This window comes from Lycorma delicatula, chromosome 1, assembly GCF_047948215.1.
Source record: "Lycorma delicatula isolate Av1 chromosome 1, ASM4794821v1, whole genome shotgun sequence".
NCBI lineage: Eukaryota > Metazoa > Arthropoda > Insecta > Hemiptera > Fulgoridae > Lycorma > Lycorma delicatula.
In genome coordinates this window covers 287,530,965-287,735,466 of record NC_134455.1, presented here as the reverse complement: position 1 = coordinate 287,735,466, position 204,502 = coordinate 287,530,965, and the positions used below count along the sequence as shown (strand labels likewise).

At 31.0% G+C, this 204,502-nt stretch overlaps 2 protein-coding genes across 6 annotated transcripts; one reads left to right on the top strand and one right to left on the bottom strand.

The window, feature by feature from the left end:
- Positions 1-1,080: 1,080 nt before the first annotated feature.
- Positions 1,081-57,149, bottom strand: CSN4 (COP9 signalosome subunit 4). The gene is made up of 9 exons (XM_075379111.1): positions 56,832-57,149; positions 46,369-46,448; positions 43,141-43,259; positions 41,730-41,866; positions 32,377-32,491; positions 21,178-21,367; positions 13,835-14,005; positions 7,373-7,573; positions 1,081-1,377 (listed from the first exon to the last, which is right to left on the bottom strand). The coding sequence occupies exons 1-9, from the start codon at positions 56,912-56,914 to the stop codon at positions 1,244-1,246; spliced, it is 1,230 nt and encodes a 409-aa protein (XP_075235226.1). The 5' UTR covers positions 56,915-57,149; the 3' UTR covers positions 1,081-1,243.
- Positions 57,150-72,100: 14,951 nt separating this feature from the next.
- Positions 72,101-183,399, top strand: mip120 (Myb-interacting protein 120). 5 transcript variants are annotated; one of them, XM_075379091.1, is made up of 12 exons: positions 72,101-72,154; positions 76,585-76,859; positions 93,610-94,026; positions 97,599-97,805; positions 106,603-106,746; positions 111,752-111,880; positions 115,953-116,099; positions 141,536-141,670; positions 147,602-148,008; positions 168,525-168,765; positions 176,272-176,453; positions 181,300-183,399. In XM_075379091.1, the coding sequence occupies exons 1-12, from the start codon at positions 72,136-72,138 to the stop codon at positions 181,475-181,477; spliced, it is 2,481 nt and encodes an 826-aa protein (XP_075235206.1). In that variant the 5' UTR covers positions 72,101-72,135; the 3' UTR covers positions 181,478-183,399. The 5 variants fall into 5 exon arrangements, with proteins under 5 accessions (XP_075235206.1, XP_075235192.1, XP_075235201.1 ...); XM_075379077.1 differs by having other exon boundaries at positions 115,953-116,132; XM_075379086.1 differs by having other exon boundaries at positions 106,600-106,746.
- The last annotated feature ends 21,103 nt before the right edge of the window (positions 183,400-204,502 follow it).

Sequence of the window (204,502 nt, the reverse complement as noted above, 5' to 3'; positions counted from 1 at the left end):
CGCAGTATTAACACTAGCAACAATACAACATAACACACATTGAAATCAAAACAGTAACTGAGCCTTCACAATATTTACATTTAGTTTTACGCAAACATTCATGTCCATGCATGTCTGTTCACTTTCATGTTTAAACATGAGTTTGTGTGTATGAGTCAAACTTTAAGTAACAAACTATCTAAAACAATGATTATCAAACTGTGTGCCTCATCGTCCCAGCCTCTTCACAGGGATGCTGTGAAATATTGTAAAAGCTTCATAATTAATTGAACCAGACATTTATAATTATTAATTTAATGTTAGTGAAGTAAAAAAATAGTGAAGATACACAAGCTATATTTATTTTTACTTAGAGTAGTGCGCCATGGAAAAGTTTTAATTGAAAAAGGATGCCGCAACTTGGAAAGGGCGTCACAACTTGGAAAAGTTTGGGAACCACTGATCTAAAATATAAGCTATCTTTTTATAGACGTATCAAAATATTTTGTATAGTAGCCCTACATTATAATCTGAAAAAAATGCATGCTGTGAATTTTTTAGATAAATTGTTCATGGTTAGAAGGAACAGTGTTTTTAGCGGTTTAGAAGGCTTCATTAGTCATCAACTCCTTTGAGTAATAAAATAAATTTTATATGGTCTTAAAGAATATAAAAAGTACTTACTGCTGTAAAAATTTCAGATTTTTGCCACCTGTCCGACATGGTGGTTTTTGGGCCCCAAAAATGAGACATTTTCAAAATTTTACAATTTCGCAGCCATTTTTTTTAATGAAGGACACTTGATAACAGTCCAATTTGTTTTTATAAGCAAGTAGTACTAGTACCTAAGAGTTAAAAGGTAAAACAGACCTGTTACCCTAAGCCCTTCATTATTTACTTTAGGCCCAAAATTTGAAAAAAAAAAAAAACAACTAACTTCAGTAAACATTGCAAGATTTGGTTAGGTAACATAATGAATTTTGAGTACACTAAGATGAACTTCCATCTTTACTCTTTCCAAAAAGCCCTTTTTTGACCAGAGTATGTGGCAACAGTTCAAACCCAAAGTAAATAAATACTAAAAAATAAACACAAGATAAATAAGTATTTTAAAACATGAAGATTTATTTTAGGATAAATTTATTAATTTAAATAAGCAATCAATAATTTTGGAAACTGAAATAAACCAAAATAGAAAATTCCTCAATATACATGAAAATAAATAAGTTAATCATTTAGAACAAAACTTTCTCCGTAATTCAACTTAATGAACCATTTGCTCTTCTAGTGCTCTTGATATCCACTCGCCCTCAATATTAGTTATTCTTTCTATAATTTGATTTACTTGGTAACATAAAGACTGTATTTGTTTGTCCCACGCTGGCAAGACTTCTCGTGCTGAAAAAGAGATTGGAAAGAAATGGTATAAAATATTAATCTTTAACAATTTTCTTAATACTAATCACACTAAAGCCTATAAACCTAAACTTTACAATAATCTACACCTTAAATTTCAAAGGTTTTTTTATGTGAACAAAAATTCATTAATCCATGCTACCAGTATACTTTGTTAGAAGATATTCAATTTAAAACACTAATTCAGGAATGTTGAATTCTGAGTCTGACCAAGATGAACTCCTAAACTATTGAGGAAATAGACTATTTAAAGGGTGATAATTAAAATAATAATTCAAGTGAAAACACAATTTGTTCTCATACACATATAAACTAAAAAAACTGAAAAAATTAAATAATACTGAAACTTCTATGATATTCACTGTAAATTTACAGATAAGTAGAATTTATTGATGAAAGGCTATTAAAAAAAAAAAGTTTAATTTTAGAAATACAGCTATAAAAGAAGCAATTCATGTATTCTGAGACATGAAAGGTCCTACTTCACTGATGTTATTTGGAATGTCAGTGTACTGCTAACAATGCCAAATTATTCGGAACTGCTAGAAAAAGATCTGAAACCAGATATTTGCCCAAAACAATGTGGAAAAATGAGTGATTCTTCAACACAACACTTGTCCCCATGTTGCAACAAATTCAAGATATGATCATCAAATTAGAGTGGGAAGTCTTTATCATCCAGCATATAGTTCTAATATTGTCTCCTAATGTTGGACTAAAGACTTTATATTAAAAGGACTAACACCTTTTTCTGGTCTGTTAAAATCTTCTTTAATGGAAAACAACTTCAAGAAAATAAAAAAAGTAAAATCAGCTGTGCTAGGAAAACAAAAGCTCACAAGAAGATTGAATAAGAGTATAGTGAAGGAGGTGATATAAAGTCTGTTTTTTAATACAAACGAAACTAGTAAAGATATTGTCAAAAACTTTTTTTATTTCACTCTTTACACGTTATCCTACATTTCTACATAGTTACCTTGTTTGTTTAAACATTTATAATGGTGTTTTACTAAATTGTTTATGCCCACATCATAGAAATCAGCTGCCTGTGAAAACAACCAGTCTTTAACCATTGTTTTCACTTCTTCATCAGTGTCAAACCACTAACCACCGAGAAATTCCTTCAGGTAGTGGAACAGGTGGTAATTGTTCAGTGCAAGGTCTGGGTTGTACAGTGGGTGGAACATTTACTCCCTTCCAAAAAATCTGGATTAATTCTAGAGTTAGAGCAGCAGAATGAGGTTGTGAATGCATTGCTTTTTGTTTCATCCTTCCATGACCAGTAGTTTTTTAATTATGATTTTTTCTATTAACCCTTATAATCACAAAAATAGGTGTGCGCACCATAACAATAGTGGTACACAGGTAAACTGTTTAAATAAAAAAGTTAAAAAAATAGTTTAAAGGTCCTGAAACATGTAGGAAACAAGTGGGTAATTTCCTTTTTTTTTAATTGGTCAAGCAACCACCGTTGGGTCACTTCAAATTGATTGACCCACATAATTATAACAATAATATAACAAATAATTACATGCACACAAATCCATTGATTAGTATTTTGAGTATAGAAAAATATAAAATTAATAATATTCAGCACAATTATTAGTACTACAGTAGCATTTATACATTTGATGAAGAATGCAAGATTCTGATCAAAATTATCTAAGTGTAAAATAATATTGTTTTTAAATAAGTGAAGTTATTTACTTAAACAACTCTTTTAATTATGTATATGGTATGTATTAATTTATACTTTTTATTTCAGATATAAATCTTCATGGCAGTAAAATACTTCTATAATTAAACCAACAACGCTAAGTATTATATTTTAAGTTTGCAAATATTATATAAATATAATATTAAAATGAAAATAATTTTTCTCTGAATGCTTAAACAAAAATAATCAAATTCTTTTACAAAGAACTTGATTTTTGTTTTTCTTGGAATCTGGTATCAATGATCCCTATGTGTAAAAAAAAAATGTGTTCAGGATTTTTTGCTGTAACTTGGCCAATTTTTATCAACAGTTGGGCAGAAAATAAAGTGAATTTAAACAATTATCAATTTATTTTATGTAGCATACTGCATTCAAATAAATTGTAATAAACATTAAAATTAAAATCTCAAAAATTGATCAAAGGATATTCGTTTTTAAAAGTAGCCAAGTCAATTTTTTTATAGAATAATCTGATTCAGTTAAATAAATGGTAATTTTTAAAAAGTTTTTTGACTTTTTGATCCTAGATTAAATTTTTATTTTTAGATATTTAAAAATATATAGTATATATATATAATCCTAATATCAATAATTTTTCAGATGTCCTGCTGATGATTTTTCTTTATCAAGCTATGCTCGTTGTTGAGAATTGGATTTTTGGTTGCCGACATCTGACCAGAACACTGTCCACTCTCAACTGAAGTTTGGCCATTTAGAAAATGGTTATACTACTCTTTAATTTACATCATCATAGCTTTATTCCCAGAAACCTGCTCAATCTTAAGAACTGTTTCAATTAGAGTAACACCAAGGTTTTAGCACAATTTTATATAATAACATTGTTGTTCATGTATTCTGTCATTATGTCTAAAATAAAAATGTAACAAACACCTGTTACACTATCACCAAAAACAATGACTGCAGGGCAGTAACTGAGACAATCTATGAGGTTACAAAACAGCACACAAGAGTATTAGGTACTGTGCTCTACTATTTTTTACTTCTTGCATTCAAATCCTTTAAAAAAATATACTGTTGGACAATTTTCAAGCAGACCTTATATAATGTATTTATGACTAACAATTACTAAAAGTTTTTTCAACTCTTATTTTTATAAAATATAAAATTTCAAAGAGATTTAATAAAGTTAATTATTTCTTTTTTATATATTTTTGTAATAAAACTGATATCAGGGACCCATTATCAGATCAGGTAAAATATTCAACTGCAACTGCTTGAAACCCCATAACACCTATAATGCCAGTAATATTTGAGAAAGTAGCATGCCGAACACCAACGCCAAGCCACGATTAATCAACAGATTCCTGAGTATCACCAAAGTAAATATCACACTAGGTGTTATTATTACTAAAGTCTAAAGATTTTATTGATACAGTTTCAATGCATGTGTTGGTATTTATTAGTGGCTAATGTTAAATAGTTGATTAAATACTTTTTTTTTGTCTTCAGTCATTTGACTGGTTTGATGCAGCTCTCCAAGATTCCCTATCTAGTGCTAGTCGTTTCATTTCAGTATACTCTCTACATTCTAGATCCCTAACAATTTGTTTTACACAATTTTTCCTACACAATTTTTCCCTTCTACCTGTCCTTCCAATATTAAAGCGACTATTCCAGGATGCCTTAGTATGTAGCCTATAAGTCTGTCTCTTCTTTTAACATTTTTCTGATTTTTAACATTCTCCTATAGCACCACATTTCAAAAGCTTCTAATCTTTTCTTCTCAGATACTCCGATCGTCCAAGTTTCACTTCCATATAAAGCGACACTCCAAACATATACTTTCAAAAATCTTTTCCTGACATTTAAATTAATTTTTGATGTAAACAAATTATATTCCTTACTGAATGCTCGTTTAGCTTGTGCTATTCGGCATTTTATATCGCTCCTGCTTCGTCCATCTTTAGTAATTCTACTTCCCAAATAACAAAATTCTTCTACCTCCATAATCTTTTCTCCTCCTATTTTCACATTCAGTGGTCCATCTTTGTTATTTCTACTACATTTCATTACTTTTGTTTTGTTTATTTTCATGCGATAGTTCTTGCGTAGGACTTCATCTATGCCGTCCATTGTTTCTTCTAAATCCTTTTTACTCTCGGCTAGAATTACTATATCATCAGCAAATCGTAGCATCTTTATCTTTTCACCTTGTACTGTTACTCCGAATCTAAATTGTTCTTTAACATCATTAACTGCTAGTTCCATGTAAAGATTAAAAAGTAATGGAGATAGGGAACATCCTTGTTGGACTCCCTTTCTTATTACGGCTTCTTTCTTATGTTATTCAATTGTTACTGTTGCTGTTTGGTTCCTGTACATGTTAGCAATTGTTCTTCTATCTCTGTATTTGAACCCTAATTTTTTTAAAATGCTGTACATTTTATTCCAGTCTACGTTATCCTTATCCTATAGAATGCCTTTTCTAGGTCTACAAACGCCAAGTATGTTGGTTTGTTTTTCTTTAATCTTCCTTCTACTATTAATCTGAGGCCTAAAATTGCTTCCCTTGTCCCTATACTCTTCCTGAAACCAAATTGGTCTTCTCCTAACACTTCCTCCACTCTCCTCTCAATTCTCCTGTATAGAATTCTAGTTAAGATTTTTGATGCATGACTAGTTAAACTAATTGTTCTGTATTCTTCACATTTATCTGCCCCTGCTTTCTTTGGTATCATTACTATAACACTTTTTTTGAAGTCTGACGGAAATTCCCCTTTTTCATAAATATTACACACCAGTTTGTATAATCTATCAATCGCTTCCTCACCTGCACTGTGCAGTAATTCTACAGGTATTCCGTCTATTCCAGGAGCCTTTCTGCCATTTAAATCTTTTAATGCTCTCTTAAATTCAGATCTCAGTATTGTTTCTCCCATTTCATCCTCCTCAACTTCCTCTTCTTCCTCTATAACACCATTTTCTAATTCATTTCCTCCGTATAACTCTTCAATATATTCCACCCATCTATCGACTTTACCTTTCGTATTATATATTGGTGTACCATCTTTGTTTAACACATTATTAGGTTTTAATTTATGTACCCCAAAATTTTCCTTAACTTTCCTGTATGCTCCGTCTATTTTACCAATGTTCATTTCTCTTTCCACTTCTGAACACTTTTCTTTAATCCACTCTTCTTTCGCCAGTTTGCACTTCCTGTTTATAGCATTTCTTAATTGCCGATAGTTCCTTTTACTTTCTTCATCACTAGCATTCTTATATTTTCTACGTTCATCCATCAGCTGCAACATATCGTCTGAAACCCAAGGTTTTCTACCAGTTCTCTTTATTCCGCCTAAGTTTGCTTCTGCTGATTAAAGAATTTCCTTTTTAACATTCTCCCATTCTTCTTCTACATTTTCTACCTTATCTTTTTTTCTCAGACCTCTTGCGATGTCCTCCTCAAAAATCTTCTTTACCTCCTCTTCCTCAAGCTTCTCTAAATTCCACCGATTCATCTGACACCTTTTCTTCAGGTTTTTAAAACCCAATCTACATTTCATTATCACCAAATTATGATCGCTATCAATGTCTGCTCCAGGGTAAGTTTTGCAGTCAACGAGTTGATTTCTAAATCTTTGCTTAACCATGATATAATCTATCTGATACCTTGCAGTATCGCCTGGCTTTTTCCAAGTGTATATTCTTCTATTATGATTTTTAAATTGGGTGTTGGCAATTACTAAATTATACTTCGTGCAAAACTCTATAAGTCGGTCCCCTCTTTCATTCCTTTTGCCCAGCCCGTATTCACTCACTATATTTCCTTCCTTGCCTTTTCCAATGCTTGCATTCCAATCTCCAACTATTATTAAATTTTCATCTCCTTTTACGTGTTTAATTGCTTTATCAATCTCTTCGTATACACACTCTACCTCATCATCATCATGGGCGCTTGTAGGCATATAGACGTTAACAATCATTGTCGGTTTAGGTTTTGATTTTATCCTTATTACAATGATTCTATCGCTATGCGTCTTAAATACTCCACTCTCCTCCCTATCTTCTTATTCATCACGAAACCTACTCCTGCCTGCCCATTATTTGACGCTGAATTAATTACTCTAAAATCACCGATTAAAATACTTACTGAAGTTTATTTATTTAGTTGACTTAATATTTATTTAAAAAAATTATTTGAATAAGAAATATTTTATACACAAAGGTTTAATTTTTCATTTTTTAGAGAATATTTCTTACATACACATATACAACTGATAAAATATATTTTCTTACTTTCAAAGTGGACAATAGAGTCAATCTGATCAATATACCCATTCATTCTACCCTCAGTAATCATCTGACTGGCTATTTTTTCAGCCTTGGCAGGCGGTATCTCTAGCAATGCTCCCAGCTCTTCAAAAGTGATATTATTGTATAGTTTACTTGCACTTAAAAGATTATGTTCTATCACAGCTCGATCCAGAATAGTAGAACCTAATATTAAAAGAAAAAAAATTAACAAAATAACAGGCAGATACAGAGTACAAGAAAGCAATCTATTTAAAAAAAAGAATCAACTTTTTAACTTACAAACGAGGTTTAGGCACTCTTCTAGGTTAACATTAGTTTTATCATATTTGGTAATCTCTAAAAAATAATAAAAATTAAAAAACCCAATGAATATTAACAATTATTCATCACAGATTGTTTATTAACAACTCTTGTTTACTGACGTGTAAGTTTTGCACAATGTTAATTTCATACAAGAAACTTTCACACAATGGGTACCATTGTGAAATTAAAATGAAGCACTCGCATAATAAATATTTTTTTGTTTACCGTCTTTGAATATTGCACTTAAATGCCAATGAAGTAAAACAATTTACACAAAACCAATACGACAATATACTCATATTATAAATATAAAAATTATGCTTTATTCCTTACTTATGAGCTGCCAACTAGCAAAATTAAACAGACTATAAATACCACATAAAGCTTGACACAATGACACTACTCATATGTAATTCAGTAAATATAAATCAAACCTATTTTCTTAATTTTGTTTTTTTTTTTAGAAAAATTATGCTATATTTCTCAGTGAAATTAACCAAAAATTTTCAAAATTACCAGCAGTTAACTGAAATGCTTTATTAAGCTGATATAAAATAATTTTAAGCAAATTAATTTTTTTTAAATTGAAAAAAGCAAAAGGTTACAATTTCTAAATTATTACCATAAGAAAACTCACTATTTTTCAAAAAAAATTTCTAGTTTGCAGAACACTAATTATATAATTCCTAAGTAATTTGAAGTTACACAGTATCAATACTATGGCCTGTACTTTAGAGCCCAACAAAAAGAGAAAAATAAACACAATTTTTAAAATAATTTTATTACTGCACTTTTTTTTTTGATGGAAAACTTTTTGTATGATGTATGTTTTTTTAAGTGAGTACAGGTAACCACAACCATCTTGCTTGGTGTTATGTTAGTGACAGTATCAATTTGAATTCTTTCTACGATCATTTTAACATAAAATTTGCTTTATTACCTAACAGTAAGTAGGCCTTTGTCAGATATATTGTGGTGTTACAATTGGATCGCAGAACACAATTTTTTGAAATTTTAATCACCAATATATAGCAACTATTTTGAACGTTATGAAATGAAGCCCCTACTGAAATTCTGGGAAGATAAATTAAGGAGTGAATTTAGTGGTTTCTTATGGTTTTTGACCTGATAAATTTAAAAAAATGGGTCCCATAATTGTATCATCATTATTTTGTATGAAATAGGGTGTGGTAAACAAAAAAATTGAGTTGAAAAACACAGATTTTTAGCCTTGGTGTAAAATAACTTTGTTAAATTATCAATAAACAAATAAAACTTAGGGTTAAATTGAGACAATTTAATTTTGAGAAAATTTAAATACATTATTTACCAACATTCCACAACAGCAATTTAGTTGTACTTTCACGTGAAACAATTACAGAAAAAGAATGTTAATAAGCGTAATTGTCTGCCTGCAGTATTATGATGTTATTTCTTAAATTATTAGAGCATTAATTCCTAGGAGTGCTATAATACTGTACAATATTAGTAACCTGTGCTTAAATCCCCCCAGACAGCAAAGCTCTATGAAAAAAATGTTCAAACATTGTTGTATTTATGATTCAGAATCTTGCTTCAGTGTGCTGTATTTGTTATTGAGAAGTTAATTTTCTGTATAAAATTTTATTTAATTTGTGAAGTATACATTTGCAATTTGTGTTTTTTTAAGTAGTTCATTTACATTAATTTTAAAAGCTATTGATAATAATTAGCAAGTGATTTGTTCTTTAGTAAAGAGAAATGCTGTATAAGTTTACAAATCAGGAATATGCTATCAGGGATAAATGTTAATATGTTATCATCATTAAAATAATGTCAAATGGAATAAGGTATTTAAAGAGGGCCGTACAAATGTACACATGTGGCACAGAGTAGGCAAACATATGCAATTACTGGTGACCTGGGGCAGAGTTAATGGAAAAGTCCATGAAGACAGACAGTAAACAATTTCATCACTATGTAATGAATTTCCTTTAATTTCACCAGTTTCTCGATGAAATTGTGACTGTGCAAGACTTACTCTGGAACAGTAGATCATTTCATATCAGCTGCCCACAGTGGGTGAAATATGAATACCTGCAAAGACATAATAAAATATGTTATTATGTTCACAGGGCCATGTAGAGAATATTGTATACTGTTGAATACAGACAAATGGTAACAACATATGCCAGAGTAGGTAGTAACAAACAAGTATACATATGATATACCAGTACACACAGATCAAAGATGAAAGCTAACAAACCCAAAATAGTACTGAAGTATCACAAAAAACAAAATGTAGTGCTGATAGACATCTCTGTGCCAAGTGTTGCAAATATCCCCAAAAAAAAAAAAATTCAAAATCTCAAGATTGAGATCAGCAGAATGTAGGGCACAAAGACAAAGATAGTGCCAATAGTTGTCAGGGCCCTTGGAATGATCCCTAAAGACCAGGAACAAGATTTGAAAAAGTGCCAGAAAACTTAAGTTTAAAGAACATTCAAGACATAGCAATGTGCAACGCATGTCCTGAGGAGAGCGTTGGATTGAAAAATGCATTTTTAATTTTTGTTTGCATGCGTTTTATTGCGCTTGTAGTGAAGATGCGTAAATGTGTTTATTGGCATGTATGTGAGGTGTGATTTAACACCTCAGGAAAGATCTGTAGTCATTCCACTAAGTGCGCTGGTTGTGCACCATGGAGTGACCATCCCCTACTGGACTTAACAGTTTTACAAATTCATGAAATAATAATGCCTGGATAAATTTCAACTGCAAATCCATGCAATAATATCTATGCATATGTCCAGGGGCAGGAAATGACATGGTACTTCGGTACTTATGTTGGCCAAAGAGGCAATGGTTTTGCTCAGGAGTTCCATGTGGAGTACAGGATTGGTGGTCCAAAGCTGGTGACTTCTCAGTTTTACTGTTTGCGGCGAGGAGGTGGAAGGTAGGTATAACCGTGATCTGGTTTTGCCGATGCTGAGCAGAAGGTGGATGGGGAGGGCTCATCCCTCTTCTTGGTTGTGGAGCCGGGTTGAGGGTGGGCTGCTGTGAGCTTAGCTGTCCTGAAGTCTTGTGCCACTCAGCATGAGTCTTCGACCCTTGGCAGGGATTGTCCAATGGGTAAGGGTATTGAAGCCCTTACTGCTATGTGCAAGCCCTGGGATGTCGGTATCGTGGGTCAGGCAGTACCTGATTCCCTGGCTCGGGTTAACTTTGTGGGAGGCAGCTGACTGGGGGACCCAGGCAGAATCAACGATCCAGGAGATGCCCAAAATAGTGACTGAAGGTACCATAGGTTATGTATATTTCTACATCCACATCGTCTACGGCCAAGAATCCATGTAAAAACCCTTGTCCAGGAGAACCTTTGTCTTTGGAAGTGAAGAAAAGGAAGAGCATCAAGTTCAGTCCAGTTTTAGCAGGCATGGTCAATATATCATTAATGAAAAATTGAAGAGTCGACCATCAACAGAAAGCAGATTAAAATCGACATAGAAGAAAACAGATGCTTTCAAATCTAAAAGTTCTATACAACTTAGCAATGAGCCACCTACTAAGTCGCAAGAATAGCAAAAATGAGGTTAAATCAGAGAAGAAACCTGAAGCTGCATCAGAGCAGGCTGAAGTCAAAATAGAGAAAATGTCTATTCAGACAACAGCAAACCCAGAAATTATACTAGATAAAGAATGTCTAATGATGGAGTCTTTGAAGGCATACAGGCCTTTAAATGAGAAGCCGAGCACTTCATCTGCCACACAAGCTTTAGTCTCGACTCTAATGCACTGCTGACCAGCTGACCACACAATCTGAGCCAGCAGCAGGGGATCCTCTACTATTTACTGTGGAGAATCATTTCTAGACCTTAGACCTGGAATTTGACATCGAGGCCTTCAGGAAGGTAGAAAAAAGTAGAAAGAAAGAATGACCTAATGACAGACCTAGGCAATAGAAAGAAGAAGTTAGTTCTTATGTGATTTGATCTAATTTTGTGATTTAATGCTTTAATTTTGATAGTTTTTAATATTTCATTAGAAATGGTTTGAATGTTTTTAAATGTTTTGTAACGTGTTAGTTTGAAATATTTTTAAGAGACAAGAGCCTTTACACCCTTGTCATCTTGACTAGTCTTTAGACTCACTTTTTTAAAAATTAAAAAAAAATGTGGTAAGCCACAGGTGGTAGTCTGTAACTGTGAAAATTTCATGGATTGTTTTGTCTCAACACTGACATAGAAAATCCACTTTTTGTCACTATTGATGATATGGAGAAAAAATTCACTAATCTTGTGGTTAAAGCAGTTGAGAAAAAAAAAGCAGATGTAATTCTGTAATCTTTATGAGCACTTGTCAACATTTTCGCATCCATCATGCACACGATAGCCCAGAGTAAGTAATGATTCTCAACAATGTTGCCTTTGGAACTTCTGGAAATTCTAGAGAAAGATTGCTAATCGTAAAGTGACAATTTTCTCTAATTTTTGCATTCAAACATTCAACAAGATTGTCAGTCTGGACACTCGGCCTATTTCTTCTCTGTTTGTCATGAGTATTTTGAAGAGTTTTCTTTAAACTCACAACACCACGAACTTACTTTTCCTTCACTCATTGCAATAAGCTAATATGTTTCACACAATTGATGGTGAATTTCAGCAACATTATTTCCTCTTGCATTTAGAAATCTAATCACTGATGGAACTTCACAATGGGTGAGATTTGTTATTACTGCCCTCATTTTAACACAATGTCTCACAAAGGCAAACAAAAATGAACTGAAAGCAATATGGCGGTTACATGCCCAACAGACCACTTAAAACTAATGCGCACGCGCAAACCAATCAGTGTTGCCAATCGTTATTTATAACTCATTGGCCCTTATTTTTTAACCACTCCTCATACATTAAGTTGTAAACATTCTTCCTTAATAATCAAATCATATAGATTACACCATAGAAAGAAATTGTAAGTCAAGTCAATGTTTAAATTAATTTTATTCTGCTTGCTTTTATACTTCATATTTTTATTTAACATATGTGACTGGCACCTCATTACATCCAGTTATTAATTTATTATAATACTTACAACTTTGTGTAGCCTTGTCCCTTTCAAAGTACCAGGTAATACACTGCCTCTATTACTTCTTTTATTTTTTCAAAATTTTCTGGAAAGCATTTTGGGAATGTCATACAGATTTTGCATTGTATTTTCCTTAATCCCATTTAGGTTTGAAAAGGACAACCTTTGAAGATTCTTTCAATTTGGTAAACATGAAAAGAGATTGTGGGAAAGTAAAGGGAGTGAGGCATAATGGTTGTCCTATGTTTTGCCAGATAAGAAATAATGCATGAGCCACATTTCACTGACTCTTGTGGTCTTTTTTTAGTCGATCAATCCTTCCTCCACCCACTGTGATATACTGTGTCTTGGTTTACACATCATAATCATAAAACCCAAGCCTCATCTACTATTGCACTGCTTTCCAAAAAGTTATCATTGGCACTACATTAACATTATTATTTTATTGATCATTGTTCAGCAAACACAGTACTAATTTTGTGAATTTAATGCATTCAGTTTTTCCATTAAAATTGCAAGACATAACCCTATGCTGATGACCACTTCCTTAGCAATCTTTGGACAGTTAAGCTGTGATTTTCATGAGCAGTGTCAATGTTCTGTCCCCTTTTAAAGGATTGAACTATTTATGATCAGCTTATACAGTCTTTCCTAAATGCTTGCTGAAGCAATTTAAATGTCACATTACAGTATTATAGTTTGAAGCAAAATTTTACATGAACATGTTCTTCAAGACCTTTTCTTTTTACTTTATCACTCTGATTACATATATTTTTTACAATATATGTAAAACTGAAAAATAAGATAACACAATTCCAAACCTGCAACTCACAAGAGTAATTGAGGAAACTAAACAAAAAGTATGAAGTGAATCTGCAGAGCTGGTAATAAAGAAAAAACTGTAATAAATTCCCTAACTAGAATCTAATATTTTAATTATTATAAAAAACAGTTTATTATTTTCAATTAAAAAACAGTATGCAAGAAATTTTTCAAATAATTTCCAGTATTTCATTTAGCTGATTTTAAATATATATCTATAATAATAACATCAATTTATATTAGTTTGTCAATTACCATCTCCAGTCAAAGCTTCTTGATGAGGTTGCAAAAGGGCTTCAAATTCTTGTAACTCAGAACGCCGTATGATGCGATCAAGATACATCTTCTCCAAAATAGAATAAGCTGGCAACTGCTGACATCTTTCATCTTTGAATAATGTAGCTAACATACGACTTCTCTGCTGACCTATAAAATATAATTAACATCACTAAAATAAAACAAATTAAAATTTTGAACTATCGTGTGATCAGTAAATTCAGTACCATCTTTGATTGGAGATAGTCGAATATGACATGTGCAATCAAATACCAATTGGTGATGTCATCAACAACGTGTTCAATCTCGTGCAAAGACTCAGAATAAATCAACCACTTTATGGGTTAGTCGTCCTACTTAACTATAGCCTAAATGGCAAAAATACAAAAACTCAAAAAATGGTAGAAATCAGTGTCCAAATCTCAAGAAAATTCACAAACGCGTCCAGAAAACACCAACCAAATCATGAACCTAGTAAAAACCACTAGAAACCAAACCAAAACTGTAATTCCACAGAGCAAAAACACACATGTCTTAACAAAGTGGAATCCCCACTCAACTAACCTAACCTTTCTGATGACTACTATATGTTTTTCCTTTTTGTATTAGTTCAACTGTCCACCATATTCCAATATAAGAGATATTTAAGTTGAAGATGTTCAGGCTCACAATTACCGAACTTTTCTTTTTTTTTTTTAGAATGTGTAATATCACACATTCTAAGCGGAAATAAGCCTAATTAAAAAAAATAATAATAATAATTGTTAATTATTCAATGTTGAATACCAGGCTATAAATAATATAATTGACCATTATTTACCATAAATTTAAAATATGAGATAATATCCATATATATTTTCAAATTTTTTATCAGTAAGGAAATTTTGAATCTTGAATTTTAATACTGTGTTACACATCTATATCAAAATATGCCATTTTATGAAAATGTAAATAAAATCAGAGAAATATTTTCTCGCAAATTTTTAATTCAAATACAGATTAGTTTAATCTTGTCTGAATTTGTAAAAAAGTTAATCTTTTGCAACCATCTATTGTGTACACTAGTTTTTTAAAAGTTCCTTGTTTTAAATAAAATTAGTATCATGTAAACACCCAAAATTATATGATTCGGCATCATTTGTTTTTCTTTTGGGGGGTAAAACATGTGCTTTTGTTATCATTGCCTGAAACAAAGGTATCATAAAATGACATTAAAAACAAAAAAAACTTATAACTACAAGAGGTGGATCAAAAAATAAGTTACACTCTTGCCATGTTCTTGAACTGAAAGGGATGTCTTGTGGTGGCAGCAGTGGTTATGTTGTCTTCATGCTCCCCCAGCAGCAATTCTATACGACATTCAGTACATATGTAGTGTCGTCAATATGCGCGTTCTCTACAGGTTTCGTCCAGCATAGAAGTGTGATCAGTAGTCCGATTTTTGAGGGCAAAAAATTACAATTGTGAAATTCATTGCCAAATTGTTGAGGTATACGGTGAGAATGCAATGTCATGTCCCAAGGTCACAAAATGGAGCCAAATGTTCAGAAACAGAAGAACAAATGTGAGTGACAAACTGCTTGCTGGGCATCCTTCAACTGCAAAGACGGGTAATGCGGAACACGTGAATGAAATTATCTTGAATAACCAGTGCATTAAAACCAAAGAGATTGCAAGTAAACTTAATATCAATTATGGTAGTGTGTCTAATATTATTCACGATCAGCTTGGCTACCGTAAGATGTGTGCACCATGGGTGTCATATCTGTTGACAGACAACCACAAACACCAACATTTTGTGTGTTCTTTTTTTTCTTTAACATTATTCCAGGACTGGTTGACAGTTTTTGAAACAAATCATCACAGAGGATGAGAGTTTGGTGCTTTATTACACTCTTGAGACTAAATGAACATCATATTAATGGAGACACAAAAATTCACTGCAGCCAAAAAATGTGAAAACATCCCCACATGTTCGAAAGGTTACGCTGACAGTGTTTTTCGGTTCTGAGGGAGTTGTTTACAGTGAATTTATGCCTCAAGGAACAATCAATGCTGAATCTTACTATGAGGCTTTAAAAAAAATGTGTAAAGCCATTAAAGATCGAAGATCTTTAAGATTGAGCAATGAGATCGTTTTTCTTCAAGACAATGCTACTACTCATTCAGCTCACGTGACAAAGGAGTTACTGCAAAAATTCAAGTGGGAAGTGTGGTCTCATCTACCTTACAGCCCTTATATAGCACCCTGTGACTACCACCTGTTTGGTCCTTTCGAGCAAGACCTGAGAGAGGAGCTTTACGCTAATGATGATGAACTGAAGAATGCAGTCCTTAAATGGTTGAAGGAAACTGGACAAAATTTTTATGAGAGTGGAATTGAAAAACTTGTTGCAAGGTATGAAAAGGGTTTAGAAAAACTTGGTGATTATGTTGAAAAATAGATAGAAATATATAGTTTTTTTTTTCAATAAAAAAAAAATTGTCTTATGTGTTTGTTTCATAGAGGAGGTGTAACTTACTTTCTGATCATCCTTATATCACAGCTAACATCCCAAATAAACATACTTAAAACAAATATACAGTTTATGTATTTTATTTAAAAAATAACAGCAAACATAGAACATATAAAATTTAAATAAACTTCACCAAAGTCTGCTAGGAATGTAAAGAGCCCCTTCGTAGATAACAATAAAATTAAAAAAGGTACATAGACCACTTAAAAATAGTCCAGACAAGAGAAACACAACATAATGTATAAAAGATAAAAATATAAATAACAAAAAGAAATAAAATAAAATGAAATACAGATTAAAGTATCACAGCTGACAATATATTCCTATGCAACTAACAAAATTTAACTTATCAATCGTCCTAGCATCATCACCCAGAATATGCCATGCTGTTGGTCCATTAAAAATGTGACATAAGGCCACATAATATACACAATCCACAAGAATATGGGGTACAGTTAAATGGCAATTCCTTGAGGACACATAGGAATATCACCCGACAACATAAAATGTGTGTGGGTCAGTCTGCAGATGACAAGCAACATCATCTCTCCTATTTGCTCTACTGGACAAAAACCAAGTATATACCATGTTCTTCACAAGTAGTTGCTTGTTATCTACCTTCACATTCCACTAATTCTGCCATTCCACTCACAGTACTTGTTTTATAAAATTAGAAAAATCTGAGGCAGGAATACTAGTAGTGAAGTAGTGGAATACCTGTACTGAATACAAGTAGTGAAACCACACTTCCTTAATGGTGACATCAGCACGCTTGTTCCCTGAGATTCCAACGTAACCTGGAATCCATTAGAAGATGCCAATGTATTATGATAGGTTAGAGTAGAGAGTACTTTAGGGTTTTAGAGAGGTTTTGGAGTACCTCCAAAACAAAAGGATGTTTACAATACATGTCAGTTATCACTTGCAAATAAACCATTATCACATAAATCAACCATTTTGTTTTTAATTCTTTTATTTGTTTGATCCAAGTAAGATGGCTATCAAAAAATAAACCTAAAAATTTGACGTAAGGAGAGATAGCAATAAGCTGTCTGTTCAGAAAAACTTGCGGAATAGAAGGGTTTCGTGGCCGAGAAAAGACAAGACTACGCATTTTGTTTTGTCGGATGAAAATGTGAAACCAGTAATCCCGGACCAAGCTTCAAATACCTTGAAGCTTGGTCCGGGATTAGTCTCTCTGCTGTGGCTGTTGAATGATTCGCAATGTAAATAGCAAAATCGTCAGCAAATAGAGAACATGAGACACAACTGGTAATACTGTTTATGGCTTCAGAAAATATGGTGGCAATTAATTCACTATCTTGAGGCACTCCATTCTCCAAGATGACACTACCTGAGAGCGAATTGTTCACACAAACATGAAACATTCACTGATTTAAGAATCCCCGGATAAAAGCAAGCATATTGCCCTTGATTTCGCATTCTTTGAGAGTGCCAAGAATACCATGTCGCCAGGCCGTGTCGTACGCCTTTTTTATATCAAAGAAAATAGTGACGAGGTGCTGGTGGTTTAGGAAAGCGTTTTGTATGGCTGTTTCCATTGACACTAAAAGGTGAATGGAAGATCGTCCTTGTTAGAAACCACACTGTTCTGGAGATAGAAAGCCATGTCTCTCCAAATACCATGTAAGCCTGCGGTTTACAATTCTCTCCATTATTTTACACAAAATGCTTGTTAAAGAAATATGGCTGGTTTTGTTTTTACCAGGTTTTATTACTGGTATAATAAATGCTTCTGACCAGCCAGGTGGGAAGACTTGTTCAGAGAATAAACCAATGTAAATATTCAAAAGATGTTGTAGTGCCGAATTAGGCAGGTGTGAAAGTATGGCAAGGCGAATGTTGTCCGGTCCAGGGAAAGTGTCACATGGGTTTTTAAGTGCGTGTAACAATTCCTTAAAAATGAATGGGGTGTTTAATTCACCAACCGAATCACCAATGTTTAACAATAATACTTCTATCTACATCTTGTACCTTTGAAAATCGTTATTATATGAAGTGAGAGACACCGAGTAGAAAGATTTTGCTAAAGTATTTGCCACTGCCGAAGATGATGAAAGGAGTTCTCCTTCATCAATAAGACCGAGAATACATTGTTTCGGTGATTCGAAAATTGCACGGATTTTTTTCCACACAGTAGACGTGAGAGTAGTGCGTGAGATAGTGTTCACATATTTCGTCCATGAATTTCTCTTAGCGTTCAAGAATACTCGACGGCATACCGCTCTGGCCCTGCGGTATAAATTTAGATGTTCAGTTGTAGGCCTACGATTAAATTTGCGTAGTGCCTGCCGTCAATTCCTAATAACATATTTGCAATCATCATTCCACCATGGAACGGAGGGATGTCTAGGATTACCCGATGTTTGTGGAATCTGTTGGCATTCTCAAGTATCATGGACGTAAAAGAGGAACATTGTTCAAGGATGTTCGCACCATCGTCATACTGTGATTGGAAGGCTTTATGGTATCCATTCCAATCCGCCTTTTAAACAATCCATCTCCGTGGCCTTCTTTTGATCTTGCGGTCTACACCGAAAACAATAATAACTGGTCTGTGATCACTGCCATGAAAGTCATCACAAACAGACCAATTAAGATGAGGGAGTAAATTCGGTGAGCATATGGAGAGATCGATGTTAGATACAGTACCAGATGATAAAGACATGAATGTGTGCGATCCATTATTCAGTACACAAAGGTGTACTGTCTTGTCTCACTTTGTTTATCATATTTCCTAGAGTGGAGCAGAAGGTTGAGCCCCAGGAAATCTGGTGAGCATTGAAGTCTCCTACTATTAACGATGGAAATAGTATTTGCATGAGGAGATATGAGACATCTACAGCACTGAACTCAGTATTCAGTGAGAGATGCAGATTGCAGATATGCAATTTGAAGGGGATAGAGACATTTACTGCAACAGCAGGAATGAGAGTGGTTAGATGAATCCTTGCAGCCGATACCCCATTCTTCATGAAAATAGCCACTCTACCACTCTCTCTACTGTCTACTAGACAGTCGTATCTCTCACCGAAGTACCCTCTGAGTGTTATTGGGTCATGTTGTAGAAGATGAGTTTCTTGGAAACACATGATTAGTGGATCATGTGCATGCGCCAGTACTCTAATATCTTCAATGCGGGATGAAAGCCCTCTAACATTTCACTGAATGTTCATAAGTGTAAAAAAAAAGAAAAAAATAACAATACATTCAGGAAGCTATATAAAATATAAAATTGTTTGTACATGATTCGGTTTTTCTTTTTTGTATTCTTTATTTTAAAGAACTCCGATGTCCGGGGTCGGGTGGTTCTTCAACCCACTTTTTATCTTCTCTGGTGGAACAGGGAGATTGAATGTCAGTATAAGAGACGGTGTAGGTTCTTCTGTTACGCTCTGCAGTTTCATTATATGCTTCACTTCAACAACATCTTGGGGACAAAGCTCATCAACTATTCCAGTGATATCCATATCTAAAAGGTCTCGACAAAAAATTACTCCCCAGCTCGTATTTAACGTTTTGTGGCATTATGCACTGATATTTATACCACCCATATTGAGGAGACGTAAGGTATATCGACTCTGTTCATCATTAAAAGTTTCGATCAGAATCGATCCGTCCCGTAACTTACTAATATTTTTTGAGGAACCGCTTGAGGTTGTTATAACCTTGTTTATCAAAAAAGGTGAGACCTTTTGGAGGGAGTCGCCTTCCGGATTATTCCGGAGAACAACGAAACATATGTTTTTATATTTACGATTTAATGAACTCTTCTACCAGGCAATTATCCTCATCAGACAAGGCTGAACAGCAGGGTCTTATCACAAGATTAAAAATGGTGATTTTTTCAGATGGACCACCAACCATCATAGTATTATTATTTGGAACTGACATTTCGGCCCCATGAGTACCGGCAATATAACGGACCACTCCAACAGAGTGCACATGTACTAGAGCTAGAGCTAAATACAACTGGGTTTGCCCTGGTGCCCAGAGGACATCATTTGAGACTCACTACATAGAGCCATTCACCCATCGGCACGATAGTTCCCACCTTGGGTTACAGTTGCATTTCGTAAGATGTCACACCACCGAGTGTAAATGTAGGAGAAAATTGTGTTTGATGTTGTTGTGTAAGGGTATATGTTGTAATTTGTGTAGTGTTCTTGGTGTAGTATAGGTGTATAGTGGATAGTTTTCTGCAGCTCAGTGTGTAGTGGGAAGAAAAGCTGCAGAGGCTAGGCCCACGGGGACGCCAACCCCCAGTCTTAAAGAATAAGACTCCCCGTCGGGGGTTTAAATAAGAAATTTCAGCAAACTGAAGCTATTCATATTAAAAATTATGAAAAAAAGGTACATACCACCAAATAAGGCCTCCTCATTATGACTTACTTAAAATATGGTACCGTCCTACATGTGTACCTATTGTACGGTTCACACTGCCAAAACACACTCATATGGTGTTGGCTGTGCTATACATAAGAAAATCTAACAGCAAGCCAGCTGACAAGGTAGGAAACTAAATAAATGTTCACCTTGTACTTCAGTCACTGAGGCAACAAGATTTCAAGATAAAAACATTCTTCTTAAAATGAAAATGGAAGTATCTGGGGTTCCTTGTTTTCATTCAAAACTATAAAGCGGTCCTTCTTATTAGTTTTGATACCTTTAAGAAATACTGACACAATAAAATGAAAAATCATATTAAAAAAATATATACTTTAAATATTAACCATTAAACTCTAAATTTTATATTAACAATCTTTTATACATGTTAATATTTACCAGCAGATGCAAGGACTGTACAAATAAGAGCATTGCGTAACGCAGTCATCCTTTCATCTTCATGAATAATGGTTCTGTAAGATAACTCATTGTATCGCTGAGCAGCCTCTATAAATTTCCTTCTATAGTCTAAGACACGAGCATAACAAACTTTGTAATAAATTTGCAACTGCTCATTCCTAGATTCAGCCTGCAGAAATCAAACATAAAATTCCAATTAAAAATAATTTTTTAACAAAATAAAGTTAAGTGAAAAATTGTTTTTGCTAATTTTTTTGCTTATTTTCCTTACAATTTTCTTTTTCCTTATTGAAACCACAGAATAATGCAAATCTTGTTTTCTTTTTCCACTTTTTATCCTTATTCTTTATTATTAGTAACCTAATCTACAAAGCAACAACAGCTGTCTATGTTCCTCTGACTTCATAGTACCTATAGGTCACTTACTTCTCAACTGAAGCATACAAGGAACATTTTGATTATCAGTCTCTAAGATTGCATAATGTAATTCAGATAAGAGAGGATAAGATATAAAAGGATGTTTTTATCAAGGAATTTACAATATCTAAGTTATAAAAACACTTTAAACCATCAAATAAAGTTTTCATAGAAATTTCTAATTGAATATCACATCTGCTTTCTTTAAGTAATAGTCAAAATCATAAAATATATTAAAATAATGGCTTGTTATATCCAAATATAATCAAAAATAAATAAATTTGATGATACCTGTAAGTTTCATAAGTCACTTACAATATGCATAAGTCCATTTGTATCATACAATATGCTTTTCAGCACATACAGAATACCTTTCATGGCTCTGACTCAATAAGACAGCCCGATGTATAGTGAAAAATCTTACCATTCCTATAGATTAATCATAGATACCGTTCAAGGGATCTTTATAATTTATCCTCTACCCAAACAAAATATGCAAATCTATCATCACATTTACAATATTCATAATAAGATCATTATTTTTCTCAGTCTCTAAATAATAAAATGATCTGTTGGAAAATGCAGTGCTACTTCCAACAAAAAGAATTTAAAAAAAAAATGTGTAAAAAGGTACAATAAATTTTCAACTTGAAAAACTCACATTAGACAGCACAATTTTATTATCAAAACTACTGAAAACAATGGTGAAGAGTCTATTTAACACTGTCAATTTGAATAAATCATGTGTTCCTACTGCTAACATCATTAGCGACAGATACAACTAAGCTACATATAAATATAGAATAGCAATTTAAAATCCTTTCTTAATGAATATTGTTTTTTGATAATATGGATATTATATGGATATATATATATATATATATATATGGATATAATATGGATATATATATATATATATATATATCTATATATATATATATATAGACATTATTCAGAAAAATATACATTTTATAAGGTTTATCTGCATGCTTGCAAACCCAACAACAAATCTACTCTTACATTAATAATTATAATAAAACAGTGTTAACTGACAAATTTTTTTTAGAATTTTCTCAATTCTCTTGTGTTCAGAAACTTTATACTTCAGCTTTTATATTTATTTTAGAGATAAATACTTTTTGTAATGTTTTTGTTACAAGAAGTTTTTATTAGAATTATAATTGTTTACTAATTATGAATTGTTTCTTCACTTTTATTTTTACAGCAGAAAGTCATTGAATAATCCCTGCTTTTTTTTCTGCAACCATTTTAGAATCTTCAGATTCTATTATTAATTATCTTTAGATAATACATTTTGAAAAACTCATCTCAAATGGGATTATTTTGTTTAAGATGAAGCTACATAAGCGTTTTCTCTATGAATTTCAATTTATGACTATCATACAATGCAGGTTTTTTTAACCAGAGAAATCCTGTTCTCATACGCTGTGATAATTATAATTTAGTTTTAACATCCTAGACATAAAAAGTCTTGTTTCCATTGTTATAGTTTTCAGAAAGTATAAATCAACATTGGGGCAGTCCAGCAATTCTTGACTGATATTAATATGGTTCACTTTCCCACCACTAGTCTACAAATGCAACATAAATTATGTATTGCAATGAATGTCAATTTTATCTCTTAAAATAAAATCATGTAACATGATCCTACACTGCCATCTGATGGATGCAAGTCTATACATCTCCTCAAAAGCAAATTCCTGGACAGCATAACACATCACATTTGATCTGATTTGTGAATATCACAAATCACAGTACAAACTGTTTTGGTGTTTCTGCTGTCTGTTGATACAAAAGACCATCCTGGTCTGGGATCTTCATCAATTGATTATCTGTTTTAAAATGTATAAAAATTTGTGACACTACATCCACTTCAAACTCTTACCCATATGTTTGTTAAAGCGACTGAATTGTCTCATAAAATTTTCAGCAAACATAAAACAAACTTTAACATGTATTTTATGACCTCTCACTTTCAACTTGTTAAAAATCTATGAGACGTCATTACATACATTTACTTCAACTGCAGCAGCCCAACTGTTAACAATGGTAGTGTAATGTAGCAAACACTTTGCGTTTCTGAAGCTTGCTATTTATCAGCATCTCGTCTCAAAACATGCTCCATGTACCATTAGTGCACTATTATAAAAGTTTGCACTATTACACATAATATAGAGAAATGAAAACTTATTTTTTTATTTCTTTATTTTTTTTAATTAAAAATATGACATTTATCAATCAACCTACCTTTTTTCACTGTCCGAAAGTTTTGCCCATATTCACAATTTTTTTGTGGTTTTTTTTCTTTTCTCATGTTCCTTTTTCACTCATCCTTTTATCCTTAAACCATTTATTTTAAATCTGCTGGCAGCAATAATTACAAGGTTGAATCAAATATAAAATGGAATTTTTGTTGTCACTGACGCATGGTTAATGGAGAGGGGTGTGGCTTCACAGTGTTGCATGTAGGAATGCACGGAGGGGATCCCACTCTTAGAAAGCCAGCTCACTACATCTTTTCTGGTCAGTATCACAATGTCAGAGCAAGAGATATTATATATTGCACCACGTATTATTAAATTTCTCACAGCAGAGGATAAGAATCCATGTGAAATTTTGAGAAGACTTCAGGCACAGTTCGGGGACAACACACTTAAAAAAGACTCAAGTATATGATTGACATAAGCAGTTTTCAGAATGATGGGAACTAGTTGAAAATGAATGTCACCCAAGGACAAGTGCTACTGCTGAAAATGTTTTCATGATTCATCACCTTATCGAGAACGACCATCGATTAACAATTGCAGAAATTGCTTCTGAGATCGGAATAAGCTACAGCAATGATCAGGTAAATCATTCATTACTGGCGATCTTGGATTTAAAAATGTGGCAGTACGATGGGTCCCTCATCTTATCACCAAAGGTCAGAGCTCTATCAGCCAGCGGTTGAGTTGTTATAAAGCTAAAGGAATTGTACGAATCACAATCTGCAATGAAAGTTGGGTGCAACATTAGACCCCAGAAACAAAACAAGCACATATGGGGTGGCCAGAAAAGGGAGAAACTGTAGCCATTAAAACCAAAACTTGACTGTTGGCTGGAAATGTTCTGGCCACAGCATTTTTTTGATTTCAAGAGTTTTGCTTGTTAATTTTCTTCATTAACACATACAGTAAATTCTGTGTACTACCACCAGCTTTTGGACGAAGCAAAATTCGCATATCATCAAAAAAGACATCAATTTACAGTATCCGAGATGTCATTCTGCTTTACAACCCCATGTCTTATGCTCGGCCCCATACTGCAGCTCAATCAAGAAAAAATTGCATCCTCATTATTCTGGACTATACTGGAGCACACTCCATACAGTCCGGACTTATCACCCTGGGATTATCATTTGTTTGGGACATTAAAAGAATCACCAGGAGGGCAGAAATTTAAAGACTATGCTGCTGTTAAAGCATTTGTGCGCAAGTGGTTGATTTCACGTCTATTTTACGACAATGGGATCAAAAAGCTACTTAGCTGGGAAAAATATATGTTTAAATAAAAATATAATATGTTTCCAAAAGAGGAATTATATAGAAAAATAATATTGTGAGTATGTATTTTTATTATCCTTCAGTAAATTATAAAACAAAAATTCCGGTTTATATTTGTTTCATCTTCGTACCACAAATGCAACATCTCCAAATAAAACCTTTCATGCATTACAAAGAGAGGCCGAACATATTATTTGTTAATTTAAAATCCATACTCTGTGGCAACAAGTAGCTATCTATGTATTTTTAATATCTTTAGTTTATAATTCATGTTTAGCTTTATTTACTCTCTTAAAAATCTTTTGTAACAGGTTTTCACAAACAAAATACAAATCCATGTAAACAGCAAATGCTGGAACCAATAGTAGTTATAGAAGACATACTTCTATATACAATGACAGTAATTAGTTAATTCATTAAGACACTGCTCTTCATCATATCTAGTATAACTATAAAATCTCTTTCATGAACTTATATTTAAACACCTTTGCCAATAATTTGAAACAAAATCATCATTTACTCCACTGATTTAGACCAAATTCAATACCTACATCTTGTAGTTAATTCTTCAATCCACTCAACTTATCAACCATATATTCATATGCCTCTTGTACACTTTTACTTATAACATGTAAGCAAGTTGTTCTATATAAGTAGTTTTTTAATGTGGATTGTTTCGACAAACATGCTCTTTTAAAATATATAAATTGAAATTTTTATTAAAGGTCATTTTTTAAAAATCTTCATTCCACTGAACATCTTAAGTTTGATCATTTTTTATTTTGATAGTGTTTCTTTAGCTTTGGTTATTAATAGTATATAAACAGATTTATATGAGGGCTACTTAAAAAAAAGGTGGCAGTGAGTTTATCAATTGTAGAACACATTAGACACTAAGTCCAACTTTATGGTTTTTTTTTAAAAAAAAGTCATCATCAAGGTGTGCACCCGCCCAATTTGTCTGCCAGTCCTGTAAAACATGCCAAAACCGGTAATTTGACATCTCCTTATCTGCCTCTGCCTTCTTCAGAACAGCTGCTATTGATTAGTCAAAACACTGACCTGGCACCTCTGATTTCAGGTGAGGGAACAGAAAAATGACATATAGCAATGTCCTGATTGTATAGAGGGTACAGAATACTTCAATGTTATGTCATCTGAGAGATAATTGGGTAACAAATTGGAAATGTTTAAGGCATGCATTACTGTGATGTAGATGCCAATGAGATGGATGGAGCTCATCTACTTTCATCTGATGCTTTTGGTCAGGGTCTTCAAAATTGTCAACAATACTGCTCAGTAGTATCTGTGATGTGCAAAGGCATTTGATACTGATACACCATTGCATAGTAGTTCAAGAAGAAAATCACCATTACTTTTCTGGACAATCAAACAACTATAAACCTTCTTTGACATCAAGAGAAGCAGGTGGTTTCCAGACTGAGCTCATCTTTTTGTTTTGGGATCATACTGATGACCCTATTTTCATCACCAGTAATGATAGAAATCAGGAAGACCTTCATCATGTTCCACTAGCAGAGCTAAAGTTTTGAATGTATCCCTGCTTGCCGCAGCTTCTGTTCAAGAGTTAGCAATTTTATCGTGATCAATTGGATCTCATGCTGAAATGAATATACAGATAGATGAATTCACTACTGTGTATTATGTCCACCAGTAAATCCACTGTTATTCACATATTGCTGAACAATAGCTATGTTAATCATGACCTCATTCACTGCAGTGAGTGAAGCACTAAAACTGCTTTGCTTTGTGATTGAAACATTGTTCTCCTGCAATTGTTTAAATCACTGAACTGCAGTTGATTGTGGGAAAAGATCTTCACCATATGCTTCTATGGTGGATTTCTGCAGTTGGACAACAAATTTCAAATCCGCACACTGCTCACACACAATGAATTGTTTCCATTTTCATATAAATTGCCAATCTACTTGCAAACATCACTTCTTAGTGGGACTTCTCACCACAATTTGTTACATCAATTATGGTAACTGCCTGCTATAAATTCATCTCACTATTTTTTGACTAGTCCTTTTATTACAATAAATTTTAATTAAATTAACTCATGTTGGCAAATTAAAAATCTCTATAGGTTTAATTAAAATTTTAATACTTAGATTAATAACTCAAATCATTGCTTTTTTACATTTTTATAACAATACCACTTTAGAAAACAATTATAAAAAATAGTTTAAATTTTGATAAATTGTTTTATTTTTTACCTTCCAAAAATAATTTAGTTATTTAAATTGGCAACAACAGGCCTTATTACAACAGTAGCCTTATTTTTTAAATATTTTTATGATAAAACGGATTTTTTAGTACATGAAAAATGACCAACCTGACCATGTTTGGCATTAGTAGTATAATAATTCTAAAATGTGTGTTTCTTAAGGTGATCCACTTTTACATTTTTTTAGAGCTTCAAAAAAAACTATTTACTATAGAAAAAAATATCAACAAATCTTTATTTTTCCACTTAACATTAACTTCCATGCATTTTTAAAATGACTTCAATGGCTTCTTTATTTTACTGTCATAAAAGTATAACGCTTGTCTGTATCTTGAACTACTTTGTAACATCGTTCTTCAGTTGGCTATGATTTTTGAACTGTAACAATTTGAGTCGTTTCTTTAAATGCAAGAGTAAGAGTAATCACTTGATACTGTGGTTATATTGCTTTCAGCTAGTGAGGTCAAAAATTTTCCGTTAGTTTCCCTTAGTTTTTTAATTGAAGTGCATCCAAGTCCTACATTAACTACTCTAAAAATATTATTCAGATTTGCAAGTGTTACAACTGATCAGCTAATCAGATGATATATGTATTATACATGAGAGAGAGGTATATATACATTGAGTGTATGATACAGTAGCACTCGCATATAATAGCCCTTATAATATATAGGTATATATAAAAATCTAGGTATTAACAGTTGTATTTATAACTATATTAATAGCTGTATTTCCATAGCATTTATGTAAATAAAATGTCCATACAACAACATATGGTATTCAGCCATGTTTCTGAGGTCAAGTATATGTTTTCTCTCAAACTAAAGATGCTCCACAAAATTAAGCGATTTATTTTCAATTCACTTTTAAATACAACACTATGATAAAAATGAAATCAGAACACATCCTGTCAACTATTTTTCATAATTAATTAGTAGTATAATATTTTCACTACATAGTGGATAAACTTGGACCAAATTAATAAGAAAATTAGTATATAAAGTTCATTCACTATCAATAATTTACAACATTATTAGATGTAACAGCAACATTCAAGTTTATTGTTTAAAATATGCTCAGTTATTCAGTGCAGCATAAAAATATTGTTATTGTATTTTTAAACTTAAAACAACTTCTGTAACAAATTGGAGCGTGTAACTGAGAGATAAAGTGCAAGTTTGAACATTCTCAAGTTATTTAGAGTAGCACAGAAAACATTATATCAACAACGAACTGATACATGATATATTTTATTTTTTCATAATTCATATATCATATTTTTCATAATTCATTAGCACTACAATACTTTCAATACATTGTGGATTAACCCATTAACTGCCAGATATAAAGATACAAAATTTTCTTTCTCAATTTTTTCCTTTTATTTCATCTATTTACGAATATAAAGCTAGAAAAATAATTTCATATCAACAACAAAAAAAATCAATTATCGCTCACGAATAAAACAGTTCATTTACGCAGCTTTGGCAAAAAATATCAGATTCTGAAGAATATAATAAGATATATGTATAATAAGATATATGAACAATTTATAATACAATTTATTAAACTGAAAGTAATACAGTTACAAATAAACTATTTTAATTTAATTTTTTTAATAAAAAAAAATTATTTAGTTTCTTTGCTGCAAATGAAATTCTTGAAAATATTATGAATTCAGATACACTTTATATTTTATACTCAAGAGAGTTGTATGGTTTCTGCATAGCTTATATCTTCGTCTAGCTTTTTTTCACATGCTCTGAAATAACGTGTGGCCTTTTAACATTGCCCTATCATTTTAATGAAAATCTTCTGGCAAACTGTTTTTAAAGGACAATTCTCGATTGCCATTGGTTGTGAAGGAAAATTATCTTTACTTTTTTCTTCATTCTTAGTAATGCTTCATTGTATTTTAATTTCTTCACTCTTTATCAGTGATAATGAAAGAGAAGACCTAATATCAATTTGACTGATTTCACTGTTATTTGCAAGTCTGTATATTTTCCATGAATTTACTATAATAGAATCATTAGCATTTATAAATAATGGCCACCACCATTTTTTCCACACTTGAATTAATAATTTCCGGTACCACTGTCATAGGAATCAATGCCACCTATACTTTAATATATTCTGTTACAATTAATGGTTGAGCAATCACAGTGTATTTTCATTATTTTCAGCTGTAACTTTTCACATTTCATAATGGATATATGCCATTATGGTTACTGGCAAATGTCACCACTGCATTATCATTCCATCTAGCAACTGCGAAATTTGTTTTTTCAATGGGCAATTAAGAAGCCTATTTTCTCTGACAGTGCCAAATGCAAAATATCCTTTTATCATACAGATCATATGTAGAAAAGAAATTGTCAAAAAAATTCTATGTCCATTAGGATTGGTACAACATTTAACAATTCTAGTACTAATTGTGTCCGAAGACCATATTCAGATTTTTCTTTGTTTGCACTTGTGTGCAGAATAAATTGGTAAAAATACCCATCCAAACTACCTTGATAATCATTTTTACTGAATTCTTACCAAAATATGGCACAATTTCTTCAACAATAAGTAAATTACAAGAAAAAACAACAAACTGTAAACATTTTATAAAATAACAACATCTATAAAAATAGAACAATGACAGACAAAACAAAAATTTAACAATTGAAACATAAAAATAGCACAATGCAGGATTGCTAAGTATTATTTTTAATGTAAGAGTAATGTATTGCATGCCTAGCGTGTGATTCATCAGTCCATATGCCAAAGATGCATAATTGCACCATTATTTTTAACAACCAGTATTAATTATCAGTTTTCAAAATAAACAATTTTCGTGAACTGATGAATGAAAGTAACACTTAAATAAGCAAATAAAATAGAAATATTATTTTTAACAAGCATATCACAATCATTATATACCTCATACAGAAGGGATTACACAATCTCATAAAATACAAGTTAACATGCAAATAAACTTGCTAAATAAAAATCTATAACCATATAATTTTTTTTTGTGATTGCAACACCTAAAAAGTTAAAAGACAAATTGTACAAAGAGCCAAAAATTTTGTAGAAATTAAAAAGAAAAAATGTTTACGAAAAGGTTCGTTTATGTACCATTGGCAATTAATCGGTTAAACTTTCATTTGACATTTTGCCTATTATGTAATGTTTATTTTTATTTCAATATAAGATAGTTTTTATTAATTCTACAAGAGAATTTATGAACAATTCGATCTTCAACTCTAAGCAAAAAATGAAATTGAAACACATCCTGTCAAGTATTTTTCATGATTTATTTAATATTTATATTGAAGACTGTTCACGCATACAATCATGCTTTTTCAAAACAGAGATTTATATCCAATTTTATTTTTAAAATTAGTGATCATTCTTTTCTTTAAAAAAAGATTATTTTGGAACAAGTATGACTATGGTTTGCACTTTTTGTGATTAAACTTCCCTTTTATTTGAAAATTCGCCTACTATATAAAGATTCCTTTTTATTTCAGTATAAGACATTTTCATTAATTCTACATGAAACTCTATGGTCAATTCCATCTTAAACTGTATGCAAAAAAATGAAATCAAAACACATTCTGTCAAGCTTAACTTTCATTCGATCATTTTCCTACTACATAAAGTTTCTTTATGTGTAGGAAACTACTCTAAATCTAGTGTCTAAATGTTGTCATTTAGACACTAGATTTCAACAAAAGAGATGTGAACAAAATATAGGGATGAATTCAGGAAGATACAAAACACTATTAGAAATACTATTTAAAAATAACACGATACATTTTGTTCATCACATCTCTTTCGTTGAGATCTAGTATATAAATGGTTAGCAAAAAACATTAGTTCAACATAAACATATTTAGGCATACAGTTGTATGTAGAAAAAATGTCATACTGAGATAAAAGAAACTTCATGTAGTAGGAAAATTATGGAATGAAAGTTTAAGCTTGACAGAATGTGCATAGAGTTGACGATGGAATTATCCATAGAATTCCATGTAGAATTAATAAAAATGTCTTACAGTGAAGTGAAAAGGAAACTTTATGTAGTAGGTAATTTATCAAATGAAAGTTTAATCCACAAAGTAGTGCGGACCATAAAGTCGTACTTCCTCCAAAATAATATTTTTTGTAAAAAAAGACGATTTAGACATTTGTCGTAGTGTGGTACCAACTTTCCAATACCCTCATCACAGAACTGAGCCGCCTGTGTTTTCAGCCATATTTCTATGCTGGTCTGCAGCTCGATGTCTGTGCCAAAATGTTGTCCTCCTAGCCAGCGTTTCATGTGAGCAAAGAGGTGAAAATCGGATGGAGCCAAGTCCGGGCTGTATGGTGAGTGATCAAACACTTCCCAACAAAAACACTGCAAGAGCTTCTTTGTTACGGCTACAGTGTGCGGCCAAGCATTGTCATTGAGAAAGACAATGCCTGATGACAACATTCCTCTCCACTTATTCTGAATTGCCCTTCGTAGACGTTGAAGAGTCACGCAGTACAAGGCTGCAGTGATGGTTGTGCCACGTTCCATTAATTCTACCAAGAGAACTCCATTCCCGTCCCCACACTTGGCGGGAGATGCTATTGTTGTAGACATGTTTACGTGCTAGCTGTGTGTTCAGAACTAACGAAGTGACGCGGCGTGATTGAAGCCCATACTAGAGAAACTGCGCAGCACATATGCGCAAAGGTTCATCCGATTTTTTCACGGGTTTTTATTTTGCGACCGATCGAACCTTGAAAAAATAAACCTCGTAAAAGCTGGACAAGTTTAAAATATGGAAATACAACAAAAAGAAATTTAAAGCAAAACAATTTTTGCTTGTTATTTACATATGTAACTTTTTATAAGCATAAAGTAAAAAACAGAACAGTGATTTAATTGACAGAACAGAACATAAAATTTAATTGTAATACCTGTAATAAAGAAGCTCTATTTATGAATGCCTCAGCCTGTACAGGATCATCATCTTCCAGATACAATCGAGCTATTTTCATATATGTCTCTAATTTATAATCCACAGAATATTGTCTATAAAAAAAAATAAAATTAAGGTATAAAGTGGTAGAACACAAATTATTTTATTACCAATAAAAATTAGGTGTTGATCAAAACTGTACTGAAGGAAAAAAAATAGCTGTGTGTAATGTCTGAATGAGTACACAACTTTCCGTATAAAGAAAATTTATCAGATGAATCTGCAGACATTGAATTTAATGAAAAAGACTCATACACATGGTTATCTCAGATAATAATTTACAGCATTTGGAATAAACTGGGACTTTTTTTTATTAGGGTGACATCCAACTTAATAAAAACTGAATATTCCAATAAAAACTGAACATACATACTGTACATTCTTTTTGGAAATGTTAGTGGATTGATTGCAGAAATTGGACTGATGCCTATCAAGTAACCATACTTAAAATAACTGAAATCATACATAACAGAAATATTACATCTATAAGTCAAAATATTTCTTTTTGAGTCACCACATTTTAGAAGATTTTTGTGTTTAGAAGATTGACTGATCAACACAGAAACCAGTTCTGTGTTAGGTAATTTCAAGCTTGATATAGCTTTTTACAGAACTGCACATAAAAACAAGGGTCTTAATTTTTGTTTAAAACTATCTTTTTAATAAAGTTGAAGATTACAGTACATTCACAAGAAAAATTAATTTCAAAGGCTAGTCTAAAATTGATGATAATGGTAATCTATAAATCTCCTTCTGGATCTTTTAAAACTATCGTAAATTTGTTTTAAAATTTGTGATAAATCAATGCCATAGTCTGTGAAAAGTTTAATATTAGCTTCCTAGACATTCTAGTCTCGTGACAAATGAACTATTAACACAGTTTGAGTTAAATATCTAAATATTTTGATCTCTCAGCCAACTACAATAACAAAAATTTTGGCCAACTGTATAGACAACATTTTTATAAATTTACAGAAAGATAATTTTTGATCCTTTTATATATATATATATATATACACATATATAGTCCATTAGAAATTTATAGATAATGGCTCTTGATATCCCTCCAGTCAAGAAACGAGGAAGACCGAAGAACAGTTGGTGTAGGCAGTTGGAAGATCGACGATTGAAGCATGGCTTGACCCAGCAAGAGAGGGACGGTAGAATGAACTCCAAAATGACACTCCGTTCAATGAGACCAAATTGAATTAAAATTTTACTGTTTTACTGCTTACCCTGGAGACTTTTGTCACAACAGGAATTATATATGTAATACTAGTCATTATGTACATTAATAAAGCAAGGAAGAAGTCCATTAGAAATTTGAGAACCTTATGTCTGTGACAGATTGGGAAAGTAATAACACAATTAGCTTTGATGAAACTTTTAACAATTTTCCTACAGCATTTGAAAAGGCTCTCTTTTGGCTTGCCCTTTAAAGAAAAAAATTTTTTTAAACATAACAAGAAAAATGCATGGATTACAACAAATGAATAACATAAGTTCAACAGTCACTCATAATTATCATACATTATTTTTCAAATAGAGTAATGCACTGGCAACGGATATTGATCAAGTAACATCTCAAATATCTTACTTACCAAATCATAAATGGGTTACTGGAAGAAGTATTTCATAAAAGATTAGAAATGTGTGTTTGTAGATAACCACCATCTGTCTTCTATGCCAGTTGGTACAATTTTTTACTGGTTTTGTTTTAACTACAGCAGGCTATCTATGTTATTATCATTATTATATTTTGATAATGAGGTTTTACATTTTCATTTAACAGATCTGTTGTGTATAATTCAACATTTTTTGAAAGAAATAAGCTCCAACAATTATTAATGTAAAAACGCAGACATCATGCAATAAAAAAGAGATTCCTTAATCCAGATTTTAATTTACACTAATACGTCAACTGATAAACTGCTTGTTTGTCATTTAGTAGTTAAATGAAGAAATATTGGAGATTATCAAATGTATATCAACATAGGACAGAAATGCTAAGGGATTTTTCTTCAAAAGATGTCTGACAGTGTAGATGTAGTTCATCATCATAAAATGAAATATACTACTGTAACCACTCATACAAGGCTAATCATCAGGCTTTACAGTGAATCATAATTGCTCTTCTTGCACTTTAGATGTGAAATTGTACTATGATATATAAAATCAATTTTACATTAATACTATCATCCTTATTACACAGTATTTTTTTTTCTTTGACAAAAAAAAGATTTATTGAAAATAATTTTTTTAATGCTTAGGGGCTCAAGAGTTGAACAAAGAATAAATGTCAGTGCTTCCAGGACATACAGGATAAGATGGTGAACTATCCTGATCATGCCCTAACATCTCGATTCCCCCCCTAGGGGAGAAGATCCCGCCACGTAGCGTGTCTGGTTGCTACAACACCCTCTCCGTTCCTTGCCAGTTGTGGCTTTAACAGAGGTCACCTTCTTGCCCTCTACCTGATCACATTCCACAGTGTTCAGTTCGGCCTCGTGAGATGCCACCAATGCAGATGCCCCGAAGGACATCTACATCAGTAATTCTGCCCCAGTAAAAATTCACCTTCCAAATATCACACACCTAACACTACCTCGTAGCCCTCAAGAACATCAAGCCCAATAGTAGTAATCCTGTATGACTCAACTACCCCCTTTCATTAAGTTTTATTCTATTATCCCTGGGAAAAAGCCATGGGAGTTAGATCAGCCACCCTATTTTATCTACGACACCACACTGGGACCCATTAGTCAGCAGGGCAGCAGCCTCATTATTACAACTTAGGTAATTCTGTGTGTACAGATTGTTCAGGAGGCTTATTTTATATCTAGGGGTTGTACATAAAGTCAACTAGCAGCAAAGGTGCCTACTATAAGAAAAGTTTTTGTTTAATAAACTATTTAATAAATATAAAATTTAATATAACATATTACAGAATGTGCTCTAAATATACATTATCATTATGGAATAAACTAAATTTTATTTTATCTATAACTAAAGCACTAACAACAAATATTTAAAAAAAACCAATGCACCATTTCAAACCTTTTTTTTATATCTGTCAATTTTACAATTTTTAAGAAGTGTGAGTAAGGAAGACAAGAACAGCAAGTCCATATACATTATCATAGAAAAAAAAGAGTTAGAGTTTCTTTTACCTATCGGTGCAACTAAACAACCACAAAAGTTATATAATAAAAATTTTATAATCCAAAAGTATGTTCTCTAATTTACAAGAAAAAGAATGCATTGAACTTTACGTTGTTTTTATTTCCAACCTCCTTCAGCTGGCAGCAGGCTCAACATGCAGAACATTTGTCTTGTTGGCAGGAAATGGGTTAAGCAGATAAATATATGTTAAACATGCTAAAACTTCTTGATATATAGAAATGCTGATCATGAAATTATAATAGGCAAAATATTTGATTTATAAGTATCACTTGATCTCACATATCAGTGATAATGGCTTGACAATACATACAGCACAAATATACTAGACATTAATCTCTAAAAAAAATATTTATAAACAGAAAGAAAATTACGATGAAAATAGTATAAAAGATGGGGTTTTTTAAAATTTGAATTTTTTTCAAAACACCTCTGCAGCAGTTCACAAACAAGTGATTCTGAGGATTAATGAGTTTAAGGCAATGTTCTCTGCTTTGGTAAATGGATTTGAGGCACTTGCCTCTATGCCAAATGAAGTGAAGGTGGTTATAGTTAAGAGACAGTTTCCGTTCTGGTATCAATGCTTGTGCCTAGGGAAATGCTATGTCAAAGTGCTTGAAGGCAAGCGGAAGGCCAGCTTAGCCTGCAAGCAGCCAGAAGATCTTCCTAAATATGAAGAAGGACTTGACAAAAACAAAGTATAAAATTTACATACACAGTATGTCTGAAAAATTCCCGAACTAAATTAAATAAAAATACAGATTTTAAGATAAGCAAATTTACTCACATCAACCCTCTACATAGGATCCTTCTCTAGTTATACACTCAGTAGAAGAATCGTACCACCTAGCTTGCCAAGAGTCAAAATCTTGGTCTTCAATTCCTCGCACATGCCCTGAAGTAAGAGGCCTTCCTTCTTGGAGATGTGCTACTTGCTACATTCAGTAGTTAGAATATGAAGGGGTTTAATGCCAGTGATTACAGAGACTACCTCTCTTGAGAGTTCTGTAGCCACCAACAACAGCTAACAATAGAAGATGCTGGGCTTGCAAAAGAATATCCCTATAACATTGGAATTGCAGACGATGAGCCCAGACAAGCGCAGCCTGTCACATAATGGCCTCACAGACGCCTTTGTAAAGAATATGCATGGTACGATAATTCAACCCCCAGTCGGGATGAATGACTACAGACACCAAAGAAGGTATCAGTGGCCTTCTTTGCAACAAACTGAAGGTGCTCCTTGAATTGAAGCCTCTCATCAAGGATAACACCCAGATACTTCTGAACGGTAACATACCTAATCTGAAGGCTGTTCATCACAACCTGTGTGTGACGGGTCACGGCTAGATGACCTTTAAGTAATATCATAGTGGTTTTCTCCATACTGATAACCATCTTATGCTGAAGACTCCACAACCTGAGAACCTTACATGCCTGTCTCGCTCTGGGTTCTATCTTGGCATGCAAATTGCCCTCGACCATCAGCAACCCCTCGTTGCCATAAGCCATGACATGGCAGCCACTGGGCATCTGAAGTCGCATGAGAGAGTTGAACTCAATAACTCAGAGAGTGGACCTAGAACACTGCCCTGTGGACAACCTTTGGACGGGGTTTTGCCTACTTCCAAGCCGTTACTATGAAGGATCACGGTTTTATCGCTGAAGTAGCTCGAGAGAGTTCTAATCTCATTTAGCATGCACCTATGCTTCTGAAGATGAAACAAGGCAGAGGGGCATCACAAATTATTGAAGGCTCCAGATATGTCCAAAAAGACTCCCAAGTACATATTTGCACTTGCTGAATGAAGCCAGATACCTTAAGTATTGTGTCCTCTGTGCCCTTGCCAGGGCAAAAACCATACTGATCGTCCATCAGCATATGGTTAGAAGTTAACCTAGAATTAATACAGAGGTACAAGACCTTCTCGAAAACCTTACCTACTATAGGCAAGAACATTGGAGGACATTAAGAAAAACTTATAGTGGGATCTGTGTTGCTACCATGCTACCATTGAAGAGCAATTTCAACACACCACGTTTCCAACATGCTGGAAATATCCAGCAGCAAGCATCCTAGTCAAAGGACGAAGAATCAACGGTAAGGTGCAATAAGGAGCTCCACTGTAATACAATCATGTCTGGGGGCTTTATTCCTAGCCAGGCTACAAATTGGTTGTCTTCTACTTCAGTAATCTCGGAAGACAAATTCTCAGAGTGAAAACCTACAACTTCCCTGTGAACATGTCAATGATATGAGGTTTCTCCAACCTCGGTATCATCTGAAAGCAGATCGTTCATCAGAAGAGTGAAGACACGATATTCGTCTATAACAACTCCATCCTGGGTCGAGAGAGCTCACAGAAGAATGTCTTTTTTCTGCTTATGACCAAGTACTTTATAGACAACACTCCATGGTTCTTTATTTCCTTGCTCCTGTACAAAAGAGTGCCAGAAATCACACTTAGAAGTAAGTAACCCTATGAAAATACTCAGTCCTCTTCCGACAATAGTTTGCAAGCAAAACTGCACACTGATCACCCTCACCTTGTGTGGCTCTCCTGAGCCGATCTACAGTCCGCTTTATTGCGGTCAAGTTCTGAGTCCACCGTTCAGCTATTTTCTCTTGACCCATGCTTCTGTGAATTGATTGTTCATTGGCTTCAACTACCACAGAAGAAAAATTCTTTGCCAGGTCATCTAATGAGGACTCGTCCAGACTTGGAGCCTGGCCGCAAGAATATTTGAAAACCTAGGCCAATCTCCCCACCTGTGCAGGAAGTGTCCCTGCTGAACAGGGATGTTCCTCCTATAGATATTGCGCAGCCCACCTACTAACAAAAAAACTATCAGTCGATGATCACTCACACAATCATCGACTACAGACCAGTTCAGAATCCTACCTGGGATATCCTTACCAATGGTATTATCAATGTTTGTACCATGGAAGGCCGCAACTCAACTGCACGAGCGAAAGTAGGCAATTCACCAGCTACATTAAAGACATCAAAATAATGCTGTGCAATGAAACCTTTGATTAACTCACCACCAGTGTTCGTTATCCCACTGTGCCAAAGAGGCGATTTGGTATTTGCATCTGCACTTACAAGAATCGGACGACCCGCTACCAGCCTAACAATTCTATCCCATCTTTCCAAATGCTGTTCAGTGGGATCTCTGTACTGAAAATACGAACTAACAACAACCAGGTCCAGACCATCCACATCAAGAGTAACAAAGACATGATGCGTGACAGAGGATTGTTCTATGAAGACACTATCTAAAGACTTCCTGCACAGTACGGTGGATTTGCTGTCACCAACGAAAAATTTCCTCCAACCAGGGAAACCTGGCAGATCACCCTTGATCACATATGGGTGTTGCAAAAGGACAACATCGAGGCTCCATTTTTAGACAGCTTCACCTAGCTCAGCTTGGACTACACAGGCACCCTGGGCATTAAGTTGACCGAATCTAATCATTGAGAGAGTTGAAGTAAATCTCAACTGCCCTCTTGTAACAACCACACTCCTTGCTATTCACAGAGTGCCTATGACTCTTGCGCAACCTCTTACAGTTGACACAAGTCAGAGCCTCTTTTTTTTGTGGAAAATCCTCATGCTTGTGGCCATCTTCACCACAATGCGCACAGACTGACACATACTTACAAAATTTGGCCCTGCGGCCAAAGCAACAACACTTGAAGCACCGCTGCACGTCAAGGTATTCCTTGATGCGGCATGATGCAAAATCCAGATATATTCTACTCTCTGACAAGAACGTCTGGAAGATACCAGCGCCTAATTCGAATGCCCTGTGATAACAAGAGGCATCACACTTTCCGGTCTTGAAGATGAATTTACACCCCTGTTTGAACGCAGCCCTGTCCAAATCGGTATTGTTCCCAGATCAGGGTCAGAACCTCCTCATCAGACAGGCTACAGTCAATGTTAACATCCTAACATCCTTGCGCTTCAGTCTAGAGGCTAGTCTATGAGACTAGAGTCTCACACCCTTCCACCATAGCAGCAAGGCTTTTTGAATTTTAGCTAAGCGAGGAAAAATATAAACTGGGCAAGCCCACAGGTTTGACAATTACCCGCAGTGAGCTAAGGGCAACTTGGGACTTTCTGTATTCCCCTGTTACTCTTCGTACCACTTAACTGCTTCTGGATCAGTTATAAAATAACTACTTGTTACAGCCCTCGTTCTGAAAAGAACACGAGTGGGACTTAAGGGATTATTCCCTTACTCGTAACGGGGTACTTATGGCCAGAAGTCATTGCCACCTCTTTGCCATGATGAGGCAGGTACATGTCCGTAGAAATCTAAGTCTTGCACACCACAGAGAGGTGATGAGTCTACTTAAAAAGATGCAAAACAGCAACTGCAGTATGCCACTGGAAATACTCAGACTGATGGAGGTACACATGCTACCGCCAGTAAAAACACCAAAAAGGCTATAGAGTTCTCTGACAATGCATCCAAGGAACCAGAGAACTTGTGACATGGACAGAGAAGCGTGATGAAATTTTGTTTGACTTCAAAAATCTTTCTTTGAAACTTATTCTATGACACAGCAAGCATTCAGTGATGAAGCTGCATCTTGTACTATAACATACATGTGGTGGAAGCGGTCTAAAGATGGTGGAGAGTCATTGGATGACGATAAACGAAACAGGAGGCAATCAACAACTGTTTACGATGAAAACGTTGTGAAAGTGCGCATGCTCCTGCTTGAACAATCCCATCTTACCATTTAGGCCATAGCAGAAGAGTTAAACATTTGTGAAGACACGGTATGTACAATTCTACGAGAAAAAATGAATTACTGAAAGGTGTGCTCATGTTTCATTCCACACTTCTTGACCACCTACTCTCTAGGTCTGTCCACCTCTTCCTTGTAGACCAGACTAGAGTCTGAAAATTAACCTATGTCAGTGATGAAGCTGCATCTTGTACTATAACATACATGTGGTGGAAGCGGTCTAAAGATGGTGGAGAGTCATTGGATGACGATAAACGAAACAGGAGGCAATCAACAACTGTTTACGATGAAAACGTTGTGAAAGTGCGCATGCTCCTGCTTGAACAATCCCATCTTACCATTTAGGCCATAGCAGAAGAGTTAAACATTTGTGAAGACACGGTATGTACAATTCTACGAGAAAAAATGAATTACTGAAAGGTGTGCTCATGTTTCATTCCACACTTCTTGACCACCTACTCTCTAGGTCTGTCCACCTCTTCCTTGTAGACCAGACTAGAGTCTGAAAATTAACCTATGTCTGGGGTATGAACTAAAAGTTGAGTTTATTAAGGGAATTAGGACTAAATTTTGTTGTAAATAACATTTTTTGGTGGTATGTTGTTAAATTTAACTCAAATCTCAAAACATTTACTAGAAATTGGCTCAATAAAAGTAGAACTGGGCGTGGGGTTCGTGCTTCCACAAACTCAGTTAGCTAGTTCAGAGGGAAACAATGTAGGGCATTCAAAATATCCGGACAAGGCCTACAGTGAAGGCAAAAGCTGAGTTCATAAATCTCCAATGTAAATGTCTATCAAGGCATTTACATCGGTGGCATCCCAACGAGGCCAGGCTTATTACTATGAGATGTAAAAAGTCAGAAGGCAAAAGATGACTCCCATTAATGCCCATCAGGGCTAGTAATGGGGGGTGTGACAACCTGAAACATCATAAGGCGAGTGCTTTCCCTACAGGGTTGGGATGTCCACGTCATAAGCTTTCACAAGGTCACATGAACACAACTACGTGGCTAAATATAACTCGAGACTGGAGTGATGAAATTTTGTACACACATCAGACATCGTACTACTTAATTCCCTGGTTAGTAGCGCTACTTGTATTGACTACTGAAATTTTGTTCGGGAACTTTTCAAACCTACTGTGTAAATTTGTTTTACAAAATAAATTAGAGGTCTCAGTTTATTGCAAAAATCATAAACTATCATAGTTATAATGAATTTTTGTAAAAATTTTCTTTTCTTTTCTTTTTCCTAATTCAAATAAATGTCCAAAGCAAACAATCAAACACACACACACACACAACAAAAACTTTATTATTATTCTATCTAAAAATAAATTACTTCTGTCCAGTCTCTAGAGGAATTCCAACCAAAACATTGGCTGCATCACGCCAATTCTGATCACGTTCATATATTGAAGCTAAATGCTGTCGAATACTTGCAACTTGTTCCTCAAATGATATCACTCGTGGCTGAACCTACAAACAAATATACAAACAAGTTAATTTAAAAAAAGGAAAAAATGTTTGACTTTGTTTGTTAAATAAAACTAGTAGTTATTTTAGTTAATGTAACAACACATCATTGAAGTTATTTTTTATATATATTGAATCCCACTTAATGACAAACTGTACACATTTTTCATTATTCAGTAAATCATTAGCATGATTTGTTAACAGCACTGTTCACAAAACATCAATCACTGCACACTAAACAACACAAGCTTGGGGTAGGCAATCTCCACTTAAGTATGAGTAGCTTTTTACAAGAAAGTTTTTTACATAAAATTTGTATAAAATGTCTTCAACCAAATACTTTTTTGAAATCATTACAACTAAAAAAAACTCAAAAATATCAGTGCATAGGACATCTTGACCTGTATAATTTTCTTCCCAAGAGTTTTTTCATAACCTTACAAATAACTAAAAGAATTGGAGGTAAATAAAAGTAGCAAACAGACTGTAACAACCTTATCATCAATTTCACCTAAAAAAAAATTATCTGATAGGAGCAGTTATAATCCGACAATTTAAAATCTTGTTTAATACAATAGACAAAATTTTTCTTTATCTAACTGCTCTACTGACATTCATCCTCTGTAGATAAAAAGTCAAAAAAACTACATAATTTCACACATATTTTGATCTTGCTTTCTGACATGTTAATATTACAATCCACAATTACTTTCATTAAAAAAGGTTTTTTTTCATAATACTGCTTAAATAGATCTGATTTTAGAAAGGACTAAATTGTATCCAATATTTAACACATTACAACAGTGAGCTACTGATTGTAGCATGTACTTTGATAAATAATACTAATTATTTTAATACACAAAGCTATTATTTTAAATTCCGAATACAGATTTGAAAACAGGGTAAAAAACTGCATTAATTACACCTATTGGTACTTGTGAGACAAAAATCATGTTGACCAGTATAATCATTAAAAAAAATGTTCCCAGCATACATTGGAAAAATTGTTTATTCACATATATTCTCTAGAATTTCTTTATAGAGGTGAAAACTGCCACCCAGTCCTTCTATCACTTAGTATATATAGTACAAAAGAATGAGCATAAAGATACTAGCATCTAAAAGGAAATCTATTCAAAAACTAAGTATTTTCACAGATTTCTTACTTCACTAAGAAAAACCCAAAATATAATCATAACCATGAAATCTCTACAACACAGCAAAATCTTATTTTTGTAGTTACATTGTAATCTTATAAAAAAAAAAAAAAAAAATACCTTGTCTAAGGTGTAATGAGATACAGCCTTGGAGATATCATCAGGCAAAACAATCAATTTGTTACTAATATCAGTAAGGATTTGTCGAGATATTACAAGGCTAACGTTTTCATTTACAACTGAAAATAAAGCACAAAAGAAAACCAATTTAATAATATATGGGAAAGAAAATTAAAATTAAATTTTTAATAGATAATCCAAATTACACTAAAGAAACTCAAAGTAAAACTAAGTTTTGAATGTTTTAAAATTTAATGAGCAATACAATTTTTAAAAAATTTTCAAAAAACACAATACAGTTTAGATTAAATTTCTTATACAATAGAAACCACTGAGATATCAAAAAATGTTCAATAAAATAATTAATAAGTCTCATTGCTAATGTATAATCAACATTCATTGTATCATAACTTCAATAGCAACAATAGTTTGCTCTTCAATTCTATTGCTGGCATTGCATTTATTTCACTGACTTCACACAAACATCATTTAATACAATGTCATTTTTTGAACCTTCAAACCAACCACTCAATGCTTTGTATTCATTCTTTTCCAAACATTCTCACAATCTACAAATCTTCAGATTGGATAATTAGTCCTAAAATAAACACCCCTTTCATTCATACACTCCCTTAACAGTTAACAGTTCTGTTAATTTCATTAAAATCATTAGTCACTTTGTCCTGTTTTTCATATAAATTATTCACATATTACTGCAACTTTATTCTTTTATTACATTGTAAATATTTTAGTTTGGCTGTAACAATACTAAAATTGATAAGAAGTTTGTGGTTATTATTATTCTCTTTTATTGCTTTTTCAATTAAAAATTGTTATACCCACTTCTAGGCATTTTACTGGTAATAAAAAATAATAATATTTGACAAATAAAATTAAACAGACTAGGTTCCATGGCAGTAGCAGGTGATTTGTGAATTCATAATAAAAAGATTCATTAATCTTTATCTTTATTTTTGCCTGTGGTATTCTTACTCTTTTTAACACATTATGTTTCTGAACTCACTGCTGACAATGAATATAGATTTGAACCTTAGAGAGTTTGCTCTATTGTGTACTATTAATTTGTAATCATTTTCAGTTGGCATTCAAATATTCTCAATAAGGAACCTAATAAATGCTCAATATAGACCTTGTTTTATTTTAACTCAAGACTTTTCAACTCTGATATGTTAGTTTAGAAACTGCAATCAGTAACCCGTGTTCACTTTTTCCATCTTTATAAACTGACTACTCTTTTCACATACACATTTATATCTCTGTGCACGACTTGTTAACACTGCCAGATTTACTATTTAACTGAATAGAACTGCTCTTATTACAGAGTAATAAACAATATTTATTATTTATTTAATAGATTTCATATTTTTTTGGGCATAATTCTAAACTACTGCTACTATCCAATGATTTTTACAAATAAGTAAATGAGTTAATAATCTGCTGAGTAAGAACAATCTTTTAAACATTTCTAAAAACTATGAAAAAATACTGACTAGTCTGTAATTAGTGACTTCACAACTCAGTTTTAATTATCAATGTAGAGTAACATTAGATATGATTTAATATTTTTCAATATTGTATAACAGATTTTATGATGTGTTGATAATGGATGTAGTCTTATCTCATCTGCAATAATACTGTGGAATGGAATATCACAGTGAAATCTTGTATAATGCCAGCTTCAATGAGACAATCACCTCTGGAGGTGAGCAGTTTTTTAAATGTTAATGAATTTTGATATTGATAATTATATTAGAAACCTTCATTAAAAACATTAAATGATAAACTATCAAACTAAGATGATGATCATTCCCTCAACTGAACACGGCTAATATATTTTTATCAATCCTGTTTACTTCCATTCAAATACCTAACTTTGGACTTCAAACTAATATTCCACAATAGGAACAGCAAAAAGGTTCTGGTGCACATGCACTGAATAGCAAAGAAGATACCAACAATGCTGCATCATTTAAGAAATCTTCAGATGGGTATACAGAACTATCTTTTAGCAAAAAGATTTAGTTTACAATGTTCAATAGATATTACTTACACACTGAAAATAAGTTTTTATTAAAAAATCTATTGGTAATAGTTAAAAATCCCATTACAACTAAATGAATTTAGTTTAGAGTTTAAATCTCCACATTTTCAAGTCAAGTAAGTAAGTAGCCTTGTTCTCAAGCAATAAATAAAATTATACATTGCTTTATTTACAACTTAATACATCATAATAAAAACTTGTGTATTGAAGTAACATGTGTTATTTGATGTTAAAAAATCACTTTGTGATTAATAATTAATGTTTGAAACAGTGCAGGAATGTTTCAGTCAGATTCATTGACAGAGAAATAATTCTGAAACAATGCAACCTTACATCTAAGCGTACTCCACTAATTGGGGTGCAGTTTAATACATACTACTCTTACTGATACTGTAAATAAGATTGTAAATGGCACATCAATAATTTGTAAAGACATTCACCAACGTATATCAAACAAATTGTACTATTCCTATAAGTATCTAAGCAGAAATGAACTGATATTAAATACAGAAAAGTTAAACTTTCATAAATTTAAGAATAAATATAACAAGAAAACACCTTAGAACAATTATTTTGATTTGCGTACAAATCCGTAGCACACTACAAACAAATCTAAGCGTTAACTGAAAACTTATAAGCTTTAATAAAATAAGTATATATTTATAACATTAAAGATACATATAACATTAAAGATACATAAAACATTATAAATACATTAAGACAAAAACGGATAAATAGTGTAAAGTATTATAGAAATGAAAATGTCAGTCAAAATATCATTTAAGGTATATTTCTGGTAATGAGTTTCCTCAAAAAATTAGTTTAGTGGGTAAACTGTATTTTATATTAACATATAACACTGGTGGTGATATCTGTGGTAGTGTAATAGCATATAATTATGTTTTTAAAGCATAGACTATTTTAAGTTTTCCTCTTTAATCAAGATAATCAAACTGTACCCAACTTCACAAAGTCAATTAAATGGCAAAAACTTGCAGGATTAAAAAAAATCTGTAACTCGGCAAAAATAATCTTTTCACTACTGTTTCTTACAACCAGAATTAAAAAATAAATCCGTAGTAAACATTTCATAAAAACTCATAATAATAATAATAATAATAACAAAGTTAATAAAAATGTCCACTACATTAATATCAACTACTTACTTGCTTCAATGAAAACTTTTAGAGCTTCAACCAGTTCTACTCCAGTATAGGACAACAGATTCTCCAACATTGAGCGATACCTAGAAAAAAACTTCTTTAGCAAATTTCTGAAATATAAAAATTTAAACAGTAAATAAAGACAAATAAAAATTCACTCACAATTTAAAGGAACAAGTTATGTTAGAGGACTTACAGTCCATTCCAAATTGTGGATGGTTTAGATTAGGCAGTAAACACATCCATTCACAAACAAAATAATTTAGTATTTAAGTTGTAAAATTTATGACTGATGAAGCTACAGTTGGTACTTGCGTTATTAATCCCAAAACAACTTTAGAATGTGCTGCAAATGCTACTGGAACTGTACAAGACTACACTTCATTTACATTCATACATATCATCCTCATTCATCCTTTGAAGTAATATCTTGTGATTCCAGAGGCCAAACAGAAAAATAAAGATGTGCTACTGGGAAGTTTAATTCTTAAGAAAATTATAAGTGAATTATTAAACTTCAAACCCATTACTGTCACCTCTGACACAGAAAAATAGTTTGAATAACGTCATTTGTATATTTGTTTGGCAGTAATTAATTTCCATTCATCTGAAGAAAGCTTATTTTCTCAGTGAAGACTTGAGGTCAAATTACAAACTGATAGAACATTAACTGATAACAGCAGTAGCTGAAAAATTCTCTTGGCACAAACTGATTTTATATGGAAAAGAATTCAATACAATTCATCAATTATTATAGAAAACACATGAAATACAATATAAAAAATTTGTTTGTAACCTTTTCTCATCACAATGATCCGTGGTTGATTGGCGCTCCCCTAAAATATGTTTGTATCTGATTGCCTCCCTTCATAGTCTTATGCTACCCTCTTGTGAAAAAAATGTCAAAAAATTACAGTACATTTAACAGATTCTGACAAAAAAAAACCGTTACGATTGAATATTTTTTATGCCTGTAACAAAAAAAAATTGAAACAGAACAAAAATTACGATAATTTAATTGCAGAATTTTTTTTGCACATTTCTACAGTGTTTTTTATTAGCGAAATTTGTTTTTTTTGCTTTGTGTTTATGAAACATAGTTTGCTGATTTTAAAAATAATACGTTCAAGCAAATCGGTTGAAAATTGGGCAAAATATGATGAAAAACCCGTGTCATAAATCACAGATTAGTAACATGTGTTAGTATAAGTGAAAGTAGATTCAGAAAACTACGTTTTATAAAAATTCCCACCACTCAAAAGGTTATTCAGATTGACAAAAAACCTTTTTTACTGTATACTGTTATTCATTACGAATCGATATGTTACATGTTTACCGATATCATTTGTCACAAAAGATATTTATAGACCTCAAGTAAAAGTGACATATATATGATCACAAATCCTTCTTTTTTTTTGTGTGTGCTGTATATCATAATTTACTATATGTTTCAATACATCGATATGTTGCTAGTAAGATAAGCTATTTTTGTAAATAATAAATAAATCCGTAATCCTCATAGCAATTATAATACACAAGTCACACACATACACACACACACAAGCACATTTCTGAGAAAAAAAATGGTCATATTCTTTCTAGTCTAAATAAAACATTTTACATCGTATAAACATCGTTCAAATTGTGTAATAAAACTGATTCCTTTGTGAATATAAAAAAATAACCGACTTAGATGCCGTATAAAATGATTTTGTAACAGCGTTTTAAAACTGACGCCGTACATAACCAGTTCCAAGGCTACATGATCTGAAAAGTAGTCAGTATCTTGTTGAATAAAGACTCCTTGTATTTATTGATAAGAACTACATTTTGAGTTCACACTACTGATAAAATGCACAGAAATCTGTGAACAAGGTGTGTTAACTGTAATTTGACAGAACAATTATCCATGCTGGAGGCGATACTGTCTTCATTCCTAACTAAATTGCTTTATGGAAATCTTCTTCTTCGTTAAACAATTATCACTCACAGAAGAATCACAGTATGTTTTTTTAAAATAGTAACAAAAAATGTATTCTGAATTTGCTGGAAAATAGTTTAGTAACAATACAATGCACTATATACAATATCCAAGAAGATAAGGCATCAAACTTCTCATGAAACAAAACGTGTGTGATAAGACTGGCTAAAGAAAAATAAATCAATTTTAGAAAATGTATGTTAAAAGGGGAACTTTATAATTTAATAAAATATAAAGTTAAGAAAAGGATGAAAAGAGTAAAACTGGATAAACAGCTACTAAAAATGAACACACTATGTTGTACTTACCTGGATTTGAATCCCATAATACTAATACAACCTAAAGTAACAGGGTATTCCATTTTAATTCAACAAATGATCACTGCATCACTACTATTAATTTTGTTGACATTTGGTAAATGATAACTACTCATCTTGTAGTAGCCAAAAAATATTTTTTTATATTTAAAAAAAATGTTTTCTGGAGTAAATAGACTATTTTCTAACTCACCAGCAGGTAAAAACATGCATTTTCATCACTTATTTCATGAGCTGTACCATTCTTATTTTACATCATACAGAGGGTCAAAAAGGGATTTTGAAAAGAGTAAAGATGGAAATTAACCTTAGTGTCAAAATCCATTTTGTTGCATAACCACATCTTGTAATGTTTACAAATTGTTTTTTCAAATTTTGGGCCCAAAATAAATAATGAAGGGCTTAGGGCAACAGGCCTGTTTTTTACCATTTAACTCTTAGCTATTAGTACTACTTACTTATAAAAAAATGAGACTGTTAACAAGTGTCCTTCATTAAAAAAAAAAATGGTGGCCAAATCATAAGATTTTGTAAATGTCTCATTTTTGGGGCCCAAAAACCCAATGTGAGACAGGTGGCAAAAATCTGAAATATTTACAGCAGTAAGTACGTTTTATATACTTTAAAACCACATAAAATTTATTTTGTTACTCAAAGGGGTTGACAAGTAATGAAGCCAACAAAACCACTAAAAACACTGTTCTTTCTAACTGTAAACAAAGTATCCAAAAATACTGATGTTATATATTTTTTCAGAATATAAAAATTACAACTAAACTCATTAGAATGAATAAATTGACAATTAATAAATAATCAATCACAAAATGATAAATAGTCAATTACAGTATGATAAATAATAATTATAAAATGATAATTCAAATATATTAACAAGTTCAATTCACTTTTACCTTATTTTACTCCTGCTAATGGAAGTTATGAATAAATCTTGCACTTTTTCATAACAAACTTAATATAACTTAGTGCTCCTACCATTTCTTTATTAAGTAGAACTGAACAAAGAAAGCGATATGAATTACGACATGACTGTTGTAATTTTAAGTCCTCATTCGTCTTTGGTGTAATGTTGGGTCCTCCTCCAGTGGTTGGTAGAAAAAGCTCTGAAGGCATGAGTCTTTAAAATATTTTCCAGTTGAACCTGTTTGATTATCCTTCAATGATTTCTTGAATGAAGTATCAGGACCCTGTGGATGGAAAAGGCGTATTTGATATTCCTCTTCATTTTCATGTTATTTTGACTTCAATGACTTCACTTAACTACCACTTGCCATCATATACACAGCAGACATAATTTTTACAATTTGGCGTTGGTAAACCTATAAAGCAATCAGAAACACTGATGTCCTTGTGTACTGATACAAACATAAATGTTTCTGATTCAGAGGTCAACTGAACTTTCAGAATACATTTCTGACTTGTTGGAATATAATTGTGAAAGGATCTTGTTTCTGGGATTGTTGTGATTACCTGATAACAAGAACATAGGTCTCCTTCAGCCTCTTGAAAATCTTTATTAGAACAGAAAATAAAGGTAATATTTTTAATATTGTCTTTACAATAATTCAAACATTGTTTTCCATGGTGAGGAAAACAAATGCCATTCAGCTGCAATTTCAAAATCTTCTTGATGGAGCACAAATTTATGAATTTTTTTTTTTCATACTGGGCTGAGGAGCCATCAGAAAAAAATAGTTTAACTTGTGGTAAGTGTTTTTATTTTATTTATAACTTGCTTTTGGAAGCTGAAGAATGATGTAGTATTGTGCTTCAAGCACTCATTAATCACACAGTAACTTTGGTTTTGTAATTTTCCTTCTTTTTTAGAATGTATGAGAAATGGACGTACTGTGGCATAAGTTTTTGACCAATTATATGACTGGACTTCATCCTATATCACAAAAGGAAAATTTTGAGAGAGGTCTCCCATTACAATACATTCACTCTCCAAGTTTTCCTTTTTAATGTTGAGGAAAGTACCTTGTTTCTTTGCAACAAAATGATGCCTATTTAGATTATTTAAATTTTCAGTAAGTTTATTGCATTTTTTGAATGCTCCAACTACTTTTGTAATAAACTTAAAATATTACATTTTTCCTAGGTTCATGTAACTGTTTTCATTCTATCCTTTATTTTAATGATTAATTCTTCTTCATATTCCCTACCTAAATCAGCATTATTTTGTGATACTTAACTGGTTCTTCTGTAAAACTATTTAAATCATAGGAATCATTTAATTTACTGGTAACTGACTCTGCTATTTTTGTAACTTTATTTTTTTAAATCGGTTCCTTTGTGCTGACCGACAATTTTTTAACCTTAATGAGGAAAATGCCAAGTGCTGAACAAGCTATATTCACTGACTCGACTATAACATGTTGAGGCTCAAATATATCTTGACATTCCGGTTCGCTTTCTGTATCATCTTGTGGTTTTTGTATTTTGTTTAAGCATTTTATACAGTGCTCTGCCTGAAATTAATTTTAAATTTGGATTGCTTGTTAAAAGTGTCAAAGAGATTTCTTAACTGGTTTAGTGTGCAGCTAGATTGGTCAGAGCAACTTTTTCCATTAATATGAAAATATTTATCTAAATATTTGGTTTTATGAAAAGTACAGGTATTTTTTGTTTCAGTACATCCACTTCTTAAAGATATCAATGTTATTTGCTGTTCAGTAAATTCTAAAATATAGTGTAATAAAGTCAATTTGTGATATACTGTTTTAGTGTGAATAGCAATAGAACACTCCATAATCCGTTTTTTAAAAAAAGCAAGGGTTCTTACAATAACAATACAGTTAGCAGAAATTATAAAACTACCAATTACACCTCATTTTGTCTTATCCCAGTTTATCTACAGCTAAAATAAAAATTTCTCAAATTAATAAAATTAAAAATAATAGATATTGCATAAAAGAGAAGTTCACTGCTAATAAAATTACTTTATAAACAAGTGTACATTACCTAACCACAGAATTAATGCTAGCAACAATACAATATATCACAATGAAATCAAAATAGTATCTGAGCCTTCTACAATTTTTACATTCAGGAATATGGAAACATTCATGTCCATGCTTGTCTATTCACTTTTGTGTTTAAACATGAGTTTGTGTGCATAAATCATACTTTAAGTAACAAACTATCTAGAATATAAGCTTTCTCATTATAGACATAGCAAAATATTTTGTATAGTAGGCCTACATTATTATCTGAAAAAATAAATGCTGTGAATTTTTTGGATACATTGTTCAAAATGTATTGTATAATTTTGAATTATCAAACAACAATTTGTAAATTTAATTTCAGTAAACATTACAACATTAAAAATATTTTTTTTAAATAAAAAAAAAATTTTTTTAGGTTACTACAAGGTAGGTAGTTATTATATTTCAAATATCAACAAAATCAAAAACAGTATAATAATTTTTTTGAAAATTTGTTGAATTAAAATGGAATAACTATTGCATTATATATAATGTTACGTTTATGGAAGTATCAGTGGCGGCTTGTAGCTAAAATTAGTGGGAGTGCTGCTCCAGAAAAATTTTTTCTGGGCCTTTTCAAGGTCATGTTTACTGTGGCCTTGAAAAGTTTTTTGTAAAATAAAAGAACCGGAAAAAAAATGTATCAAATAGAACAGTTGGAAGCAGGATAATAATCTAATTCTACACTTTATCAGATTCAAGAATATGTTACACGGTTTTTAAGCACAACACACACAGAGTAAAAAAAACTACTTTTCACAAGCACGCCAGGGTCAGCACTGCAGGAGCGACAGTGCTCTCTCTTTCTTGCAGCCTCGCATGCAACTTCCTATATGCACATGCACATCACAGCCAAACACCACGCCACTGGAACTATGAAGCGCACAGTTCCATACAAAGATTTTTGTATCTTTTTCATAAACTGGGGGATGGCTACTGACATTAAACTTAAAGATTATACATTGTACAAGTATAAAGAAAGAATTAAAGTAAAAAGGATTCATTATATTAAATGTTATCAATAATATCAAGTAGAAATAGAGGGTGCTACAGTTCCACAGTGCCTATATGCCAGCCACTACTGGAAAGTATTCAAATCGCAGTGTTGAAGCATTACTATAGACTAGAGAAAGAGCTGTCAATAAGCACAAAAACTGAAGACAATATTGAAAAATTCAAGGGCCTGTTGAAACTCTGTGAAAATTATCTTATAAATTCAAGTTCATATTAAAGTAAAGGCAGTAGTGAAGGTGAAAATATTGATTAAAACATTGTATACTTTGATTATATTTAATAAAAGTTTATCTTATATTAATGGATGATTAATTTTTATAAAATAAATGTTTAGATAAAGGATCTATGAAAGCAGAACTTAAAACTAAAGTGTATGTAAAATCTAATGCGGGCCTACAACTGCCTCCACCCCACTTCTATAACTAGGCATGCAGAACACTTACTACTGGTTGCTACAGAAGTAAAGAAAGACCTCCAAATGATATTACTTGTATTTATTATTTTTTTATTCTTTATTATTGTTTATTCTACCATATTCATTTAACTTTGCTGTAATATATTTAAGTTTGTCATTTAATTATTTATTTCATCTGTTATTTATTTATTCTAATGTATTTAATTATTTATTTGAGCTACTATATAAATTATTTTGTATGAAATCATTTTGTTTTACTTTTGTAAAATATAGTACAAATTAACATTTAATTAATTAAATTAATTTTATGTTTATTACAATACAAACTTAATATCTGTAATATTCATAATATTTTTTATAATAAATTTAATAATGATTATAATTTTATTACTTTTACTCACATTTCTTTAATATTATGTTTTTAATTATGTTTTTTTTTACAATTTATTTCATGAAATAAATAAATTACTTCTTATACATCTTGAGCAAAATATTAGGCATAAATAATTTTATTTGTTATAACAAATTACCAGAACATATTGTGTTACTAAAATAGTAACGTCATAATTGAATACGGTGCATGTCATTGCAAATTACTGGATGTGACTTTTGGAATACACTACTTTGGCTGCTGGTATGAGGAAAAGTCGCTGAGTGATGTTAAAAGCAATGGAGAGAATGCCACAGCTTACTACTGACCTGCCTTCAGATATTAAATACACTAAAACTTATTAAATACACTAAAATTTATCATTGTTCTAAAACTAAACTTTATTTAGCATTTTTTTAGTAAGTTTTTAATTATTTTTGATTTTATGAAACATAAACTTTAAATTGTTACTTTTCAACCAGCAGTATGAATTATTGTAAGAGAGAATTTTATTTATAGATGCGTAGTGTTCCATGGTGATGAGGTACATGTGTGCTAATGCCTAGGTTACACTCTGTGTTCCTAGCATGAACACAATTTGGCAGCAGATTGCATTCAGCTACTGAAGAAGATCTAGCAGTTTGAAATTGTCAAACTGTAAATCTGAGATAGACTGTTTTAAAGGACAAGACAGAAAATGATAATCTGGTGGCAGAAAACAAACTTTGAGTGGTAACTTAAGGAGGAAATTAAGTTGGTTTCAGACCGATGTGCTATCTCCTTGTAAGATATATCATTGAAACGTTCTCAATGAGGGCTTATTACTACAGTTACGAAAAGGTCCAAAATCCACATTTTTTTGGATTTTGGGCTTTTTTGGTCAAGTCGATTGCAATCAAAAGGGAGGTGCACAACTAGATGTTACAACAATCCTAAATCCACAATTTCAACATTCTACGGCTAATTGTTTTTGAGTTAAGCAAGATACATAGGTACGTACAGATGTCACGCCAATTAGTCAAAATGGATTCAGGGAAGGTCAAAATGGATATTTCCGTTGAAATATGAAAACCAAAATGTTTCACGATTACAATACTTCCTTTCCTTTGTACATGTAAAAATTTAGTTGTAATACTCTTCAATATATTCTAGAACAACCCATTTTTTCAATCACTATACATAAAATATATCATCTGATATATTCAATCATTTATTAAATTGATTCATCATACAAACAGGCATTCACATACATCATTTAATACATAGTTTTTGTTTTTTTTAGGGGTGGGGACGAAAGTAATCGTAAGATTTGAGAACAAGAATTTTCAATTGAATTTAACAGTAAAAGATCATTACATTAAAAATTTGGGTATATTCCCACCCTGTCACTGGTTTTAGCAACAGTAAATCTGTTGGAAAATTTAAACCCACATCCAGAATGATCATAATCTCAATGAAATGTATAATTTTTGCTTCGAATGTAAGATTACTTATTTGTTGTAATAAAAATGTTTCACCATTTTTGGAAGAAACATTCTATTGTACATGCTTGTTACTATTTTTTTTGATTGGTGAACTTCTAAATTATTCTTTAAAATACAAAATACAATACTATGTCAAGCATCTCAAAAGCAATTAAAAAATTTAACTTCCATTCAGATGACAAGTTAATGCACCTTATAAAAACTGCTTTTGGAAATTTGCAGTTATTAATAATGTTCTAACATGTACGGTCCCGTAACACCTTATACATATTTGTATATAACGAAACTGTGGTGAAACAAAATAAATACACACTTTTTAAAAGTGTAAAAAATTGACATGTATGAAAAGGAACAACCTTATGAAATGCCCAAACAGCAAAATCCATTCTAATGGAAAACTGCTTTAAAATCACAAAATAAATCTATTACATCAAAAACATTCATTGAAACAGATTATGCAAAATAAGGTAGTTACAGTTTACAGTAAGTGAATTCCGCATAAATTTTTGGTAAAATAATTACACTGTTCTAAGCAACCAGAACAACAAATATAAATTGAGCGTCAATGCTGAGAAATTAATTTTTACTGTATGTGAAATATTTTTAGTCTGTAAAGGCTCATGTTAAGGTAATTTTGTTATGAGTTATGGTAATGTTAGGCTTTTATTTTTTTTAATGATTCTTAAAATACGTTGACAGTTTCTTACTTAAATAATCAATAAAGATTTTTTGTTTAATTGTAGCAATTTTATGCCCATCTATGCACCATAGGACATATAAGTAGTAACAGATCAGTTATAGGGTAAAATATGGCTGCAGTTATGTGGTAAATCCTTAATTGAATGAGTTGTTTTCGATCCCTTTTGTTCATGCAGTAACTAAATGTTCGATATTATCTCATGACTATTCATATATCTAGCTATTTTTAATTTTATTTTATAATTATAACCTTAGATATTTATATATGTATTGTAGATATTGTCTCCAGTGGTTACATTAATGAGGGGACTAGTAGGAGTGCCATGTTTGTGGATTTTGATCAAAGTGCTACAGGATGAATCTGTTTACATCAAGTTTATTATGTCTTGTGTCATTAATTAACAGAATTTTTGGTTAATTTAAGTTGTTTTTGTAAATTTATTTTATAATTTTATTAAGTATTAAGTAGAACTGTTGTTATTTTTCATTGCTTACCTCAATGTTTGTATGCAATCAGTTTTTTCAGTCTCTGTGAAGTATGAATTTATTAAGAATGTTAATTTATTACATTTGTAGAATTGCAAATTTTGATGTTAATGTATCAATAAGTTTGGCTATCATAGATGATCTTGAACTGCAGTGGCTTAACTGGTTTTCTATATAGCGTTTCAGCATCAAAGTGAAAGTTTGCTTACACCCTGTTATTTTAATGATAACGTATATTTTGTTTTTAATGCTCTTTGTCCAACAGAATGGCATATTGCACATTCTAACTTTATTACATTAAATCTTTAGCAATATTTTTTTTCAATCGTTCAACAAGGTTATTGATTATTCAGTATGCTGAATCAAAATCTTGTCAGTAAATAACTGGTTACAAATTATAAAAAAACTGCATAATATAATACTTTACATATAATCTAAATGTAAGATATAATCTCTCTCTGAATGGGGATCATACAGCAAAATTGAAATTCAATGGTGTCATTTTTCATAATTCTTTTAAACTACTGAGTAAAATAACTAATTAAATCTACGGCCACTTTTTCTGTAGGAGAAAATAATAAACCAAAAGAGAAAATTCGGTGGAATACGGAAAATACAAGTAGAAACTACGATATTCATAATACTAATATAACACTAATATATTACTTCATAGGCATACATAAATTATCTTATCTTACCTTTCGGCTTGATCTTTATGAGATCCGCCAGAATTAGCTAACAGTGTCAACTGCTGTCTCACATTACCACAAAGAGAACTCATTTTACAAAACGAAACCTTCTAACCTAATAAACTTGACAATAATATTTTAGAAGTAGTCTACGTAGAACTCTATGAATCCTCGTAACCGTAATCCACATTTATAGCAATCAAAAAATATAAAATAAAATATTCAATTTATTTAATATATCAAACAAGAGAATCTAAATTTCCACAAATCGAAATCTACAGCTCTCCGTACCTGATCAAAATTAACAAAATTTCTTTTGAGCGAACTAAAAATGATAGTACATCACTAACGCACTGTGAACAGTTCACATGTATGAGTAGTTCACAATAACTACAAGTTGTCAAAATTTGAGGCACAATAAGAAGTACATGATATTTTGAGATATTTTTAGCTTCCGGGATCAGCGTTAAATATTGCTTCAGAGGATGAAATGAAATGACAATCGTGTAAAATTCCATGTCTGACCGGGATTCGAACCTGGAACCTCTGGGAGAAAGGCGAGACGAACCACTCGCGCCACGGAGGCCGGCTTAAAATGTTGAAATTACTAGACACGTAATTTTTTAAACATTTTTTATTAAAATAGTAAAAAAATATTATTTAGAAAATAAGTTATAGAATTGTGTATACGTTCTCTATATTACACAGTTCTATGAGAGTATAATACGGAGTTTGAAAGTTACTTTTTATCTGCAATCAGAATGTGTATTCAAGAACTATACTCACACAAGTTGTTATCTTTTAGACCAAATATTAAACAGATTTTTTGTTTGTTTGAATATATGTTATATTAAGAATCTGATACTACATCAATACGAAGTTTCTCGATATAAATTTCTCAAATACGAAATGCATTTTTTGTAAATTAAATTACTTAAAAAAAGCGCTTGATTATGAAGATTTTTAACAAGAAAATATTAAACTTTAACATTTTGTCACTATAAAACTATTACTTTTATCTACTTCTAAACATAATCGCCGACAGCAGTGAATTTATTCGTAAAGCGACTCAAAAAATCAAATACACTCCTCAACTCCTTATTGAACCAATCCATTAAACCATTTAAACAAAATGTTTTAGTACTCTATTTCAGGAAAAAAGTAAACTTCTCCAGTTTACCAGAGAAAATGAAGGTAAACCACTAAAAAACTTCATCAGTAACCTATGTTAATAATAAAACAATTTGGAATGAGTTACCAGTAATAAAATTTTGCTAATAGACAAAGCTGGGAAGATGGGAATAAGCCTCATCATACATCAAAAGATTGTTTAGAAGGTCTGGGATTAATATTTATCATATCCTACAATAAACTTCATGTTGTGACAAAAAACCTGTTGCATGATCAACACCATTTAGTGCATGCAAAATCTGTATCTTATACAGATGTTATTGTAGTTCTTATGCAAAATCCCTATACTGCTATCAAAAATACTTTATAATACTGCTTGTCATCATGCTGGAGAGATAACACTATATTGTAGAGCAGCCTCCATTCTCTATTTTTGGTCTACGCACATTTTTAACACTGGTTCTTTTCTCACGAGAAGCCCATTTGCTCGACGTTTTTATTAACTGGGCAGAAGGTACCAGATCATTATGAGAAATATTAAAATAATTCCAATACACTCATTTGCGGTTCATGTAACAATGATTGTTTTTTTAATAAGTTTTAACGCCAAAAGCATAGTGCATAACTCTCCAGCATTCAATCATGATTGAATGATAAAACAAGGGCTGCAAGACAGCGATAATTTCATTTTCTCCCTCTCATCAGTGGTAGACTGTATTGGCTTTTGCCAAATCACCTGATTCACTGCCACACCACTTTAAAAAAAATCACTGAAGCAAACTTAAGATTTGTAATTTTCTGGTATTGATTATCATTATTTCTGAATAAAGTCATTATTTTGGCTATTTTTAATTTTCAACATACTACTGTGGCTTTAATTAAATCATTAACTCCTGCTTTAACAAGACATTAATTAAACCTATCAATTGGCCGACTATATGCTCCATAAAATATTTTTGGATTACACAAGACTACACATTTATTTATTCTATTTAAGACCTAATATTTAAGTCTACTTCTTCCTTTTGACTAGTTCTTAAATCAACAGTGTTGAAAACTATCTCAAGAAAAATTTGAATCTTTATTGCACATTATTCTCTTATTTTACATAAAATTAATTGCTGTCATTTGAACATACCAAAAATATTTGAAGTAAGAGATTGTTCTGATTTCTCAACGTCAAGAAAAGAGCAAGCTTTTGATCGCACAACTTCAAGCTGCTGAGTTTGATGTAGTGAAACTGAGGAAGTAGTTGATTCTCTTAAATGAGTTGTGGAGATGCTGTCTGTGGGCAACAAAAATCTATATCAGTTGCTTGAGAATGCTGACAATCAACATGCTGCTGAGGTTGCAGAAGTTTCCACCATTATTCATATATATTGATATCCTTCATAGGTTCGACACTTTGGTGTTTGAAGCAACCCTTGAGGAAAGTGAACAGTTGCATAAGAAGAAATTGTTGTGGTACAATGATGCATTGGTCCTTTATAAATCCAAATGTGACTCTCTTTCACCATATATTCTTGTGGCACAGATTAGGTCTAAATTCAGATAGCAAAGTAGTTCTGGATAAACTGGTATTGACAATACTCTTCTGAAATGCCAAAATATAAGTTGGCCAATAGCTTCCAAAATTATTTGGAAATTATAAATTAATTTATGCTAAATATTCATAATACAAAAATATTATTTTATGATAATTTAATATGTAATTCAAACAGTAAAACTAAAACTATATTGGCAGTTAAAAATGAAAATGGATTTGAAAATAAGTAAAACAGGTTACACAACTTAACCAAAAATACAAAAGAATTCAACTTTTGTTGTCTCATCCCCTATTCTAGTTGCAGAGGCAACTATACATTCTTTTTCAATATTTCAAATAACCATAATATTGCTACATTTCAAACAAGCATCCATTTGAATGATTATGTTGGTGAATAAGAATATTTTATTTTCTGCTGATAACTAGGAAGTTAAAAGTTGCATTTTAAATACAAAGAATAAACATACAAATGACATTAATGAAATCTATATGTGTATTTAAAAAAGAGTCACAGATACTATTAACATCTCTGTTACAAATTTAATTAGTAAATCTATCATTTCCAGTGTCTTAAGACTTCTAGTGTCATTCTTTTATTCTTTAAGAATCGTTATTTAATTTACAAAAGTATGGTCCAATTTCATTATTATTTCTATTTCCCAAAGAATTTGAAAAAAAATATTAAAAACAGACTTAAAATTTCTTGAAGAGCATGTAAAATCCAACAAACCTTATGCACAATGTTAGAAAAAATTGTCTACTGACACAGCTCTTCTCTTAGTAGAAAATATTTGAAATAGCATAGGTAACAATAGCATAGGTAACACCTTTTTAGTTAAAGCATTTGATATGATTCTGTATTTCTTACTAATGAAAATTCTACTTTACTATGTCTTACCAAAAGTAAGCTGGTTTTTTAATAAGAATATACTTGTAAAACATAATCCCTTTAAGATGTAGAACACAGAATATCACAATAATTTTATATACAGTAATAACAATATTAAAAAAAACAAAAAAAAACTGAAATTTTTGCATCTTTGTACATAAATTATATGTAATAATTTTTATTACCATCTGACTTTTATACAAAGTCAGATGTTATTATGTTTAGTATTTTTACTTATTTATTTTTTTATTCTTTTTATTTTGTGATCCTGCTTTGATCAAGATGTTAGCATCGTTTCTCCTGATCTCTCCAGGAAAAGATGATACAAAGCTCATTTTTTTATTAGTGGAGTAGTATACTTACTGATTTCTGATGTGATCTGCTTAATGTATTATTGCATACTGATTAGAATAAAAGATTTATTTATTTACATAAGTAAAAATGGAAATTTAATTATATGTCTGACAAAATATGAACTTATTTACCTCAATGATAAAACTGACATACTAGCTGAATACCTGTTGGGTGGAGGGATGTTATTAATAGAATAGTGAAATGCTCTATATGCTATGAAGCAATTAACATGTTCATGAACAATCTATTAGAATCACACATTACTAATATATCAAATATTCACCCATGCTTCAAATCTTTAGCTGCAACTTTCTGTATATTAATTAAATTATATTGCTTACAGTAGCATCAACCTAAAAAATAACATTGAAATAAAAGTAATATCTGCAGTAGTAAATGATAATTTCTACTATTAATTATTGGCAAACCTTCATTTTTCAAACACAAATCATATATTACTCAAATATATATATAAAATTATGTATAAATATATTTTAAACCTATCCCATGGTGACTAAGTATTGAATATATTGTGAGTCAGCAGTTGCTTAAACCTTATCATGAACCTGAATTATTGTAACTATTTATTAGGAGAAAAAAAGATTATTTCAATGGAATAAAAATATTTAGCAATTAAAAATGTCTTAGCATTTTAATGAAATATTTTTTTTTATTATTGGTAGATAGTATTAATCTCATATCATAATTTCTCCATGAACTTTGACCTAACATTCAAATAATGTTGACTTGGACCTATACAAACATACTAGTTTCATTTCTTTTGTCATTATTATAAGTATATAAATGTATTTTAAAACTGTCTATTACTGATTACTGCTACATAAAAAAGATAATGAAGGAATAATGATATTTAATTTTAAGTTTTTAACAGGATGTATTTAGGTTTCACACTTTCTTATCCCTACAAGATGGAATCAATGACTTTCTAATTTAGCCCAAAAACGCTTTCCAAATTTTTTTTCAATTGATCCCAAAAAATAGTTTTGAGTACTGCACCATATCAAGAGAGATTATCAACCCATATAATACACTCCTATTATCATAAAGCCTAGGTATCTAAACTTAGAGCAAAGATATTTAAACATTTTATTATGCAATTGTAATCTGTATGGCTATTCCTACTTCAAACCTTGGGAGCCTAGATGTGGGTATCAAGAGTTGAATGGATGAACTCACACAGTATGGACATCCGCTTCTTTTACTCAGTGATTTTCTTATTTGGCTGAATTTTTTGGTGCTTTTCTGATTTGGACTTAATTGGTGGCATTGGTATGGAAGTGTTTTATGATTATCGGTTAACAGAGTTATTTTTTATTAGGCTTTTAGAAGATCAACCTTATTTTCACTGGCAATAAAAGCTGGTTTTGTTTGTCTTAGCATTCTGCAGGAACAAACAGGCCAGACAGTTGTTTATTCAACTTCAACTACTATGTTAAAGTCATCTTTGTCGTAGGACTACTATTTTCAATTATCCCAGGTGAGTCTCTGAAATTTTTTAAGTGCCAGGGAGAATATAAGGGGAAACTTACTTCCTCTGCAACTTTACTATCCTTTCTCACTCATCCATACCCTATCATATCTCCATTGATCCTGGACCTCTCCAGGATCAAAGAGGACCCCTCTTCTTCAAATCCGACCCCGAATTTGGAGGGATAGATTTTACTGCCCCCTCTTGACCACAATTAATAAGCCGTGTGGGATGTCAAAAGACGAGATTTTTGATCCCTGACAAAGGTTTAGTGTTTGCTGCTAAAATTTCATACAAAGACGTGGAACAGAAATGAATCCTTTCAAGCTAAGCAAGAAACTTGAGTGGTCTCCAGCTAGGAGTATACACCCCAACTTTGACATCAAATCCTCCGAGGTTATGGAAACTGAAGTGGCTCGCCTACTTGCATTTGTAGCAGCATCTGTTGAGCAGAAGTCTATTCCTGCGTTGAAGCATCTTATAGCTGCTTCTTCCAATGAGAAGGAGCACCCCTTGACCAGGTTTTGAGGTACTAGTGACTAGACTCGAGGTACTGGACTCATCTCTACACCGATGATGTAGAGAGGAGCACGAAGCGAAAGATTAAGGTCATCGATAAGGATCTATCCTTGCTAGCACATGACTTCAGGGGTCTAGGTGAGATGTCGAGCATTCTGGTCTGTGCTTCAACTGCTGCAAGCCAGTGCACTGGAAACAACAGTGTACAGAGAAAGTTGCTTGAATCTGGTGTGTCTTGGAGGATTACAATTCATTGAGCGGCGCCTGCACCAAGCAAATTTGAAGGTTATTCAACTTAATGCGAACCGGTGTTGGCAGGCCATGGAAATTGCTGGCAGATGGCCCATTAGCTTGGTGTGGACCTGTTGGCTATTTCTGAGCCAACAGGAACTCAGGCGTGGGGATCAGGTGGCTCGTTGATAATGTTGGCGACTCATGCCTGGGGTTTCCTGCGGCGGGCATTCCACTGGTCAACTCCACACGTGGCGAGGGTTTCGTACCAGCTGATCTGGGAGAAATGGTGGTTTTTTCGTGCTAATATTCCCCAATACTGATATAGAGGTTTTTCTCAATTTTCTAGAGCTCCTATTTGACTGTGTCGCTGGCATCTGAGGATGGAGGCTCATCATTCTGGGTGATTTTAGTGCAAAGCTTCCTAGCTTGGCGGATACACAGCAGAACCTCTATGGTTTTCATCTTAGCGAGTTGGTCAATGCTCACAACTTGATATGTGTAAATACTAATGATATACCTTTTGAAGGGAAGATGCTAGATCCTGCATAGATCTGGCCCTCTTCAGTTCTTCTCATGACAACTCCCTTGTTTCCTAGCAGACTTTGGACATGGAAAGCTTAAGTGATCACTTACTCATACTGATAGATCTTGTAGGAGCTGTCCGATTACCCCGACCAAACAAAAGAGTTTCTAAATCCGGCTGCACCAGACTAGAGGCAACCGTGGCAACCAGTCTTATCAGAGTATTGACCCTGCAGGCTCTCACAGATGTTGTTTTGGAGGAGTGTGAGAGAGCAGGTGTCACAGTATTCTGTATGAAGCAATTACAAATAAGTAGTTGTGAACAGGCAGTGTCTGTATCTGAGGCATGGTGGGATTCTGCCTAAGGGTGGAAAACCTAAAAATGCAACTAAACCAATAAAAATACAGGTAAATGTCTCCTGCTTTTAAATACACTAATACATCCCTCATACAGAAGCTTGAATGCCTTTGAGAAGCAGACAGTTTTGCAGGAGATGTTACCAACAGAGCCGGGTATCTGTGGAGAGACCAGGCAAAGAAATGGTTCCTAAAAGGCAGCAGCAACCTCCTTTTCAGTAATTGTTGAAGGTGTCAACTAATTGAAGATTGAGTCAATCTAAATAAAAAACTTAAAACTTACCTGTATTAGGATTTCATTACTGTGGACCTAAAATCGGTGGAAATCTATTTGTTTCAAGGAGTTGTTTTCCCTTACTTAATTTCTTCTACTAAACCATAATGGCTTCCTCTTATTAAATATTCTGGAGATGAAATAGTTACTTGGTTTGATCTCTGGGTGGTGACTAAACAAGAGGAGGTGATAAAAAAATATAAAAAAAACATGATACTCATCAGAGTATGGAATATTGAAAGTGATACCTTATCACTTTAATTGTTTTAAATTATCTAATTAAAAAAAAAAAAAATGGTTAGTTTAATAATGGATAGATGTAATAATGAGTGAGAGAAAATGTCTAGTTGAATTGAATTTGTTTCTTTAAGAAATTAAAGAAAGAATGTGAACAAAGAGATGGAATTCAGACAAGTAAGAATGATATAAAGTTAAAACATGGATAAATCAGAAATAGTTACAACAACAGAAGTGGAAATTGAAAAAGTTAAAAAAGTTAACAACCAAGATAGTTGAAAAAATATTAGAAAGTAACTATGGATAGTGAGAAATGCATTAAAATGGATAAATGAACATATAAAGTTTTTTTTTTTGTCTTCAGTCATTTGACTGGTTTGATGCAGCTCTCCAAGATTCCCTATCTAGTGCTAGTCGTTTCATTTCAGTATACCCTCTACATCCTACTTCCCCAACAATTTGTTTTACATATTCCAAACGTGGCCTGCCTACACAATTTTTCCCTTCTACCTGTCCTACCAATATTAAAACGACTATTCCAGGATGCCTTAGTATGTGGCCTATAAGTCTGTCTCTTCTTTTAACTATATTTTTCCAAATGCTTCTTTCTTCATCTATTTGCCGCAATACCTCTTCATTTGTCACTTTATCCACCCATCTGATTTTTAACATTCTCCTATAGCACCACATTTCAAAAGCTTCTAATCTTTTCTTCTCAGATACTCCGATCGTCCAAGTTTCACTTCCATATAAAGCGACACTCCAAACATATAATTTCAAAAATCTTTTCCTGACATTTAAATTAATTTTTGATGTAAACAAATTATATTTCTTACTGAAGGCTCGTTTCGTTTGTGCTATTCGGCATTTTATATCGCTCCTGCTTCGTCCATCTTTAGTAATTCTAATTCCCAAATAACAAAATTCTTCTACCTCCATAAACCTTTTCTCCTCCTATTTTCACATTCAGTGGTCCATCTTTGTTATTTCTACTACATTTCATTACTTTTGTTTTGTTCTTGTTTATTTTCATGCGATAGTTCTTGCGTAGGACTTCATCTATGCCGTTCATTGTTTCTTCTAAATCATTTTTACTCTCGGCTAGAATTACTATATCATCAGCAAATCGTAGCATCTTTATCTTTTCACCTTGTATTGTTACTCCCAATCTAAGTTGTTCTTTAACATCATTAACTGCTAGTTCCATGTAAAGATTAAAAAGTAACGGAGACAGGGAACATCCTTGTCGGACTCCCTTTCTTATTACGGCTTCTTTCTTAAGTTCTTCAATTGTTACTGTAGCTGTTTGGTTCCTGTACATGTTAGCAATTGTTCTTCTATCTCTGTATTTGAACACTAATTTTTTTTAAATGCTGAACATTTTATTCCAGTCTACATTATCGAATGCCTTTTCAAGGTCTATAAACGCCAAGTATGTTGGTTTGTTTTTCTTTAATCTTCCTTCTACTATTAATCTGAGGCCTAAAATTGCTTCCCTTGTCCCTATACTTTTCCTGAAACCAAATTGGTCTTCTCCTAACACTTCCGCCACTCTCCTCTCAATTCTTCTGTATAGAATTCTAGTTAAGATTTTTGATGCATGACTAGTTAAACTAATTGTTCTGTATTCTTCACATTTATCTGCCCCTGCTTTCTTTGGTATCATTACTATAACACTTTTTTTGAAGTCTGACGGAAATTCCCCTTTTTCATAAATATTACACACCAGTTTGTATAATCTATCAATCGCTTCCTCACCTGCACTGCGCAGTAATTCTACAGGTATTCCGTCTATTCCAGAAGCCTTTCTGCCATTTAAATCTTTTAATGCTCTCTTAAATTCAGATCTCAGTATTGTTTCTCCCATTTCATCCTCCTCAACTTCCTCTTCTTCCTCTATAACACCATTTTCTAATTCATTTCCTCCGTATAACTCTTCAATATATTCCACCCATCTATCGACTTTACCTTTCGTATTATATATTGGTGTACCATCTTTGTTTAACACATTATTAGCTTTTAATTTATGTACCCCAAAATTTTCCTTAACTTTCCTGTATGCTCCGTTTATTTTACCAATGTTCATTTCTCTTTCCACTTCTGAACACTTTTCTTTAATCCACTCTTCTTTCGCCAGTTTGCACTTCCTGTTTATAGCATTTCTTAATTGCCGATAGTTCCTTTTACTTTCTTCATCACTAGCATTCTTATATTTTCTACGTTCATCCATCAGCTGCAATATATCGTCTGAAACCCAAGGTTTTCTACCAGTTCTCTTTATTCCGCCTAAGTTTGCTTCTGCTGATTTAAGAATTTCCTTTTTAACATTCTTCCATTCTTCTTCTACATTTTCTACCTTATCTTTTTTACTCAGACCTCTTGCGATGTCCTCCTCAAAAATCTTCTTTACCTCCTCTTCCTCAAGCTTCTCTAAATTCCACCGATTCATCTGACACCTTTTCTTCAGGTTTTTAAACCCCAATCTACATTTCATTATCACCAAATTATGTTCGCTATCAATGTCTGCTCCAGGGTAGGTTTTGCAGTCAACGAGTTGATTTCTAAATCTTTGCTTAACCATGATATTATCTATCTGATACCTTGCAGTATCGCCTGGCTTTTTCCAAGTGTATATTCTTCTATTATGATTTTTAAATTGGGTGTTGGCAATTACTAAATTATACTTCGTGCAAGACTCTATAAGTCGATCCCCTCTTTCATTCCTTTTGCCCAGCCTGTATTCACCCACTATATTTCCTTCCTTGCCTTTTCCAATGCTTGCATTCCAATCTCCAACTATTATTAAATTTTCATCTCCTTTTACGTGTTTAATTGCTTCATCAATCTCTTCGTATACACACTCTACCTCATCATCATCTTGGGCGCTTGTAGGCATATAGATGTTGACAATCGTTGTCGGTTTAGGTTTTGATTTTATCCTTATTACAATGATTCTATCGCTATGCGTCTTGAAATACTCCACTCTCCTCCCTATCTTCTTGTTCATCACGAAACCTACTCCTGCCTGCCCATTATTCTACGCTGAGTTAATTACTTTAAACTCACCTGACCAAAAGTCGCCTTCCTCTTTCCACCGAACCTCACTAATTCCTACTATATCCACATTTACCCTATCCATTTCCCTTTTTAAATTTTCTACCCTACCAACCTTTTTTAAGCTTCTAACATTCCACGCTCTGACTCGTAGAATGTTATTTTTTACTTTTCTGGTGACCCCTTCCTTAGTAGTCCCTACCCGGAGATTCGAATGGGGGACTATTTTACCTCCAGAATATTTTACCAAGGAAGGCGCCTCCATTATTTCTATGTAAAAATGCAGAGAGCCACATTTTCTTGGAAAAAAAAACAGCTGTAGTTTTCCATTGCTTTCAGCTGCGCAGTACTCAGAGGACTGAGTGATGTTGATATGGCCGTTTAAGTCATTGTGACTCACGCCCCTAACAACTACTGAAAGAGCTACTGCCCTCTTTCAGGAATTATTCCTTAGTCTGGCTGTCAACAGATACCTCTCCGATATGGTTGCACCTTCGGTCCAGCTACTCTGTATCCCTGATCACTCAGAAAATTATCACCAACATAAAAGAGATAAAATTTAAAAGAAGTATAAAATAGTACAAAGGCTTGTTGTATTCCATAGGGAGTAATAAGAAAGAAAAAAATATTATTGGTAATGCTCTTTCTACAAAGATGCTATAGCATATAGAAAAGCATGGGAGATAGACAAAAATATATTTATTTTCCATAAAGTCTATGTGGAAAAACTTTGTTACAGGATAGCAATAGGGTTAGTAGGTAGTAGGAATACATATGATTATATAAAATAACAAAATTATGATAAAGTGCTGGACGAGGAATAAGAAACTGATGATTTTAGAGAAAACTACTATTACTTAAAACTCAAATAATTAAATAAGAGTAAATCAGTATGGGTTAATGATATACCATCTGAATTACTATGATACCTGGAAGAGGACTGAATAAACATTAATATTATTAGTATATAAAATTAATGAAATTGGAAAATTACCCTCAGATTTTGCTAATAGTTTAGTGAATAGTAGCAGACTTCATTCATATAATACTAAGTTTATTAAATTGAACTATATAATGAAATTGATTTAATTAAGTGAAAATTAAAATGACAGAAAACAAAATTGGCTATCATAATTGATTTTGGAACTTTTAGCCAGTGCCAAAAATGTTACTTATTGTATGCAACAGTTATTGCATACGTAACATTTTTAGCACTGGCTAAAAGTAGCCAGTGGAATATTGTAAGTAATATTCCAAGGACACTGGAAATCATTAAAAAATTACTCGAGGGGGACTTCCACTATATCCTAATAGTTTTTTGTTGAAATCTTTAGATTTTGTTTTTAAACATTTTTTTTTTTAATAAGGTTTTGAGGGGAAAATGATAAAAAATAAAGTTTATCAAAAACCAGTAAGTATTTATTAGTATAGTAAAAGTAGGAATAAAGCTGTACAATTGTAAAACAGCTCTGCAGACATATTTTAGACTTATAGATGAATAAAATGAGTTGAGCATCTAATGGATAGCTGCTGAGACACTGAAAAGGAGAGGGGCACTGGAAATGGTATATGACATCAAGAATTGGTTGAGCCAGGAGTGGAAGGAAGCAAGCTCCTGTATTCAGTCTGGTGAAAAGGTTGCTTGTCTATCAAAACGTCTCATCCGCTGCACTTTCCTTAACTCAATTAAAGAAAGACAGCATTTACTATTATGAAATAGAAAATTTTATTAAGGCTTATTGCAAATACATCATTCCTCCTAATAGCATGGAAATTTACTACAAAATTTTCTAAAAACTGAAAATATATTTGCTCTAACTCAGCCACAATTATAAATGATAACATTCCAAGTAATCTAGTTAAAATAGAAATTTGATTTACTCTGTTAAAAGAAGGTTTAATTGTTGCCATACCAAAGAAAGTAGGAGTGGATAGAAATGAGTGCGATTGCTCAATCAGATTAACATCTCATACACCAGATTTACTCATTAGATTTGTTTGAACACAAACAAAATGTGTGGTGGAAAGTGAAGACCAGTGAGTATCAGAGTAAATATGGGTTCAAAGAAGACTAATCTGGTCCTAAGATTCATTTTAAGAGATAGATTTAAGAGAATAAGACAAACTGTATTGTAGATGGTATCCATAGTCGGAAAGCATTTAACAATGTAGATTGGAATAATATGATTATTTAAAAAAATTCATTCAAATGTAAGGGAAATCTGGCCACCAGACTGGTCAAGTAGTTAACTCATTATTGCAAATCAGTTGTTTAACCAGCTGATTTTCAACGTTGAAGGTTCTGTGATCCAAATCCTGGTAAAAGTTAGTTGCTTTTATATGGATTTGAATACTAGACAGTGGATACTGGTGTACTTTGGTGGCTGGTGTTCAACTAATCATACGTCTCAGGAATGGTCAGCCTAAGTCTGTACAAGATTACACTTCATTTACATGTCATACATATCATCCCCATCTCATTAGGCCATGGGGGGGGGGGACAGTTGTTGACTAGTTGAACTGATTGTAATGTACATTAGGAGAATAAAAATAAATTAAAATGTAGGGAAAAAGTCATTTGCAATCTGTATAAGAGTAATGTGGCAGAGTAGAAGATAAAGAAAAACTGACTTAGAAAGCAGTGAAACAAGAAAGTCTCTCCTGTTGGTTTTCATCTTGCACACAGAGGCAATACAGAAAATGCAGGAAAAATTTTTGTGAACTATCAAGAGAAAAAATAAAGATATTATATTTTGCTAATAACACTGTTCTTTTTGTAAAATCAAAAATGAGTTAGAGAAATTGTTAGAGAAATGGTAGGAGAGAAATTCAGTTTGAAAATAAAAATAACCGAAAGTAAGATATTAATGTGCCAAAAAGGAGCATAATGAGGAATTAAATCTTAAGATTTAAATATAAAAGATCCAGATTTTACTTAGGCCATAACACTGCAAAGGATAAATGAAATAAGGTTGAAACTAAAGTTAAATTTGTGCAAAGAAGAGCTTTCATGCAACAAAAAAGGCAATTACTAACAAACATAGGTTGTCTGAGTGAAATGCCTTATTGTGTATTAGTAAAATGTCAATAATTAAAACAGGAAAGAGAAGATGTAAGGTTTTGAAATCTAGTGCTGTAACCAGAGATTAGTCAATAAAATAAAAAATGAATAAATCTAATGATAAATAGGGAAGTACAAAAAAAAAGCTCTAGACTAGTGATTTCTAAAGTATTTCCACAAATATTTCTTCACTATTGTATGTCTTCAAAATGTTATTAGTTTTAAATAATAAATTATTGGATCAAATTTTAATCTAGTATAATGTAAGGAAATATGATTAAATGCATAATGTATAGAAAAATGTGTGTAAGATGGCAGTTGTTGAAGTTTTCTTGTTTTATCTGAAAAAAAAACGTAGTAAACATCAGCTATTTGAGAAATCAGTTTTTGAGAGTTTGAAAATAAGATGAAATTTTTTATCACCATTTATTTTTTAAAACATATTTACAATCGTTCATTTTTATAGGTTTGTTGGAAAATTCCATTGTAGCAAACAAGACTAAGTAAAATTACTTGATGTGAGAATAAAGCTGTATTTTAAATATTTGATATTATGTAGCCTCTATTTCTTCTTTGATTCTCTTATGGCTTAAAAGTTTACTGCTGATATTCAGACTTTATTTGATAAAAATAAGTAACAGCTACTTAAACAATGATATTACTGTCAGCAATTTCTCTTTCTTCATTTATAACTTTTACTTCTTAAAGGTTTGATAATTCTTTTAAGTGTTTTCCTTTTAACTATTTGTATGATTTACTTTTGTTTATCCTTAGTGATCTGTGTTTCTATACCATGAAAAATTTTCTAAGTTGTTCAGTTCAGAAATTCTTTGGATGTTCATTAATTTTTTAACAAGTTCCTATTAAACAGGACAAGCTACAATGTTAATAAATTATTAAATTTACTTTATTTTAAATTAGGCCTATTCTTTTAAATTATATTTTACCAGTTTATTGTATTCAGTATTGGTTTAATTCTCTCTTCATTGTCATTGATACAAGTTCTCAGAAACTAATTCCAAGTTACTATAAACAAGACTTCAAGAATAACTGACATTATCAACTGTAAAACTGGAATTTTTGAAAGCATATAAACAACTAATAATAGATACGGCTGTAAAAATATTTGTCTACATAATTGTATTATTTATAAATAAATATATACAAATGTATGTATTTATGAAATGATTACATTAAAATAAATATTTAAAATAATCTGGATAAAATACAATAGATGTTTTTCTATCTCCAAGACTTTAACTTATGTTTTATTTAATTATACCTTCAAATGAGAAACTCTTCCCAGTTTTAGTTTGCGGTAGTAAACGACATAATTTACTTTAAACATAACAGATTAAAAAGTATCGTAAAACCCGATATTCCAATCTAATAATACCTCGTTACCAGCGAATTCTCTCATGGAAGAATTTAAATTACCTTATTTTTGAAAGCTCGAGTAATGTTTTTCTAATCAGTGGTTATGAAGTAGATTAATTAATAGGAATAAGGAAAATAGCAGGCGATAATTTTTCAGAAAATTAGTTTGTTTTACAGATTAAAATTCAGCAGTTTCTCTTCTTTTGTGCCGCGACCCAAGTGCATTGTGGGATTGCAATGGTGGGCGCGTGATTTTGAACAAATGCAGGATGCCAGCGCCAAATACAGGTAAACCTTTGAAATGTTAGTAAGATGTATTAACTCAAAACATTTGCATTCAGATTAATGTTTTGTTTGAACTCATTGTTTCTTAGAGTAACTCTGATTTCAGCAATACAAAATAAGGTCTATACGTGTTGTTAGATATGCGATTAGTATCGTCTGTCTTTAGCAGCTAGCCTATCTAGATTTCATCCGTATAGGTTATTACGAAACTCGTTATTTTATATTTGTGTTATGTTGATTTCTACTTGTGATATTCGTTGAGCTTCAGATTTATAAAGCTGTGGAGTCTTAATTATTGTCAAACTATATTAAACTATTGCAGAAATTCAAATTTCCCTGCTTTGCTGGCAGGTTATGGCGCGTCATTTGAGCTCTTGGGAGATTTGCTGAACACAAATGGCGCCTAGATGGTGTTCAAACTGAGCAGAAAATAGTATTTTACTGTATTTTTGTCAAGAGTGTGTACGTTACTACGTTTGTTACTACGTTTATATTTATTTTTTTGTGGTAGAATCTTGTGTTGTGTTACATCTCGCCTTTTTATTACAGTTGTTTAGACTGCAGCTCTTGTAGTAAGTTTATAGATCTGTGAAGTGTTTTGAAGGTTTCTTTTACATCCAGATTTTATTTACGGTGTATTGATTTCAAAATAAGATGTTAAATTTTGTGCATTAGTGTTAATATATTTTTTCTTTGCATTTCGAGTATGGATAAGTTGATGAATTTATGTAGGTTCTTAGGTTATGTTAGTGTGCATTTTCGTTAATTGGTGTGCTTTCTGGTTTACATTGTGAGTTTCTGTTGTGACTTGTAATACAGAAATACAAGTTACCCATCATTCGTTTGAAATGAAATGGTAATTAATTGGGTAGGACATTATATAATCTATTAGATTGAATCTGTATGTTGGCAGTTATTTTCCAGACATTTTATTTTTGTAATGTTCATATTTTAAGCCTTGGGCACAGTTTAGATTTTGAGACATTAGATTTTGATATACATTTTTTTGTGAAATTTGGGTTCTTGTTTAATTCCGTGATACATCTTGAATGTATATTAATTTGTGTAATTTTTCATAACTTGTTTTTTTTGCTAAAATAATTTACTACTTTTAACTGTAATTAGTTTTTGTGTAAAGGTTAATACGTTGGATGCAGGTGTTCTATTTATATTTGTGTGATATGGTAAGTATGGAGGTTAGCAATATTTCAATTTTCTCTTGCAGACTTATGCAGTAATACTACCATGATTTAACAAGGCTCTGACCTACTTATTAACATCAAATCTACCCATTAGAAGTTGTGCAGCATTAATTCCAGTTTTTTTGTCTAAAAATATAAAAGATATTTTAACTTATTAGTTTACCGTGCTTTTGAAGTTAAGTATTATTATGAAATGGGATACTTCTAATGTTATCCTTTCATTTAATTAGAATTAAATGTTTTGTGCTTAATTAGCAACTAATTATATATATGTTCTTTATTGTCATTTTTATAAAACGTTTGAAAAATCTCAGAAAGGTTAAATAACATTAAACTGAAAGAAATTTGAGATTTTAGAATTTGTTTTTGTATAAGAAACTAATTTTAACTTATTGGGTAAATTCCCTCCTGTCCCTGTTGGTGCCCATTTGTAGGAGATACATATTTTTGTTGCAAATCCAAATACCTTGCAAATTATCTATTAAATAAAATGCTGAAATTGAGGTTGCTGTTTCTTCATGTGCTTGGAACGGAGGGGGTGGTGTGGCGACCGGTAATGTCACAAGGTGTTCCTTTACGGGGTTGGGATGTTTTTTTCATGTACAAAATGGGAAGTAATTATTGTTCAAATAGTTCTTTGTAGCTTATTGGACCCTGACCATTACACTTTTTGTAATGATGCTAGACAAATAATAGAAAAAAATATTCTGCTTGGATAATATTTAATATTTCTTTGTAAAATTCTTCTTACCTAGTGTGTAAAATGCTGATTTACCCTTTATTTTACATCCAGTCCATCATAGTTTTATGTAGCCATTGATACTAATTTATGATCTATTCAGAATTAAGATTAATTAAAATGATATTGGGTTATTTCTACTGCAATTTTTCAAAATTTTTTTCTCCACAGCTTGCATTGTCAATTAAGAATAATGTTACACTGCAGTCTGCTGTTTCCCTTGAGATTAATGGATACATTTTTGGTTTGGTAATGTCAGTTTTGTCTATATTTTGTGGTTTGATTTCTTAAAGATCTGTTTTGAGACACCTGTATTTTGAGATATCTGTATTGTACCTTTTTGGAACTACAATTTTAGGTAATTATTGCGAAACATGATATGCACTCAAGTCAATAAGATTGTCATATGCTATGATTCATCAATTATCAAGAAAAAAATTTTTTCTACCATAGCTTTTAATTTTTGCTATCGTTTTGTTGTAGTAATGATAATGATGTTTTTTTTTTTTTACATTTTCTTGACGTATGAGAAGGAATAAAATCAGTTATACCACAAAAATTAGTATTCAATCAACTATATTTTTATTTACTCTACACTACTGAAGATGACTCGCATATAACTTAAAAATAGCATTAATACAATGTTTTTCACCCAGTTTTGCCCCTTGTAAATTTCGCACTACTCTCACCAATCGTAATTAAGTAGTACTGTACAAATGTGGATTAAATAATTGGTTATTCTATACAATCATTGATTCAGCCTAACAATTGGCCAATTTAAGTTAATATTTTAGATTAGAAGAGGTTAACAAGCAGAGCAAGCATTAAGTTATGTTTGCTGATATTGTATGAAGTTAAGAAACTCGTTTAATTTTATTTTTGTAATTCAGTTGCGTTAATGTTTCATTTCAATCTATCAGTAACTGAAAATAAGTAAAAAAAAATTGTGATGAAGTTATTTAAGAATGAATAATAAACATTTGATACAGATTATACAAAAAAGAAAAATAAACACAAGAGTATTGATAGGAATTCAAAACATTACCCTTGCTGCTACGGGAATATGTAATTTTTTGACTTTAAACTCTTTGTAAGTCAAAAACTGCAATTAAGCAACTTTTTTTGTATATTTACAATCAGCGTAGTGAAAAAACAATAACATATTCCAAGATTATTAACATTTGAATGCGCATCATTTTTCCAAATAATTACCATATATTTTTAACATTTTGATTAGTTGCAAATTGAATTATGAGAATTAAATCATTAATCATTACTGTTTATTTCAATGGAACCATGGAAGAAAAGATGTTTCACCATCAGTAAATAGTTGTATCAATTAACATTTTTGTAAAGTGTAAAATTTACATAGTTAAAAAACGATTGTTGAAATTTTGTTTTTTTTCATATCTCCTCATTTGCTCATAGTTTTCAACTTTAATATTAAAATTGTTCTCTGATGATTCTTGAACCACATGAATTTTATAAGGATGATTTATTTTAAGAACATTTTGTACTGAGCTTTTACATTTGCTAAGTTCTTTAGCACCCTTTCTTGTTGAAATTTTTGGATTGCTTGTAAGCAAACCTTTGTCACCAAATTTGGCTTGCCTAAAGGAAGATCTTAAAAACTTCCTACTGTTAAAACAGCAGATTTTGATATAGAGGGGTGATTGTGAGTTTCAGTATAAAACATATTGGGGCTTTTCCAAAACTTCTCATTCATTGGGACTTTTTTTGTTTTGCTTGGGGACAACTTAATGTAAAATTTGAAGTTTAAGTTTACAATTTTACATGGAGAAAAATGTGATTAAGAAACTAGCTGTTTATTTTGTTTTGAGTCCAGGGAAACTGTTTGTACTTTTAAATGAGTTTGTAGTTTAGAGTAAAGTCACTTTGAAATTCATTGTGTGAATAAAATGTTTATGTTAAAGTTTTCTTTTGCACATGATTTTTTTTTTTTATTGTGTTATGTTGTATGTGCTAATATTGTTATGAATCTTCTAGGTGTTTTTGTATTCTCCACTTTTCCTCCAGTTTCACATGAATAAAATTGGATGCGATAATTTCTGAAGATTTATTCTCAATATATTGTGCTTGAATATTACATCATATTTTTCTGTTTATAGTATATATAGTTCATAATTTAGTTTAAAGTAAGCCTCCACAAATGTGGATAAATGTAATAATAATTACAAATGTAATAATAATTACATTTTCCTTTGTCTCAAGGCTTGGTGATGATGTCATTGCTTAATGGAGTCAGTAGCAATGGGCAATGTAAGTTGCAAACTCCTGTAGGTTCAGTACTTTCATTTTTATTGTCTTTTTTGTATCACAATAAACTATTAAATAATTGAGATATGTTTGTCTCATTTGAGAAACAAAAGTTCATTAGAGAAACAAAACTGTTATTAAATAAGATTTATTTTTTTGTTATATACCATGAAATTTTTAGTTTTTGATTTTATATAGATATTGTTTTATTACAGAGGGAAGTACTTTGGCCCAAGAACCTGGACCTGGTACTGTTGTAGAGAGTCTCAACCTGGAGGAATCAGAGCTGGGTTCATTAACTCTTGGTTCAGATGATCAGTTAAGGTCTGAACTAGAGACTTTAGTTAATATTGATGATGAACTTGAAGGATTTCATTCGGAATCTCTCATCACTGATGCTGATTCTCATTCACTTGTTGCCCATGAGGTGACTGTCATTGCGGAAGAAGCAGATGAAAATCTGTCTATTTTACCTCATATGGATGATGAGGTAATTATATATATTATAATTTTCATTACTAACAAATAAAATCATAGCACATGAATAATAGCAAAAAAAAAGAAAAAAAATTGTTATAGTAAGAAAAAAGTATCATTAACATGAACATTTTCATATACGTTTAAAACAGTTGTTGGTCTGAAAAGAGAGGCATAATATTTTGTAATACTACTTTATGCTAGAGGAGAAAAGAGGGGATAAATCTTTTTGTTACATCGTGAAAATAAAACTGAGAAAAATGTAATGTCTTTTTAAACCTTGTAAAATTATCTTTTCTTATTTATTTGTTTATTAATTTTTATTAATACATGACAAAAACAAAATTTATTTTATTTTTGTTAAGTTAAAAAAAGGGAATGAAGTTGGATTTCAACAGGTAGGCCTTCGCCTTGTAAGATCCAAATATTTCAGTAATTAAGATTTTATTTGGGTATAACTCTGGAATCACTGAAAATAAGTACCTCTTATGGTATTTCGTTGGAAGACTCTCAATGAGGGCTTATTACTGCAGTTAAGAAAAAGTCCAAAATCCAAACTTTTTGGATTTTGGGCTTTTTGGTCCGGTTGATTGCAATCAAAAGGGGAGGAGCACAATTAGATGTTACAACAGTAAACCCAAAATTTCAACATCTGTGGCTAATCGTTTTTAACTTATGCAATATACATATATACGTACATACAGATGTCATACCGAAACTAGTCAAGATGGATATTTCCATTGAAATCTGAAAACTGAAATTTTCCACGATCACAATACGTCCTTTATTTCGTTCAAGGAAGTAAAAATCCAGTGGCCTTTAACATAAGTTGAATTTTATAATTTGAAAATCTTATCTACCAAAAATTGAAATAAGGTTAATAGACCAGGAACATTAGTCATTGATTTTGGAAAAATTCATACTATTCTCTGATGATGTAGAAGAAGGCATGATGATGTAGAAGACGAAAACTATTGTTTTTAACAAAAAAGTAACATGAATCTGGTTTCTGAAGGGGGGAAAACCGAAAAAGTGGCCCAAATGGCTGGTGAAAATTGTGTTTAGCTTGTGTATAGCTAGAAATCACTTTAGAAAAAAATGTCAGAGGGAAATAGTTTAGGTAATCACTTAACCTATTAATTGAGATGTTTTAGATAATGATTCCATTATTAGATCACGTGCAATGTGCAAAAAAGTGTGAAAATATGAACCTAACGTTTGAGATTCAGTAAGTTTTTTATTTTTTCCTCAAAATTTTAAATTTTGAGAAAAATTAACTCTAATGTTATCCAAAAAGAACCCCTGAGCTGGATACTTATGAATGATGAAGATTGATGGATAACCAGGGTGAAGATTTGGCAAATAAAGAAGGTGAAAAACATGAAGAAGAAGTAGAGACATAGAAGTAACAAGTATAGAAAAATTCAGGAAAAAACAGCACCTTTAATATATTTAATTTTGTAAAAATGTTGTATTTTTTGTAATAAAATATAACAAAATTTTCAACCAGTTGTAATGGCATTTTCATTTCGTATTGCTTCATGTGTAGATACATTCTTTAAAATCATTCTCTTTTTATTACATATAAAAGTTACGTTATTAGTAACATTGGATTACATTATACAAAACTAAGAGTATGAAAACCATGCTGTGTTACAGCATGATACATGCTGCAATTTGATTGTAATATTCATTAATCCATATTTCATTGCTTTATAAGCAGTACAAGTTCAAACATATCTATTAATCGGTCTAAATGTTAATAGTATAATAGTATACAGTTGCAACCAATATGTAACTCAATGATTGCAAATATTACAAGTGCATATTACTAAAATGACTTATTTCATTAAGAAATTGTAATTTATGTGTTTTTTATTTTTCCTGTTTTATTTTAATGCGTTATCTCTCTTTAAAAAAAGAATGATCAGCTTTCAGTGATTAGAAGCAGAGATATCAATCACTTTACTTTAAAGCCCCCTGGTCACTATTTGTTAGTATTTGACAGCCGTGAAGCATTCAAGAGTAATCTCAATCGCGTGGTCGGTTTGCTGTTTTGTCATTGCTGTTTCTTGGACAGTTTCGCACTAAAAAATTTTAAATTGTCAAAAAAATGTTTAAACATTTATTAATCATCCATCCAAATTTAAGCCATTAATGTTAGTTAGCTTCAAAAATATGAATTTTGAAATAAAAAACACTTGCAAATATCTCTGGAATTATTTAACTGATTAAAGTCCTTTGAAGCTTAAATTAAAGGTATAAAAAGTACTTTTTGATGCATGTGGTTTCATTTGAACAATTTTATTTTTTGCCAAAAATTGTATTTTAGAATATTGCAAAATTTTATAAACATTAATAAATAATAGAAAGATGAGCGGAAAAATAATGGTTTTTATAAGAAAAGTCACATTTTCCTCTTTTATTCAATTTAGCCAAGTAGACCCAAAAATCCCTCTATGCTCAGACCCAGAACTCCAGAAGTAGACCTAGAAATCCTTGTATCTCCTAATTATGGAATCATTATATATGTCTCAGTTTATAAGTTAAGCGATTACCTCTGATTTTCTCCTCTGACCTTTTTTTTTTTAAAGTGATCTCTGACCGAGCTATATGTCATTTTTGCTGGTCAGTTGAGCCATTTTTTCAATTTTCTGCTCTCCCCCTCCCTTCTGAAACCTGATTATTTTACCTTTTTGTTAGAAACAATAGTTTTCATTGGTTACATCATTATGTCAAGTTACAGAGTGGTATGAAATTTTCTGAAAAATGACTTGTTTTTTGTCTAATGATCCTGGTTATGAATATTTGATGGAGGTTAAAAAAAATATTGATGTATATATATATATATATATATATATATATATATATATATATATCTCAATATTTTTTTGCTGGTCAAATATATATATATTAAAAATTTACTGACCATTTTTTACACCATATGTATTAGAATGAAAGTTTATTTTTTGTGTGGTTATCCATCTGAACATTGTAAAAACATTTTGCACCTGTTGATTCATTTTCTAAGTGTTGACACAATTTCAGTTATGTAATTAGGTTTTATTTCTCTTAATGTTTTAGGTTAGCAGAATATTGACTTTAGCTTTATAAAAGTTTTTGTAGGTTTTTTCTTTATAATATATCAGACATGTTGAATGTGAATAATTTTCAGATCATTTTAAACTAAAATAATTGTTATACAAGCATAATTAGAAATTCTATTTCATTGATTATGGAATTTATAAGGTATTTTAATTTTTTTCCCAGTAGAGTTCAAAATGCTTGTAATTTTATTTATATTGTGTATGCTCCACTTATATTATTGAAGAGGAATAAAATGAAGTTTTGGATTAGGAAAAAAAACATTAGCCCAGTGTAGTAGAAGTTATGTTGGTGATACAAAGTTTAAATTGAAAGATCATTTAATTATTGAATTTATTGCTAGTAATCTTAATAAATGATTGTTACTATTAAAAAGTGGAAATGGATTAAACTTTTATTAATTGATTACAAATAAAACCAAAATTAAATTACTGTAGGAAAGCAAAGCAGTTTTGTATTGCTGTTAATATAATTGATGAAGGCATATGCTTGTCATCTGGAGATTATTCTTTAAGAAAACTAATTGTCATCAAATAAAATTTCTTTCCAAAATAATAAATCCCATTTTATTTAACTTAAAAATTTTTCCTAGTGCAAAAAATGTAGTTTTAACTAATATATGTGTTGTTTACTATATCAGCTGAGTCACTGAATTAATCACTTCTTTTCAGAATACTGTAACTCTTTAAAAATTTCTATTATTGTGGCTTTTATATATTGAAACAAATGTAACTTTTGTATTTAAAACATATTATTTAGTTCCACAATTAAAGAAAACTACAGGGGATAAAGAAATAAAGAGAAGTCTATTGATATTTGCACTGAACACATGGAAAAGATTCATCTATCCATACATTTATATTTTGTCAAGGTCTAACCTGTTAAGTTTTACATTTGCATTTTGCATTTTTAAAATTAACATTTTATGTAGATGTTAAGTTGTGTTTTATTTATAATTTTAAGATAAGTAAGCGAATATAAGTAGTTAAGATAAAAATATAGTGGGATCAATATGATCACAGGTGGGTGATAACATGTAATCAGTTCCCAAAATGTTAAATTAATATTTGCGCCTTTCTTTGAATATTTATGTAAAATCGAGCATATTGACGACTCTGTATTGATATTTCTACAATTCTCATACTGCATTATTTGTCTTAACAAGAAATACAGCTGATGAGACTTGAATAAAGGCTCAATAGCTAAGAAGTATAGGGAAAGCATTACATTAAATAAAAATCTATGTACATCTAAATCCTGTAGCATTCAGTCCATCCTTTTCTGCTGTTTTTATTAATCATATGTTTAAATATTTTTTATTATATTTAGTTTATTTTTATTTTTTTAAATTTATCCCAAATGCTAAAGTTATGTGGAATTTCTGTAGTCTGTAAACTATGTAGATAAGGATTTATTGAACAGGATTTTACTGATATACATATTCTACTGGATTTTTTGACTTGCAAAACATTAAAGCTTCTTTAAGGTAGTCAGAGGTGAAAAATTACATTGTGACAAATCTGGAATGTAGGTTTGGAATCTAAGAATGTAGTTTGGGTTAGGAAGCATTTTCTGCTGATTCCTTAATGTGTTTAGTGTGTCTGTAGAATAGTTTGTGGAGGATGTAGTATTGGTTATTAACTGTTCTTTGATCCTTCAGAAAGTCACAGAAAACATATTTTTCTTAACCCAAATTAGTGATGAGTACTTTACCAGCTGATGGCTTTTAAGGTTTTATATATATACTATAAGAAAAATTAATATAAGGAAAAAAAATCAGAAAAAAATAAATAAAATCTATAAATGAAAGTCAAATCAACACAAAAAAAAAACTAATCATATAAAAACAACATCTCCAAAATAAAATTCCTTGAATAAAACCCAGAAAAAAAAGAAATCTACATAAAGAAATGAAAGAAACAAAATCTTTCTTTTTTCATTATGTGACTGTGACCATTCGACACTGCTTTTTTTTAATTGGTACAATCAGATTTCATCACATGTAATAATTCAGTGTAAAAATTCATCACACTACTGGGTAATGTGTTTTCAGAACATAATAGATTTTGTAACTCAGTGTCAACATTGTAGTACACCCTTCTTGCACATGTTTATAAATAATTCAAATCTTCAACTGTAGACCAAGTTATAGTAATACTTTCAGGCTTGACATTGAGCATTTCTTCAGTAGTTAATCATTTATTATGCTTTATAATTTTATCAACATGATGTTCTTTGAAAATGGATTGGACCGGTCTTCCAAATTGATTTTCAGCTTCAACACTGAATTTATCATCTTTGACATTAACTCACTTGCTAACATTCCACAGAATAATATAAAGTTTTCCTTACTCCACTAGCATATATTATTTTTATAAATTTGATGTTGGAAGTCCTACTATTGACAGAAATCTAACATTACATTTCTCAATAATAGCAAGACACTGAAATGTGCTTTTTCAAGATTTAAATGTAATAAAAAAAAAGCTACACAGATATCAAACAACAATAAAATGGTTTAGTTTGATGTGCTTAACTGTGGAATTGAAATTTACTGTGAACTTTGTGTAATTGCATTTTTTTAAATGAAAATATGATTCGTATGAAAGGAAGTATAAATCAAAAAATAATATGTAACAAAATTATGTACAATAAATAAATATTAAAAAAAATAAAATTGAAATTTTATTTTATTTGAAATAAAATTGAAATTTACTGTCCACTTTCTACAGTCTACAGTAGAATTAATTCTACTGTCCACTGTAACTACTTAAAATTAAAAAAGCAAACCAAAATTATAAAAGAAATAGGATTCTGAAGCTTTGTAAAAAAAAAATAAATAATGTGTAAATTCAAAATATATCTTGTTGCTGAATTGGTATGAACAGGTTCTAAATGAATAGGGTTACACTGTATGAGCATTTTGGAGATTTTTTCATTGTTATTCTTGAACTGTTAAAAGTACTTGCTCTAAGATATTATACGTAGTCATAAATCTGTTATAAGGGTTTTACCAGTGGGAACTTGCTCTTGATTTTTGTCAGTTTGTTGACATCTCACTGCTTATATTTAGTTATAATTCTTAAGACTGTTACTGAATTAAAACTCCTTGCGATGTCAACTAGTTTTAATATGTTTCAGAGCTTTGTTAAAAGTTTTTAATAGTAGCATGACAATTAAATTATTAAATTTTGAAAATTTTTTATCTTGAGTAAAAAACATGGTTTTGGTTGGTTCATAGGTAGTCTTAATTACATGGGCGTTTCGGAAAAAAACTTCTGTTTGTCTATAAATAAAAAATCTGTGTAGATAAAAATATTTTATTATATATAACTTAAAACTACAGCTTTTAACTATTTTTCAACATAGTCGTCATTTAAATTCAAGCATTTGTCATAGCTTTCACTAATTTACAAAACAGTAAAATCACACTAATCCAGACACCCAGTGATCTGGACTGATCCTCCTGATGCAATCTTTATAAGTTGTAAAGAATTTTCTGAAAACACATTTGAAGGAAAAAGAGAATAGACTTTTAAAGGTGCCAATAAGATCAATTACTTTTGTTTACGATTAGGCCTACATGACATTACTGTATACTACTCTGTATTGACAGATGTGAGCCATTAGCCAAAATAAACATTTCACATTTATATTTACTTGTGCGCTGGTTTTCAACAGTCTCAGATCTCAGTTGAATTTTATTGTTTGTAGTCGTAGTTTCATTACATATACTGTAAAGTACATATGTTACAGTTAAATTAGTATCGTGTTTTTGTTTGTTTGGTCATTTGTGTCGGTATTCTTGCATGTGTGCATGTTTTGTATTTCTGAAATGAAAAATGGCAACAGGAAGAAAATGTTTAATGGTTTCTACACATGAAAAAATGCATGCACTTAACTAACCATGTTGACAAAGGGAAAAGTTACGTGCCCTTGAATTAGGAGTTACGAAGCAAACAGTTTCTGATTGGAAAAAAATTAGAGAGGTCATTGAAAACTTTTGTGCGAAAATGGTTGCTGAAGACTCTTTGGGAAATAGAGCTACAATAAAAAAAATCTAAACATGAGCATTTGAATGAAGCTTTGTATATGTGGTTTTATCAGGAACATGAACAATGGGTTCCAATCTCAGGGCTGTTACTGCAATCAAAAGCTCTAATTCTCAATAAAAAATTAGGAGGTTAGCCGTCATTTACTGCTAGTGACGGTTGGTTAGCAAGGTGGAAAGAATGACATGGTATACGTCTATTGAAAATCTGTGATGAAAGTCTTTCTAGTGACAGTGTAGTAGTTTAAAAGACAGTGTAGAAAAGTTTAAAAAAAATTTTTTTAAGTTAATTGCTGAAGAAAATTTAATTACTGGTCAAATCTTTTATTGCAGATGAGACTGGTATATTTTTTAGAATAAAACAATGGTTTCAAAACGTGAATCTTCAACAAAAGGCCATAATTCTAGCAAAGAAAGACTGACATTATTGCTCTGCAATAACACATTCGGAGGACTAAAATTGCCATTGTTAGTTTTAGGGAAGTGCTAGACTGCATGCACTAAAATATATTAACATGAATGCTCTTCCAGCTAAGTACATGACCCAAAAGCCAGCTTGGATGAGTTCAGATATTTTAAAAAATTAGTCTCATTACACATTTGTTCCCTCAGACATCAAATATTTGAGAGAAAAAAGATTAGAAGAAGGCTTTGTTCATTGAGAATGCTGCATGTCATCCAACTGAAGAACAGCTGAGATCTGGTAATGTATACTTCAAATTGCTACCACAAAATGTTAGTGCTCTGATACAACCCCTTGACCAAGGAGTTATAGAAGCTTTGAAGAGGTGATATAGAAAGAAATTGATAACTTCAGTGCTTGAACAACAAGAAGCTGCTAAAGAACAAAAACATCTTACAGAAATTCTTGAAACAATCAATGTAAAAACAGCGATTTATTTTTGTGCCACAGCGTGGGATGAAATTACCAAACCTACTAGTCAAAAGTTGAAAAATATTTGACCAGATGTCCCAATGGAAGAATCACTCATTGCATGTAATTAAACTGATAAAGACAGCAACACTCATGAAAACTTTGTTCTTTGAAAACTTTGTTATTTTAGAAATGGGAAGGCTGTTCAATGTTGAAGACATCACTCTGTGGGTAACATGTGATAAGATTGGGAATGAGATCTTGAACAAAGATGAGATTGTGAAGGCTTGTTTGGTGTCGTTTTTGCAAGTTAGCCAAAATGACAGCTCAGACGATGACATTGTAGAAGATGTAACTTGTCTGTTATTCTGAATCTGTGGAAATGTTGGAGCAATTAATTACCTATTTCGAGAGACAAGAAGACACGTTCTCTATTCAACTTTTAATGTTAAAGTGTTATTAAGTGTACAAGATTGCACAGGCTGAAAGCACTTTTCAAATTTAAAACAGAAAAATATTTGTGATTTGTTTCAATAGATATTTTACTGTTATACATACTGTATATAAGATGTACTGTTTGAAGTTTTTGATGATGTTTTTGTTTTACGTTTTCTAAGTTTAATGTTCTTTGTGATTTTTGTTAATCAATTGAAGAAGATCCATAAGCCTCAACTTTATTTATATACTATTTATGTAAGTAAAAATTTATAATTAACTACAGTAATTTAGTAATTTCAGTAATTCCATGCTATTTACTGTTACGTATACTAAACTGAGAAGGATTTGATCAGTTATTTGAATATTGTAACCATAAACAAAATTCTTGTCGATGCGTCTAATATCCTCTGGATAATCTGGACTTTCATAATCTGAACTAGGTGCGGTACCATCAAGTCTGGATTAGTGTGATTTTACTGTACCCTTCATAAAATTCAGCCACCTGGGTACCTAGCTAACCTTTTGAAGCTTGTCTTCATCATCAAAGTGCTGTGACAAGCCATTTCGTCATCTGAGTGAAGAGGTGAAAATCACTCGGTGTCAAGTCTGAGCTGTAAGGGGGATGATCAAGAATGTCCCATTGGAATTGATTCAGAAGTTCTTGAGTTCTTTGAGCACTGTGAGGATGAGCATTGTCATGGAAAAAAACGAACACATGACAGCAAACTGTGATGTTCGTTCTGAATGGCTTGCTAAATTTTCTTCTAAGTTTTACAGTAGACTACTGAAGTAATTGTACCATGTTCCATAAAATCCACTAGAAGAACTTTCTTGGCATCCCAAAAAACTAGCCATAATTTTCTTCACTGATAAAGTTTGGTGGGCTTCCATTGGCTTAGATGGAGAACTGGTTTGGCCCTAGGTCATCAACTGTTATTTCATTTCGGCGTTCATGTAGGTCACACAAGTGTCATCCCCAGTCACAATTCTCTTCAATACACTTTCTCCTCACATCATAGTGTGAAAGGAAGTCTAAGGCAGGCTCATTTGTTTGGTTTAATGAATCACTGTGAGCATTTTTGGAACCCACCAAACATGTAACTAATTTATCGATGACAATCTTCTACAAAACCATACATGAAATTTGTGGGAATTGTTTGGAAATTTCAGAGTTTGTGAATCTTCCATTTTCACGCACTTTTTCGTCAGTTTCACTGACAAGATTATTACTCACAACAGAAGGCCTACCACTCGTCTCCATGGATGTTTGTCCTTCCATTTTTTAAAATTCAACCCATTGTTGCATAACTTCGTCACTCATAACGTTTGGGCCATACACAGTACACAACTGACAATGGATGTCTTTGCGATAACATGATGTGGCCAAAGAAATCTTATGACAGCATACACCACGCACTTTGCATGGGATTTTCTGTTGCAGTGCTCATGTTTTTAGGTTATAGTAAGTGAACAGGCTAAATTATGCGGTTCACACTGACACAGTTGAAAGCACACTGGTTCAGAGAGTATGCTGATGTGTCAATGGCGGCACCACTAAAACAACTACTATTGCTATGCTACAATGAAGGCTACATTTCAAACTGCCCTTGTAACACAATGGCTGTGGTTATTTTTTTTTAAAGCATTCAATTTTCATATGTTAGAAATCCCCATTGTCCACTATTCATGTTTCCACTAGTGTTGCAAAACATCCTTACCTTGTAAGCATTTGCCTCTTTTACTAATAGAATTATTTATGTTGCGTAGTAGTTTTGTGAGCTATACAAATGTCTTACCTTGTTTAGGCTTGAACCAATACCAATCCTTTACATTCAGGTATTATATTGAACCAAAAAAAGGTAAATTTTCATTTTTTCCCCCTGACTGTCTAGGATCTGTACTGCACAAAAGGAAATCGAGGGGATAATAGGATGCCACACTATAAATGATCATACAATACATGGTTATGCAGCCAATATATAAAAGACAACATGATTATTAGTGGAAATAATTTCAGACATTTTTTGTTGCCTGGATGAGCTCTTAAAATTATTTAATAGTTGTGGGGTTACCTTCTTATTCCGTTGCAGTATTAAAATAATTTTTTCACATTAATAATCAATTTTAAAATAGAAGCTGATTAAACTGCAGCTACTACTGAAAACCCATCAAAACATCAAGAGTAACTTTACAATTATTAATAATTAAGATGTTACTATTAGAAACCGAATTTATCCTTAAACACAGCCTAAAAGTTGAATTAATATAGCACCTTTTTATTTGATGCTTTGCTGCCACATTCTGACATTATAAAAGATAGTTGCAAAGGTACGAAATCAAATAATGGAAACATAACGATTCATGTGTTAGACTGAATTACTTTTAATTATTTTATAAAACGCAAGTAATAATGAATGTTGTGTTACATATTTAATAACGGTTTTATATTAGTTTCAATTTTTATATTATTCACATAAACTGCTAAATTGTAACTCATTCAAAGTGCATGCATCCATTCGCACGCATGAACACATGCGTGCACAGGACACTAGAAAAAACTGAAAACTTTTGTAAAATCTGTTTTTCTCCTAACTGAATAACGAAACACACTGTAAGATAACAACAGATAACTGCAGTCGTATTTGTTAGTTGATTATAGTCATTGTACTTTGATTTGTGGAAAATAGTAAAATTCATTTATTATTGTGTTATTTATTATTCACATTTGTTTCTATTATAACATGTATTATTTTGAAACAAATTTATTTTGTTATTGGAGTGACCAGATAATTACAAATCATTGATCAGCTAATACATTATAATACTGTTAATTTATTATTAGTTTATATGTAACTTATGTAATATATGTTCCAATAAGAGTGCTGAATTTAATCAGGTGAATAAATTTATTTTCATGAAATGGTATATATTTTTACATCATTTCACAAAGGATACATGTTGTAATTTAAGTATGATAAACAATACCTGTCATGTCCTCCACAGCTTTCTCTGCATCTAGTTACTATTGATAATTTTGATGACTTTTTCACAGACTTGCTCCCTAATTTGTCTGATTTCCTCCTCGGGTGGTTAAGTTTGCAGTTTGTGTTCATAAACCTATGATTTCACAAACCCTCAAAGAAGAAATTGGATGGTGCCAGGTCACATGATCTCTCTGGCTGGTTCTGGTCACTTTTTTGCAAGAGGATACGGTGTGGGAATTTCTCTTGGGAAAAGCTATTTTGTTCACAGTGAGACAGTTAACGCCATCCAGCTACAACCGTTCAACTTCCATACCATTCAAATATGGCCACACAAAGTTTGTTATGATATTATGGTAATGTTTTCCATTCACTGTCATGGTATTTCTATTTCATCTTGAAAAAATAAGATCTGATCACGTTATTGGTCCAAAATCCACACCAGTCAGGGACTCGTAGGCAAATCATCTTAGCATAAATTTCTTGAGGTTTTTCTGTTCCTCAAATTGCATCATTTTTGTTTTTAACAAAGTCACTCAGGAGCAAATGCACCTCATTAATAAAGATATTTTCTTTGAAAAGATCTTTAACATTTTGCTTCTCTAAAAACAATTCAACAGACTTGTTTCCATTGTTAGTGATTAGTTGATTTCAATTGTTAACTAAATTTTGTACCCATGCATATAGAGAGGTCTTTTATGAAAATTTGCTGCAAGGAGCTTCTTATAATGTACAATGAAAAATGATTTTATTGGTCTTTCATTGACACTTATAAAGAATGGCGATGTTTTCAGCAGACTGACTAGAATGAGGATACTCAGCTGTTTTATTGTGAGGAGTTGTACCTGTTGTTTCAGATTTCTTGATCAGCCTACAAATTGTCTTATTAGGCGGATTATAACGATTGAGGATCACACAGTGCTTTCAAATAGTCTGCATAAAGCTCACCATTCTTGTATTCAGTTTTAACAGTTAAAATTATTCCATTGCGTATTAAGTGCTCTATCACAATTAACTACAAAAAAAAACAAAAAACAGATGACTTATAACAGTGCTACCACTCTATTAACAAAACTGTGAGGTACAATTAAAATCCGGTGTTGTTGTTGAGACACCTGTTATAAATTACATGCATAATATACAACATTTGTTACTTTAATTAACTTTTTTCTTAAATATATATAATTTATTCGACAATATATATAAAACATCAGTTTGCATTCATTATGCTGTTTGAAAAATTGGCCTAAATAAATCAAACTTTTTTGTTGGTGACAGTGTAAATTATTTATTTAGAAACAAATTAAAATTACTTGCCTTAATATTGATTTAAGTTCTAAAAAAAATTAATTTATTCAACAAGCAGCTACTTATCATTAATAATATAGCCAAGTATTTTGATTAGGTGGTGGCTGTATCTTCAGTGCATGGAAGTCATATCTTATAGCCAAACAGGTCATTGAGGGAAAATTTTAGTCAATTTGGCCGTTAATTACTTCACCCTTTTTTCATTTTTAAACATCCATCTTTTTTTTAATTAAAAAAAAATTGTTTATTAATGTGAAAAAAATTGTTTTGATTCTGCAACAGGACATAGAGATAGCAATTTTTTTCTTGAAAGGGCTGTTATTACTGAAGTATTGGAGGAAACAATCTGAAAAAGTCAGTCAAGGTAATTACAGTGGTCCATATTTTAACAGACTGAACTGAACATTATACAAAATTTTTTTCTAAGTTCTACAGACCAGAATGAGTAAATATAAATAAAGGCCACAAAAGTTGAGATTGCCATATTATCCTTGAGAACGTAAACATCGTGTTTATTCTGTATAAACTAATGTAGAAATGAATAAGTGTGATTTTGTGTGTAGTGCATTTTTTTACAATGGTTTATTGATAAATTGTTGCAGTCTAAGTTCAGATAAATACTTTAATTCTATAATTTGAAACTAGTCATCTTTAATTTCTACTATTTTCATTTATAAACATTTGCTTCTGTTACTTCTGGAAATATTCATTATTTACATTATCTTATAGCTTTACTTAATTTATATATTTAAGCTTTTTCGTGTAATATTTCAAGTTTGAACCTTTCTGCCAATAGTACCTACAGAAACAATACTATTTATTTAAAAAAATGAATACTACCTAGAGACCATTCATAAAGTGTAAGAAGCATTCCTTGGACTACTAGTGTGTCTGGATCTTTTAGTAATTTTTATCAGTAATATATTTGTTATTGAAAGTATTCCTTAAATTTCTAGTTAAAAAAAAAAAGCTGACAACACAGTTGTAAGACTTTCCTATCATGTGGCTTTTTTCTGATGCACGGCTTACTCACACAAATTAAATACTTTTTTATTTAAATACTATTTTTTGTTTTTTTAATTCAATGATTCTAACTAAAGTACGTGCGCTTACCTATGTCACTTGTGCAGGTGTACTGGTACTAGCAGCCACTTTAAAACTTTTAAATTTAAATATTCTTCATTTATTTAATTCAACCACTCACCTGTGATGTCACAACATAGCAGATGACTACAGCAGTCGTCTGGCCACTAAGCGGGATGACAGGGTTAAGACCCCACTTTAATGGCAAACAAATTTGTGGATCCAAGATGCTCCAACAGAAAAAACTGCAACAAAAAAAGACCCATTATATTACCTTCGACAATGTTTCAAAATTATTACTATTTTTTGGAATGGGGGTGCAATTTAACAAAAACAATTTTACACAAAAGATGTTTTTTTTATAATTGTTTACAAAAATATTTTTAAAAATGCAATGAAAATCACCCCTTGTACTGTCTTCTGTAACTCTTCAAAATTAAAACCGTTTTTAGGGGTGGGAGTGAAATTTAGTAAAAAAGTTTTTTTACAAATTTTTGCTTTATTAATATTTACAAAATTATCAAAAATAAACATTTAACCTTAATTATTCAAAATCTCTTGACAGTTTTGTTTTTCCTCTGTATCCCCCACCCACTGACTTTTTGAATTGAAAATTGAATAAGCATCAATGCCCCTACTATAGAAATGTTATAGCCGAAGTTTGGTGAAAATCAGAAGGAATGATGCTTCAGACAGATAGATATTTTGATTATCTAGTGCTTATATTTTTCAATATTATTGGGTATTTGCAATTTGTTTTATACAGCTAAACAGCAGTTTTGAAATATAAATTGAAGCAATTTGGTTGAACCAAATATAAAATTAATTGTTTAATTATCAATTTGTTTTTAAGTAATTTATATGCTGTTTTGTGGTTCATGTAGTACTGAGAACAAATGAAACTAGTATCTATCATGGATGATTTATAAAACTGGTAAATAGATAAGATACTTAAATTTGCTTAAAAAATTTCAATCTCATTAATAGCATTACTAAATTAATTACTTTTATTTTATCTGTATTTTTTATGTTTAGAAGCATTGTTAGTCATTTCATTATTATCCTTTCCTAAGCACATTCTTCGTACTAATTAAAGCAATTGTATTAAATCAGATTTTTGTAATATGTGTAAAAAAATCTTATTTTAATAATGTTGTACCTATTTTTATTTAAGATTGTTTATATTTATACTGGCTATGTAATATTCATATAGGAATGATTTATGAGAGGTTATCTATAAAGTAAAGACAGTTTCATTGTGAAAAAATTTATAAATATTTTTTATTTCTCTTAAACTACATACCTTTTACTATTTCTTTACGTAGCTGCCACATAAATTAAGACCTTTATCATAGCAGTACACCAGCTTCAATATACCCTCATCGTATTCTTCTGCCGCCAGTCCATTTAGCCACTGATTAACAGCATTTTTAAGTTATCACCCGCTAATTGTTTATCACTAAAAAACTCTTTCAATTTCCCAAACAAATGGTAATTAGAAGGAGCTAAGTCGGACTATATGGTGGGTAATCATAAATTTCCCATACAAATGTTCTCAGTAAATTACGTATTGAACCCGCAACATATGGACATGCATTATCATACAGCAGGATGACGCCGTTGTTCAGTTGCCCATGTCATCGATTTTGAATGGCATACCATAATTTATGTAAAGTTTTGCAGTAGGCCTCTGCATTTATAGTCGTTCCATGTGGCGTGAAATCAACCAGCAGTATGCCAGACTAATCCCAAAACACTGTGGCCATCAGTTGATGTCTAAATGGCTGTGGCTTGACCTTTGTTGGTCTGGTTGGTGATTGAGGATGATGCCATTCACTTGACTGCTGTTTTCTCTCTGGTGTGTAATATGAAATCCATGTTTCATTGCTAGTAACAACTGAATTGAGGAACTCATCACCTTTTTTTGTGTAGCGCTTCAAAAATTCTAATGCAGATCCCATTCGGATTTTTTTGTGATGTTCCATTAAGATGTGCGGCATCCAATGTGCACAAACCTTTCTGAAGCGTAAAATGGTCATGAACAATGTGACCAATAATTAGTCTTGAAACATCAGGAAAAAGAAGGGCCAGGTCGGAAATTATTGGGTGACAATCTTTTCTGCATTGCAACAAGTCATTGGTGATTATCGAGGGCCTCCCTGAAATTCTTCATCATGCACATTAATTCTGTTATTTTTAAAACTTTCACACCATTTTCAGACGTTTCTTTCATTCATTACATTATCACCATACACAGCAACCTACTGCTTATGAATTTCAGCTGGTTTAATGTTTTGATGGTTTAAAAAACATATGACTCCATGTATTTCACAGTTGGCGGCAACGTTCATTTTTGTATTAATTTTATAACGTAATTCACATGTAATGAAAGATACTACAACGCAACAACCTACAGACTACAATGCAGTGTGTACATTACTAGCCTGACCACGAGTGATACAGGTTCGCATTTAATAAACTAGTCCTGTTAGATCACTGAAGTTAAGCAATTTTGGGTATAGTTTTACTATACTGTTAGCATTTATTAGTGTTTAATAATCTTATAGATTATTGCTATTTAACAATAAAAAAATTGCTGACAATTTTCTTTTTCCTTGTTTTTTAATTCTCCAGTTTTAGTAAAAATATTGTGTTATCAAACTACTTGAGTTGCTGGATAACAAGTAGTTTGAGTAGTTCTTTACTATCCAAATCACCATTAATTATGAAAATTAGGTTAATGATAACTAGTTTGCTTATTGTGTTCAACTTGTTTGTGTTAGTAGGTTTTGATTATTTATATTGTAGTTGAAGAAATGTATTGAAAGTCATGCATCTGATGAGACCTTCACATTTTGTAATGATTTTTTTTTATAATATTGTTGAAAAGAATTGTTGATTTATCCGTACATCTTGTTTGCAGGAATCAGTACAGCAAGAAATGTTATCGGAAGAGGTTTTGACCACAATATCAGAAGATAATAATTTAACATTATCTGAGGAGAATATCAGTGTGGAGTGTGAAACAATTCTTTCTTCATCAGGATCATCCTCGGTAATGGAGCCAGTGATAGAGGTGTCAGTTGCAGAAACTATAACAGCAGCAGCTTCAGTTCCAACACCTTCATTAACTCAAACTATTGCCTCAGCACCTTCTGGAACAATATTTCATTCTGCACCAGTTGCAATTACCACCTCTAATATCTCTGTAGCACCTGTTCCAGTAAGACTAAAGTCATATTCTGGACCTTCAGCTAGACCTGTTGCTATAACAAGTGTTCGAAATATTAAACCAGTCAATTCTGTTTCAGTTCCAAATAACAGCAATGCTCCAAAGAGTGTTAGTAAATTTTACATTCTTTAGCATATTGTGATTGATCTTTAACAATTATTTGGTGTGTTTAAGTTTTTCAGTCAGATTTTGTTATTCAATGAAAGTAATTAACTTTTCATTAAAAAAAAAGTGGTTGGAGAATTGTCCCCAATATTTGAAAGTGATGACAAAGAAATGATTTCAGTGTTTGGGTTTTTGTTGAAATGGAAATCATTCCCATCAAGTGATATGTGGTTCATAATTTCATAAGGTCAGTTAAAAGGAAAAGAAATTCCAAACCATTCTTTGGTGAATAAAAGTATTTTAATTTAGGGAAAATAACTTTTTTCCCCAAAAATTTTTATTTATATTTTCTGAGTTTTGATTTTTCCTATTTTATTTCTGCAATATGATTGCATATGGGAAATTCCAGAAATTTGCTGAAAGACACTTAGTAACTTGAAAATTGATCATCCATAAAAATATACCAGTTGATCAGAGAATGAAAAAGTTATAATAAAAGCTGTTTAATTTAAATTAAGATTTAAGAAATGTGGAATTTGAATGAATTATAAAAATTTATAAACTAAAATTAAGTTAAAAATATAATACTAATATCAAAGTTTTAATAAAACCAGGACAGTTTTTGAATTGAAGTATAGGGTGTACATAAAATCTTTCCATGATTACAAAAATTTATTATAAAAAAAAAAAAAAAAACTATTACAGTTGCAACTGTGCGGTTTATAGCAAAAGAAAGAAAAATTATCAAATTTTTTTATATTGGTTTTTTAAAGGTAGAGTTTTTTAACTAGCAGTTAATGATATTAAAGAACAATTTAGATTCGGAGTAACAGTACAAGGTGAAAAGATAAAGATGCTACGATTTGCTGATGATATAGTAATTCTAGCCGAGAGTAAAAAGGATTTAGAAGAAACAATGAACGGCATAGATGAAGTCCTACGCAAGAACTATCGCATGAAAATAAACAAGAACAAAACAAAAGTAATGAAATGTAGTAGAAATAACAAAGATGGACCACTGAATGTGAAAATAGGAGGAGAAAAGATTATGGAGGTAGAAGAATTTTGTTATTTGGGAAGTAAAATTACTAAAGATGGACGAAGCAGGAGCGATATAAAATGCCGAATAGCACAAGCTAAACGAGCCTTCAGTAAGAAATATAATTTGTTTACATCAAAAATGAATTTAAATGTCAGGAAAAGATTTTTGAAAGTGTATGTTTGGAGTGTCGCTTTATATGGAAGTGAAACTTGGACAATCGGAGTATCTGAGAAGAAAAGATTAGAAGCTTTTGAAATGTGGTGCTATAGGAGAATGTTAAAAATCAGATGGGTGGATAAAGTGACAAATGAAGAGGTATTGCGGCAAATAGATGAAGAAAGAAGCATTTGGAAGAATATAGTTAAAAGAAGAGACAGACTTATAGGCCACATACTAAGGCATCCTGGAATAGTCGCTTTAATATTGGAAGGACAGGTAGAAGGGAAAAATTGTGTAGGCAGGCCACGTTTGGAGTATGTAAAACAAATTGTTGGGGATGTAGGATGTAGAGGGTATACTGAAATGAAACGACTAGCACTAGATAGGGAATCTTGGAGAGCTGCATCAAACCAGTCAAATGACTGAAGACAAAAAAAAAAAAAAAAAAAAAAAAAGGTAGAGGCAGAGTAGAGGAAACTGATCAGTTTTTTATAAAATGTCATCAATCTAGGAGAAAGCACAATGTGTGTTGTATCAGATTTGAAGTCGCCAATTACTGTGCACTGAAATTTTAGAAGGGAATATGGATGACTAGCACCTGATAGCAAGAGTATCGTTGCGTGTTATGCAAAGTTTAACGAGAGTGGAAGTGTAATTGACCTTCCGTAAACAGGGTGACAGTCCATTAGTGAAGAGAAGGTTGAGGTTGTGCATCTAACAATAAACAGCCCTTCCAAATCTACCCGTCATGTATCTTGTGAACTAGGGATTTCCCGGTCAACAGTGTACAAAATTTTACACAAGAAACTAAGGTTGCACGTGCAGAAAGTTTGGATATTACAACATCTACAACCAGGTGACTGCCCTTGTCGTGCTGCTTTTGCGACCAATATTTTACAATGGATTGATAACGACAGTGAGTACCAGCAGCATGTGTTTTTCAGACAAGGCTACTTTTCACACCTCAGGGAAAGTAAACAGGCATACATAATATGAGAATGTGGGGCTCAGAAAATTCCTACTTTTCCAGGGAGAAGATTAGAAATTTCCCTGAGGTGAATGTGTTCTCCTGTTGAGAAGTAGTCTTCTGTTGTGCGATTTGATGCACAACAGAACCATTGGTCTCTTATTTTTCATTGATAATCAATAACAGGTAACATTTACTTGGATATGCTGCAACACTTTGCCGTACCTCAACTAAATGACTTGCAACTTAGGGTGGTTTTACAGCAGGATGGCGCACGACCATATTGGGGATTACTAGTTTGAATTTTCTGAATGAATCATTTCATGGCAGATGGATTGTGTGTGATGGTCCCACTCCATGGCCACCATGATCACCTGACATAACTCCCTTAGATTCTTTCTTGTGTGATTATGTTAAGGCCAGAGTCTGTGCAACACCCATATTTGATCTGTACTCATTGAGACAGAATAACTGAAGCTGTTGCTAGTGTTACTGAAGAAATGTTGACCAACATATGGTGTGAAACTGATTATAAATAGGACATTCTACGAATGACAAAAGGTGCACATGACAAGTTTATTGACATGGTAAAAAAAAACTTGATATTTTTTTCTTTCTTTTGCCACAAACTGCACAGCTGTAACTGTAATAGTTTTTTTGTAATAAATTTTTGTAGTCATGGAAAGACCGTATGGACACCTGTATAGAAGACCTGTAGAGAAGACCTGTATAGAAGAATGAGCAGAAGTTAGAAAGTTCACAACAAATACTTAAAATAAAGTCATTTCATTAGTGTTAACATCCTGTTAATGGTGGGTCCCCAGATTTACTAATGTAAAGTGGATGGAGGTTAATCCTACTATATAATTATTTTAATTTATTTGACGACATTTTTATTACTAAGCAATCTTTTAATTCTCAATTACCTTTCATAAAATACTATAAAAAACCTGCTGAACTCTTAAGCTAATATAGATAGTATATTTGTAAATAAATGATTCACTATATTGTGTTTTTATAATTTTTTTTTAATTTTATTGATGTAAATATTGAATGGACAATGATTATAATCATTGCCCATTGGGCAGAGATGTTTATATATCATATTGAGACTGTATTATATTTGTGTAAGATCAAGTAATTAAGAACAGTTAGTTAAGGTTTACTTTCGTTGAAGCAATTAAACTTGTAGTTTTAGTTGTAAAGTTACTTATATATTAACTACACAGATTCTCTGATGAGTTTTAATCATTTTCTTTATTTGAAAATGTTTTACAATCAGTTTGATATTAAAACTTGTCTTAAATATAAGTACTACATTTTTTTTTTTTTAATGAGATGAATGTTAGATCTCTGGTACTTTACTGTAATTTTGTTTTCATTGACATTAAGCTTTATATTTTTCAGGTGATATTGTCAAAAGTTGTACTGTCTGGAACAAATGTTCAAGGTGGAATGGAGAATATTGGACCTCAGACGATAAGAGTAATCAATGCAGGGCAAAATAAAATAGTACCAAGTCCTACCAAGGCGATCACTTTGGCCCAGGCAAGACAGATGGGACTTCTATCACCGGGCAAGTTACAGCAGATTCTTCCTAATCCAAATATTAAGGTAAATTCCTCTCACGATAGTGATTTACATATGATCATTTATGAAACTGCTGATCTTTCTGTCCATCACAAAAAAGTATTTTTTTATATCCTAGAAAATGATTTTATTGGATAATATGTACTTCTATAAACAGAAACATGAAAATAGCAATTTCAAATCAGGGCCTTTTTGAATTGGGTTTTAGATTCAACAAGTTAAGCTGCTACTAATTCTGATTCTTTTTTTATATTTCATTAAATGTAGTTAAATTCACCTTTTGGTAAAATTAAAACATTACTTTTTTAACATAGTTTCTCATATCTAATATACCATCTTAACTTAAAAAAAATTTGGTTATGGTAGTTAAAATATACCTAAGAATCAGTGATAATAAAATCCCATACTTCTGATTGCTGACTGTTATTGGTACAGTACAGTATTGAGCATTAATGCTCAAATTCAGTACTGCTCTTATGACCCTGATTTTACCACATGATTTTTTTTTTATTGTTTATTTTTTTCATTTTTTTATGCTGTATTTGAAACTGATTTGCATTTGGTTTCCATTGTTTGGAAAAGAATTCTAGAACCAATAACAAAAAAAATCATAATTACTGTAATTCTGATAGATGACTGGAAAATGATTTTCTATGAAATGTAATTTCAAAGTCAATGAAAGTGAGGTTAGTAGTGACTGTTCAATGTAGTGGCTAAAGATCAGCTTTACCAAGTAAGATAATATTGAAATGGTAAAATTATTTATTTAGACACATTAATAGTTAATTACCATCTGCATCAGAAGGAGGGTATTATATTTAAGTGTCACAATACCCTGGGAATTGATTATTTCTTATATCCCGAATTCTGAATCCCTAAATTTGTGTAGTGTGTACTGATTTTCTTGAAGTGGATATGAATCAAATTGTTCAAGCTATATTGAGTATTTGGTGATTTTTTTTTTAAGAAGCTAATTTGACAGATATTAGCCTGTGTTTATTGTTTAAATAGTCATGTTCATATAATTTACTAAACAGCCACTCCAATTTCTACAGTTTACGTATAATCAGTTGATAATTTTAACATCATATTTGTTAGCTGAGTTTAAGTATTAATTATGTAAAATGCTTCCTTTTTTCAAAATTATACTGAAGATTAAATAACATTTATTTAAGATTGTATTTAGTTTTAATAATTTAACATGTATAGTTTATTTAAATAAATAGTATATTTTAATTTATTTTTTGATAAATTTTCTTGATTTCTGTGCATAAGAAAGATATTTGGCATTAGATTCAATGATTTATTAGTTTGAGAAATGTGGTATTTTTAACATAAAAGAAAATATTTTTCTAGGTGTGCCAGAAACAATGCTATTATTTTAAAATTACAAAGTATTGGTTGAATAATGTCAAGCTGTTGTTTTTCTTTGGATGTATTCTCCATTAATTTTTCTGAGCTGGTTTTTATATGTTATAATTCAGTTTTATGAAATCTGTATAATTACAATTTAAATGTAAACTTTTTAATTTTTAATTAAAACAATTCAGACACTTTATAGTAGGCTATTTGACAGTGTGAAAAATAATGTTATAATTATTGTTATTCGTGTAGATTATGGATTTTAAAAGCGATTTGCATTAATGTGACTAAAGAAATAATGAATTATTTATCCATAAACCCTGAAAAAAACTTTAAATTTTTTTTAGCTGGCGCCATGTGATCGAAAACGATCTGGGTTGGCTGAATCTATGATGATGTCACATGTCAGTAAATATGTTTGTTATTGATTGCCATTCCTTTGCGTTCCTTGGTGTTTGATTTTGAAATTATTAATTATTATAATATAGAGTGATATTGTGATATTTTATGATTTCCATATTACATATTTCTCATTGTCATATGGACTTCACATATCACAACTTCTTGCACAGTTGCAGTTGGCTGAATATCTTCACATTCTTGAATGAGTTGGGTTTTTTGCCGTTTGACAAATGCAGGTTGAGAAGTACTAGTATCACACATTGCTTTCCTGCGATCTTGCTGGCAATGAAATTTAGAAGACAAAACTCCATCTACCATGATTATTCTCTGGTTGAATCCCATTTTATACTGACAGTAGTTTGCCATGTCTTTCTCCATCTGTAATGAAATAGGCAAGTTATTTTAAAGACATATATAGACATATTTTTTCAAAAGTGAATTATTTATTTAGTCAAGTAAAACTTTAGTGACACAGAGTGTTAAAATAAGCAAATATTCTCAGATTTTATAATTATTAATCTCACTGAAAAAAAATTAATTACAATGTTTTTAATAAATTTTTATTTGAATGGATATATCAGCCAGGTTAAGTTGTTACCAGCAGTAAGTGGATATGTTATACTTAGAAAGGATTAATTATTTTTAAAGAAACAGGAGTCAAATTTGAGCAACATATTTATGAAATAGGCCTATTATTTTGTCATCATTAATCTCAATGCAGATGCTGCTAGCTTATTGTTTATTACACATATTATTGCTTTGGTGAAGCAATATTTTTTGAATTGAACTGATTTTTGAAATTAGTATTCTGTTGACTTTGGCTAAAAGTGTTACATAATTTAGAACACTGGCAAAATTGAGTTGTTCAATTCAGTGAAATAACTGAAAATGTGGGGGGCAAAAGTTTGTTCATAAAATTATAAAGTTTACATTTTAAAATGTTTTTGTTACTTTCAATGACTTAATGATACTTTTAATTACGGTAAAAAGTGTGTAGACTGAGATTGAACTGACAACATGACTTATCTGTTTTTCTGAATTTGTAAATTTAAAAATTTACTAACCCACTGGGTTGTTCTAGTGGTAAAATGATTGTAAATCAGCTGATTTTGAAGTTGGGAGTTCTCATGTTAAAATTCTAATAAAGGTAGTTGCTTTTATTTGAATTTGAATATTACATCGTGGATACTGGGATTCTTTGATGGTTGGGTTTCAATTAACCATTTGTCTCAGGAATGGTTGGCTTGAATTTGATGAAGACTACACATTTACTGGTAGTTACATTGTACTGTTAAGTCACTAATAACTTTAATTGTTGATGTGACTATAAAAAAAAAAAAAATATGATGTGGACACTACATGACTTCCTTGTACGCCTGTTAAATTATATATACCCATTTTTTGCTGTGCTTCATTTAAACTTATTTCATTTGAGAGTAAGATACAATTCTCCAATTCTTTAATAAAGTGGACTGTTACACAATTGCCGAAATATTAGTTTTTTATCAAGTCAAATGTACAATTATTAATTCAACAATCTTACATGAAATATGGATAGAGTAGAATTCCCTTTTATTACTCATATTACTAGATCAGTATTATTCGTATCTTTGTAAGTTGCTGATTAATAAAAGTGTCAGATTTCTGGCGTGTTGTATAAATAAAAGGTAACAATAAATAATTAAACTATTCAGTTTAATAAACTCATGTATACTGGTTACAAATGTTAATTTTGACCTTATGGTGTAAAATATTTAATTTTTATTATTGGCTTATTTGTTGAATAATCAAAAATGAAAAAGAAACAATCATACAGGAAAAAGAAAGATAACATGAAGAAGTATATCTAAACAAAAAAATAAATGACAAGATGAATATGAAGAGGAAGAAAATGTTAAGAACAAGGAAAGAATAAAAAAATTAAGATAAGATGATGATAAATATAAAAAGGAAGAAAGTGTTAAGATCAAGGAAAGAATAAAAAGATTAAGAAAACTAGAGAACGTGTACACAGATTAAGATCAGAAGAATTACATCAAACCAAAGAGTGATTAAATGATTGACAACAAAAAAAAAAAAAAACGAAATGATGATCAACTCCGACTAAGGGAGAATATTATCTGACAATATCAGAGGAGTATTGAACTAAAAGATAAGAATTTCTTGCAATTTTTTAAAGATCAGGCATGTATGCTTCAGTGTATATATTACTCTTATGAGGGTCTATTTTTCAGTCACTCTGTAGTTAACTTTAATGTAGTTAAAATTAAACAGTAAAATATACCAGTCATTTTACATATTCTCCACATTAACATGTTTTATATATTATAAAATAACATGATTAGGTTAAGCTGAAAGTGGTAGTGCACCTAAATATCAGTCAAGCCTGACTCGGGACTCCCCTTAGGTATAACAACATTGAATTCTAACCTCAAACAGATTGGTAGAATAGACCATCCATAATCTATATATTATGTCTTTACAATAAAATACTCATTAATAATAATTTGCTTATTTACATTGAAGTGGTCTTTACAGAAGAAAACAATTGAATTATTCACTATATCATCAGGATCTTTGCGAGCAAGTTGTATCCACTTTTTGCGCATTTTGGCATTTTTTTTAACACATACAAATAGTTTTTCTGGTGTCTTTATTGATATGTTTGTGCACGCTGGCACTACTCACCATTTGTAATTCATTTTCTTGTGTAAATTACAGTAAAAAATAACATAAACAGCAGAATGCTAACTCACCTTGTGACTGTTTATTTAGTGATGTGTGACGTCACTGAAGCCATATTGCTCAAAATAGCATTTGGTGGCTTACTTAAATAGTGCATTTTTATTGCTGTTTTTTGAAGAATTACATAAAAAAATTAAAAGTAACCACATTTTGTGGGCTCGATAAATATTACTAAATAATCTGAGATGGTTTCCAGAAACCAGTCAATTAGCCTATCCATACCATTTCATTTTTTTAACATAAATCATGTTTTCATAGCTGTTTTATTAAGTTGACTTTCATTTACATTAGCTGTTTTATTAAGTTGACTTTAATTTATAATAGTGCATTAGGAGAATTTAAATAGATATTTTATTAAAGACAGTGAAATTTACAAGCTATTGTATATTAGAAATTGGTTATGAATCCTTATGGATTTCTGGTATATTTTTTATTTAATTTTTGTTGATCTGTTTCTTTTACTCATAATTTCATAATTTTATTTATGATTCTTATTGCATATTGTTCTATTGTATATTTTGTAGTCATTTTATTTAGAATCAGTGGGTTGTTACATTGGAGTTATAAAAATCAGGCTTTTAATTTAATGTTTCATGATCTTGTTTATTTTGTGTACTTTTTAGATTATTTTAAATTTTATTGTTTCTTACTGTATGTTTAATCGTAAAAAAATAAAAAACAGAAACTGGACATTATTCCTTGGATAATTTCGATGGCAGATTGGTAATCTATTTGTCTGGAAGATACTGGATCTGAATCCAGGTCAAGGTTGGCATTTTTCATGCTGTAGAAAATTCATCTCATTGTAAAAAAAATATGTGTGTTTATAATTAATTTGGTATCAGCCTGTAACCAATATGAATAAGTAAATTAATAAATAATTAATTTTTTAAGAAACTGTTTATCCAATTGAATTTTTAATTTAATATGTATTTTACAGCTACTTTATTTTCTCATCACTGCAGTTCATTTATAATGTCTTTATTGGTTATTTGTTATTACTCCTTGCAATAATTTTTTTATGGAAATTTATTGTTTCTGACAAAATTATGATATTTATTTCTTTCTTTTGTTTTTCAGCCAAGTATGATTAGTTTCTGGGGTTTTTTTTTACTTAAAATAAAAAATTAACTTTTATATGAATTATGACATTTAGCAATTTGTTAATGTTAGTACTTAACTGTTTTAAGAGAAACTATACTGTCTTCAGTTAGCTTATAGAATGAAGAATAAACAAACGTTGGCTTTTGTGTGAGTGAGTTCGTCATGATTCTGCTGAGTCATGTCCCTTTCATCAGCCCCAATTTACAACACGGCCATATCTACATACAACACTATAATCATTACTTATATATAGTCACCATATAATTAATTTGTCATGAAGTAGTAAGTAGTCAGTCTAATTAAACGTTTATGTAACTTTGTGTCTTCTCAGTTCTATTGAAACTTGATGTTTTCATATATATATAGTCACCATATAATTAATTTGTCATGAAGTAGTAAGTAGTCAGTCTAATTAAACGTTTATGTAACTTTGTGTCTTCTCAGTTCTATTGAAACTTGATGTTTTCATATGATCACTCTTTTGTTCTTGTGCTCAATTTTTGTTCTGTTATTTAAAGTTAATAAAATGCAATTTTTTTAAGTTTACTGAAATGTGTGAGTAGTGTATTCCTAGATTTGGGTCTGTAACAATTGAGTTATACAATTATTTTGACACCATATCTGATACAACTGACAATTGTGCACAGTTACTGATATCCCCTATGAAAAAAGCCTTTCATTGTTTGGAGAAACACATCACTTTAAATATTTTTTTTTAAAGCAAATTACAAAGTAATCCAACATTGTTTGTATATAACATAAGTGGAAGTTGTGCTGCTTCAGTGTACAATGTGATTTGCGAGTACGAATCTACTAATGAATTATGGTTTCCTAAAAAAAAACAAAATCCCTGAAGATCAGTTGAAGAAAAACTTGACCATTTTGATAAAATTGCAATTTGTGAAAAGGTACACAAATTTTATTTATTGAGAAATGGTTTAACGATCCGTTACCTTCAATGGAAGATAATTCGGTTATTGTCTTAGACAGTGCCTCTTATCATTCATGTAAAAAGGAAAGAATTCCAGCTGTGTCTTGGAAAAAGAATGATATCAAAATGTGGCTTAATTCAAAAAGATTGATTTTTAAAGTTATGAACTTAAGGTACAGTTATTGAAAAAGGGTTTTGCGTATTAAAAGTAATTTTAATGTGTATAAAATTGATGAGTTAACAAGATCCAGTGGTAAAACCATGCTTCCATTACCTTCCTATCATTGTGTTTTCAACTCAGTTGAGTTAATTTGGTAACCAATCTAAAGTTACATAGTGTCAGAAAATACTGATTTAAAAATATCTGATGTTAAAAAATTTGCTTAAAAGGTATTGATAAAACAGGCCAGCAGGAATGGAAAAACTGTGTCAAACTTGTAATGGATGCTACAGAACTAAATTATTGGAAATTGGATGTGGATAATATAATAGAAAACAGAATTGAGCGTCCCATTGTATCTCTTAATACTGACAGCACTACGGATTTCTTGCAATCAGATGATGAAAACTGAATTGAATTTATTATTTATTTATTATCATAGATATTTAATCTAAGTTGTTAATGAAATTTTATTGTTTATGGACAATTGACAATTTTATAACTTAAAAAACTGAAATAAAATGTCTTAATTTATTTAAATTAAAAATATAAAAGCGCGTGGTTACTGAATATTAATGTCACGTAGTTTCTTTTATATGCATCAGGATTTACAGGAGATGTTTCTAAATTGGCCACCTGAACACTCTTACGCACAGTTTCTTTACTTGAACTCTATAAGCTAACTGAATAAGATATAATGTAAGTAATTGTTTTATCAGTAGGACTTCAAATTCCCTCCATTCAAATTTTCATTTGTTTAAAAAATTCTCTTAGGCATTCATGTAATATAAATCTTTGTTAATTTTTAAAATTAAGTTTTATAAAATTAAACTTTTGCCCTTGATTTTGAATGCTGTTTTTGAGTTCTATTACTAAATTGTAATAATTTTGGTTAATACAAAGGTTGTTCAATAATTAAAGTGACAAATAACTTAAAAAAAATATTATTTATTCAGTGACAATGAACTAATATTTTCCATATAATCCATGACTACATTTAGTTTATTTGTCCTTTCTTTTTGTGAGCTTTCTTAATCCAGTAGGAAAGATTTTTTCACCTTCATGTCTGAGCAATCTTGCTTTGCATTTCTGACCTGCTTATTTTTGCAAAATTTGGTGCTGGGTAAAAACTCTGCGAGAACAATAAAAAAATCTAATGATGTGAAATCATGACTGTAAGGGGATGTGACAGTACTTCCCAACCCAACTTTTGAATAGCTTTCCATGTCTTTTGAGCGTTTTGGGACCGTGTGTTATATAGATTATGCATTTTGAAAGATATCCAACATGTTTTTTTCTTAATGCAGATTTCACTTTAATTTATAGCATGTCACAATATTACTTAATGTTGATTGTACGTTGTCCTTTCAAATAATTGGAATAAATTGAACCTTTATAGTTCCAAAACACTGTTATTATTAGCTGATGGGGAGTTAGATTTTGAATTTTTGCCTGATAGGCTAACCTGGTTGTCTCTATTCTCTACAGTGAGTTTGAATTCCAACTCAAAATGATGAACCAAGTTTCTCTTGTGATGAATGCAAATTTCATTAAAAGTTTATTTTGTGAACTTTGCTAAAAACTTATGTATATTAGCACAGTAGAAAAACATTTAATTCATATTTTAAAATTTGTGACTTGAATTACTAATCTGAACTGATTTGAGGGAAGAATCTGCTAGATATAAATTTACACAACTCTCTCTATTGTCTTGTTTTTACCCAGTTATGCTTAGACAAGTTAACTCAATTTTTAAAAGCAGGCGAATTCATGGTAGGCTATGAAAGCATTCTTAAATAAGTTACAATGTTTTCCTCTGGGTTGGCAGAAGATTTAAAGCTCTGTTGTATTATTCAGAGTGACATATATTTATATTATTGTATCATATATTATTTAATTTTAATTTGTTGGTTTTATTCTTTTGGGGAATATTTTTATTTAATTTTTGTACTTATAAGCTGTTTTACCAGGTATGCATATAAAATAATGAGAAAGATTAAATATAAGAATATTTACCTGTGTTAAATATGTGTAAATCTGAAGTAATTTCTGGCATCATTAGCATTTTAGTAGTAGTATGTACCATTTTACTTATACAAATTTATTATGTGTAGCAGAAAGTAGTAGTATCTCCGAAGAATACTGTAACTGTGGTAAAACAGCCAACTAGGATTCTTCCAGCTCCATCTCCTGCACAGTTGCAGTCAATTGCTCCATCAACTGCTGTTAGCTCTAACTCTCAGAAGGTGCTAATTAGACAGGTAAAACAATAATTAAAATGAGATTTTTAGAATATTCCTAATTTAAAAATAAATTTTGTAATAAATATGAATTAAAGAATGTTTTAGAAGTTTTAATTAACTATAAAATATTGTGCTGTTGGTGGAGTATAGATGTAATTACTGGTTTGAGACATGACTTCTCATCTGACCATAAAGTGCATTCTCTGGTCCACTATTTGGTACATTAAAGATAACTATTTAATTTAATCACGACAAAGCTGGTTGGTTATCTAGATGAGTAAATTTATTATAAACCTGGTTTTTTGCACTATTGTTCCATATGTCTTTTTCAACTAGGTAATAAAAATCATTGCTATTCAAGCTAAAGCTTTGTATTATTTTAAAAATAATGTCTGAATTACATTTTTCTATTTACCTAAGGAATGATGATAGATCAAAAGATGATAGATCAAGTGCAATGACTTGTTGGTGGCTGTTTGTTGTGAAATTATGTTGCAAATTTTCCAAGAAAACATTTTACTTGGCATTACTATTAGAAGTGATTTTTGACATGCATGTTATTATCTAAACACCAAAAGTTATGTAACATTTAATTCAACCCCCCAAGTGACACTTAATTGGACCCTTACAATTTTTCCCCGTACCCAGAAGATAAAAGGTTGTGATGTGAAGTTAGGGGTTATCCAAGATGTGCCAGTAGCAAACATTTTCTTGAGTACCTTGCTGAATTTATTTTTCACCACACTTTCACAAACTGTTTACACTGTTCAAGTACACAATATTTATTAAAAGAAATTTCCAAGTTATACAGATGAAGCTAAAAAAAAAACTGCTGGAAATTTTCAACTGCAAACTATGATGTCAGAGAATTATAGTTAACAAGGTAATAATTAAGTAAGTGACCTTTTTCTTTTCTGACCTTAAAAAATACTCATATTTAAATATGATGATGTTTAAAAAGTTATTTTCTTGAGTGAGAAGAAACCACAGGTGACAACATGATAGTAAGCAATTACAGAAATTAAGAATTTTAAGACAGACTGGAGAAAAAAAGATGGTTATGACAAATTCGTAAATAAGTAAAACTAAATTTTTGGTGATGTAGCAGAAGCACCCAAGTATGTTTATTTGGTAATGAAAAGCATTATTGAAGGTATAAGATGCAGGGGGAGACAAAGATTAGAATACATAAAGTTAACAGGAAGCATAAAAGATGTAAGAACTAAGAAAATTAATGAAATTAAAAAAAATGATAAGCAGAATAGAAAATTACATTACAACAGTCATTTGTTTGTTTGGTTGAACAAAAAAAAATTATCACTGGTGAAAACATATATTACTGACATGACAGTAATCCAACTGTATTGTAATTTTTCACTTTTAATTTAAAATTTAAAAAAATGTCAGTATAATGGGTGTTTCAAAAAGGACACAACCCTGAGATTAAGAAGGTAAAGTCACGCATAGGTAAATTTTATTTCTCCCTACATGTCAGTTTGCAACACTACCCAAGTTTAGCAGCTTTTAACATTTTAAATGTCCTTATCAAATATTAAAATTTCAATACTAGTGCTTCAAATCAAATACTACTTGTGGTACACCAGTATATATTTGTCTATTGTGTTAACCATGTCGTTTTCCTAGTACGAATGTGTGTTTATTATTAAGACTTATTGCGCATATAAATCTTACAAATGAGTGAAAGACAGGTTTTTGGATAAAATCTCCCAATTCTTCAGTTCCTAATAAGTTGACAATATTGCATTTGATGACTTTGTTATTGAAATTCTGGATCGTGTTTATTTCGGCAACGAGGCATGGTTTCACTTGGATGGCTAAATTAATGGACAAAACTGTAGAATATGGAGTGCTGAAAATCCTCATGCGTTTCATGAATAACCATTACGCATATGTAAAATTAGTGTTAGGTGTGTGATCTCCTGGCATCGTGTATTAGGGACTTTTATTTTTTGACAAATCTGTAGGTGGTGTGATTTATTACAACTTAATCGAACAGTTTATTGCCATGCTAGATTTACACAAATGAGAATGTAGGTTCCAGCAGGATAACACAATGTTTCATACTGCTAATAAAATGTTGGATACGTTGTGGGAATTTTTTGGCCATCATTAGATTTCAAAAGGGTTGTGGCGGCCTTCAGATCCCCAGATCTTACACCAGCAAACATTTTCCTTTGGAGATATTTAAAAATGTGTAATTTTTAAAAACAATCCTCATACACTTTACGAATTGAAGGCCAGCATTAAAAGTGAGATTTCAAACATTATTGAGCAACAGTTGTATTCCCATTTTAGGTGACTATTTGGAGTTATCTGACATTTGATATTTATCAACATTCATTTTAATTGTACTGCAATGTGTTGATGAAATAACGTTGCAACAACAATGTTTTCATAATATTTTCCTTGTTGCAATAAATTATGCTTAGACATCTGCTATTTATACAGATGTTAAGCATTTTACTGTATGATGGGCATACTCCTGATGTTGATTTTAATAATTGTAGGTCATTCTAAAATCTGGTTTTGGACTCTAACCTGTTTGACCAGTATTAGGAATGCACTATATGTTATTTCTTTTTGGTTTTTAATTTTTTTGCACTATTTGCATTGTCTTTGTTTTGTCAGAACATTCTTTTCCTGTGGTATAAAACACCATTTCTAAACTGCTCAATGTAGATGCTAAAACTTTGCATGCTTGGTAAGCAGTTGAGGTAGATCACAGAAATAAAGTGATGCTGGCTGCAGTTACCCATTCAGTCTGGTAACTACACAATATTCACATTACTTTGTTAATAACGTAAGTCGGTCTCTTAATATACCAATCTGTCATAATCAACTATATAATATCTGTTTGAAATTAAAAATTAACAGAACCTTTTTGAAGATGAGTATATTCTGTACTATGTGAAAAGCTTTCTTTTCTACTTCAAAATACTGTTTTGATGTTTATAGGCATTTTGTCATTATCCAAACTGTGAATGTTTTGAAGTAAAAAATTTCAATTTTTTTATTGTTTTAACTCTTTAAATAAAATAATGCTTTTGTTGAGATCTGGTGTTAACAGTATAGTTTTCCTCTTTAGCTTTTAAGTTAGAAATAAATTTCAGAGGGAATATGTTAGCGAGTTGAATGATTATCACAAGTTCACTCTTTAATGCTTTTTATGAATTATTTGCCTGGCTGCATGAACAAAAGGGTATAAGAACAGCAAGTATGTGTCTTGAAAGTAAAATGTGAAACATGATTGTTTAATGTGATCTATTATTTTTTTAAATCCTCCAAAATTGCTATTATGACAACTTTTCCTGAGTGGCTTATTTGTCTTACTGAATATAATGCACTTACCTGGCAAGAAATAGAAGAAGAAGGGTTTTTTGTTTTAATGTTGGTTGATATTTTTTAATTTTTGGCAATAATTTCTATGAATTTCAAAGTGAAATAAAAAATTATTTTTTGAAACATAAGTAAATAGGGGGGCGCCTGTGTCATGTTTTCCATTGTATTGCATTTATGAATGTTCATTTATTAACTGGAAGATTTGAATTTAGATAAAAAAAGTAATGACTTTCATTACTTCAACTGTTTTTAAAATGAATAATAATGCAACCATATTTTTTTTTAGTTGTAATTTATATTATTTTTTTTAAATCTGTTAATTTTAATATCTGATTTTTGTTCTTCTATAACAGTTATTACTGAATTATGTTGTATGATGTAATAATTTTGATAATTCCACAGATTTAATGTTTATGTTTAATATTACAAATAATTTTAAATATTTAAAACATTTTCGTCCACGTTCAACTTAATGATACAACACTGAGTTTATTATATTTTAAATTATTTATTTCACATATAATTCAGGTATTGCATATAGTATTAAGTATACTAGAATATTTTTATCTTATGCTGTAATGTAAACATTCAACTAGGAAGAATTAATGCATTTCACTTGTGACAAAAACAGGGCTAAAAAGAGATAGATAGCCTGGAGTCTGCTATTCAGGTTTGCACTAGAATTCATGCCATACATTTTCTTGGTGTTGGTTATGTTTTTGTGAGTATTGTTCAGAGTAATAAAAATATCATTTTATTATGGATTTCTCATTAAAAAGAAAAACAAACTCTTAACTCTGGTGTTTTACTTGCTTTGTGACTTGTGTATGAATATTGTCTTTTGTAACAATGTGCAATTGCTTATTAGTAGTAATTGCTATTACTACTGGCAAATTAAGGATTAAGACAAATTTATACTGAATCGTGGATTAGTTGTTTTTTATTTAGACAGTGTATACCAAGTTAGAAACAGTTTATATCAATAATTTCTGAAAGGTACTCTGATTACTGTAAGGAGTATTTTCATATTTCACTGGCTAATTTTTGTTAGCATCCTTTTTAATGAAATTGCAAAATGTATAAATAGGAAGCTTTCTTTAACACATTTAGTCCTGGTAACTACAGAGGTAAACTGCATCTGTAGCCTGGCTGTTTTTTTTAATTTTACATGTACGTATAACAAGGAATACTTGCATATAACATGTGCAATTATGTTAATATTACATATCAACATACAGTTTTTAATTAATAAAAATTACAAAAACCAGTAACAGTTTATAAGTAAATTTTATTTTCATCTCATTTTATTTTAATGCTTACAGATTCTTTTACTGATTAAACTGATTTTTTATTAACAACATGCATATGAACAACTATATGATTTTTTCACAGTACATATCAATAATTTGCTTTAAAAATAGACATAAAATGTTTATAAAAGTTAATTTCTCCTGTATAGAAAGAATTTATTGAACGATATCTATTGAGCATTGATAAAACTATGAGCATATAAAAAGAACATATATGATGCAGTCAATGAAGTGGTAGCTTAATGTTTTAGATAAAAAAAAAAAAAAACAATATTTCACGGTTTCCGTTAAAATTTTTTAAATTAATATTTATTTTTACATTAATATTTTTTTATTCTCTTTCTTCTTTATAGGGCGGCACTCTAAAGCCTGGTACATTAGTTACAACAAATACATCTGGTCAGGTAATTAGAATACCAGCATCACAAAGTCTAACAGCTGGTAACATTCACCAGATACAACTACCTCCAGGGAGTAAACAGGTAGTCATATTGTAAATTTATCTTTTTAAAATTTTTAATTTTATTATTCACATTAGGTGCTGAGACTGCATTACTGTGTCAACTTCTTAGTGATATCTTCCTACTTGATGCTATTTTTACAACAAATTTCCTTATATTATTAAGATATATTTTATATTTATTGTAATTTCATGTAAGTTTTTTCTAGTAACATTACTATCTTTGAAAGCAATTTTTGTACCAAAATGCAAAATTTAACTCGTATGCTGTTAAATGCTAGATATTTTGAATTGTAATGATATCAAATGTGTAATATAAACATACAGCAACACCTATTGCTGTTGGCATATTGTAGTGACATCTTGAATGCTGCTATTAAGTTAATTTCTATGATTAGCATTTTTCTGATGTGATAAGATTAGTGTTTTAAAATTGTAAAGAAAGATATAAAATTCATAAATGTTTTCAATTCTGTATATATAAAACAATCATTCTGCTATTTCTATATCATTTGATTTAATCAATTCACCTAACTTGTTCAATACACTATTACTTTTTTTTTTGTTAATTTATATACATAGAAGCATTCCTTGGTATATATATTAATAAAATTAAAAATAAATAAAAGAAAAGTTTGCAATAGAAAAATAACTTACAAAACACTGCAAGAATTATATTTCTCCCTGTTTTCATAAAATAACATTTTTGATTGTTAAAATTGCATAGTATTGTTTTAGACAGTGCAAGTTGATATTCCTATTAACCATTTGATTTTTATTCCTATAAAGCATGTGCTCCCAAATTAACGAAGTCGAGAGTTCTAAGGTGGAAATCCTAGTAAAGACAGAGTTACTTTTGTATAAATTGAATACTAGATCGTGGATATCGGTTTTCTTTGGTGGTTGGGTTTCAGCTAACCACATAGCTCAGGAATGGTCGACCTTAGACTGTACAAGACTAAGCAGTAAGACTGCAGTAATTTGCATTCATACATATCATCCACATTCATCCTCCGAAGTAATACCTTACGGTGGTTCTGGAGGCTAAACAGTAAAAGAGAACTGAAAAGGGAGTAGGTGTTCTGTATAGTATTTTATATGCTGAATCTGAATATGTACTCCAAAATAACACATCATGTAACATTTTTAAATTACAACCCCTTAAATTTATTTGTTACATCATTTTTATAACAAGATTTTTATGACAGAACAATTTTTGGTATTATTTTATTGAACTTCAAGATTTTCTAAGTTTGTGTGTGTGATGTGTGTATGGCTGGGTATGGGCATGGGTGTTTATGTATGTGTGTGTGTGTGTTTAGCACTGTGTTTTGTTGCCCTCCATGGTGAAACAATTTTATGTAGTATTTTAAGTAATTGTATTTATAAATTAAAACTATTTTTATAATTAAGTAAGTATCTCTGTAATATTTCACTTGACTTTCGTTCATTAAAACATTTTGAATTTTACAGTGAGTAAAAATCAGGCTTGTAAAAATTCTACAAACTTTTTTTTGTTATGTTTGCGGAGGATTCGCCATGAAAAGTCAATGAAAACCAGTATCGAATCTGCTGAAAACTGCTTACAAACATTATTTTGACTGTCCCTTGAGAGACCAATATAAATCCTGGACTCCACATACAGCATGCATTGTGCTGTGTTAAACTAACCCAGTGGTTAAAATGAAAAAAAGGGCATTTACCATTTGGCGTACCTATGATTTGGCGAGAGCCTACTATTCATTATGATGACTGCTATTTTTGCTTAACAAATGTTATCGGTTTCAATTCAAACAATAAAAGCAGTATTGCATACGCAAATGTTCGTTCAGCTATGAGACCAGTACTCATGGTGTTTATTTACTGATTTCGATTGTTCCAACTTCTTGAAAAGAAATTTCTGATTCCCCAGAAGGCTCAACCAATGATTCCTCAACTTCATTAGATGTTAATTACATTCCAGAAGAATCAAATACTGAATCTCACCTCATTACACAAGCAGAACTGAGCAACCTAATTTGGAACTTGTATTTGTCAAAAAACTAGCAGGATACCTAGGTTCACGTCATGAAGAATGGAATTTATTAAACAAGGATACTAAAATTTCAGTACAGAAATCAAACAAAAATTTACTGAAATTTATTAGAAGAGATGGTTTAATTTGTTCCTGCCATGATGTTGGGGGCTAATGTGTGAACTGGTCATTGAATATGTTGTTCGTAATTGGTGTTTATTTATAGACTCATTAAAAAGAAGCTTTAAAGGCTGTGTTGTTGCATAACTCAAATAAGTTTTCTTCTATATCGGTAGCACATGCAGGAATGAAAGAAACATATCAAAGTATGTCAAAAATTTTAAAGCTATTAAGTATGATGAATACTCATGGTGAATCATTGCTGTCCTGAAAGTGATAGGGCTTCTTCTTGGTCTCCAGAGTGGCTTTACAAAGTATATATGTTTCTTGTGTTTATGGGATAGTCAAGCCGCAAATAAACACTATGCAGTTAAAGACTGGCCAAAAAGAAATCAGTTTACCCCAGAAAAGGAAAATGTTGTCGATATTCCCCTTATTAAAGCAGATCATATTATTTTACACCATTTCTATATGTAAAACTAGGCCTGATAAAGAATTTTGTAAAATGCAATTGTATGTTTATATTTTTGTTTGGATTTTCTCCTTCTCCACAAAGAAAACTTAAATCTGACCAATCAAATGAAGACTATTCCAATGTGCACATGCGTCTGCTCAATTGGACATCTTCAAAGGTTTTACTTCATTTTTTTGACGTTATCTTCATTATTGTGATATAAAACAAACAAAATATTTAACAATTTGTTTTTTATAAATAAATGTGTAAACTGTTCATATTTTCATGATAAACTTAATTCATCAATGTCAAAATAACCTCGAAAATAATAAATATAAAATTTTAATTACACATTTAGGTTATAAATGTTTATTTATCAGTCAATTGCATCACTATTTCAATGTAATTGATAAAAATAGTTGATTGTATATGGAATACTTCATTGGTTCACTTATCTACCTTTATCAAAGAGCCGATAGGTATCTCTTAGAGTTATTATTGATTATCTTTATACATTCAGTTTAACAAAAGAAACACAAATATATACTTACATATACAAAAAATATAATCTGTTCAATAAATTATGTGTAAATTTATCAGTTGTTTTACTTTGTAAGCAGCAGAAGAATAAAAAAAAAACTCCTTCAATTTCGTAATGCATGTTAGACAAGTCGTTAGCCTGTCAGAAAACCTGTCAAGGCATGAACGGTTTTCCGTGAGGGACTATAGGTTAATAAATTCATGTACTGATTGGTGGAAGTTCAAAAATTGAAAACTCAGTTTCAATAAATGCTTAAAAAAAAGCCAAAATAAACTTTAAATAATTTATCGATACTGAAGCACGTCTATCTAAGAAAAAATGCAAATACAAAAGCAGCTTCTTGAATTCAAAGTAATTTTCAAATGTGTCAGTTATATTTAGATATAATAATGTATATATTGTTATTAAATAGTCTGATTAGTAATGAAAATACATAAAAATACACCTTGAAACAAAGTATTCAGTATTGTACATTTTTTGTAATCAGTCGCCAGATTTTTTTTGGGGGAAATGCCTGTGTGTTATCATTGCCCAGAATTTTTTTTAATAAAAAGGTAAAATAACTCTAAAATAATAAAACAAAGCTAATGTACACATGCAGCTCCAGAATAAACTTTACTGCTGACTCTGTTGTTACAGGAAATGATTAGCCTAGTTAGGAAAAATTCAGCCGAAATAAAAGAATGCTGCATATACCTAAAAGAAAATAATGACACACATAGTAAACAGCAGTACTTCACATGATTAGCAAACTGTGAATGGCCAAATAATGCATTCTTGAAATGTTACCCTCCTACCATTGGAACTTAATGACAATTTACGATGGGCCCATGTCTTAATAGAATCCAAATACTTAGTTAAAGAATAATTTATATTAATATTTGTTATTAAGTTATCCTTTTTTTAGTGTTCTATTTTAATTGTGATTGTTGAGACTAATTTATTTTGTATTGTCTTATCTGTAGGTGCAATATGTCAGATTAGTCAGTACCAGCAGTACACCTCCAAGTGTTGTGACAACCAGTTCATCCGGCAAGACTCTTCTACCAGTCACATCTGTCACAAAACCTGTTCCAGTTGCTCTCACTCAAAGCCCACATGCTTTTAAAATGGTACCCATTGCTCCTGCTCATCCTATACAGCAGGTCACTGATTAGCTCTGTGTAATCTTTGTTTATTATTTATGTCACACTTTTCATTCAGTGCAGTGGAATCACATTTGATCTCATGATTGATCATAAAATGATGATTGTTATAAGTAATTAGTGTTTATTGTAAAATATGTGTAATGCTTATGAGTGGTGTCATACTTAGGATGTTTGTAGATGTGTAATCCTTGTGAGTGGTTCATGTGATTTGTATGAGTGTTGTGATTTCCAGGTGTAATGCTTATTACCAATTATGTCCATAAATGTTTTTTATTGTTCAGAATATTAGAATATGCCATAGTGAAATTGCAATATTTTTTTGGGGGAAATTTTAATTTTATAAGAGAATTTAATTTGAAAACTTTGTTTGCATTTATTAGTCTTACAGTTGGGATTTTGTTGAGGATACTGTTCGTATTCATAATGTGCTTTTATTAACTTATCTAATGTTTTTTCAGCCCTGAAAGTAATTACTTGTAGACTAATGTGATGACTGATTTAGGTCCAGATTTATGTCGGTGATATTTCTTTACTGTTGCAATGTTAATCTTACAATCTTTCCTAAATTTTTCTCATTAAACCTCACATTTCTTCATACTGTTAGCTTAATTTAAGCTAGCAATGGTCTTAACACAATGAATTTTATGGAGATATACTATTTGCTTGGAAACATATGAAAAATATATAATTTCTGTTGATCACACGGGTCCTAGGTCTTAGCAAAAAAAATTAATTTCATTTCAAAACTTTTTAGGAAAATACAGTTGTAAAGTTTACACATCATTGATTATTGCAAACAAAAATTTTTTCAGCTTTATAAAGAAACAGTAATTACCCCAAACTAACACTGACAACTTACATCTATACTCATGGCATAAATTCTTGACTTAATGTTGATTTGAGGCAGCCCATGTTTTTTGAGTGGGAGCATAGCTGATTCATTGTATTTTATGAGTTCATGAAAACAAAGTAAAATATGAAATATTGTAGGTTAAATTGTCTGATTGTGAATTCTCTTTGATTATTAAAAAAGACAGTTATATTTTAAAATGAATCATTTTTATCAAATTTTACAAACCTTTAATTATTTTTTATGTAGACTCCACAAATTATTTAATATTCAGGTGTTCATAAGCTTTTTTTATACCTTATCAAAGGAATGCCAATTGTGTCATTAGCCTTTTATCACTTTATTTTTACAGTTGTCATTGTCATGAAAATTGTGACCCTGAAGTACTTCATAAAAAGAGATGGAAGTTGCAGGTACCAAATGATAGCTACTGGGTGAAGTGATTGATATGTTCTCCCTCAAATGGTATAACAAAATATTGTCTGACAGCTGTTAATGCAATCGAGCATCATCGTGGATCAAAAGAATCCCAAAAGTCAATTTGTCATGGCATTTGTTTAGGGTGACACACTGTAGTTTTTTCAATGTTTAATAATAAGCACAAGAATTTAATTTGGTGTGTGGGGCATGAATTTACTAAAATAATGCGGTCCTGATTGACTGTCTGTCCTGAAGTGTAGTACATGTATTTACTCTTGTTGAGATTGGTTAAATGTTTTGTTTTTTTTGGTGGTAAGCTGGCATGGTTCCATTGGAAGGAGTGTTATTTCAGTTCAAGTGTGCAACACCAAGTCTCATCTTTTATACTGTGTTTCATATTTCATCTTATTGATGTGTGAAAGTACTAAAACACGCTCATCTGCTAGCATTTAATATCTAATATGTACAAACATTTTGTACATATGTGATGTGTACAGTGATAATTTCTTGCAGTATAGGTTGTTAATCTTCAGGAAATACTAAGAACACTAATTGTAAAACATTGGTTCAACATTGTAATAATTGTTGAACATTGGTTCATAAACCTTTTCATGACTAAAAGGCCCTAGCTTAAGCAAAACCTTTTGGGTAAAAATTGCGGGATAAAGAGTAATTAGCTGATACAGTTTCATGGTTTGTTATTGTTCTTATTTTAATTAATGTTATAAATCTTATTTTAAATTTTATTTAAACAATCTGGCAAAGAAACCAGTTGGATTAAATGTTTGATACTCCAATACTATTTAAAAATTTATATTAATGATAACTTATGGTTATAATTTTAATAAAGATGTTGTTCAGTAATTAATTACTACCAACAAAAACCACCTAAGTATACCGCACAATAAGTCCAATACAAATTTAACTGTAAACATAAAAGTGTTTTTCAAATCCATAGATTTGAAAATTCACATGTCATTCATATTGCCTACAAAATCTTTTCATATTTTTCAGTTTTATAAAGAAACATAATAATCAACCCGTAGTAACAATGACAATGACAATTTTACATCTGTACTCATGGCATACTGGTTGTTATCATGATCAACTCAACGTCTAATTTTCATGGCTAACCTTTGGCTACTCTACACTTTTAGTGCTTGGTCTAAGTTAACATTCCAAAGTGTGTAGACTGTCAGATTTCTTTTTAAGTATAAGTAAATTGTTTATAATTTTGTAAAGAAAAAGAAAAGTTAAGTGATCATTGTGAAAATGAAGTCATAAAAGGAGAAACAATTAAATGATTTTTTAATTTGTAATGCAGTCGATAAAATTAAAAATTTTCTTTTTAAGGAAGTCTATTTGACCTGATGGATATGTAAAAGAGTGATAAGACCGTAGAAAAAAGAATGTTATTAAATACTATTTTATTAAATAATAAGTTTAGATTAATAAGAATAGTTTATTAAATACTATTTTTTATGTACAAAAATATATTGAATTCTTTAAAATGATTTTTATGAGGATTTGTTCAATGTTACACATAATGCAAAATATTCTTGAGAATACAAAGAAAATTGGCAATGATTAACATTATTTGTTGATATATGAGATCTGTTCAGAAAATAACTAAACATTTTTAGTTACGCACCAATGGAGTTATTTAGTGATGTGTGGTTGGCAACATTGTGTTCTGCATAACCTCCTCTGTAACCACATGTTCTTGGATTGTTGATATCTCATTTTGTTTTCGTGTTTGAGTGCAAAGTGTTTAAGTGTTAGTAGGGATTTTTGTAATGTGCAATTTTCAGAGCAACTATACAACGTAAAACTTTGCATTAAACTGGGCAAAACTTTTACGGAAATATTTCAATTTTTGAAACAAGCTTATGGAGATGATGTTGTAGATTGTATGCAGTATTACAAATGGTTTTCATGATTTAAAAGTGGGCGTCAGTCAATTTAAGATGACTCTCGACCAGGAAGGCCTTTGACTTCAACCAATGATACCCATGTTCAGAAAATCAACGATCTGGTGTGTGCAAATTGCTGATTGACTGTCGGAAAGCTTGCAGAAAATCAAAGCATTTTAATTGGATCATGCCATGACATTTTGACTGAAAAATTGAATATGCATTGAGTTGCAGCAAAGTTTGTTCCTTTGATGACTGAACAGCAGAAAAAACATCGAGTGAACGTTTGTCGGGAACATTTTGAACAAACCAAGACAATGATGATGAAACATTCATGCAAAGGATCGTAACGGGAGATGAAAGCTGGGTTACAGATACAACATTGAGACAAAAATTCATCATCACAATGGATTGGCAAAGGATCTCCACGCCTCAAGAAAGCACGTCAATCTCGATTCAATGTCAAAGTGATGCTCTCTGCTTTTTTTAATTTTAATAGAATTGTGCATTTTGAATTTTTGCCACAAGGTGAATCAGTGGACCGTGCTTACTACTAAGGTGTTTTACAATGTTTACATGAAAAAATGTGCAAAATGAGACCAGAGTTGTGGCAAGACAACTCATGGTTTCTTAACCACAACTATGCGCCTGCACACTCAGCTTCATCAGTTTCATCAGTTTTGTGCCAAAATTCAGATGACTGACGACCCTCAGTCTCCCTACTTACCAAACATGGCTCCTTGTGATTTTTTTTTATTTCCAAAATTAAAATTGGTGATGAAAGAACACCATTTTGAGAATATTGATGACTAAAGCAAATTCATCATGGTCCGTAAAGGCCATTTCAAATGAAGCTGACTGCTTCACGAAGTGGAAACATACTGGGAGAAGTGTGTGAATAGGGTAGCGGAGTACTTTGAAGGGGACAAGGGTAATGTGTAATATTAATAATAGACATTAAAAAAATAAAGTTCGGTTATTTTCTGAATAGACCTTGTGTCTGTTAAACATTGTTTATTGAACAATTAATCATTTTCAAAGAAATTATATGTTTTCGAGTATATGTTTTATGCCTGTGAAAATATAATTTGAAAAAATTTTTTTCTGTTGTAAAGAATTCATCCACATACTTCATTTAATTGCTTAATACTGCTCCATTTATGATAATCTTTTTGCAAAAAGTAATTAACTATTTTCATCCCATACACCAATTCAGTACGTTTGCTTTATAAGCTATAATTTTCTTGAGTCAAGAATAAAATTTTAGTAAACTAGAACTTCATTTTTAATAGGTAATTCATTTTTAGTAGGTTACTTGTCTGTATTTTGTATAAATAAACTGTGACGTTTGCATATTATTCGATTATTAACAAGGTTTAAAGGTATAATCTTATTTACGAGGAACGCTCAGTAAAGACAAATGACTGTAGAAAAATTATTATTTATTTTATGACTATGAAATTAATGCTACTCTTCCCCTCCAACCACATTTAGGCATTCTCTCTTTTTTTTGTGCTTTCTTGTTCCATTAGTAAAGAATTGTTCACCTAGATGCTTTCCATGTCTTGAGCGGTATGGGGGCTGGTGTTATCAATCAGAAGAATTATGGGATTTCTTCCTTATTGTGGGTTTCACTTTATTTTCTAGCATGTTACAAAAGTACTCACTGTTGATGATTGTATGTTGTTCTTCCTAATAATTGCAATAAAAGAGGCTTTAATAGCTTCAAAACACTATTAGCATCATATTATCAGCTTACACATAGGTTTTGCATTTTTTATTGGTCGTTGGACTTCGATGTTTTTATTCCGTACCCTGATGTTTGGATTCCTGATTATTTGATGTTTGGCTCAAAATGATGAATCCAAATTTCACCACAAGTTATTTGATATTAAAAAGCATACCTTCTGCTCAAAACTGTTTTTTAAGACAATATAAATGTTAATTTGGTGACTTCGTGATTTTGAGTCAACTGTCTCAGAATCAGTTTTGAACATGTTTTGTGGTAATTCAGCTTGTATTGGATAATGGAATGGGCAGTGCTAATACTTGGCATTATAAATTTCAGCATTTCTCACATTTTTATGCGTGTCACTGTTGAATAAGGTCATTGAGTGATTTTACAGTCAGTCAAAGTTTCTACTGGTCTTCCGTTATGTAAAAATCTGTGATACTCCAATTTAAACTGTTCAAGCCACTTATAAAAATTTGCATTTTAATGCACTTATTACTGTACTAGCTCTCCATCGCACCTTCGTCCGTGCTGTATGGTTACTTGTGTTTCTCGTACAGGTTAATCTTTTTATTTCATGTCTTTTAGTCAAGTAACTGGAAGCAGATGCAGCCAGTCACACATACAGTAACTGATAGTGGCTGTGTTGGTTGAGTCACAGTGTCTTATACCTTTGCACCCCTTAAAAAAAGTCAGAATTAAAAAATATTTTTAAATATTTATTTGAAGCGTATTTGCAAGCCCAAATCTACTGATATCTCGTTTACTATAGTCAGTATTGGGAAAATTTACAGTCATTGTTCAAAATTTTTTTTATCTTTCTTTATCCTCTTTCAAGGTAGAATTTAAAAAATCCAGAAATTTGTTTATTGATGTGAAGATTACACTCACCAAAAAAAGGGAGATTTCTTCATCTTTTAGAGAGATATTAAAAAATAAGAGTTTCAAAAATCCCTTTTAACCCTTGAAACTTGAAATTTCAAAACGCCTAGAAATTGGTTTTTATATATTCATAATAATTTAGTTTAAACCCAGCTCACACAGTGATAGACACTCACAGTTCACAATTCATTAAAGTTTGTGCTTCAACCAGCAAATCTCCACTACTATATATGTATATATTAGTCAAATTTATGTTATTGAAATTGGATCATTGTCATTCAAAACAGAAAGTTTTTTATATTTATTGACAACTACCCGGCACATCCAAAATCATTTCCTCAGGAATTGTTATCGATAAAACGTGTTTTCTTTCCAGCAAATGTTACTTCTAAACGCCAACAAATGAATTACAGCATTATACAAAAGTTTAAGTAAATGTACAGGAAAAGGATTATAATGAAAACGATTAGAGATGGTTGAAAAGAAACAAAAACCAGAAATTAATCTTCTTTATTGTCTATCGGAAGTTAAAAAATCTTGAAATGATGTGACTGAGCCAACAATTTTTAACTGTTTTAAAAAAGTTGGATTTTAAAAACCCACAACAACCCGTTATTTTGTCAGGATGTGAACAAACCAGCAGTGAAAACCTTCGTTTTAGCAACAATAATGGTGATGATGACGATGATAATGAATGGCAGTCAGTTGCCGATGTTTTGCAAGTACCCAGTGATGTAACTTTTCAGGATTATGTTTTTATAGACGAAGATTTGGTAGTAGCTGAATATCTACTGATGAAGATATTGCAATCAATACGATTAACGCAAAGGCAAATGAGAATGACACCATAGAGACTAATTCGGATTTCGCATAATGACAGTAATGAACTACCCTGTATGCCGACCCCAACTTTAATGGAATTTACAGATAATGCTGATTCTGTTCGACGATTCGTTGACTCAAAAGATGATGTACCAGAATTGGTTTTTTCTGTGGTGGCAGATATAGACAAATGGTTGACTACGTTACATCAGAAGAAACATCAGACAACTATCAACAAATTTTTTTACCGATTTTAATTAAATTCTGTTTTTTTTTTTTTACGAAAAAGCCCATTCTTCACTTTAATTTTACTTTTTATAATTTTAATATTGTTTTTATTTTATGTGAAAACTTTTAACACAATCCTTGAATTTAAAACTGAACCGTTTTTTATATGCAATACAACAGTGATATTTTTTACTATTCATAATAATTATACCATATATATATTTTTTTTTTATTTTACAGATTTTTCAAAATGAAGTATATTTAAAAACCTGTTATGCCAAGAAACATGGGCTAAAAATTTGGGTGTGATTGATCAAGTAGTTTTTTGGTTTATCCCGAACATAGGTAAAATTTTTGTAGCAAGAGATATCGGGTAGTTTTTTCATTTATCCCAAACATAAAAAACCCTCTTTCTCTTTACATAATAGTATAGATTGTTTAATATCTGTGAGTGAATTTCTTCTTCAGAAAATAAAAAGCTAGTCATAGCATTCTGTTCATACATCTACATGTTCCCTTTATTTGTATGTGTTATACAAAGAATAATGGAAACTCTTTTTGAATTGATGATATTTTCTAAGTCTGGAGTTGCTAATTTGAACATCAGACAGTTTTTGTTTACTCTATTAAATAAGTCTTGTCATTGTTGCCATTTGTCACATTAATTGTAGAATGATCCTTATATATATGATTTGTTTCTATTTGATATGCTCTGAACTGACATTATTAAACAGAAATTTTTCTATAAAAATTGCTAAAAAACTTTTGTTTGCCACTGTATTCATGATTTACTTGATATAATTGTTAAAACTTCAGATTTAAAGTGCAATTAAAAAAAAAAAAATTGTAAACAAAGCAATTTTAGTTCTGAATATTTTCATTGCGAAATTATGCGATTTTAAATTATGGTAGGAAAACATATCCAAAGTAGTAATTTTTTAGACTTGAATATGTTCTTTTATCAGTCAGACCTCTCCCTCAATTATGAAACTATAACTTTTGTATTGATTCTGCGCTCCTTATTTAATTTCATTGGGAAAAATATACTAAGTAACATTTTATGAGATATTTTTGTGGTGCTTGTAGGTAGTACTTTTTGGAGATGTTTCCAATAAGTTGGTCAATCTCATTGATTTGGGTTAGGCTTTTTGGCATTTTAGGGGATGAGCTACTGTTGAGTGAATGAAAAACCATCAGATATAAAATGTATTTGGGGTCTGGTGTACTTAGACATTATTTATGTTTCTTATAAATTACTCCCCACCTTTTTATCATTTTGAAAATAATTGTGTTGTACTTAATAGTTTTTCAGCTGACAGTTATTAATTTTAATACTGAAAGTAGTACGAGTATGCATGTGTTAATGTAATAATTATTTTATGTTCATGTTTGTGCCTGTTATTTTACTTACTGTAGTTTACATTAGAGTTATTGTGGTAATGTTTTGTGTCAATTGCTTCATGTGGTTTCACTGTAGTGAATGAAGGGTTCATATAAATACTTAAATTGAAGGTATTGTATTAAAGTATTGTAGAGGGAATTATTCAGAACAAGCTGAAAACGTTTGTTGAAATTATATCTGTTATTTCTGCAAATTTTCTTTTTAACTTGTTTTGTTTATCATTTCCTTCTATTGATATAAAATACCTGACGTGTATGAAAATGATTTCTGATGTAGTAAAAGTATAAAAGCAAAGATTAACAGTGCTGTCACTATTAATTATTGATGTATTATAGGTTTTATTTAATTTTATGTACTTTTTAATACACAATTTTTGTACCATTGACAAATTTTCATTGCTAGTTGCTTCTGTTTTGTTGGTAAAAACTTCAAAATATTCCCAAATGTTTTTGTGGGTTAAAGGTTCAAATCCTTTTTTTAAACTATTTAATCGGGGTTGACAGTTTATGTTATTAACTCAACATTATATAAATTAAGTCTTGTCTAAATTGCAGTTAATTAATAGTTACACTTATAAAAGTTCTGCAAGTATTTTGTTTTGAATTTATAGTTAGTTCAGTTTTATAAATTTTAGTCCTGAAAACTCTTTAGTTGCATATTCAGAAATAATGTAAAATGTATTATTTCAACCCATAACTCTTTTGTAATATTTTAAGGAATAATATCTTGTCACTATAACCATCTACTTTATACTTAATCCTACAGTAACACATTTTGTATATTCCTACCATCGTATTAGTTATAGCAACTGGTCTGTGTGATTGTGACAAAAATCATGCATCCTACAAAAAATGCAAAAACAAGAAATTATAAAAATCTTAAATAAAAAATTTTTTATTTAATTTCTTTTATTTATTTCAATATTACAGAAATTCTGAAAAGGAAAGTTTATATAAATATTTTGTTCATTTTCTTTTCATACAATGTCAGATTCTTTGTAATAATTGAAAGAACTCTTGGCTGGAGATCAGGACTAAATGAGCTATGCACTATTTTATAGTTTGGCAGCTGAAATCTTAATGGTATTAGGTATACATTTTTCTACATCAGATTTGTCAGAACTAATTTTCTTAACCATTTTATGAAGATGCAGGACACAAAAATTCTTGTTAATGACAAATTTGTTTGTAAATAAACAAAATATTTTTTTAATTAATTTCTACAAATCCTTTTTTATTATGTAAAATTATGAGAACAATCTTGAAGATTTAGCCTATATAATACTTTTCATTAAAGCAGCTAATAGTATAAAGACTAAACATAAAAACTTTTTTCACATTTTCCTCCTAATGTATACATTACCATTTGTTCAACTAGTGAATAATAATCAACCTCCTCCCACCACAGCCTTTGAGATGAGGATGATATGTGTGTATGACATATAAATGAGGTGTAGTCAGGCTGACCATTCCTGAGATGTGTGGCTAATTGAACCACAAGCCATAAAAGTATACTGGTATTCACATTTGTATAAAAGCAATTAACTTTTATTAGTAAAAGTTAGGTAGAGGTGAGTACTAGTAAAGGTTATAAGATTCAAAAGCTAGTATACTAGGATTTGAACCTTACAGTCTTTGATTTTGAAAATCAGCTGTTAAACAACCGATTTGCTACGAGCTAACTACTAAACCAGCTCTGTGGTATAAACATATAATTTGACTATAGTTAACTAATGAATATAACTACTACCCATGAGTTAAATATTTTTATTTTATTGAAATTAAAGATTTCAGTAGTACTGTGGCTTAGTAATTAAAAAAAACAGCCCCAAAGTCAGGCTAAACACTGTTTTTGATGTAATACAATGAAGATATTGTGTAACAAACAACTTAAAATCAATATCAAGAATAACCTCTATCCTTTTTTTTAATAGTAAATAGATATGTAGTACTGTATGATGTAGTAGGTAGGAAAGTAGGAAAAATTCTCTATTTATGAAAGTATTCTGCTCTCCATAAAATCTTGGTGTATGTAAAGTTGCTGTGTAATTGTTTATTATTTAAATTTTATGAAGCAATGACTGCTAAGGTCATTAGCCACTTAAAAATTATAACAGCAGGAGTGAAACTTCATCCATGGTTCTTAAACGTAGTTCTTTTACTTGAAATTGTTCATTACATGCAGTTGGGCTAACCAGATTATGTCTTTTCTTTATACCCTTCAATTTCAAGGATACTATTCTCTTGAGATGTTGCACGTGTGGTACAACAATTAAATGATAAGAGATATAGTTTTATTGTCTTAAAAGACAATAAAGAACCTAAATGGTTTTAAAACTTGAGAGGAGTATTTTTCTAATATTTTAATTTGCATTACCAGGTCTATTTCTACTTCTGATTATTAAGTTTTAACTTTGAAATCATTATCATTTGAAGCTTCATGGAAGTACAATACATGCCACCATGTTTGTTCATACCTATTTATGAAATGGGCTATTATTTTTTCTGCAACAAATTAAACTTTCAGAAAAATTTTATTTTGCATATAGTGTATTCCCAAAAATTCCTGTGGGTTTTTGCATTTAATTTTATAGTAAACTATTTGAGTCAAGAACCATGATTCACAAGCATATAACCAATTTATAAGTTTACATATTTACATGTTCAGCAATTTTTTTTTGTTTTAAAGATGTCATGCGAAATCCATCCAATTACCTTATTAGAACATGCATTTTTTTTTAATGAGAAAGAAAAGAGCAACTAAAAATGTTGTTTCAATGTGACTTCAGTAACTAATTCATGATTTATGATCGACTTATTCGTATATGGTGCATTTATGCATTAACAAAGAGTTTTATGTGTCCTGTCAGAGGTAGTTCAACACTCTTAAAAGGTAAAAAAAATTGTGATTATAGTGTTCATATGTTTTCAAAATCTGGTCTTAGTAATCAATGGTAAGCCCATTAAAGCAGCTGAGAAATATCAGCGTACTGAAAACTTTCATAACAATGAACTTTTCATTTGTAAACTATACTTAATTTGTTGATTTTTATTGTATATTCTAAAGTAACTAGGTGTTATTTTATCTTGCGGTTCTTTGGGAAAAGCATTGCTTACTGTGGGGTTATTTTTTATTTATTTATTTTTTCTTTTATGAAAAAAAAAAATATAGCAAATTATATAAAACAGCTACATGAATTGTTTGAAGTATCCCATCTTTGATGGATAAATTCAAATAAAAGTTTCTTTTACATTCATAAATATTTTTTTCTAAATGTATTATTTTATTATCACATACTCATTAGAAAGTTCTTTTTATCTTAGTTGTTAGTACATAGATTTACAAATTTCTTTCTTACTGAAAACATCTTTGGAAAAAAATGTTTAAAACCATAATGTTATGTGATCTTTTCTGTATAATCTTATGCTAACGTTGTCTCTTGTAGGATGCATGGTTTTTGAAAAAAAAATTATGAAAACCCATCAAAAGTATGGGCTGGGCACAAAGGTGTTGTTACTGTTCATTGGGCTACTATTTAAAGTGCTACTGCTTATTAACCAGCTGATGACATAAAAATAGAGATGTACAAGGGATATCTCTAAAGTAAAGGCCGCTGGGAAATTTCTCTCCTTAAGGTTGGTGAACCTGTGTCATTCATGGCTGTCCTAGTAATCTACACACTGCGTTGTTGTCTTTAAGTTGTGTTGTAGTATCTTTGATTATGTGTAAGTTATTACATTATAAAATGAATAGGAAAATCGATGTTGCTATCGACTGTGAAATACATGGAGGTTGCTGTGTACAGTGGTAATGTAATGAATGAAAGAAACACTCAGAAATTGTGTGAAAGGTTTAGAAATAACAGAATTAATGTGCATGATGAAGAACGTTCGGGGAGGCTCTCGATAATCATTGAGGATTTGTTGAAATCAGAAAAGATCATTGCTCAACAATTTCTGACCTGGCCCTTCTTTCTCCTGATTTTCAAGAGCTGTTACTGGTTGCATTGTTGATGACCATTTAGGCTTCAGAAAGGTTTGTGCACGTTGGGTGCCACAGCACTTCTTAATGGAACGTCACAAAAAAAATCTGAATAGGATTTGCTTTTGAATTTTGATGCGCTACGCAGAAAAAGGTGAAAACTCATGAAAACATGAGTTTCTTAATTCAATTGTTACTGGTGATGTGGATTCATATTACTCACCAGAGAGAAAATGGAGTCAAGTGAATAGTGTCATCCTCAATTACCAACAAAGCTCAAGCCACAGACATTTGGATGCAAAACTGATGGCCACAGTCTTTTGGGATCGGTTTGTCATACTGCTGATTGATTTCATGCCTCGTGGAACGACTATAAATGCAGAAGCATATTGCAAAACTCTATGTAAGTTATGGTGCACCATTCAAAATCAGCAATGTAGGTGGCTGACTGACGGCATCGTCCTGCTGCATGATAATGCACATCCACTTGTTATGGGTCCAAGACATGATTTACTGAGAACATTTATATGGGTAATTTATGATCGCCCACCATATAGTCCGGACATAGCTCCTTCTGATTACCAATTGTTGGGAAATTGAAAGAACTTTTGAGTGGTAAGTAATTTGCAAGTGATAAACTTAAAAATGCTGTAATCAGTGGCTAAATAGACTGGTGGCAGAAGAATACGATGAGAGTGTATTGGAGTAGGTGTGTCACTACGATAAATGTCTTAATTCATGTGGCAATTATATAGAGAAGAAGTATAAGATATGTAGTTTAAGAGAAATAAAATATTTTTTAAAGTTTTCAGAATAAACTTTTTTTCAGTGAAACGGTCTTTACTTTAGATATAATCACTCGTATATTTTTACTAAGTTTGTATTTATTCTAATGTTTTTTTATGTATCTGCATTCTGAGGTTGTAAGTGTATTTTTACCAAGTTATTTGGATTTATCAAAATCAAAAAGTAATTAAATTACTTTCTCATAAAACTCCTTGTTTCCGTATCCTAACTTAACTCTAAAGATCATATGTACATTTTTAATTTCAAGGTTCCTAGAATGTAGAAATAAAAAGAAAATCAGAAAACTCTGATCATCCAAAAATAATACTTTATAATTAGTCATTTGATAAATTATTTTAATTTTTTTTAAAATGTTTTCTGTTAATCATTGTATTTCAGCAAACCTTTTTCATCTTAAATTCAGAAGTGCCTGGTTTTTTATTTTGAGCTATATCTTGTCTTAACAGTTTTTATCCAAATTAATTTCTAGTTTACATGATCATATGGTTCACCATATGATCATCTTGCATTAAACATTAGAACCGTCAAATTTTTTTTTAAATCTTCATTTTTGCAGTGTTTATCAACTTGGTTAATTATCAGCGTTATGTTGTAAAATAGACTGACCGACCCTTGAAAGGTATGAAAAAAGTTATTTGATCAGTTTTGTGTGCATTCCACATACTAAACTGCTTAGTGCTTGGTCCAATATTATTAATTTTTGCATATGGAATTAAAAACTTAAGACATAAAGTTCGGTTTTAAAAATATTATATATTTATTTGCAAGAAAACCATAAATTGGAAAATTAAAAGATCTTATGTGGACACCAAATGACTTGCTTATATGCCTATTAAATTACATATACCCACTTTTTTAAAATGAAAAGTACATAACATTTTATTTCATTAATAACATCATATATTTTTTTATTTATTGTTATTGAATTATTATTTTTCGTAAAATTTTTATTTTACTATTAGATGTTAATAATTATTAATAAATCAGTGTATTTAAATGTAAAAAAAAAGAAGTTAAGTCAGATTTGAACTGATGTGCCTTTCTCTTGTCAGATCCAAATATTTCATTAATTAAAATTTTATTTGGCTGTAACTCTGGAATCAATGAAAATAAGTACCACTTATGATGTATTGTTGAAAAGCTCTCAATGAGGGCTTATTACAGCAGTTAACAAAAAGTCCAAAATCCAAATGTTCTGGATTTTGGGCTTTTTTTGACACTTGGTCCTGTCAATTGCAAACAAAAGCGGATGTGCACAACTATATGTTACAACAGTCCTAAATCCAAAATTTCAACATTCTATGGCTAATCGTTTTTGAGTTATGCGAGATACATATGCCCACATATTCATACGTATGTACAGATGTCATGCTGAAACTAGTCAAAATGGTTTCAGGGATGATCAAAATGGATATTTCTATTGAAATCCGAAAACTTTTTCATGATCAAAATACTTTTTTTTACTTCGTACAAGGAAGTAAAAGCACTAAAAAACTGCTTACAATAAATTGCACTTAAAATCATAATCAGTTAATACTGAAGAAATAATATTTTTTAATGCTAACTATATGTTTACAACTGGAATTGGCTAAAACATCCAACAGTAGTGTGTATTTTTTACTTTCATTCTACAAAATATTGTTAACATTAGTTTTCGATATCAGAAAGTCATAAATATTATCTTGTTGATAAATATACGAGGTGCGACAATAAAGTAACGAGATTGATTTTTCTTTGCAAGATGTGACAACCCTGCAGCTTGCGTAGGCACACCATCTTAGATCTTGGTCTATAAGCTACTTCTAGTCCAAGCGGCATAGTGATGCAACTGCTCAGTCATGAGTTGTGCTGTAATAAGTGAACACGTGTTTCTGTCTCTTGTCACAGAAATGAAACCGCAAAATATTGCGCAACGGTATGCCATTTCTTTTTGCGTTAAATCAGGTGAAAACGCAACGACAACTTATGGTAAGCTTCAGAAGGCTTTTGGAGAGGAGGTTATGTCAAGAGCTCAAGTTATTCGGTGGCATAAAATTTTTAGTGATGGCAGAACGAATGTTGAAGATGAAGACCGGAGTGGACGACCATCAACCTCATGGACAGATGTCAACTTGACCAGGGTGCGTGAAATCGTACGATCTGATCGAAGATTATCCGTGAAAATGATTGCAGAAGAACTCAACATAAATCGAGAAACGGTTTGTCTAATATTAACTGAAGATCTTGGTATGAGAAAGATTTGTGCAAAAATGGTCCCCAAAATCTCACACAACAACAGCGAGAAACACGGAAAAATGTGGCAGCCGATCTGTTAGAGCAAACGGAAACCAATCCAGATTTGTTGAGCCGTGTTATCACTGGTGATGAAGGTTGGTTTTTTCAATACGATCCAGAGACAAAACGCCAAAGTTCGCAATGGTGCCCAAAGGGATCACCCAGATCAAAAAAAGCTCGCATGTCAAAGTCAAAAGTGAAATGCATGCTTGTGTGCTTCTTCGATTCCAAGGGAATTGTTCATAAAGAGTGGGTGCCTCCTGGACAAACAGAACCGATATTTCTACAAAGAAATTTTAGAAAGACTTCGTAAACGAGTTCTTCGTGTCCGTGCCAACATTGCTGATAATTGGATTCTGCATCACGATAATGCGCCATCCCATACTACTGTGTCAGTACAGCAATTTTTAACCTCAAAACAAATGTTAGTTCTACCACAGCCACCTTATTCATCAGATATCGCTCCGTGCGACTTTTTTCTATTTCCAAGAGTCAAAATGGCGGTCAAGGGACACCATTTTCAAACAACTGAAGATGTCCAAAAAGCTGTGACGAGGGACACAAACACGTGTTCTTATTACAGCACAACTCACGACTGAGCAGTTGCATCAATGTGCCGCTTGGACTAAAAGCAGCTTATAGACCAAGGTCAAAGATGGTGTGCCTGCGCCAGCTGCAGGGTTGCCACATCTTGTAAAGAAAAATCAGTCTCATTACTTGATTGTTGCACCTCGTATATATCATTAATATATATTTTTTTTCTTATGTACTACTAACATTCCTAATTTCACCCAGATGAAATCAGGAATGAAATAAAGGTGATCATGTGTTACCATTATTCATAATAGCAGTAAATATTTACAGTCTTTTTTTATCTATTTTTTTGTTAACCTTAATATCATAAAAAGATATCATAGGGATGAAATCTGGGGATATAGAACAATGGGATTATGTGTTAGTATGTAATTAATGATACTGAAATAATCTTAATAAACTGTAAATCAATGTAGGCATTTTTCTTATTGCTTTTTGAGACTCCCCCTTGACAAATAAACTACAAAGTAATAACTGTATCTTTTTATATATGTATTATAGAATAACCCATTAACTACTTTTTCCTTTTTCTTCCTACTACCCGCGCTGCTGAACCGTTTACACTTTACATTATACTACAACATATACCCTTATACAACAACTTCCTACACTGTTTCTTCTTACATTTACACTCAGTAGTATTGCAAATTTTACAAAACAACCTTAAACCAAAGTTGGAAACTATCATGCTGATGGGTGGATGGCTCTATGTATCCAGTCCACCTGGGCAAACCCAGTTGTATTTAGCTCTAGTCTGTACGCGTGGACTCTGCAGAGGTGTCTTGTATTTCCCCAGTACTTGTGGAACCAAAATTAGTAATCCAAAAGAAAACATTATGGTGGTCCATCTGAAAAAACTGCCAAAAATAATCTTGTGAAAAGGTCTTGATCAGTGTTGTCTGACAAGGATGATAGTAATGTAGAAGATAATGTAAATTTGACGCACTCTGTCCACAGTTTAAAAATATTAGATTCATAGTTATGCAAAATAGTCAGGAAGATTCCCTTCATAAAGTTTCGCCTTTCCTGATCAACAAAGTGGTAAGAGAATCAATTGTCTCACCGAAGACCATAAAACAATTAAGAGATGGAGCGATACTAATCGAAACATTTAATGATGAGCAAATTTGTTCTCTCTTTTGACTTGCCAACATGGTTGGTATTAATGCAAATACGACATGTCACAAAACTTTAAATACAAGCCGTGGAGTAATATTTTGCCAGGACCTTCTTGAGATTAATGTTACTGAAATAACAGATTAGCTTCATCCCCAATGTGTTGTAGAGATGAAGCGAATAATGAAACGCCAGACTGGAATGGAAGAACCTACACCTTCCCTTATAATTTCATTCACAAGCTATGGCGATGTTATAAATGTCAAAGAGTATGGCCATGCTACAAAATTTTGTTTGAAAACTGAAAACTGTGCTCGACGTGCTAAAGAAGGTCACAATGAAAAACTTGCAGAAAGATGAAAAATGTGCAAACTGCAGTGGATCACATTTATCTCGCTCCTGAGATTGCCCACTTTTAAAGAAGAGAAGGCAATTCTAAAAATTTGTAGTGAGCAGAAGCTATCCTTTCCAGCGCACAAACAGTATAAATAGTAACCTGGTTAAACCAGACATTTCATTTGCCACTGCTTTATCAAGACAAGCCCCTGAAAATGTGTAATCAGCAGTGTGGATCCTGCAGCAAGTTAAAAAAGCTTGTTCAGATTTTATCTGACCAAGTTACTTCACTCACAGTCACTATCTTGGAGCTAACTAAGATGAACAAGAAGTCAGTAGTTGCGGTCAGCAAAATCAACATTAGTGAAATACTTTTGAAAGCTCTTGTCCCTAAAGTTTTGCCTTTATGGTCAGTAGTGATACAGCTGGCATTAAGCTGTCCAATCATTGTTAAAGGACCCCACACAAACACCCACTTTGGGTCATTGTTTGCAACTTCTCACTTTTCAAAATCTCCCTCACCATCACCTCATACATTGGAGGATGTGATTGAGGAACCACCTGACTCCAGAGCATCAGAGGTGATTACAATTAAAAATTCTAAGAAGAAAAATCAGATCACCTATAAATAATTTTATATACATCTGTAATTCTCTCTCTCTCTCTCTCTCTCTCTCTATATATATATATATATATATAAATAAATTAGAGATGAATCAATATTAATTGAAACATTTAATGATGAGTAAAATCAGTCTCTTATGCCTCACCAACATGGGCGATATAAACGTAAATATGACATGTTACAAAACTTTAAATACAATTCTGTCATGTAATATTTTGCCCTGAGATTATTGTTACTGAAGTAGCAGATGAACTTCGTTCCCAAGCTTTACTGTCATATATGAACATTATCCAGTGGAACATTCGAGGTCTTTGCTCCCACATTGAGGACCTTAGTGTATTGATGTGTGCACAAGAATCTTTTATAATGTGCTTCCAAAAAATGCACTTATTGCAACAAGATGTAGTAATGCTCAGGGGCTCTTTCTGTGAGAGATATGACTGTCTCATAGACAGTATAGAAAGTGGTGGGGTTGCTTTCTTGATGCAGGACTGGGTATCAGCTACAAGGCTACCACTAGCTACCTACATCCCTGGAGTTGCCATAAAAATCTCTGTCCCTTTCTAATTACACATCTGCAATCTATATCTCTCGCTAAACTCAGAATTCATGCACTGGCTATAGAAAATCTCCTCATCCAAATTGCATCTACTTCTTTAATAGTGAGATACTTTAATGCCCATCATATTTCATGGGGCTCAATAGTCTGTTCCCCTCAAGGAATTATCATAAACAGAATGAGACAAGACTTGATCCTCTGCATGCTGAAGGACAGATTATGTATGTTTATGACATTGACTATTACTTTGTCCAACATTAGTTTACTAACTCGTCTTAATTGATCTGTTTGTGAAGACTTTTATGGCAATAACCATAAACCAATTATTATTGCTTTTGGTACCAACTCCCACATTTGCTGTGTGGAAGAAGCTTTGTGCGGATTGCAGAAACAATCTGTACTTGTACTTATTCACAATGAACTTCATATGTCATCTTATGCAGTCGTAACTAAATTGGCAGATTGTTTCTGTTTGGCGTCTCACTTCCTCATACACTAATGAATTTCAGAGGTACAAGATACAGATGTAAATAACATTGTTAAACTTGGTGATTTGGTTGCTGAATTAAATGCTTTGCATTGAGTGAGTTGTCACATGCACTAAAAAACTTATGTGACATTGTTCCTGGATGTGACATTTGTCTCTGTATGCTCTCATACCTTCCCAAATAGGCGCTAGAACACTTGTAAGCCGTTGTCGTATCAAATCTGATAAAGATAAAGCATACCCTTCAATCTACAGCCATATCTCCTTGACAAGTGTTTTATACAAGAGAGATTGGTGAACCACAGGCTTATGTGGTACTTAGAAAGACATGGCCTTTTATCTCCAGACCAGTGTGGTTCCCCCATGAACAATCTTCTGTTAACCATTTAGTGTCATTAAAAACAGCTATTCAAATGCTTTCCTGCTCCACCAGTGCCTCATTGCTTTCTTCTTTGATATCAGGAAGGTATATGACACGACCTGGCGCTGTGCTATTCTAAACACACTTAAAGAATGGGGAGTCAAGACCAATATGCTGGCCTTTATTAGGGGTTTCTTAAATGATTGAACTTTCCATGTTGGTGTTGGAGATTCTTTGTTGGATAGCATCAGCTTGGAGAATGGAATGCCTCAAGGAAGTGTATTAAGTACCCCGTTGTTTACTACAGCATCAACAGTATTACTAAATGTGTGCAGCCACCTGTTTCTTGTTCTTTATTTGTTGTTGATTTTGCAATTGATATGTCATATGCCGTTCATTTATGCTATGTTTTTGTTATTCCTTAGTTTGTTACCGTTTAGATTGTGGTTGTATTGCCTACTTGTTGATTGTGTATTGCTTACTTGTTGACTATGGTGTTATTACTTTGGAATTGGCAGGACCAGCTTCTAGCATCTCATTCTGTCTGGCTTAAAGGACAACTGAATCAACTGGTTTATAATGCAGTTCTTTTGAACCCTCATTTACAAAGGTATCAAAACCATCCATGCTATACAGAACCAGTCGATGTTTGTACCTGATATTTACTGCACCTTTTAAATTTAGACACACCTTCTATTTTACCAACTTATCTCTATTCATATCCTACTTGGAGGATAAATAAATTGATTTTGATCAATTCTAATTTTGACGTTATCATATACAATAAAAATTCAACAACTCCTTTCATCTTTCAGCAAGTGTTTTACCAATCTCTCTCCAAGACAAACCCAGACGTAGTGATATTCACTGATGAATCAAAACAAATTGATACTATTGGATATGCACATGTTGTTAATGACAGACCTATTTGTTTGGTCTACCTAATATTAAGTGTCTTTAGTGCTACAATGTACACTATCAATAAGGCTTTGAATATCATTAATCCTAAATACTGTGATATCCATATTTGTAACTACTCATATAGTGCTCTTTAAGCTTTACAAGATTTGTATTCTAGACATCCTATCATCACCAAAATCTATAATGCAATCGCTGAGTTGAACTATCGCAACATAAGTGAATTTCTGCTGGATTCGTAGTCACTTGGGAGTTCTGGGTAATGAACATGCAGATTCCATTGCTAAGGACGTGTGTAGTCAGCCGTACTTTATCACTCATGTTAATACTTCTGACTTTATTAATTATATAAAATACACTCTTCGAGCAAAGTGACAAGGTGAGACGTGACTGCTACAGTGAATAATAACCTCGAACTCATCAAAGATTTGCCATGGTGCTCTTCATGTAGAAAATTTCACTGAGGAAGTGGTCCTCTGCCGATTGCGGTTAAGACTTACCAGACCTACTCACAGGTATCTGATGTCAACAGAAAATGCACCCCTGTATAAGATGTAACTGCCGCTTGACTGTGCACCACATCCCTGTGGATTACATATGTTATGCGGCCTTACAATGTAAATTTAAATTAGTGAGGAACATTAGCCACACCCTGGGTAATGATAAGAAGTACTAGATCTAGTGTTCTTACTTCTACAAAGAATCAATATACTCCATGAAATTTAATGTTATCCTACAATAAATTCTGTTTTTATTTATTTGTGTTGTATATTTTATCTTAATGGTATATATCTTTTATTATTGTACTTGTAATTATGTTATCATACTATTTCATAGTAATTTTAATCTTATTTTATTAATATTTTTCTGAGGAGGAAATTTTTTTTGTTGTATAGTTTTTCCTGTGATAACACAGTGTTTGATAACCCCCCGAAAAAATCTACTTTTAGATTTTGAGTACAACTAATTTAACGGTTTTAGGGTGTTTTTGTATTTTCCACCTTACTTCAAAAACTTTTAACATAGCTTTCTCTTTATACAAGAAAACTACAGTGAAACATTTATATATTATCAGTTTATGCCCTGTATGATTTACTTTTGAAACGAATTATAGTTTTAATTGTTAAGTATTATTTTTGTGATTATGACTTATAATTAACTCTATGATAATTATAATATTACCTCAAGAATTAATCTAAAAAACTTTAAAGGTGGAAATTATATATATGGTTGAATGCTTATGTGATTATTATTTTTTTTTTTTTTGTCTTCAGTCATTTGACTGGTTTGATGCAGCTCTCCAAGATTCCCTATCTAGTGCTAGTCGTTTCATTTCAGTATACCCTCTACATCCTACATCCCCAACAATTTGTTTTACATACTCCAAACGTGGCCTGCCTACACAATTTTTCCCTTCTACCTGTCCTTCCAATATTAAAGCGACTATTCCAGGATGCCTTAGTATGTGGCCTATAAGGCTGTCTCTTCTTTTAACTATATTTTTCCAAATGCTTCTTTCTTCATCTATTTGCCGCAATACCTCTTCATTTGTCACTTTATCCACCCATCTGATTTTTAACATTCTCCTATAGCACCACATTTCAAAAGCTTCTAATTTTTTCTTCTCAGATACTCCGATTGTCCAAGTTTCACTTCCATATAAAGCGACACTCCAAACATACACTTTCAAAAATCTTTTCCTGAGATTTAAATTAATTTTTGATGTAAACAAATTATATTTCTTACTGAAGGCTCGTTTAGCTTGTGCTATTCAGCATTTTATATCGCTCCTGCTTCGTCCATCTTTAGTAATTTTACTTCCCAAATAACAAAATTCTTCTACCTCCATAATCTTTTCTCCTCCTATTTTCACATTCAGTGGTCCATCTTTGTTATTTCTACTACATTTCATTACTTTTGTTTTGTTCTTGTTTATTTTCATGCGATAGTTCTTGCGTAGGACTTCATCTATGCCGTTCATTGTTTCTTCTAAATCCTTTTTACTCTCGGCTAGAATTACTATATCATCAGCAAATCGTAGCATCTTTATCTTTTCACCTTGTACTGTTACTCTGAATCTAAATTGTTCTTTAACATCATTAACTGCTAGTTCCATGTAAAGATTAAAAAGTAACGGAGATAGGGAACATCCTTGTCGGACTCCCTTTCTTATTAGGGCTTCTTTCTTACGTTCTTCAATTGTTATTGTTGCTGTTTGGTTCCTGTACATGTTAGCAATTGTTCTTCTATCTCTGTATTTGAACCCTAATTTTTTTAAAATGCTGAACATTTTATTCCAATCTACGTTATCGAAAGCCTTTTCTAGGTCTATAAACGCCAAGTATGTTGGTTTGTTTTTCTTTAATCTTCCTTCTACTATTAATCTGAGGCCTAAAATTGCTTCCCTTGTCCCTATACTTTTCCTGAAACCAAATTGGTCTTCTCCTAACACTTCTTCCACTCTCCTCTCAATTCTTCCGTATAAAATTCTAGTTAAGATTTTTGATGCATGACTAGTTAAACTAATTGTTCTGTATTCTTCACATTTATCTGCCCCTGCTTTCTTTGGTATCATAACTATAACACTTTTTTTGAAGTCTGATGGAAATTCCCCTTTTTCATAAATATTACACACCAGTTTGTATAATCTATCAATCGCTTCCTCACCTGCACTGCGCAGTAATTCTACAGGTATTCCGTCTATTCCAGGAGCCTTTCTGCCATTTAAATCTTTTAATGCTCTCTTAAATTCAGATCTCAGTATTGTTTCTCCCATTTCATCCTCCTCAACTTCCTCTTCTTCCTCTATAACACCGTTTTCTAATTCATTTCCTCCGTATAACTCTTCAATATATTCCACCCATCTATCGACTTTACCTTTCGTATTATATATTGGTGTACCATCTTTGTTTAACACATTATTAGATTTTAATTTATGTACCCCAAAATTTTCCTTAACTTTCCTGTATGCTCCGTCTATTTTACCAATGTTCATTTCTCTTTCCACTTCTGAACACTTTTCTTTAATCCACTCTTCTTTCGCCAGTTTGCACTTCCTATTTATAGCATTTCTTAATTGCCGATAGTTCCTTTTACTTTCTTCATCATTAGCATTCTTATATTTTCTACGTTCATCCATCAGCTGCAATATATCGTCTGAAACCCAAGGTTTTCTACCAGTTCTCTTTATTCCGCCTAAGTTTGCTTCTGCTGATTTAAGAATTTCCTTTTTAACATTCTCCCATTCTTCTTCTACATTTTCTACCTTATCTTTTTTACTCAGACCTCTTGCGATGTCCTCCTCAAAAATCTTCTTTACCTCCTCTTCCTCAAGCTTCTCTAAATTCCACCGATTCATCTGACAACTTTTCTTCAGGTTTTTAAACCCCAATCTACATTTCATTATCACCAAATTATGGTCGCTATCAATGTCTGCTCCAGGGTAAGTTTTGCAGTCAACGAGTTGATTTCTAAATCTTTGCTTAACCATGATATAATCTATCTGATACCTTGCAGTATCGCCTGGCTTTTTCCAAGTGTATATTCTTCTATTATGATTTTTAAATTGGGTGTTAGCAATTACTAAATTATACTTCGTGCAAAACTCTATAAGTCGGTCCCCTCTTTCATTCCTTCTGCCCAGCCCGTATTCACCCACTATATTTCCTTCCTTGCCTTTTCCAATGCTTGCATTCCAATCTCCAACTATTATTAAATTTTCATCTCCTTTTACGTGTTTAATTGCTTCATCAATCTCTTCGTATACACACTCTACCTCATCATCATCATGGGCGCTTGTAGGCATATAAACGTTAACAATCGTTGTCGGTTTAGGTTTTGATTTTATCCTTATTACAATGATTCTATCGCTATGCGTTTTGAAATACTCCACTCTCCTCCCTATCTTCTTGTTCATCACGAAACCTACTCCTGCCTGCCCATTATTTGATGCTGAGTTAATTACTCTAAAATCACCTGACCAAAAGTCGCCTTCCTCTTCCCACCGAACCTCACTAATTCCTACTATATCCACATTCACCCTATCCATTTCCCTTTTTAAATTTTCTAGCCTACCAACCTTTTTTAAGCTTCTAACATTCCACGCTCCGACTCGTAGAATGTTATTTTTTAATTTTCTGGTGACCCCTTCCTTAGTAGTCCCCACCCGGAGATCCGAACGGGGGGACTATTTTACCTCCGGAATATTTTACCAAGGAAGGCGCCTCCATTATTGCTATGTGAAAATGCAGAGAGCCACATTTTCTTGGAAAAAAAAGCAGCTGTAGTTTTCCATTGCTTTCAGCTGCGCAGTACTCAGAGGACTGAGTGATGTTGATACGGCCGTTTAAGTCATTGTGACTCACGCCCCTAACAACTACTGAAAGAGCTGCTGCCCTCTTTCAGGAATCATTCCTTAGTCTGGCTCTCAACAGATACCTCTCCGATATGATACCTCTCCGATACAGAGTAGCTGCACCTTCGGTCCAGCTACTCTGTATCTCTGAGCACTCAAGCCCCCTCACCAACAGCAAGGTCTCATGATTCATAGAGGAGGTTGTGATTACTGAATGTGTTATTTAGTACAGCTGATTGTAATATTTTTAATTTTAGTATATATAGTATTGTGTAATTGTTATGTGCTTTTGAGTATTTGAGTTCATTTTGAATTGTATATTCATTTTATAATCTTCTGTATTTTTTTTTTTTTTTGAAGTGAAATGATTTTTCTGAAAATTGTTGCTCTTTTGTATAAAATTGTAAATGATGTATTTAAGTGTCTTGTATTATTTTTTTTGTGTCACTTGGAGTGTTATTTTTATTTATTTGTATATTTTTTTATTAGGCATTATTTTACTTCCAAATTATTTGTCTAAAGGAAATATTGCAACAAAAATATATCTGCTGTATTTTGCTTTCAGCTTTGGAATACTCAAAGCTACTGTTGGGCTTTAAGTAGAGGCCAGCAGTCTAAACTGAAAGGTTTAAGTTAATTTATGATTTTAGTATTTGTATGTTTAGTTTTTTGTTCTATTTATCATTATATCAACAAATAATTTCTTGTTACAAATTTATTTAAATTTAATTTTTTTTAGAATACACAAAGGGTATTGATTCCTGCACCATCATCTGTGACCCAGTTAAAAGAACCTACCACTGGTAACACAACTGTTGTCCAAGGAACTGCTCTAAACAATATTGTCATGGTTCCAGCTCAGTATATTCAACAGGTAATAATTTATTTTACTTTGGGTCTTGTGTGCATGCATATTTATAATTTTATTTGTAACTAAAATGGGTATAAATTGTCAGGACTTATGATTTATTTATAGTGCCCGAATTCTAGGCTGATAAAACATTTAGCTTATAATATTTCTGATATATTTATAGTGTTCTAATTCTAGGCGATAAAACATCTAGCTTGTACTATTATATTCATCATTTGGCATTTATTCATTAATTATATGGCTGAAATAATAATTTACTATTGATGTAACTTGTGTAAGTTTATTTTAATTACCTTTATAAATAATAACTACGCAGAAATATGCTTAAGTACTAACATGTACTCTTTACAAAACTCCTTAAAAACACGAATATTAACAGTTTCTGATATGCTAGTTAAATAAATTTGCACTGCAGAAACAGTAACTTAATAATATATTCTCTGCCAAGTTCAGTAATTTCAAATGGTGACTTGCTGAAAGATGAAATATTGCTTGATTTATTTTCTTGTTGGTTTCTGTAGCTCTTATGGTTTTGTCTGACATTATTTTTGTTGTTAATTTTATGGAAAAAAAGCTACCAGTTGATTTGCATTTATGTTAATAATGATAGATTAAATTATGTGAAGGGAATTTATCTAATGGCAAAATATTGTGATTATGGAGGCATTTTGTTGAACATGAATTATTGACTTAATTTGATGGGTCACATTTAGTACAAGCAAAATTTAGTTCTGCAGTAATGCTTTTCTTTTTCCACATTTTTCATCATAGGTGTTAAGATAAAAACCACAAACTTAAGCATAGTTTGAAGTAGAAAATGGAATAAGCTTTGTACTTTCTGTTTTATTTAGTATAACAAAAAATGTAGCTTGAATTTTTACAATATAATCAAGTCATTCACTAATTTTTAAACATTATAACGTATGAAAGAATTACATTTACAAAATAAAACTGTAAAATCAAATAAAGCACATGCAGTTAGACAATAATAAAAATTTTGTTTTGAAACCTTTCATATTTAAAATATCGTTTAACTCAAATTTGCATATTTGATGAGCTTTGTAAAAAACGGAAGTGAATGCTTACATTTTTTATTTTAGAAAATGTAGTTCTATTAGAGCTGTTCGTGCAATTTTATTCTAATGTTGTGTTTTTAATTAATATGGCTCCTTCAGAATGTTGATAATAAAAAAAGTACCAGTAAAAAATTCAGTCATTCAAATTAATTACATACACCTTACTATTTATAAGTAATTGATTCAATTACGTTTCATTACTGATGAACATTTCATTAATGGTAACCTCTTGAAGTTATGTTTGTTTATATATTTTTATATGATAAAAATCCATTTACTTTACAATTTTATTTTTTTACATTTACTACACTTTTTTTTGTTGTGTTTGTCCATATCTTCCTTTATACTAATTATATCAAAGACAAAAGTAAAACTTAGCAATCATCGAATCATCCTTGGGCACACAAAATTAATATATTTACAAACATGTTGAATAGAGCAATACGTTACACATAGAATAATAAAGAAAAATTGGATACGGAAATAGATATTATAAAAAGTATTGCAGTAAAAAATGGATGTTACACCTCATTAATTGATAACATTTATAATAAACAAAAATTGAAATTTAGTAATATAACAGTGTTGAAACCTATAAATAATAAATATGACAATATTTATAAAAAATATTTCTATACTATAATATTATTGAACATTTGATTAATGTTTGTAATGATGAAAAATATAAACCATACAACCATATAATAAAACATTTGAAGTTTCATAATCACAGTAATCTTCCTAATGATTTGTGTGGTCTATAAAATAACATGCATTGATAGTAAAAAAAATTATATTGGAAAAACTAATAGATCATTTAGGGTAAGATTTGCAGAACACTTTAAATTTTATAAAATCAATAAGTTAGGTTTCACTAATCTTGCTGACCATTTGATAGTTAACAAACTATTAAATAGATACAAATTTAAAAATAATTAAAATTACAATAGAATATGTTAATAACAATAAAAAATTAGACATTTTAGAAAAGTATTTTTTATACAAATATATAAAGTTCAACTTGATTAATGTGCAGACAAAATTTGATAATGATTTTCTTAACAGAATTGCCATAGATAGCAAGCAGTACATTTGTATAAATTATTAAGTAAGATTCATATAAAATTAGTACAGTATTATATGTGTGGCTGGAGAAAGGTTTTATTTTATTTTAATTTTTGACCATATATTACAATATATGCAACAATTTAAAAAAAAATAATTGATTAACTGACGATGAGAGAAACGACAAAAAAGCACTCGAAATTGCATTAAAGCCCTTTAAACGATATTAAAAGCGTTTTCGAGCGCTTTTAATGTCAAAATTGGAAAAGCAATAAGATAAGGTAAGAAATATTGTTAAATTCTGTACTGTTGGTGGAAAGCTGTTTTACTTTTGTCTTTGATATATATATATACTCACATACATGACCCACTGACTGACCTAATTCTATTTAGAAGTTTCTTTTTTAAATCTCTCTCCCATTCATCTACTGAACTTTTCATTTTGTGTATCAACTGACTTATTTTTTTTTTATTTTCTTGTAACATCAGATTTCAAAACCCTCCATTTCCTATTGCTCTTATTTCACTACTTTGCTAAACTATACATATTATTTTGTAAGAATCTTTTCTTAGACTTGAAAATAGAGGAAAGATACATATTTGCTATTAAACAGCCTTCTTTTTTAAATGAAAGTTCTCCTTGTTATTACTGTTTTACCTCTAGTTTACTTTGTTCATTCTTTGTAATTTATGATGTAAATAAAAAATGTTGCAACTTCTGATGTATTCAAATATGTTACACATCTTAACATGAAATTCTTGTTTACCTTCTTTCTGTTACATTTTATTATCTTTGTTATCATATTTAATTTCCTCTTGCAGAAATAAATGCACACCATTGAGCTTTCTTCCCTTGCTTTTTATTCATGAAATTGCCAGTGTATATTTTCTCTAAAGAAGGCCTTTAGAATTTGCTGACAGCAGAATACAAAAGAAGAAAATGGTCATTTCTCAGGCTTTTCTTTATCATTACCATACTGAAGGGAATGATTTCTTGAATTCTTGCATATATGATAGGTCATTATGGTGAGTTTAGAAATTGGTATCATACTACTCATCTGAAACTAAACAACAGTCTCTTGAATAGCATCGCATCGCTTACATTTTTTGAGCAAACCCAAAAATTTCAGACAGGCACCTTCAATCATGAAAGTCATGCCAGTAGATTTTTTTGGGATCAGAAAGACATTTTTCTGATTAATTATCTGTCAGGGATAGACCTTCAACCCAGAAAATTACTTGAAACCCAAGAAAGCATGACATTCTATATAGAATTATTAGAATGGCTTGCTTACTGTGGGGTTATGTCTTTTTTCACTATAACTCATGTTCTTATATTACTTTTCACAGCAGAATAGGTGCTAAAGGAGGACCACCCTCTGTACAGTCTGGTTATGGCACCATCTGACCAAACTGTCATTGTCAGGTTCAATGAACAAGTGACAGGGCTCTACAACAAGAGATTCGTTTTTCACACTCATTTTCTTATCAAAAATGCTTGGATGTTAACAGGAATTTTGAAGTATAGTTTAATACATTTCATTTTGAATATAAGAATTTTGATCTAAAATAAATTGTTGGCAGTTTATGAAAAAATAATCTTATTTAAGAAAATATCCTTGTACAGTTTTTCAGTTATTGATATGTTATTACATAATGCTTCCAAAAATTAAATGTGGATCATATTTTTTCTCAAGATTACTCATTATTTATACCTGTAGAATAATTTATTAATAATCCATATGTGTGATCAGCACAGTATAGTTAAGGAAGTTTAATCTTCCTTAGTCAGCAGGCCTACATGGCGTGAGTGGTAGCATCTTGGCCTTTCATCTGGAAGTCCCGGGTTCAAATCCCGGTCAGGAATGGCATTTTCACATGTACAAAAATTGTTGTTCATTTCATCCCCTGAAGCAATACCTAATGATGGTCGTGCAGGTTAAATAAAAAAAAAATCTGATTAGTCACTTTGCTTTTATGTAATGGGTTGTCAGTATAAAGGTCATTAGGTGGTTTCTAGTAGATACAATAGAGTTAAAGGATTTAATTTTGCAGTGAACAGTTTAGATTACGTTTAGAAAACTAGGATGACCTCATTAATTTGTTAGCAATTGAACCTTATTCAGAACAATTCTGCAGTAAATAATTGTCATAGGAAGCTCTTAGAAAAGATGAATTCAAATTTATTTTACATAAACAATAGATTATGAAAATTCCATTTAAGTATTGTGTTAGTATAATTTTTTTTTTGGTGAGTTATGTAATTAATGTATTTATTGTATAATAACTAATTATCAATTTGTAAATCCCAAAATACTGAAAATGATATGTTAGTTGCATTATATAGAACCTTTGATAAAATATGTAGGTAGTTTCTGTTAAAAATGGTTCTTCATTTTCATCACTTTAAAACTGTACCTATTTACTATGGGTATGGGATGTGGAAATGGAATACTGTAGCATGTGAAAAATCCCATGCCTGATCAGGATTTGAAGCCAGGACCTCCGGATCAAAGGCCAACATGCTGCTACACCATGAAGATCAGATCAGCACTTTAAAAAAATCTTTTTTCAGATGGTTTAACCATCTGAAGAAGAATTTCAGCACATTAAGATATGATGTGCTATGATTTTGTAAGTGCTGTTTAAGCATTACTTGTGATATAACCATTTTGCATCTCATTTTTATAGACATCCACACATCTGTCTCTGTTATAGGAACTTCAGTGTATGCATAAGTTTGTGTTGAGTTTCTAATGTGAAGGAATTCCAAGCAATGGTAGCTTAAGGAACCTTGCATGTGGCCAGACTTTATCAAGCATCTTATTCTGATTACACATCTTTTCTAAAATACAGTGTGAAGGTAGATGGTAGGACGAGTTAGTAAGTAAGGTGGTAATTGTTATAAGCAATAAGTTACAACACATTTAAGCATGTGAATTGCCCTGGCATTGAAGTTATCAGTATGGGACAGTCATCATGAAGTAGTGGTCATTTTTCATTTGAGTGTAGGGCACATTGGGCTAAGTGGATTACTCATGTCATTTGGTGGATGCTCCTTGATAACTGCTGTGTAATGCTTTATCACATTTTTTAAAGGAGTACATTATGTTGCTATTTGTTGTAGATTTAAGTAGCACCTGAATTTAGTAAACTATATACACATCTCAGTATTATTAATTTTTCATTTATATCATGTTATATTTTATTTATTTTTTTCTGATTGATGAAATATACCCATCTTAATTGTCATATATTTTTGTTTTTTGTCATTTAAAAAAAATTTGGATTGTTGTTTGTTTGTGACAAATAAGCAGGTTTATATCTGGCATATGTCTGATTTAATTGAAAAATCCCCCAAAACATCAACTACTGAGGAAAATATATGTTTATTTTTAGTCTTAATTTTATTTTCTTTATACAATTGAGATTTTAGCTTGTTAATACCAATATATTTTGTGAATGAATATTCACATGAATAGATTTCCAGCAGGATTTTAGACAAAGCAACTGACTAGGTGTTCAGTCTTTTAGTGTTTAATTGCAGTAGGTTTGCACTAAAATCAAACTAATTAATCTTTTCCCCAAACATCCTAAGTTTACTACATTTTTGATTTTGTTAGATTAAAAGAAAACTGTTTTCTAATTAATTATTATTATTTGCTAATAGCTTACATAATTTTTGCGACATGGGACATCAAATCCAGCCTTGGTATTGAATTTCCATTTGATAATTATAATTAATGTTGAAGGATCAAATTTCAGTGAACATTTTTCTTTTTGTGTCTTGCAGAGTTCTACACCAGTTGTTGCTCGGTCACAATCGCCTGTTATATCTACATCTACACCAAGCATTGTCACTTCAACAGTTGCTACTGGTCAGCAAGAATCATTAATATCTCCTTCAGCAATTACTACATCTGTTACTGTCACCACTAGTACTACTACTACTTCTGTTACTACTGCTACCACTACTATTACTACAACTACTGCAGTCATTTCTACTTCTACTACTAGTTCTGTTATTACCACTGCAACTGCCTCCACCACTTCAGTTACTTCAATAACAAACAGCACAGCTCCTGTTGTGTCTTTACAAACTACTCAGCATAAGAGAACAATTTCTGTCACAGCCTTAGAACCAAATGGTATTAGGCCACGGAAACCTTGTAACTGCACGAAGTCACAATGTCTCAAGCTGTGAGTATATTATCTTAATCTTTTTTTTTTTTAATTTAGAAGTTCTTTTAACAAAACAGCTTCTCAACTGTATCAATATTTTTATATGATATTAAAATTCTTGTTTGGAAACTGATTTCTGTATTTTACTGCTTCATTATAGCATGAAAAAACTTTCTTTTTAAATTCGTTTAATCTATTCTAACAGGAAAAAATACTTTGTTTTAATGTTTATCGCTGGCAAGTCTTCTTTTTGCCGAAATTGTTTTCCTTTTTTTAATACTAAATCTAAGTCTGAAACCATTTGATAATTGCTACCTTTCTCAGCAGATCATCTTATTTAGGAAGATTATTCATTAGTATTTTAGTTACTTTATTGATGGGAAATTCCCATCAAAGATACACACACACACACACATACACACATGTGTGCACATACACACACACACACACACACACACACACACACACACACACACACACACACACACACACACACACACACACACACACACACACACACACACACACACACACACACACACACACACACACACACACACACTGTATTTTAAAATATACTGCATTATCTCTATTTATTAGAATCCATATGAATGTTTTTACTACATTACGTTTAAGTATATTTTATTTAAAATTGGCTTGTATGATTCCTGATAGATTTCTAGTGGATTAAATTGTTTATAAGGCAGTCATAACATATCCCTGCTTCACCATGTGTTAATCTTTCATTTGTGTAATAGTATTTTTTAAACTAAATATGGGAGCAATTAATTAGCTTTGATATATATTTTAAAAATGTAGCATATTATATATATATATTTTTTTTTTTATACAAAGCATATTTTATAGCATATTTTATTTTTTTAAATTGTTAATACAGGATAATTTAGACAACTTATTTTAGTTATCTCTTCCCAATAGGCATTCACTAACCTCCTACTCGTTAGTTTGTATTTTTTTATACATATGAATAAATATTTTTTAAATAATTATTTTTTTAATTTATAGTCAGTTTATTACAGGGTGTCCCATATAAAACGCAACCCAACCTTATATTGGTAGGTATTGAAATAATAAAAAGGCATGTGTAAATGTAAATGTAATTTTTAATTTTTATTATTACCATCCATTACCTTACATTTAGAGTAAATGTTGGAAGTGGCCGCCATCTTCTTGAATACAAGCTTCAATTCTTTTTACAGCGTTTCTTGCAACTTTTTTCAAAGTTTGTGGCTGGATATTTAATACAGTTTGTTCAATATTTATAATACTTTCAATTGTTCAAGTGTTCGTGGTTTGTTGCTGTAGGCTTTTTCTTTGAGGTAACCCCATAGAAAAAAATCCCCCGCAGTCAAATCTGGAGATCTTGGTGGCCACAAGCCTCGACCGATAACACGATTACCAAAGAATTCCTCAACGAAATCAGAAGTTGAACCTGCGTAGTGCGATGTAGCATCGTCATGTTGTAGCCAGCAGTGTCTGTCTTCCTCTTCCAATAGTGCAATGAACTGAAATAAAATATCCTGATATCGTTCTGCATTAATGGTGTACTCGAAAAAAATATGATCGATTATTTTCTTCCACGATATCGCGCACCACACGCCCAACTTCTGCGGGTGTAATTGTTTTTCATGATAAACATGGGGATTTTCAGCACTCCAAATTCTACTGTTTTGGCTGTTTACGTAGCCATCCAGATGAAACCGTGCTTCATCTGTGAAAAATAACGAATCCATAACATTAATTCCCTCATGCAGAAATCGACGGAACCATTGACAATATTGTAGCCGTTTTTCTTTGTCGGGCTCAAGAAGTTGATGAACTGTTTGAATGCGATAAGGTCGTAATTGTAATTGTTTGGTCGCCCGATGAACAGTTGATCTAGACAAATTAATTTCAGCAGACAAACGTCTGATCGATTTATTTGGCGAGGCGAGTAATCGGTCTTTGATTTCAGCGACTGTATCTGTATTCAACACTGACACAGATCTTTTGTGTTCCTTGTTATTAACAGAACCAGTCTCTCTAAATTTTGTAACTAACCTTAATACTGATGTTTTGTTAGGAGCTGGTTTATCCGGGTACTTATGGCGAAACAAATCTTGCACTGCAACCACTGATTTCGTACTGAAGTACGACTCAACAATGAAAATACGTTCATCTAGCGAAAACACCATCTTGTTTCTAGCAATACACTGAACATTATGATTGCATTGTTGTTACTATCGGTAGTGTTCTACTGTGTCTCCGTGATGTTCAGATATTGGACGAGTCCATTTCAGGAACGAGTAGGGGAGTAAGCTTGACTTTTGAAATTTCATGGATGAGTGATTGATGGGTTGCGTTTTATATGGGACACCCTGTATTTATTTTCTACTGAAAACCTTAAAAAAATTTTTTTTTTTGTTTTTATTAAATTTAAGATAATTCTGAACAAAAAAGTACGTAAGTTTTCACTGGATACAATTTAGTTCTAAAACAAACCATAACACTGAAATTATTGATGAAAAAATTTATTTTTATGTAGAGAAAGTATCAACAATTTTTTGGAAATTTTGATAACCATGTGTGTGTGATGATCAAATGCCATGGCATAGTTGATGACAGTCACTGCTGAAACATAACAAGCATCCAAATGACTCCCAAATAAAATACACTCTGTTACTGGGGAAAGTGAGGAGAATGAAATAGTTCCTTATAGCATTCTTCACTGAGCCAAACTTACTATTGTTTATCGCATGCCAAGGCAACAGATGTGCAAATGATGTTCATCCTCAAGGAACACCTTCACTCTTCCACATAGGGACTAGCTGTATATTAGATATCATTACTCTTAAAGAAAGCAACTGACTAGTGGAACTTGTATCTGAGATGCTTTACATGCTCAGTCATAAGAAAGTTTGGTACACATACTGTAAAGTAACAAATTAATTTACCCTTTTTTGTTGGGAACCATAAATTATACAGTATACTGTCTCCATTCTATAGAGAATGCTTATCCTATCATAGTGATCATATAAATCACTAGTCAGACATTTTGTGAAATACAGAATAGTCAGAACTAGCACTCTGAATCGTGGATAGTACTATTAAAATTAGTATGGTGTTGATTATTTGGACTGGTTAATAATTGTCTAACTGCCACGCTTGCTGAAATTTAATAACAAACTTTACACTATAAACTGTGGTAATACATGTTGCCAAGATGATAATGCTATTATATAAAGGATCGTATTACTATGAACATGGAGTAAATTGTGTCTACAATATCACATTCTATCTGTTTACACTATTGTTTTCAGTTGCATTAAGTGATCATCCTGGAAATCTTGATTGTTATTATTCAGTTTACTTATTATGTTTAGTATTATTTTTCTGTTAGTTTGTTACTTTCTTAAGATGTGATGTGTTTAAAACATTTTGTGTATTAGAAACATAGAGCTACTTTTTCTGAGAGTAATGATGTGCTCTCTGCAATCAATCTGTGTAATGAACAGAATAAAAGGTATCACATCTTGGACTGAATCACTTGTACTTGGAGGATTGGTATGCTGGTATACAAGAATATGTTTGGCTTCGTGAAGAAGGAAACAGGAAACCTTTTTCAATCTCTCATTTTTCTTAGTAAACCTTGAATTGGATGTTTTTTATGCTTAAGAATGACTTATTTATTCGTAAGAATTATTTTTGAGGGTGTTTTATGATTCCATATCAGGTTACTACGACCGTTATAAGTATGGTAACATTCGATCTTTGGTAGATTAATTATTTATCAGTTTTAAAATTTATCTGAAATTATTTTTAAATATGTACTGTTATTTTATGCTGTGTAAATATTATTAATGTTTCATTGCAACTGTTAATTCCATTCTTACTTTAATACCATAATCTAAACTATTAGATATCTCTAAACTTGCTTTATTTAATGATAAAATTATTAAATAAGTATTAAAGATTTGTTTCCACATTAATTAACTCCATTATCTGTTGAGTATTTGCAGTCGGTAACAAATGGTTCCTTGAAGATTATTCCTTATCTTCTTTGTTAGAAATAGTTACTGTGAGTTGTCAAATTTTCATAGTTATAATCGTTTTATTTAAAGAATAAATAATTTTAAGATTTACAGCTGCAAAAGAAGTGTTTAATTTTTGTTAATGAAAAGTTGTTTTTTACAACTTTTTGTTTTCTAGTTTGAATTCACTTATTTATATATTGTGGAAGGAAACTGGCAGAAATAAAAAACCCTAATACTTCCAAAGAAACTAATATACTCTGTCAGTCAAGCTCTAATGGGTACAGAGCCAATATACAAAAGTAAAAATACCCACATCATGAATTAGACAGCCCTTCATACATATTCTTTCATCAAGGGCCTCACATTTAAGAATGATGTGTTCTCCAGTTCTGCAAACTCCTGTTGATTTTATAGAATATCACCTCAAAGTAGATCCTTAGGACATTGTTGCTAAGAAATATTTCACGACCAGTAATGAAAAGCAGGCCTTCCTCATTCACCCCTTACCCAACCTCATCAGGGTGACTATGATGATAGATTTGTGAATAGTGTCTTTCCCAAATTTTGTTTGGGAAATTTTTTGACTGCTTATTTCAGGCTCCACTAGAACTTGTTCTTGTGATGATTAACTTAGTGCCACACCAAACCAAGTTTAAAGTCTCCTCACAAGGTGTAAGGGCCTATGAATAAATAGAAGAGAAGATACTTTGTTCTTAATAATGTATAAGTTCCCTCATTGCTGTGCATATGTTGTTAATTTGGCAACCGTTACAACTTAATATCTTTATAAACTGGTGAGAACATAACCAAAACCTGGTAACACTTCCATATCAGCCACAATTAAATTAATGTGGTGTGTTCTGTGTTCCAAGAATATTTGTCAATATAAATGAGGATATGTTTGTCTCTGTTCATTTCTTTACACTAATCAGTACACCGTATAATGTGTAAACCTCAGCCTGAAAAATTATAGCATATGCTGAGGCTTAATCATTCATTGTTGTCAGCTATCACATTCCAATTTCTACCTTCCTTAATCCTTAAACCACATTTGTAAAACAATTTTTTTGAACACCTAAGCGATGAAACCCTTTTATGAGGTTTGTTCAAATAAAGACTGAACTTTTTAAATTGCGTTACAACATCTGAAGATTGCGTGCTCCAGTCACTATGTGCTCCTAGCGGCTTATCGTTGTAACATATCATCTTTTACTGGGTTCCTGATCTGTGTTAATTGTCGAGCAACTTTCATTTCTGAAGCAATTGGAGTGAGGTCATAAGCTGCTCATCAGATTAGTGAAAAAGTAAAAATGAAGAAGTTGGAGGAACAATGCATCTGTGTGAAATTTAGTATAAAACGGGAAAACTGTTCCGTAAACATTCCAAATGCTTAACCCAGCATACAAGAATGACTGCATGAGCCAAATGCAGTGCTATGATTGATTGAAGTGTTTTAAGGACAGATGTTTGGTTGCTGAAGATCCAAGGACTGGATGACCTTCCACGTCAACAGATGACCAATATCTTCAGAATGTGCGTGCTGTAATGTGTCAAAATCATTGTTTAATTGTCTGTGAGTTGCTAAAGAAGTTGGCTTAAGTGTAGGATCTTGCCATCAAATCCTGACTAAAACTTGCAATGCATTGCTCCTATACAAAATTTGTTCTATGTTTGTTGATAGATGACCAGAAGTAGAATAGAGTTGAAATCTGTCAGAAACTGTTTGCAAATGTGGACGACAACTTCCTCAAGAGCATTTTAACAATTTAACACAAAATCTCGCATGGATGCATTGTTCCTCCAACTCCTTCATTTTTGCTTTTTCACTAATCTAACAAGCAGCTTATGCACAACCTCATTCAATTGGTAGTTACTTGGCGAATACTGCGTAGCTCAGAACCAAATAAAAGGCGATTTGTTACAAAAATATGTCACTAGGTGCAAATGGTGGCCAGAGCATGCCATCTGCAAATGTTGACGTGCAGTTTAAAAAGTTCCGTCTTGTTTTGAACAAACTGCGTATATTACATACTGTCCTTAATGTGATCAGTGAAGCCATAAGATTTATGACTTTTCCAGATTTCCTGTGGAGTATGGTCATTAATACCATTAATAATGTTGGTAGTCTTGTGTTTGGTGTTAGTTGTGTTGTCTCTCCTTTATCCTGAACTATTGATCTCTAACAAAGTGTTAGTGATCACTTCGTCAATTCTGATGGCGCTTGTGTCTAGTACAACAGTGAGGCTGCTTCTGAAAGCTCCTGGGATAGACAAATACTGATCTCTGGATGGTCCAGATCCTCTACTTCACAGTAGATTGCTGGGTTTTTCTCCATCAAATAGATCAGTGTATGTGATCTGCAGCATTAACACAGAGTTATATGGTTACCAGCAATTAAGAAGAGCTAATCCTCAGTTTTTACAAAGGAGTATCTAAAAATTAATAATTCTAAACCTTTTTCTAGCCTAAGGTAAACCAGTCCTCTCAGGTTTTTCTTTTTTTATATAATTTTCTTTAAAAACTATTTCCAAGTGTGCGATGTATCCCTTTTTCTTTAAAACAACCAGCAGGTTATCCATAAAATGTCAAAACACTTATAAAAGGGTTAAATCCCTCACCTATTTTGAAATTTTTATCGCTTATCTAAGTAGCTTACTCACTCTCCTCATAAAGTGCACGTTTTTGCTCAATTAGTAGAAGGGCTGTACTTCCCTTTCCTCTAGCAGTTAACCCACTTGTTAAGCTGAAGTATCTATTGGGATAGTTTGGTTAACTCATGGTTATTTGTTTTATTTGGAGGCAAACATATAGTGATTAGTGATGTTTCAGGGTTAGCTTTGTAAAAGGCAGAAGGATGAGTCTGTATTCCTTAGAGATTGCATAATTGACTATCCATGCTTAGAATAAGTAGTGATATCATATAAAAAATAAGTTTAGAATAAGTAGTCTAACTGCGTGCAGATATCACATGTAAGGTCCTTCAAGCTTGTGAAAATTATGTTAATTTTAAATAATAAATTTTATATTTATTCATTTAATTGCACAAAGATATTAAGGACAGTAGATATTTATCTTAAAATGAAATAGAAAAGATATTAAGGACAGTAGATATTTATCTTAAAATGAAATAGAATTCAAAGATGTACAGAATACAACCATACAAGAATTAGAATACAAAATTCAAGAATTAAAAAACAAAATACAAGAGAAGTATATTGTTTTCTCTTAGGAAAAATAAGAAATTAGATAATTTATCAAAAAGAATATAGTAAAAGTAAAAGAAATATCATCTTACATATCAATGACATAGCCTAAGGTCACTTGCTAGATTGTAAAGAACAGGAATTTCTTTCAACACATTTGAACATTTTTATATTTCTCTGTAGCTTTTTTTTTGTAGAACTCATATGGTATTTTGCTTAAATCTTTGTTATTTTTAAATTTTCTTAATGTCCATTTCAGTTCATCTAGTGTAATCATATGCCCAATTTCACATTTCTACATTTGGATAGCATTAGCATCTGAATCAGTCAAACATATTTTATTTAATAATCTAAATATAATATATTAGAAAAATAACTAACTCAGATCTTCAATCTCATGCGACTACCACATTTAAAAGAATTGTGTTTTCTTACAGCTTCCCAGATCTCCCTAGAATCTTTAACATTTTAAAATCCTTCTACTACCGTTGTGACATGATCTAAACTTTACTTTTTACATAATTTCTTGTGTTATTTTTTCGCTTTATGGTATTTCTGCCTGACTAAATGTGAATTATTACATTCTCCAAAAAATATTAGGAAATGAATACATCCATTATATTCCTCACTCTATGACATTCTCTATTAAGTCGTGCCTCCCATCTTACCCCTCCATTCATTTTATTTACTGTTTTATTTCAAACAGTAACGTAAGGGATTCAAGATTCTGTTCTGTGATCCATATGTAATAAGTTTACTTGATCTAGTTATAAAATTTATTTCATCATTACTCGTCCAGTTTAATTCGTTCTTTAACATATATTGGCCTTATACAAATCACTGTGGCCATTTTTCTACTAATTAATTTTCTCATCCAAGATTAATTAACTGTAATAGCCCAATAATTCATTTTTAATACCCATGATCATTCCTTCATTCACTCGACCAACAACCGACCCTCTAGTAGTTTAGCTGGTTGTCACATTGATTCCTACTGCTTTCTTTTACTGACCTACCTTGGTGATCCAGGAGAACTTAAAGATTTCACCCTTTAACCTAAGGTATTAGGCGTAGAATTCTCAACTTGTGTATATATACCTTTAGGCATCATTATTTATCTCAAATACTAAATAGTAAATGTTATAATAAGATTGTGAAAATCAGTCTAAAGTATAATTAATTTTTATAGTAAGCTAGCTGAACTGGCAATGGTTAGCTATTGCTAGATTTTAGTGTATAAATAGATTAAATGAACACAAATGAAAGTTTGATAAAACATTAAAAAACTGAACATTACGTAACATCACAAAATTTAACCTTTCCCTTTTTTCCTCTTCCCATCTTCACCCCTTCCCCCTCTACCAAACTTCCCCCTCTACCAAACTTCCCCCTCTTTCCCTTTTTCGCATAAATATTTCTTTTCACATAATTAATATATATTCTGAATACGAACCAAATCTGATTATAAATACAATTTTTTGAAATATCTCAACCCCAGCGCCACCTATTGGGTTAAAACTAATTTAGAAATCTTTACGGGCATGTGCACAACTCACTAAAGTTTCATCACAATCTGATGAATGCATACGGAACAAACAAACAACCATTCATATATATATATATATATATATATATATAAGAGTTATGTATGATTGCACTGGATAAAAAAAGAAAATACAAACAAAAATAAAAAATTAATGAAATATCTCTGCTAAATTAAAAAGGGCTTTTCAAAAACATTTATTCAGCCCTACAGTTGTAAGCCATATCTTAACTTTTATTTTGATGACAGTGACCACTTTGATTGGGTTAAATTCCTGTTAACTATTTGTCATTAATATTACCAGTTAATCAATAACAAATAGTTAATTGATAAACAATTCCTGTCCATAATTATGAAGATTTATTAAATTAAATTTTTTTAATTATATCAGTCTTGGTCAATTTAAAAAAAACCATTAAGAAAAGGTTTAGTTTTTTATTTGCTTATAAAAGCCTTAAACTACTTTAATTGCAAGTGACAGATTTTCGATAAAAAAAAATCTAATAAAAATCTTATCAAAACAAATTAAATAAAATCTTATCTAATAACATCTTTAATCTTGTTATCAAAATCAACTATTCCTAGAAGACATCAAAAGAGCTGGTATCTACTCGATGTCATACATCCAGCTGACTATACCAGGGGATGAAGCAAGCAATCACGAAAGCAAAGTCAAAAAATAATCTATTGTTTCAAATTCTGAATGTTGGTAATTGACTGTATAAAACTGAGAAATCTTAAAATAGTTAAAAATAAAGTCCTGCTCTTGTATAGCTTATAAGTTAACCTATATTTCCATGGCATACACAGTGTGATATTAAACAAAAAATTGGTTACTTATACACCTCTCATTTTACCTAATACAGTTGAAGCTCTTCATAATGAAACTTTTTATAAATGAAAATTCCTCTATAATGAAAATATTGGCTGGTACTTTCACAATTATACCACCCACTTCTGTAACAAAAAAGAGCTTTTAAACTTTTTCTAAATGAAAAGAAACTTTGTTTCAAAGACAACTTTATTAGATTAAAATGGGAATTTTGAGTTATGTAGTCCAGATAGTGAATTTTGTGAGTAGAACAAAGTTCCTTGAGTAAGTACAATGATTCAGTTCATTTTAAAATAACTTTTTAATTTAGATTGTCATTCAGTTAACTTAACCTGTCATTCATTTCTATAACTTTTAATTTGCATTACCTTAGCACTGCAATTGTTGATAACAGCTGCACATTCTTGGGTTTGTTGAACAATTTACTCTTATCTCTAAAGTGCTACTCTTTACCTAGAAGACTCCATGAGGTCACATGTTGAGTTCTGCTCTTCTTATTTTGAATTTCCATTTATTGTATGCAGTACTCTAATATTAAAAATTCATTTAGTCATAAGTCAGATGCCATCTGTTTGTTATTCAACCTTCCCTTTATGCTGACATGAAGTACTGCACTGTAAACTGTTTCCATAGTATTGTGCTTAGTGTGAATTGCTGTGTAAGAAAATGCTGTCTATTTCATCAATGGCTAGCAAATGTAAAATTCTTTCAGTGGAAGAAAAAGTTAAAAGTATTAAGTTGTTGAAGAACGATTTAAGCCAGTTGATATTTGCCATGACTTTGAACTGGCTCCATCAATGGAAGCAACAAAGAAAAATGGTTAAAGTTGCACTACCAAGGAAATATTTTGAGCACCAATCTACGAAGAACTAGATGGAGTGCAATTGTGGTTCTGAAGTCATCAAAACTGCTATTACCAATCAGTGGACAGGTACTGAAGGATGAATTTTTCACAAGTAAATCAGGAATTCAAAGTTTCTAATGGTTGGCTGCTAATTATTGTTAATGGATGCTATTGGTTGGCTCTAATGTGTTAAATTTAAACAATGACATCAACTTAGATAAAGTTTGCGACCATTTGCACAATCAGTATTGAAGCCAAAGATGTTGACATTAATGTTACAAGTGACTGGATTCAAAGCAAGTGGCCAAAAATAGTGAGGGTTGTGGAGAAGCTGACATTTTTAATTCACATGAAACGAGACTTTTTAAAAATATTTCTAGACAAGACTTTAAAATTTAAGGGTGAAAAGTACATGGGCTGAAAGTTAGCAAAACAAAAAGCAACTGTTCTTAATTGCACTAATATGGCACAAACTGAAAAATGACAGTTACTAGGCATAGGAAAATCTACAAATTCTAGTTTTTTAAAAGCAGGCAAAGATTTCAAATCTTTGCCTGTAAAATATTGAAATACCATAACCACATTGATAACTGCTGTAATATTTAAAGGAGAAACGTGGTCATCGGATATTGAGTTAACAAAAAAGAATAGGAAGATTCTTTGATTAATAGATAATTTTACAGCACATGTTGATATCAAAAGATTAGAGCAAATTAAAGTTGTTTTTTTAGTGGTGAATGCATATAGTGTTCTCCAACCAATGGAGCAGTATGTCGTCAAATGCTTGAGGGACCAGTACAGAAAGAAAATGTTTTTGACTGATTAAAGAGAGAGAAAATAACATAAAATTTAATTTGTGTGATGTAGTGTACCTTTTTGTCAAAACATGGGACTTTATTATTCCTTCAGCTGTAAACACGCCTTTAAACATTCCTGGCGTACCTTTTTGTCAAAACATGGGACTTTATTATTCCTTCAGCTGTAAACACGCCTTTAAACATTCCTGGCTTGTACTACAAAGGAATTTTTCTGACAACAAAGAATATGATAAAGGAGATGATCTGTCTTTAAGTGATCTGATAAAACAGTTCATTGTTTCACTGTCTCCAGTGTGTGCTATCTAATATTAACGATTACCAAATGGTTTGATAGCAAGTTAACACATAATGCAGGAGCACATAGTGATGATATTAAAAATATTTTTATCCACTATAATGAAGAAAGTGAAAAGGAAGAAGAGATCAAGAAATCCTATCTGCCTACTTTAAAAAAGGGCCTAAATGCAATAAGGTCTGGTATTAACCTACTTAAGATTCTTATTTTCTATATTTATTACTTGTTGCCTCAACAAGAAATAATTATAGAAAATAATACTGAAGATGATTATTATAAAATAAGATGAAAATAATAAAAAATAACACATTTCTTCAAAAGTGAAAAAAATTTTTAAGTGATGATAATGAGAAAACACTGCTGCAAGCTGTCTGTCCCAAGCCAAGGCTCACCAGTCATGAATATGAGGAATTGTAAATGTGAAGGGAAAGATTAACAACCTTGTAAAAAACTGGATGGTAGCAGTCAGTAAGGGTCTCAGCCCATGGTTACAGGAGAATATTGGTCAACAGTCTCAAAGGCGGAAAAGGAAGCATTTCCCAGTGGTGAAGAGGGTGGAAGAGCCTAGGAGGTAGGTTTCTAATAAAACCCAGGGCATATCTGGAGGCTCAATAGTGTCAGCCCCACCATTGCATTATTCTACAAGGCAGCGGTGAAATTTCACCAGTTAATTTCAATTACTCGAAAGTCTTAAAAGGAAAAGCTAGACAGGATTAATGGTCGTAAATGTGGAACAAATAAACTTAAAAATTTTGGGATAACAGAATTATTGAATCTGACAACTTGAAATGTACAGGGTTTGGCCTGAAAGAAACTGAACTGTGTTATATTTTCTTTTTTCTAAGAGTCAGAAAATTAACATTGCAGTGATCATAGAAATGAAAAAGAAGAGGAAAAAGTCAAAAGTTAGGAGTGACTTACCTCTAAGGTTAATGTCTCTTGATACCCATATTTAACGATGGTAATTAATGTTTCATCTCACCAATATATCCTTTTCATTCTGGGAACCCCAGGATTCCTGCAGAAGAGAAAAAACTTTATTAACAGCTTCACTGCCAGTGTCTTGAACATGGGAGTCAGTCAGAAGCCAACTTTCTTTTTTGTTGTTTATTTGTTTAAAAAGGATTCAAATGTTATTAATTAAGTACCATTTGCATATATAAGGTAATTAAAATAAAAAAATAAGAAATCAAAAATATCACGGACCGGCGCGAGACCGGCACTGCGAAAGGAATTCTCTCTATCAGTGCTGGGTCTCGCGCCGGTGCGAGATCATGATTTTACAGACTTTAATTCACATAAATCGTTATTATTTATATTTTTGTAATCATTTTCAAAACAATAATTATTTATTAATCAACAATCTTCCAAAATCATTTTAAATTTAAATGGAACTCGTAAAAAAGTAAAATTAGCTGACTTATTCTAATAAATTGTGTTCAATGTGGTATGTATCAAAGCACTCTGGACAAATTCCAGGCTTTTCAACACAGGTTGCACATTGGTAGGACGTGTCTGTGCATTTTTTGTTCTTGTGAAACTGACGACACATTTTTCGCTGTATCCTGCCTCTTGCATTCGTCTCGGTAATTTTACGAATGTAATGGCGTGACCCGACTGATCTTGATGAGGCGCCTACTTCTGGTTCTGATCTTACTGGCAGCAAAGCATTTATTATGTTAAAAGTAATCAATTATGTTTCGGATTTTGTAAAGTGGGTCTTCGCTTTCTGATTCCGAAGTGAAGTGCAAGCATCGCAGTATTAATAGAAACCTACTTCGAGACATTTGCTGCCTAAAGATTGGAATGTTAAAAAGTCTATCAGTTTTCCAATAATCTTTGAGCCTGTTGAGGTTAATAGTACCCATATGAAGCACTAAACCAAGAAAAATTTTCAATTCTGGGATACTTAGCTCTTTCCAGTCTTTTATTCTGCCCTTTACAGATTCATTTACTGATTTTAATCTTTCAGCTTGAGCATTTGTTTCCGTACAAATCATAGAAAGTAATTCTTGGTCGAAAAAGAAATCAAAATAATTAATTGGTTCATGTCTGTTGACCACACCGAAAAAAGCGTTGATTTTGTTAAAATGCAAGTTTTTCATGTCACCTGTACTCGTCCAGTTCGATGTAGATCCGCTAGTAGATGGTTCATTCGGCCTTGCATGTGAAGGAGTAGGCTGTAACTCCATATTTCCTAGTGGGAATTGCTCGAACGTCAAGCCCTGATTACGGTCTTTGTCTGACAAATACTCCTCAGAATCACTACCCGGCTGATAGTCATCTTCTTCGTCACAATTTCCAAATAATTCCAAATAATTGTTTTTTGGCATGTTACCCTTTCTCGTACTCATATTGCAGACGCAATAAAAAAAAATTATAAAAGATAACTAAAAACCAATAGTTCGCCAACGAAGTTAGAACGTTCAAGCGCAGTGCAGACACGTTAGCATGTTACTTCGCGTGATGCCAGCACCGTACTGACTCATAAAAGTTGGTCGGTAGGCATCTCGCGCCGGCGCGAGACTGGCCCCTCACCGTACACCCTGCATCTCGCGCCGGCACGAAACCGGCAGCTAAGTTGTTAAGTTAAATAGGTGGCAAGAGAAGCACATAATAATGTCTTCATCTTCTATTTTGCTCTCAGATCAGTGCAGAATAATAACTTAGAAACAAAAATTGCATAAAAAAGCATTGTAACCATTGCTTTATTATTGTACAGGTCCTAAAATTGTTGGTTGAGAAGTAAATAATTTAACAGTTACTCTTCATATTGTATAAATATTTTGCTATTCTTTATTTGAAAACCATTAACTTTAAAGTTAAAAGAATGATGTAAAGTACTTAGATCATTGATTGTACAAAGTTCAGTATGTTTATCAGTCTATATTTATTGTTTATGATGTGGCTGGGTATGTATTACCTGCATGTAACTGTAATATTGAAGATTGATTATAAAAAGATTCAAATAAATGTTCATTATAAAAATCATCATTAAAAAAACTAAAAAAATGTTTATCATTCAAAAATACATTACAAAATACTATGGAAGATTATATTAAAAAATTCATATATGTCTGTGTATGGTTAGTTGAGTTTGTATTTAACTCCATGAAGATAAATTATTATAATATTTTTATTAGTAAAATTATGACTGTTAGCATCTGTTACATAGATAACATTTTAAATTTATTTTTGGTATTAATTTTTAATTTTGCATATAGAAACAATATTATTGTCAGATTTAACTTTAAAAATTTAGATTTAGATTTAGTTAAATCACTATTGATTATTATAAAGAAAACTTGTTATTTGTAAACATTCAACATTTAAATTATACATGCGAGTTAAAAAAAAAATCACATTGACTAGATTTTAATGAATTTTCGAACATATTTTAACTAGTTTCATTCTGATTGAAAAGAAACTTTTTATGGAACAATGTTATATGGAAATGTAAAACTGTATTCAGTGTAATGCTTGGTTGTAATCAGTATAAGTTAGCTATGAATTTGGAACTAGACCCATAGAGCTCAAAAAATTTAATTGCATTATTTTATTTTTTGTCTTAAGTTACTCCTAATGTTTTATTGAACAATTTAAGAATAAAACATGGAGTAACATGTTATTACTTTTAAGCATGAGCCTTATATTTTATGTTGTATGGTTTATTTTTATAAAATTTAATATTCAATGTTTCATTTCTAGTAATCATTTTACAAAATTATCCTCCTGCTGTTCTTCCAATCCTTCTTGTTCCTGGAGTTCAAGGTAATTAACCTACATTTTCCTTTATTGTTCCTTTTAAAAATAGTATAATACATACATTTAATAGCTATAGTTAATAAAGAGTAGCAGTTTAATAGAGTAAATCAGTTTGTAAGGATACTAGCTTTAGTTTATTTGAGTAAGTGCGTTATTTATGCTATTTATGTCTTTATATATCAGAAATAATTTGACATATATCTGTTAATTCTAAGTAAATTGTATCAAAATCTCTATTTTGCTTGGCTTGCTATTTTATGTAGGTTGTTGTTCACTTTATTGCCCAAGCAAATAAAGTAGACAATCTTTACCTGATTTATATATATTTTTTGAAAGTATCCTTTATATTGGTATTGATACATTAAATGTTTATATCACTACTCAAGGTGTAATGATTAGTGGGTTTTAATGGAATTTCAACTTTACTTCTTATTGGTTATCTTAATTATTTTTCAACTGAATACCAAATGACAGATCTTTCAAGTTTATTTTTTGGAGCAAGCAACACCCGGTGCAGAATGGCAGGTTAGCAAAAAATAAGTCTAAGTGAGTGTTCATCAGAAAGCAAGCATAACTTAAAAATAAGATAATTTCAAGAATAAAATATTAACGTCAGTATATTGAGCCTGTATAAAGGATCATATTCATTTACTCCAGTTAGTAGTATAAATTTTCATATTAAATGCTTTCAAAAATTTATTTAATTATACAAAATAATAAGCAAAATATTTTATGAGTTCTAAAATAAAATTGTTTATTGCGCACACAATTCTTTTGCTTTTGCCATTGCTTGTCTTAAGAAATTTAATTAGCCTAATTGAATTACACTGTAGTAAAAGACACCTTGTCTGATTTTTTCTGACTGCCTACAAGGATGTTTCTAATCTAAAAGCATTATTTTTAATCATAAAATTAAAAAAATAAATACTTTGCCATGAGTACAAGAAAAATACATTGTAATGAATATCTGTGATGTCTTTAAATGAGATTACACCTCCTTATTGGAGGTAAGACTCCAATAAGCTAAATTAATTTTTTGTTCTTTTTTTTAATTAAAATGCTTTAATACATGTATGTCTAGTATATGTGACATGCTGTATTATATGCACATTAATAAAAATACAATGATAGTTCGAATGTTAACAAGTACTAATTTATATAAGTTTTATTTAGATATCAAAATCTGTTAACCATTACTTTTAATAGCCCTGTTTGATTATAATCCACTTAATCTGTCACTGTGGAAGTTTCTTGATTCTAATCGTAAAAAGGTAAAATTTATTTTTTTGTCCGAGCATTTGAAAGTAAATTCATATTGACATGTGAATCAACGTAATTTATTGATCTCATTCTACTCCTGAAAAAACCAAATGCCATCACTTCTTTGCATCTTATTGAAACCTTTTAACTTGGATTCGCCAATTCATAACTTTCTCTTTTTTATTTCTTCTACTTACTCATCCCTTTTTCATTTACACTTTTTACATTTCATGTTCCATTTATCTGATCTGTGTATAACTTATGAAATTTATGTATTTATTATTTGTTTGCTATGTATATATGCCTATGACAAGTTTTTAATCTCCTCCGTTTACTAAGGTTTCAATCTTCTGAGGCTGTAATTTTGTCATTTTACAGATTCAAAGGAATTCAAAGAGGAGGTTCTCAGTTCAGTTTTTAAAAATGTATATGTTCAAACCTTGCTTAAAACTAAATGCACTGAGGAACTTATGAATACCTTCCTTTGGTGCTTGCATAATAAATTTCTTCCTGATCTCTATTTTCTTCTTAAGCATTTACATACGTACAATTCTCTTTCATTTGGTGGATCATGCTCCTCCACTTCCTCCGGTCTCTGACATCTTTCAGTTCCACCACACTCCTGCTGGTTGCTTCTTTGATTGTATCCAGCTAATGGATTCTTTGTTGGCCCCGTCTTTCTTGCCCAATAATATGTAGTTTTCCAAAGAGTTATTTTTCCTCATGACCTGACCAGAGTATCTCATATTCCAGATAACATGTGATAATTTTTAAAACCAAAAATTACATGTTCTGCATAAATGATTTTAAAATATTTACTATGTGTTTTTCATTATTGGTTATTGTTAAAATGTTATGATGCAGTATAATGTGAAGTCATTTTGATATTCAAGTTATTTTATCCTGAAAAATTCCAAGCAAATTAGAAAACTTGAGGTAAAAGCAATACATATGCTTCTATTCCAGACAGCCAAATTATTCTTGCTTGATATAGTTACTTAATATTGTTTCCATCCCTTTTATTATTATTATTATTATCAAGATTCAGTTTTTTCGCTGCCTTGTTTTGTGAATGACATTTTTCATATGGGCACTTATTTCTTCTTTTTTTTTTAATTTCAGAAAGTAATTAAAAAAAATTTTTCATAATATTATTTATTTAATTCTTTGGAAATCAGATTTACTTTGAGGCAAATTATTAATGAAAGAAAAAGATAAAACAGTTTACTCTGGGCTTGTTATTCCCAAGCCAATGTAAAATTTTCTAAAAACTATAACAATCAGCCTTACCTGTCAGCACTGGCTATACTAGCTAGCTGAATCACCAGACATTGATAATATATCACAATATCATTCTGACCATAAAGTATTCCGATCGTCAATCACCAGCTAGAAACATGAACCAGCAGGTCATTTTCCATTCTCCGTCACTAGGATGTATGAGAATGTACGGTTAAAGAAGTAGTATTTAATTGTTTTGGAAAAGCCATCTTTGGTTGATGATCTGTCATTGTAGCCTTCTTTTTTATCCTATTTATATTTTTAATTATTCTATAAAACTTTATCCAATGTCGTAATTTGATTTTTCTAATTATACTTGCATACATACATACATACATACATATACATACTTTCTGTGGGTTTTTTTTATGGCTGGGAGAGTAAACAAAATTACTTCCTCTAATTATATGTGTATTTGTTTAAATAATTGTATTAGAAATTATGGTTCTACAAGACATAATTAACATGATTTTATTCACCTATTTTTTTAATTTTATTATATTTTTTCTATAATTCAAAAAGTATGTTTATAGTTGATACTGAATATCTCAAATTCTTTTATAACCAAATCACATAAAGAAAAAACTTTGAATTTCTATTTTTTTTATTGCAATTTTAAAATAAGAACTGATAAATGTGATTTTTAAAGATTTTATGTTATGATAATATTTACAGATTTTATGCTTTGCTGTTTTTCAGCTTGCAACAGCGCAAAGGTTCACTTGTTCAATAAATGCAGTGTTTTTAAATAATCTTTCTCAATCATTGGTGTGATGATCACTCATAAAATCAAATTGTAGATAATCTAGAATTCTTAAGAGAATATATTGATGCAAACAATTTTTTTGTATTGATTATTTACAATACTTGATGACTTCTTTAAAACTGAGCTTTTAAAAAATTCAGTAATATCTGTATAAAACTCAAATAAAAAATTACAAATGAACTTATATAATTGAAACTTTTATTACATGTATTTTTTTTTTACATTTCAAATAATTCCTAATAAACAACCATGATATTTATGCTAATAGTAATTTAATTGAATTGTGTTTAAAAATTAAAAAAAGTTACTAAAATATTTTTCACAGAAATAAATGATATTCCACCAGTGCTTGTATAATTTTTATACAGTTTATTTTGAGAAAGATGTAATAGATTAAATGCAAGCATAACATTTTACCTAATTTTAATTATTAAAATTGTATAAATAATTTACCTTAATGATATAATTTTTTTTCTTACATTGCACTTATTTCAGTAACAACAATAATTTAAGGAATCTACATGCGTAGAATTTATTTTCTAAAAATTATATTTTTAAACTGAACTTTAATTACCACCTTATTTAGCAGGGTCTACCTATCTCAAGAAAATCAGACATGGAAGAAAAATCAAGCTGTTTTTTGCTTTCTAAGAATAGATGGGATAAAATAAAGCAATAATAGTATGAGAAAAAATAGAATACATACAGTCAATAATTAAAAAAAAATAAGAATATATAAAATGATGTTTTAATTTCATTTGACATTTAAGATATGTATAAAAGTTTCATGTCAAAGAAACATTAGATTTGATTAAAAGATTTCTGAATGGAATAGTCTATATTACAAAAGTGCCCACAACAATAAAATAAAACAATTATGAAGTAAGTAAATAACTTACTATGTTTAATATATCCATTGAGGAATCTTGTATACCTGGAAATCTGTGAAATGTAGGTAGCTATCTATGAAATTAGCATCCCTGTTAAGTAGCATGATGTTTAGAAGTAATACTTATTCTTATAAAATTGAGCTTGAAATTTTAACCCCATACTTTCTTCAGAGTAAACCAAAAGAATAGTGTGTTGTTTAGGGATTCATTGTTTGTTTTTTGTCAAATTTTTATTGGCCCTGTAAGTTTATCTTTTATAATTTTAAAAGAAAAAACATGCTCAATAATTTTTTAATAATTCATCTTTTTGTATTGTGTTTAGTGAATCCAACTTTTTGTCCATAGAAATGACTTCCATTTTGGTACAATGTTATAACACCTAAGAACACAAAAATTAAGTTTTCCAACAATAATAAAAAAAACAAGAATTATTTTTTTTTTAATTATTGTTGCTTGTGATAAATCGGAAATCTGGATAAGCAGATACTTCGCTTCTCTCTTGAGGGAAAGAATACACACAAAATGTTTGCAACTTGGAGAACTAAATTTCTCCAACGTGGTAAGTAAAATAGCGCTGACTCCATGAAGATTTTTTTAGAACTTGTTATTAAAATTAGTTTTTAGAGAGAGATCCTTTAAATAAATAATAACTTCTTTAATGTAAAGTCTTTGTTTATGTCTGGTATTGCTCCATTTTCTAAAATGTATCTCTCATTCCTTTAATGCTTTTTGCCTGTTCTTTTTAAACATTTTTATTTAGTACAGTTAGATTTTATCTTTTTAGTAAAGCTTTTAATCTGAAATTCACAAGTTGAAAAAGAAAGTTTGATTATTAGAATACATCAGATTGTTATTTGAAATATTTTTAAACATTTTTAGTTTAGTTATATTTTATAGACTTGCAAATGATTTCAGATTCACAACTAACTTCATTGTAATTGTATAAATTTAATGGTAGGTTATAAACAGGTTCTTTTTTAAGAAAAAATGTGACTGATTTCAGGTATTGTGATTGTTTTGCAAATGGTGAATTTTGTTACCTCTGCAATTGTGTCAGTTGTTTTAATAATTTGGATCATGAGGAAGACAGACAGAGAGCTATCAAATCGTGTCTTGAGAGAAATCCAAATGCATTTCGCCCGAAGATTGGAAAAAGTTATGTTGGAGATGGGGAGAGAAGACATAACAAAGGTTGCAATTGTAAGCGGTCTGGATGTCTAAAAAATTATTGTGAATGTTATGAGGTAATAATTATTTAAGTTGTATCACACATATAAGTAACTGACTAATATTTTTATCTTCCCAGCTATAGCAGTATATGCTATAACAGAAAAGATAATGCTATAAAAGAAAATGTACTCATAGATCGGCCAAAAAAACTTTTTTTTAAATTTATTTTTTTTAAGTTTTGTTCCTTAAGGATGCATTAAAATTTTTTTAACAGAATAATTGATTTAAATTGCAAATTATCTGTAAAAACATTTTTATTCCAATGCTCCCAAGTCTAAAAAATCTACAGAGTGGCGCACAAAATGGTCCAACATTTGGTTTTGTTAAAAAATAGTTATTTTAATTGCCATTTAGAAAATTAAAATACATGTTTACTATACACTGGGGAGATTTATGTTCTCCTTATCTTGTGTTCAATATGACCACCATCACATTTAGCAACTTCTTCAATACAAACTCCTATGTTGTTAATAACTTGACTATACATATCCTCGGTTATATAGTTGCACACCGTAACGATCAGCACTTGCAGTTCCATCACTGTACAAGGATGTTTAGGGAAAATCTTTTCCTTTAGAAATTCCTAAAGAAAATAATCACATGGATTCAAATCATGACTTTTGGGGGCCATTTCTGTTCACGTGTAAAACGATTAGGAAATCTGTTTGAAATGACATTTGCATTAAAAGTTTCATGCAGAAAGTCTAAAACAGCATTAGCTGTTTGTGGTCTGGCTCCATCCTGCATGAACCACTTGTTTTCTAATTGAAACTCTTTTGCAAGAAGCTGAGGAGGAACAAAATTATTACACAGCATGTTTAGATAACATTCACTGTTCAGTATCTGTTCAAAAAAGTTCAAAAAAGAACATCCTTATTACCCCATGACTTGAGATAGCGGCCCATACCATAATCCTTGGAGCATGATGCATCTTTTCATGAAGCATATGTGATTTTTAGAAGCCCAAAAACACACATATTGTTTATTAACGACCCCGTGTAGGTGAAAATGTGCCTCATCTGAAAACCAAACATTATTCAACAATACATTTTGGTTCACAGCCCATTCAGTGAATGCCATTCTTTAATGTTTGTTGTCAACCTTTAATTTAGGCAACATTATTATTTTAGAGATACAAATGCAAATCAGTTTTTTAAATTTACTGCACAGATCGCCTAGAAATCCCAAGTTGTGCTGCTGCTTTTCTTGTTGATTTGCCCGGGCTCCTCAGCAAGGCTGCTCTGATAGCTTCAACATTCTCACCTATGTATTGTTTTAAATGAGGGTAGCCACCAAGTTTGTAAATGTGCACGAACCTGTCTTTTTACAAGCCCCACATTTTTCGTTTCATTAATAATGCAACACAGACTTTACACGCTGTTCTACAATCAGACTTCCTTTGTCATTATTTTGGAATGATATACAAACAGCATGCTTGGAAAGAGCAGAAACTAATATTCATGAACTGCTGTCACCTGCCAACATAAAATATATTAATAATTTATTAACCTAAACAATTATTGCCGAAACAAATGTTGGATCATTTCATGCGTCACCCTATATTTTTTTTCAGCTGGATGTTTGTGCATATGAACATTTGTATGTTGTCTTTAACTCTAGACCCCTGTTAACCAATTTTCTTCAAACTTTATAGACTAATACTATCTTCAGGGTGAAAGAAATTGTAGGTTGTGTAAATACACTGATGGAAATGTTTTCCAAGGGATTTGCCTCGATGGCATCCTATTAGAGGCCAAACTGATGACTGTTGTGTTTTCAAGTTTCAAAGGTCCAAAAGACATCTTTGGTAAAGCCCTCAGGGCTGCAAACAGAGGGGGTAGTGTGACAACCTAGATCATCACAAGACAGGTGTTTTTTCCTACAGTGGCCAGGATTTTTCTTATTCTTTATATAAGGAACATAAAAAATTAGGAATTTCTCTACCTCCTCCCAGTGGAAAAATATTTCTACTGTGCTAATCTTTCATTCAGCTTACAGCTAAGGATGTGTAAAGTAAGTTCTTTAAAAAGAAGTTTTAGTAAAATTATTTTTTACAATGTCTGTTTAATTTCTTTACTGTGCCTTAAAATGTGACAGATATATTGACAAAATATTCAAGAAATCTATCATATCTTAAAAGTATTTTATTTTGATAATTACTATGGGAAGTTAGCTTTAAAAAATCTATTTCAAGTCTATAAAGTGTAGGTTGCCTTATAAATAATATGTTTTATTCCAATTGAACCATTTTTATAACTGCAGAAAGGTGTAAAGTAAGTATACAATAGGTATGCAGGTTTTATTATGAAAAAACAATAGCTTTATGAAGTCACAATAAGGATGACATAGAAACTTTAATTAAGTTAGTACAGTTAATTAATACAATTAATTGCTATCTCTTAAATATTCACATTGCTGGCCTTCAGCATTTACACATTCCTGTAGCCTATTTTCTATACTCAAGCATACTTTGACACAGAGTCAATTGTTATCAATTTCTTGGCAAGCTTCTCTTATGATTTGACCTATATCTTCAACAGTGCATAGTTTTCTTGTAGGTACTTTATCTTTGATAACACCTCAAAAAAAAGCCCATTGGGGTGTAAGGTCTGGTGATCGTGGTGGCTATTCAAGTGGTCCTTGTCAACCTATCCACCTATTGGGTAATTCATTGTCAAGAAACCCACACAGTGTTAAAGTATAGCGAGGAGGAGTTTCATCTTGTTGGAAATAGAACTCTTCATTATCCTGCTGTAGCTGTAATTGTGAAATACCAGTATCCCTCAGCATGTTAAGATAGATGTGGATAACAGTTGTATGGGAAAAAACAAACTCAATGACCCCTTCATATGAAAGGTACGCCGAAATTGTAATCCCATAGTGATTCAGTTATTTTTCATTCATTACACGGAGGTTATCTGTTTTAACGTAAATTTAATTTTATTATTTTTGTAATATTATTCATTTGATTGATTTGAATCATTCAGTTCAAACTCAGCTCACACAGTGATAGTCTTACAGTACACAGTTCATTAAAGTTTCTGCTTCAACCGGCAAATCTCCACTACTACATATATATATATATATATATATATACATACATTTTTCTTTTCAAAATTTTTTGAAATGAAATATATTTAAAAGCCTTCTCAGTTATGCCAAGAAACATGGATAAAAATTTGATTGCAGTTGATCTTGTATTTTTTTTTTGTTTATCCCGAATAAACAAAAACCCTCTTCCTCTTTATATAATAATATAGATTATTGCTGCTACCAACTGCTAAATGTTAAATAACTCGTATACATGTGAAAGAGTGGGTCAATTCTTTCAGGCCTCCTTTTATTATGGAAATGAAAAATTCAATATGTTTCTAAGAAATGTTGAAAAAAAGATGTTATAGCTTTTCACCATTGCCTTACAAATGAACATTGTAAGTAAGAAATAACATTGCCACAGGCATGAAATTTTAACATTGTCTGTATGGGTTTTTAGTAGGGCAAGAAAAAATATTGTTTCCAACAGGAAATCATTAGAATTAATAATACTAAAAATGTAGAATGAAGCAACTAATGTATGAATTGGCAAATATGTCAAGCAATTTATTTACTCACCATTAAAAATCATTGGTTTTAGTCACCTGAAAAAAATAAAAACTTTTTACGGATCTTTGAAAAGCCTATGTGCCAGTGAAAAACTTATATTAATTTTTAACAAGTTGAATTTCCTGGTGTTCCTCTTTAAGTACAAACCCTTAAATACCTTAAATAATCCTTGATCAGAATACTGAAAAATGTTATATATTAAAGTTTAATTTGATCAATCTGCATTAATCCTCACTCTGTGAATTCTTTTATTATAATGCATCCTCAATCAGTGAGATAAGAATGTACCTTTTTGTAACAAGGTTGCAGATGCCCAGTTAGATTTAAAAAAATTCCTAGTGGAGGTTTGTTAAAAATTTGTTACTAAAATGTTTCCTCAGTAGGTAAGAAAAAAATGCCCAGTGTGGAACTAGACCAACCCACTGGGTTGGTCTAGTTGTGAACATGTCTTCCCAAATCAGCTGATTTGGAAGTCAAGAGTTCCAGCGTTCAAGTCCTACTAAGGTAGTAGTTACTTTTATATGGATTTGAATACTAGATTGTGGATACCGGTGTTCTTTGGTGGTTGGGTGTCAATTAATCACACATCTCAGGAATGGTCAAACAGAGACTATACAAGATTACACACTTCATTTACACTCATACATGTCATCCTCATTCATGCTTTGAAGTTTTACCTAAACGGTAATTCCTAGAGGCTAAACAGGAAAAAGAGAAAGAGTGTGGAACTAGGTAAAATTAAGGAAAAATTTTCTAATTTTATTTTATTTCTATATATTGAATTATTTTATTAAAATGCAAAATATATGTGTAAATTATTTTGAAAAAACTTCAAAATTAAATGATGATATTTTCATTCAAAAGTTGTTAGAAATTTTATTCTTTAATTTATTTATTTTCCACCAGCATCAGCCTGACAGCTAATAACAACAGTTCAAAGACATAACTTAAAAATGTTGTAACAAGTTGTATAAGCTTTATGATCTTTTCCATCCCATACTGAGTAAAATGCCTCCCTCTCCCATGTTAATATCTTAACCCTTTATCCTCCAGTTATGAAATCAAGTAGTGCCATTGGGTCTTCAATTTTTTAATTACTTAGTTCCCTGTCAGCTATTAATTAAATTTATGGTTGGTTACCTATGTATACAGTAAAATTGCTTATATAAAAAAAATTAAAAATGTTTTTATGAAAACCATTAATTTAATCAAAAAAATAGGACTTACTTCAATTACTTATCATAATTTTTTTCAGTGTGATATTTCTTGAAACAATTTCCTGGGTGTAAACTTGGGTTTCTGAGACACATTTCACACCAAAGGTCTACGACCTTTGACTGAATGATTAGAATACACAGTACAATCCTTGTTTTTATCAGGCATTTTATTTATAATATGAAGCTTGCCATTCAACCATTCTTCATCAAATTTTTATGAAGGTCATCTTCGCTTACAGTTTGTGTTCCTGACGACAGTAACCAGGCCAGTAATCAACATTCTTCAATGTTTTTTTATGTTTCATTGGTTTCATTGGTTGTTGCCCTTGATTAGTGAGATACTCATTATAAAAAATAAAACTGTTGACAACTGACGTCTCTAACAACCAAAAATAAAGTTTTCGCCCATTTTAAACTTTTTGCAGCAAAACTATAACTCAGAATATAGTGATCGGCTGCCCAGTCAACTCCACCCGTATGTGATATATAGTCTAAAATTACGTTTGGCTTTTCAATATCTTTATTAGTTTTTCTCTTACAATGGTAGTACTGGCATTATGAAAAGTACTTAACATTATTACATACCTCTTATCTCTCTATACAAGAACCATTACTTTATGATCCTTACTGTAAGCAACAAATTCATTGACAGCAAATTTCCTCTTGAGATTTGTTTTGTTTACTTCTTTAGGCATTCCTTGTCTGTGCGGTTGAACAGTACCAGTTAAATGGACTCTCATTGCAAATAATTCCTGGACTACATTTACTGAAGAATAAAATCTGTCTGTGGTAAACAGATTTTTGAGTGATGACGTTAGTCATGTTCATGATCAACTGGAGAACAATCATTCAATGAATGAAAGTTCAGGCCTCATTAATGAATCTTACAGAGTCATAGTATGGAATAACTGAACAAATACAACAATTTTTTTCATCGCGTATAACATAGATTTTAATCTCCACTTAATAGGTTTATCTTTATTATACATTTTAAAAAGAGCATATCCCTTGAAAGTTAACAATAGACTCATCTGTGGACAAAGATGACATGGCAAATAATAATCTAAAAATCTGGTTTCTAAGTAATCTAAAATATCTTTTGCTTTACTTAACTTTGATCTTAACTTGTTTACTTAATTCTAAATCTGCAGCTGAAGTAGGAGGTGATACATAAAGAGCCCAAAAAAATAAGAAAGATCTTGTACGAGAAAATACATTTGAAAAAAATTCAGATGAGTCAAGCCATTGAGATGGAAAAAACTCTTGCAACTCTTTTTTCTTTTCAGAATCATATTCAGTAAAACACCATGCATAGCAATGATTTCTTTACTTATAACATCAGTGAATTTAGATAAAATTGAATGCTATATAAATGGAGTCACTTTTTGAATTTTTACTTCACAAGGATTTGTTTCAGAAGTTACATGATCAAATAAATAACTGGTGAAAAAAATAACATAAAAATTCAACTGCTGATGTTGGTGTCTCATTCCCACAAAGTTTTTTTAAATATGATGTTTGCTTTTCATATGATTTTAATTTTAATTCTCAGGGTTTGTTAACGTTCTCTCTATGAAGCGGTTCCAAATGTTGTTTAAGTTTATTAGGTTTAATGCTGTCTGTTGCCAAAATTTTTGAGTAAATGACACGTAGGGGCCTTTCCTCTTCATTTACTTAAGTAGTAAACCCAAAATTTAAGTATTCTTTAGAGGATTTTCTTGATTTTATTTTAAGAACTATGCACATCTGTGCATTTGCTTCACTATTGTCTAATGCTTGTTTACGCCCACTTAAAAATTTATCCATGGTTCTGTATCAATCTACTACTGTGAATTGTAATTAACATGCAAATTACAAATACACATTCACAATATATTCGATAGCTATAAAAGGATCGATTTGATTGAGACTGGCTGGAATTGAACAAGGAATAGCATTTATACATGTTTGCGAAGATGTTTCAGAATGTTTGAGACAAATTGCAGCAGTATGGTGTACATAAGACAGAGCAGTAGAGAGGCATCAATTCTGGTTTTCTCAATGCAGCAGATCGGTGTTTACAAATACCAGTAAATTTACTTATTCTTGGTAATTTCTAAGGTTTGTAATTATGGTTATATTTTAACTTTAGTGTCAAAATACATTGTTATTATTGTATACATTGTTATTGTATGAGAGGGGATGCAATGAAAATTATGATTGAAAAATTGGATCACAAATACTGTGAAAGGTTGAGAAACGCTGTTCCAACCTGTTCTTGTATTGGTTTCATTAACTTGATATCTTATTATCAGAGCCTTAATTTATTGGACAAATTGAACTGTAGCTCATTTTTCAGTTGTATGTATAATTTGTGTTTGATTATTGGCTAATTCCCCAGTATTTTAATTTATACATTTTCAAATTGGTCTCGCCAACTTTGAACATTTATACTCTACATTTGTTCTATTACAAAAAAGAAAAAAAGAAAATGAGTGAGTTGCATTCAATGTTTATAAATATAAATATTGTTTTGGGAAAATAAAACTAAATAATTTAACTAAATAAGAGGAAATCTATTTATTTATGAGCAATGGAATTCATCATTATTTACAAGCAACAGAATTGTATCTATTCGTTTAATGTACATAATAGTAGTTATTATATGCCTGATATGTATTGAGGTTTTAAAATTCAATTTGTTATTTATGACTGTTCTAGGCTAAAATTCCTTGTTCAAACAATTGTAAATGTGTTGGATGTCAAAATGAGGAGGATGGTAGAGGATTAAGAGAACTTGCTTTGGCTGCTGAAGAAAAAGTTAACCAACAAGCTGTTGTAAAAAATAAATTATCGGCTGAAATTCAAGGCATTGCTCTTAAACCAGAAAGCCAAGGACCCAGGTAACAGATTTTTCAAGTATCATAAAGATTTTTTAAGTTTAAAGGAAAAAATTCAAATGAGAATATAAAAAATGAATGACATTCTGCAGCCTAAATTTTTGTAGTTCACCAAGAGTTCATTTATAAGCTGATCATGGTTTCCAGCTTTCTTGTTTCCAAGAAAACCAATAATGACATCTTTGAATGACTTCTATGCTAGTTCTTAGAATTCAGTTTGCTGTCAAATATATTTTAATGAATTAATTTTCTCATTTGTGACCTGATGAACATTCCCTCTTTTAATTTGGCTTCATTTAATTGTGAAAAAACCTCAGCTAAATATTTAAAGCTGTCTCCACCTTTATCTAATGCTTTTACAAAATTCTTCATCAGGCTAGTTATGTAAAATAATACGATCTGCCTCGAAAAGGGGAATATTGACAACTCTGGGGTAAACTGATTTCTTTTTGGCCAGTTTTTAACTGCATAGTGTGTTTTTCTGTAGCCCAACTATCCAAGAAACATACATATTTTGTAAAGCCACTCTGGAAATCGAGAAGAAGCCCTATCACTTTCAGGACAGCAATGATTCACCATGAGTGTTCATCATACTTAATAGCTTTTAAAATTTTTGACATATTTTGATATGTTTCTTTCATTCCTACAGCATGTGCTACATGCTGTATAAAAGAAAACTTATTTGAGTTATGCAACAACACTGCTTTTAAGCTTCTTTTTGATGAGTGTAAATAAATGCCAATCATGAATAACATATGCAGTGTCCAGTTCAGATATTAGTTCCTTAACATCATGGCAGGAATAAATTAAACCATTTCTTCTAAAGTGTTTCAGTAATTTTTTGTTTTGATTTCTATCTACTGAAATTTTAGTATCCTTGTTTAATAAATTCCATTCTTTAAGATGTGAACCTTGGGAGTTCTGCGTGTTGTTTTGACTATTACAAGTCATGAATTAGGTGCTCAGTTCTACATATGTGATGAGGTGAGATGCAGTATTTGATTCTTCTGGAATGTAATTAATATCTATTGAAGTTAAGGATTCATCAGTTGAATCTTCTGGGAATCAGAAATTTGTTTCCAAGAAGTTGGAGCAATCGGAATTGGTAAGTCAACACCATGAAGTACTGGTCTCATAGTTGAACGAACATTTGGATATGCAATACTGCTTTTATTGTTTGAATTGAAATAAGTAACACTTTTTAATCATACTGATTAGCAGGCTTTCGCCAAATCATAGGTATGCCAAAAGGCAAATTCTCTTTTTTCCTTTTAACCGCTGGGTCAGTTTAACGTAGCACTTGATGCATGCTACATGTGGAACCCAGGATTTATCTTGGTCTCCCAAGGGACAGTCAAAATATTGTTTGTAAGCAGTTTTCAGCAGATTCAATACTGATTTCATTGTTTTTTCATGGTGGATTGTCTGCAAACATAAAAAAATATTTGGAGAATTTTTATAAGCCTGATTTTTATTCAATGTAAAATTCAAAATGTTTCATGAAATTAAACTGAAATATTACATAAACACTTACTTAATTATAAAAATAATTAAGTTTTAATTTATAAATACTTAATTTCTTAAAAAACTTTATAGAATTGTTTCACCATGGAGTGCAATAAAACACAGCGAGAAACAAACACACACAACTTAATGAATCTTTATGTTCAGTAAAGTAATACCAAAAGTCGTTCTGTCATAAAAATCTTTCACTAAATTTATGACATCACTTATGAAACAGTCTTTATAATATGTGTACGATAAAACCACTACCGTAACTAAAGAACACAGCAAGTCATACCAAGAGCTGAACTCATACTGAAGAAAATTTCATCATGAATTAGTCATTAGTTGACTCACTAACATGTCTATACATGTCTGGCTTGACATGAAATGACATCATTCGACTGTTATGTATCACATATAGGTCTACTGTATGCATCAAAATATAAATCAGATGTGAATAAGCAAACATATTGACGTACTAACTTATTTGTATTATTTGTTCCACGAATGATGGAATAAATAAATTTAAGTGGTTGTAACATAAGAATGTTATGTGATTGGTTGTTTCAGAATACATATTCAGATTCAGCATGTTAAATACTATACAGAATACCTACTCCCTTTTCAATTTCAAATTTTATGTTGACCAGTGTAATTATTTTTTTAATCGAAAGCGTATACTTTTGAAATGGTCTCATATAAATTTTAACCAAATCCGATGATTCTTAGGTAAGATAAAAAAAAAAAAATTATTATATAATAATATAAATATATTAAATATATGAGGTCTGTAAATAAAGTAATGAGACTGGTTCAGAAAATCTTTCTATTTACAATCCAATTATACATGGACTCTGTCACCCTTGAAATAGTTCCCTTGGGAAGCCATACAACGCTTCAAGTGGTTTTTCCACTCTTCATAGCAGTGTTGAAACTCAGAAACCGGACTATCCTTCAGATGGTCGGTTACATTTTTTCGTTTTCTACTGTTCCAAAATGGTGTTCTTTGAGGTGTTTTTTTAAAGTCGGGAACAGGAAAAAGTTGCAGGGACTGAAGTCAGGTGAATAAGGTGGTTGAGGAACTACAGGAATATTTTTCTTTGCCAAAAACTGATTGAAAGTGCAGTGTGAAATGTGCATTGTTATGATGCAGCATCCAGTTGTGTGTGATGGCTAGTCTCACGCAGGCAACTCTTTTCTGCAGTCTTTCAAGAATTTATCGGTAAACATATTGATTTACAGTTTGTCCTGTAGACAAAAACTCCTTATGGAGAATGCCATTACTATCGAAGAAACAGATTAGCATGGTTTTGATTTTTGATTTGCTCATTTTTGCTATTTTGGGACGTGGTGAGTTTGAAGTGTGCCACTCCTTGCTCTGGCGTTTTGTATCTGGGTCATACTCAAATATCCAAGATTCATCACCAGTAACAACATTTTTTAGAAAATCAGGATAAGTTTCAATTTGCCCTAGAAGATTGTAGCACACTTCCACCCTCTTGTTTTTCTGTTCAACAGTGAGGGTTTTTGGGACCAATTTTGCACAAACTTTTTTCATGTCCAATTTGTCAGAATTTGATGGACTGTGGTGTGGTTCAAATTTAATTGTTCTGCAATCATTCTGACAGTTGATTGCTGGTCATCCTATATAAAGTCTCTGATTCATTCAATATTGTCGTCACTTTTTGACATTAACTGTCTTCTAGAGCATGGATCATCTGTAACTGATTCCCGGCCATCTGAAAATGCTTTAAACCGCCTAAAAACTGGGGCTTGTGACAGAGCGTCATCTCCTTACACTCTTTTCTATTTTGAAAAAGTTTCAGTAGCTATCTTACCAAGTTTAACGCAAAACTTGATTGCACAACATTGCTCATAATTAGTATAACTCATTTTTGAAACACACAAAAAAAACTCATTTCACAAAAAGTTTGTTTATGTCTCATGTGACAACAATAGACTAAAAATATTAATACCTAATATAAATCAGCTGTGCATGTAACCATATGTTTACTAGTACCTTTACAGTGTTGCCACTTTGGCTGCCAAAAAAAACTAGTCTCATTACTTTATATACAGACCTTGTATATACAATATATTATAGTTATAATATTGTGGGTACTAGTATCACTAAAAATTATGAAATAAAATAACTTCCAACTTCAACAAATAATATTATTAAAAAGTTAAGAATAATTATATTTTTATTTATTAATGAAAGTAAAAGTATTTACAACAAATAACTGTTTTTCAAGTTGGTGCCAGTCAATATAAGTTAAAAAAAAAACATATCATCTATATAATGCAAACCTACTTTAAACAATGCAAAATTGGTAATAGAAGTTTTACTACAATAAAATAGATCTACAAAAATATAATACAATAATAAAATACAATATAAAAATATGATATAAGAATACTTTATAGATGCTTAGGTACATATTGTCCACTTTTAGCATACTGTTCCTGAAATTAGCAATGAAGTATTGTCAGCATTTTTTATCATCCATACTATTGATGTGATTTCATAATATCTTGATTGAAATTAGCAATAACTGAAGTATTGTTAGTATATTATATAATTTTCACTTTTACATTATTGATAATCACTGATTCAGCGACCTTAGTAAGAACTTCATTAAAAATATCCTCTGAATACAGGTTAGATAGTAGAGGAGAGAAAATATGATCCTGATGAAATTGTCTTATTGTTTATTAGGTCTGTTGATGTATTAGCACTGCAATAGATTCATCCTGTTGTAAATTAATAATTATGTTAGTCATTATCTTTGAATCCAGATGATTTTAGAATCTGCCACGTTTGTCATACTATATTTCTTTTTTCCAATGTCAAACGTAAATTGAATAATAAAAAATATTGGGGAAGTGAAAATAATTCTTTTTCAAAATATTTAATTATTAAAACATAGGTAAAATAACTATACTCATATGTTAAAAAGTTTTATTGTTAATAAACCCCAAAAAAATTGTTTCTTTACTTACTTTTTAAGTTCATTCTTAAAACATTTACATAAGCAATCTATATTGTAATTAGTAACAATATTTTAGAAATATTTTTGCATAGACATGTTTTGGTAGGTTCAATTTGCAAGTTATAGTCTGTAATTATAGTCTAAGGTCAAAATATAATTCGATCTTATCGATTTACTTAGGCAGTTTATTTTTTAATTATTAAAAAAAAGGAACTAATTGCATATAGAAAGATATTTATTTTTTTGTAGAGAGCCTTGCATCATCCATAAAAGTTTATATAATTATTTACAAAATATTTTAATTTATGATCTGTTCATATATCTAGTAGGTTAACTTTTTTATGTTTCAGACAACCGTTCACATTGATGACTCAGGAAGTTGTAGAAGCTACTTGTCAGTGCCTTCTGGCACAGACAGAGGATGTCATTAGGGTGGAGCAGGCACAGCGACTAATCTTGGAGGAATTCGGTCGTTGCCTAGTGCAAATAATAGACTGTGCCTCTAAAGCTTCTCAACCACCGACGTAACAGATCATCTTAATTCCTGATTATTTATTATATTGGAGTACAAAGACATTAGTTGAAATGAAATGTTATTACAATATGTTGTGATATTTTGGACATATGTTTTTACCTCAGTATATTTTTTGCCATGAATTTTATCGAATGATAAATGTATAATTAGATATTTATAATATATTAATGGGGACAGGCCCTCCTTGTAGCTGTTATGTTATGAATTATATTTTATTAGTTTTGTAGGTTTTAAAAAAATATATTAGCCTACAGCTTTATTTTTCAAAAAAGTTTGAAAATATTGCATTTTGTACCATATCAGATAGTAGTCATTGAAGTTTTAATCATAGTTAAAATAATGTATATTTTTTACATGTGTATTACAGTAATTATTAATTTTATTGTATTAATTTATAAACTACTGGAATTAGTTTGGTTATTTTTAGATTTGAATTTAATTGTAATATTTCATGTGATTGCTGTTCCATAATTGATGTTTAAATTTATTAACGTGGAATTTTCGATTTGATTTTGCTATGCGTGCATATAGCTGTAATTCTTTCTTATTTTTTTAATGCAATTACATATGTTTTTATTAGTTTTGTGGTTTTCTTTTTAACTTTTGTTGTTATGATTTTAAGGAAGTAGAATATCTATTTGATGGTTCTCCAGGGTTTTCTGCTGTTCATCTTAATCTAAGCAAGAGGTTTGTTCCATAATTCAGATTGATTATTTTTTATTATATAATTGGATACCTTTTAGAATAGCTAAAAAAATTTTCCTAACATTTATATTTTGTTACTATATTTGCACATAAAACAAATTTAGGAAGTGCATTCACATCTGTGCAAATAGTTAAAGTGGAAATTTTTCTTTTAAAATTATAAATATTAAAAAGGATTATCCAGATTCCATTGTTAATATCTATTAAGTAAAGTGGAATTTATGCCGGATATCTAGATTGCATTTTGGTTTTTATTGATCAGTAATGTCAAATGTAAACAAAATTCAGTTAACAAAACTAACTAATTTTTCCCCACAAAATATCATTAATTTTCTCTTTATCAAAATTTTAGATTTCCATATTAATTTTCTTTATTGAAATATTCTCCCAAATTGTATCATCCTCTTAATCATTCAGAATTATTTTAAATTAATGAGCAGGGCTAGGTGTTTCAACTATGCACCAAATTCAAGATAAATCCTAAACTAAAACTACTTTTTCTGTGAAAACAATGACACAGTAAATATTTCTCAACCTTAACAGAGTGCAACCATTCATTGTAAGGTGAGTTTTGTAATCAGAAAACTTCATAAGTGAAGATAACCTAAAAACAAATAGTTCCTAAAATTATAGTATTCACATTCTCAAAATTGCCTTTTTGTTACTGTATTGCTAATTTTGTTGATCGCTGATGCATGCTAGGATGAAATTTGCCCTATTAAAGTAAAGTGGAATACATATGTCATTTTTTTTAGGAGTTTTGAAGGAAAAAATCAGCAATAAAATAAATATTTGCATTCACTCGCTTAGAATTGAATACTGTAAATGATGGCTTTAATTTGTTTTAATAAATGTCTGCAGTTGAAGTAAAAACTGAGAAATATAATGACCAAATTTTGTTAGTATAAATATATATTTATATATTTTTTTTTTACTGTTTACTGCTGGTAGCAATTTTAATGTATTTTTTTTATATATGAGACCATATTTCAAAACCAGAATTTCCCACCCAGTACCTATAAAACATTCTCCTAAGTTTATAATGCGGCATCAATGAGTACTGTACATAAGGTTCCTCCAACTACCTGAAGTATTAAAAAAGAAGTTTTTATTGGATAATATTATATTATTTTAGCAAGTTATAAATGTTATTTTAGCAAGTGTAGTTAATTTTAGTCTAGCTCTCTGTGTTTTGAGCTATTTACCGATTATCATGACGTAGTAAAATATTATTTCCAATTTTAATTTTTTGTTTCTTTAAAAAATTTAAGATTTTAAAAAAAAAGTGAAGATTTTATAAACAATTAAATTAGTCTAGAATATTTTAAAATTTATAAATTTTGAAAGTAATTTAATTTTTTTTAATTAGTGTTAAAATACATTTTTTAATAACACATAGTTAAAATTATTGTTACACTATTGTATTTATTTATTATATACATATATTTAATTTTTTGTATAAGATCATTTCTATAAGAACAACTAAATTTATTATGGTTGTTTAAATTATAGATTGGTAGATGTTATTATAAAAAAAGCCTTTTAATGATAGACTTATTGGAAAAAACTGACAACTCAGGATTCAAGCATTAAATATGTTTTAAAGTTAAATTTTTTTGTACATCTTTTTTAGCTGCCACTTAAATTTGATTTAAAATTTGCCAAAAAAAATATATATATGCAAAAATAACATCTATCAAAACACAGTTACAAGAAAACTTAATACCAATTGTTGACTTTCACAGTTTCTCTAATAATCAGTCGGTACACAGTTCTATAATTACATCAACAAATAAGGTCCTAAGTTCCTTATTACCTACTGGTCCAGTTGTCCCACCGGACAACTGGACCATGATATTACAACGAGCTTCTGAGCTTATTACTTATGTGATAATTGTATGATAAATTTTCTCATCTTAACAGTAGTAACGTATGCTTAAATTGATATTACTTATAAGAAACTTTTTTTTTTACGGTGACATTAATAGAATGAATAAATAAATTTTAATTCTGGTGGGCCCAGTTACCCTTAGAACTGGGGTAACTGGACCAGCTGGCCCTAAATACTATATCAGCTTGTATATTTTGATGTGGGTTGTCTGGGCCTGAACAAATACTATTATAGTTTTATAAAAAAGCACAAACATTCGTTTAGATTTAGCAATATTGAAGCTAGAATCAATTTAAGAGCACTGCTCATTGTGATTGAGATCTGGTTTATGCATAAATTAAACACAATTATATTTAACAACACTTTTATTGGTGCAAAATATTGAATTGACTATTTCTAATGCAAACTTGTTAACCTACAGTTAACAGAAGGAAGAAAAAATACGGAAGGAAAAAATACAGTTGACAAAAAACTAAATTTTTTATAACATATTTCTTAGAAATCCCACAAATGTTTTAGTTCTTTATTATCAAAAACATCTCTTTTAGAAATCATTTTTGGTTCCTCAATTGCACCAATGACATCCACTCAGTTGTACTTCACAATATCCGCTTTATCTGGCCACTTCCAGGACTTAGGAGATTTTTGCATTGCTGATATTTCTACCTGATCATCTGAAAGACTTAAAATATTGCCTGGGAAATATTCATCTTCATACATAAAGACTACATATTCCTGACTTTCTTATCAATTTTTTTTAGTTTAAACAAATCTTCATAAGACTGCTCCCATTATAAAACATTTCAAATTTCTTCTCATCTGCAAAATTGTTTTTATTTTCTTCTGCAGTTTCATAGAAGAAAAATCAAAATCTTCTCTACTTTCTGATCCACTATCAAAATCTTTTTTTTCTTAATGTTAAAAATATTCAACCTATTTCATTTGATTACAGCTGTCAGTATTTTCCTCTTTTTCTTCATCATTTTGAGTTTCTTCCTTGCTATTTCTTCATTTTTCTCTTCTTCTTTCTTTAACAGATAATCTTTACTTGTGATAATTTGTCACAATTTGTGACAAGTCTTTTTTGCTTCTTTGTAGGATTTTCTGGGTTTTTCTTTTTTTTTCATTTCTAACAACTCCTCAAAGATTTTACGTCCCTGTACCACTGATTCTGAGGAAGTACTTCCTGCTTCCACTACAGCTGTTGCACTACAGCTGAGGAAGTATCAGCCTCCAGCTTTACTGTGGCTGAGGAAGAAATGGCTTCTTAGTGTGGAATGGCTGAAGAAGCAGCAGCTTCCGGCTGTGCTGTATTAAGGTGTGGCAGATTCTTTTTATAGCTAAGCAAATCATCTTCCTTAAATACTGACACAGGAATTGCTTCTTGTTAGCGGACCTTGTTTATCTTCCTAAATTCCCTTAAATCTATTGACTATATTAAACTTGTTTAAATCCCTGTGCAAAATGACCCCCATAAATTCATTCCTGATTGATCTACCAAGATCATCAAATATCAAAATAATATTAATACAAAAAAAAAACAAATTTTTTTTCATATTTTACCTTTTAAAATACTCAGAAGGGTATCATTTGGCCATCGGCAGAAGAACATAAAACAGATGTATTTTCACGGCCATATGAACTAGTCTTGTGCATGCTTTCTTGCAGGTATGTCTTTTGCAAACATAGTCTTTGCAAACATTAGTTATAATTTGAACAAATATTTGTTTAAGAACTTTTTTTACGTGATTTTCCCTCTGCCACTTACAGAGCGCCTTGTCCCAATTAGTTTTCAGACTCTTCAACACTGCAACATCATATGTCATGTGTTTGGGGGGGGGGGGGTGGAGGTAACTTCATTGTAGTTTGATTTTCTTGGACTAATCTGATCAGTTGTGTAGAAACATGAGTGATGTGGCCATCATATTGTAATAATACTGTTCTGTTTTTAGTTATGTTAGGCAGAAAAATGTCACGAAACCAATTATAAAACAAGGTGGTTTCCATCCAGCCTCAAGATGTTGCAGAAACGGCTGTTTGTATTTGCACATTTTTATTTACCCAATTTTCCATAAAACATTTACTTTTAAAAACACACAGAAAGGTATCATTTGGCCATCGGCAGAACAACATAACAAAACAGATGTATTTTCACGACCAGATGAATTAGTCTTGCGCATGCTTTTTGTACCAATTACACCAACAACCTTTGTTTTACTAGGGTTATGACAAAACGATGTCTCATCGCAATTGAATATCTGTCCTGCCTTCCCTTAAGATGAAGTTCTTCCACAGTTTTTTCTAATATTTTTAAATAATTATAGATGACGTTCATTTGATCGCATCTAACATGCACAATGTCTAATCTTTCTTTACTGACAGGTGATGCCTAGTTTTAAATAATATGAACCAGTCAGTACCAGTGTGCTGATCTTTAAATCTAGTTTGAATGTTGTGCTGTCTTATGTATAATTACACAAAGTCTAACACCTCTAGGTAGACCAAATCCATTTTTTCCATTACTTTTAAACATTCCACTATTTCCTTTTCTTCAAAAGTCGACAAATATGTTTCAACTCCACCACCACCCTTACCTTCTTTTGAAGTCAGTCCAGTCCCATGGGTCCTTTTAATACAATATTTGAACGTAGAACATGGGGTATTATAAAAAGTTGATGCTCCCCAGGTTGTCTTGTTCCCATTTCTTATCTCATCAAGTGCCTTATTAAGATCCTCCGTGCTATATGAAAATCCAGCTCCTTTTTGAGTTTTTCTTTTGTATGTTCTCACCATTGTTTGCAACAAAACCAAAAGGAATTAAGAAAAATAGGTAAACCATTGATTAGGTCAGTTTAGATAAGGAAAACAATATGACATAAAAGTACATTGATAGCATATTAAAGATTGTCTAATGTTAACTTATTTTATTCGTAGTTACATTTTGTTAAGCTAAGTTGTTTATTTTTATAGCTTAAAAATAGTCTCAAGTTTTCTACTCTTATAACAACACATCGGATGGGATAACAGGGTCCTGTAAGGTAACTGGGCCCATACCTGACCCAGTTACCCCAAAAAACCAAAAGCTTATCAGTAACTGGACCACTAAACCTACAGAACCTCAAAACTTACAGAATATACGTGCAAAACTAAGTGTAACATTGTTAATTATATATTCTTTAGTAGTGGTAAAGTAAAAAATATGACAAAAACACATAACTTGATTATTCAAAAAATTACTTAAATTGTAGTAACAACGTAATGTTTCCAGAATCTAAGACGTAAAATTTTTTAATTTTCCTCTCGCATAAACCAAAAGTACAACTGAGATTAGAGTTGTTGTTTGAGACAGAAGACACATTCTTGCAGTGCTGCCAACTGTTAAATGTTGAAATTCTCTTACAGTTTTAAGAAGCACAGCCTATGACCCAGATACCCCAGCCTACCATAACAAAAAAGAAATAAAAACTTGAAAATTTAAAAAACATAAACACACTAATCATAAAATTTTATGGTTGAACATGATTAGAATGGGTGTTTATGTAATTATAGAATTGTATACTTACATTATGCAGAATCCATGAAAGCAGAAAGTAGATCTTGGGGGGGGTGAAAAACGTTTTTACGTTATCGTCGTTCAGAAAACAAAACATAAAATCTAATAAAAAACAAAAATAAAAACAAACTAGAATTTTAAAAACAAAATTAAAACTTAAATTAAAATATTAAACACAAAAACATGCAACTACTATCACCTAAAAAAACACAGTATTGGTGTATAGACTATTGGTAATTTTTTTTTTAGGTTTTCTGTTAACTGTGCTTTGGTGGTTGAGTTGTTATATTTAATTAGCACAGTGGTCATTATGTTGATGAATTATTTGAATTTTCAAAAATTATATATATATATATATATTTAGGTACACATACACCCACACACCTTCATTTACTCACTATATTATAGTGTTTTCTGGCAGTATAATATGTGAAAATAGTTATTAGAATATAATAAATTTATTAATTTGTAGAAATAATTATGAAAATATTAATAACAAAAATATATAAAAATTATTTTGAAGATTATTGAATAATTTAGTAAAAATATGAATATTATTTACAGAGATTTAAAATAAATTTTAATTTAGTTACGGAAAATTCTTTAGATACATAGATTAAAATAGATATTGAAGAATGAAAAAGAGCTTTTATGCGTTGCGTAGACTTAACATAATTTATACATTTAAAATAACTGTTTTTAATAGTTTTTTTTGTTAAGTCATTTTTTGGCTAAAAAAAACTCAGAAATCCTATTGGCTTTGTTATTTCATAACAAAAGTGATTTATTAATATTTTTTGTATCAAACAAAATCAGATGTAATGTTTTCTGCTGTGCTAAATATTTTAATTGCCCAGAGAGTTTAGGTTATTTATTAATTAATAATTGGGATAGGGCATGTATACAAAATGCTTTCACAATTATAGGGCATGTATGCTCTCTTAAATTTTTGTTAGGTTCATAATTTATCCCTAAAAAATTCATATGCAATTAACACTTTGCAGCTAGATATCATTACCTCCAGATGTGAAGTGAAGTGATGTTTGTTTTCATATGAAACAGATTCTGTTATTATTGTTGTGCTTGTAAGGAATTATTTATTTATTTATTTGAAGAATCTATGGGTGAATACCCATTTTATGTATAATTTGATCTGTATATCGGCAGAGAATAATTAGACTGAATGCATGAATAGTTAGGTACTTTATATAAATTTGTAATTGATACATTGTTAAGTTGAGGTATCAGTTATTCAAATGAATAAAACTCTTTCATTAAAATTTTGAAAGATTATAAGGATAACAAATTAATCCTAATATTACTGCACATAAAATTTACTAACTTAAACAATCTCAATAAAACAGACTGATTGATTGGATAATTTACCACTTCTAACATTGCATCAAAAATTAACATTATTGGATCTTAACAATCTAGCACGTATAAGTCAATTAATAAAACCTAACAGTTGTAATGTGGGGTGATTTACAGTTTTTAATAAAAATAGTAGAGCTTAATAGTTTGATGTGATTTAAGGATACATAAGTTCAAATTTTTTTAAAATCAAAGTTATTTCTGAAACAACTCATAGGACTCCCAATGGTATAGGAATAAATTCATAAGAATTTATGTTGAACCCTCTTTTTATTTTCTACAATAATCGTAAACATTTGTTTTGTCACCTTTCTTGAAAACAAAAGACTGTTTCCATACAAATAGAAATTGTCCAAGTAGAAATAATTCATTAAAAATTAGTAAAAGAGGGTTGATAAAAAATCTACCAGACTCCTCGCTAAATTTGACAGAAATACCATCAGGGCCAGTACTCAAGCTTTCACTTAAATTTGCAATTTCAGTAATATTTTTTCTTTCTTATAAAACTCCTGGACATAGAGCTACTATAAGAGTACTTATCACATTTACTTGTACTATTGACAATGACAGAGTTGCATGACTCATCAGAGTGTATAGTCTTAAAATAATTTGCAAGTAGATTTACAGTTTCAAATCCATTTTCAAAAATTTTACTTTGGTCATAAACACTATTCGATATAATGAGAACGATTTTATTTTTAATATTAGTAAATCTCCAAACGTTTTTTGAATTTCATTTAATCTTGCATTCAGTTTTATTTATGTAGTTTTTATAAGCAAGGTGGACAGTTTATTGAAAACTGTTCTTTATACTTTATATTTAGATGGATTTTCTTTATAAATCACATGTAGCCTTTTGACAGTTTTACTGCTTGTCGTAATTACGAACTGAACCAATGTGGATATGTAGAAGTAATTTTTTAGTAGGAACGAAGCAACCTATAAGTTTTCATAGTTTACTTTAAAATTTATCATTTTTTTCATCAATATGACAAGAAGAAATATTAAACTTGAATTCATTCCAATCAAGTTTCAAACTTTTTTGTTTAACCAATTAAATCCATTTTTTTTTTTAAATAACAATTTTATTAAACAACCAAGGAGAATAATTATTAAAACCAGCATAAACTGAGAAAGCATCATAGAAACTATCAGTTGCACAGAATGGATCTAAACAGATTAAATGCTTAATCTCTAAATGTCAGTGAAAAAAGGTATAAAAAAATTTCTAATTCTGTTAGCATGTGTAATTAACTGTTAGTCATGGCCTTATTGCACAGTTTCCACAGCACAACTTGCAGCTCCTCTGATTACCCAGTTTTGATGTAGGCCTTCAGCACCAGTGAGATTATCCTTTGTAGTGCAGTGATAACTAGGTAGACTAAAGTCGCCAAACATGATAAATGGACAGTCAGAATGTGCATTGTAAATAATATCAAGAGTTTGTAAAGTAATAATCCAAATTGTCTAAATAAGCACCTTTTTTTTATCAGATTGTTATATATATTATGTTAAAGATTAATTTATTAACCTATGAAGTTTAGTTGAGAAATGTAAATTAAACACCTAGATTATTTGCTTGGCTTATTTGACTTAGATGAGACGTTTCAACATGAACTAGTCCACCTTGACACTTGTAAGAAGAATTAAAATTTTTCTCCACACTAAGTTTTGCAACTGGATGTGACTAATTCTGAATGTAACTATCCAGCCTGGGTTGATTTAATGGAATTATATTCAATTGGTCACAGTTGAAAATTATTTGAATAATATATATTATATGAAAAATATTTGAATTCTGTTAGCTTATTTTTAATACAATGTACATTCTGATAATATATATTTAATTTATTTAGTGAATGATTAGACCCGTTTTTGGGTGGATTTTTGAAGGCAGATTTTTCTTTTCAATAATCGTTGGAACTCTGTTAATGTATTTGATGATAAAATTGGATTCACCAGTTTTCTTCCCAACATTTAGTTCATGTAATGCTGAAGATGAGCATGCTGCCTTGGATTTCTATATTTGATACTTTGATCAGTCTGTTTCTTAGAGTTAATTAAAATCCACATTATGTTCTCTTTTGATTTTAGAACAAGGGGATGAATCCGATTAGTATTTCTCGTACCAAGGTGATAAATAAATACTAACCTGTTTGTCATCGGTTAATGGGAGCATGTTCAAATAACTAATAAATTAATCTTGTTTTTGTGAACAGTTTTTGATTCTCAAAAATTGTAAATAATCTCATGTTTTTTCTTTTATGTTCAAAAAGTTCAAATGAAATATCTTCTATTTTAATACTGTGGTCATAAATCTACTTTGCAAGTAGATTTACAGTTTCAAATCCATTTTCAAAAATTTTACTTTGGTCATAAACACTATTCGATATAATGAGAACGATTTTATTTTTAATATTAGTAAATCTCCAAACGTTTTTTGAATTTCATTTAATCTTGCATTCAGTTTTATTTATGTAGTTTTTATAAGCAAGGTGGACAGTTTATTGAAAACTGTTCTTTATACTTTATATTTAGATGGATTTTCTTTATAAATCACATGTAGCCTTTTGACAGTTTTACTGCTTGTCGTAATTACGACAAGCAGTTTAATATTACAATTTTACTTGTTTTCATTTTTGATGGAAGGAGGTACCATCATTCTGATTGTAGCAAATTCTGGATTACCAATATGTGTTAGATATACCTGTTGTAGTCACCTGTTTTGTGCAGTTCTAGTTTCATGATATGTATTTTATTAATATATTAATTTTCTTTAGATTTCAAAAATTTGTTTCTCATGTTGTCTCGTATGATTTTAACAAGTCAACCTCAAGCTTTGTCAACACGAACAGATAAATCCTTTTTACTTACATTGGGTTGAGATTTGATAGTCAAAGTGATAAAAGTTCCCTGTGTAAGAAAATCATGAACAATAACTGAATTACATTGACTTCTAGATTGTGAGGGAATACAATTTGATTTACACTTCTTATCAACACAGTACGTAAGGGGTCCAAACACTATTAGGTTTAACCATTCTGTCCTAGCATGAAGAATGATAGTATGCACAAAAGTTTGAACGTTTCTTTACCTCTTGACTATTGTTAATTGGATAGCAAGAGCACTTTACACCTGCCGTTATTATAGATTTTGTTGACCAGTGATATAGAATTTACTTATTATTTATCAAAATTATATAGCAAGTAAATTAACAAAAGAAAACTTTTTTTAACAAAAATTTTGGAAAAATAAACTTTATGACAACAAAATGACAACTGATAAAATAATTTTAAACAGAGATATACAAAAATATGTGTTCACCATGCTGTGGGTGAACACATAACTAGAAGTTATAGTACTCTATATTTATGATGAACTTTCTTGCTGCATTTGTACATATTTATATGAATTGTTTCCACTAGTGTTCTAGTGTATTGGACAGTAATTATTACCAAAATGACAGACTAATGTAACATATTTTTTTATGAAAGTGTGATACTTTCTGCTTTTGACCTAAAGTTTAATATTACAATTTTACTTGTTTTCATTTTTGATGGAAGGAGGTACCATCATTCTGATTGTAGCAAATTCTGGATTACCAATATGTGTTAGATATACCTGTTGTAGTCACCTGTTTTGTGCAGTTCTAGTTTCATGATATGTACAAGGTAAGTGTCTTTTTTTAAAATTACATAATGCTGCCAACAAATCTCAAATTTGTTATCAAGCACATCACTTACTTATCATAGTTCACTTGGCATCATTTACATCAGGTTTTCCTCATGTAATTCATATGCAAGGCTAATAACTACATTAACATTAAAAAAATTATTTAATTAAAATTAATTTTATTTAATATATACCATCATGAGTGATAAAGGAATTACTTTTTTAAGTTAGATGGTTTGATCAGATAATTTTGGCTTTTTTCTTATGTACTATATTTTTAAGTATTGTAATTTTCTTTTTCATGAAATTGTTGAAACCTGTTTGTTCTTCCTTGTTAGAGATTGTGCTCATGTTATATTATTAATCTTCTTTTCGGTTAAGAAGGTTTTATTGTAATCATTAGTTTGTATTTTACTCGCATAAAAAATTCATTATTTTTAGTTTCCTGATGACTTGTAAGAATATAAAAAAAAAAAGGTTAACTAGTATAGTATTTATCAGTCATGAGAATTATAATTTAACAATTATTGTATTTTAAGATAGTCTGTATTCTTTGTTATTTCTTGTAATTCATTTAATTTATAAATTCTTTAAAACCCTCAGTTCTCTAAAATAACATTCTATTCTTAACTTGGCTTTCTTTTATGTGTACTGATCTTTTGATCTTGGTAAGTAAAAGAGCATTTGAAAAATTTGTTTTTTGTTCAATATACATGATTTTATTCCAGAGTTCTATGAAGTTATGCTTTGCTTTGATCCACATTGCACTTCTGCTACCCAGTAACTAATATGGTTTGTTAGTTGCTTCTCCCTTTTTAGTCATAGATGGATCATATCAACAGTGTATTTATTTTATACCCTGTTAAAGTTCTTTGCATTACATTATATAAATATAACATTAATAAAGAAAATTACCATATACTATTCACTAAACCTATTGAAATTCAGTTTAATTGGTAGATTTAATGATATTTAACGATATTTAACACTATTAGTGGAAACAAGCTAAATGTGAATGGATTCCAGTGATGAAACTGAAATCAGTCACTTAAAATATGAGAATCTCAGGCATATTTTTCTAAAATTGTAGATAAACAATGCATATATTCTCTATGTTAATTTTATAAAGAGAAATAATATCTTGTTTATCTTCTTAAAAATGTTTTAAATTTGCACTCATACAATTTATATATATAAATATAACTTGTCATAAAGATCGCTACATCAAAATTTGGACAGCAGACCCCAGAAGACGAATGTAACCCTTTGGAAGAAAATTTGGTATATAAACAAAATACATTAATACATAATATTATGCATTATATAAACAAACTTTATATAAAGAAAAAAGACACTTAGTTTTTCTATAAAAAAAATTGTTTTTCAAGTGTTAAACAGTATTTTGATGTTCTTACTTTCTCATAATCTTTTTTTATTGAATCCTAAGAAAATGCCACTTGCCACTAACAATTATTCATACTACATTCATTATTATGGGATGCTGATAGTTTCTATTGATTTTTTTTGTTGTAAAATTAAAAATATTTGATATAACATCTCTTAGGTGCTCTTTCACATTTAAAGATTTTTCATCTTATTGGAGGTCTATTTAAATATTTGAACGCAAGCAAAAAAGAGTAAAACCAAATTAGAATACCAAATGGACAAAAAAAAATTTTTTAAATTGAAGATTTGAAATTATATCATATGAGTGTGTGTTGTAGATTAATGTGCGTTGCTAGCTCTAATAACTGAAGTGTTCACCAATTTTGTATCTAAGACAAGAAAGCAGAATTGCCCACAAGAACTGTTGTATAGGTGATAGTGGTTCTTCAAGTAGTACAATTGTATTAAATTTTTCCTACCATAATCATAATTTCATCAAACTAAAGCCACAAGAATAAAAAGGAGTTTTTCTTATAATTAAGTGTACTTTATCTCTGAAACACTGAAAAATGTTGATTTTTCTGCCGGTTTTTAATCAAAATTATTTTTACATTCATACAAGTATATTTCTTTATTACTTAAATTAATATGAAAATAGTGATGAATAGTTTGAATTTGAAACCACCATTACCTAGTTGTATCTGATATGAACTACTGGTTCATGTAAATGAAACAGTATTGTATATGAATATGTATGAAAGTAGTGTATCATTTTAGTTGTAATTTTCATTAAAATATAAAATGTTAATATTCACTAATTTGCCAATGTTTTGTTTAAATCTTGTTATTTATGAATGAAATGACAAGTTTTAACGAGAGACTAACTTATATTTCTGTTTGTACAAAATTAAGCTCTTTACACATAGATTAATTTTTAATTCCAGTTTCTATTAACTTTTAAGAGATTTAATGTTGGGTACTGTTTAGTCTTCTACAAAGTGTTATAACTTACAATAACCAAATTCCATAATTTACTGTAAAAATTTCAATGCAATTTTTATTTTTCTTGAAGGGTTTTTAATATTTTCATAGAATAATTAAAAGTTATTTATGGTGTTTGTCTAAAATTGTATTTTTTAAAAGCATTTTCTAGTTTTTTGTTTATACCCAAATAATTGTTGCTGTTATTTAGTTATTATTGTTTTTATATGACTGTTCTACTAATAACAAAATAGATAAACCTTAGATTTGTTTTTCATGGTAAACAATGATAATAAAAGTGATTATATCAGAGAAAAAACCAATCAAACTTTTATACTGATTGCATTAGTGGCAGTATTTTTGTGATCCAGTAGTCTTATTGGATTTGAAGTCAGCTGAATGTTAAATAAGTTACTTGTTTATTTATTTTACTTGACCATTTTCACAAAAAAAGTACGATTTAGATTTAAGAAGTAAATATCTTTACCTCTATCACATTTACCTTAGGTAAAAAATTCTAGATTGTATATATAGTTCATCTCTTTTAGGAATCGTAAAAACTGTTTATATATATCATTTAGAGAATGTAAAAATATATTGTAGTTGATATGACTGGAAGTTTGAACATACTGCTTGTGTGCAATTAAGAGTTTATAATATTATACCATTGTTTTTATTTAAATACTTTAATTTTGTTAGGCTTATTTGTGATTGTGTTTTTATGCAAATGTTTAACTAGAAAGTTTAGTTATACTTAGACTATTTTTAAAAATGTGAAAATATTTTAGTTGCTTATTATTGAAAAATTGACAGTGAAATTACTCTAACTGATTATCATTAATTATTTTTATATGAAAATAACATTTTTTATGTAGGTGTAAATCGTGGATGTGTAGAATAAATGTAAAATTGAAGAATGGGATTGAAAAAATTTTTATATCTTTAAACTTTTTTAGTGAAATAAAAGGTAGTTTTAATCTTGCTTTAAATCTTTAAAATTAAAGATAAGCATTATTAGCATGTATAATTAAGTAATATTTATCAATGTTTGTTAAGGTTTACCTTAGTGTTAAAATTAAATGATGTAATTTATAACTTGTATAGTATAACATCTGAAGTATTTTGGCCAACATTACTAAAATTGTGCCTAAGTGCATCATGTCAAAATTTTCATGGAATTCTGTTTTTATTTTTTAATATTTTTGTTAAAACTTGGGCATGGCTAGAATTCCATGGCCTCAGATGAGTCAGTAAATAAATGAAAGTGAAAAATTAAATTAGTTAATCAGTGGATTTTTTTTTAATTTACACTGAAGTTTTCATGCTGTTGTAAACAAATGTGACATGTTGCACAGTTCATTCTTATATGTGCACGTTTTGTTAAAGAGTGAGTATATGTCTATGTAAAAGAATAACTTTTATTTGTAGAGAAAAACTGAATCAGTGAGAGTTAAAAGAAATTAAAAGGAAAGAATATGTTTTAAAATTACTAAGAAAAAACATTGTTTAAGTAGGTCGGTTTAGTGAAATTCATAATATTCATGAATATAATTCAAGCTTTGGTGAAACTGGTTGATTGAGGTTTAATTAATGTGAGATCTGATTAAGTTATCAGATAAATAAAATGTGCTGAAGTCTTAAGAAGCCGATTTTCCTTTGATTCTAAACAGACTGGGTGGGAATAAATTAATTCCAGAAGTTTACTTATTTTACATTCTTTTTAAAGTGATGTAACGACATGGAGTTTTGACAGACACAGCATATACTGATATTGAAATTATATCATTATTAGAATTAAAGGTAATAAAAAAAAAAAAATGGTTGTTTATAGTTTTCAAATTTATATGGATAAAATTTTAATAGATATTTCTCTGACTAAACTCACTTATGAAATAATTGATCATTCCTGTTAACACTTGTGGGTTATTTGGTATCTGCAGATTTGTTATGGGTCATAACTCATTTATCAGTAAAGTTTGAAACAGTTATAAACTGGTAGATTTCTTGAATTTCATTAAACAACTCCTAGAAGCCAAGCTTCTCTTATCAGCAAAGCAAAAAAAAACTGCACTATTCATTTCAGTACTTAAGGAAAACTTTAGTAGCTAGCAATCTACTATGAATGACCAGCAGCTTGAATAAGCAATCATTGACTGATGTATATCCTGCAAAATTTCCCATGCAATTTAAACCCATATTCTTATAAATATTGTACTATTTCTTAAGAAATTCTGCAATTGCTAGAAAGACTGATTGCTGAAAGTAAGTATCAAATGCAAGAGTTGCTCTAATAAGACAGTTGATGATCTCATAGATCATGATGTCCATTTTTTTTTCAGTTTAGATAGTTTTTTCTTCTGACCCATGATTACGTGTAAAGGCTGTTGGTTGTGCCTCAAAACATAATGATCAGATTCAATCTCCTACAATTTGACTGAAAAGTTGGCAGATTCCCAATGATTTTAAGAATGTTCTGCGTGTGTAATACTAGAAAAAAGCACAAGCTGTTAAGGTGTGTGAAAATCTGCAAAGATGTCAGTGGTATATTCCACTTGTTACCTATATGGAAGAGAGATGTAAGGTTCCTGGTAATAAGGTTTGAATGGTCTCCAAGATTTTGTTGACATAGAGCTTAGAAGATAGTCAATGGTGTTAGCATTGATTATCTCAGTGGGCTGAGTTATAATTTAATCATTGATATGCCTAAAACTAAGCAAAAACTTCTAAAAATCCCATAAAAGTGACTTTAATTTCAGTTATATAAAAATCACATATTTGTCTTGATATTCTTTTAATTCCTAGAGATATTCCTCAAACCTGGTTCTTCTCAGTTTGTGCATTATTATGGCTATGATTGCAAGGATTGCTGTAACCATTTTTTGTTGGTTACCATTTTTGCAAACTTTGAGCAGCACAAAAGTAGTCCCTAGCAAAGGAGCTTAGAGAGCTTCAGGAATCTTGTGATGAGAATGATTTGAGACACCAAGTTCCAGCAAGGATTGCTAAACAAGAATTCATTATTTGCAAATGCCAAGATAGCCTCCTTGAATACTACTTGATTTATTAAAAATTTATTTATTTTTTTTTAAATTTAGTTCATAAATATACAATTTAAAGAAGACCCATCCATATTTAGCATGGGAAAGTACTGGATTTCTGAACTCCTTTCTTTGACCTCTTTTTCTTTTGCTGTTTTCTATGTTTGAAAATTGTTTTGAAGAATACTTTGATGCACGTTTTAAATTTTGTTTTGACATGTGTCTAGTTCAGCTGTTTGTTTAATAAGAAGAGGTTTCTCCTATAATTTTCTATTAGCCTATAAGCAAAATTATATCATTTTCACCCTTCCTCAATCTGGATACTCTTATAAATACTGAATTTTTATTTTCAGGGTCCCAACCTCTTTTGTAGTTTAAGTGGTCCTCCAAAGTCAGATTAATAGGCTTATTGATTAAAATAGCATTTGGTCTTCTTGAACAACAAACATTCCTTTAGGAATGGTTAAAAGGTAAGTTCAGCAATTATTTACTGATATTGTAAATATATATATATATATATATATATTGTACTGATATTGTTCCAAGTACCTTCATACCTGAATTACAATTTTTCCATAAATGGATCATAAAATATTGGAACTGCAATATCCATCATTAACCTATACTTTTTAAAGTGGTTCAAAGGGAAAACTAACATGTATTTTACCGAATGTTTGAGTTAATATCTGTACTATATTTAAAGCTTCCACGTCTAACAGATTGGTACACTACTGTTTTCAACCTTAGGGTTAAGTCAGGAAATATCATTTAGTAATAGTACAGAACATCCACCTCATTTCTGACACCTTACATGATTTTTTTCTCCTAAATATTTATGATGAGAGAGAATTGTGTGATACTTGTTCCGCCCTGCTTTTATGTGGGAGTTAATCTCTAGGGTTACTAAGGGCAGATCTTTGAACTTGTGTATATGAGTTATTTCCATGCTTGTAACTGAATAAAGTTATCCTTTACTGATAAATCTTGGTCAAGGGTACTTATAAATAAAACTTCTTCAATATGTATGAGGAGGTTCATCATACACCTGTCTGATAGTGAAAATCATATCCTGCATAATGGTTTCCTCATTCATTATAATTAAAATTTTCAAGAACTGTGAGACCAATATAGAAGGAATGAAGTTGATGGTAGTAAATGTTATCAGTCATTAAAACAAAAAACATGGGATTGCACCAATCAGTTAGAAACCCCTCAAATCTGAGTATTCGAACTGAGGTGTATTTTTTGCCATTATCTGTATTTATCAACAATAGAAATTTGTAGATCTGAACTCATGATATGCAACTAGCAGAAGGTGACTTCTAGGCATGATGATGAATGATATAGAAAAGCCTTTCTCATCAGAACACATGAAGTTGGGTCCCTGTCATTATGAGTCCAAAATGACATTTAAATTGTCAAAATTTTAACTGTACTAAGATGACATGTAAAACCCCAAAAATGTGATTTACTGATCATGAAAGAATTTAGTGTACTAAGGAAGATTACTAAACTAATTGTAAGAGCAAACACTGCACATTCTGAAGATTATTGACGAGAAAGCAGTTAAAAAAATTTCCTTTTTTAGTTGCTTGCTAGGAATGTAAAAAGAATGTTAGAAAACTAGATCCCTAGTGCTTCCTATGACTAATCCCTGAAAAATGATGTTTTTATAACTAAAGCAATTACTTCTGGTCTTACCAATAGGGAAGCCTGTTAATAGCTATCTTCAGAGAAATCTAAAATAATGCAAAAGAAAAAAAAAGCCATTTTTATACATAGTGCACAAAATTTTGTAATGAACATGATACATTGGAGTGTGTACGTACCCTAATAAAAGTCATAAAATTATTTATTCAGGATTATAATGTGTAAAAGTCTTTATCTGCAGGAAACTTTATTTAAATCATAAGATTTTTTAAAAATCATCAATATTTCCAGTAAATTTTCTAAGCAAGGATAGAAGTTGTTTTTTACTTTAAGAATACAGCAAGCCAAATACACCATTCCTTCTGTTAGTATCAATGTTTCCATTCCCTTTCATTCATCTCATGTAATTATATGAACGTTCTGAATTTAAAGAATTTTCTTATCCCAAGTTCCATGTGTTAGACAAACAAATGATAGGTGATTTTTATATCCTTCAATGTCTCTTGCAGCTGCAGTTTTTGTTTTACCCAATAACACAATTGAGAAAATTAGTTGGTATGTCTTCTCAATTAATCTTTTATTCTAATATGTATAAAGCATTATTATATGGTGTGTGTCACAGTTTTCAGGACTTTCATAAACTATTATACTCATGAAAGTGATGGAAAAAGATCAAATAAACATATGTCCTAAAACGCTTCATGTGCAAATTATGGCTACTGAAAGATTTCAGCTACCCTGGTGAAATGAGGTTGTACTGGAATTTCTAGAACGTTAAGGAACAGAATTAGTAATTTCTTATGGTTTTTGAGCTGAATAAAATAGGACCCAGAACTGAATCTGTTGTAGTATTTGAAAAATCTGGGGTGAAAAGCAATAAATTGGGGCAAAAAACCCTGTTTTTTTTTATGTTTGATGTGCAATAACTTTGTTAAATGGGTAATAAACACATAAAATTTTAAAACAAAACATTAGAGAATTTAATTCGCAACAAAATGGTGAAAGATAAGTTGAATAAAACAAAGAAAAATTTGGATTTTATTTAAAAACAGTATACTAAACCAAGGTGCATCATTATACATACCAGTTTACAATCATTATTGAAAAATAGGCCCGCCATTTTCTACACATTACTTGCACGCTTTTGTATACTGCTTTTGGTGGTCTTTTTAATTCTTCAGGGCTCTCCTTAAGTTTCACAGCCGCATCCATAATGTTGACAATTAATAATTCTTCATAAGAATGTATTTTTGTTTTGTATACAATATTTTTCATCCATCTCCAGACGCAAAAATCTAAATTGTTAGATAAGGCGATCTTGGTGGCCAGGAAAGTGGACCTCCACGATCGATCCATTTCTCAGGGAAATAATGATTTAAGTGAATGTGAATGACACAAGAGAAGTGGGGAGGTGCATTATTGTGCTGAAAGTATATTCTGTGTCCCAGAGTTAGAGGAACATCTTCAAGCAGCTGTGGCAATTCTTGAAGAAAGTGCAAGTAGACTTAAGTATTTAAGCGATCAGATAATATGAATGGTCCAAATAGCTGATTGTGAAGAAGGCCACACCATACATTGATGCTAAATCTGTGTTGAAAATTGCCTTCATGAGTATTTACTTCTGCCCGTGTATGCTCATTGTGCAAGTTCTTGACACAATAACAATGAAATTTGCCTCGTCTGTAAACAAAATATACTTGTAGTTGCCGATTTGTATTCCACCAGTTGCAGAATTCCAAGCAAAGTGGACCAATCTCCCGCATGTAGATGTTGAACTGGCTGTTTTATGATACTTAAAACTTGTTTTAAGTGTTCTCTAAACCATCAAATGCAAAACTCTGATCTGCTTAGAAAGATGTCGTCTACTGACATGGACTGCATCAATAACAGAGTCATGTTGAACAGAATGTAGTTGGTATGAATACTAGATAGTGAACTTGTTTCCCATTGCTCATTTTTGAACATTTATTTTAAAGTGGTACATATAATTCACTTTATTGTACGGTTTCTAAATAAAATTCAAATTTTTTTTAACTTTTCTTTGTTTTCACCATTTTGTTGAGAATAAAATTCTCTACAAGTTTTGCTCAAAATTTTACTCATATTTCTGTTGCCATGGTGACAGAAATATAATGAAGTAAAAAGATTAATTTTTGTTTCTTTTATGAATATTTTAACCCCTAACAGGACTAAGGGCCTTGATCTATAGCTTAAAACCTTCTCTGGGAACAAGAATGTATACTGATAATTTAAAGCAGTCAATCAGTTGGTTCTATTGTGTGACATTGTCACAATCAAGTGGATAGATCCACAAACTTTTGCATTTATATATAATATATATTTGTTACGTAAAACAAATGTATACTACATATATGTATATATATACATTTGTTTTATAGGTAACTTAGGTTTTCCTGCCAATTTTCATAAAATTCTATTGTCAATGGTTTCTCAAGTTACCTGAGCTGTGAGAAGCAGAATGATTCACACAGCTCAGCTCAAATAAAATTCTATTTTCATAAAATTTTTCTAAAATTCAAAATATACTTTGAATAACAGATATAATCAGGCTATATAAATGTCAACACTATATAATCCAGCACTAAACAATAATAAAAAGATACTAAACAAGAAAAAGAGAAGAAAAACATTTTGAAATCATCCATAAAGACGTCATTTTCCATTAAAAAAAATATCGCAATTAAGTCATCTCAAAAATACTTACAATAGTACCAACAGAGGAAATTCTAAAAAATTTGATAAAGAGCTTTAAAACTTGTTTAGACAAAGGTTTCTATATACATGAAAGAAAAAACAAATACATATGTGTTAAATGGTTAAACTAGAACCTTGTATTTTAAAGTCTATTAAAAAATTCCAACTTATTAAAAAAAGAAAAATCAAAATTTCACAATAAACTTACACAGCACATTAAATAACAGAAAATCAAGTAATATTAATGAAAGTGATATTTAAATTAAAATTGGCCTTACTGTAAAACAATTATTTTAAGTGTATTGTTATTTTACCCCATTGAATAACAATACACTTTCACCAATGGCCAAAGCCATTAAAGCTTATTTGGAATGGTCATAAAAGATGGTTAATCCCATTTAAGAGAATAAAAAAAAAATGTATAATGAAATAAGGTCTTCTAGTTGGTAAGCCAAGGCATAGGGCTTATCAGCCAGTGTAGTTGTTAACTCCAAACATATACTACGAATCATTTAATAATTAGACACGAATAGCTATGGAAGCAAGGCAAAGCAGTTTATAAGAGGGCTGTGATACCTTAAGAACAGTAACTTGTGATAACTTTTGATCAGCTGTTTTAGTAAAATTGTTTTGTTTATAACTTCAAAATCTCATTTTACGATGGCAAGTTCTCTTGAAGTTGTGAATTTGTTAAAAAGCAGTGAATCATTTTTTGCTTTCTGAAAGCAAAAACCCGGTGACCGAACAATATGTGTAAAGTTTTACAAACCGCAGAAATTTTTACAAGAGAGGATAGAAAAATTTAAAGATGGTCAAACTTCAATGATTGATGAGCATTGTTCTGTACATCCGATTGAAGTTTCAATTCCAGCACTTGAGACTCTCTCATCCAAGAAGACCAATGGATTGCAACTGAGATTATTGCTGAAAAATTAAGTATCTGTACAGTTCATAGAATTACCACCAACGAGCTTCAGGAGAGTCGACAGAAGATAAAACTTTGCATGTGAAACAGTAGGAAGGTGATGCTTTTTTGCACGGTATTCTAGCATGAGATGAGACATTGATTCACCACTATGAATCAGGATCTAAAAGACAGAGCATGGAGTAGAAGTACAAGAGTTCACCTGTCAAGAAAAAATTCTGAATCCGATTCTCAGCAGCAAAAATCATGATGACAATCTTCTGGAATGCAAAAGGCATTCAAAATAGTTCCCTTGGGAAGCCACACAATGCTTCACACGGTTTTCCCACACTTCATAACAGTGTCGGAATTCAGAAACTGGAATATCCTTCAGATGGTCGGTTACATTTTTTCGTTTTCTACTGTTCCAAAATGGTGTCCTTTAAGGTGCTTTTTTAAAGTCGGGAACATGAAAAAGTTGCAGGGACTGAAGTCAGGTGAATAAGGTGGTTGAGGATCTACAGGAATGTTTTTCTTTACCAAAAACTAATTGAGAGTGCATTGTCATGATGCAGCATCCAGTTGTGTTTGATGGCTAGTCTCAAGTGGGTAACTCTTTTCCGCAGTCTTTCAAGAATTTCTCGGTAAACATATTGATTTACAGTTTGTCCTGTAGGCAAAACCCCCTTCTGGACAATGCCATTACTATTGAAGAAACAAATTAGCATGGTTTTGATTTTCTTATTTTTGCTTTTTTGGGACGTGGTGAGTTTGAAGTGTGTCACTCCTTGCTCTGGCGTTTTGTTTCTGGGTCGTACTCAAGTATCAAAGATTCATCACCAGTAATAACATTTTTTTAGAAAATCAGGATTATTCACCCTTGAAGATCGCGGCACACTCTGTTGTTTATCTGTTCAATAGTAAAGTTTTTTGGGACCAATTTTGCACAAACTTTTTTCATATCCAATTCATTTGTTAAAATTTGATGGAAATTTGATAGTATGGTTCAAATTCAAATGTTTTGCAATCATTTTGACAATTAATTGCCGGTCGTACCGTATCAATTCTGATTTGCTCAATATTGTTGTCACTTTTTGACATTAAGTCTTCCAGAGCATGGAACAAAGCAGTCCACAACTGATTTCCGGC

Bases quoted from the DNA above. Each gene is read 5' to 3' on its own strand.
- CSN4 (XM_075379111.1), bottom strand. From the start codon at position 56,914: ATGAGTTCTCTTTGTGGTAATGTGAGACAGCAGTTGACACTGTTAGCT. The intron at 46,449-56,831 runs GTAAGATAAGAT...GTTTTTTTCTAG, and splicing joins CATAAAGATCAAGCCGAAAG to GTATCGCTCAATGTTGGAGA. The intron at 21,368-32,376 runs GTATTACAATTA...TGATTTCTGCAG, and splicing joins ATAGAGCTTCTTTATTACAG to GCTGAATCTAGGAATGAGCA.
- mip120 (XM_075379068.1), top strand. The intron at 116,133-141,535 runs GTCACTGATTAG...AATTTTTTTTAG, and splicing joins CTGCTCATCCTATACAGCAG to AATACACAAAGGGTATTGAT. The intron at 168,766-176,271 runs GTAATAATTATT...TGACTGTTCTAG, and splicing joins ATTATTGTGAATGTTATGAG to GCTAAAATTCCTTGTTCAAA.